This window comes from Delphinus delphis, chromosome 1, assembly GCF_949987515.2.
Source record: "Delphinus delphis chromosome 1, mDelDel1.2, whole genome shotgun sequence".
Lineage (NCBI taxonomy): Eukaryota > Metazoa > Chordata > Mammalia > Artiodactyla > Delphinidae > Delphinus > Delphinus delphis.
This window is the reverse complement of record NC_082683.1, coordinates 43,101,736-43,373,879: the sequence shown is the minus strand read 5'-3', so window position 1 is coordinate 43,373,879 and position 272,144 is coordinate 43,101,736. Positions and strand designations below refer to the sequence as shown.

The window sequence follows — 272,144 nt, the reverse complement described above, 5'->3', positions numbered from 1 at the left end:
CAGGGATTTTAGACCAAATCATACTATAGATTTATTTGGAAATCTGCAGAATAAGTAAATACAAATGTCTTTTAAGAACAGTATGTTATCTTTGTTCTGCTTCCTCAGATATGCATTCCTTAAATATGAGAGCACTTGGGCTTTTGCCATATTTTCCAAAATGGAAGGAAGATGCTTGAAATCTATTGCAGGAGGTTGAAGACTTTCCTGTGGTGTTTATAGCCCTGGAAAGACATTTGTTAAATGTTAAGATCAAGTGTGTTTACTGTTAGTTTTTCATATTAAAGCTTCAGCATCCCATGGTGATCATTTTGTAATGTAGAGAAATATTGAATCACTATGCTGTGCACCTGGAACTAACACAGCGTTGTTGATCAATTATACTTCAATTAAAAAAAAAAAAAGCTTCAGTCAGCATCCCACGGAATCCTACTAAGTGGTGAAGTTCAGCTTATTTGTTTTGTTAATGAGATAACCTGGCCCAACATATACTTTTCTGTTAAACTGTTACTTGGAGAATTCAAGATTTTCTTTTAAAGTCAGTGTTCTATGTATTTCATTTCCTTTCAGGTCTTAGAGAATAGGGTATTCATTTTACTGTTCTACTTTTGTATATATTTGAAATATTCATTAAAAAGAAAACAATCTGGGAATTCCCTGGTGGTCCAGTGGTTGGGACTCTGCGCTCTCATTGCCGAGGGCCTGGGTTCGATCCCTGGTCGGGGAACTAAAATCCCACAGGCCATGCGGCGTGGCCAAAAACAAAACAAAACAAAACAATCTGCCAATCTGCAGCAAGAGACTGCCCCCAGTTCAGTCTTCCTTCCCAAAGGAAGGCAGTATACCACCTGGCAAAAGGTATTTATGGGGCAATAAACTCCAGTAACCTAGGTTTTATTTGTATAACAGTGTTCTATATAGTAATTTTTAGCATCTCATTTATTCCTCCTTCAGTAATTGCCAGTGTTCAATAACTGCAAAACTGTTCCAAGCTGAAAAATAGAAAACTCTTAGTTTGTATTGATAATTTATGTAGTAGCTGAGTTTCATAAGTTTACAAATTTTTCATATAAATTACAAACTTAAGTTTTTGATTATGAATTCAAATTCATTGTAGATCAATTGAAAAGTATAAAATTAAATTATCAATCTTCTGCAGAGAACACACACACTTAAGATCACATTGCTTTGAGATGTTTTGTGTAATGTTTAATCACTTGGAGAGATTAATATTTTCCCTTGCCACTAAAGATTATTTAAAAATATGAATACTAATGATATACTATGTAATTTACTAATTCAGTTCCCTACAGATGGACATTTTTGCTATTTCCAGTTCTTCTCTACATAAAAATATATGTAAAATGATGATAGGATAAGGCTATTTTTGTGTGTATTTGATTATAGTCATCCCTCAGAATCCGCAGAGAATTGGTTCCAGGATCTGTGGCAGATACGAAAATCTATGGATGCTCAAATACCATAGTTGGCCCTCCATATCCATGGTTCCACATCTGCAGATTCAGCCAACTTTGGATCATGTAGGATAGTAATATTTATTGGAAAAAACCCTGCATACAAGTGGACTCATGCAGTTCAAACCTGTGTTATTCAAAGGTCAACTGTATTCTATTATGGTGAATTCTTATAAATGGGATTATTAGATAAAAAGGATAAAAGTTCTAAGGTTCCTGCTACATATTGCCAAATTGCTGTATTGCCAAAAAGTGGTTACCAATTTGCAGTTCCAAGAAACAATCTGTAAACTGTGTTGGTAAGCTTATAAAAAAAGCTCTAGGGGGCTTCCCTGGTGGCGCAGTGGTTGAGAGTCCGCCTGACGATGCAGGGGACACGGGTTCTCGTGCCCCGGTCCAGGAAGATCCCACATGCCGTGGAGCGGCTGGGCCCGTGAGCCATGGCCGCTGAGCCTGCGCATCCCGGAGCCTGTGCTCCGCAACAGGAGAGGCCACAACAGTGAGAGTCCTGCGTACTGCAAAAAAAAAAAAAAAAAAGCTCTAAACTCCAAACAACTCAATTTTTCCTTGTAAAGGATAATTTAACTTTATTGTTTGTTTATTACCAAAAAAAGCATTAAGTAAAAGAACAAAGTATAAAGATCACTCGAAAACCCATAAACCAGAAATTAATACTATTAATATCTAGTGAACTTCATTTTTTCAAACCATATCTTAAAATATATACATTATATACATATATGTACACATATATACAGATACACACACAGGAAAAGTTTTACAAAAGTGGGTTTATATGCTATATTTAGTACGTCTGGCAAATTAATTTTACTTGGATTTAACAAAAAAATGTAAAAGTGAAGAAATGTTCAACTTAAAAATTTTTTCTACAAGAGAATCTAGTTCTAAAAGACTCCTTCAAAATTAAGGACAATTACAGAAAACATTAAAGAGGCTGGAGTAATGTTTTTCTAGCTTCTTGTATGTTTTAGACATAGTATATGACTCCTGTCATAAAAAATGAAACCAGGACACTTAAAAGAGTTCCCCTACTTCCTGGTTATATTATTCATATATAGACAATGTTCAGATATTTCATTTGTCTTATGATAATTTCCCATTTTTATTTTCTATTTTTTTTTTTTTTTTTGCGGTACACGGGCCTCCCACTGTTGTGGCCTCTCCTGTTGCGGAGCACAGGCTCTGGATGCGCAGGCTCAGCAGCCATGGCTCATGTGGGATCTTCCTGGACCGGGGCACGAACCCGTGTCCCCTGCATCGGCAGGTGGACTCTCAACCACTGTGCCACTAGGGAAGCCCAATTTCCCATTTTTAATTTAAAATTTCTAAAATGTTTACTACCATTTCTTTTACCGCTTCTTTTTTTCCTGAGTCCTTAATTTGATTCATTTCTTGCTGAGTAAATTTCATTATCAGGCAGTTTTTTCCCAAGTGGTTGTATGCTTTTAAGCACTTGCATACTTGAGAATGTCTATTCCCTTTATATTTTAAGGACAACTTTGGCTGGGTGTAAAGTTCCTGGCACACTTTGTTTTCCTGACCTTTGGAGCCTTTTGCTTCTCTGCCTTAATGAAGACCTGAGATCATCCTGATCTTTTCCCTCACTATACATGGCTTGATTTCTCTGCTTGGATGCCTATATAATTCTTTATCTTTTAAATCAAGGCGATTTTTCTTCTATTTGAATTTTTTAAGTTTGATTTGCTCAATTTTGTTTATCAGCAATGTCAATTATACACATGCAGGATTTCTTTTCATGTCTTCTTGATTATCTCTATACCTTTTTATTATTTTCCATTTTTTCCCCCTCCAGCCTATTTTCTCTATGCCTTGTCTATTTTGTATTTTGGGTTTTCTAATAAGACTTTCAGTTTCCCAATTTTCAAATCTTTGTTTCTTAAATTCTGCCATGCTTAATTTCCATCTCTTATCTTTTAATCTCTTTGAACCTGTATTCTTGCATTTTAAAAAACAGATTATTTTATCTTTTTCGTCTGTGGAAACTTGTTAACTTTTGGCTGGGAGTGGCCAGCATCTGTGATCATTCTTTTCTGATTAATGCTTATTTAAACTTAGGTCAGTCTACCAAAAATAATGGAAAGGGGCTAGAGGAATGAACTTTAAGTTGGGTTGTTATATTGGAAGCCTCTCACCAAATCCATTATTTCCTTTGCCCCTGAGAACACGTATCTCTTCATTCCTTAGTATTAACAGGTCATTGTGCCCTATGGCAAAGCTTTTAAAGTAGTATAATTCATATTGTGGGAAGTGTAATCAATTTAGTGGTTTGCACCCGATAGTAAAACTGATACTGCATAAGAAATATCAGAATGTATTTTGCACAGGGAATACGAATTTTTTCCTGAAATTTGTTTTAGTGCAGAATATGTATGAGTTCAGAGGTAAGATGTAAAATGTGTCTCTTAATATAGGCTAGTCAAAAGTTGTAAAGCTATATAGTTCCAAGGCCTCACTCATCCAGTAGGCTAGCACATAGTTGACAGAAATGGTCCTTCAGCAAAGTCTGTACTAAATTCATCTCTTCTACAATTCTGTAATTTATCAAAATGATCTCTAGAGAGAGGTTTGACACGTCCCACTCTTAAGTATGCTTTAAGTTTATAGTTTATGCTTGGGGAGGTTTATTTCTGGTATTAAAAATTATTGGGGGGCTTCCCTGGTGGCGCAGTGGGTGAGAGTCCGCCTGCCGATGCAGGGGACACGGGTTCGTGCCCCGTTCCGGGAAGATCCCACATGCTGTGGAGCGGCTGGGCCCATGAGCCATGGCCGCTGAGCCTGTGCGTCCGGAGCCTGTGCTCTGCAACGGGAGAGGCCACCACAGTGAGAGGCCTGCGTACCGCAAAAAAAAAAAAAAAAATTATTGGGGTTTTGGGGTGGGTTTCTAAATTTTTATAGTTTAATAATAAAGTATACTTTTAAAATTTTATTTTAACAGTATACTGGATGATGACTTGGTTGGTCCAAAGGTCATTCAGCCAGCATACATTTCTTTCCATTTAGAACACTTTGATAAAGAAATAACTGCTAGGACTCTATAGCAGATACAAATAGAGGTGCTTATATTTAATTTTTAAAGGCAGTCCTATATGTAGTTGTATGATGAACCATAATAGCTCTTATGGACAACATTAGCTCAGATATTATCAGGAGAGCAATCAGTGAAGAACATGAAATCTCAAATATGATCCCAAAATGCTTTAATATTGATGCAAAAGTCCTTAAGTTCAACAGCAAGCAATAGGATGTTTATCCTATGACCAAATATGACTTCCCAAGAAACTGGATCCTGTGAGGCAGCTGGTCTTCACAATTCTTGCCAAGGACAGAGCTGCAGGAAATCATTTGATCATTTTTTCCTTTTTAATGGAGGAAAGGTAAGAACAGGTAGACAAAACTCTTCTAGCAAAGACCCCAACACCCTCTTGATTATCAATACCCGTGGACACTATTCAGTCCTTATTTTACTTCTGTGTCCTTAGCTTCTAAACCCACTCTATTTCCTCTACCTTTCTGAATGATTCATTTCAGTTTTCAATCGGTGTTTGCACTTCTTCCTCAACAGTGTTCGTGTTGCCTATGATTCTATTACTGGCTTTTCTTACATATACATACATCTCCCTGGGCACTGCATTCAATTCTACACCTTCCACAATTACCTCAATTCAGGGTTGGATCACTGTGCTTTTATTTACGATGTAAATAAAATATATATCTTTATATATATATCTTTATCTAGATATACCTTAGCTGTCTCAAATTAAACTCCAAGTTAAACTGAATGCATCATTTTCACTACTACCACAACCCTCACTACCTTACCTACCCCTCTAAAACCTGGTCTCTTCCTGCTGTATTTTCTGGTTATGTGAATGGTGCTGTTGTCCAGCAATTCAGGTTAAAACCCTGAGTGGCATTAGATACTTTTCTCTCCATCAAATTTTTTCAACCTAGTTGCCGTACTACTACTGTCTAGATTTGATAATGTCAATGCCCGTAGTATAAAGGCGCTGAGCACCTTAATCTGGAATTCAAGGCTGTGGGGAAGAAGAAACAACACTGTGGAAGAACGCTATATAAAAAGTGTTAAGTTTTACTGTTTGTTGAACATTCAGTGCAACTGTTAAATGATCCAGAAGAAGCCTTACAAACTGAATTCATTCTTTTCTTATAAAGCTGCTGCTAACCAGTCAGTTTTCATGTTTATTACCACTTGCTGCTGCTAGAAATAAAACTTGGAGCTAATATATTTCACTGACTTGGTTTTTTAACGGTACAGCAAGCAGCAGCACAAATCTCAGGATTCTCAGAACAGTTCTAATCACAGTGTAAACCAAAACTAAACCACAGAAAAACAGGAAATGGGTGTGTCAAATTTAATAACAAGAGGGTCACCAGGTGGCCACATCCTCCCCTTGTTTCATACCTTCTGTTCCAGTCCATTCTACCCTCATAAATTTGAGTACAAACAAGGTTGGTTGTACAAAGAGGTCAAAAGCAGCCCTTAGGAAGCATTATCACTGAAACAAACATGTGGATTATGATTCAAAACAAGATACAAAACTCAGCACCTCTTTCATTTAAAAAAGAAAAAGTGAAGAAACTTTTGGTAAAAAAAAAAAAAAAAAAAAAATCCAGAATATTCTCATAGCTGCCTGGGGAGTAGATCTTCATTCTTGCACATAGACAGATGCCTTTATCTCCACAGAAGGCCACTTGGACTAAAACCAAACTGAGTCTGTTACTCATTCCCTCTCCGGCTCTTCTTGTGGCTTTTCTTAGATCTGAAATGGCAACACATACAAATCATTAAATTTAACAGCTGTTTGGGAACCTGGGCAAGGACTTTTGAGGAAGACTGGGATATGCTAACACTGATGGGGACAGAGATGATACCCAACATTCATAAATATACTTGGTGTTTTTATGTTTAAGAGTAACACCAAGTTAGGCATTCTCCAAAATTTACCATTGAGGAAATGACCTCTGAGAGATTGAGTGCACCTAACAGTGTACAGCATATAGAAGTTTCTAATAAAAATTTATCAAATGAAAGTGACTTGTCCAATGTCACTCAACTGTTAAGTGTTAAAAGTTGGGACTGAACCCCAGGTCTCCTGAGATTAAAGCTCATGCCTTTATCGAAAGCTGCAATCCTACAAAGGAAAAACAAAACACAGTATATATAATTCTAGTAATTTTCAGGGCAACAGCCCAACTTTGTCCTGTAATTAAGGAGAATTCCTGAGTGTCTCCATCAATACAAGAAAATTTCAGGTCCACCTTAGTTGTAATTGGGACTTTAATTTCTGAATAAAGAGTGAAATTCTTAAGTCAAAATAGAGGTTAATCCATACCTTTCAGGAGACTTTGAGTGGCTCCTGTGTCTGTGACTACGGTGATGACCTGGGGAAGAAAAGGCTATTGAATGAGATTCTACCCTCCTATTCCTCCACTGTCATTTCTCCCAATTCCTTTCATTGGCTTAATATTTTTTGGCCTATGATAGGGACACTGTTGGTAGCAGAGAACTGAACTCACTTCATATGTATTCACAAGGCTTTATGGCTAAATTTCAAAAATATCACACTGGGTATTTACCACTAATCTGTTAAGTCTTACTCCTATAATTTCAGATGAAAAAACTGAAGCTCATCCTCCTATCAACAAAGCTGGTAAGTGACAGTTAAGATGTGAAGTCTAATTTTCAAATTCTATATCCACTTCCTTTTTTCCTAGACAATAATAAAGTAAGGTACTACTGTACTGCAGGAGGCTAATTGCTCCTATTACATTTCTTTAAGACAACCAATAGCAAAAGGCCCAAATGCTATACCCGGAGACTTGGAGCGGGATCTATGCCGTCTATCTCGGGACCTGCTGCGATGACGTCTTGGACTCTTGCTCCGATGCCTTTCTCGGCGAGGGGAGGGGCTGTGGAAATAACTGGTCAGACTCCCACATCTGTCCGACAGTATAAACACAACAACAGCATCCCCCTCCCCAAATCCCTATCCTTCATCACAAGTCACTAAAGGCCTACCTCCTCCTTTTGGGAGACCGACTCCGCCTATACGGAAAGAAAAAAGAGAAAGAAGAACCTTAGTAGGTGCACTGGATATCGTAAATTGCAAAAATTACCCCAATTCTTCACCCAACTCTGTTATCCATGTCCTTTGTCATGTAACTTTAATACCCTCTGACTCCAAGTCTGGGATTGGCCACGTGACTTGCTTTGGCCAATGGGATACTTGTACATGTGATGCAAGTAGATACTGGAAAGATACTTGCATGGTTGGGCTTGTTTGCTCTTGTATTCTGCCACTGCCATGGGAGCAGGCCTAACCTAGCCTAGAATGTGACACACATAGAGAAGAGATGAGCTGCTCCAGTCATCCTAGCTAAGGCTGTCCTATACTAGCCAAAAGACAACTGATTGCACCAGATGAGGGACCATAGTTTATACTCAAAAAACCTCCTATCTAAGCCCAGCTTAAACCACTGACCACAGACCTGTGAACTAAATAAATGTCTGCCACTGAGGTTTTGTGAGTGGTTGTTTTGTAGCAACTAATACATTGACAAGCAGACATTATCCATAGGCTGGCATTTTTCCTTCCATGAAGTCCAAACTTCTACGCTACAGTGCTTAAAGTCTCCCTGGAAGAGGCCAATGACTAGGGCCCTAACCTTCTGGGAGACCGACTCCTACTCCTTCGATAGCGTAGTGTGGGAGAGCGCCGGGGCTTGTCCAAGTCTCGGTAGCTTCTCCGGCGGTGATCAGGTGACGGCACTCTTTCCAACTGGAAAAGAGTTAGAATGGGTCAGTGATGAGCACAGGCTTATAGACAACCATCTAGGAACACAGTTTACACTCTCCTCCCCATTCCGTCCCAAATTCCACCTCCAAGTGACTTTAAAACAGTAATTTGAATACATGGATAACCCTAAGGACAAAACAAGCAAATAAAAATTTTTTAATGTTTCTAATCCATTATTGTTTAGTGCTGGTACCATTATTCTGGGACTATGTAAGAGTAGTGAGAGGTAAGTAAGTATGCTTCTTAAGAAGATGGGATTTCCAACGTGAAAGAAAAGAGATGCAGATGTAAGATCGATAAGATTAATAAGTACAAACTCATAGTGTACTTGAAGCTTAAAAAAAATTTTCCCCTAGCTTTGTTAACTGTAAAGTCCTAGAAACACAGCTGTAGCAATGAGCCCAGACTGTGGTCTCTAAATATCATATCCCAATTAATGCAACCAAGGGCTTCTTGGAAAACTGGCTAATTCTAGGTCCAGGCTAGAAGGTAACAAGACATGACTAGAACATATATCAGAAAGCAAGGGGCTGAGACTACTATGATTGTATCAAAAAGCCTCACAAGTCAAGTTGAGGGGCCCCCACTGGCCAAAGATGGGACAATTTGAGCATCAACAAGGACAATAATGGTCCAAAACACACCAAATATGCTTAAATCCATGAACTCACAGTGTTACCAAGGGCAAGAGAGCTTTCCTCCTTGGGAGGATACTATCAAATCAACTCATTATTTTAAAAACTGATAAAGGGAAATAATTTATCTTACCTTATATAAACTGTACCTATGAAAAACTAAATGTTGATTTGGGAGGTTTCTCTTTATAGCAGTGTTACAGGTAACAAATGATGAAGAAATAATTAGAATATCACCATTTTACAACCCCTAATGAATCTAGGCAAAGATCATCAGTGGCTCCTAATATTACAAAAAGAGCGACAGCCAGACTTTGCTCATCCTGGGGGCAGTACACACTATTACCTATGAAGTAGTGTTGCTCCACTCCAAAGGGGATAAAAACCCCAAATCCAATTAAAGCCTCTAGACTCAAGTACTAGTTTACAGAAAATACAAGGGACAAATGAACACGATAAGTGATACCACAGGGACACAATCACAAAAATACAGACTGTGAGAATATGTACAGATGTTATGACCTGATATATTTAAAATCTGCAAGAGGAAAAATTAACAATGGATGGAACTGACGGACTACAAGATGAACCAGTTACAATTTATGGACCTTCTTTGAATACTAGTTCAGACTGTTAAAAATGTAGGATAGCTGGGGAAATGTGAACACTGAATATTTAATGAGATTAAGGCATCATTGTTCATTTGGGGGGTGATGATGGTATATAGTTTTGCTTAAAAAAGGGGCCCTTGTCTTTTCTGAAATATTATGAAATATATGATGGCTGTGATCTGCTTCAAGGTAACTGGTGAGGGACAATTGGGTAGAGATGTGGAGGAAACAAAACAGCTGAGTTGATCATTGTTGAAGCTAGGTGATGGGTAGATGGAGATACATTCTCTCCACTTTGGTATATGATTAAATTTTCCATTAAAAAAAAAAAAAGAATGCCTACTTTTGGTCCTCTCACCACAGAATAAGCACCTCAGCCTTGCCTGGCTTTCAATTCATGAATGATTGCGCTTCCTTTAGCACTTAACTTAGATGGAGCCTACTAGCTCAGAGCTACACTTCCATCTACACTGTCTCAGTATCCATAGGCCAGAATTTCTTATATTTCCCCCAGCCTTTTTCTATACATGTTCTTATAATTTTAATCACAAATGTTTTAGATCCTTTTTTTTTTTTTTAACATCACCACAATCATTTCCACATTATCATATGCTTTTTTCTTTGGGCCACACCACATGTTATGCCAGATCTTAGTTCCCTGACCAGGGATCGAACCTGCACCCCCTGCAATGGATGCGTGGAGTTTTAACCACTGGACCGCCAGGGAAGTCCCTATCATATACTTCTCATAATACTTTTAATGGCGGCCTAATAGTCTGTTGAATTGCTATAATAGTTTACCTGACTGCTCCCTGACAGCTTGCTTGTTTTCAACTTTTCAGCATTTTAACAAGTAGTGAAAGAACATGACCATGCAGTAGGTGGTTTTTTCCCCCTAAACTAGGCTTACTCCTTAGTATGCATTCATTTATGAAGAGTATTGTTTTTGTCCGAAGTATTTAATAGCTACCACTTATTAGGCAATTATGTCCCAAAGCTAATGGCTTTATGTATATAATATATAATTTCATTTAATGCTCACAACAGTCCTAAAAGAAAGGTTTCATAATCCTTGCTTTATAGAAGAGAAAATGGTGATTATGTAATTTGCACAAGATTATACAGCTAGTAAACAGCAAAGCTGAGATATGGATCAAGGTCTATTTAACTATAAATCCTATACTCTTAATGACTACATATTGTATTTTTTGGTTGAAGAAAGTTAAAAATTAAAGTTTGAAAACAAAACAAAAAAGACCATTCCCATTCTCTGTAACTTTCCCTCCTCCAACCCTTAAGCTCCCAGGTGTCTGACCTTCTCATCCTCTTCTTCCTCCTCTTCGCTGGACTCCACGTCATCCATGTCTTCTTCTAGAGCACTAACCCGAGGCTCCAGTTGCTCAGCTTCCTCTAGCACATAGCGTTTCTAAAGAGAACACAGTGAGAGTTGGGGGGGCTTGCTATCTCCTCTATGTCCTGAAGCTGCAACACTGGGCTTCTGGGAGTGAGAGAAAACCTATGGTGCAGCAGGTGAGGCAATTTCATTTCAAAGACATCCTAGACAATTCAAGATTTTCCTAAGGAGTTTCGCATACCTGGAATCTATATATATTTTTTAAGTTCCCCTGTAAAGAGATAAATACAAAGTGGAAGAGAGCATCACTTTTCTATTGCCTCTACTCCCTGTGATCTTATATTCTAAGGTCACTAGAATATCAATCAGTATGGGTATAGCCTTGAATAAAAAATATGGGCTTCACACACAAGGGCCAATAGTTTGAGACTGTTGGCTGGTAGTTCTGCCAGGAGAGGCTCAGACCAGAATCTATCCCAAGAGATCCATTGAGACTCAGCCCAGTTTGGGGGTTTGGGTCCTGCTCTGAAGTAGCACCAACTCTCGACTAGACCCAGGATTTAGGGTAGCTGTCTACAGTCATGCATTTTGAACAAGGCTCAGGATATAAACAATCCATTTCCTGGTTCCATTTCTTCTAAGATGTGGCTTAGTAGTCCTTACTGAGTGACTAAGGACCTGAAAGGCAAAGGTGAGTTTAAAACTGACAAATGGACTGGGTCATAAGACCCCTTACCATCTTTTGTGCCAAGGACATAGAGATCATTGGATAGCCCTAAAATAAATAGTAACATTTGTTCTCTATTTTGCTCTCACTCATCACTAACAAAATTCTATGAAGATTAGGAGAAATGAGACAAAGATGCCATTTAGTGAAGTCAATCCCTTGAAAAAGGGCTCCTTGGAAAGGATCACCACAGTCTGGGATCTAGGACTGCATCAGACAGGGCATCTAGAATCCCTAATGTTCACCAGACTTGGAAGTGACTGAAGTCAGTGTATTAACTTACAGTATTTGTGTTTGACAAAATTAGAATTCATTCCAGAGCAACTCCTTGCCAATGTCAGGGCACATGAGAAGCTAAATTGATGCCCTATGAGTTGCTTAATAGGAACAGAAATCAAAGCAGAAGGTGGTCTTAAGGGTCATTTCATCCAGGACATAGGCCCACACCGGAACACACCCCTTGGTGACATAACAGATATCAGTCATATTTCAATTTCTCTCTACTCAGTGAGGGTCCTGCTTTGTGGTCTTTCCTTCTAGCCTCCAGGCAGACTACCTCATTTGCATCAATATGCTTGCTTAGAGATGACCGAGCTTTGGAACCCTTAGTTACAACTGACTGCACTTCAGAATATTCCATTTCTTGCAGTATTTCTAAAAATAACAGTAGCAGCTAAGGATAATAAATGTGAGAATTGGGCCCTGAAATCAGGTTTTCAGATTTTAAATGTCATTCTTTTCACTACACAGTCTACAGTAGCCAATATGGAAAAGAAGAAATAATTTTCAGGATTATTTTCTAGGATTTTCTGTAACTGAGTCACTGTGGAGGAGGAGTGGTTCATTGCATTTAAGTGTGAGCACTCATCTACCAACTACATTTATCCATCTGGTTTGCTGCCTCGAGCAAATTTACCTCACCCATTTATTATGTATCTGTAATCCATTCTATTCTCTACTTTGAAGTTTTTCAGATCCCTTTGATCTGTTTTTTATTGAGGTGAAATTCACATAATACACAATTAACAATTTTAAAGTATAAAATTCAATGCTATTCCATGACCACCTCTCACTAGTTTAAAAACTTTCTCATCACACCAGAAAAACACCCCATACCTATTAAGTAATCACTCCTCATTCCCCCTTCCCTGAAACCCCTGGTAACCGCGAATCTGCTTTGTCTCTATGTATTTGCCTAGTCTGAATATACCATATAAAGAGAATCATATACTATGTGACCTTTGATCTTTAAATTATTCCTTTTAGTTTATATCTAGCAAGGAAATGAGCACCTCAAAAGCAGGTGGGATACAGCAAATTGCTTCAAAATTACTGAGCTGCAGTAGGATCAAAAAAGAGACCTGAAGTTCTGGATCCTCCCAGTTTGGGTTTCTGTGGTTGCTTAAAACTTAAGAATTTGCTCCCATCCCCCATCTTAAACACTGTTTCTGCGACCCTTTCATTAATGCTGCTGATTCTTACATAGACATCAGAATAAGAGAATAGTAGAGCACTAAGAGCAAAAGACCCTTACTCTACAGGTATTCCAATGACTTTTGCAATACATTTTATAGTTTCACTGAGGTATAATCGATACACAATAAACTGTACATTTTTAAAGTATACAATTTGATGAGTGTTGAGTCGTACTGTATACAACTGTAAGCCACTATATCAATATAATGGATAAATCCACCCCACCCAACAGTTTACTTGTGCTCCTTTGTGATTTCTCATTCCCTTTCCTCCCCACTCCCTTACCCTGCACCTAGGCAACCACTGTTCCTTTTTGTCACTATAGTTTACATTTATTAGAAAGGAATTACACAGTACATACAGCTTTTTGTCTTTTTTCACTCAGCACAATTACTTTGTGATTCATCCACGCTGTTGTGCATCCATAGTTCATTTTTGCTGCTGAGTAGTACCAATGTATGGACACATCACAATTTGTGTCCATTCACTTGATGGACATTTGGGCTGTTTCCAGTTTCTGGCCATTACAAATAAAACTGTTATGATTATCTGTGCTTATGTCTTTGTGTGGACATGAGCTTTCATTTCTCAAGTAAATACCTAGAAGTGGAATAGCTGGATTGTATGGTTAACTTCTTAAGAAACTGGCAAACTTTTCCAAAGAGGTTGTACCATTTTATATTGTCACCAATAGGATATGGAGACTTCCAGTTCCTCCACATCCTCGCCAACACCTGATAGGGTCAGGGTCACATTCTACTAGGTATGTAGTGTATATTACTGTGCCTTTAATTTGCATTTCCATAATGATTAACGGTACGGAACAACTTTTTATGTGCTATTGGCCAACTATATATTTTCTTTGGTAAAATGTCTGTTAGAATCTTTTGTTCATTTGTCCACTGAGTTGTTATTCAGTTCAAGAGTCCTTTATATAGTGTAGATTCAAGAACTTTGGTGGATATATGTTGCGCAAATATATTCTTCCAGTCTGTGGCCTGCCTTTTTAGTTTTGTAATAGTGTCTTTTGAAAGGCAAGTTTTTAATTTTTATAAAGGCCAATTTATTAATTTTTAATAAATAATTCATGGTTTTATGTCTTATTATAGGAATTTGTCAAACCCAAGGTCACTAAGATTTTCACCTATGTTTTCCTTCTTTATGTTATACTCTTAGCTTTTATGAGACTATTATCCCCTTCAAGTTTATGAGCTAAGGGTAGAGATTCATTGGTTTCCATACAGCTATTCAACTGTTTTAGCACCATTTGTGGAAAAGATTATCCTTTCTCAATTGTATTGCCCTAACATCTCTGTAGAAAACCAACTGACCATATATATGTACAGTTATTTCTGGTCCCTTTACTTTGTTCCATTTATTTACTTGTCTAGCTTTATGCCAACACAACACTGTCTTGGAATCAGGTAGTGTTTGTCCTCCTAATTTGTTCTTTTTCAAAGTTGTTTTAGATATTCTAGGTCCTCTGCATATTCATATAAATTTGAGAATCAGTTTGTCAAGTTATATCAAATTTTATTTGGATTTTGACTGGAACTGAATTGAATCTACAGATTAATTTGGGAGAATTGACAACTTAACAATTCTAAGTCATGGTATAAAATATACCACGGACATGATATATCTCCATTTACTTAAGTCTTCTTTCATTTCCATCAGTAATGCAATGTTTTATAGTTTTAAGTCTTACACATCTTTTGACAAAATTATCCTTAATTATTTAAAAAATTTTTTTTTTTTTTTCCCCGTACATGGGCCTCTCACTGTTGTGGCCTCTCCCGTTGTGGAGCACAGGCTCCGGACGCGCAGGCTCAGCGGCCATGGCTCACAGGCCTAGCCACTCCGCGGCATGTGGGATCTTCCTGGACCGGGGCACGAACCCGTGTCCCCTGCATCGGCAGGTGGACTCTCAATCACTGCGCCACCAGGGAAGCCCTATTTTAAATTTTTTGATGCTGTTGTAAATGGTACCTTTTTAGCAAAATTTCAAATTCCAGTTGTTTATAGCTAGTGTACAGAAATACAACCGATTTTTGTACATTGACCTTGTACCCTGCAATTCTGCATAAACAGATGAATGGGTAAACAAATTGTGGTATATCCATACAATGGAATACTATTCAGCAACAAATGAAATAAAAAACTATTGAAATGTGCAACAACATGGATAAATTTCAACTCTCCACTATAGACCATTCCCTTTCTCTTTAGGCTACCTACTATATCTGTTTTCTCTTTGTATTTTACAATATTATTTTAAAAATCATATGCTGTAAGACTCATTCTTGAAAGATGCTTCACGGACAATTATTTCTCACTAGGAAAGGGAGGTAAGACGATAAAGATGATATTTAAGGTGGATCAGTCTCCCATTCCTGACCTTCCTTTCATCTGTTTTATATCCTAGATTTTTATATGAAGATCAATTTGAAAAACTGCTCACAAAGCTTAAAAACCTACTCTACTACAATCTCCTTAATAATATAACATTTTAAAGAACAAAATTTTCTTGTGTTATTCACTTTTAAAGCCCTACCCTTCAATCACTTTTTCTGTTTTCTTCTCACTCCCAATCTCCTATCTTTCTCATAGACATGAAGACTGCTAATTAGGAGGACCATAAGAAAAAAGCAAACAACCCCATTAAAAAATATGGGCAGAAGAATTAAATAGATATTTTTCCAAAGGTGACATGCAGATGGCCAACAGGCACATGAAAAGATGTTCAACATGACTAATCATCAGGGAAATGCAAATCAAAAAAACCACAATGAGATATCACCTCACACTTGTCAGAATGGCTATCATCACAAAAAATGCAAATAACAAATGTTGGCGAGGATGTGGAGAAAAGGGAACCCTCATATAGTATTGGTGGGAATGTAAATTGGTGCGGCCACTGTGGAAAACATTATGGAGGTTTCTCAAAATAAAAACACAACTGCCATATGACTCAGCAAGTCCACTCCTGGGTAAATACCCAAAAAAACCCAAAACCACTAATTTGAAAAGATACATGCACACCAATGTTCACAGAAGTATTATTTACAATTGCCAAGGCATGGAAGCAACCTAAGTGTCCATCAACAGATGAATGAATAAAGAAGATGTGGTACGTATATGCAATGGAATATTACTCAGCCATTAAAAAGAACAAAATAATGCCACTTGCAGCAACATGGATGGACCTAGAGATTGTCATACTGAGTGAAGTCAGACAGAGAAAGACAAATATATGATATCACTTATATGTGGAATCTTAAAAAAATGGTAAAAATGAACTGATTTACAAAACAGAAAGTCACAGATGCAGAAAACAAACTTATGGTTAGCAGAGGGGGAAGAGGGGGGAGAAATAAATTGGGAGATTGGGATTGACATATACACACTATTATATATAAAATAGATAACTAATAAGGACCTACTGTATAGCACAGGCAACTCTAGTCAATACTCTGTAATGACCTATATGGGAAAAGAATCTAAAAAAGAGTGGATATATGTATAACTGATTCACTTTACACCTGAAACTAATACAACCTTGTAAATCAACTATACTCCAATAAAATCTTTTTTAAAAAACCTAAAGTATATTGTCATAATTACATTAATTTTTTATAAAGAAATATAATAATATATGTATATTTGGAACAAAAAAGAAAATGCAGTATATATATATATATATATATATATATATATATATATATACAATGGAATACTACTCAGCCATAAAAAAGAATGGAATTTTGCCATTTGCAGCAACATGGATGGACTTGGGGGGATATTATTATTATTTTAAAATTATTTATTTATTTAAAAAATTTTATTTCATAATGGAGTACAGTACAGTACAGTGTACAGTAAAATGATTCAGCTGTACAGTGAAGTGGTTCAGTTATACATATACTTGTATCTATTCTTTTTCAAATTCTTTTCCCATTTAGGTTATTACAGAGTACTGAGCATAGTTCCCTGTGCTATGCAGTATTGGAGGATATTATTCTAAGTGAAATAAATCAGACAGAGAAAGACAAATACTGTATGATATCACTTATATGTAGAATCTAAAAAATACAACAAACTAGTAAATGTAACAAAGAAGCAGACTCACAGATACAGAGAACAAACCAGTGGTTACCAGAGGGGAGAGGGAAGGGGGGGGAGGGAATTCAGAGGAACAAACTATTAGGTATACAATAAACTCTAAGGATATACTGTACAATGCAGGGAATATAGCCAATATTTTATAATAACTATAAATGGAGTAGAACCCTTAAAAATTGTAAATCACTATACTGTATACCTATAATTTACATAATATTGTACATCAACTATACTTCAATTAAAAAAAAAAAGAAGATTCTGAGCTCCATGGTGTTTTATCATGTATGCGTGTAAAGAGATCTTTACACACATTTTATTGTGTACTGTGTATTGTGTGTGTATGACCTTTATCTCTTACCTGTAGCCGGGGCAGAATGATATCACAGACTCTCTCACTGTGCAGTAGTTCATCAATAAATTCATCCACATGCATCAGTTCAAACTCTGAAAGAAAAATAATAAGCTCAAGTAACTAGGAAATAAATTTAAATAGCCAAAAAGTAAAAGAAGTGTAAGATTCTTTATGTAAGATATCTAACAGGGTACTTGGTATAGAAAGTGTGAATTCTCTGCAGCTTCCCTTTGCCTGCACATTCACTAATAAAGCTATTGCAGTGTGGCAGTTACACTGAAGGGACTACTGTCAAACCTGGGCTCAAACTACAGCCTTTCATATTCTTGTCATCACCACCTATCTTCATTCATTCAACTCCCTTTTATTGAGGCCATTTATGTGCCATGCCTCTTCTAGGAGCTGGGGATAAAGGGATGAATGAAGCTGTCCCAATTAGCAGGAGAGACACAAAAAACAAGCACAAAGAGTCCTGAATTGTAATGGGGTAATGTTCATGAATAAAATTTATAACTCAAGTACAATTTCTCATGTGAACCCACTAAGTTCCTGAATATAGAATATGTATCTTTTCCCCTGCACAGGTCAGCAAACTTTTTTTAAATTGATGTATAATTGACTTACAACATTATATTAGTTCCAGGTGTACAACATAGTGATTTGCTATTTTTAAGAATCATGTATCTTATATGGTAAGTGGAGCAATAGCTTCTTAGAATTTCTATGGTAAACATTACCTTAGTTCAGTGGTTCTTGGTTCTTAGTTCAGTGGTGTTGCCCCCTGCAACTATGGGGTGCTCTAGTGGGTAGAAGCCAGGGACGCTGCTAAACATCCTATAATGCACTGGACAGCTCCCCACAACGAAGAAATATCTGGCCCAAATTGTCACTAGGTTTAAAACTCCTGTCTTAGTTTAACATAATAGAGTCATAACTAAGTAATTTCATGATGGCCATGACCATGTCCATCTTGTTCACCATATTATTTTCAGTACATAGCATAGTACCTGCCATAACATTGACACCTAATATGTATTTATTCAATGAATGAATAAGTTAATAAAAGTTTAAAGAATAATACCAAATTCTTAACTTCTACTCCTTAGTGTAATATGTAGAGGGTAAAGGCAAATGCTACTAGTCTTTTGTTATGATACTAAGTGAGAAAAAGTTCTGACTGCATTCCCTGAATCCCATTTTACCACAAAATATGTCTCTTTGTAAAAGGTATGGAGCTGCCCCTCCTGGATACACTTATTATTTTTCAGTGGGATTCCTACATAAGCATGAGTACAGTCTATATACTGCAGGGTGAAGTATCGTACAAGAGAGGCCAGTAGAAAGAACTGTGAAGGTGTAATGTACGGAAAACTAACTTTGCCTGGGAGGTCTGGAGAAGGATTTTACAGTGAAGGTCATTCAGGAGCTAGGTCTTTATGGGATGGAGCACATGATGCAAAGCAAGGATTAACATGAGATGCAGTTGGAAAGACAGGCAGACGGGCAGACTGGGTAAGGTCGAAAGGAAGCTAGTAGTCTAATGGAGTGCTACTCCCCATGAGAGAGAAGGAGGACCTGACGGAAGGCAGTAACAATCTGGATTAAGAGCAACACTCACAATGTATGTGACAATGTGACACTAGAGATACTGGTGAAATAAAAACTGGCTCAGGGATGAAGGTCTAGACACCTGGCACCATACTCACCTCCATTTCGGTTCTGGCTCTTGATTTTCCTATAGTCATTGTATAGAGGCTCCAAGTACTTGTAGCAATCAATTGCAGTGCCTGTCAACCTCATGTAAAGTGCTCCCAACATGCGGACATACCTGACAGATAGATGACAGTGAAACAACAGGCCATCCTACAAAGTTCCTGAGTTTTACAACTGGCTTTTCTCATGACAGTAGTGGATAAACAAGTTCTTTCTTCTCTTTGGCAGATGAGAAAGCTAAATTTTTAGAAGCAGCATGGGGCAGTAGAAAGATAGCTAAAATATGGAGACCTGTGTTCAAGTTCTCATTCTACCACTTACTGGCTGTGGTTACTTAGGATATGCTGCTCAACTTTCAGGGTCTATTATATCATCTGTAAAACTAAGATACAACCTATTTACTTCATGGGATTATTTTAAGAATCAAATGAGATACTAAACTTAACAACCGAAAGTATAAGATTTATTTACTAACAATACAACCAATTTACATAGACATGAATATATAAATTGTTGCTAGGAAGCAGAATGCTGGTTATGGAAAAAAGTCAAAGTCATCTGGGTTCAAATTCTGATTCCATTATTTACTAACTGTGTAACACTGGGCAATTTACTTGCTTTCTCAATCCTTATAAAATGTACCTGATAGTCCCTAATTTGATGGCTTGGTGTATTAAGTAAAAAATGTATGTAAGGTGCTAAGCATAGCATATAGCTAGCACACAGTAAGTGCCTAATAAAAGTTAGCTGTTTTCTAGCCATTAATGTTTGTAAGATTCTTCTCCCTTTCTCCTATATCCCAACTACCCACTCAAATCCCCACTTGGATAAAGAGTAGGCATTTGAAATTCAACAGTTTCTGTATATGACAAACAAAATAGAGTGGCAAAGGATATGGACTCTGAAACTAGTTTTGCCACTTACCAGCATTTGACCTTGGGGAAACCAATCTCTCTCTGCCTCAGTTTCCTCCCCTATATAATAGGGATAATAATTTTACAGGGTTTTGTGAAGTTTAAATAAATTATTATATTAAATTTTTTAGAATAGAGGGTGGCACATAATAATCTATTATTATGTCTGTCTCCTATACTTGTCTGTGAGCTCCTTGAAAATGGATAATAAAATAATAAGAGCAGCTTATATTTTGGGGCCGTACACCCTGCAACAGGCACTGTGTTGGGAGATTTACTGTTCTGTCTTCCTTAATCCTCACATCTATCCTGAGTTGCTATTACTGTTTCATTTTATAGGTAAATAAAGTAAAATTTAGAAAATTAAGTAACTTCTCCAAGGTCACAGTTAATAAGTAACAGGGTCTGGACATGAACCTACATTTAACACCAAAGTTTCCCTCTTCTTTACCACACTATGTTGTTTTCTTCATCCTTAAGCATTCACTGCTACCAACATATTAGGCACTCACTTCTGCTTAGTATATGCTCAATGAGTTTGTGAAATACTGTTTTTTTGGGAAAAGCCATCAAGACTGAGACAGTGAAGGAGAAGGTCAATATAATCAAAACAGACAAAACACAAACTCAAGAGGCTCAAGAGCAAAATCCTAGAGTGGAACTCTGTGGAAATGAGATAACACTGTTTTCACTCCTCTTAAGTAAAGCCAAATTCTGGACCATGAAATTGAAGTTTTTATATTAGCTAATAAACATTTCACTCACTTGAAATCTTCATTTTTGATAAACTCTACAATGATATCCTTCTCAGGTTGAATCTGAAGCATCTTCAAGGTCAAACACAGAAAGGGAGTTGGCTTTATGTTGCCACCATAGACACCACCCACAAATCTTAACTCCATGGCTTTATCGACAACAAGTTCAGCTAAGAAACAAAAACAGAGTGGCATCTCAGACACATCAGGACTAAGCTTTTCCAGGTTTGAAGTGGAGAGAAGTTAAAGCTAGTTCAATGTTTGGTGCTCCTGAATTAACAGTTTAATATTAGGAGAACAAGAGTGTAATAATAATTAATAATAATAGCAGCAGTCAATATACACTGAAAGATTATTATATAACAGGTACTCTGCTAAGCATTTCATATTATTTCATTTAATCTTCACAACAAGCCATGGAGGTAAGTTCTAGCACTGCCCTTGTTTTCAGCCAGGAAAATGAGGGCTAAGAAAGATTAAGTGATGTGCTCAAGGTCCACAGCCAGAAAGTGGCAGGGCCTGGGTTTTAATCCAAGCAGTCTAACTTCAGAGTCCGTGCTTGGCATCATGTTAGGAGAAAAAAAAGCCAGATTAAGAGTTAGAAGAAACAAAACAATAACAACAAATAACTCCTCAATAGCTACACAACCTTGAGCGAACTTCATCTAGACAATGGGGATAATAACCTTTCAATACTGTTGTCAAAATCAAACACTAGGGAAATACAGATCAATGGAACAGAGATAAACCCACGCACCTATGGTCAACTAATCTATGACAAAAGGAGGCAAAAATATACAATGGAAAAAAGACAGTCTCTTCAATAAGTGGTGCTGGGAAACTGGACAGCTACACGTAAAAGAATGAAATTAAAACACTCCCTAACACCATACATAAAAATAAACTCAAAATGGATTAAAGACCTAAATGTAAGATTGGACACTATAAAACTCTTAGAGGAAAACAGAGGAAGAACACTCTTTGACATAAATCACAGCAAGCTCTTTTTTGACCCACCTCCTAGAGTAATGGAAATAAAAACAAAAATAAACAAATGGGACCTAATGAAACTTAAAAGCTTTTGCACAGCAAAGGAAACCATAAACAAGATGAAAAGACCACCCTCAGAATGGGAGAAAATATTTGCAAGCGAATCAATTGACAAAGGATTAATCTCCAAAATATATCAACAGCTCATTGCAGCTCAATATTAAAAAAACAAACAACCCAATCCAAAAATGGGCAGAAGACCTAAATAGACATTTCTCCAAAGAAGACATAAAAATGGGCAAGAAGCACATGAAAAGATGCTCAACATCACTAATTATTAGAGAAATGAAAATCAAAACTACAATGAGGTATTACCTCACACCGGTTAGAATGGGCATCATCAGAAAATCTACAAACAAATGCTGAAGACGGTGTGGAGAAAAGAGAACCCTCTGGCACTGTTGGTGGGAATGTAAATTGATACAGCCACTATGGAGAACAGTATGGCGGTTCCTTAAAAAACTAAAAGTAGAATTACCATATGACCCAGCAATCCCACTACTCGGCATATATCTGGAGAAAACCATAATTCAAAAAGACACATGCACCCCAATGTTCACTACAGCACTATTTACAATAGCCAGGTCATGGAAGCAACCTAAATGCCCATCAACAAACAAATGGATAAAGAAGATGTGGTACCTATATACAATGGAGTATTACTCAGCCATAAAAAGGAACAAAATTGGGTCATTTGTAGAGACGTGGATGGACCCAGAGACTGTCATACAGACTGAAGTAAGTCAGAAAGAGAAAAACAAGTATCGTATATTAACGCATATATGTGGAATCTAGAAAAATGGTACAGATGAACTGATTTGCAAGGCAGAAATAGAGATACAGATGTAGAGAACAAACGTATGGACACCAAGGGGGGAAAGCGGCAGAGGGTGGCGTGGGGGGTGGGGTCGACGTGGTGGTGTGATGAATTGGGAGATTGGGATTGACATATATACACTAATATGTATAAAATAGATAACTAATAAGAACCTGCTGTATAAAAAAAAAAAAAATCAAACACTAGGGACTTCCTTGGTGGTCCAGAGGTTAAGACTCCGCACTCCCAAGGCAGGGGGCCCGGGATCAGTCCCTGGTCAGGGAACTAGATCCCACATGCCACAACTAAAGATCCCACATGCCACAACTAAGACCCGGCTCAGCCAAATAAATAAATATATTTTTTTAAAAAAATCAAACACTAGCTGTGTGAACTAGGGCAAGTCATTTCACCTCTCTTTGAGCCTGTCAGTTCAAATTTGAGTAATAAAGGTACAAAGTTAAGGGCTATAGTAAGAATCAAATGAGATAATAGAAACAAATGCTAATACCTACCTGACACACAGATAATAAATAAATAAATAAAGGTTAGGTACTATTAATGGGAAATCACTTTATAAATCAGACTTCTCCAAGTTCCCTTAGGATAATTTCTATATTAATTCATTCCATATTACAGTTGGCAATTTATAGTTAGGTGCCAAGTAGCAGAGATACAGGTAGAGGGATAAAGAAGAGGGACCCAATGACTACTCTTATGGAGTTTACAGTCAGGCAAGGCAGAAAGCATTAAAAAAAAATATTGAAAGTGTGATCAGTAATTGAAAGAAGATGCAGAATGCAATGAAAATATATGACAAGGGAACATAACCTAGTGTTGGGAAAAAACGTCATGAGTTCACTTTTGCACATATGGAGTTGGCATGCCTTGGAATCAGAGACTTAGATCTCAGGGAGAGATTTGGGCTGCAGAGATAAATTTAAAGGCATCTATATATATGAGGGAACTGTGGTACGGATATCATCCAAGAAGAAAACTATGGAATGAGAAAAAGCCCCCAAAGTAAACCTTACATGACTCCAAAATTTAATGGCGACTCAGAGAAACAATATGACTCGTCCATCGACACACAGCTAGGATGGTGGCAGAGCAGTAACAGCAGAGCAGTAGTTAACAATGGTAACAGCACCACCGCCACCACTGATTACTGAGTGCTTTTTATTAACATATAGCTGTAACTATACCAAACACTTTTTTCATCTTGTTTATGTTTTCCTTTGCTGTGCAAAAGCTTTTAAGTTTCATTACATACCATTTATTTTTGTTTTTATTTCCCTTTCTCTAGGAGATGGGTCAAAAAGGATCTTGCTGTGATTTATGTCACAGAGTGTTCTGCCTATGTTTTCCTCTAAGAGTTTTATAGTGTCTGGCCTTACATTTCGGTCTTTAATCCATTTTAAGTTTACTTTTGTGTATGGTGTTAGGGAGTGTTCTAATTTCATTCTTTTACATGTAGCTGTCCAGTTTTCCCAGCACCACTTATTGAAGAGGAAGTCTTTTCTCCATTGTATATTCTTGCCTCCTTTATCAAAAATAAGGTGACCATAGGTGCGTGGGTTTATCTCTGGGCTTTCTATCCTGTTCCATTGATCTATATTTCTGTTTTTGTGCCAGTACCATACTGTCTTGATTACTGTAGCTCTGTAGTATAGTCTGAAGTAGGGAGCCTGATTCCTCCAGCTCCATTTTTCTTTCTCAAGATTGCTTTGGCTATTTGGGGTCTTTTGTGTTTCCATACAAATTGTGAAATTTTTTGTTCTAGTTCTGTGAAAAATGCCAGTGGTAGTTTGATAGGGATTGCACTGAATCTGTACATTGCTTTGGGTAGTACAGTCATTTTCACAATGTTGATTCTTCCAATCCAAAAACATGGTATATCTCTCCATCTGTTTGTATCATCTTTAATTTCTTTCATCAGTGGCTTATAATTTTCGGCATACAGGTCTTTTGTCTCCTTAGGCAGGTTTATTCCTAGGTATTTTATTCTTTTTGTTGCAGTGGTAAATGGGAGTGTTTCCTTAATTTCTCTTTCAGATTTTTCATCATTAGTGTATAGGAATGCAAAAGATTTCTGTGTATTTTGTATCCTGCTACTTTACCAAATTCATTGATTTTCTGGTAGCATCTTTAGGATTCTCTATATATAGTATCATGTCATCTGCAAACAGTGACAGCTTTACTTCTTCTTTTCCGATTTGGATTCCTTTTATTATACCAAACACTTTTTATACATTTCATTTAATCCTTAGAACAACCCTTTGACCTTTAAGTTCAGTATTACTATGCTCGTTTTACAGTAAAGAAAGCCACGGTTCGCTGGGGTAACACAGCTCCAAAAGAGGAGCCAGAATTAAACAAAGATCAAAGACTACCTGGAATATTTCTCTGAATAGCATATATTTATATTAGGACTGGGATGTGGAAATACTGCAAATGGTCCAGATTTGAGTATAGGAAGATCATGAATTGGTTTCAAGCATATTGACATTCCTTTAAGACCTTCAGGGTCTCTGTGCTGTTTGGAACCCAGCAAGTTATCATTAAACATGTAATGACTCAAAGAACCGCAACGTGACACCCTTCCGAATGAGGTCCTATCAGATCCATCTGTGTTCCCAAAGCCCAACACAAGACTAGGCACAGAGTAGGCGCTCAGATTTTTCTGAATGACAATGATTCCCCTCTAGTCTCACCCCCAGGGGCCAGTCCTATCGGACTGGTCTGGAGAACTGGGCCACAAGATGACCGGGGTTGGGGCGGGGGGATCGGCGCGCTCTTGCTCACCTGTAAGGCCAAAGCACTCCTCTTTCCAGTATTTGGACTCATAAATGCGCGTCCGAATGATCTTCTCCACCAGATACTGAGGGTTGGTGCCGTGGATGCTGTGCGCATCTTTTACAGTACGGTTCGCCATTTTACACCTCCTTCCGTTCTATTTCCGTCGGGTTCTTTAGGACGTCACATCCAGGTTAAAAAACCGGAGTGGAACGAAGGATGGAGGAAGTCTCACTAAATAGTTTGGGCGACCATCTTGAACCCGGAAATGTTTTAGAGTCGGGCACTTTCTTGCGCGAACGCCGTAGCATACCGAATCAATGATGGCCTCTGACCGTTGACGGATATACGTCCTGCGTCCCCTCCTTAGATGGGCGGGGCGGAAGGGCTGGCTGCTGACGGAACGTGGAGACACCCTGGGGGCGGGGCTACGGCGTTGGCGGGAAATTTCTTTTTCTCCACCTTCTGTCCATTCCTCGGGAGGCCCTCGCTTCGGCTCCAGTACGCGGCTGGTAGCTGTAAGAGGAGTGCCCCTGGGCAGGTAGATTTGCTGCAGCTCCACGAGCTCCTGAAGCGGGGACGGTGGGAAGCGGAGGGCTTGCGCCCAGCTCCAACAAACTGCGGCGCCCGGTGAGTGTGGCGTCCCACGGGCTGGAGAGGGATCTGAGCCGCGGGACTGAGGAATTGTTCTCTGTGGACTCATTCAGCCATTAATCCATTCAGCAGATATGTACTAAGCGCCTATTATTAAGTGCCAGGCACGTTCTAAACCCTTTAGGAACGTTTTACTTTCCACATTGCGATTTCTAACAGCTTTTCTCCGGGGGACTGCGACCTTGTAGCGGGGAAACCGAAAGCCAACAACAGAAAAGCGTGAACACTCCTGTCCTCAGCGCCCTGAGACTCTCAGTAATGATCTGAACCATGTGAACCTTCCATCTGCATGGCCCTTGTGAAGCAGTCGCATCTTTTCCTCATTTCAGCGTAGTGTTATGTAGCAAGCACCACAGGGAAGGCGGAGCAGCAGAAGTTATTACCCGATTTTACGGATGTAGCAGTTGCTCCCAGAGAGAAAGAGACTTGTCTAAGTCCCTTTTTGTGACTAAGCGGCCTGAGCTCCTACCCAGGTCTTCTTTTCCCCAGAAGAGCTGCTCTTAACTGCTGGGCTCTCATCCACCTTCTTTCCAGGAGGAGAGTGTAATGGCACCTCTTTTACTTTCTCTAGTCTAACCCCGGGATAGAAGGGCCTTCTTTTTTTTTTTTCTTGCGGTACTTGGACCTCTCACTGTTGTGGCCTCTCCCGTTGCGGAGCACAGGCTCCGGACGCGCAGGCCTAGCGGCCATGGCTCATGGGCCCAGCCGCTCTGCGGCATGTGGGATCTTCCCAGACTGGGGCACGAACCCGTGTCCCCTGCATCGGCAGGCGGACTCTCAACCACTGCACCACCAATGAAGAGAAGGGCCTTCTATTTTGACAGTTGGAAAAAGCACTGGACTTAGAGGCATGAGATGCGAGATTCTTATCTTGGACTATCTGCAAATTGCAATGATCGGATATGGCAGTTTTCGATTTTAGTTATCTGTAAAAGTGGTACCCTCTTCCCTGCTGTATTGGGTGGTTGTGAATGCCATTGGAGGTTTCTGGTGTGAGATCATGTTTATCAAGTCCCTCTGCAACAGATTTTAATGTAACAAAGGGCGATATATGGACTTTAGAAGGTTTATGAATTCCCTGAAATTAAATGCAAAATTTTGTGTGAATTGTATGTGTTTCATAACATTCATCAAATTATTAAAAAAAAAAAAAGAATCACTGTCCCTTACACATAAATGCAAGGGACTGGGGAAGTGAATTGACCATTTTGCATTTTCTCACTTAATCCTCAGTAATTCTAGAATAGTGCCTGGTACAGAATGGATGATTAATAAATAAATATTGGTTGAATAAAAGAAAGTTTCTATTCGTTTGGCCAAAAAGTTCGTTTGGGTTTTCCGTAACATCTTATGGAAGTTCCCGAATGAACTTTTCCACCAATCCAATATCCCCATTTTGTGGGTAAGGAAATTAAGGCCCATTTGACCTTTCAGTCAGTGGCTGGGAAGCCTGGTTTATTGTAATAAGCATACCAGAAGCAAGCTGTCTTAGACATGTATTAACATTATCTACTTTCACACAAGGTGTTCTAAGGTAAGTGCTTAAGAGCAGAGTCATTGGAATCCAGCTGCTCGGGGTTTGAATTAAGCATGTGCTATCTTGTATAACACTGGGACAACTTACCATCTTGAAGTGCTAATAGCATCTACCTTTTATTCAGCAAATATTTATTACTGAGTGCCTACCTTGCACTTAGTATGGACTAGCATTGTTCTAGGATTATTGTGAGGATTAAATGAGATAAACGTATCAAGAGTTTTGGTTCTACCTCTGTCTTATTGGATCAGTAAATATCTGCTATCATTATTTTTACTGCAACTCCCTTATCTGTTTTCCTTGGGTGTGGCTCCTGGACTGGGTAGTGTGCATGTTCCAGATTTCTGGTATCTGCAACATTAGGAGCCTGTAGTGGGTATCTCCTAGAAGCCAAAGCCTTTGCTAGGCCAAGTCTGGCCTGCCTTTCCACTCCATTCATCACCGCTGTTGGGGAACCTTTTTGCTTACAGTGGATGAGATGCAGTGCTGGGTCGAGGGTAGGAAAGTGGCGTAACAGTGCAAAGAGGCCTGATATATACTATGATTTCCTTATGCTGCCTCTTCAGAAGGACTCCTGATTAATTTTTTGAACTTTGCATGGAAAAACAACCTGCATATAGAAAATGCACAAGTCATATACAGCTCAGTGAGTTTTCTTGAAGAGAACATACCTGTGTAACCAGCATCCAGTTCAAGAAACAACATGTCCAGCATCCCAGAAGCACTCCACTCCCCCACTGTGCTTCCTTTCAGTCACCAGGGTTTCCTTCTATTCTGACTTCTAACACCATAGGTTACTTTTACCTGTTTTTGACCTTTGTGTAAATGGAATCAGTATAGTATGTATTCTTTTGGCGTCTCATTTCTTTAACTCATTGTTATTTTGTGAGATTTTCCCCACATGTGTGCAGTTGTGGTTGGTGGTTTCATTTCATTGCTGTATAGTGCTGCTATGAACATTCTGGTTCATGTCTTTTGATGATATGTTTGTTTTTCTGTTGGGTATATTCTGTTGGAATTACTGGGTCATAGGATATACATATGTTCAGCTTGAGTATATATACTGCCAAATTTCCAAAGTGGTTTTACCAATTTACATGCCCTCCAGCAGTGTATGAGAGTTTTGGCTGCTCTACATCCTTACCACACTTGGTATTGTCCTAATGATTTTTTACAAACAGTTCATTCAGGACGTCCCTGGCGGTCCAGTGGTTAAGACTCCATGCTTCCAATGCAGGGGGTGTGGCTTCAATCCCTGGTTGGGGAACTAAATCCCACATGCCGCTTGGCACGGCCAAAAAATTTAAAAAACAAAAAAACCCAGTTCATTCATTAATTTGTTCAGCTATTATGTGTGAAGTCCTAACCTAGGCCCTGGGGATGCAGTTATGAACAAGACAGACAAGGTCCCAAGATCCCTGCTCTTTTAGAATTTAACATTCTGATGTAGGAAGTACAACAAATAAGAAAGTGATATAATGTTTATGGCTTTGATAATAGGTCGGTGCAATAGAACATGACCTTAGGCAGTAGTATAAGGGGGTGGCGAGTAACTTTCCATTGGGTATCAGTGAAGGCCTATCTGAGGAAGTTTCACTGGAGCTGAGACCTGAGCCATCCCTGCAAAGATATTCAGGAAGAGAGAACAGCAACTGTGTAAGTCTGAGGGCACTAACAACCTTGGTCTGTTTGGGGTTTGGAAAAGCAGGCCTGGAGCATAGTGACAGGCTGAGTTGAGGCAGGTTATGTGGTCCAGGCCCAGAGAGCCTTCCGATACCCCTGCCTGCTCACCCTTTGGTAAATCATCCAGCTTTGCACGCATATATGCTTATACTGGTCTCAGTGAACACAGCTCATGATCTAGAAAAGGAGTGTTAAATTTTATCTTGGCTTAGTTTTTGAAAGAGGGTGCATGCTTTAGTAACTAAAATACGGTTTCTATTTAAAGGTGTTGAAAGCATGGATTTGATGACCTTAGGTATACATGAGTACCTTAGGAGTATGGAGATGGCCCTTCTGTATGCCAGCTTTTAGTTTGAAAAAGTGCGATCCTTGTGCCAGTGTTATCAAATATCATAGACACTGTGACAAATCAGAGCATTTATCCTGCAGTTAGATTATTCGAGAATTGTAGAAAATGTGTTGGGAGAGTCCACTTTACTACAAAGCACTCTCGGCGATATTCCAATTTTTTTTAATGATGGAGCTTATTTACTTGCATCTTTTGTCTGTATCTCAGTAGCCTATTTTGCCTGATTTCATCGCGGAAAGGTGAAAAGTTACAAGTTTACTGATGGTTCCATGTTACATCTTCCATTAAAAGGAACGTATATTGAAGGTAAGTTAGAGTTAATATATTTCCTTGAACATTTATTGAGATTCAAACACTTTTACTAACTTTTTGCCAAAAGATTATTACATATAATGAGTCCGAATGCATTTTTACTTGAGCACAAGTCTCCTACTTGTTTTAACTCATCAGTCTGCTGTTTGTTCATTTCTACAATGTATTTAATTAAAATTAGATTGATTTTAATAATATTGTGTTGTGAATCATACTCTAAATGTTCTTAATAGTAATCATTCAGGCATCATTTGTAAGCTGTGCATTTACTAATGACTCAGTATCTTCTTTTTGCTAATTAGTTTCCTCAAATTATATTAAAAAATACCTTTTTTAAAAGCAGAAAATCTTATGGGTCAGAATGTTCCCAAGTAGAATGTAGGACATAATGCTACTGACTTTAGGAAACCAGATTATTTAATCAGGATGTCAATAATGCTATTCTAATTCTGTTGTTTTCAACATGGACTGAAATTATTGGTCCCTCTATCAGTAATTCAGAGAAATTCTGTCAGACTGGATTAAAAAAAAAATTTTTTTAAACCCCAGTTTTGTCAAACTTTAGCTCTATAAGAAAGGCATTGAATTTAGAGGAAAGGATTGTTTTCTTAATAACTTAAACTTAAGATAATGAGTTGGCATTATTATTAGGACCCATAGATTGTAGCTTCCATATTGTAAAGAGGATTGTCAAATATGTTTGGATTTTTCATTCTCATTTCAGAATTGTCAGTAAAAATGTCTTTTTTCCCATGTACTTTAATATAGTTGTTTCTTTTCAGCTATTCACAATATTAATATCTAGGACCTATCAGCTGCAAAGAAAAAGACCGCTTCCAACTGCCAGAGCAGTACAGGTTAGTGACCCTGGGGTTTTGTTTTGTTTTGTTTTTAAGGTAAGTGGAATGATACATTTGATAAAATCCATTGCCATTCCCCCAAATGCCCCTTGCATGTTTTTGCCTCCATCCCTTGGAAACCCTCATTTCATCCATCTTAGCAATAGCTACCCATTATTTAACATTCATTTTAGAAAACCCCTTTAAGAAATCGTTCCTCCCTGAACAGTCACAAGCCTGGTCCTCTACCTTGAAGTAGTCTCTCTGGCTTTCTCTTGGCTCTTTGCACTGTTAGTTGTCCTTTCGTGTGTTTATATTTTATCCCTACCTAGATTATAAATGTTATAAAGATACTTACAACTACTGTATCACTGTCTTTTAGTTTCACATTATTAGATGTTTCACATCTATCATTGTGTCTTGTACCTAGTAAGTACTTCTAAAAATCTATGGTTTTTTACATATTGACCTTTCTGTTTCCCTGGATAGGAAGAGATAAGGCATAGTACCAGATGATACTGAATTGCCTGTGTTTGATCTTCATAGAGCTTGACTTTTTCCTCAAAAAAGTTTTTTTTTCCTAAGTCTAAAATGTGTGGTAGTGTAGCAGGGGCAGAAAAGAAGGCTGAACCCATTGAAAGCAGGGACTGTTCCCTAGAATCCATCAGAGCATGTCATGTTAACTCAGAGTTAGTGACTTTTACACAGGAGCCATGGCCTACCGTCCTACAAGGCTGAGGACCAGACAAACTTATTCATGGATTGGCAAGCCATTGGATCGAAAACTGCACTACCAAACCTACAAGTGAGTGATAGAGTCCTTTGGTGGACTGGAACTAATAGCTTCTTCAAGCTGAGCTGTTAATAACTTGTATCCAGGGTGTTTTAGGTACTATAGGTTGAGGATTGAGGGACAGTGAATATGAATTGATTGTAAGGGGGTGTGGGTTTGTTTGATGGAAGAAGATGTTAGCATAAATATAGCAGCTAGTGATACAGGAAGATATTATGTCAGGTTAATAAAATTTGATATGTATGATAATGTCATGTCTATTTAAGATAGGTTCTGTATAACTCTGCATGATAACAGGGTAGGATGGATGTTGTTACTACATCCTCTTAGCCCAAGACATCTCTGAACAATCTGATGTTTTTACTGGGCGGCTTTCATGTCTTAGGAAGCCTTTGTTGTTCTTTGTCAATAACTGAGAGAAGTTAGGGTTCATCCTAAGGCCTCTGGATTAATCACCCATGCTAAAACAATTCATTCAATTCATGTTATCTACTCTTGCTTGTGATTTTACTGGTAAATTGGTGTCTAGTAGGATTGGTCAGAAGAGAGAAACTTATCAGGGGGTTTTCTAGTTACAGAGCATATTCCTCTGTGCCCAGGGGTCTGAAGAGCTTGGCCCACCCTAAGAGATTTCCTAACATGTATCTCTGTTATTTCCTAGAGAAATGAGTGTGAAAATAGAAGGTCGTTTGCCTGAGATTGACCTCCAGGTTGGACAGTTTGTGTTGATTGAAGGGGATGATGATGAAAATCCGTATGTTGCTAAATTGGTTGAGTTGTTTGAAGACGGTGAGTTTGGGGCTGGAATGAAAAGTATTCCTTGTCACTAATGATTGGGAAGTGCTCCGTGGTGGGAACAGGGGTGGTTACTGATTCTTCTGTTCATAGCAGTATATAGGGTGTGCCTATGGGCTCACTTAAGCACCAGCTGTACCCTCTTCCACCTAGTGAACGTCCTTACTCACTAGAGCAATATTGGGTAAAAATGGGAATGGAGGGCTCAAGAATTTAGCTTTTGCTTTATTTTTAGGAGGGGGTAAGAATGGCCATGAAGGCAGGATTGTTGGAGTGGAGAGAAAGGATGGATTTACGAAGAAGGAGGAAAGGAAATAATAGGTGATTTGCACTCTAGTAGAGACGTGTCCTTAAATTTTGACATGAGGAAGTTAGTAATTTTGCAAATGCAAAGTTACTTTTACTAGGGAGGCAGTAAATTGGATTGGGTAGGTGTATCACTTGATTGACGTTCAGTCAGGAAAACAGAAACACTTTAGGTTTTTATTTACCCAGAGGGACTTGTGTATAAGTGTTGAAAAGGCTGGAGAAGCAAACAGTGGTGTTTCCCAGAGATCAGTAAGTGCAGAAAGCCAGTACTACCCTTAAGGCTAGAGGAGCAAAAGGGAAGGTAGTGTGAACTGGTGCCTGCAAGGCCACACTCACAGCCGCAGCTGATTTTCTCAGCTGTTAGCCCTCTGCAGACCAGAGAAGAGCACAGGAAAGTGGGAATGGAGCGGAACTCCGAAAGGAAGATGAAAAAGGATAGTAATTTAAACTATTACAAAACTGCTTCTTTCCAAAGCTAGGAGAGGAGTATGTGGAAGTTAGTCCTAGTCCTGTGGCAGTTTGTATGCCTAAAAGAAGGAACTGATAGAGTGGATGAAGGTAGTTTACATTATAGAGATAGAGAGGATATTCAACAAGTATGGAGGAAAACTTCATCAAACTAACATCCACTAGGGAGAGCACATCAGCAGGATGGGCTTTTGTATTTGAGGTTTGGGCCTTTGTGTATAGATTTTAGAACCATGCATTGTGCTACATTGGATGGCTTCAGTCTTTCTCTGAAGAGAGCTAAGGAAGAGAAGAGGCAGTGACGATGGTGGCACTAATGAGTATATGTCCTTTCACTTGGAGCTAACACTGGTATGGAGTGATGTTAATGGTATATTATGATGATAAAGCTGAAGGTTGCAAGCATATGTTTGCCAGAAGCCATCTCAGTGGTTGATGCTCTGAGTCTTGCTAGGAGTTTTGTTTTGATTTGCAAAATTTGTTCAGTAACTGTGATTAGAATTGCTCCTCTCAAACGCCTTTTACAATTTATGTGATGACCGATAGCACCATTTGGACGTGGAGCAAAGTGAGAAGAACGTGGGTACTGGGTGTAGTCGGATTGCCGCTGGTCTTGTGACCTTTGACAAATTATTTAAGGGCCCTGAAATGTGATCACTTCACCGGTAAAAGGGAGACAGCCATAGTACCTACCTTGTAGGATTACTGTGAGGATTAAGATAATGTTTATTATCTTTAACCTTACCTTTTCCATCTATCCCTCCCTAGATTCTGAACCTTATTCCAAGAAACGTGCTCGAGTACAATGGTTTATCCGATTCTGTGAAGTCCCTGTCTGTAAACAGCATTTGCTGGGCCGGAAGCCTGATGCACAAGAGATATTCTGGTATGATTACCCTGCCTGTAACAGCAACATTAATGCCGAGACCATCATTGGCCACGTGCAGGTAGGTGATGCCTTGATCCTCAGTTCTATCTTGAAGCTTATTTCTGGCTGATTCCTAAGCTTATTACTGGCTCTCATTTACCTCACGGAAACACATTTTTCCTGTTTGTCACCTTCTCTTCTTGCCTGCCTACTTCCTTTCAACAACAAATATTTATTGAGAGCACTTACCATGTGTTAGGAGCCTCCTGGAGGAAGTGACATTAGGTTGTGACCTGAGGGATGAGCAGGAGTTAGCAGGTGTATCTCAGTGGGAAATTATATTTAGCTGTGATTGTGGCAGGCATAAAGCACTTTGAGGCTGAATATCCTTGCTTAAATGAGGACTTCACCTTGAGTGAATCAGTACAAAGAGTGTAATTGCTCCAGGCAAATGTGTGTTATGAGATTTTATGATAAATCAGGTTTAAAGAGTTGTAGGCTGAATTGAGACACTGGTTTGGAGACTAGGATATGGGTTATTTCTCAAGCTACTTCAGGCCCCCAAAATGGGATTAGATCCGGATGTGAAGTGTGGTCACATGGTGACTAGGTGGTTGGTAGGGCAGGGAGACCATGGCTTGGCATGACTATAGTCAGATTTTTCCACTCTATGGGCCCAGCATATCATGTGCCACAGAATAATTTATCTCCGAGTTAAATGAGTGAAGAGGTGAAAGGCAGATGTAGAAGTTGAAGCAGCAAGATGGGTGGATTTGGAAAGGTAGGGGGCATGTTTAGGCAGGAGCACAATGGTGGGAATGAGCAGGACTGTGACAAGCCAAGCTCGACTAGTGGTGGGAAGCCCTTTTGAAGAGCACTGAGCACTCAGGAGGTAAAGTGGGGTCAGATTTTAGAAGGTAGTGAAAATCAGTTTAAGTAATCTGATCTTGCAGAGTGGGTAGCCATTGTAGACTATTGAGCAGGGGGGCATGCTTAGAGAAGTTTTTATGGGGAAACTTGGCATGGGTGAATAGAATGGACTAGAAAAGAAAACATGAGATGTGGATATCAGCAAGGAGGACTCTGTGGAAATATGCTATGCCATGTCCATGCCTCTTTTGTTTAGAAAAGTAATTGTTCCAGGTAAGAATGCAGATTTAAATGCTCTTTAATCATAGCTCTCATCGAGCCTTCGTTGACTCTTTGGGTCCTTATTTCTTTATATCATCCATACTTCCTAAATTCAGGTAGTAGCTTTAGCCCCAGATGAAGTGATACCTATGGATCTGAAAAATGAGAAGACATTCTTTGTTAAACTATCTTGGAATGAGAAAAAATTCAAACCACTACCTCCAGAACTATTTGCACAGTTGGATAAGCTACAAGAAGGCAACCCTAGATGCCAGAAGTCCATGGAAGCCAAAACTAAAAGTACAGAAAGCCCTTCTTGGACCACAGCAGAACATGTGGTCAAAAGGATTGAATCAAGGCACTCCACCTCCAAATCTCGCCAAACTCCTTCCCATCCTGTCACCCCAAGGGCAAGGAAGAGGCTGGAGCTCAGCAGTAAGTGTAAAATGGGTCACAGTGGGCAATACTGAGGCTAAAGGAAAATGATAAAATATTAATTCATGCTATAGTATTGAGTTAGTGCAGCAGTGAGCCAAGTACTAATTGGATGTCTCTTGAAATATATATCACATAAGATTTACCATTTTAATCTTTTTTTTTTTTTTTTTTTTGTGCGGTACGCGGGCCTCTCACTGTTGTGGCCTCTCCCATCGCGGAGCACAGGCTCCGGATGCGCAGGCTCAGCGGCCATGGCTCACGGGCACAGCCGCTCTGCGGCATGTGGGATCTTCCCGGACCGGGGCACGAACCTGTGTCCCCTGCATCGGCAGGCGGACTCTCAACCACTGCGCCACCAGGGAAGCCCCATTTTAATCATTTTTAAATGTACAGTTTAGTGGCATTAAGTACATTCACATTGTTGTATAACCATCCCCATCATCTTCCGAAACAATCTCTCCAACCATTAAGCAATAACTTCCCATTCCCTCATGCCCCATCCTCTGGTAACCACCATTCTACTTTTTGTCTCTGAATTTGACTTCTCCAGATACCTCATATAAGTGGAATCATACAGTATTTATTCTTTTCTGACTGGTTTAATAAAGTTAGTATTATGTACTCAAGATTCATCATGTTGTAGCATGTGTCAAAATTTCCTTTTTTAAAAAATTGAGATATAATTGACATCTAGCATTATAACATATTAGTTTCATGTATACAACGTAATGATTTGATATTTGTATATATTGTGAGATGATTACCACAGTAAGTTTAACTAACATCCATCACCATATGTGCAGCTACTATGGAAAACAGTATGGAGGTTCTTTAAAAAACTAAAAATACAGTTGCCATATGATCCAGCAATCCCACTCCTGGGTATATATCTGGAGAAAACTCTAATTTGAAAAGATACATGCACTCCAGTGTTCATAGTAGCACTATTTACAATAGCCAAGACATGGAAACAACCTAAATGTCCATTGACAGATGAATGGATAAAGATGTGATATATTTGTATATATATGTATACAAAGGAATACTACTGAGCCATAAAAAAGAATGAAATAATGCCATTTGCAACAACATGGATGGACCTAGAAATCATCATACTAAGTGAAGTAAGTCAGAGAAAGACAACTACCATATAACATCACTTATATGTGGAATCTAAAATATGACACAAATGAAATTATTTACAAAACAGAAACAGATCCACAGGCATAGAAAACAAAAAACCAATGGGGAAAGGGGGTGGGGAAGGGTAAATTAGGAGTTTGAGATTAGCAGATACAAAGTACTATATATAAAATAGATAAACAGCGAGGTTCTATTGGGCAGCACAGGGAACTATATTCAACATCCTGTGATAAACCATAATGGAAAAGAATATATATATATAGAACTGAATCACTTTGCTATATACCAGAAACTAACACAACAATGTAAATCAACTATACTTCAATTTAAAAAAAAAGAAACATCTGTCATGATACATAGTTACAGTTTTTTGTCTTGTGATGCGAACTTTTAAGATTTACTCTCTTAGCAACTTTCAAACACGCAACACAGTATTAATTGTAGTCACCATGCTGTACATTACATCCCCATGACTTATTTATTTTATAACTGGAAGTTTGTACCTTTTGGCTACCTTAACCCATTTTGCCCAATTCCTCAACCACTGCCTCTGACGACCACCAATCTGTTCTCTGTATTTATGAGCTTGGTTTTCATTTTTGTTTTTGTATTTAGATTCCATATATAAGTGAAATCCTATGGTATTTGTCTTTCTCTGTGTGATTTATTTCACTTAGCATAATGCCCTCAAGGTCTATCTGTGTCACAAATAATAGGATTTCCTTCCTTTTTATGGCTGAGTAATATTCCATTGTATATACATACCACATTTTCTTTTATTTTTTTAAAGTTTATGTAAGATTGGCTTCATTTATTTCTTTTTTTTTTTTTAATATTTATTTATTTAATTGGCTCCGTGGGTCTTAGCTGCAACACATGGATCTTATTTGCAGCATGAGGGATCTTTAGTTATGGCATGCTAACTCTTAGTTGTGACATGAGAGATCTAGTTCCCTGACCAGGGACTGAAGCTGGGCCCCCTGCATTGAGAGTGCAGAATCTTAGCCACTGGACCACCAGGGAAGTCCCACATACCATATTTTCTTTATCCATTCATCCATTGATGCACATTTAGGTTGTTTCCATATCTTGGCTATTGGAAATAATGCTACAGTGAACATGGGGGTGCATTTGTCTTTTCAAGTTAGTGTTTTTGTTTACTTCAGATAAGTATGCAAAAGTGGAATTGCTGGATCATATGGTAGTTTTTTGTTTGTTTTAAATAAATTTATTTATTTATTTTTGGCTGCATTGGGTCTTCGTTGCTGCGCACGGATTTTCTCTAGTTGCGGTGAGTGGGGGTTACTCTTCGTTGCGGTGCGTGGGCTTCTCATTGCAGTGGCTTCTCTTGTTGCAGATCACAGGCTCTAGGTGTGTGGGCTTCAGTAGTTGCAGCACACGGGCCCTAGAGCATGCTGGCTTCATTAGTTGTGGTGCACGGGGTTAGTTGTTCCGCAGCATGTGGGATCTTCCTGGACCAGGGCTCAAACCTGTGTCCCCTGCATTGGCAGGCGGATTCTTAACCACTGCGCCACCAGGGAAGTCCCTCATATGGTAGTTTTATTTTTAGCTTTTTGAGGATCCTCCATACTGTTATCCATAGTGGCCGCACCAATTTACATTCCCACCAACAGTGCATAAGGGTTCCCTTTTCTCCATATCCTCGCCAACACTTGTTATTTGTTTTCTTTCTGATGATAGCCATTCTGACAGGTGTGAGGTGATACTTCATCTTGATTTTCATTTCTCTGATGATTAGTGACATTGAGCACCTTTTCATATACCTATTGGCCATCTGTATAGTTTCACTTGGAATAATGTCTATTCGGGTCCTCTGTCCATTTTTTGATCTCATTGTTTGTTTTCCTGCTATTGTATGAGTTCTTGATATACTTTGGATATTAACCCCTTATCAGATATTTGATTTGCAAATATTTTCTCCCATTCAGTAGGTTGCCTTTTCATTTTGTTGGTGGTTTCCTTGATGTCCAGAAGCTTTTTAGTTTGGTGTAGTTCCACTTGTTTGTTTTTACTTTTGTTGCCTTTGTTTTTGGTGTCAGATCCAAAAAATCATCATCAAGATCCATGTCAAGGAGCTTATTACCACCTATGTTTTCATCTAAGAGTTGTATGGTTTCAAGCCTTACATTCAAGTCTTTAATCCATTTTGAATTAATTTTTGTGTATGATGTAAGATAGTCCAGTTTCATTCTTCTGCATGTTTCAATTCTTCTGTCCAATTTTTCCAGCATCATTTAATGAAGAGTCTGTCCTTTCCTTATTGTATGTTCTTAGCTCCTTTGTTGTAAATTAATTGGTCATATATATGTGAGTTTGTTTCTGGGCTTTCTATTTTGTTCCATCGATCTGTGTGTGCCAAAACCATACTGTTTAGATTACGGTAGCTTTGTAATATAGTTTCAAATCAGGGATTGTGATGCCTCCAGGTTTGTTTTTCTTTCTCAAGATTGCTTTGGCTATTTGGGGTAAAATTTCCTTTCTGTTTAATTTTTTGAGGAACCACCGTACTCTTCCATAGCAGCTGCATCATTTTACATTCTTATCAGTAAGACACAAGAGTTCCATTTCCCCACATTGTCACCAACTATTTAGATCTTGTTATTATTATGTTGTTTTATATTGTTATTTTCTGTGGTTTTGATTGTAGCTATGCTAATGGGTGTGAGGTAGTATGTCATTGTTACATTTCTCTAATGATTAGTGATGTTAAGCCCTGTAATTAGCTAATTCTTCAAGAGCTTAGCTACTAAGGTGACATTGCTTTTAGATCATTAGTGGAAGAGCTAAGAAATATATATATATATATATTTGTTATAATATAGTGTTAAAACTCTTAAATTCATACTCATACTTCTAATCTATACTATGGGGTTCTTTCCATCCTTCCCACATTCCATAATTCCAAATCAAAATTGATTTGCAGTTTTTATGCCTTTAGAATATATTCTACTGAGGGAGTAACGTTACTTTGATTAAATTTTTTTCTTCCAACAATGGTTATTTTATTGGTGATATACAGTTAGGTTCTTTCATTTCTGTTTAATTCTAGGGCTTTTCCCATCTTTGATTGATTTTCAAAACATTTAAAACATTAGCATAGTTAAAGAGTCGAAACTATTTAAGACAAGTGTACTCAGATAAGCCCCATTCCTTTCTTTACCCTTGCTCCCTGTTTCTACCTCATCTTTTGTAGGTAATCAATTTTATTAGTTTCTGGTTTATTTTTCCTTTGGTTTTTGTAAAAATCAACAGATAAATCAAAACACACACAGACATATATACACACAGTCATATACAAACATGCATATAATTTTTATTTTATTATCGTTTTATTTCCCATTCTTTCTTACCCAGTAGGGTATTATACTGGATGTATTCTTTTCCATTTTAACTTTTTTCACTAATGATATATCTGAAAGCTACTCCATGGCTGTTCTGAGAGCTCATCCTCATCCTATTATGTGTCCTCAATTTTTCTGTTTATGTGCCAAGCTCATTGAGTATAAGTTATTTGCATTCTTGATAGCTCCTTAGTAGGAGCTATCAAGAATGCAAATGTTTAGGAGCTGAATATAAACATATAAACCATTTTGGAAATGCAGAAGACTACTAGAGAAATAATTTGTAATACCACCATTTAGAAATAATTGAGTGTTTTTTTCACTGTTGATTTTGTAGGACCTTGAAAGTTAGGGTAAAAAATTTAAACTTGACACAGTTACATAATTAGATGAGGCAGATATGATGAAAATATTTTGGATTGTTTTTGACAGAAAGATGGGGAAATGAGGCATGAGGGAGACTAGGACTTTGGGACATTTTTACATTAATCTAGACATGAGTTACCCTCGTATTTACCACACAGGTACTAGATGACTTCTTACCTTGTCTGCAGCTATTCCACACACACCCTGTGCTGTGACTAAAGTGAACTCCTCTGCCCAGTGCTTTCCTGCCTCGTTGCCTTAGCTCACATCAATCTCATTTATTCTCTTCACTTATTCCCCTCCTTCCCCTTTCAACTCTGTTGAAATTTTGCCTTTCTCTCAAGGTCTGTCTCAAAAGCCATGTTTATTAGCACTTAGGTGCTTTAGGACAATTTTTAAACTTCATACTATAGACGTTTATGTGTATCATCTGCCCTGTTACTTTTGGCTGCGTTGGGTCTTCGTTGCTGCATGCGGGCTTTCTCTAGTTGCAGCAAGCAGGGGCGACTCTTCATTTTGGTGCACGAGCTTCTCATTGCGGTGACGTCCCTTGTCGCAGAGCAAGGGCTCTAGGCACGTGGGCTTCAGTAGTTGCAGCTCGCAGGCTCAGTAGTTGCAGCATGCGGGCCCTAGAGCATATGGGCTTCAGTAGTTGTGGTGTGCAGGCTCAGTAGTTGTGGTGCACGGGCTTAGTTGCTCGGCAACATGTGGGATCTCCCCAGACCAGAGATCGAACCCATGTCCCCTGCATTGGCAGGCAGATTATTAACCACTGAGCCACCAGGGAAGTCCCACATATCTTTTAATAGCTCAATTGCTATCTGTGAATGAATGTCCAGGTTCTTGGTGCCTTTGGTCATGGTGAGAGAGGAGCAGATCCAAATGTGGCTCTGTGTATTCTTAGAACCCAGTTGGTTACCCCCCACCCGCACCCCCGGGGACCCATCTTCTCTCTGTTGGTAGATATAATCTGGGTTAAGAAAAATCTAGGACTTGGTATTACTCAACAGAGTCATTGGTATAAATTTTTTCAGATGCTGTTGAATGGGACCTGAGGATGTGCAGTATCACCCTGGTTGAGACCCACTCTTCTGGTAGATTACTTCACAGAAAACCTGACCTGAACATTTATCTATAAAAGCTGATTTAACTGTTGACTTATGGTTCTAGCTAGCAAAATTACTCGTAGAATTCAAGAGAGAGACTAAAAATAATAAGAGCTACCTGGCGCAGGAAAAGAAAGCATAGAATAATTCAAAATATGGATAACTCATGTTTTTGTATCACTCAGTGAATGAGTTTATCTATAAAGATATTAGGGGTGTATATAGTGCTAGCTATAAAATTCACACATTGTCTATGGTGATTTCTCTTGAACTTAGGTTTCCCTAGGACACATAACACTAGGATTTCCCAGCAGGCTTCATGGGCCTCGTTGGAGTCTCCTGGAAGAATGAAACGGAAAGTGGCCTTCTCTGAGATCACCTCGCCTTCAAAGAGGTCTCAGCCTGATGGTCCTCAGAACTCGTCTGCAGCTCTGAAAACCCCAGAGAAAGCTGGAGAGATTCAGCAGTGTTGGGCCGAGGATGACAAGAAGGCTTCACCTGATGGTTGCATGATCCTGAGAACTCGAGTCCCAGCTTTGAAAATGACAGAGACTAGTGAAGAAAGAACATTTACTCCTGTCAGGGGGGGACAGAAATCCTTGGTGGTGCCTTCTGTGATTCTGAAACCAGAAAACATCAAAAAGAGGTAACTGGGGATGCTTCCCTGCCTCCCACAGAGCAAATCGAGATCCTTCACATGATGTGAAAAGTGTGTGTCACAGCTGATAAATCTGCCTGTGTCACAGAATCACCAGCTTTTCCAAAATACAGATATCTAAGCCTTTCCCTAGATGTAGGAAGTCAACCTCCAAGCGTTGGGCCCAGGAATCTGCATTTTGAGGTGCTCTTTGGGTGATTCTGATATACCCAGCTGTCCTTTGGGGATCACGGCTCCAGAAGATAATTTCCCAAACCTGAACTGCTTCACAGTCCTGGATTTCATTACTTGCTGTGGCTCTTTGCCACATTTTAACAGTGATTTTCTTAGGTTTTTGGGTTTTTTTTCTTTTAAACTGGAAGCCATTTTCAGATACATACAGTACAAGAAGATAATGCATCTAGAAAAGACTGCAGTTTGACATTGGGCAATGTTTATAAATAATGGGCTGCACAGGGAATGTGACGAGCCTGAAATGGCAATGTTTCCTGCTCAGAAACTGCAGCCCTGGCTTAACCTAGTTTGCTTGATAAATGCTTTGTATTGAAAATATGGCTGCATTTCTGCTAACCTTGAGTGGACAGTAAATCCACCGATATGTCAGAAATTAAAAAAGGATAAGAAACTCTGCCTAGGATTAGTATGTTCTGATCTCTAGTTGGGAGAGGTGATGAGTCTGATTTAAATGATAAGCTTTTGGCAAACTTTAATCTCTGGGTTTGAGTCAAACTTCAGTTACAAACTTTTTAGCACAGTGTGATTAGATCCTTCCAAAGTAGCTGCAGAAAGAATAGGAGCCAGTCAGGCTACCTGACTATCTTCTAGTCCCGCTGCTGATCCCTGGTGCCCCAAACTGCTTTCCATAACCTTGCTGTGGTATCTCGCAGGGAGGCCAAAGAACCAGTTCAGGATGAAGCTACCTCTACTCCCCGTTGTCGAATCCGCAGAAAGAGCTCTCTCTTGACTTTGAATCGGATTAGGCAGCAGCTTAGGTAAGACTGCTGCTTGGCAGGCATAAAAACATCCTGCCATTTGTGAAATCTATAATCCTATTTCTTAAATCCTCTTTTTATTTCTTGTTTGTTGTTTGCTAATCCATGGAAATTCTCCTTTACCTAGTATGTCTGGAATTATGTTAATTTCACATAAACGTCATAGTTTGAAAGAGGCAAGAAACACTGCCCTGGCCTTAGGTGGCTCCCAGGGCCCCATCATCATCACACCCAGCAAGACTGTTAGTGTGGTGCCTAAGGGCATGAACTTTGATTCTGATAGACTTGGATTTGAACCTGGGCTTTGTCATTTACTATCTGTGTAACCTTGGGAAGTTTACTTAACATTTCTAAACCTTGGATTCCTCATCTATAAAATGGGAATAATAATAAACAAGTCACAAAGTTTTGCAGGGTTTAATGAGATAATATAAATAAAGCCCTTAATAGAGCTTTGCGGTAGCAAGAGCCCAAGAAGAGGAGCACATCTGAAATTGCTCCGTTGCAGGAGAGACTGCAATACCTCGAATCCACACTGATCTGTTAGGAGCTTCTTATGTAGACTTCAGACATCAAATATCAGAAAATAATGTGTCCTACCATTCAGGTTTTTAGGTAATAGTAAAACTGACCAAGAAGATGAAGAGTTTCTGCCGGTAGCCGAGATTTCAGACTCTGACAGTGAGGAGGAAGAGGCTTCCACACCCCCTCTTCCAAGGAGAACACCCAGCAGTGTGTCCAGGAACCTACGCTCTTCCATGAAGTCATCCTTACAGACCCCCTCCAAGACACCAAAGAAAACCGTAAGGTTCTTTTAGGTTTATTTCTCGTAATTTAGAAATTGTGGTGACTGAGGTCACACAACTAATAACAGCTGGGTTTTGAGCATAGGTCTGTCATATTCAAAGCTATGCCACTTGGAGTATTCATGGAGGAAAGGTTCTTTTTCTTTTTTTTTAATTTAATTTTTATTTTATATTGGGGTATAGTTGATTTACAATGTTGTGTTTCAGGTGTACAGCAAGTGGTTCAGTTTTATATATATATATATATATATATATATATATATATATATATATATATATATATATATATATACATATATCCATTCTTTCTTAGATTCTTTTTCCATATAGGTTATTACAGAGTATTGAGTAAAGTTCCCTGTGTATTCATGGAGGAAAGGTTCTACGTGAACCCTAGGACTGAAAATGAACCCAGTAGACAGTGATAAAATTTGAGTCCAAGTTCCTTTTAAGATACGGAACCAAATGGCCAAGAGCCAGACTGCCTGAGGGAAGGACAAGAACTGTAAGAACGGACTCCTCAGTCTTTGCATTTCCCTTGAAAGCTGGCAGAGGGCTTTGTGTGTAGTCAGTGCTCAGTGGGTATTGAATCCAGGGCTGCTGAGCCGTGTCATTGGTTTTGTTGTGCCACTCAGTGCACTTGAGGAATAGGGAGCACTACTAGGTGTTGGTAATGAATTGTGTGAAACATGGAAGAGGTAAATGGATGTCTCTCTGCTTTCTGTGGAACTTTAGCAGAGCATTGAAAGCTATTAAGAAAAGAGGGTCTTACTGTGTTTAAACATGTTTGAGAAATGTTTGGATTAAACAAAGTTAAATTGGTTTCATTATCACATGACTTTTCAAGGCCATTAACTTATTAGTGTTATTGTGAGGGCATTAGTATATTAGGAAACATTTTTCGTACAGCATCTTGTTCTTTAGAACAATTTAGAAATGCCTAATTAGGGACCTTTCTAAAGCTGATCTCCATTTTCCCATATCAAGAAAAATGTGATTGGGCTTGGGTTGAAGTCAAAGAAAAGACCTTTAGGGAAGGAAATCCAATAGATCGGCTTTGGACGAGGCAGTCTTGTAGAATAGCTCACCCGGATGATCTGGTTTGATTGCATCTCCTGGGTCCCACCCAGAAGAAGGGATTTAGGGGCGGGGCGGGGGCCTCTTTAGCATAATAAAAAAGTCAGAAGTCCACTTTTTTTTCTTAAAAAAAACCTTCTCAGCAAGGTTTGTTATTATTTTCCTGTTTTCTCCAGAGTTAATAGATGTTAAGCTGTTAACAGGGTCTAAATGCTGTTCTGCGTTTGGGAAGAGGTGTAGAGACTATCACTTTATAGCTTGGCTACAAGCAGAGGGTGGGTAGGTGAAATGCCCCCACAAAAGGGAGTGCTTTGTGGAAACACCATGAATACTACTGGGTAGCAGGCCTGCTCTAATGAACCAGCAGCAAGGAAAAAAAGAGAATGGTGAAATCGGTCTGTGGGCCTAAACTGAATGACCCTATGGTTCGAAGTGGAAAAATCTAGGGAGGTTTCTTCCAGTACTGTGTAGTGGATCGTGGAAGTTCTGAGCTAAAGATTGACCATATTTTCAAAGAAGGCTAGAGGAAGATGTTTTTTATTTATATTTTTTAAAGATGCTTTTTTATTTTAATCAGTGAATGCAACTCGTGGGGGCGGAATAGAGGAGGATCTTAGGAATCAAACCCAGTTTATGCTGCTACTGTACCCTATTTGGGCAGAGTATTTAGGATTTTTTAATAATTTGCCTTTCTTTGAAGATAGTATTTTACTTTGAAAAGTATTTAATCCATACTTTTATTCATTCTTTCCTCAGACTGACATTGTTTTCAAATCCTAATACTATAGTAAATTAGAAATAAGAAATTGTGTTTGGACGATGAACAAAATGTATATGTAATGTAGGAGAGAAAGGGAGAATCTTGGTAATTTATACAGGAAGGAACTAAGAGGAATTCACGACCTCTTTTTATCAGCTCATCACGAATCAGATTTGCTGATGCATCCTGGATGGAGTTTTGCTTTGTTTTTTCCTTCTGAAATATGTTCTGTCTCTCTCTTTTTTTATTTTGGAGTATAGGTGATTTACAGTGTTGTGTTAGTTTCAGGTGTACAGCAAAGTGATTCAGTTATACATATACATATATCCATTCTTTTTCAGATTCTTTTGCCATATAGGTTATTTTTTATTTTATTTTATTTTTTGCAGTACCCGGGCCTCTCACTGTTGTGGCCTCTCCCACTGCGGAGCACAGGGCCTAGCCACTCCGCAGCATGTGGGATCTTCCCAGACTGGGGCACGAACCCGTGTCCCCTGCATTGGCAGGCGGACTCTCAACCACTGCGCCACCAGGGAAGCCCTACCATATAGGTTATTACAGAATATTGAGTAGAGTTCCCTTTACTCTGCAGTAGGTCCTTGTTGATTATCTAAATGTTCTGTCTTTTGAATACAGCCCGAGCCCAGAACACCACGTCACGCCACTCCCCGGATCCGCAGCCGAAACCTGGCTGCCCAGGAGCCCGCCAATGTGCTGGAGGAGGCCCGGCTGAGGTGACGCCGCTCGGGGGCCCCTGCTTTCATTCAGATGAACTGGGAGTGCTTTGTAGTCATTGGTGTACATAATAAAGGTAGAGAGTAAGATGAACGTGTGTGTCTAGAAAGAAGAAACCTCAAGCAGTGTCTGGGTGACCTACTGTGGACAGGCTCTGGGAGGAGTCTGCAGTCCACTGCCACCACTTTCTCAGGGTTGGAAGGTGATGAGTCAGGACACTGCTTCTCAGTTGCGGTACCCTTTAGAACTGCGTGGGGACTTTTTCAAAATACATAAGCCTAGATCCTGCCAGAAATCAGCTGAATCAGAATCTCATGTGGGATGAGGTCCACCCATGTGATTTGAGGAGCCTCCCCAGGTGATATGTACTCTTAGTTAGAAGCACTGAGTTGGGTGATTTGTCTGGGTAGAGAAAGGCCAAATGAAGAAGTTTAAGAATGAAGGCATTCCCTTGGATGTGAGATTAAGGTTTCAAATAGAAACTATAGATAAATCTTTTCCATTTATTATTCAGTAGATAGTAAAATGCTTCTGAAGTCCTCCTTTTCTCTCATTTACCACCAACTTTAGACTGCATGTTTCTGCTGTACCTGCGTCTCTTCCCTGTCGGGAACAGGAATTCCAGGACATATACAACTTTGTGGAAAGCAAACTCCTTGACCATACTGGAGGGTGAGTCATGTTGAGGAAGCAGGATGCTCAGGGCAGAAGGCCCTGCTAGCGTACCACCTCAGGTGCTGTAGTTCACCCAAGCGGGCTTTCCCTGGTGTCAGAACAGGCAAGGCCATTGCTGAAGCCTAAGCTTCTGAAGCAGTTTTTGTTGTCAAAGTAATTCTATAGAATTCTGTCTTACAGAGAAAATGACACTGGCCTTTTTTGGGTGGGCACTTGGCATACAGCATTGCTTATAGAATGAATGGTTCTATATAAACAGGTCCTGCTCTGATCAGCTTCCAAGGATGGTCCTTACTGCTCCCACCTCCACATTTCAGGGGCCTGTGTCCTTCCTTCAGCACACATTCTCATACTCATTCATAACTGATGATAGTGTAAGGCAGCTGCACAGACCTAGCCCGGGGTCTTCTCTTCTTGCCCCAGGTGCATGTACATCTCCGGGGTCCCTGGGACAGGGAAGACTGCCACCGTACACGAGGTGATACGCTGCCTGCAGCAGGCATCCCAAGCAAATGATGTTCCTCCCTTTCAATACATTGAGGTCAATGGCATGAAGCTGACAGAGCCCCACCAAGTCTATGTGCAAATCTTGCAGGTGAGCAACGCTGTTTGGGCTTTTTGTTTTGGTTTTTTTGGTTTGTCTTTTGGTCTTTGGGTTTTTTTGGCCCCACGGCTTGCAGAATCCTAGTTCCCCGACCAGGGATCAAACCCAGGCCCTCGGCAGTGAAAGCACGGAGTCTCAGCCACTGGACTGCCAGGGATTCCCCTGTTTGGGCTTTTTGGAAAATACAGTTTCTGGGTGGCACATGAAAAGGGAAAGGTTTACTTAATTTTGTGCATATTACATGTTCACAACTTGCCAAGCATTGTCCTTGGTGTAGAGGTAGCAAGGACAAAGAAGGCAGAATTCCTACCCTCAAGGACCTTGAAGTCTAGGAGCTGGATAGGAATTTCTGGAAGCTAGTACTTACCAACATGGTGAAAAACATTTGTACACAGCGGGCATTGTGGCAAACCGGAAAAGGGGTCAGAGGTAGGCCGAAGTTTGCATCTCACTTTTTCATTCATTAGCTGTTATCTTGGAACAAGCAATGTCCAGTTACAGAGTCACACACTAATGATTTTGGAGGGGCTTCTGGGGCCAGCCTGTGGCCCATTTGCATTTCAAACACTATTGTCTCTTGGTGCCTTCTCTTCTCCTTCCAGTGGAGGGCAGAGGGTAGGATACTGAAGTCCTCAGGCTGAATAGCTTCCTCTATATGCAGATTTAACTTTAAGCCCAGGGGAGTAAAGTCCTTACAGTTCACCACACATTCCCCCACCCACCCCGCCCCACCGCAATGCAGAAGCTGACGGGTCACAGGGCAACAGCTCACCACGCGGCAGAACTGCTGGCTAAGCGATTCCGCACTCGAGGGTCCTCTCAGGAAACCACTGTGCTGCTTGTGGATGAGGTAAGGAGGTGCCCACGGAAGGACCGGAGAGGAAGTGGCGTGGCACTTGATTGCAATGTTCCGGGAGCAAATACTGGGCGGGCGGCAAGTCCTGGCTCCCTTCACTTTGGCCCATTCTCTGGTGGTGAGAGGCATGTGTCCATTGACGTCCTTGCTGGTGGTGTGACCTGAGAGCACCTGAAGCTAAAGCAGTGGTAACAGGCTTCCCTCCGGGGCCCCGGCTCCGTCTCTGTGGTTGACCCTGCGTCTCTCTCCGTCTCCTGGCAGCTCGACCTTCTGTGGACTCAGAAACAAGACGTAATGTACAATCTCTTTGACTGGCCCACTCACAAGGAGGCCCGGCTTGTGGTCCTGACCATTGCCAACACCATGGATCTGCCAGAGCGCATCATGATGAACCGGGTGTCCAGCCGACTGGTAGGGCCCTTCTCAAGCTGTTCTTACAGACCCATAAGCTGGGCCAAGGGTTTCTCCAAAAATGAAAACATAGGACTCTAAAATAAATAGGAAAAGTAAGAAATGTGATTTCTGAAATTCTTATAATTACTAAGTTGGAATTAAATATGTCACCACTGCATGGCTTTCTGCAAACCTATCTTCTTGGTGTTCTGCTACCTTTGCACTCTTAAACTGCACAGAACCCTAAAGGTTTAATTATTTAAAAAAATACTTAAGTGCTTACCCTTGTCAGCCAGTGTTAGATGCACAGAGTATGGCTGTGAATGGGGCAGACACAGTCTCTGCCCTTGTGGACCTTGTGGTTCAGCAGGAGTGACACCGGGAGCCAAGCTGGTGCATGTTGTAGAGGTGAAGATCGTCCCACCCACTCTGACGAGAGCACCTCTGCTCAGATCTACTTGTAAATGATTCCAGTAGAATAGAAGATTCTTTTAAGCTAAATGAAAAAACAGTCGAGAGCTACTGCCCTACAGGATCCCACAGGCCATTGTCAGTAACAAAAGGAGCTGGAAGCAGTGGTAGTCCTGGGATGAAATGTGTAAATTGTTACATGGGACTTGGAAATCAGGTTTGGGGACTTGCAGGTGGCTTTCCACCAGGACTATTGGAGTGGGAAATCCGTGAACTTGTTCCTCTGTCATCTTGACTCCCCAGGGTCTAACCAGGATGTCCTTCCAGCCCTATACTCACAGCCAACTGCAACAGATCCTGGTGTCCCGACTCAAACATTTAAAGGCCTTTGAGGATGATGCCATCCAGTTGGTAGCCAGGAAGGTAAGTCGCCTTTGGGGAGCTCCTAGTCACACCGACAGTTTTTGCTGAGTACCTGCCCATGTGAGGCCCTATGCTGGGTGCTCTGGAGATGAAGAAAAAATTAGGAAGTCCTGTAAAAACAAATACCAAAACATAGAAACAAAATTCTGAAAAATTCCTTAACCTTCTTATTGTATAACTAATTAGAAGGCTCTGAGTATGGTGGGCTTATATACAAGTGAAGATTAATTGATTCAGGGAGCTTTGAAAAAGGGCAACGTAGTGAGTGAGGTAGACAAACCTGGTTTGAATTCTGGCTCTAATACTTTAATAAGCATGTGGAAGTTACAGAAAAGTTACTTAAAAACTTCCTGGGCTTCAGTTTTCTTCTCTGAAAAATGGGAATAATAATAGTTACCTCATAGGGTCATTGTGAGAATTAAATGAGACCATGTCTGTAATGTACCTAGCAGGGTGCATGTTCCATGGTAGATATGAAGTGTGGGATGCCTACCCCCTCCAGCTTACTGGGAGAATGCCAACTGAGATTCCACTAAGACTTCTCCGAGGCTGCTGAGGAACAACTCAGGGTAAATGTCCACCTTGAGCTGAATGAAAGACACCACACATCCACAGTATTTCAGCACTTAAAAACAGTTATAAACGTATTTCTAGTTTCTTACTGGAAACGATGTGAACTCTGAATGCCTATAGCAGCAACACACGTCTGTAACACCTGTTCAAAGCTGGGTACTATTAGGGTCAGAGGTGAGCGAGATATGGTGTTTATCTCCAAGCTTTGCTTTCTAGGAGAGAGATCCTCAAAGTTACTATCTAACCCTTCTGTTGGTAGAGTTTTCCACCTCTGCAATCATGCTATTTCTAAAAGTTCTTTTTTTTCCTCTGAATGGTCCTTTTATATACCATCCTACTTATTTGAGGTTGTTTTCTCCCTTTTCCTCTAAGATGCTTTGTCTGTTGGTTTTGGTCTCTATCCTGCATCGTTAGACTTTCCTCAGCTGCCATTGTGGTCCGCTGAGGTCTAAGGGTGGAGATTACAGAGCTGATTGGGAGCTCTGAGTATATAAGTGGGGCTTGTTCATCGAGAGCTTCGCTGAGGGGTAATCTGATTGGGCCAATTTCAATATCTTTAGTTTATTCCCATATTTTCTGGGATAGTCAGATTTCAAAGAGTAGGCTTCCCCTGTCCTGCCTGCAGGGCAGTGTTCTAGGATCAGGGGAGGTGGGCTGGAGTCAGGGAGGGTGGAGGTCTTCAAATTCAGCATGCAAATAGTAACCATCTATATTTAGTAAGGGACATCCCCTCCTCTGCAACAATACCTAGTGTTACTCGTCCAGAGACTTTTTTGTTTATCCTTGCTTGAGAGTAAATTTCTGGTCTCCTGCCATGGTACATAAGAGGGATAATCTCGGGGGCAAAGAGTTTTATGGAAACAGTACAAATTACCAAGGCACAAAATTTTCTCACAGAGCCCTAAACCCTCCCTCAGTGGCCCTGATGTTCACCAACAGCATGAAATGGGGGAGAGGTCTAGGGCAAGGGTCAGCAAACTTTCTGTGAAGGGCCAGTAGTAAATGTTTTAGGCTTTCTGGGCCATAATGGTCTGTCAGCACTATTCAACTCTGCCTTTGCATTGTGAAAGCAGCCATGTATTATATGATATGTAAACAAATGCACATAGCTGTGTTACAATAAAACTTTATTTACAAAAACATGTGGTAGGCCATAGTTTGCTGACTCCTGATCTAGGGCATCCATTTCTTAACTTTCAACCAGTCCTCTTTATTTTAGCCAAACTTCCCCCTTTACCTCCAGTTCCAGTATCACTAACTCCTGAGCATTTTGAAGATTTTTAGTGTAACTTAGGTTTGTTCTTGGATTCCTCACTGCGGGCTTAGGAATGGGCTTTCTCAGTCTGCTAGGTTAACCAGTACCCTGCCACTTCTTTCCAACTTTCAGAATTATATTGTTTACTGCTCTCGAGTTGCTTCCTTTTCTTATTTAGGGTTCTTTTGGTCTTTAAATAAGGTTTCAGAAGACTTCAAACTTGGCTGCTGCTTTTACCCAAAACTCTTGCCTGTAATTTCAAACCTTTCTTTTATTTCTTAACATAGAAACATACCTATATTGTTCATCTTACGATATCTGAAGTCTTTGTAGGTTTACTTCTGTTGATTGCTGATTCACATGTCTGTATGGCCTTGTTTCCTTGTTTTTTGTGTCTTGATTTTTTTTTTTTTTTAACTGTATACTCATGTTTCTTAAGAGCTTTATCTGAGAGTTGATTGAGGCCTGGGCTGAAGTTGAATTCATTTAGTTTGTTTGTGCTTCTGTCAGTTACTGAGGGGCACTACCAACTGGGACCATTTTTAAACAAAATTCTCTACCTGAGGTTTTTAGGAGAACATAAATTTGGGGTACAAATCCATGTGAGGGCTTGTGGTTGCAAAGACTCGGTGAGTTTTTGTCACCCTACACCCACCTAACGCCAAGGTCACAACAGGCCATTTTTCTTGCCATCCCTTCTGCATGATAAGTCTTTCACTCACCCTCATACTGGAGGTTGGGTCCCAAGTTTATGCAAGGTCTTTTCTTAGATTCCATGTTGGGTGGCCCCAGCTTTTTCTTTTGTCTCCCTCACCCCAGAAGCAGTCAAAAAGAGTGCTTATGGTCGCCAAGGTTCACAGGTACCCTCAGAGTGGGAAGTGCTTTGGGTGTTTTCTAGTCTCCCAGGGTCACCTGTCCACTTTGATTCTAGGCCTCTGAGCAGCCCTTGAGTCCCTGCTATTAACCACTGTATGGTGCTGCTTCACACAGAGGAAAGGAGTGATAGGGCGGAAACATCCCCAGGACATCCTCACCAGCTGAATATGGGAGATTAGAAGGAGGGAATAATATACGCTGGTGCTCATGTTTCCGTCTTGGGTTATTGGAAAAGTGATTTTTGTTTTGAATGTCTTATATTTGAATTCTGAAAACAGAAATAGACACAAAACATTTAAAAACTCCTATAATCCTGTCTGTCATACTGAGTGAAGTAAGTCAGAAAGAGAAAAACAAATATTGTATATTAATGCATATATGTGGAACCTAGAAAAATGGTACAGATGAACCTATTTGCAGGGCAGGAATAGAGATGCAGATGTACAGAGCGGACATGTGGACACGGTGGAGGGGTGGGGTGGGGAGGATGGGATGAACTGGGAGACTGGGATTGACATAAATACACTACCATGTGTAAAACAGATAGCTAGTGGGAACCTGCTGTATAGCGCAGGAAGCTCAGCTTGGTGCTCTGTGATGACCTAGATGGGTGGGATGGCGGGGGAGGGAGGTCCAAGAGGGAGGGAATATATGTATACATGTATTCACTTCGTTGTACAGCAGAAACTAACACAACATTGTAAAGCAACTATACCCCAATTGAAAAAAGAGTCAAAAAATAAAAAAATAAAATCTCCTATAATCCCACTTCCCAGAAATGACTCCTTTTAATGTCTTAGTTTTTGGTGTGTGTATGCCTGCGCATGCATGTATGTGTATGCCTATACGCTTTGCTTTTTTAAACTTAATGTTTTATAATTGGAAGAAAATAGTTACTTTGGGACGCTATCAGGCAGGATGTCATCGCCTGCGATGGTTGTCAGGCGAATGATGGGGTTGCTGGCAAGCACTGGGAATATACAAACAGAAATCCTTGCAGGCAATGGTGACTCCAGGAGTTCCCGCAGTTAAATTTAAAATGCAAGAGCCCTCCTATGTCATCTTGGGAGAGAGTATAGGATTCCCCGTAAAGGGAGCCCAGCCTCTGTGCACATGGAAAGGAAGGCAGGCACAAAAGCAGAGCCATTGGCATGGGGGGTTGGTCTAATTCATCTAACCACAGATTGCTCTGGGTCCTCCAGCTTCATGGCTTCCTTCCCTCTTGATTCTGGTTCATTTAGCCATTGACCAGGTAGTTTCCAAAATTCATTACATGCTGTGAGGGAGGCTCAGGCTGTGGCTTTTTTTTTTTTTTTCCCGGTACGCGGGCCTCTCACTGTTGTGGCCTCTCCCATTGTGGAGCACAGGCTCCGGATGCGCAGGCTCAGCGGCCATGGCTCACGGGCCCAGCCGCTCCGCAGCATGTGGGATCTTCCCGGACCGGGGCACGAACCCGTGTCTCCTGCATCAGCAGGCGGACTCTCAACCACTGCGCCACCAGGGAAGCCCCAGACCGTGGCTTTATCTCCAAAATAGGCTCCACCTCAGCCTCTTGGCTTTTTCTCTTCATGCAAGGAACAAGACCCTTGTGTCTCCAGATGGTTCAGTAATGATCTTGGGCCAAAGGTCTCTTCTTTTAGATTTCTTCATTTTTCTAATATTAAATAAAGTTGAGAATTTCTGTCTCTTCCATTCTGGAATTATCTGTAAGGCCAAGACAGAGGTGTGGTGTGGACTTGGGGGAAAAGTCCCGGACGGTATAATAATTTATATCTGAGCTCCCACCAGTTTCCCAGCCAGGGCCAAGTACTTAATTTCATGCTTAAGTCCATTCCCAGCCCTGCCCTTCCTTTTTATCTGAACACAGAATCAGTTGGTTTTTCTTCTGGGTTGAGACGGCAAGGGGATCTCGAGGAATAAAATGTTCCCTCTTGTAGGTAGCAGCCCTCTCTGGAGATGCACGACGCTGCCTGGACATTTGTAGGCGTGCCACAGAGATTTGTGAGTTCTCCTGCCAGAAGCCCGACTCCCCTGGCCTGGTCACTACAGCCCACTTGCTGGAAGCAGTAGAGGAGATGTTTTCATCGTCATACATCACTGCCATCAAGTAAGACGCTTCTGCTTCCTGACCCTGAACTTCCCTTGGAAGACCACTGGAGAGGGCCATGGAAGCATGCTTCCCTTTCAAAGCTTTTACTCATACAACCTGCATTTACTGACAGTGCTGTCCCTTTTCTTAAGAGGCATAGTCTAGTCAAAGAGACAGAAATGTAATCCTAGTATAATAGGAGAATAATTACCATGTATTGAGTTACACTATAGGTGTTTATGAAGTAAAGTGCTGTGGAAACAAGAAGAAGGAAGTAGCTACTTCTCTCACATTGAATGATACACTCAACCATGAAATGGGGGTGCTGGTACATGTCCAATATAGTCGCTGTGTTCCCTTACTTCCAAAGTGTTATTTTTCATATCATTTTGAGACTTTGAGGGGAAGGGAAATCCTTGCCAAATCATATAGGAATATAGGAGGAAATAGTCCCAAGTTTTTTTCTCTCTCTTCTCTAAAGACACAGAGAAGTTTTATTTGGCTTTCCTTGGGTTGGTGGTACAGCCACTTAGGAGAATTCACATCTCCTCATTTTCTTTAAGGAATTCCTCCGTTCTGGAACAGAGCTTCCTGAGAGCCATCCTTGCAGAGTTCCGTCGATCAGGACTGGAGGAAGCAACATTTCAACAGGTGATTGATCTACTTTTTAAAAAATCCTGTTTTGGTCTGGTGCCTTTAAAATATAATATGTGGGAATTTTAACCACTGTGTAATAGTCTGTCTCTATTTTGTGCCAACCTGATTATGCTAAAGAATATCAAACCAGCACCTATTTTTATGTGATATTTAATTGAGCTGCATGAGGAGAGACCATTAGCAAATGGTTTCTGCATATTAGATTGAGGCTTTACTATGTGCCAGATACTTTTCTGGGAGTGGGAGATTCAAAGATGAGCAAGACAAAAGTTGCTGCCCTGATACAGCTTATGGTGTAGTATGGGGCAAAGCTTTCAGAACAAGCCTTGTTTAAAAACAAATCACAACCATCACCCTGATACCAAATCCAGACAAAGATGTCACAAAGAAAGAAAACTACAGACCAATATCACTGATGAACATAGATGTAATAATCCTCAACAAAATACTAGCAAACAGAATACAACAGCACATTAAAATTATCATGTACCCTGATCAAGTGGGGCTTATCCCAGGAATGCAAGGATTCTTCAATATATGCAAATCAATCAATGTAATAAACCATATTAACAAATTGAAGGAGAAAAACCATATGATCATCTCAATAGATGCAGAAAAAGCTTTTGACAAAATTCAACACCTGTTTATGATAGAAACCCTCTAGAAAGTAGGCAAGAGGGAACTTAACCTGAACTTAATAAAGGCTATATATGACAAACCCACAGCCAACATTGTTCTTAATGGTGAAAAACTGAAAGCATTTCCACTAAGATCAGGAAAAAGACAAGGTTGCCCACTCTCACCACTGTTATTCAACATAGTTTTGGAAGTTTTAGCCACAGCAATCCAAGACGAAAAAGAAATAAAAGGAATCTAAATCAGAAAAGAAGTAAAGCTGTCACTGTTTGCAGATGACATCATACTATACATAGAGAATCCTAAAGATGCTACCAGAAAACTGCTAGAGCTAATCAATGAATTTGGTAAAGTAGCAGGATACAAAATTAATGCACAGAAATCTCTTGCATTCCTATACACTAATGATGAAAAATCTGAAAGAGAAATTAAGGAAACACTCCCATTTACCATTGCAACAAAAAGAATAAAATACCTAGGAATAAACCTACCTTGGGAGACAAAAGACCTGTATGCAGAAAACTATAAGACACTGATGAAAGAAATTAAAGATGATACAAACAGAAGGAGAGATATACCATGTTCTTGGACTGGAAGAATCAACATTGTGAAAATGACTGTACTACCCAAAGCAATCTACAGATTCAGTGCAATCCCTATCAAACTACCACTGGCATTTTTCACAGAACTAGGACAAAAAATTTCACAATCTGTATGGAAACACAAAAGACCCCGAATAGCCTAAGCAATCTTGAAAAATAAAAACGGAGCTGGAGGAATCAGGCTCCCAGACTTCAGACTATACTACAAAGCTACAGTAATCAAGACAGTACGGTACTGGCATAAAAACAGAAATATAGATCAGTGGAAAGGATAGAAAGCCCAGAGATAAACCCACGCACCTATGGTCACCTTATTTTTGATAAAGGAGGCAAGAATATACGACGGAGAAAAGACAGCCTCTTTAATAAGTGGTGCTGGCAAAACTGGACAGCTACGTGTAAAAGAATGAAATTAGAATACTCCCTAACACCATATACAAAAATAAACTCAAAATGGATTAGAGACCTAAATATAAGGCCAGACACTATAAAACTCTTAGAGGAAAACATAGGCAGAACACTCTGACATAAATCACAGCAAGATCCTTTTTGACCCACCTCCTAGAGAAATGGAAATAAAAACAAAAATAAACAAATAGGACCTAATGAAACTTAAAAGCTTTTGCACAGCAAAGGAAACCATATACAAGACGAAAAGACAACCCTCAGAATGGGAGAAAATATTTGCATGTGAAGCACCTGACAAAGGATTAATCTCCGAAATTTACAAGCAGCTCATGCAGCTCAATATCACAAAAACAAACAACCCAATCCAAAAATGGGCAGAAGACCTAAACAGACATTTGTCCAAAGAAGATATACAGATTGCCAACAAACACATGAAAGAATGCTCAACATCACTAATCATTAGAGAAATGCAAATCAAAACTACAATGAGGTATCACCTCACACCAGTCAGAATGGCCATCATCAAAAAATCTATAAACAATAAATGCTGGAGAGGGTGTGGAGAAAAGGGAGCCCTCTTGCACTCTTGGTGGGAATGTAAATTGATACAGCCACTATGGAGAACAGTATGGGGGTTCCTTAAAAAGCTAAAAATAAGAGGCTTCCCTGGTGGCGCCTGTGCTCTGCAACAGGAGAGGCCACAACAGTGAGAGGCCCGCGTACCGCAAAAAAAAAAAAAAAAAAAAAGCTAGAAATAGAATTACCATACGACCCAGCAATCCCACTACTGGGCATATACCCTGAGAAAACCATAATTCAAAAACAGTCATGTACCACAATGTTCATTGCAGCTGCATTTACAATATCCAGGACATGGAAGCAACCTAAGTGTCCATCGACAGACGAATGGATAAAGAAGATGTGGCATATACATATAATGGAATATTACTCAGCCATATAAAGAAATGAAATTGAGTTATTTGTAGTGAGGTGGATGGACCTAGAGTCTGTCATACAGAGTGAAGTAAGTCAGAAAGACAAAAATAAATACCGTATGCTAACACATATACATGGAATCTAAAAAAAAACAAATGGACAGGAATAAATACGCAGAAGTAGAGAATGGACCTGAGGACACGGGGAGGGGAAGGGTAAGCTGGGACGAAGTGAGAGAGTAGCATTGACATATGTACACTACCAAATGTAAAACAGATAGCTAGTGGGAAGCAGCTGCATAGCACAGGGAGAGCAGCTTGGTGCTTTGTGACCACCTAGAGGGGTGGTATAGGGAGGGTGGGAGGGAGACGCAAGAAGGAGGAGATATGGGGATATATGTATATGTATAGCTGATTCACTTTGTTATAAAGCAGAAACTAACACACCATTGTAAAGCAGTTATACTCCAATAAAGATGTTAAAAAAAAATCACAAAGATAAATCCAAACACTCTGAGAATAAGTTCAACTATATCAAGTAAAAGGAATCATTAGGGCTTGGGCCTTAGTGGTTTATTAAAGGTGTTTAAGTATATACCTGGGAGTTTGTATATCTGTGTGTATGAGTATGTTTTAGACAAATAGAGATGTCAGGAAAACATTTTCCTTCCAGCTGTTTATTTCCTTTAAGCTTTTCTTCTTTAAATTCTTTTTTTTTTTTTTTTGCGGTACGCGGGCCTCTCACTGTTGTGGCCTCTCCCGTTGAGGAGCACAGGCTCCGGACGCGCAGGCTCAGCGGCCATGGCTCATGGGCCTAGCTGCTCCGCGGCATGTGGGATCTTTCTGGACCGGGGCACGAACCCGTGCCCCCTGCATCGGCAGGCGGACTGTCAACCACTGCACCACCAGGGAAGCCCCTAAATTCTTTTTTTAAACATTTAGTCGCTAGTCATGTTTTGCACGTTTTTGTTTTTGTAAAGCCTGAGACCGCTCTTCTGCAGAGAGTGACCTGTATTCTCTCTAGGCCTTTGAGCTTTTCCAAGGGACATGCCTTGGCACCTGCTCACTGTTTCTGCCAAGGAAAATGCCCTTACAGCAAAATTTGACTTGAATTATGACAGTCTCAGTAGGAACACTCAGCCCCTGGAGATGAGGACTGTTTGTATAACTGTGACAGTTACTAAGCATATTATATCTATTAACTCATGAGGGATATTGTAGTATATTTAATAGATAAAACTGAAGCTCAAAAAGTGAAATAACTGGCTCGGGTTTCTTATTTAGGTAATTGGCAGAACCAGGGTTCAGACCTGCTGTTGTCTGATTCCGAGGCCAGTACTACATTCTGCCCCTGTGTTTGTGCCCCAGTGGGGCACCCTTGATGCCTTCTGGGGTACTGAGTATCCTGGAAAACAAGTGTCTCATTGTCCCAAAAGAAGAAATAATGATTGGATACAGACCCAGGACTACCTTCTGGCAGCTGACCTCAGGTTTGTTTTTTGTTTCTAGGTATACACTCAACACGTGGCACTGTGCAGGATGGAGGGTCTCCCGTACCCCACCATGTCAGAGACCATGGCGGTGTGCTCTCATCTAGGCTCCTGCCGCCTCCTCCTTGTGGAGCCCAGCAGGAATGACCTGCTCCTTCGTGTGCGGCTCAACGTCAGCCAGGATGACGTTTTATATGCACTGAAAGAAGAGTGAAGGGCTTCACAAGGAAGAACTGTGATCTGCTGTTTTTAAAGAGCCCTGTTTCCATTTCCTAAGCACATGGAATCATTGTAGCAAAGTATACTGAACAGCAATGACTGTCATGTATTTTGCAATTTTCCATTAAATCATTTGCTTTTTCTGGAGTGTTTGGCAAGTTTTATAGTCATTACAAACATCAAATTATAAAATGAAACCAACCTTCCTACACTAGGCCCTCTCTCTGGGTTTTATTTCTGTTAGTAGCCCTGACATTTATTTAATGGTAACATACCATGTATATAAATACAAGCACACAATTACGGTATCTATATAAAATAGTTCCAGGAGAGTAAGTAAGAAATTACTTATATTGGTTGCCTCTGGGAAAGAACTGGATGGCTACCTTCAGGGTTAGAGGAAGACATTCAGTGTATGTCATTATGTATCTCTTAACTTTTGAACAATGTGAGTGTAATATACTTAGCACATAAAAAGGAACTGCTGGAAATAATATCAGTAATAAATAATCCCTAGTAACAAATAGCTAGAAAATGGAATTTTTAAAAAGATACCATTTATCATAAAAACAAATCTTTAAATAAAAAATACTTAGATGGCACAGAATATATAAGGTACCTAGGAATAAATCTAATAAATGTAATTAATCTCTAAATAGAAATCAATTCCAATTAAAATCTTGGTAGGGTTTTTTGGTATAACTTTGCAAGTTAATTCTGATAAACCAACAATAGAACAAACTGACATCTAAAAACCTCATGTCAGCTACTGAGAAAATATATCATCCATGTCATAGTCCTGCCAGAAAGGTTTGACCTCAATCTACTGATGAGAAAAATTATCAGGTACATCAAAATTGAGGGAAAAATATTCACAAAGCAATGATTCCTCTTCAAAAATATTCATATCACAAAAGAAGAAAAAAATGGAGAAACTATTCTAAACTAAAGGAGACTAGAGAAATGAGAGCTAAATAGCTAAGTAGACTGTAAGAACCTCGATTGGGTCATGGATTTAAGAGATAAAAACAGTTATAAGCATTATTATGGACTATATTCATATTAGGTAATAGGATTATGTAAATGTTAAATTTTGTGGGTGTGATAAATTATTGTGGTTGTGTAGGAGAATGTCCTTGTTCTTAAGAGAATCATAAGACATTTATGAGTGAAATATAACATCTGCAACAAATTAAATAGCTCAAAAAATACATAGATACATATATTTATAACTGCTCGTAATGGACTAAGGATCAGTATCAGAATATTTTAAAGCATTATACAATAAGAAAAAGGAAAATGGGTAAATAAGGCATCCACAGAATAAGAAATATAACCAACAAAATGGAAACATAGTAAAAGAGGCCTGCAAGTCAAAACACTTTCACATCTATTAAAAAAAAAATCTTTCCATGGTGATATGGAACAATTGGAAACCAAATGCCCCATTGATGTAAGTGTAAACTAGAAAGAACAACTGCATTGGAGATAATTTGGAAATATTTAGTCTATAAAATCCTATGAGCCCCCAATTTCACTCCTAGGAATATACCCTAGAGAAACACATGTAAACACCAGGAATTATATACAAGAATATTCATAGCACTGTAATGGCAAGCCATTGGAAAAGTGAATTATTTTCATACTGTGAGATAACATACAGAAATGAAAAATAATAAGTATCAATGGATGAAGCTAAAAACAAGGTCGAGTAAAAAAAGGAGTTGAAGAATATCTGCAGTGATAACAATGATATAATGTCAAAGCTTGCAAAAAAAAATACTATGGTTTGCTTAAGGATGTACACATACATAGTAGAAATGCTCAGGAATAATAAACACCAAATTCAGGAGATTGAATATCTCTTTGGGAAAGGGTTGTAACATGAGAGGTGGCGAGGGGGCTTCAAGAGTATTGTACTGGTTTTTCTTAAACTTGCGGTAAGTGCCCATGTATTTGTTAATTCACACAATAAATAGTAACTATTTATTTAGTGCCTACTGTGTACCATGCACTGCTCTAGACACTGAAGTTAAAGAACAAACAAAAGCTCCTGCCTTTATGGAGTTTGCAGTCTAGCAAATGTGAAATATTGTACATTTTTGTATGTCTTAAATGTTTCATTATAAAATATTTTAAAGTTTAATGAGAAGAACTATGGGAGTGAAACTTCCATTTTATTTGTTTTCAACATTCTTTTTTTTTTTTTTTTTGGCTGCTCTACCTTATGGCTTGCAGCCTCTTAGTTCCCAGACCAAGAACTGCAGTCGGGGCCTCAGCAGTGAGAGCACAGAGTCCTAACCTCTGGACCACCAGGGAGTTCCCTGAACATTCCATTTTAAAATAGTAAAGACAGTCTCTTCTTCAGGAAATCACCAAAAAGCAATAAGGAGGTGGAAAAGCTCTTTGTCCAAGGAAACTGGAAGATAAAAGTTTAGGAAATAGGCAGGAGGAAGTGATTTGCAAGGTTTTAGATGGAAGATTCCTTCCCCCTACCCTCCAATTGCATTGCATTGCCCTACCGGATAGCGGAGTAAGAACTTGGTGTTAAAAGACAGTAAGAACTGTCTGAAGTAACTTTATAAAGAGGTGCAATGAACACTGCCTTTCATATCTTAAGTATTCAACCCGCCTTCTGATTGGAAAAGGTACATTTAAGTGCTGAATAAGAAGAAGATGGTGAGCCCCATTTCTCTTTCTTAGAGACTCAGTTACACAGGGCACTGCGGAAGATGGTGAGCAGAGAAACCGCTCCTCTAGGGCGGAGGCTGCACCATCCTCACCTCCACGCCGAGGGGCGGGACGAGGACTTGAGGCTAGATAAGTGAGCTTACGCCCAAACAGCCTCAGAGTGGGAGTGAGGGAGAAGCTTGGCGGGTAAATTGTATTAATAAATGGGCAAGGACAGGGTTCAAACCTGCTGCGTTTGCACAAGCAGCCGGACAACCCTGAACTGTACAACAACCCTCCGTGAAAACTTTGCGTTACCTGCCCGAAGGCGCCTGCGCGCTGAGAACCTCACCCTTGGAGTCACCTGTTGGAGCGCCACGCCCGCTTTTCCTTGCGCATGCGTAATACGCGCCGCACCGTCGTGGAGTCACGTGTTAGAGCGCGAGGCGCCTCCCGCCGGGGCGCTTCCTGTCGCGGCTTCCTCGGCGGCCCAGGGGCCGCGGGAGGCCTGGGCGGTCCCCGGCGGGAGAAGGCCCGGGTCGGTTTCGGATCCGCCTCGAGGTATGCCGCGATCCCGCCCACTGGCGAGGGAAGAGGAGGGGACGGCGGGGGAGATGGAGGCGGCTGGGCAGGGCAGGGCGGCGCGTCCTGCAGCTCGGGAGTGGGGTCCCCGGCTTCCCCTCCCCTGCGCACTCCCTGCCCTTCTCTCGCCTGAGCCCGGGCCTGGTACAGCACCGCTGCCCCCAGCCCGGTGCCCCCGGAGCCGCAGACTTAGCGCGTCTCACTGACCCGCTGACTCCGTGTCACCCGCTCAGTTGACCGCCAGCTGTTCACCCAAGTCACTGAAATCTGACGCCTGGAGTCATCCTGAGCGCCCCCTCCCGTGAGTGCACATCTAGTTAACCTCCGAGCCCTGTTGATTTTACCCCCTAACTGGAGTCGGTCCACTTCTCTCCATCCCCAATGCCGCCCCCACGCTGTCTCAGCTTCTCCCCTTTCGCCGAGACCGTTGCAAGATGCTCGGTGCCGAGACGGCTTCCAGCCTGGGTTCGCCCTCCTACTTCCTTCCTTTCTGCAGCCAGAGGGATGTTTCTGAATCGCCGACCTGATCGCATCACGTCCATTGCCTTCAGAATCATGCCCAAACTCCTTTAGGCTTAAAGGTTTTTCTCTTTTGCCCCTTGCTCACATTTTCAGCTTCGCTTGTACCATTTCTTGCCTCACACTTTATGCCCCACTAATCCCAGGATAGTTTTCCTGTGCAGGTAAAGCTGTTGTCACCTCAAAACCATTATCAGGTTGTTCCCTATGTTTGGAATCCTATTCCCCTTCCTTCCCCCCAAAACCTTCATAACTCAGCATGGGCACCACCGTCTCCAAGAAGCCTTTTCTCTCTGCTGGGTAAGGGGCCGCCCCTGGGCACCCATGGCCCCTGGCGCAGCCCTGTGTGGGTTTTGTCCAGTGATAAGGGACGCTCCACCATGTAAATGTTCTTTGAGGACTGACACCATGTCAGATTCATTCTTGCGCTCCCAATGCCCAGGACACTCTGATGCACAGTAGGTCCTATGAATGGTTGTGAGGTCTCTGAGTGAATCAGAATGCTGAGTCAGATTTCTCTAGAGCAGAACTGTCCAATAGAACTTTCTGCAGTGATGAAAATGTTCATTATTTGTGCTGGCTGATGGTAGCCACTAGCTGAGGAACAGGATTTTTAACTTGATTAAATTTAAACATACACAGCCACATATGGCTACTGTGTTTAACAGCACAGTTTTAGAGCCTTTCTGAATCCTACCCAGCCTTATACCCACCCTGTACCTAGAGTTACTTCCCTGAACCTGCCTTCTTAAGCCACTCACCACTCAACCACTTGGGTTTAATATGAATTTGTCAGTCAGTTCGGTAACTTTTTATTGTGTCCACACTCCCCGCCTTAAGCCTATTAACAGGTGGCCACGTCCCTTTCATCTTCCATGGTGCTTGCTTCAGTGCTATACTTCCAGGGCTGGAGTTTCAGCCTTGGGTGTTAAGCATTGCCTTCTTTCTCTGAGTTGGGAGTTTACTAACCACACCCATTGGGGGCGGGGCTTCTAGGCTGCTCCAGTCTGAGCCTCTTCGACTCCCCATTAGACGAGCGTCCAGGCTGCCAAGATGCCAGGGCCAAGACCTCGGAAGGGCCCTCAGGCCAGTGACCAGGGTGTGGCAGCTGCCAAGCAGGTACGGATATACAGCCTCCTTTACCTTCACCTTCACCTCTGGGTCAGTCTGAGCGTGAGGGTCTCTGACAACTCGGGCAAACTGGGTCACGTGTGTGGTTTCCCTGTTCGTCTAGAGACTTTGAGCCATGCCTCCTGGAGTTGGCAGAACCCTTAGAGACCCTCTGACCCGCCCCTGCCACACACCTGTGGGAGATGAGGCCTGAACTCTCGTGTGTTTCATCCCAGGCTTCCTCCTGCCGTGGCCACCTCCGTGTGAATGACCTGGAGGGTTCAAGAACCGCCAGAGTTTAGGGTGTTCTGATGGAGTCTCAGTGCGCTCATGGATTCCTCATTTAGGGCCACAGCTTTGCTTGCCCACGACTTGGGCTGTGGCCCAAGTCGGGGACTGATGGGGTCTCTAATTTTCTCCCTTTATTTCTTCTGGGTGCAAGTTCTGAGACTTCTTAGCCCATTTTTATTGTCTTAAAAGAGGCAGGTAAGGGAGGTGGTAGGATAAGGGGCATAGACTCAAGACACAAGACCTTATTTTAAATTCTAGCTCTGCCACTTACAAGGCTGTCTCAGTTTCATCTGAAAATGGAGATAAAAATAGGACCTACCTTAGAGTAGTCAAAGTCATAGAGACAAAGAGTAGAATAGTGGTTATGGGGTGGGGGGGGCAATGGGGAGTTGTTTAATGGGTACAGAGTTTACAGAGTTTCAGTTTTGCAAGATAAGTGTTCTGTGGACGGATGGTGGTGATTGCTGCATAACAATGTGGATGTACTTAACGCCGCTGAACTCTACACTTAAAAGCTGTTAAGATGGTGGTTTTCACACTACATGTGTTTTACCACAATTTAAAAGAAAATAGGACGTATCTCAGGATTATGAGAAGTAACTGAGATGGTCACATGGAGTGCTGCTACGTACCCTGCCCAGCAACTAGTGCTGTTAGTGTTGCTAGTAATCATAATGGTAGTGTGGTCTTACTGGGTTCTTTGTAGAGTCACCAGGGAGATAAGCATCCCACGGGGTAATGTTGCAGGCCTCAGTTTCCCTTTCTGCACATTAGGCCCCACAGACAGCGAAGGAGCCGCTGAGCTCCTGGAGGCTGGCTCTGGGGCTGGGCTCCACCCTCTGCCTCGTTGTGTGTCTCCTCTCAGCTTGGGCTGTTTATGGAGTTCAGCCCTGAGGACATGCTGCTGGGGATGGAGGAGACTGAAGATGATGGGGACCTGGAGGCTGAGCTGCTGGCCCTCACTGGGGAAGCAGGGACCACAGGCAAGAAGCCAGCACCCAAGGGGCAGGGTGAGTTTGGAGCACTTGATGCTGGGGCCAGGTGGGCTCTGCAGGGGGTGGGGAGCCGGCCAGATCATCCGGTCCTTCTGATATCCATGTCCCTTCTGCAGCATTCCCACCAAGAGGCCATCTTGCCCTGCTCACTTGGCTGTGTGATGGGGAGCTCACTCCTTTCTGGACTGCGCCCTCTCCCTTGTGGACAGTCAGCAGTCTGAGTCGCAGGCTGACTCAGGTCCCTATCCTTAGCCCTAGCCAGGGCCTGGTATAGACTAGGGGCTCAGCACAGGCTGAACTGGGCACATAATGAGTGCACAGAAATTGTGTCAAATGAATGAATAAGTGGTATCTCCCTCCCCAGCTTGGAAGAGGACAGAGACCTGAAGCCTGGGAGGGTCAGAGGGTCTAAACCAGGAACCCTTAAAAAGAACCATCTCCCATCCCGTGTGCTCCTGAGCTGAGGACAAGGAGAGGACCCAAGAAGGGGCTCACTGGTTGGGGAGAACGATGGCCATCACTTCTCTCTCAGTCCAAACCTGCTTTGGGTTTGATGAGCCTGGGTTTGAATCTTGGCTCTGCCATTTACCAGGATTGCAATGTTAGGAAAATTAATAAAGTTCTCAGTTTACTCATACATAAAATGTGGATAGTATTACCTGTCTTTTTTTTTTTTTTTTTTTTTTGGCTACACTGCACAGCTTGTGGGATCTTAGTTCCCCAACCAGGGATTGAACCCAGGCCCTCGGCAGTGAAAGCGCAGAGTCCTAACCTCTGGACCGCCAGGAGTTCCCAGTATTACCTGTCTTGCAGAATTACTGTGAAGCTCAAATGAATGTTAAAAATCTTTATATATATGTGAAAGGTGTGGTTAGGGGGAATGGATGGATATGTCTGTGAATAACTACCACAGCAAAAGTGCCAAGAAGGGAGCAGCTTGTTGCCTGTTGGAGGGCCTGGACAGGTTTCCCTGCTGAGGGTCTTCTGCACTGGGTCATAAAGGAAGAGCAGAGGTGGGACTTTGGCTGTCGAGGGGAAGGAGGATTTCTACCTGGGTGTGCCTGCCAGCTCAGTGGATTGAAGTCCCTCCTTTACTCCTTGGGAATCTTCTCTGAGTTGCTGTGACCCTCTTCCCCCAGCCCCACTGCCTATGGCCCACATCGAGAAGTTGGCGGCAGACTGCCTGCGGGATGTGGAGGAGGAGGAGGAGGAAGGGCTGGAGGACGATGCAGACTTGCTGGTGCGTCTGCCGGGCTGGTGTTGGAGGGCTCTGTGGTCAAGCCTGCGGAGGAGGCCTGGGGTGCTTCCCTCTGTGTGCGCTGATGTTGACTGAGTGCCTTGCCCTTCCTGGGCCCTTTTCCTGACTGTGTGGTGTGAGATCTGTCCCCTTTGATGTGTGGTCTGAGCTCTGTACTTGGGGATTTTCAGATTTGGAGGCTTTACTGATTTCAAGCCTATCCCTGGTCAGATTAAAGGAGTGTTTTGGTAAAGGGGACTTTCAGGCACAGTGAGTGATACTGGGAAATACTGCTGGGGGAGAGTGTCCTTGATTCTCGGGTCCTGTCGTGGGTATGGTCATGAGGCTCCCCAACTCCTGGGACTTGTGTCTCCCCAGACTGAGCTGCAGGAGGTCCTGGGTGCAGATGAGGAGGCTGGGCCCTTGGATGGCGAGGAGACAGCCAGCCCAGGTGGCTCTGAGAAGGAACAGGAGAACATTGAACCTCCAGTGCAGACAGCTCTCCTAACAGCTTCAGTCCCAGAGGCTCAGGTGGGTTCTGGAGGGTCCATCGTGCCTTTGTCCATGTCCTTTGTGCCTGCATGTCCATGTATAACACACACGGAGCACGGCTTGCCTGGGAATACTGTGAACTCTTTCCAGGGCCCTCCTTCAGCAGCTGCCCCAAGCAGAGGCTGAGCCCAAGAAACTCCTTGGTGGTTGCCGGCCTCAAAGGCCTCTCTGTTCTCCCAGACCGCCCCCTGCAGCCATTTCCTGGCCTCCACAGATTGTCTGGGCCTCTGTGTTTGCCTCTGACATGGCCTCTGGCCTCTCCAGTGAGTCTTTGCCTCCCACCTTGAGGCTTTTAGGTTCTTCCTTCTCCTTGAATCCAAGAGCTTCGTTTTCCGGGGCAGCTTCCTTGCAGGGAGGGAGCAGCAAGGGCCTGGCTGGCTCTGGAGTGGTGGGGCCCTGAACTCAAGTATCTACAGGCTGCAGGGCCTCAGGGGCTGCAGGCTCTGCTGGAGGATCGGATCCACAACTACCGGGAGGCGGTGGCCAGTGCCAAGGAGACAGGTGAAGCGGCCAAAGCCAGGCGCTGTGAGCGCGGCCTGAAGGTGGGTTGGGCTCGACTGGGGAGCAGGGCTAGTCGTGGGGCTGAGGGCGGTGAGGGCAGAGGGTGAGGCACCGGAGGAGCTTGGGCCAGCGGAGGGGAAGCCTCCCCGCCAGCCTCGCAGAGGGGAAGGATCCTGGGCCTGTCTTTGAGCAGGGTCCAGGCCGTGATGGCTGGCTAGGTTTCTGGTTCTTCTCTCCCTCAGACTCTGGAGTCCCAGCTGGCTGCTGTGAGGAAAGGCAGGAAGATCAGTGAGGATGAGATCCCACCTCCAGTGGCCTTGGGCAAGAGGCCCCTGGCCCCTCAGGAAACAACCAGCAGGAACCCTGAAGCAGAACCCCCAGCTCCCCCCTCCGTGGAGCCAGGTATCTGGAGAGAGTCAGATCCCATCCTGGTTCCCAAGGTCAGAGCCCAAGGCCTGCCTCCCCATCCTGTCATTGTTCCCTTGCTGTCAGTCACACCTTCCCTAAGAGGTCCTCAGGCCAACCAGACCTGGAGGCACTGGTGACCTTCTTCTTTGACCTTCATGTCCTCTCTGTGGACTTTTTGTTTCTCCATAGACAACCCCTCCCAGCCTGAGACAAGCCTCTTGGGCAGCCCTAGTATTTCTGGGCCCCCTGATTCAGACCCAGACCCACGGGCCTTGCTGTTGGCCCGACAGAGAGAGTACAAAGTGGCTGCCCTGAACGCCAAGCGGGCTGGAGACCTAGATCGTGCCCGAGAGCTCATGAGGATTGGGAAGGTATGGCATCTGGTTCAGAGGTCCTGTGTCCAATCCCTCATTTCACAGATGGGGCGGTGACCTGCTCAAGGTCACACAGCTCGACTGGGCTTCAGTGAGACTGGCCTGGGGGGGAGTTTTTCAGCCCAGATCCTTGGGGTTCCCTGGCTTATGCCCACACCTGCTTTTCTTCCTGCTGCAGAGATTTGGGGCCGTCCTGGAGGCCCTGGAGAAGGGGCAGCCTGTCGACCTGAGTGCCATGCCCCCAGCACCTGAGGGTCAGTGTGGGAATGGGCGGGGGGAGCCTGCTCAGGCTGGGGCTGGGGCTGGCCAGGCACCCCACCCACACCTACATCTACACCTCTGCTCTGGGTCCCCCAGACCTGAAGCCCCTCCCACAGGCTTCCAAGGCCTCCACAGCACCCGCAGAGGTACACCCAGCAGTAGAGCGAGTGCAGCCAGTGATGGCCCCTGACATCCCGGCCACCCCAGGTAGGACCGGATGATGAGACTATGGAGTGGGGGCCTGGGGGGAGGCAGGCAGAGCTGAGGCCGTCTCCTTTCTCCTTTCTCCTTTCAAGTGGCCCCTGCTGAGCCACAGACAGTGCTAGACGCCCTGCAGCAGAGGCTGAACAAGTACCGTGAGGCAGGCACCCAGGCTCGGGGCAGTGGGGATGAGCGCAAGGCCCGGATGCACGAGCGTATTGCCAAGGTGGGCCTGCAGCCTCCCTCCTTGGCTGGCTGCTGTCTGTCTGCTCCCTGGTCTTTGAGTCTTCATCTGTCTGTCTCTCTCTGGAGCTCTTGCTGCCTCAGGGGTGCTTTTTCCTCCTGGGGCTGCTGTCTTTGTCCTCTTCCTGTCTCTCCCTGAGTGGAGCCTGCAGACTGCTGCCCACCATCAACCCCTCCCTCCCTTCCTTCCCTGCAGCAATATCAAGATGCCATTCGAGCCCACCGAGCAGGACGGAAAGTTGACTTTGCTGAGCTGCCTGTTCCTCCAGGTGAGTGGGGCTTGGCCTGGGGGCTTATGAGGTCCCTGAGCAGGATGGGGGGAAGGGGAAACGATTTCTCACAGATCTGCCTCCGCTCTGGGGGAGGCACCCATCCCAGCCGTGCCCAGGAGGACCCACACAGGACCGGCAGCAATCGGGTGCCTCCCCAGGGCTACCCGAACCCTCTCCCCGTTGTCTCTCTTCTACAGGATTCCCCCCTATACCTGGCTGGGAGCCCACTGTGGGTACCGAGGAGGACGTGGTGGCAGCTACTTTAGCAGCTGCCCAGAAACTGGCCTCCTCGGAGGATGCAGCCCCCGCAGAGGAAGACGAGGACGAGGACAAGGTTTGGCTGAGTGCCCGAGGCTCCAGGGGTTGGTGGGGGGAAACAGCAGATGAGGGGTGAACCCAAACACTGGTGTCCAGCGAGGTAGATATTCTTTCTTCTACTTTACAGAGAAAAAACTTGGGCAAGGGCACCCAGCTAGGAATTAGCAGAGCTGGATTCAGACCAAGGTGTTTCTGACTCCAGAGCCCAGGTTTGATCCCCATTACCCTGCTGTCTCATGTTGGGAGGTTAGCTCAGAGAGATTTTGAGGCTTCTTCTAGCTCTGAGACTCTCTAGGGCCCACGAGGGAAAGCCATTCCTTTCAGGTCACACAGTGAGTAAGTAGTACAGTGTTAGGAAGAGAGCCCGAGTCTGGAAACTGCCATGGCCGGGGTGGGGAACAGCCTCCTGTGACAGCCTCCTGGGCACCTGCAGGATGAGCCCCCAGCCCAGGCCCCAGTGGCCAAGAAGCCAGCACAGCCTCTGGTCCCTTCATCCCGGCCCCTGCCTGAGCCCAAAGCCTCGAGTTCTAAGGAGTCACTGAGTCCGGCTGGTGAGTTGGGGAGAAGAGGGATGGAGGAGTGAAGGCTCTAGTGAGAGGCAGGCATGGCTCTGACCAGCGTCCCCTCCCTCCAGTGCAAGAACAGGTGGCCCTGCTGCAGGCACGGAAACTGCAATACCAGCGGGCAGCCCTGCAGGCCAAGCGTGGCCAGGACCTGGAGCAGGCCAAAGCCCATCTGCGGGTGGCCAAATCCCTTGAGGCTCAGATCATCCAGGTGCGGGCTGGCCGACCTGTGGACCTCTCCAAGGTGAGTGTCGCCTGGTTAATGAGCAGCAGGACTTCTCAGGCAGAGAGGTGGGTGGCCGGCTGGACATGCAGACTGAACAAGGTGGCTGCTTGGAGGAGGTGGGACCTGAGTAGGATGTGGTGACAGCTGAGAAAGCCTTGTGCTTATGCATCTCTCTGTCCCAGGACCCCAAGAGAGGCCAGGGGAGGCCAGGGGGGCTGCCTGTGGTGAGAGCTGACCAGGACGGGCAAGGCCAGAGGAAAGCAGAGCATTGTAGCAGCCTGGGATAGGATGGCAGGCAATGAGTTCCCATCACTGCAGGTTACTAGAGGCTGGAGAAACATTTCGTTTGGATTCCTGTGTCTGTTAGGCTCAGTAGAGGAATAATCTAACTCTTGAGGCCCCTGAGGGGCCTTGTGACCTGGGCAGGTGCCTTCACCCTTAACGGATGAGGAGGGCGACTTCATCCTGATCCACCATGAGGACCTGCGACTCTCTCAGAAGGCTGAGGAGGTGTATGCCCAGCTACAAAAAATGCTTCTGGAGCAACATGAGGTCAGTAAACTGCTTGTCTGTCCTCCCCTTTCAGTGCCCACAGCCTCCCCTTGGTGAAAGGCAAGATAGGATTCAAATTCTAGCTCTTCTACTTACTTGGCTGTGTGATCTTGGGTAAGGCACTTCCCTTCTCTGAACCACATTTTCCTCATCTATAAAATGGATGATTAATGCCCCTCTTGCCAGGGTGGTTATGAAGTTCAAACAGAGTGCAGGGGGAATTACTTTGAAGATGGGAGGAAGAAGTGTTTGGGGAGACAGATATGCGTGTGTGTGTGTGTGTGTGTGTGTGTGTGTGTGTGTGTGTGTGTGTATGTATGTAAGATATACATAGATGTATAACTGGGTGTATGTGTATCTATCTGAACGGCTGCCTGCAAGTCTGCTTTCTAAAGTGATATTTCTATTAGGTTTTTTTTTAAATTTATTAATTAGTTTATTTTTGGCTGCCTTGGTCTTTTTTGCTGCGCGTGGGCTTTCTCTAGTTGCGGCAAGCTGGGGCTACTCTTCATTGCTGTGTGCGGGCTTCTTATTGCCGTGGCTTCTCTTGTTGTAGAGCACGGGCTCTAGGAGCACAGGCTTCAGTAGTTGTGGCTCGCGGGCTCAATAGTTGTGGCTCGTGGGCTCTAGAGCTCAGGCTCAGTAGTTGTGGCGCACAGGCTTAGTTGCTCCGCGGCATGTGGGATCTGCCCAGACCAGGGCTCAAACTCGTGTCCCCTGAATTGGCAGGCGGATTCTTAACCACTGCGCCACCAGGGAAGTCCCTTTCTGTTAGGTTTTAATGAAGAATAGGAGTTTGCTAAGGGAATTTAGGGGAATGGCTATCCTCAGGAGAGGAAACAGCAAAAACTCAGAGAAGTGCAATGGGACTTGGGAGCAGTGAACTTGAGGTACGTGTTGGAGGAGAGGGGTGAGTCTACAGAAGGTTGGACCTTTCAGAAGTCAGGCCTCGAAGGCCAACCTAGACGGGTCCTGCTCTGGACTCTGGATTCACTCTGAGCCCCCATTTTCAGAAGTGTGTGCTGTTCTCCAAGCAGTTTATGCACCAGGGCAATGTGGCCGAGACTACCCGGTAAGTGCGGGGCTGGGGCTGGAGCTTGTGGGGTGGGGAGCAGAAAATGAGCCCTGCCATGCTGATGTGCACACCTGTCCCTGTCAGGTTTGAGAATCTTGCTCAAGACCGCAAGAAGCAGCTTGAGATCCTGCAGCTGGCCCAGGCCCAGGGCCTTGACCCTCCCAGCCACCACTTTGAGCTGAAGACATTCCAAACTGTGAGGTGCCAAAGCCTAAGGGAGACCGTGGCTCCAGGCAGGGACTGGGCAAGAAGCTGGGAGCCAGGGGTGGAGACTTAGGCCCCTTGAGTGAAGCTTCCCAGGCTTGACCCTGAAGTAGGCCCTGGGGCTGGGGAGCAGTAGGACATGGTGCCTGTCTGTGAGGAGGGACTCAGAGCTGTGTGGTGGCTGGGGAAAGAGCCCTGGACTAGGGGTCACAGACCGAGGTCTGCACGCCAGCTCTGCTGCTTCTACTCAGACAAGCTTTGCTTTCCTGGGCCCACTCTCCTCTTGTCCACCACCCTGCTGGGTGGGCAGCCACTGGAAGAGGGGACCTTTTCCTACTGCTCTCCTTCACTTTGGGCTCTTTCTCCTTGCTTCGTGGCTCTAGGATCTTCGCAGAACTGAACAGCACAGAAATGCATCTGATTGTTGTCCGGGGAATGAACCTCCCAGCCCCTCCAGGTAGCCCTAGGGCCACCCCTACTCTAAGAGGCACTTGTCTAGACTCTCCACTCCTGGCTGCTTAAGGAGGCACTGGCTCTCCCTCTGCATCAAGTGCTGGACTCCTGGCTACTCCCTCTGACCCTGACTCCTGCTTCTCCTTCATAGGGGTGACCCCTGATGACTTGGATGCTTTTGTGCGGTTTGAGTTCCACTATCCTAATTTGGTGAGATTCAGGTAGCAATAGGATCCTGTGAACCCCATCTTCCCTTCCAGGGCCCTGTGCTCTATTTCTCCCCATCCCTGGAGTCTGGCTATAGGGAGGGGTTTGAAGACCCTTGGGCCCATTCCCTCTGTGGGTCCCTTCCCTCAGCATTGATGTAGCCCAGAGTTCCTGGCCCTGTAGCTCTGTTTTTTCAAGCTGTCCTGACTCCTCTCTTCTCACTGCTTTAGGACCAGGCTCAAAAAAACAAAACAGCTGTGGTGAAAAACACAAACTCTCCAGGTGAGGACCCACGTGAGGGCTGCTTTCTCCTCCCTCTCACCCTCTGATATATCTGTGCAGCACTTGTGTTTCCAGAGTGCTTTCAGATCTATTATCTTACTTGGTCTTCTCAGCTTAGGAGATAAAGGCAGGTATTACTACTACTTCTCTAAGGTAATTGGGGAAACTGAAGCTCAGAGAGGTAGAGGGACTTGCCTAGGGCCTCACAGCAAGGAGATGGTGGAAACAGGACTTGAATCCAGGAATCCTGACTCCAAATTCCAAGCCTTTCCCATTTTGGTTTGATCTGTGTCTAACAAGAACTGTCCAAGTGGACTTCAAGGCCAGGACCTCGATGCTCTCTCTACCTCCCTCTGGTGGCAGTGACTCCGAATTGCAGGCAGAAAGATTGAGAGGAGAGGCCAGCCCTGAGCCAGTTTCCACTTCGTCAGGAAATCCCTGAGAGCCAAGTTCCTCTGTGTTCTCCCCACTCTTGCAGAATTTAATCAGCTCTTCAAACTAAACATCAACCGAAACCACCGGGGCTTCAGGAGGGTGATTCAAAGCAAAGGAATCAAGTTTGAAATCTTCCACAAAGGGTGAGGGCTCTGGTCAGTCACACTGCCAAGGTGGGCTGGGGGGAAGGATTGGTTTCTGTTGCTGCTGCTGCCCCTGCTACTATTCAGTTTTCTTGTGCTGGGTTTAGCCAGCTCATTTCTGCCTTCCCTGCCCAGTCCAATCCTCTGCTGACTCTTGGCTTTCCAGATCCTTCTTCAGAAGTGACAAGCTGGTCGGCACAGCCCACCTGAAACTGGAGCGTCTGGAGAATGAGTGTGAGATCAGAGAGATTGTGGAGGTAGGGTGGGCAAATCGGAGGACTTGGCAAGAAAAGAGCCAACGTTCACTGAACATCAGTCCCTGTTGTGGGTTTTCTGTGCCCATTAATTTAAAAATATCCATAAGTGTGCTATAGAGTATGTGCTATGCCCATTTCACAAATGAAGAGATTCAGAGGGTCTGAGAAAATTTCACAGCGTCACCCAGAGAGGAAGTAGCTACAGTCCTTCCAAGACGCTCTGCACTACTCAGGCTCCCAGGGACGGTGGACTAGGGGGCTTTTGAGGGGCCTGATCACAGCTGTCAACTTGGCACACACAGATTCCTAGGTGTCTGGGGGCAGGTTATGGTTCAGGCAGTTGTCTGGCAACGTGATGAAGTAGAACAAGCTCTGGACATAAAGTTGATAATGTATTTCCTGAGGAGGGACCCACCAGAACACAGCTAGTCCGTGTTTAGGAATCAGCCCCAGACAGCTCCTTAAGGTTCCCTGAACTCACTGAATTTCACAGGGACTCCCAGAACTTGCCCCTGATGATGAGGCAACTAAGGTTCCCAGAGGAGAAGGGTGTTCCACAAGCTCGGACAGAGCCTCTCTGGCACAACTAGGCCCAGACCCTGGCTGATGCCTTCGTAGGCTGGGGCTTTTCCCACTACATTGCCTCTGCCTGTTAGGGGGAGTTCTTAAGTGGGGCCTGTATCAGCCCCAGTGAGGTTGGTTAGACTTCACAATTCTGTAGCACTGCTTTGAACTCCAGCCGCCCCGTCTCCTGCATAGGAGGGAAGTAGCGTGGCGGCTGGAAAGACAAGCACGTCCTGACCTTGCTGCACAGTGGCTGTGTGACGGTATCATTCACTTCTCTGGGCCATCTGTGAACTGAAGTTTTGGGCTCAGTGATTTTTCAGGCTGCACCTTGAAGCCAGAGCATTTCTTCCAGGAGTTGCCAAGGGGACTGTGGGGAAAATTGAGTAAGCAGAGCTCTAGGTTTCTCACTTCCACTTCAGAGCATTGGTGCTTATTTGGATTTACATATGACTTTTTTAATAAGACTTACCTAAAACCACCACCATCAAACAGCAGGAGGGTGGAGTTGTCCTGAGATGGAGACTCTGGTGTTGAGATGCAGGATGCTTTTAGCTCCTCTCTCTCCTCACCTGTGAGCACAGGGAGCTCCCTGCTCCCCACCCCTTCCCCCTCAGTTACCATCTCCCTCTCCGTGGTCCTCACAGGTCCTGGACGGAAGGAAGCCCACTGGGGGCAAGCTGGAGGTGAAGGTGAGGCTGCGGGAGCCTCTGAGTGGCCAGGATGTGCAGATGGTCACCGAGAACTGGCTGGTCCTGGAGCCCAGGGGCCTGTGAGGTGGGCAGCTCTCTGGGCCCTTAGAACCTCTGTCCCCTGCTCACTGCCTGGGCCCTCCAGGGACCCTTCCAGTACTCAACTCATATCTAAGGAGAAAGCCTAGGAATTTCTCATCTGTGAGGAAGACCAAGAGGCAAAACTGTTGGTTGGGTAGTGCTCAGGCTCAATGTCTCGTGATCTTCAGCAGAACTGGGGAAGGAAGTTAACTTTCCCAGGTCTGTCTTCAGGAAACCCTTTCTAAAATCTACTTGTACATTCACTGCAGTTTAGACTTCCTGAGCTTTGTGCCCTTGTGCAACAGAGGGTCAATGTAGGGAGTGGAGTCAGGCCAGCAATTCCTCTCCAGCTTCCCCCCCCCCCCCCCCCCCCCCGGCTTTGCTGGCGATAGCGGTCATTGTACATAAAGGAGATGCTGCTGCACAAGCACCAAAGACCTGTTAAGTACTTGCATATTGACCAGGCCCTACTCTTTCCTGTTGCTGGCCCCTCCCCAGGCCTCCACCCAAACAGGCTGGATTCCAAGATTCCCCCTACCCCTCCGTCTGGGGGAGGGCAAGGACAGCCTCACTGCTCTACCATGGAGCCTTGTAACCCCTTAACCCCTGGGTAGCAACTGCTTGCAGCTTGCCCCAGCCCCCAGTTGCACCATTTCTAGATGTGCCTTTAAAAGATAGAACTGTAAGGGATGGGAAAACTCGAGTGTGATCTGGACACCCCGCCACACCCCCTGCTTAGGGTGGGGGCAGGGTTCTGTGACTCCAGGTGGCCAGTGGCAGCCTATCCCACACAACTCAGTTTACCCCCTCAGTTTGCCCTGCCTGTGCCTGTGCCTTGGTTCCTGACAGCTGCTGCACTAGCCTCCCTGCTTCTCAGAGCTCTCAGTGGAAGTTTGTTCAGGACTGTGTGGTGGGAAGTAAGGGTAGGGCTGTGTTGGGTTTGGTCCATGTACCTAAGACTGAAAGAATGTTAACTAGGAAAGAAAAACTATATATATATGTGTATATATATTATGTAGCTGATTTTATTTAAGAAACTAGGTCTAATTAACTCATTGTAGGGGATTTACACTCTCCTCACAAAGTAACCATGAAAGTCCTAAACAAAAGCCCTGCTGCTCCCTGTCACTTTTTAAAGCCAGAGTGGCAGTAACATTTGTTAATTGACAGAAACTGCTGCTATGGCTTCCTCTAGAGACAGGGCAGGGGAAGCCTTGCCTCTTCAGCTCATCACCTAGGGAAATCCCTTCGTTTCTTCCCAAGAAATTCTCCTTTGGCTTTGTTTTTCTGAATGGATGGAAATAATGGAGGGATTTATAGTTGCAACAGATTTAATGTTCAAAACTGCAATATTCTACATCTCTTAGAAATAAACTTTAATACCGCATCTTTTTTCCCCCTTTTTTTGAAGCATTAAGTTCAACAAAGCATTCCTGAAGATAATTTTCTAAGGCTTTATGTAAAGCAGATACATTCAACTTACTGATCACTATAGCATTGCAAATGCACAGCTCGGGGATTGAGCTTTTGTGTGTGTGTCTTTTTCTGGGATGGAGCCGGACCATGCTTCCCTGCCCTTAAGAGCAGAGCTTACAGTGGGTAACAGAGCAGGGACAACAAATAACTTTTCTGAGAGCTTGCTGGCCAGTCTTACCTATCAGAGTGAACTACCAAAAATTCCACTGATGTGAGCCTTAACCCTTAAATGCAGTCATATCTATATGTCGTACAAGCAGCCATCTAGAATGAAAAGGAGGGTTGTTAGCCCTCCTAAGGTGGCCTAGAGCAAAGAGGGGTGGCAAAGAGGGTTCCTGACTCAACCTAGTCTTCCCCGCAGGGTTTGCACCCAACTCACCAGTGCTAAGAGGGCTTGAAGCTTCTGCCAGCCCTAGGAATTTCTAAACTCACTCCTCTGCTAGAAAGTTGATAGGAAGTTTTCTGTGGCTCAGAGATTTCCCATCATAACCTGTTCAATTTCATTCTGCTTAACTGCCCTTTGCTTTTTGGAAAACAGAACTTCCAGGCTGAGAGAGGCAAGACAAAGCCGCCCACTGGACTTAGAGACTAAGGTTCCTAAAAGGCCTTTGTTTTAGCCACGGCATGCAGGGGTCACTGGCATTAGAGGAGCCTGCCCAGCTTCATCTTCTCCTAAGAGTTATCCAAAGGCAGCAACTCAGCATCGCAGATTAGTGACTTATGAGCAGTCGAGAACCAGCCACAACCCAAATCATTTTTAAATTTTAAAATTTCTTTTCAATTTAGTGCAAGGCACATTTTCTTTTGAATTAGTGAACTGAATAAAATATGGAAGAAATTTATCTCAGAATCAGGAAGTCTTGCTCACAATTAAAGGGCAGACTAGTTTATTATTTTCCTTTCTTATAGCACTATTCTGAAACCTGCATTGTTGCTTCCCAATTTTTGAGCGCTTGTTTTCCAAATATGTGTGGGCAGCTCTTAAAAGATCTTGCCCCTTAAGTAAAGGCTACAGGGCTTCCCTGGTGGCGCAGTGGTTGAGAGTCCGCCTGCCGATGCAGGGGACATGGGTTCGTGCCCCGGTCCTGGAAGATCCCACATGCTGCAGAGCGGCTGGGCCCGTGAGCCATGGCCGCCGAGCCTGCGCGTCCGGAGCCTGTGCTCTGCAACGGGAGAGGCCACAACAGTGAGAGGCCCACGTACCGCAAAAAAAAAAAAAAAAAAAAGTAAAGGCAACTGCTTTTAAGATGAAACTGTGGAGCTGAGACTGGTAGAAGGTAGAGGCAGGTAGCTTGCACCTGGTCCAGTTCCATCACAGATAGATTCTTCGCTTCTCTGGGCCTCAGCTTCCCAAACTCTAAAATGGGCGTTATCATTCCTATTCTGCTCCTTATCCCTTCTGGCTACATTACAATCCTCCAAATCCCATTACTGTCATTATTAAAATTATTTTAGCATTATTATTAAAATAGAAACCACTGTCACAAACTTGCTCTAGAAACAGTGTTAAGCAGATTGCCTGCTTGTTGTCTGAAATGCATTAAATGCATAAATTATTCCCCAGATGACTATTTATGATAGAAGTAAATTCAGTTGGAAATTCTGAGCTCACCAGCATTCAGGAAACACTGTGCATGAGGGAAGACACTAGATGGGAACTTATACAGGGCAAAGTTGCATATTTCTGTAGCCCTAGAGTCTGGTAGGTGCTCAGATAAGAGGTGATAAAAAGAAATGGAGAAACTACACTGCCGAGCATTTGGTAAGAATTTAGTTTTTAAAAATTTAATGTTACCAGAATGGCAATTTCTGTTCCTCTTTATAAGGATCTCTGTATCTCAATCTAAGTTTACATTATAGAAGAATCTGCCTTATTTAGAAATGTGATGTTTCAGTTCTATACAACATACAGTGTATAAAAACAAAAATGAAACGAGGGAAAACAGTGAACTAGCTTTGGCTATTTTATGCCCAATTCCACAAGATGATTTTACTAAACATAAAGGACACTTTATGCAATTGAGAATGGACCTGACTGTGCAGGGCCAGAGTAGGGGAATTTAAAAGTTTGCACTGATCCCAAAAGGTATGGATAACTGCAAGATCTATTTAGGTGGCAGGAAGAAAGGTAACTTCTCTAGGAGGACAGAACCAAGGGAGCCAGCTCCTACAGAAGCTCCGATTTATATTTAGACCAAGCTAGATGTTACACCCAAATACCTACTACCAGTATTATTAACCCTGTTATTAATACCCCTGTTATTAACAAGTGCATCCTGTGCCTGTCAGGTTTGGGGGGTGACAGTCCAAGGGCTCGGTCCTTACAAGCTGGTGTTCGGTGGGCTCCCATTCTTTTCTTGCCTTAGAAGCTCCAAGTCTACGGGAAAGGTCACAATCCCAGCTCTCTGCAGCCACCATCAGCGAAGGCTGTGGAGAGGCAGATGTAGAAGGTTGATTTCCCCCACCACGGAAGAGAACTATACCTAGCTAGACACACTTGGGCCTCAGAAAACAGCTGTTGCCCTAAACGTAGTTCCACAGCCTGTAATTGCCAAGTGCTAAGCCCAGCTCCAGCCACTGAGGAGCAGCCTCTCACTGTCTCAGAGGCCCGCGCTAGCTTCCAGGGGCTTCTTGGAGTTGTGCTTTCACTGAAGAGGGACCAACCTCTCGCTTGGCCTGGGTGTTTAGAAGATGCCAGTGCCAAGGAAGTGAGTTGCCCTAGAGCAGTGTTTTTCAAACTGTGGGTTGTGAAATCTATTTGGTCTGTGACCAAAATAAATTCTTAATGAAGGAGAAAATGATCAGAGTGCATCACATATATTATTTGGTAAACCAAATATTATTTGGTAAATAATTTGGTAAATCAAATCTTGGCTTCTAATACCACTTCCTCTTAAAAAAAAAAAAAAAAAAAAACAGGCTGATTCCAAGGCTGGGACAGGGTTAGCCCAAGATGGCCCTGGGGCATCTTGTTAGGCCAGAAAAGGAAGTGTTCAGAAAAATGTTAGGAGCATGTCACAAGGATGTGGGAGCTCACCTGAAGGGGTTCTCTCTGGCCAAAGCTGAGACCATTTGAGCACCAAAATAATGAATCAGAACCATTCAAAAAGTAATCCCAAGTCCATAATGAAAACTAATTACATGAATAAATAAGAAAGAAGGGCTTTTGCTTATAGATAATCAAGTACAACTGATAAAGGTAGAGGAAGTGCTGGAATTGAGAAATCATTTGTAGCCATTATAGTAAAAGATCAATTCAGACAGGAAACATCAGAGAATGCTAACTTGTAAGGGGAAATTTCAGTGAGCAAGATATCTGCATGATCTGCAAATATCTCTACACTTATTGGTTATTTGTTCCAAGGGGGAAAATATACAGTGGACAAACTGGACCACACCTTGACCAGGTGATGAAAATTTACCATCAGTGAGGGGCAGAAGGACATTAAGTAACCCCTAATGTGGGTCACTTAAGTGACCCCTGTTGTGTCCTAAGAAGGACACAACATCACTTAGGTAGGATTCTGGGCAACAATGTGTAATTCACCTAATTATGAGGAAATACCAACTGAATGCAAAATGAGGCATTTTCTATTAAGAAATGAGTTGGGGGAACCTTATTCACCAAAAATACCAATGACATAAAAGATAAAGGTGAGTCATGACAGCAACTTACCATGTCTGTCTTATCATGCTGGAAGCTTCACTGGAGGGGAAAGATGCTGTGAAGGACATTATTGGACAGATGCTAGGTTAAAGTATCACACCGAAGTTGAGAACTGATCTATGGTTATGTAAGAAAATGTGCTAATTTTTAGGAAACAAACATTCAAGTATTTAGGCATAAAGGGCTATGATGTATGCAACTTACTCTCAAGTGCCTCAATTTTTTATGGAGAGAGAAAAGGAAAGGAACACTGATAAAGCAAATGAGTTAATCTGTGAACAATAGCTGAATCTGGGTAAAGCATACGTAGGTGGTGGTGGTGGTGGACTTTTTAACTTGCCACTTTCCTGGAAGTTTAAATTATTTCTCAATAAAATATTTTTTTAAATACCTATGGTGTAGGGAATTCCCTGGTGGTCCAGTGGTTAGGACTCTGCACTTTCACTGCCAGGGCCCAGGTTCGATTCCCTGGTCAGGGAACTAAGATCCTGCAAGCGGCAGGGCATGGCATGGCATAAAATAAAATATCTCTAGTGTATATTGTAACTAAAAATGTCTTGGGTATATTCTGTCAGCTTTCACAGAAAGGCCCGATTCAGTGTCTCATCCACTCTGGCAGATCTTGAGAGATCCTGTAATTGGCTCTACTATCCAGGTGACCTCATTTACACTGAGTCGCCCTTCCTTGAATAGAAGAGAGATAATCCTTTGGGTCTTTGATTCACTTCAATAAATAATCTAGTAAAAACAAAAAATCTAAGTGTGACTCCTACTTGAAGTTGCTGTGATGTAACTGGGACAAGATCAGCGTGAAACTGTCCTTTTTATATCCATCCTATACAAAGAGTTCAAGACTGATGCTTCATTTTTTATTTCCCCTCTGCCCTCCCACCCCACCCTTGGTGATGGCTGTACCCATCTGAACATTTCTGAGCACAAGACCAAAAGTAAGTCTTAAAACAGAGGAGCAGAACTCTTGTCTAAACAGTAACAGAAGGGGATTAGCTGCAAGGATAGCGTAACTGTGGTGCAGTAACAGAAGCTGCCCAGATCTTCTCGGTGGACAATGCATAGAAGACTTAGAATTATGGAACATCTGTCCCCCCACCCACCCTTTCCCACCCCGTCCCCCAAGCCCCCACCCCACCCCCTCCCCCATTAATAGTGTTAACAAAATCTTAATTTTCCAGTTCTAAAGTGCAAATGATTTGGGTATGACTGCTGTTGCAACAGGTCTGAACAGAAAAAAATGAAGTCCTCTCTGTCTATGCGATGTTTTCCAGAATATAAAAGATGAGTTCCATGACGATGGGGCCCTCACTGAGCTGGCAGGCCCCTCCATGGATCACCGGCACCAAAGCGCTGTCCAGATCGTTCATGTACTGCGAGGGAAGGGGCTGGCCATTGCTCCCTGCTTGGTAGCCAACCTACACCACAGAAAGAAGGGGATGAGAGGTTACTGGACAGAGAAGATCTCTCCAGAGGGCTGAGGGCCAAGGAGGCTGAGCAGGAAAGGAGAAGTCCTTCTTGGCCAGGGGCTAGAACTGGCAGTAGACACAAACTTCTTCTCTTCCCTGAATTGTCACTTACCATCCTATCATTCATCCTGCCTCTACCACATGATAGCTGTGAGACCTTGGGCCAGACACTTAATCTGTTAGGGTCTTAGTTTCCCAGGAAGGGGGGATGGGACACAGAGAGGTATGGAATGTCAGCAGTAATACGTAAACCTTTGGTTGTGAAAATTAAAACGAGAAATATACTGGGTAAACTCGCTAACACAACAGGAACTGAACACTTGTTCTTCCATCCATTCTTCCACACACCATCTTCTGAACACCTACAAACACAGGAATTCAAGGATGAATGTAAACGGGGCCCCTGCCCTCGACAGCCCTACACATTTAGCAGAAAAATGCTTGTTCTTAAATTGTTTTATGTGCGGTAATTCTCCAGCCAGATTTTCAGTACCATTTGAGAAAGGACCGTAATACCTCATTTGTATTACCTTGACATGCTTAGTACAGCACTGGGCAAGACCTTTAGTAGAAAATAACTATATCTGTTGACTGATGACTAGTCAGGAAATGCAGCCAAACATATAACCTTTCACATTTTCCCTGATAATGACATAACTCTGCATCAAAGCAGGAACACTGGGACATGTCACATGGATCTAAAATCCAAAAGAAATGTAGGGAGATTAGAGTGCTAGGCCACAGGAGAGAGACTCTGGGGAAAGGAAGTGGGGGCAGGGTGCACTAAGACTGGATTGTGACTACAAACAGCATACAAAAAGGTTAATAAGTAAGACAGGGAGGGAAGCCCGGCCACAGGAGACCTGAACTGACAGGAAACCCAATGGGGAAATAGTTCAAGTCCTAGCCACTAACTAGCTTGGAAATGTTGCCAGTAAGGGGTGGGAGCTGCAGAGGCCAGTCAGCAGAAGTCTTCTGTAGTTTAAGAAAACGACAGGATATGGGACAGCTTAGGACCTGCTCTCTAAAGGAGGCAGAATGATTCCCAAAGGGCGGGGCTGGGGAGTCTCAAAGGCTGGCCCTGATGTCATTCACACCGGAGGTGGCCGGTCCTCACACACACTTCTTAGCCCACACTAAAAAGAAAAGTCCTTGCAAGAATTCAGGGGAGGAAGCCAGAGAGTTCCAATGGTTCAGAGAGTCTGACCAAGCAGCACATCCAGGTGTATTACCAACAGAGGGAAGGCTAAATACTGTATCTGGTCAGGCCCAAGGTCCAGAGACTTATACTCTCTGGGTTGCAGCAGGAAAACTCACATGTCAGAGAACAGACACTGCCCAAGTCCCGCTTCAAAGGCTGAGACTCTTTACCTGATCTGAGTCAAGTGTCACACGTAGTCCCAGTTTAGTCATTCCATCTTCCTTCAGAAGCTTCAGGTGGGGACACAGAGCAAGACAAAAAGCCTTGGCAACATGCTCCGTCAGTCGGCTGTGATCTGCGGGATCACTCAGGCAACTGTGCTGGTCATCATTTTCTAGGAAGAACACCTGGTCCCCAAACAAAAGAGACTTTTAAACTTGTGCCTAGGAGATGTAGGAAGAAATGAGTACACCAACTCACGTGTACGAGCAACCTGATTCCCTAAGATGTGCAGGAAGACCTCAGACACCACGAGGTCCTTGGGCCAAGAAAAGTAGGGCACTGACATCTTACATCTAAGAGACAGCCTCTGCCTCTCACAGTCTCCGCATCCACAAAATGGTAGCTGCTATCTGCCTATCTACCTGAAAGCCATGGCCATGCTCATAATGGTATGTTCTACGCAGAACCAGGAATGGCTTACATTTTGCACTGTAAACTTGTAAAAGGAATCCTTAATATGTGGACAACTTTCTAAGAGAACGGACCTTATAGATCATGTCACCCAAAACCTTCGTATTACTGATTACTCATAGAAGGGAGGTGACTCGCTCAGGGCCTAGACCAGAATCTGCCTCTTATCACAGACAGTTTTTCCCACCACATGGCTCTGCCACTGCTGAGGCCAGAGCTGTGTCAGTGTCCTTGAACTGAGCACTGCACTGGGCGCAAGCAGAAGCATAGCAGATTTGGAACTGAGACTTGAGTCCTAGTCACATAGAGGAGGGTCATGAGCAAGTCCTTTAGCTTCTTAATGCCCGGCTTGCCTCTGTAAAATGGGAAGCACCTATTCTCTCTGGTTATTATAAAAATTAAATGATATAAAAGCAAAACGTAAAAGATACAGATACGTAAATACACAATGCTTCTATATACCACGCCCTAGCTTACTGCTCAAGCAGTGGCTTATACTAAGAATACTGCAAAGGGGCCACTCTGAAGCCCTACGCCCGATGCACTAGTGAGAATGGCAGCATGAAATGATGGAAGGAGCTCTGGAGTGGGACTCAGGAGACTTCTGGCCCTGGCTCTGCCAGCAACCAGCATTAGGCAAGTCACAAGTCACCCGGGCCTCTCTGAGACTGTTCACTCATTATGTAATTTCTCATTTCTCATCTCCCTGCCTCAGTGGGTTACTAGGGAGCAAAAAGGAGGAAACAGGTCAAACTACTTTGTAAGCAATAAAGACATTTACATATTCCAGACCCTGCACTACTCAAAATATATCAAAGGGATGATCATTACAAAGCAAGCAGAGAAAACCACTCAGCCGCATATGAAAACACCAAGCATGGTATGAAAGATAAGCCACTTGGAACAACAGCTCAAGAACTGAAGAACCTCTAGTCTATGTGTTGTCAGGAACCAGCTGGTAAACCTGGGTAAGGCATTTAACCTCCTCCCTTGGCCTCAGTTACCCTGTGTGTAAAGTGGAAAAGGTAGAAGTCAAAGAACTTCTTAGATTTAAAAAAATATATAAGATTTTTAAAGCTGCCAGAAATCCTAGAGATCTTATAATTTAATACTTTATTTTATAGACAAGTATAAATGAGGTTCAAAAGAAGTTGAGACACAGGACCTACCTGTTTACTCTCAGAAAATAAACTTTCTGATTTGTCTGACATGTACACATATACAGGGTTTCTGCCCTGTCCTCTCATTCCCAAGTTAGCCTCTAACACAGCTTTCACGTTAAGGAACAATAAAAGAGCTTAGGAATTGGCCAGATCTGGGTTTGAATCAGGACTCAGCCATTACTTAGTCGCCATGTAATCTTGGACAAGTTAGTTTCTGAGCTTTAGTTTTCTTATTGGTGAGATAAGTCTATTTTTTAAAGACTGCGTTATCCAAGACAGTTTTAACTGCAGCATAACCAGCCCAGCTTTCTGAAGAATCCAGCAAAGATGGTATGCACCCTTCAGAGATACACCCTTGTTGAGTTCCAATGTGAAAAAATCTCTAAAAACTAGTTCATCTGGAGGAGATGTCTGACTGCTGCAGGCCGCACTTTGTGCATTTCTTCCTAGTGAGCTAAGATAGACCAGAGAGAATTGGAGTATAGAAGGTAAACAGAGAGATTTTATTTATTTATTTTTCTTATCCTCCAGAATCAGCCCAGAATGTGTCTCTGGGCCAAGCAAAAGTTGTCTTCAAAGGAGGTCAAGGATGCCAAGTTTCATTTCCTTACCTCTGTCCATCTGATGACTTTTCCATTTGCTTTATACTCTGATCCATGGAATATCTTCACACTTGTTATAGACTCCATGGACTTCCCATCTATGGGACTTATGACACTAAAACAGAGACAAAAGGAAAGAGATGTAAGCAGCTCAAAGTTAGAAGAACCACTTCTCTTGTCAAGTCTTTTTACTAATTACACTGGGTGCCTTGCTGAACACATGTGTAAAACATCATAAAAGAAGAAGCCACTGCACAAAAATGTACATGAACAGAGCTCTCAGGGAAGGGCCTATGCACTGAAATAATTCAGGGAACACACATATGACAAAGGAGTCCTGATTCCAGGAGCTGGTTATTTAATGTAAAGAAACTGTTTACTCAAGCCTGCTCTCTTCCTCCAGTACTCCTCCCTTCAGTGACTGCACAGCCCCACCGATGCTGCTCTCCCCTGGCTCTGCCACAGCACTCCGCTCCTGACTGTGACGACGCTCATCACATCATACTCTCCAGACGTCTGCGTATTGGCCTCACAAATGAACTTCCGAAAGGGAGGGTATACGATATACTCACCTCTGTGTGCTACATTTCCAGGTCTGACACACTGCTTGGAATGTAGGCAGTTAATAAGTATTTATTGATTAAAGGAATTATTTGACCAAGTATGTTAATTATGACAGTGCTGGTGTGAACTGATGAACATGTATCTATATTATCTATCACAACAAACTCCCTTCAGTGCTACATTATCACTTCTAGATTCCTGAATAGAAAGGCCACATTTTATGGTTGTGCCCTCTCCAAAATATAGCAAGTATAAATACGTGGAGATACATACTCCTTCCAATGAGGATTCCAAAGAATTGTCGCAAAGATTCCAAACTTTTCCTAACAATTTTCAAACCTGTTTATGTTTTTGAATCTCTATGTACAAAAGGTCAAATTTAACCTAAATTGGGATTCGCTTCATTTGACTGAATTAAAATTATTTAACCACTGTGAAGTTTAACTTCTAACTCATCAGACAATGTCAAAAATAGAGCAGCCTCAGTTGATTAACACTCTTTTGAGAGAGGCTACCCTGACACTGTGGAACAAGCTGGAAAACATTCAGTCTACACACTACAAACTAAACTCCTGGGTTCAAGAGTCTTCCCTGACTAGTTCTTGTCCTTTGTTCTAAGATGCTGCCACTGGCACGTGTTGTAGGAAAGGGCAACCTACTTGTTGTTAGCTACCAATACCTTAAGGCATCAGATTTTCAGTTTATCAACTTTTTTGTCCTAATAACCATGGAATTTGTTGTGACAGATAATATAGACACTTGTTCATCAGTTCACACCATCAACCTAATAACCAAATATAATAGAGAATTAAACACAAATTGATTTTGAAATTTTCCAGGAAGTATGGGAAGATAAAGGGTTATTTGTAAAGTAGGCAAACACACTCATTGATTTAGAAATTGCTTCCTTTTGTTCAATAACAAAGGTTTTAAAACCATTTTTTAAAAAATCTTGTTGTAAATGCCCTCTACCTGCCTTTGCTTCTGCTAGTCCCTCAGAATGGAATGCCCACTCTGCCACAGCTATGCAGCAAATGTCTACTCATCTTACCAGACTCAGCTCAAGCAGCAGCCATTCCTCTAGGAAGTCATTCCCGAATACTGCCCGACCACCTCTACCAAGTTCCTCATTTCTTTTTTATCTTCACTGTCTCCTATAGAGTTTTCTATGAGCATCTTCCGAACTTTGGTGGACTTATTTATAACTATCTTCAAAACCAGAGTAAGTCACCTGTCAGCAAGGACCACGTGGACTTCATTTTTGTATTTTCAGAAGCCCACACATAGAGTTATTGCCTGAAGGATGAATGGGAGAAAGCTTAATACAATGAAGTATGACATATTTATTCAATTAATCAGTTTTTTAAAGAACCTACTTGGGGGACTTCCCTGGTGATGCAGTGGTTGGGAATCCGCCTGCCAATACAGGGAACACGGGTTCGAGCTCTGGTCTGGGAAGATCCCACATGCCGCGGAGCTACTAAGCCTGCGCTCTAGAGCCTGCAAGCCACAACTGTTGAGCCCGAGTGCCACAACTACTGAAGCCTGCGCCTAGAGCCCATGCTCCGCAACAAGAGAAGCCACTGCAATGAAAAGCCCGCACATGGCAGCGAAGAGTGGCCCCTGCTCTCCACAACTAAAGAAAGCCTGCACGCAGCAACGAAGACCCAAACGCAGCCAAAAATAAATAAATAATTTTTTAAAAAAAGAACTGCTTGGTGCTGGACAGTGTTTTAGGTGCTGGTGACACAGAAGTAAATAAACCAGCAAAAATTTCTGCCCTCATGGAGCTTACATCCCAGGGGCAATATAATAAAATAAATAAATAACAATATATGTTAGAGAGTTATAGGTGCTCTTAAATATAATTCAGGGGAGGGAAGAAATGTGTATGAGAGGCTTATAATGTAGTAGGCTGGCCAGGGAAGGCCTTATTGAGAAAGTGACATTTTAGAAAAAACCTGAAGCAGGGAGGGAGCAACTCGTGGCTATATAGGAACAGGGTATAAGTTGAGAAAACAGAAGGTACAAAGGTCTGAGGGCAGAAGCACAGCTGATGTATTTGAGCAAGAAGCTAGGTGTTGCTTCTGAGAAGTGGGCGGAGGGTGGCTATATAGGAACGGGGTATAAGTTGAGAAAACAGAAGGTACAAAGGTCTGAGGGCAGAAGCACAGCTGATGTATTCGTGCAAGAAGCCAGGTGTTGCTTCTGAGAAGTGGGCGGAGGGATTGTGTAAGGCCTTGTATGTCGTAAAAGACTTTGGCTTTTACCCTGAATGACACTGGAAGCCAGTGGTGGGTTTTGAGCAAAGAAGTGACAATGCTCTGGCTGCTGTACTGGAAATTGATTAGGCTGGGGGAAGGAGGAGGCCAAGACTAGAAACAATGAAACCAATTAGGAGGCGACTGCAATAATGCAGACCAAATGATGGCAGCAGGGGTAGTGAGAAGTAGTACGATTCTGGAAATATTTTAAAGTAAAGCTAACAGGATTTACTGTTGGACTAGGTGGTAGGGTGTGAGACAAAAGCGTCAAAGATGACTCCAAGGTTTGGGCTTAAACCATCAGAATAGAGTTGCCATGTACTAGAGAAGAGTATAGGATTTGAAGCCCAAGGAGGTGGTTTTCAGTCCTAGCCCTGCCACTTCCTAGCTTTATGGAGTCATTTATCCTTTTGGTGTTTATTTACTCATCTGTAATACAGAAATAACAATACTAGTTGTTAAATGAAACAAAACTCGCAAAAGTGTTTTGTAAACCAAAAAAGGCTTAGGTTTTACTATTATCTCAAAAACTTTAAAGGGATTGTTTTGTTTCATCAACTCCTTCCCTCCTCCTCCCTTCAAAAATATGCACAGAAACTCCTTCAGAAATTAAGCCAAGAAACCAGAAATTTAAAATTCCATGTTATGATACAAAGCAGTCCTTTCTTCTTAGGCAGGGCTTTCAGTAAAGTTATAAAACACCAGTATAGACCAAACCCAGAGCCTAGCCCATAACGAAATGCCACAAGGGGGGAAGGTCGCCGCATTTACCCCTTGTTGACATTCTTGTCGTCATCCACCCACTGGATGTGGATGTGCTCCTGGGGATCCTCGGCATCTGCCTTGCCACAGGTGACGGTGAAGTCCTTCATCTCCCGCAGCGCCTGCCTCAAGGCATCCATGTTCTCTGCAGTGATCTGGACCATAACGCCATCTGAGAATCAGCACCAAGACAATACAGATGGAAACAATGCAAAGCCAGGTAGAAGGGCAGGTGAAACCCTGTACCTGGCATCTAGCAAATCCCTCTAGGATTAAATGTAAAACTCTGTTCTGTTTTCTGAAGCTGACAGATACAAAGAGGTTTTGTTCTTTGAGCTGAACCTCTTACTCATTGAAAGTGTTATGAGGAGCAAATGCCAAGATGGATGGATTCTGCTTCAAACACTTGCCTGTTGATTTCACTTCAGGCACAACAAAGTTTGTCCTGAGACTGCTCAAAGGGAAAACTTACACATGGTCAAGTCCCTCTTTTGGAAACACAGAGGATTTTGTTCGTATTTCCACTGATGCATCTATCATGCTCTGATCATATTTATTCGTTTGCATCTCTCGCCTTACTAAGACTGCATACAGTGAAAGCCAGTAAGTGTTTGAAAATAAATCACTGAATAAACAACAGCAGTGGGATGGGGAATAAATCCATTTATTGACTAGCAATAAGGCAAACCTACCACATGTGTCTTATATGGGCTACCATGTAGCCAACAGATGATAACTATTTTAGGGCTGCTACCTAGCTGAGTCAAAGGCAAATACTGAAATTGAGGGAGAAAGTTGTCACATGCTGAGCAATTACCCTGCTTCGCTGACACAAAATTTTCTCAGCTAAGATAATTTCTAAAGAGCTTCAATAAAAATTTCATAAATAGGCAGCTAATTACTCTACTGACACACACACACACACACACACACACACACACACATTGAAGTGTAAGGCCTAAGAAATTCCCAACCCAAAGACATAAATATAACTTTTAAATACATTGCTTTGCATTTGTAAGAATCTGTGTCAGTTCAATTTATCATTTTGACAACATTGAAGGTGTGCTTTTTAATCACCTTATAAAGACACAATTTCAAAGGTAGTCAATATTTGATCACATAGGCATTAATCAGTCATTTAAGACCAAAGAACTGCTTAGCTCCTAGATATCTTAATTTCTTAATAGAGTGTTTCTGCTATGTAGTATAATAGCATACTTTGCTCTTCACTTGCTGTTTTATTAAGTTTACCAATAGAGGAGATCAAAGTCAATCTCTTTTAACACACATAAGATTATCTATGTATTTCAGTTAACACAATGGAATCTACCCTCAGGAAAAACTGCCCTTAGGGTACTGGAGTGAGCTACTGTGGAAATGAAAACCTGTCATTGTGTGTGCAGACTATATTTTCCAAAGATGACCACTATATGTCCCGTCTCACATGCTTTTCTACAATGCTACCTTTCCATTTCCCCATCAAGAAATGGAGTCTAACTTCTCTCCCTTCGAGCAGGCTTATGACCACTTCCAACACTAGAGGATGGTGGAAATGACACTGTGTGACTTTCAAGGCTGGGTCATAAAAACCAGTGCGGCTGCTGCCTTGTGCTGGAGCACTTGTGCTTGGGAGTTCTGAGCCACCATGTAATAAGTCCAACTATCCCAAGGCAGCATGCTAAGGAGTCCGATGATAAGGACTCTGGTCATTACTCCTAGTCTTTAAATCATCCCAGCACAGGCCCCAGACTTGTGAGTCAAAAAACTTTCAGATAATTCTAGCTCCCGGCCATCAAGTAACTACCAACCTTCAAGCTATCCCAACTGAGGCCCCAGACATCACTGAGCAAGGTCAAGCCAACCCTGCATTGCCCTGTCAAGGGCAGACCCAGAGGAATCAGTGAGCATGATAAAATAGTTGTTTTGAGCCATTAAATTCTGGTTTAATTTGTTATACAACAAGAGTAAACTAGATCAAAAAAAAGTGAAGAATAGTTGACAAAGAAAATAAATATCCTGTGATAAACCATAATGGAAAAGAATATGAAAAAGAATGTATGTGTGTGTGTGTGTGTGTGTGTGTGTGTGTGTGTGTATTATATCTGAATCACTTTGCTGTAGAGCAGAAATTAATACATTATAAATCAACTAAACTTCAATAAAATAAATTACAAAAATCAATTAAAGAAAATAACCAATATGCTCATTAGCCTTTCATTAAATTTCACTTAGTTAACTTTTCACGTCAATTATAGCAAACCAGCAGCAAATGAATCCCATTCTGTATACCAAATGGTGATTGCAGCATTCTTGTGGGTAATTGGGGCTGAACTTCATCTACATATTTACAGATTCACACCAGTGATATATCTGAATTCAGACTATGACCCTTTGGGCACCTTATTCCAGAGCTCTGAAAAGCCATCTCTTAACTTTTATGTCGGTGTCCCATGATACCTCTACCACTTACTCCCTTCTTTGGAGAGCTAGGCAACCTTATGACAGTTTTAATTAGCTGTAGAGTGAGATGCTATTGAATAAATAATAGGAGTCAGAAGTCTATGGCAGGACTTCCCTGGTGGTGCAGTGGTTGGGAGTCTGCCTGCCGATGCAGGGGACACGGGTTCGAGCCCTGGTTCGGGAAGATACCACATGCCACGGAGCAACTAAGCCCTGTGCCACAACTACTGAGCCTGTGCTCTAGAGCCCGCGAGCCACAACTACTTAGGCCGTGTGCCACAAACTACTGAAGCCCATGTGCCTAGAGCCTGTGCTCTGCAACAACAGAAGCCACTGAAATGAGAAGCCCGCGCACCGCAAGGAAGAGTAGCCCCTGCTCACCACAACTAGAGAGAAAGCCCACATGCAGCAATGAAGACCCAATGTAGCCATAAATAAATAAATAAATAAATACACACATACATAAATTTATTTAAAAAAAAGAAAGTACTCAGATTAATTCATTTGTTTAGAGTTGACAGGTAGCACTGTCAAAATGAGACTAGCTGGAATTAGACGTCAATCCAAAAATGAAAAACAATGTCTACAGCAAAAGTGACACGGCTTCCTTTTTTGTTTGTTTCTTTTGTTTTGTTTTGTTTTTTGCGGTACGCAGGCCCCTCACCACTGCGGCCCCTTCCGCTGCGGAGCACAGGCCCCGGACGCGCAGGTCCAGAGGCCATGGCCCATGGGCCCAGCCGCTCCACGGCGTGTGGGATCCTCCCGGACCGGGGCACGAACCCACGTCCCCTGCATCAGCAGGCAGACTCCCAACCACTGTGCCACAAGGGAAGCCCAAGGCTTCCTTTAATGCCCCTTGTTTTTCAGTTGTACAGTTAGGACTGAACTAATGTACATGCAGTAAATAACTCATTCTTTACCTTCCACAATACTGGACTTGGCAAGATATCCTGAAGAGGATTTCAGAGCGCCACTGAACACAAAGAAACTGGCACCAGTCACTAAAATAGCAATAGAAATAGTTTAATGAAGAAAGACTCTGAGTTGGAGGGGTTGAAAATAATAATGAAATATTTGGTAGTTGGGGACTCCAACCATCATCATACAGAAAACAAAAAACACCGACTCTATACACCACAATACACAAGTAACCAATAATTCAAATACTAATGATAGCTTAGAGAATGAGGTTTTAAGATATACTCTCCCATTCTGTTTTGTGCTTCCTTCAATCAAGAAGCAAAGAAATCTTAGTGGTCATGACTAGGGCTTGGTCTGCAGCTTGTTTTTGTAAACAAAATTTTATTTGAACACAGCCATATCCATTCATTTACATATTGTCTATGGCTGTTCTTGAAGTATGATGCCAGAGTGTTGGCGACAAAGACCACAGGCCTGCAAAGCCTAAAATATTTATCATATTCACAGGAAAAGTTTGCTGACCCCTGATCTAATTCATTGCTTTTTTTAGATCAAATATATTTTGAATATGGAGATATGGTTGCCAACTATTTTATTTACCAAGTGGAGCTATTAAAAAAACAAACACCTATTTAAAAGACAAACACCTCTTCATGAAAGAAAGGATATTTAATTACATTTAGCTTTATGAAAACTGCACTACACTTTTTATTTCTCCACATCTTAAACTGGACTGAGCTATTCCACCTTCCTACCCATTGGCCCTACAGTATCTCTAATGGGTAGGTGATCCAGCCTTTGTCAGAGACTCCTAGTGACAGGGAGCCCACAAAGCACAAGGCAACCATTTCTATTTCTGGATAGCTCTCAGTGTTACAGAGTGTGCTCTCAAATTGAGCCCAAATCTAGATCCTTGTAGCTTTCACCCACTGGTGCTGGTTTTGGTCTTTTGTAGCTATAGAGAGTAAGTTGAATATTGTTTCCACATAATAGAAAACCTTAAAAATAGAGATAGCTATTTTTCACCCTCTTTCAATCTGTACTTTTCCAGGTTAAACATTTATACTTTATTCAAGAGGTCTTCCTTTGACCTAGTTTCTAAACATCTCACAGGCCTTGAATCATCCTCTAAAGACCTTCTAGTTTTATCACCAATTACGTTAATGATATCCAGAACTTATTCAAATATTATAGACATGATTTGACTAATAGGGAGCATAGTGGATTTATCACCAACCTATTTTAGATAGTATATTTGAATATACATGTGCTCAGTACCTTTTACGCCTTTACTAAACAACTGATTTAAAAAATACACTGAAGACAATGACCTACAGTATGTCTACTAGAGAAGTATTTCATAAAGCATACTAAAGAAAGCTAGTTTTAGGAGATATTCTGAGGCGAAAAAAGATTCATGGTCAAATAAATTTGGGAAGGTCTAGGCACTATCCTGCTTTTGTAAAATCACAATACACATCAGTTTGTTAAAGGCTCTGAAAAGTCCTGCAGTAAAGAAATCTGCTTAAACTTGTTTAACATAGGATTTCTCAGTCTAATATAATAAGCTAAACTTTTATTTATTTATGTGAATATTTTAAAAAACCATAGAAGCTGATAAGACACTTTAGGAAATGGCACATTGAGCAATGCTTCTTAAATTCTCATGTGTATTTGAATAACACAGCAATTGTGTTAAAACACAAATTCTGACTTAGCAGAAATGGGGTATGGAGTCTTCATCTCTAACAATCTTCTAAGTGATGAGACCACATTCTGAGTACCACGGAATCTGGAAGGCTTCCTTCAGAATCCTGTCAACCTATTAATTTAATTAACGTTCTTTGGGTATGGTCATTCAAAAAGCTCTAAATCCACCTAAGCATATTCTCACCATGGGGCCTAGTCTTCTACCTTCAAATATCAATGCTGGCTCTGTCAGTATCCTGAGGCAGTATTTTCAAGATGCTCCCCTCAATAACAGAGATCCCATTTGCAACTCTAAGTCTGGGTAGTCAACATACTCCTAAAGAATAAGCTTGGAAAGGTTAATTTAATCAAACTGTGGTCACCTATTCTGACAGTGAGTGTTATGGGGCTGACATATCCAACTCTCCAGTTCCAGTACAATCTTCCATTCTTATAACCTCAATCAGCTCAAACACTCACCCTTTCTGGGTTGATTGTGAATACTGATAGCCTGGGTCTGATAGTTGCCATCATCATTCTGGACACACACGAGATGAGAGTCTGCCTTCTCATTGAAGCAGGCACCTCCTGCCAGGACATGCTCATTGGACTTGTTCATGGCTTTCATCATCTGCAATCAAAGAAAGGCTAACTTTCTTATTCTGCCAAGAATGGGCATTTTTTGGTGTGTCTGACATAGCACCACTCCACAACTTCTCAAAGACAAAAGAGAATATTATTATTTAATTAAAGTGACAAAGGAGCTACCAAATAATGAAAACAAAGTGAAAAATCAGTCACTATTAGTAAAAATTCACATACTTGTTGAATTCTCTCTGTAGTTTATAGGTGATTTATATTACAACCCAAACACATGACATTTTGCATTCATTTTCTGTCTTTTTATTGCTGCACTAAACGCAAGTAACTAAAATTAGTTTAGCTAATTACAATAGTTTCTCCTATCCACTGGATTCTCTGAGAATATATATACACTGAAATTCTAAGTCAAAAGAATGTCCCATATTTAAGTCTATCTTGCCTTCTTTTTCTACATCCATACAAAGGAGTGCTTTCCTCTACAAATATATGAACTCCATTATTTCTTAGTTTTATTAACTTATGTTTGATATCTTCAATGAAATCACTTACTAATATTTTGCTTTGTTCTTATAAAGAGAGTTAAGGTGATAATTCTGAACCTAACCTGGAAAAACTCATCGGCCACCACTTTGTATCTAGTAAATAAATCTGAGCTTATACCATCTTGATGCTAAAATCTGGCTTCTCGTTGAAACAGGCTAATGATAATTTATTCGTTTGTTTTTATTCCCATTTTTTCCTTCATGTCATCATTTGTTCAACTTTCTAATTCAATCTTTTTAAATGGCTTTGATCTTTTGAAAACTCTAGTTTAAAACTTTTATTTTCTTTTACTCCCCTCTTCTTCTTACATTATAAACTGCAGTGTGAAAAACAGTAGATGAGTGTTCTGATACCTTTTATATTCTTGTATCACTATACTCAAAAAAATGTATTGAAATAAAATTCACGACATAAAATTAACCATTTTAAAGTGAACAACTCAGTGGCATTTAGTACATTCACAACGTTCTTCAACCACCACTCTTATCTAGTTCCAAAACACTTCCATCATTCATTCCAAAGTAAAATCCCTCACTAATTAACCAGTTTCTTCCCACTCCCCCCTCCAACCACCAATCTGCATTCTGTCTGTATTCTGGATATTTCATATAAATGGAACCACATAATATGTGACTACTGTGTCTGGCTTCTTTCACTTAGCATAATGTTTTGGGAGCTCATCCATGGTATAGCATATATCAATACTTCATTCCCTTTTATGGCTGAATAATATTTCATTGTGCATATACACCACAATTTGTTTAACCATCCATCCATGAATGTTTGGGCTATGTCGGCCTTTTGGCTATCGTGAATAGTGCTACTATGAAAATGTGTGTACATGTACTTGTTATGAGGACCTGTTTTCAATACTTCGGAATATATACTAGGGGTAGAATTACAGGGTCATATGGTAATTCTATGTTTAACTTTTTGAGGAGCTGCCAAAATGTTTTTCATAGTGCATGAACCATTTAAAATTTCCACCAACAGTGTACTAGGTTTCTAATTTCTCTGCAGCCTTGTCAACACTTGTTATTTTCCACTGTTGTTGTTGTTTTTTATAGCCATCCCAGTAGGTATGAAGGAGTACCTCACTGTGGTTTTGATTTGCATTTCCCTAGTGACTGATGACATTAACCATCTTTCAAGTGCTTGTTGGCCATTTGTATATCTTCTTTGGAGAAATGTCTCTTCAAGTCCTTTGCTCGTTTTTAAATTGGATTGTTTGTCTTTTGTGTTGAGTTATAAAAGTTCTTTACATATTCTAGATCTAGAGACCAGATCCTTATCAGATATATAGATTGCAAATATTTTCTCCCATTGTATTGGTTGTCTTTTCACTTTCTTGTTAGTGTCCTTGGATGCACAAAAGGTTTTAATTTTTATTAAGTCCAATTTATGTATTTTTTTCTTTTTTTGCTTGTGCTTTTGGTGTCATATCTAAAAATCCACTGCCAAATCAAAGGTCATGAAAACTTATCCTCATGTTTTTTTCTAAGAGCTTTATGGATTTAGCTCTTATATTTAGGTCATTGATCCATTTTGAGTTAAACTTCGTTCATGGTTTGAAGTAAGGGTACAACTTAATTCTTTTTATATATGGATATTCAGTTGTCCTAGTACCATTTGTTGAAGACTATTCTTTCACCATTAAATAGTCTTGGCATGCTTGTCAAAATCAACTGGACATAAATGTGTGAATTTATTTCTGGGACCTTAATTCTATTCCATGCCAATACCACACTATTTTGATTACTGTAGCCTTGCAATAAGTTTCGAAATTGGGAAATGTGTAGGCTCCAATTTTGTTCTTTCACAAGATTATTTTGGCTTCAGAGTCCCTTGCAATTCCAAATGAATTTGAATATTGGCTTTCCATTTCTACAAAAAAAAAAGGCCACTGGAATTCTGATAGGGCTTGCACTGGATCTGTAGATCACTTTGGTAGTATTGACATATTAACAATATTAAGTCTTCCAATACATGAATATGAGATGTCTTCCCATTTATTTAGGTCTTCTTCAAGTTCTTTCAACAAGTTTTATCGTTTTCAGGTTTCAAGTCTTTTACCTCCTTGGTAAATTTATTTCTCGGTACTGTATCGATACAATTCTGAGATATCATCATCTCCTGGTTTGACTTTGTTATGTTTATAACTCTTACAAAGTTAATATTTTGATATATAGCTGTATCGCCAGAGGCATCCAAACAATAATTAAATATTCCTCTCACACTAACTTTTATCAACCCACTAAAACAAACCAGTTCTATCAGGGTTTTCCAAAGATTACTTTTAAATAAGTTTTTGCAAATAAGATAAGTCAGCTAGAAGATTCCTACTTAGGGAAGTCAATAGATAGACTAATTTAGGTTCTCATTTGCAATTTACACTTTTATCACATGAGGGAAATGGCTACAATCATATACAGCAATTCTAAAAAAACATATCCATCGTTTCTTCCAAATCATTAGGCTAAAGTGGTTTCTAATTTTGTCTACATTGAACAGATTAAAAATATTTTCAGGAATTCCCTGGCAGTCCAGTGGTTAGGACTCAGTGCTCTCACTTGCAAGCCTTGGTTCAATCCCTGGTCGGGGAACTAAGATCCCTCAAGCTGCACGGCATGGCCAAAAAATTTTTTTTAATAAATAAATATTTTTGATTCAGACATTCTGAATAAATTAGCTAGCCTCTAAGAAAATCATTTCCCTGGATGTCAATTTCAAGCCCAATGAGATTTTAAAAACTTCGTATTTTTTTAGAAATGAATGAACAGATTTTTTTCTCTTAAAACTATGTTCATTTATACCAAAAGGAGAATTTCCCAGATATTCAAAGGATCTTACTGAACATAAAATAAACTTACACTTGTTATATGATGATATAAATACTGGATTTTCCATTTTATTTGTGCCATTTCTCTGCTCTGTCAATTCAAATTCTGTAATATCTCTTGACCTATCACTATTGTCACTGCAGTTCAAGACCAATTACCTCTTTTCTGGATATAATAACAACTTTATAACTGTTTTATCTATAGTCAGTCTCTAGCAGCACTGACTCATTCCACATGTGAAATAAAATTCATAGTTTATGGCAACACAAGAAAAATTTAAACATAAAAAATTCTCTCTGCCTTTTGGCTTCCTGCCTCCCCTCTACTACTGTGCACTGTGAATCGGCATTATGCATCCACCAAACCTCCCCACTGGCAGAAATACCTGCTTAACCATGAATGCAACATTCTCCTAGCTCCAACAAGACCACTTAAAAGATAACATTGCTTCTGGATCTTGTAAGGGGGCCATTTTTTGCAGATCTGGATTGTGTAAACTGTCAGTAATATGTCATTTAGTGTACAGCACTCTGTCTCAAAAAACTTATAATTGTGCTTTGAATTCTAATGGGCATATCATTTCTCAGAGCTTTCTGAGATGCCGTTCTGGGTTATAATCCTCAATTTGGCTCAAATAAAATTTTTCTTTTCTTTCTTAGACTGACTGATTAATTTTTAGTCCACACAGAATGTTCCCACATTTACAAAGCACAGCTCTGATCATATCACATCTTCCCCACCTTGTCCTCCATTCAAATCGCAAGCGTCCTATGCTCTAACCCCAAACCAACTTTCTTATCTCTCTTCCTACTGTATCCTTACAAGCAGGATTACTTCCATTTTCCATCTCTGAGCTTTAGCATATGCTATTTTTTAGTCTCCCTTTTCTTCTCCCATATCCAAGCACCTGAAAAAGCTGACCCCAAATCAAGGCTTAGGAAAAACACCAACTCCTGCATATAGCCTTCTTTAATTCCCTATCAGACACTAATGTGACCACTCCCTTCTTTGAACTGCCATAGCACATTCTTTGCATTTCTTATATGGCATCATCCACATTCAGTCCTGGATCTGATTAATAGCAAAGATTCAAGCCAAACTGCCTATATTTCAATCCCGGCTTTGCTACTAACTAGCTGTATGTCACTGGGCAAGTCACTTGATTTCTCTGTGTCCCAATTTCTTCCTCTGTAAAATGGGATAATAAAAGTAACTATTTCATGGGAATTCCCTGGTAGTGCAGTGGTTAAGAATCCGCCTGGGGGCTTCCCTGGTGGTGCAGTGGTTAAGAATCCGCCTGCCAATGCAGGGGACACGGGTTCGAGCCCTGGTCTGGGCAGATCCCACATGCCGCGGAGCAACTAAGCCCGTGCACCACAACTACTGAGCCTGCGCTCTAGAGCCTGCGAGCCACAACTACTGAGCCCACATGCCACAACTACTGAAGCCCGTGCACCTAGAGCCCGTGCTCCGCAACAAGAGAAGCCACTGCAATGAGAAGCCTGCACACCACAATGAAGAGTAGCCTCCACTCGCTGCAACTAGAGAAAGCCCACATGCAGCAACAAAGACCCAAAGCAGCCAAAAATAAATAAATAAATTAAAAAAGAAAAAAAGAATCTGCCTGCCAATACAGGGGACATGGTTTCAAGCCCTGGTCTGGGAAGATCCCACATGCCACGAAGCAACTAGGCCCGTGCACCACAACTACTGAGCCTGTGTTCTAGAGCCTGTGAGCCACAACTACTGAGCCTGAGCGCCTAGAGCCCGTGCTCTGCAACGCGAGAAACCACCACAATGAGAAGCTCATGCACTGCAACGAAGAGTAGCCCCTGCCCGCCACAACTAGAAAAAGCCTGCACGCAGCCACGAAGACCCAAATGCAGCCAAAAATAAATACATAAAAATAAATTTTAAAAAGTAACTATTTCATGTGATGAGGACTAAACAAATATTAATAAAGTGCTTAGAACAGCACTAAGAGCATAATAAGCTCGAGTGTTTGTTAAATAAAATTTGTATGCTCATCTCCTCCACACTGCTTATAAAATTGTAAAGCAACCTTCAAGTCAGCAGCAAATAATTCAACTGAGTACATCTTATGAGATAATGGGATTCAGACCTTCCTAAGAGCTCACAAATTAGTAGCAATGACATACTGATAAAAGGCAGGAAGCAACTTCTGTAACAACAGTATGTGCAAAATCGATAACATCTATGAAGTGCCAACCATGAGCCAGGCACTGACCTAAATTCTATTTTGGTCTTATATCAAAAGGACCATTTTAACATACCAAGTGAAGCAGTACATAAGCTTTATTTTCCTGTGTTTCCCACCCCCAGAGTCTAACCATTCACACAATCACAAAAACCAATTAAAAAAATATAGTTCTAGGGGAATTCCCTGGTGGTTTAGTGGTTAGGACTTGATGCTTTCACTGCCAGGGCCCAGGTTCGATCCCTGGTCAGAGAACTAAGATCCTGCAAGCCTCACGGTGGAAAAAAAAAAAAAAGAAAGAAACTTTAAAAAAGAATGTAAAAGATGTACAAATATTAATATATTATACAAACTTAGAGGAAACAGAAATCATTACAGCTTAGAATAATCTGAAAAGGCGGCCCCCCCAAAAAAAAGATGGGAACAGAGGAAAGAAGGAGTGATACTGTCTAGGAAGAATTCTAGGAAGGTTTCCTAAAAGGTTTAACATTTGAATTGGTTTTGAAATCAGGTACAGAGGAAGAACACTTTGGATAAAGAGAAAAGCATGAGTAAAGGAAGAGAAACAGAACTGAGAAAGGAACACTGAAATGAATAACAATGGGACAGGTGGAGGAATATCCTTCCCTGGAGATATTTAGGGAAGATATAAATATTTGTCCTTCCAGTTAGCTCGGGTTCACTTATGTCTAGAACCTGGCATCTACCTTCCAGGTCTATGGGTCTACATATCATGAACCATGAACCTTCACTCATTCATGTACCAAATACTCAATGAGCATCTAATGGGTACCAGGAACTGTGTTAGTACTTGGTTTATTCAGTGTGAACAAACAAATCTTCCCTCATAGAACTTAGATTGTTGTGTGTAGAGGGGGAGGAAAAAAATTAAATAAATAAGTAAAATACTTTAAATGTTAGACACTGATAAGTGCTATACAGAAAAATAAAGCATGAAGGAGGACTAGGAGTACTGGCTAGTGCGATTTAATATTGGATACTTAGGAGAGGTCTTACTGAAAAGTGAGGGAAAAGCCATGGGAATATGTAAGGAAGAGCCTTACAGGCATTTAGAATAGCTGGTGCAATGGCTGTGTGGTTGTAGCATGTTAGCAAGCCAGGCAGTTTCAAGGAACATTAATTAAGGACAGTGTGACTGAAAAAGGAGAGGTGTAAGAAGTTAGGTTAGACAGGTAATGGTTTAAGAAGTACAAATGCTATAGAAGACTTCAGTGATAGTTCTGACTGGTATGAAAGGTCTTTGAAGAATTTTGAGCAGAGGAGTGACATGATTTGACTTAATTTTAACAGGATCACTTGGGCTGCTGTGTTGAAAATAAACTGATGGGGGAAAGGCTACCAATAAGAAGACCAGTTAGACATGAAAGGATGTTCAACATCACTAATCATTAAAGAAAAACAAAACTACAATGAGGTATCACCTCACACCAGTCAAAATGGCCATCATCAAAAAATCTAGAAACAATAAATGCTGGAGAGGGTGTGGAAAAAAGGGAACCCTCTTGCACTGTTGGTGGGAATGTAAATTGATATAGCCACTATGTGGAACAGTATGGAGGTTCCTTAAAAAACTAAAAATAGAACTACCATATGACCCAGCAGTCCCCCTACTGGGCATATACCCTGAGAAAACCATAATTCAAAAAGAGTCATGTACCACAATGTTCACTGCAGCACTATTTGCAATAGCCAGGACACAGAAGCAACCTAAGTGTCCATCGACAGATGAATGGATAAAGAAGACGTGGCACATATATACAATGGAAAAAGAAACAAAATTGAATTATTTATAGTGAGGTAGATGGACCTAGAGACTGTCATACAGAGTGAAGTAAGTCAGAAAGAGAAAAACAACTACTGTATGCTAACACATATATATGGAATCAAAAAGAAAATCTTTCTGAAGAACCTAGGGGCAGGACAGGAATAAAGACACAGACATAGAGAATGTATTTGAGGACATGGGGAGGGGGAAGGGCAAGCTGGGACAAAGTGAGAGAGTGGCATTGACATATATACCCTACCAAATGTAAAACAGATAGCTAGTGGGAACCAGCCACATAGCACAGGGAGATCAGCTTGGTACTTTGTGACCACCTAGAGGCGTGGGATAAGGAGGGTGGGAGGGAGACGCCAAGAGGGAGGAGATATGGGGATATATGTATATGTATAGCTGATTCACTTTGTTATAAAGCAGAAACTAACACGCCATTGTAAAGCAATTATACTCTAATAAAGATGTTAAAAAAAATGAAAAAAAAGACCAGTTAGGAGACCACTACACAAATCCAAGATTAACTTAGACCAAGACTGGCCCAAGGATTGAGGGGTGGTTGGGTTCCAGATAAATTTGGAAGGTAGAGCCAGAAGAATTTCCTAACAGACTGGACACAGAATATGAAAGAAGCCTTAAAGATGACTCCAAAGTTTTAAGCCTGGTAACTGGAAGGATGGCACTGCCATTAACTTAGGGAAGACTACAAGAAGAGGAGGTTTTGAGGGAAGATCAGGAGGTCAGAATTGAACTTGCTAAGCTTGAGATGCCTATGTAAGTAGAGATGTCAAGTGCGCAAGAAGACACTCAAGTCGAGGAGTTCCCTGGTGGCCTAGTGGTTAGGATTCCAGGCTTCCACTGCCGTGGCTGGGGTTTAATCCCTGGTCAGGGAACTAAGATCCTGCAAGCCACGTGGCACAGCCGACAAAGTTAATTAATTAATTAATTTTTTTAAAAGACCCTCAAGTCTAACAAAACAGGGAAGACAGTCAGGCTGAAGAAAGATATTTGGAAAACAACATCAGTATAGAGACAGTATTTAAGGCCAGGAGACTGGATAGCTCACCAAGGAAATGGATAGAGACAAATAAAACTTACAGGGACTGAGCCCTTGAGTTTTTCAAAATGAGTGAAATATGGAGTCAGAAAGAGGGATGTACGGAGATAGAAGTTAAATTGTGGAAGATGAGGGATGCCGAAGGAGTCCAGGGTTTCTTGTGGTGCTTGAACACAATGAGATTAGAGCTGGTAGTCTGAAAGCCAAAAGTGGCAGCAAGCTTGTAAGTGCTGGGAGATAGGGAAGGCCAGGGGTTTGGCTAGAAACAGCATTCTGAAGCCACTGTTCACCCCTATCAATGGGCATGCAGTGACACTGGAGGGAGGGGAAGACAATCTTACTCTGAACATGCAGTGTTCAGCAGTGACCTCCTGGCGCAGTCACTGGAGGGAGAGCAGCCAGGGCTCCTTCTTGGGGATCCTTATATTTTCATTTAACCTGTGGTTAAATACTGTCTTCCATGTATAACACTGGGAACAGCTATGCTAATAATCAATGGAACAGCACCTCCTTCCTCTGCACTATTTTCCAGAGCAGTTTTCACCAACTCCTTTCATTCTTTTGAAAAGAAGACTATCAGTTCCTCCATCCCAAGAGAAAAGAAATGTATTCCTTGAGGGCCAGAAAATAAAACATTCCTTAAGCAGATTTTAGGGCCATCTGTTTTTATTTGTGCTACAATGAACCTTTAAAATTATGCTTTTGTAACTTCACATTTCTCTGAAGAATATGTGTAGCTTTGAACTAAAATAAACCAAAACTCTGATTTTAGAATTACACAGGGAAAAGAATCTCAAGAGGCCATTCAGCCTAAATTATACAAGACGGGGATTACATAGATATACAACTTCACAGATTCTTGCATTATATCACAACCAATATAAATTTCTCTATTTCTCTCTGGTTTTGAGTAAAGAATTAATACAATTTTGTTCCTTTTTGCTTGAAACTTTGACATGAGGTTAACTCTTTGGCTCTATTCCCCCTGTGACATGATGAAAGTTTGAATGTCCACTACATTTCTTGAAAATTTTTGTCATCTTTTAGTTATATTTAAAATAATTGGCAAAATGTACATATTCAGTACATATTTAAAGTGTACAATCTGATGAATTTTGGTATGTGTATATACCCATATAAACAGCACTTGAAATCATTCTACTCTGTTCCACCAATCTAGAAATACATATTATACCAAAACCATACTGTCTTGATTAACCTACCTTTAAAATAAGCCTTAACATCAGGTAGTGTACGTCTTTGAATTATGTTCTTTTTCAAAGTTGTCTCAGCTATTCTAGATTTTTTGCATCTCCATATATATTTTAGAATCAGTGTCTCAGTTTCTATTTTGAAACAGCCTGCTGGTATTTTGATTGGGTCTGTATTGAAGCTATGAATCAATTCCGGGAGAAATGACATCTTAACAATATTGAGTCTTCTGATTCATAAATATAGTATATCTCTTCACTTATTTGGGTCTTCAATTTCTCTTAGCAATATTCTGTAGTTTTCAGTGTATGAAAATAGTATTGTTTTTTAAAACAATTTATTTATTTACTTTTGGCTGTGTTGGGTCTTGCTGCACATGGGCTTTCTCTAGTTGCGGCAAGCGGGGGCTACTCTTTGTTGCGGTGTGTGGGCTTCTCACTGCGGTGGCTTCTCTTGTTGCGGAGCACGGGCTCTAGGCCTGCGGGGTTCAGTAGTTGTGGCTTGCAGGCTCTAGAGCACAGGCTCAGTAGTTGTGGCGCACGGGCTTAGCTGCTCCATGGCATGTGGGATCTTCGCAGACCAGGGCTCGAACCCATGTCCCCTGCATTAGCAGGCATATTCTTAACCACTGTGCCACCAGGGAAGCCCTACTGTATTGTTTTTAAATTCCAATTTCTGATTGTTAGTATACAGAAATACAGTTGACTTTTACACAATGATTTTGCAACTCTGATAAATTCATTGGACCACATCTAGTACTATTCTGTAAATTCTTTAGAATTTCCTACACAGACAATCATGTTATCTATGAATACAGACAATCTTACTTCTTTTTTTCATCTGTATTCCTCTAATTTTGTTTTATTGCCTTATTACATTGGCTAGAAGATCCACTGAAATGCTAAATAGAAATAAGAGTAGACATCATCTCCTTGTTCCCAATCTTAAAGAAGAACCAGTCAATCAAGTCACTGTTAGATATATTAATTTTAAGTTTTTCATAAATTCTCTTTATTAGATTGTAAAAGTTCTCTTCTATTTTTAAACTGCTGATATATATATATATATATATATATATATATATATATATATATATATATACACACACACATAGATAGACAGATATCTCTCTCTCTATATATATAGAGAGAGAGAGAGGGTGTGGGGGAGAGAGAGAGAGATTGAATGGAAGTATTAGTTCATCAAATGCTTTTTCTGCAGCAGCTTTTTCTTTTAACGTGTTTTTCCTTTCTGTCCTGTTAATATGCTGAGTTACAGATTGATTTTTGAATGTTAAAGCAATTTAGCATATTTGGAATAAGCTCCATTTAGTCATGAAGTACCTTATTATTTTGTGTATTACTGAATTGGATATACTAAAAACTTATGTATTTATGCAACCACCTATGAGGGATATAGGTCTGCAGTTTTCATTTCTTCCAATTTTTTTTCTAGTTTTGATACTAGTGTAATGAAGGCCCCATCGAAAGAGATTCCCTCCTCATCTATTTTCTAAGAGTGTATAGAACTGGTGTTATTTCTTCCTTCATTTTGTAAAAGTCACCAGTGAACATATCTAGACCTGGGCTTTTCTTTGTGAAAAGGTTTATAATAATAAATTCAACTCTTTCAATGGACGCAGGGCTATTCCAGCTACCTATTTTTTCTTGACAGAGGTATGAAAGTTGATGTTCAAAGAATTTGTCCATTTTGTCCAAGTTGGACATGTATTAGCATAAATGTGTTCATAATATGCCCTATTGTCTTCTTACTATTTACAGGACTTGTAATGATATCCCTCTCTCTCACATCTCATAATGTTAATTTGTGTTTTTACTATTTTTTAATTGAAGTATAGGTGATTTACAATATTAGTTTCAGGTGTGCAACAGTGATTCAATATTTTTATAGATTATACTGCATTTAAAGTTTATAAAATAGTGACTATATTTCCCTGTGCTGTACAATATATCCTTCTAGTCTTATTTATTTTATAGACAGTAGTTTGTACCTCCTTACTCCCCTACCCATATCTTGCCACTCCCCACTCCCCTCTTCCTAGTTTATTCTCTATATCTGTGAGTCTGTTTCTGTTTGGTTATATTCATTGGTTTGTTTTATATTTTAGATTCCACATACAAGTGATAGCATTACAGTATTTGTCTTTCTCTGTCTGACGTATTTCACTAAGCATAATACCCTCTCGGTCCATCCATATTGTTGTAAATGGCAGAATTTCATTCTTTCTCATGGCCGAGTAATACTCCATTACATAGATAGACAGATAGATAGATAAAGAGATATATCTATGTATCACATCTTATTTATCCATCCATCTGTTCATGGACACTTAGGTTTCTTCTATATCTTGGCTACTGTAAATTATGCTGCTATGAACATTGGGGTACATGTATATTTTCAAATTACTGTTTTTGTTTTCTTCGAATATACATCCAGGAGTGGAACTGCTGAATCATATGGCAGTTCTATCTTTACTTTTTTGAGGAATCTCCATAATATTCTCCATAGTAGCTGTACCAATTTACATTCCCACTAACAGTGTACTAGGATCCCCCTTTCTCCACAGCTTTGCCAACGTTTGTTATTTATAGGCTTTTTTAAAAATTAATCTTTATTGGAGTATAGCTGCTTATAGACATTTTGATGATAGCCATTCTGACAAGTGTGAGTTGCTATCTCACTGGGGTTTTGATTTGCATTTCTCTGATGATTAGAAATGTTGAGAAACTTTTCATGTGCCTTTGGCCATGTGCATATTTTCTTTGACACAATGTCTATTTATGTCTTCTTACCTTTTTTTTTGGCCATGCCGTGCAGCTTGCAGAATCTTAGTTCCCCGATCAAGGATCAAATCTGGGCCCCGGCAGTGAGAGCACTGACTCCTAACCACTGGACTGCCAGGGAATTCCCTTCTGACCATTTTTAAATCAGGTTGGTTGTTTTTTTGATATTGAGTTGTGTGAACCATGTATATAGTTTGGACATTAACCCCTTATCGGTCATATCATTTGCAAATATTTTCTCCTATTCAAGAGGTTGTGTTTTCATGTTGTTGATGGTTTCCTTTGGTGTAAAAAAAAAATTTTACATTTAATTAGGTCCCACTTATTTATTTTTGCTTTTATTTCTTTTGCCTTAGGAGACAGATCTAAGAAAATCTTCCTACACTTTATGTCAACAATTTTCATTTCAGTTATAGTATTCTTCAGTTCTGACTGGTTCTTTTAAATATTTTCTAGTTCCTTGTTAAAATTCTTACTGTGTTCATCTATTATTTTCCCTAATTCAGTTAGCATTCTTATTACTAATGCTTTGAACTCTTGATGTGGTAAATTATTTGTTTCATTAGTTGTTTTTTCAGGAGTTTTCTCTCGTTCTTTCAAATGAAACAAATTCCTCTGTCTTCTCATTTTGCTTAACTTTCTCTGTGTCTATGAAATTAGGTAGCACAGTTATCTATTCTGGTCTTGAAGGGCTGTCCTTGTATGAGTGTCCTTATACAGTGCACGTGCCGACTGGCTTTGGTAGGAGTGCTGCATCTGACACAAGCACAAACCGTCTCTTCCCCCAGGTTGTGCTGGCAGCTATCACCCTGGTACAAAGTGGGGTTGGAGGTGGAGTGGCTAGGAAGAGAGCCAGGTGTGGGCTGGGGCTTCTCCTCTGCTCGGTGGCCATCAACACCCTATTTGGGGTGCAGTGAGGCCCCAGGTTGCTGGAGCAGAATCCCTGAGGGTCAGGTCCAAGCTGTCTCAGTTCCCTCTAAGTGTGTGATCTCCCACTCCCAGCACCAGTTCCCTTGCTCCGGAGGGGAGCAGTACTAGAGCAAGAAGGGCTGAAGTGGGTGCTCAGCATGGGTTGCAATGCGGGCTATGGTAGTCCTGGTCCCAGTCAGAGTCCTAGAGTGCTTCAGATGCACTGCCTCCATAAACACCAGCAATGGCTGCCCCTACCCCACTCAGATGCCCTTCTGGGTCCACGTTGGCTCTGTCCTTCACAACCATGCACTCCCCTTGGCTGCAGCAGCCCTTGCCCTAGTGTGGAACTGTGTCATGGAGCAACTGGGGATGGAAAGGGCACTCAGCTCAGGCTGGGGTGCATGCTGCAGTGGTTATGGGAAACCAGCCAGAGTTCTATGCAGCTTTAATCTCCTTCCTCCACCTTTTTTCAGGAGTAGCAAGTGTTTGCATGCACTTCATAATCAGAGTCTTACAGCCCTCCTGTTAGTCCCACTGGTTTTCAAACCAGTTAAGGTGCTCATCTTCTCAGTGTCAGACCTCAAGGCTAGGGTGCCCAATATGTGGCTTGAACAGCTCTCTCCCCAGGGAGGATCTCTGAGCCTATGTAATCCCCCTCCTTTTCTGTGTCTCCTTCTAGGGACACAGGTTGACCTGATCACTTCTCTTCCCTTCCTACCCGATTTTGTGCATCTGTCTTAGAGCCTTGGTTGTACAAGAATCTTTAGGCCGGTTTCCAGTTAGTTTTCAGTGAGAACTGCTCCACATGTTGATGCATTGGTGATGTGTTTGTTGGGGGGGATGGGCAGTGAGCTCCATGTCCTCCTACTCTACCACCTTTCTTGTACCCTGTGTGTTTTCACTATTTATCTAATCAATCTGATTAGAAATTTGATTTTATTGATCTCAAGAACTTTTAGTTTCATTTTTTAAATTGTTTCTCTGCCTTCTTTTTTTTCTTTCTTTTTTTTTTGCGGTACGCGGGCCTCTCACCACTGCGGCCTCTCCCGTTGAGGAGCACAGGCTCCGGACACGCAGGCTCAGCGGCCGTGGCCCACGGGCCCAGCCGCTCCACGGCATGTGGGATCCTCCCAGACCAGGGCACGAACCTGCGTCCCCTGAATCGGCAGGTGGACCCTCAACCACTGCGCCACCAGGGAAGCCCTCTGCCTTCTATTTTGTGAATTGCTGGTCTTTGTTATTTCCTTTCTTCTGTTTGCTTTGTGTTTCATTTGCTCTTCTTTTTCTAATTTCCTAAGGTAGAAGAGTAGGTCAATGATTTGAGATGTCTTTTTTCTCTAATATAGAAGTTTAATGCTATCAATTTCTTTTTAATCACCGCTTTAGCTGCATCCCACAAATTCTGATATGCCATGTTTTCATTTTCAGTCAGCTCAAAATATTTTCTAATTTTTCTTTAGGTTTCTTCTTTGACCCATTGGTTATTGAGAAGTGTGTATTTTATTCAAGTTTTCTATATCCTTGATGATTTTCTGTCTACTTCTTCTATCAATTATTGATACAGGGGGTTACTGAAATCTCATAATATACTTGTGAGTTCATCCTTGTAGTTCTATTTATCTATATTTGTCCTTATAGTTCTAACAGTTCTTGCTTCATGCATTTTGAAGCACTGTTATTAGATGCACAAATGTTTAGGATTGTTGTACCCTTTTGATGAATTGATCCCTTTATAGTTATGAAATGTGTCTCCTTATCCCTGGTAATATTGTTTATTCTGAAATACATTTTGATATTACTCTATCCACTCAAGCTTTCTTTTGATTAGTATTACTGTAGTATATCTTTTCCCATCCATTTACTTTTAAACTATCTGTATCCTCATATTCCAAGTGGTTTTCTTATTCACAGCATATAGCTGAATCTTTCTTGTTTATCAATCTAACAATTTCCCCTTTTTAACTGAGGGTGCTTAGGTCATTTATAGTTAATGTGATTATTGATATGGCTAGATTTAAATCTAGCATCTTGCCACTTATATCCTATTCGTTATATCTCCTCTTTGTTCTCCTTTTCTTCTTTTCCAGCCTTCTTTATATAATTCCAGTTTCTTTTTGTTGGCTTATTAGCTATACCTCTCCATTTAAATTTTTCTAGTGGTTGCTTTTAGATTTTTATTCTACATCTTTACTTATCAATCTACTTTCAAGTAATATTATGCCACATCCCATGTCATATAGACATGTCATGTATACTTCTATTTCTCCTTTCCTGGAAATACCCTTTGTTTCTACGTAAGTTATAAACTCCACAAAACACTGTTGTTAGTTTTGCTTTAAACAATTACCTTTTAAAGAGTTTTTATATTTACCTATATATTTAACCATTTCCGCTGCTCTTCATTACTTTGTGTGGTTCCAGATTTCCATTATTTGGTATTCTCCATGAAGGACTTCCTTTAACATTTCTTGTGGAATAGGTGGCTGGTAATACATTCTTTTAGCTCTTATATTTCTGAAAAAGCATTTTGCTTTTCATTTTTGAAACATATTTTTACTGGGTATAAAATATAGGTTAACAGTTATCTATTTCAGTATACTTTAAAGGTTTTGTACACTGTCTTGCGGATTGAACTGTTTTGATGAGAAGTCTGCTGTCATTCTTATACTCATTCCTCAGTATACAATGTGGATTTTTTTCTCTCGCTGCTTTTAAGATTCTTCTCTTTACCTCTGGGGTTAAGCAATTTGATTTTGATGATTATAATGTTCCTTAATGTGGTTTTCATCCTGTTTCCTGCAGCTGGAGTTCATTGAGCTTTTTGAATCTATGTGATTATACTTCTCATTAAATTTATAATTTTTTTTTTTTTTTTTTTTTTTTTTGCAGTACACAGGCCTCTCACTGCCACGGCCCCACCCATTGTGGAGTGCAGGCTCTGGACGCGCAGGCTCAGTGGCCATAGCTCACGGGTCTAGCTGCTCCACCGCATGTGGGATCTTCCTGGACTGGGGCACGAACCCATGTCCCCTGCATTGGCAGGTGGACTCTCAACCACTGCGCCACCAGGGAAGCCCCTAAATTTATAAAATTTTTGATCACTGATTCTTCAAATATCTTTTCTGTCAACCCACTCCTCTCCTTTGGAGACTTCAATTACAGAGTTAGGCCATCCAACACTTCCCACATCTCAATCATGTGCTATTCATTTAATTTTTCAGCCTTTTCTCTTTGTGTTTCGTTTTGGATAGTTCTATTGCTGTTTAAAGTTTATTAAATTTTTTCAGCAGTGTCTGATCTGCCATTAATCTCATCCAATGTATTTTTCATCTCATTGTCATTTTTGCTTCTTGAAGCTTGATTTGGGTCTTTTTTATATTTTCTGTGTCTCTCCTTAACAGGTATGTGCCTTGATCTTGTTGAAGCTTTATTTTAAGCTTGTTAGGTAGGATCAGAGCAGCCCAAATTTATGGATAACTTCGATCCTTAGGAATTATTTGTCCCTTTCTTACTCTAGCTCATAAGAATACAAATTATTCCTGGACCTCTGAGAACTGTTCTCCCTGCTCCTTTCCAGTGTTTTTCTCACATACATGCACTGATTAGTAATCAGCTGAAGACACAATAGGAACCTCCTGCAGATCTCCAGAGTTCTTTTATTTCCATAATCTGTCTTGTAAATTCTAGCCATCATGCCCTCCCTACACTGTCTTCAATGCAGGGAGACCTCTAGGCTCAGTTTAGGTTCCCCCCCTAACTGCTCTATGGCCTGGAAACTCCAGACAGTAAAGTAGGGTAATCATAGGGCTCACCTTCTCTGCCCCATTGTCCTTTGTATTTTCCCCTCACATATTTTGTCTTGATGTTTAGCTATTTACAGTGGACTGCTATGTTAATGTGCTAGTGCTGCTATAAGAAAGTACTGCAAACTGGTGGCTTAAACAATAGAAATTTATTGTCTCACAATTCTGGAGGCTAGAAGTCCAAAATTAAGATGTCAGCAGAGCTGGTTCCATTTGAGGGCTGTAAAAGGAAAGATTTGTTCCAGACCTCTCTCCTTGACTTGCAGAGTCAAGGACTTGACCTGACTTCCATCTTCTCCCTATGTCTCTTCATATCACCTTCTCTTTATGCATATCTATGTCCAAATTTCCCCTTCTTGTAAGTCATACTAGATTAGGGCTTTACCTCTGTAAAGACCCTATAATCAGCCCTACAATCAGATGTAATCATTAAACTGATGTCTATGAAAATCGGTTTAGTATAGTGTTTAAGAGTAGAATTAGAGTGTCTGGGTTTGGAATTAGAGTGTCTGGGTTTGATTCTAGCTCCAACACTTGCTCGCTCTGTGCCTTAATTTCCTCATCTGTAAAAAGGTAATTACCCTACTCATTTCACAGAAATAGTGTGAAGATACATAGATGCTTAGAATAGTACCTGATATATAATATACCCTAAATAGATGTTAGTTAACACAATGATCAAAATAATCTCATCATAAGAACATGAGTAGCGTTACCTAGACCAACAGAGATCTTGCATGGCCTTGATGAAGGAGATAAGAAAATTTATATACAATGACTACTTCATTTATTAAAATTACTACTTCAGAAATATTATCTTCTAGCTTTCTAAGCTTAAAGTCTTTCCTTATATGGAAAAAAATGTTGCCTGCCATTTCAGTAAACAACAAATGTTGCCAATCATCAAGTCATCAGCCACTGCACCTGCCACCTACAGTGCACCCTTAGGGTAAATCAGGATGGAGAAAAACAGGATACTGGCCCTAGAGAGTTAAGATGCCTGTCTGAGGAATAATTTCAGTGAGCCCTGACTCTTGCATTTTCCCATAAATAGAAAAGCACTAAAATCATTAACTTGAGATGTCTGGTTTTTTTTATGATTAGCAGTACTCTTCTGATGTTCAACTACATGTTTTGTTTTGTTTTTTTCCCAGCAAAAATTCCTATATATCCTGGCTCCTCCCTTACCTCTTTGGAACAGCTCCTCAGAGCTATCTGAGAGGCTGTATCCTGGGCTACAGTCCTCAATAAGGCCACTGTATAAAACATAATTCTCAACTTTTACGCTGTGCTTTTCTTTTTTTTTTCAGTTGACACTTAGAGGCCTCCTCTCTCCACATTTTACATATAGTTGCCAAAACTCAGTTTTCTAAAATTCTACTTTGGTTAATTCACTTTTCTGCTTTAGAACCTGTAAAATCTCTACAAATTATCATATTAGACTCTAGACTCCTTTGTGTGGTTTCTGAAAGCCTCTGAATATCCAGCAGTCTCTTTGTACAACTTCATTTCCCAGTCGCCTTCAGCCTCTTCTTCACTAGGCAGGTTGATATCTCCATCGTCCCTACCAGACATGCCCATTCCTGGTGCTTTCCTGCCTTTTGTTTAGGCTGGTATCTATCCCTCTTTTCACTCATTTTCCACCCTTCACTTTATAGTGCCTATACATCCTTCACTGTCCATTTCAAATCTTTCCTTCATTTACATTTACATGAATGTTTATAAACATCTACATGGACTGTGCTGCTCTGGCTGTTAGGGATTCAGGCTCATTTAGACATAAAGCAAATTCCTGACTGCTTCATTTATCAGAGCTCTCCCTTCTTTGAATCTTTAATAAACTTCCAATAAGTTTCAGCACTTATTTCCATATTACTTTATCTTTTAGTTATTTTTATATTATTTATATATCTATATTTTGTTTTTACATTTTATGTTGTTTATATTTTATTTCTGCTTCATTCAATATATATTTCTTGTGCAATTACTCTATACTAGATTGACTGTTAATGATACAGTGGTAAACAAGACAGACACAGTCCCTCATGGAACTAAAAGTCTAGTAGAGAAAACAGACACTGAATAAGGAATTACAAATATAGTGAGTATTACACATAGAATGTGTGTTATTAAATGAAAGCCTATCTGAAATAAATATGTGGAAAAATGAAAGCCTATCTGAGAAAATGCCATTTAAACTGAAACCTGAAAATTGAGTATGGGTTATGCAAATGAAGAGTAGGGGAAGTACAACAATTAGAAAATAGCTTGTGCAAAGGCTATAAACAAAAGAAAACATAGTTCAGGGAGTGATAAGAAAAACTAAAGGTACAAATAAAGAAAAATGAATGGAGGAAAGGTGGAATATTGTGGTGATTAAATGAAATAATGTATAAGAAATTACTTTTTCAACTATTAGACACAAGACAATTCAACTGTCCAACATCATGAGAAATAAAATTACACTGAGTTAAAACAAAAATTGAATTAGAAGGGAAGTCAGTCTGCTAAATTAAGTAAGAAAAATAAGTGATATATAATTGGTAAACTTTATTGAAAATTAAATGTAATAAATGACAAGAAATACAGTTACTGTTTTTGAATAAAGATTTCTGAACCTACACAACCATAAACCTAGGAGGCAGAATTCAGATAAAGACAGATAATATGAATGGCAGTTGTTGTCATGAATGTCCTCAGTCAAGTACTGAAATAATTATGGGGGCCTCAAAGCTTTTACAAATATACTTGTATAAACAGATCTAATTACCAAACACAAAGTACCATCTTGTAAACATCAAGGATAGCAATGTATGTTATCCACTTGGAGCTGACATCTGATCATCTCACTTCTGGCAATAAGCTCCCAGAAGGCAGGCAAAATATCTGATTCATCTTTGTATCATATCACGGAATATATTTAACAGACGTTTGTGAAATAGATAATAACATTTCAAATATGGGAAATAAAACAAGTTTTCAAAGCATAGCCTCCTTTAAAAACTATTTAGGGCATAAATTACATAAAAATAGTTCTCTTTAAAGATTTGACTCTAGTTTAGCATAGTTCCAAGGTAGGACTATCTAATAGCTAATTGTATCCCAGGAAAAATTAAGCACACATTCTAACTACTATTTTCTAGTGTCCTGAAAAAAGCCATCAGACAGAAAGTCACAGGGTAAATGTTTTCTTCAAATAGGTCATTCCTACATAATAATACTGAGCCCTGCGCTTAAAAGTCCAGTAAGACATTTCTGTGATTTTAAGTGTATATCAAGTATAAAATGTTTATTGAATGTACAAATGAGTAAGTGAATAAATGGCTGAATGAGAAAGGAAAAAAGAAAGGAAGAAAAGGAAGAAAGAGAAGGAGGGAAGAAGTTATTTTATACCAAGATATGGTGGAAGAAGTAACTGTGGAGTTATCACCCTGTCTAATAAAACAACAAATTTTAACATTATATCAAACTAATTTTTAAATTTTCTATTTTAAATCACAATAATTACTATCCAACACTTTAGAACCCATTTTAAGAAATTTTTAAATTCAAGTACTACTTCACATGGCAAATAGGCAAGAACAGTTATTACATAATTCTGTTATGTGTAGTATGCACAATTTCATTTTAGTTACAAAATACAGCTTAATTCAAAATGCAAACATTTGCTTTCAAAAACTTATTTAAAAATAATTTTAGAACTTATAGGTGAGCTATGATTAAACATTAAGTATAGTTAAAAGTAATATATACTTATAGAAAGAGGGAAAAATAAAAGATCCCACCACTAATAAATATTATAAAGTTAATTTTATACCTCAAAAAGCAAATCTGTCACTGACTGTCAGCATCAAAAGTTCAAAACACAACACATGACACAAGCAAAGACTACATAAATCACGAATTTAACATTTTGTCTTTCTGTTATGGAATTCCCTATCACTGATCTAAGTCATATAATATTATGAACTGATTTCACTGTCGCTTAGCTAAAACTTTACATGTAATCATGTATTTCTCATCTTCATTTATGATATTCAATTATGAAAAATTCATGGGAAATCTTACCTCATTGTATCTGTTGCTGGGAATTTTGATGCTGGTTTTCCGAACTTCCATATCAACCACCAAACCTTGAACTACTGGCAATGTATACTGGTAATTTCTAAAGTCCTGGGCAAAACCAGATTGAAGTGGAAGAAAGAATTCATCACTTTCTGATGATGTAGAGTGAGATGCTTCAGTAGATAATCATGATTTAATTTATAGTAATAAAATGAGCATAAATAAAAAGAATGTCAAAATTAAAAGATCTCATTCATTTAAATAATAAGAAAATGTATAATGAAAGCCCCATTGTGTATATTCTACTCTCTGATTAGTCTGTAAACTCTTACAAAGAAGCAGACTAAAAAGTTTCATATACCCTTTATATACAATATTAAACAAATATTTGAATGTTTATCCCTGCTTTGTCACCACCTAACATTTTCTGTTTTTATTTAACTATCTCCTCCCTCTAAGGTAAGCTCCAATAGGGTAAGGATGCTCACTTGTTTTGTTCTTGTTATATCCCAAATGCCTGGAACATCCTGGGGACTAAATGAATACCTGTAGAGTAAAACATGCACGCATATATACTCCACATCTAGTGTGGCTGAAGCAAAATGAGCAAGAATGGTAGGAGTTGAGATCGAAGTGATAGCACGCAGCTAGATTTCATAGGGTCTGGTAGGTCACCACAAGGACCTTTGCCTTAACTTTGAGAAGGCTTTTGACCTATTTTGACGGATCTCTCTGACTTTCTCTGTAAAGAATAGATGGAAAGGGAACAAGAATAGAAGAAAGGATATCAGATAAGCATAATAAAAATAATCCAGGCAAAAGACAGTGATAACTTGAACCAAGATGTTAACAGTTCAAAAGATGGTGAGAAGTTATCAAACTCTAAATATATTTTGAAGGGAAAAAGGACAATATTTGCCCTTAGGTTGGATGTGGAATGTGAAAAAAAAAAAGAGATGACTCTGAATTTCATGGCCTGGGCAAGTTGAAGACAGGAACTGCCATTTACTGAGATGTAGAATATGATAGGAAGGGGAAGTCAGAAGACTGCAGGAGAAGAACCAAGCAAGAATGGTGTCCTGGAGGCTAAGAAAAGAAAACGTGTAGATATTAGTAAGTTGCTGGATGGAACTGTGTGAAAATTATCTTCTGATTGCTTCTATTCACTCAGGGAAATTGGGCTAAGCCATCAGCTGAAACTGAGGAAAGGAGAGGAGGCACTGGAAATTTGAGAAGAGATCACATGCAAATAGTCATCTAGGGAAGTAGGAATGTATTATGGACCAGGAAGGATTGCCAGGTAGGTCCAAGAGCTTCCTTAATGGTATTGGTCATGAATCTAAAATGAGACCGGTGAATATGCTACTCTTTTTGTCTTCACTCATATTTAAGCTTGGATGTAAGTTAAGAATGAAGGAAGAATTAGATCCAACCAGGTATAATCAATTGACTTTTGATAAAGGTGCAAAGGCAAGTAAATGACAAATGATACTGAAATGACTGGACATACAAGTGGGAAAAAAAAGAACTTCAAACAATGCCTAACAATCATAAAGATTAACTAAAAATGGATCACTGACCTAAATATAAAACATAAAACTACAAACTTTTTTTTTTTTTTTTTTTTGGCGTGGTACGTGGGCCTCTTCCGTTGCGGAGCACAGGCAACGGACGTGCAGGGTCAGCGGCCATGGCTTACGGGCCTAGCCACTCCGCGGCATGTGGGATCTTCCCGGACCGGGCCATGAACCCATGTCCCCTGCATCGGCAGGTGGACTCTCAACCACTGCGCCACCAGGGAATCCCAAACTACAAACTTTTTAGAAGAAAACATGGAGGAAAATGTTTGTGATATAAGTTTCAGTCAATAAGTTCTTAGATATGATATAAAAAGAACACTCCATAAAAAAATTAATAAACTGGACTTCAACAAAATTAAAAACTTTTGTTCTGTGAGAGACACTGTTAAGAGAATGAAAAGATAAATTACAGACTGGGAGAAAATATTTTTAAATGATACAAATCTACCAAAGGACTTACATTCAGAATAGATGAAATACTCTCAAAACTCAACAATAAGAAAACAACAACCATATTTTTAAAATATGAACAGTTGAAAAAATCTGAACATTCACTAAAGATATAAAGAAGACAAAATAAGCAAATGAAAGATGCTCTAAATCATTCATCACAGGAAATATACAAATTAAAATCACAAAAATTAAAACCACTAGACTCCTATTAGAATGGCAAAAATTAAAAACCAAAAAGGAGAAATAATGAGTACTGGCCAAAAAAAAAGGATCCTTATACCTGATGAATGCAAAATACTGCAGGCATTTTCGAAAACAATTTCAGTTCCTTATAATGTTAAACATACAATATGGCTCAACTATCCCACTCCCACAGAAATGAAAACTAAATATTCACACAAAACTTAATACATGGATATTTATAGCAGCTTTATTCCCAGTCGCCAGAAACTAGAAACCCAGATATGCATCAACAGGTGAATGAATAAACTGTAGTTCATACATACAATACAACACTACTCAGCAATAAAAATGAATGACCTACTGATACTGAAGGGTACCAGAATACAGTACCCCTAAATATGCCTCTTGTTAATCAGTCTTTGGCCAGTCTAATTTAGAGGGCCCCAGCTGAAGAACCTGAGATGAGTAAAAGAAAAAGATTTTATTTCCTTCCCAACAATACATATAACAACACAGATTAATCTCAAATGCATTATGATAAGTAAAAGAAGCCAGATTAAGAAGGCTACATGCTGTATAATTTCCATTATAGGACAGTCTGAAAAAACTAAAACTATAGCGACAAAGGATCAATGGTTGCCAGACATTACAGGTGCACCAGCAAATTTTCTGGTGATGGAACTGTTCTGTATCTTGATTGTGACAGTGGTAGTAACATAACTGTATACATTGTCAAAACTCTTGGAATGTACTCCAAAAAAGGTGGATTTTACCATACATAAATTGAAAAAAATAATTTTAAACAAAGAGGTAGATTTAATCAGGGTTTACATTTTGCCAGGCTACCACAACACAGGGTAAAAGCGAAAAAAGAACTAGAATTATGTAAAAAAGTGATTTTAATGATGAAACCATGGAATCTTAATGTAGATAAACAGAAAAGCCGGAGGAGTGAGAAACAGTGAAAAGGTTTTGAAATCAATAGGTTGTAAATCCCGGTAAACTAGGGAGAAAGTGATGATGTAGAGTGAGATGCTTCAGTAGATAATCCAATAAATATTTGTAAAAATGAATTGAGATAGGCCATAAAAACCTTAGGCTGCTGTTGCTTGATTACAGGATAAATATCTCCTTTTCATTCCAAAATAGATTACAATCTGAAAGAAAAACTATCTTGTCAAAAATGTGACTAAAAACTAAAGTTACCAAGGAGGGACAAAGGGATGGGGGTAGGAATAGAAGAATAGAGAGAGAGATCTTATAGATTAAAATATAATTTAAAAAATTTCACTTCTGGCCAAGATGGAGAAAAGGGGACTGGATTTAGCCTTCTGCCTTAAACGACCAAAATTCACACAAAACACATGGAACAGTGATCACCAAGACACCAAATTTCAGACAACAAAGGACAGTGGTCCTTGAGAGACAGGAAACAAACAAGATGAGCTCTATGACTGCCCAGCTTATGCTTTAGGAGCGTTTCCAAGCTCAGATGCAGGAAGCGGGAACCCAGGCAGAGGCTGGCAGACTTCCTGAGTTGAGGAGACAAAACTGAAAATCGAGAAAAAAATCAAGGTAGCTAGAGTTCACAGGACAGAGAGGAGAAAACTGCAGAGAGAGAACTCCAAAGGTTCACACAGGGTCCCATCAGAATAGCAGTGTTCTGATTAGCAAATGTGTGTGAGGAAACTTCTTGAGGCTAGTGAAAGAAATGCCTGAAATGATTATTGGGAGCATATTTGTTACACAGGTCTGGGAATAGTGCCTATTCCCAAAACCCAGATAGAAAAAGCTCATAATTCATGGGCACTGGGTAAAGTATTACTGTATAATAAAGAATTTGGCTGACCTCTACCCCTGGTTCCTGGGAGGTAACCTCTAAACCCATGGAATTTCCTGAGTGATATGAGTGCCTTTGTTATTCCTGGCAGACTCTGAGAGTCTATGTCAGTTTGATGACACTGATGCTAAAAGGATAACTCGGGCTGGGGGCTGGCCATTTCAGAAACATCAACCATGTGATGAGAGGCTGGGGCTCTGAGGCACGTGATATCAGCCTGACTTCTGCCGAGTGCCGAAGCGGGGCTGGAGACTGAGTTCAATCACACAGCCGGTGATTCAATCAATCAGGCCTTGTAGGGAAACTCCAATAAAAACTCAGGACACAGATGCCTAGGAGCTCATTCCATATGTATTGTTACACATCAATGTATGTGGAAAGTGACATGTTCCCGAAGACAAAGAAGCTTCTTGTTTGGGACCCTCCCAGACCTTGCACTACGTGTCTCTTCTATCGGCTGCTCCTGATTTATATCTCCCTTGTTATAATAAAACTGTATCATAAGTACAGTTGACCCCTGAATAACATGGGGGTTGGGGCGTCAACCCCTGCAAAGTTGGAAATCCATGTATAATATTACATTCAGCTCTCTGAAGTGCAGTTCTATATCTGTGGATTCAACTAAGCATGGACTGTGTAGTACACATTTATTGAAAAAAATCCACGTATAAGTGGATCTGAGCAGTTCAAGCCCTGTTGTTTAAGGGTTAACCGCATAGTACTTTGCTGAGTTCTATGAATCATTCTAGTAAATTATCAACCCTGACAGGTTAGTGGGATCTCCCACACTTGTATCTAGTTAGTCAGAACCGTGGGAGGTCTGGGGACCCCTGAACTTGCAGCTAGCATCTGAAGTAATGGCAGTCTTGTGAAGGACTGTGCTTAATCTGTGAAGTTTGGCTTAATTCCAGACAACACCAAAAGTCATTACAAATATAGCTGAGCTCTGAACAATGTGGGGGTTAGGGGCACTGACCCCCTCTGTGCAGTCAAAAATCCATGTACAAATTATAGTCGGCCCTCCATATCCGTGGTTCTGCATTGGAGGATTTAACCAAGAATGGCTCAGGTAGTACAGTAGTATTTACTGTCGAAAAAAAATCCACGTATAAGTGGACCCGCATGGTTCAAACCAGTGATGTTCAAGGGTCAGCTGTACTCAGAAGGGTTTTGCCTTAGTAGTGGGGAATAATCAGCCCTATACTAAATAAGACTTTGGTTCCACCTTACAAATCTTAAAAGCAAGACTCAAAAGGATCAACCTATTTTTTAGATAAATTAACTGTGTTATTTGTAACCAAACTCAAGAATTTTTATAGGAACATAAAAATACCTGGCATCCAGCAAGGTAAAATCACAATATCTGTCATCCAATAAAAAATTTTTTAAATACCAAGGATGCAAAGAAGCAGGAAAATACAACTCAAAATGCTGGGGGTGGGGGGGAATCAATCAATGGCAACTGAGTCAGAAATGAAACACGTTAGAATTTCCAAACAAGGACATCATAATACTTATTATAATTATATTCCATATGTTTAAAAAGTTAAGTACAGGCACAGAAGATATAGAAAAAGACCCAAGTCAAACTTCTAGAAATGAAAATTACAATGGCTGAAATTACAGGAAAAAAGAAAAAGGATGGAATCAATGGCAGTTTAAGTACTGCAAAATAAAAGATTACTACAATGAGGTATCACCTCACACCAGTCAGAATGGCCATCATCAAACAATCTACAAACAATAAACGTTGGAGAGGGTGTGGAGAAAAGGGAACCCTCTTGCACTGCTGGTGGGAATGTAAATTGATACAGCCACTATGGAGAACAGTATGGAGGTTCCTTAAAAAAACTAAAAATAGAACTACCATATGACCCAGCAATCCCACTACTGGGCATATACCCTGAGAAAACCATAATTCAAAAACAGTCATGTACCACAATGTTCACTGCAGCTCCATTTACAATAGCCAGGACATGGAAGCAACCTAAGTGTCCATCGACAAAGGATGGATAAAGAAGATGTGGCACATATATACAATGGAATATTACTCAGCCATAAAAAGAAACAAAATTGAGTTATTTGTAGTGAGGCGGATGGACCTAGAGTGTGTCATACAGAGTGAAGTAAGTCAGAAAGAGAAAAATAAATACTGTATGCTAACACATATATACGGAATCTAAAAAAAAAAAAAAGGTTCTGAAGAACCTAGGGGCAGGACAGGAATAAAGATGCAGACATAGAGAATGGACTTGAGGACACAGGGAGGGGGAAGGGTAAACTGGGATGAAGTGAGAGTGGCATAGACATATATACACTACCAAATGTAAAACAGATAGCTAGCGGGAAGCAGCCACATAGCACAGGGAGATCAGCTCAGTGCTTTGTGACCACCTAGAGGGGTGGGATGGGGAGGGTGGGAGGGAAATGCAAAAGGGAGGGGATATGGGGATATATATATGTATATGTATAGCTGATTCACTTTGTTATAAAACAGAAACTAACACACCATTGTAAAGCAATTATACTCCAATAAAGATGTTAAAAAAATTAAAAAGTTCCAACTCAGAAAAAAATAAATAAAAATAAAAGATTAGTGAACTTGAGGACACAGCAATAAAAAAAACCTGTCCAAAATGAAACACACAGAGGGAAAAAAAAACACTGAAAAAGAAATAAAGAGAGCATTAGTGGGCTTCCCTGGTGGCGCAGTGGTTGAGAATCTGCCTGCCAATGCAGGGGACTCGGGTTCGAGCCCTGGTCTGGGAAGATCCCACATGCCGCAGAGCAACTAGGCCCGTGAGCCACAATTACTGAGCCTGCGTGTCTGGAGCCTGTGCTCTGCAACAAGAGAGGCCGCGATAGTGGGAGGCCCGCACACCTTGATGAAGAGTGGCCCCCACTTGCCACAACTAGAGAAAGCCCTCGCATAGAAACGAAGACCCAACACAGCCATAAATTTAAAAAAAAAAGAGAGCATTAGTGAGCTGTGAAACAATTTCAAGCATGCTAATAAGTCTATTAACAGTGGAGTCCCTGAAGGAGAGGAGGGGTGGACAGAACAATTATTTGATGAAAACTATAAACCCACAGATCTAAGAAGCTCAGAAAACCCCAGCACAAGAAACAACATGGAAAAAAACTATACCAAGGCACATAATCAAATGGCTCAAAAACAGTGATAAAAAGAAAACTTTCAAAGCAAAGAGAGAAGGGTAAAACATTATGTAGACAGGAACAAAGGAGGGAAAACATATTTCTCATCTGAAAAAATGCAAACTGGAAGGCAATAGAGCAAATCTTTAAAATTCTCAAAGAATTAAACTGTCAGCCTAGAATTCTACATCCAGCAAGAGCATCTTTCAAATAGAAAGGACGTTGTTAGAAATACAGATGCTAAAAGAATTCACCACCAGCCAATCCACACTATAAGAAACATTACAGGAAATCTTTCAGGTAGAAGGACAATGACACCAGATGGAAATACAGATTTATACAAAGGAATGAAAAGCACTGGAAATGGCAACTACATGGGTAAACCTACAAGAAGCTTTCTTAGTTTACATCTCTTTAAAAGATAACTGGAACTATAACTACAATCGCATGACAGAGTGAGGAAATAAACAAGTCTCCCAAAAGCAACTAAACAGTTGGGTAGATTTATTAAAAAAACAAAACAAACAAACAAAAAAAAAACATTTCAGTGCCCTGGAATTAGACCAAAGACATACAATACACTGAGATGTGTTCATTCATAAAAACTACTGAACTTCAAGTAAGAAGAATAGAGTTGAATCTGTGATTTTCTTGCCTGGGGCTGCCTTTAGCCCTGTTCATAGTTCAGCCAGGGCAAGGTAGTTTGTGAAAACAATAAGCTTTGCTGCTTGAAGGATCTTGCTTGATTTGGAGTGTCTCAGTTAAAGTGGTAATCTCAGTGGCTAGTGAAAAGGACCAGTGGCCCTGTTAGTCTGAGGATGCTAGCCTATTTGGAGCAAGTAATGAGCAGCAGACTAGTGAGAGATTTAACAAGAAGTTCTGGGAATGAGACAGACATAGGGAACTTCATAAACTCTCCAAATACCCAGGACTGACCTTAGTCTGTGCACATGTGCAGCAGTGACCTTAATGGGCCCAAGCCAAGCAACATTCTTGGTCAACAGGGTTAGAGCCCGTGCATGTGCAGAGGAGACATGAGCGAGTCCAGCAGAAAAGAAAAGAATGACTGAATCCCAGTCCATGCAGATCCATCAAGAAAGTATAGATGCCTTACTGCCTAGAGGTATCTGAACACAATCTCTGACCAATCTTCGGCAAAACAGTAAGCTACACAGACACAGGGGACACCATCAGGGTGCCAGGCTTAAAATTAAAAGAAGACATAATGCTGGGTGCTTTAATTATAACTACTCACAATAATCCTGCAAGGTCACTTACTTAGTGTATAACCAAGAGCCAGAATCCTGTACTATTTCATTCCAAACCTCCATATACTTTCCAAAGAATATACATGTTCTGTTCTTTTCCTATAGTAACTCTTCACCTACGTGAAGCGGCAGGGTATTAACAAAATAATAAAATCCTTCTCTCCCTTCTCATGCAAACCCCAGTAAGGAAAAAGAAAATAAAAATTCCCAACTTACGGCAAGAAGATTCATGATGGTATGCCCCGTCTCTCCAAACAATGGCTTCCGAAATCTGACACTGAACAGTGGGCAAGGATAAACTATGGAAATGAGAAATGATCAGACTAAGTTTGGCAGCTTAAAATTTTGGTAAAAGAGACATCACGTTTCATAGAGTTCTCAAAATATAACTGTAATGACTCATTAGAGCATAAAATTTAGGGCTCAGAAAGTATTTACCATAACAGCATCACAGACAAATTTGGAGCCTTCTACAAACCACACCAGTCTTTTGATGCAGCTGTTTCAAAAATGAACTACACGTATTAAGAAGCACTCTTTTCCAAACTGGATTAATATATTCCAGGAAACAAGTATCTCCTGATTCCTCTGTGCTCAGGAAGTCTAAAAGAGTTCACTCTTACACATTTCTGACTCAGAACCCTCCTTAGACAAGCCAAACACCAGGTGATCCTATTAGCTGGCTCACTCCTCGAACTTTACGGTTTCAACTGCCTGTACAACACAGGAAAATACAAATGTTTTTCCTCTGCACACAATCCTTTCCTTTCCCTACTTCATTTAGCTGATTCATATGCTTCTTTCACAGTTCAGTCCAGAGGTACCTTGGTCCTTCATTCTTGGTGAAGTTAGAGCCCATCTTTGAACTCCCAAAGAAATCTGTTAACTTTGAACATGTGTTTTGACATAATATACTACTATAATCATGATTTCTACGTCTTCCTTACAAAAGTTCCCAAAAGCCTATAACCACGTCTCAGCCATTTCTGAATTCCGGATTTATTACACATGGTAGGCCTTTATTAAATTCTTGTTGAATGAATGAATAAATAAGTGAAAGACTGAAGGTGACCTGCTGAAAACATATAATACACTGTTTTATGTTTGATAAAATAATTTTTAATGATCTCATTTGATCCTCTTAATAATACCATGCACTATAAAAGGCAAGTATTATTATCTCCAGTTGCAAAGAAAACTGACAATCAGACAACTTGAATGACTTCACCCAAAGTTACAGAGCTAGTAAATGGCAGAGTTAAGAACGTTATTCAAGTGGTCTGATTCCTAGACCAGGGCAACGTTGATTAGGAAAAGATATAAAGTTTAAAATAAAGCTTGCATGGGACTTCCCTGGTGGTCCAGTGGTTAAAAATCTGCCTTCCAATGCAGGGGATACAGGTTCGATCCCTGGTCAGAGAACTAAGATCCCACATGCTGCAGGGCAACTAAGCCTGCGTGCTGCAAGTACTGAGCCCGCATGCCTCAACTACAGAGCCCACATGCTCTGGAGCCCATGTGCCACAACTACTGAGCCCGCGCACTCTGGAGCCTGCTCGCCACAACTAGAGAGAAGCCCATGTGCTGCAAAGAAAGATCCCGCGTGCCACAACTAAAGACACAACACAGCCAAAAATAAATAAATAAATAAAATAATAACAAAATAAAATAAAATAAAGCTTGCATTTAGGCCTTAATATCTTTAAAAACAATCACAGCTTAGTTGCACTGCTATGGCCAAGGACAAGGAGGCTCTTTTGTTGCTTACTTTACCAGCTGAGAGTGATCTCTATACCACTAGCTTCCAGTATCTGTTACATTATATAAAATATAATTTGTCATAACTATTTTCTAACCAAGTGACAAAAAATATACTTACCATATACAGCTACTATAAAAATAAAGTTACTTGTTAAGTTGATATTCATTTTTTCTGAAGATGATCATGTATCTATCAATTAACCTATAAAACCAGTAATTTTACAAGGCAATAATGTTATTTTGAGTTCTTCCCATTATAGCCAAAATAAGTAGAGACACTGGCCAAATTTAGCTTAGCTATTCCAAAAGAATACTTCCGTTTAATTGTATCACCATGGGGCTCTCTGAATATCTCAAGTCTGTTTAGTCATTACGTCTTGGTCATAATGCTTAGAAGAGGGTATTTTATACTTACGTCGATATTCGGCTCCAAGTCTCAACATCAGTCGGATGGGAAACACTTTAGCCCAAGGAGTTTCCCATTTCTGGATGAGAATCCCAAACAAGTAAGGTGGGGTTGGGAGTACTAGGTCTTGCAGTGACTGGTAAGTAGATGTCACATATAAGAATCCGCCATGTTCTTTACTGCCAAGGAAACTTTGACTGAAGAAGGAATGTCCCAAGTTGCCTACAACACTCCCTAAAACAAAAAAGTTCATTAATTACCATCAATAAATCAATCATATTTTTAATAATCATTATTATCAGCACTGGGCCAGACACTACCAAACAATAATTCCCAACCTTTCACTATGAAAGACACATATTTATAAAGTTGTTTTTAAATAAATGGCATTTATTAAATGAAAACTTGTTTTCCAATTTTATCAGGGCTTCTGGTGAGCATAAAATACCTTGTATTATCACATTCTAGTTTGTCTGGCTAAAAGCCAAAAATATTGATGCCTTCCTTTAGATTAAACTTACTGTATGAATTACTTTAGAGGTCTCAGTATAAAAATTATTGCCTCAAATGTCACAAAAAAAAGGTTAAGATTAGGTACCTGCTCTCACAGAGCTTACAATCCCATTGAGTAAATAAATTCAATTCATGAACATAATGAATTAAGACATTAAGTACAACTATATATATGAGATATTAAGGGAAGAAAATTTATGGAGAAAGTAGTAAAACAGACAGGATTTACTCTATTTTTGGTTGAGACAAATATGAAACATAAACAACTTAGGGTTTATTTAAATTCATATTAGGCAGGTTTTTTGTTTTTTAGTTGCAAATGCTCTTAACTAAGTACTTTCTAATTCAAATATTTTCTGAATGAAACAGCAACAAATCACCCTTCATTAAGGAGACATTTTCCTCAGTTTAGAACTACAAAAGAACTTCATGACAAGAGCTGTTCAATAATGTAACAGCAGATTTGTTCACTAGACATGTGCAAGCTTCCTTTGATGTCTCTGAAAGAAATAACAGCAAATACAGAAATCGCCATCAGAGAAGTTAAATGCTTACTTTCCTTGAAAAATAGAGTCTATTTGCAGAACAGTTCAATGATGGAACATAGAATCCTTGAGTGAAGTGGAAGCTATGCTGACAGTAGGGAACACAAGTGAAGGGAAGACTTCCCCACAAAACCAGAAACTTTATGACTGAAAGCCATGTTCACCTGCACATCATCACCTGCCAAATACATTTAGGGGTAGTACCCTTGACCCAGGATTAACGAAATCTGGGGGACCTCCCTGGCGGTCCAGTGGTTAAGACTCCACGCTCCCAATGCAGGGGGCCCGGGTTTGATCCCTGGTTGGGGAACTAGGATCCTGCATGCCACTTGGCACAGCCAAAAAATAAATAAATTAATTTAATTAAATTAAAAAATAAATGAGAACCTACGGGGGAAAAACCCCCAAATCTGGCTTTACATTTAAGCTGCTGGGCCAGATCTATAAAAACAAAATAGGGCTTCCCTGGTGGCGCAGTGGTTGGGAGTCCACCTGCCGATGCAGGGGACACGGGTTCCTGCCCCGGTCCGGGAAGATCCCATGTGCCGCAGAGCGGCTGGGTCCGTGAGCCATGGCCGCTGAGCCTGCGTGTCTGGAGCCTGTGCTCCGCAACGGGAGAGGCCACAACAGTGAGAGGCCCACGTACCGCAAAACAAAAAAAACAAAAAAAACACCCAAAATAATCCCCGTATCAAGGAAGTAGTACGTTATTTTGAAAAAAATCAGATTTTGGAGTCTCAGAGACACGGGTTTGAACACTAGTCCCATCATTTACTATTATGAGATTGGGGGCAAGTTACTTGACTTGAGCCTCAACATCTATGACAACAAGGGAAGATTATACTAAGTTTCAGACCTGATGTGAATAAATGATAGAATATATGTAAAATGACAAGCAGCACCTTGCACAGTTTGTTCTCAAAAAATGTTAACTATTACTTTTATAATGCAAATATACATATAATGAATGATCAACCAAACAGTATACAACTTTCTTTGCTTTATCAAAGATTTTAGAGTAAGGTTTTTATAAATTTTCATCTTTTCACTTGAGTTGGGGTGTGGGGAGAGAATGGGAAACAAAAGAGAAGATTTTTTTCCCTCCACAATGGCGACTACACCACAGGAGTCCTCTAAAGCTCTAATGACAACATAATGTTTATCTTTCACAAGAATGCCCTAGTGAATACAGCTCAGAGGTGAAAACTGTGTTAAGCTTGGTACTCAAAGCATTCATTCATTATTCCTTTGGGATCTCCCTATAAGAGACTGGAATCTATTACTGGTTATTGTTCCACAGATACTAATAACTTTTCTGCTTCTACCACCTAAAAACCCTCCTCCCTACCCAATCACACTCAGATTCTTCATTATGTCTTTACATTATAAAATATATCTTTTATTATTTAAGCATTTACTTTCTTAAAAATTGAAAAAAAAATTGATAGATCTCTATCAATTCTAATGAATAATTTAGTTTAGATTGCCATTTATCACCTCATCTAAAAATAAGTAACATTCCATGGGTATAGATATCAACTAAAATAAAATATTGGGTATGAGAATTTGACCAAAAAAAGCTTTCATTTGAAGACTTAAACTGGGGCTCCAACATGAAAAAGAATTCCAGAAGAAAGCAATGTTGGGAGTGAAAAAGAAGTAATACTCAAAGAGAGAATAACTAAGAACTTTCCAAATTAAAGAAAGAAATGTGTTTTCAGATCAAAAGTACACTTTAAGTACAAAAATTAGCTTAAAAATATTCTAAATACATTTTTGTCTAAGTTAATTCTTAGGCTGAGATAAACTTTCACATTAAAAAAAATGAAAGATCAGGGACATCCTTAGTGGTCCAGTAGGTAAGACTCCATGCTCCCAATTCAGGGGGCCCGGGTTCCATCCCTGGACAGGGAACTAGATCCCACATGCATGCCGCAACTAAGAGTTCGCATGCCGCAATTAAGAAGTCCGTGTGTCGCAACTAAGAGTCCACATGCCGCAGCTAAGAAGTCCACATGCCAGCAACTAAAAGATCCCGTGTGCCACAACCAAGACCCAGTGCAGCCAAAATAAATAAATAGGTAGGTAAACAGATAAATAAATAAGTAGATTTTCAAAATGAAAGATCAAACTTCACTGTGTTTGTGGCCTGGAATTTTATTAGTATATTACACATTAATAAAAATAAAATTCAAAGAAGTTGAATGCAATTAACACCATACAAATCAGTAATATAGTGCCTTAAAGTTTACATTGCCTTTTGATAAATCTATATAGGATAAGAAAGAAATTTAAACTAATCAAAAGTGCATCTGGGTTAACCCAGGTGGCTACAATTTAAAGGAAAAAATAAGGAAGACTGCAGAATGAGAGTAGGTGATTAAAAGAGATAATAAAAAGAAAAAGATCTTTCAAAGATCTGAAATTATAGAAACTTCCCAAGTGACCTGCTTGAGTGACCCATGGTATTTCTTTCTCAGGGACCAGAGACACACTGGGTCTCAGAAACACTCTTAAGCTGATCTAAATAGTATTTTCCCTTGTCTCCAAGTCCCACTGGGAACAGGAAGTCAGGAATAATAAGCACAGCATTTTTATTAATAGAAGTGTTCTCTCAGGACTCCTCTCCTCCAGGTGCTTTTCCGCCAAATGACAAAAAAAGCTTGCTAGTGACATCACCCCAACTGATTTACTCCCCAACTCACAGTTTTTAAATTAAGCCTCTCCAACGTGCCAGACCATTTGTTCTAAAGGTTGGTATACAGAGTTGACCCAGACAGATAAAACTCTTGCCCTCATAGAGCTTATATCCTAATGAAGGAAGACAAACAAACTATTTCAGTTAGTAAAGTTAGTGATAAATGTTTTGAAGAAAATACAACAAGGAAGGTAATGTGAATAATTGATGGGGGCAGGGGAGAGAATACTTCTTTAGTCATGAGAGTCAGGGAAAATCCTCAGAGAAAGAAACATTTGAGAACAAACCTGAATGAAGAGAAGAAATCAGCCAGTAAAGCTCTGAAAAGAACGGCACTCCAGGTCGGGCAGGAGTAAATTCAAAAATCATGAATCGGAAATGAGTATGACAGGTTCAAAAGTCACAAAGATGATCAATGTAGCTAAAGCAAACTGAGGACTATTAAGAGATAAGGTCAAAGAGACCTTTAAGGACTAGAACATATAGGATCATTATAAAATGGAGTTTATTCTAATTGCAGTGGGAAGACAATGGAAGGTTTAAGGTAGCTTTAATCGTGCCATCATATTCATCACCATGTTACTAGGCTACACAAATGTGCTCTCAATTCATAAGGATTAGATTTAGGACACCCAAGAAATAGTTGAGAGAAGATAAACAAGTCTGCAAATGTAAAATTCTGAATAATTTAAAGGGAACAAAAAGTTTTTTCAAATGTAGAAATGATCTAACCTACAAGGTTAATATTTATGTTCTGTGCTTATAATTGTCTTCTTGCTTTGTTCTGAAGTTAAATCTAAAAGTTGAAAATCAGTAACAGTGTAAACCTTATTATATCCTTAATAATCATATAATTATTATAACTGATTATTAAATATTAATCAATTCACATTAACATTTCTCTTAAATTAATAATCTTCTTGAAGAGAGAAATATTAAACTGGAAGAATTCACTGAACAATGTACCCAGGTTCCAGCACAAAAAAGCAAAGAGAAAAATTATACAAAAGAGCAGTTAAGAGATATTGAAGACTGATTTCAGAGGCCCCAACATCAAAAAAAGGTTTCCAAAAATAGACAACATTAGGAATAAAAGAGTAGTAACATTGAAAGAGATAATAATTAAGAATTTTCCAAAGTAAAGAAAGAAATGTTTTCAGATCAAAAGTACACTTTTAGTACTCAGTAGTAAAAATAAAAATAAATCCACATATGTGTATACATAATAGACCCATGGAATAGAGTCCAGAAAGAAACCTGTGCATATAAGGTAAAATAACATTCAAAAACAGGACCAAGGTAATTCAATGGCAAAAGTATAGTCTTTAACAAATGGCCCTGGAACAACTGAATATCTATCTATAAGCAGGAAAAAATCAAAAACAAAATGCACAAAAAAATTCCCAAAACAAAATTTCGAGAACAAAACTTCAAGCCTTACCTCATTCCCTGTACAAAAATTAACTCCAAATTAATCATAGATCTATATGTAAAAGCTATAACTATACAACTTCCAGAAAAATACAGGTGAAAATTTTTGTGACCTTGGGTTAAGGCAAATTTTTTAGGAAACTGAAGATAAACTATAAAAGAAAAACTGATAAATTGGACTTCTATCAAATATTAAAGCTTCTACTCTTTAAAAGATAGTTAAGAAAATGAAAAACATAAGTCATAGACTGGAACATAATATCTGCAAAGCGCACTATCTGATAAAAGACTTGTATCCAAAATTTATGAAGTACCAATAACTCATTAAGAAAACAACCCAATTTTTAAATGTGCAAAAAAGAGCTACAGATGGCAAATAAGCATATGAAAAGACACTCAATATCATTAGTTATTAAGGAAATGCATATTAAAACCACAAAGAGATACCACTAAACACTCATTAGAAAGGCTTTTTTTTTTTTAAAGGAGTATCAAGTGGTGGCAAGGATCCAGAACAATTGGAACTTTTCATACATTGCAGGTGAATGGATAAACAAATTGTGGTACAGACATCCATTCAACCATATGGATGAATCTCAAAAGCACTGCGTTAAGTGAAATAAGCCAAACATAACAGTGAGATTCCATTTATACAACCTTCTGGAAAATGCAAAACTAGAGGGACAGAAATCAAATCAATAGTTGCCAGGGACAGAGGGTAAGGGGAGGGGATTAAATACAAAGGGACATGAGGCAAGGTTTAGAGATGATGAAAACATTATATATCTTGATATTGGTGGTTGTTACCTGACTGTATCTGTTTGTCTAGACTCACTGAACTGAATATGTATATTTATATACAGTAATATATGTCTGAAAAGGCACATATTATGAGATATAAATTACACGTCATAAACCTAACAAAAACTCACAGAGAACTTTAATAGTGGACTTACAGATAATCAAGGATAAAGACAAAATCCTAAAAGCCAAAGAGAAAAGACAAATAACTACCTGTTAAAAAAGAAAAAAAAAGTAGACTGCAGGAGATGCCAGAAGACAAGGAAGTAATACCTTCAAAGTACTTGCTAAGGGGAGGTTAAAGGAAGAAATGAAGGAATGAGAGAAAGAAGGAAGAGAGGAAGGGAAAAAAATCTGTTAACCTAGAATTTTGTAGCCAACTAATTATTCAAGAGTGATAGCAAAATATTTCAAACATACAAGGACTAATGGAGTTTAACAACCATAGGCCCTCACCAAGAGAACTAATGAAAAGATGTATTTCAATAAGAAAAGCAAGTCCTAATGGAAATATGGGATACTAAAATAGCAGATATAGAGAAAATATAGTGGCAAACTTAATAATTTTGATTGAATTGAATACTGATTTTTATACTGATATTAAAACCTGAATATAACTGAATTAAGTAAAAACAATTATTTTTTCTTTTACAAAAGGTAAAACCAACCACAACAATAGTAAGAATGGTAAAGATATTAAACGAGTGAAGTATGCTTAGGTCTGTGTCACGTTTGGGAGGACAGAAACGCTCTGAGGCAGAATTCTGTCTGCTTCCTGGTGTACATTCCCTCCCCTTGCGTGGGGAAAACACCTATGAATATGATGGGCGTCATTCCCATGATTAGGTTACTAATTAAGAAACTTTGAGTTCATCAACAGGGAGATTATCAGACTGGGCCTGACATAAGGTCTTTAAATCTAGGTCTAGAGGTCAGAGAACCAAAGCAGAGACACACTCCTGATGACCTGAAAGAAAGGAAACATCCATGTTGTAAACTATCTACGGAGCCATGAGGCAAGGAACTGCAGACAGCCTCTAGGAGCCGAGAGTACTCCCCAACCAACAGCTAAAAGAAAGCAGGGATTTGTAAGAAAGTGAATTCTGCCAACAACCTGAGGACCTTGGGCTCCAAATGAGAAGGCCAGCATGGCTGACACCTTGAGGCACCCTGAGCCGAAGATTCAGCTAAGCTGTGCCTGGACTCCTTACCTATGGAAACTATGAGATAATAATTTGTGTTGTTTCAAGCCACTAAGTTTGTGGCTTAGAAATATAGTAATAGAAAGCTAATACATACTGAATAACAACTCTGTCAGAAAAAGGTCATAGTTGAGTGTTTATGTTGAAAAAATTAAAGGAATCCCAAAGAAAATGCTAACATAATAGAAACATGAGTAAAAGACATAAACAGGGACATATTTGTCACAGAATACAAAATGTACATGGCTTATAAATATATGAACATAATAGTTAGTGAAATGCAGTTCGAAATGAGACACCGTTTTATATCCACCAGACTGGCAAAAATTAAAACTCTCATAATATCAAATGTTGGCAACCCTTATACACTGAAAATGGGGACAGATAGATAAAAACTGGAAAACCTCTCTGGGAAATAATTTAACATCATCTAATAAAGTTGAAGAAATCCATACTTTATAAACTTATAAGTATACATGTACAAAAAAATTTAAAGAACATATCTGAAAAACAGTAAACTAGTAAGAAGAGCAAACTGTTCATCATAAAGAGAATAAACTGTGGTAAATTTATGTAGTTCATATAAAACAGTAGCCTGAAAATGAATGAACTAGAGGCATGAATGAATGACAGAAACATATGGTAGAGTGAAAAAAACAAAGCACATAAAATGTGTACAGTGTGATCACATATGTATAAAGTTCACAAACATACGAAGTAATATATTATAATCCTTAGAGATGCAAACATTTGTGATAAAATTATTTTTAAAAAGCAAGAAAATGGGGCTTCCATGGTGGCGCAGTGGTTGAGAGTCCGCCTGCTGATGCAGGGGACGCAGGTTTGTGCCCCGGTCCGGGAGGATCCCACATGCTGCGGAGCGGCTGTGCCCGTGAGCCATGGCCGCTGAGCCCGCGCGTCCGGAGCCTGTGCTCCGCAACGGGAGAGGCCACAGCAGTGAGAGGCCCGCATACCGTAAAAAAAAAAAAAAAGCAAGAAAAGTATAACACAAGATTAAAGACAATGGTTACCCTAGGGGTTGAGGATGGGAAGTCTGGAAGGAAGATATAATCAGGAAAGAAAAAGGAAAGTTTCAGTGGATTAGTCATTTTTATCTCCCAAATTGGGTATTTTGTTTGTGGGTGGTTATTTAGTTATTAGGCTTTATAACTTGAACAATTACTAATATATATGCTTATACACTTTTCTACATACCAAATAGTTTTTAAAGATAATTAAATGCATTCAGAAGAAGAAATTGCTTCTATCTGGGAAGATCATCAGGGGAGAACTCATGGAGAAAGTGGTCATTGATATGACTTAAGAGAACTGATAGGATATAGATAGTTGGGGTTTCGGGAAATAGCATGGTGTGTGGGGGGGCATCAGGATCACAGGTAAAGAAGGAGGAAATCATCAAAGTATACAACAAACCAAGAACTGTTTAGTTTGGCTTCACTGTATGGGGAGACTACTAGTGGGAAATGAGACTGGAAATATAGGATCAGATTATGTAGAGCACTGAATATCAGAGTACACAGTTTATTCTAAAGGCAACACAAAGCCAATAAAGGTTTTTGAGTAGGAGAGGGAAATAACCAGAGATTAACTCCAAAAAAATAATCTGATAGATAACAATTCATTCAAATTCATGTTCTGAATGTCTGTTTGCAAAACATGAGAGTAAAACACGGAGGAGGAGACCTTCAAGATGCAGGAGTAAGATGTGGAGATCACCTTCCTCCCCACAAATACATCAAAAATACATCTACATATGGAACAACTCCTACAGAACACCTACTGAACACTGGAAAAAAACCTCAGACTTCCCAAAAGGCAACAAAATCCCCACGTACCTGGATAGGGCAAAAGAAAAAAGAATAAATAGAGACAAAAGAATAGGGATGGGACCTAAACCTCTGGGAGGGAGCTGTGAAGGAGGAAAAGTTTCCACACACTAGGAAGTCCCTTCACTGGCAGGGATGCCGGGTGGGCGGGGGGGAAGCTTTAGAGCCATGGAGGAGAGTGTAGCAATAGGGGTGCAGAGGGCAAAGCGGAGAGATTCCCATATAGAGGATCGGTGCCAACCAGCACTCAGCAGCCTGAGACTGCTTGTCTCTCACCCACCAGAGCGGGTAGGGGCTGGAAGCTGAGGCTTGGGCTTTGGAGATCAGACCGCAGGGAGAGGACTGGTGCTGGCTGTGTGAAGACATCCTGAAGGGGGGCTAGTGTGCCACAGCTAGCTGGGAGGGAGGCCGGGAAAAAGTCTTCACCTGCTGGAGAGGCCAAAGACCACTGTTTCGGGGTGTGCAAGCAGAGGGGCTTCCTGCTCCATATGCCCACAGATGGCAGAGCACCACCTAAGTGAGCTTCAGAGATGGGCATGAGCCACGGCTATCATTTCAGACCCCAGAGACGGGCATGGACTGCTAACGCTGCCTCTGCTGCCACCAAGAATCCTGTGTGTAACTGCAGGTCACTTCCCACACCCCTCCCGGGAGCCTGTGCAGCACACCACTGCCACAGTCCTGTGATCCAGGGACAACTTCCCTGGGAGAACACATGGTGCACTTCACGCTGTTACAAGGTCATGCCAGCCTCTGCTGCCGCAGGCTCGTCCCACATTCCAACTATAACTACCATACCCCTCCCTCTCCCCAGCCTGAGTGAGCAAGAGAGCCCTAATCAGCCACTGCTTTAACCCCCTCCTGTCTGGGTGGGGAACAGATGCCTGAGGGTGGCCTACGTGCAGAGACAGGGTCAAAACCAAAGCTGAACCCCAGGAGCTGTGTGAACACGGAAGAGTAAGGGAACTTTCTCCGTGCAGCCTCAGGACCAGTGGATTAAATCCCCACAATCAACTTGATAAACCCTGCAGCTGTGGAACACCTGAATAGACAATGAATGTTCCCAAAATTGAGGTGGTGGACTTTGGGAGCAACTGCTGACTTGGGATTTGCTTTCTGCATCTGACTTGTTTTTGGTTTTATGTTTATCTTAGTTTAGTTTTTAGTGCTTGTTATCATTGGTGGGTTTGTTTATTGGTTTGTTTCCTTTTTTTTTTTTCCTTTTTTCTCCTTTTGTGAGTGTGCATGTGTATGTTACTTTCTATGATTTTGTCTGTTTTGTTTTGCTTTTAATATTTGTTTTGGGGTTTTATCTGTTCATTTTCTTTTCTTCCTTTTCTTCCAAGCCATGTGGCTGGCAGGGTCTTGGTGCTCTGGGCAGATGTTGGGCCTGAGCCTCCAAGGTGGGAGAGCTGAGTCCAGGACACTGGACCACCAGAGACCTCCCGGCCTGAAGTAATATCAATTGGCAAGAGCTCTCCCAGAGATCTCCATCTCAACACTAAGACAGAGCTCCACCCAATGGCCAGCAAGCTCCAGTGCTGGATGCCCCATGTCAAACAACTAGCAAGACAGGAATACAACACCACCCATTAGCAGAGAGGCTGCCTAAAGTCATACTAAGTTCACAGATGCCCCAAAACACACCACCGGATGCAGCCCTGCCCACCAGAAGGACAAGATCCACCCTACCCACCAGAACACAGGCACCAGTCCCCCTCACCAGGAAGCCTACACAAGCCACTGAACCAACCTCACACACTGGGGGAAGACACCAAAAATAACAGGAACTATGAACCTGCAGCCTGCAAAAAGGAGACCCCAAACACAGTAAGTTAAACATAATGAGAAGACAGAGAAATACGCAGCAGATGAAAGAGCAAGGTAAAAACCCACCAGACCAAACAAATGAAAAGGAAATAGGGAGTCTACCTGAAAAAGAATTCAGAGTAATGATAGTAAAGATGATCCCAAATCTAGGAAACAGAATGGAGAAAATACAAGAAATGTTTAACAAGTACCTAGAAGAAATAAAGAGCAAAGAAACGATGATAAATAACAATAAATGAAATTAAAACCACTCTAGAAGGATTCAATAGCAGAATCACTGAGGCAAAAGAACAGATAAGTGATCTGGAAGATAGAATAGTGGAAATAACTGCTGCAGAGCAGAATAAAGAAAACAGAATGAAAAGAATTGAGGACAGTGTCAGAGACCTCTGGGACAACATTAAAAGCACCAACATTTGAATTATAGAGGTCCCAGAAAAAGAAGAGAAAGGGTCTGAGAAAATATTTCAAGGATTATATTTAAAAACTTCCCTAATATGAGAAAGGAAATAATCAAGTCCAAGAAGTGCAGAGAGTCCCATACAGGATAAATCCAAGGAGAAACACACCAAGACACATATTAATCAAACTATCAAAAATTAAATACAAAGAAAAAATATTAAAAGCAGCAAGGGAAAAGCAACAAATAACACACAAGGGAATCCCCATAAGATTAACAGCTGCTCTTTCAGCAGAAACTCTGCAAGCCAGAAGGGAGTGGCAGGACATATTTAAAGTGATGAAAGGGAAAAACCTACAACCAAGATCACTCTACCCAGCAAGGATCTCATTCAGCTTCGATGGAAAAATTAAAACCTTTACAAACAAGCAAAAGCTAACAGAATTCAGCACCACCAAACCACCTTTACAACAAATGCTAAAGGAATTTCTCTAGGCAGGAAACACAATAGAAGGAAAAGACCTACAATAACAAACCCAAAACAATTAAGAAAATGGTAATAGGAACATAAATATTGATAATTACCTTAAATGTAAATGGATTAAATGCTCCAACCAAAAGACACAGACTGGCTGAATGGACACAAAAACAAGACCCATATATATGCTGTCTACAAGAGACCCACTTCAGACCTAGGGACACATACAGACTGAAAGTGAGGGGACGGAAAAAGATATTCCATGCAAATGGAAATCAAAAAAAAGTTGGAGTAGTAATACTCATATCAGACAAAATGGACTTTAAAATAAAGACTATTACAAGAGACAAAGAAGGACACTACATAATGATCAAGGGATCAATCCAAGAAGAAGGTATAACAATTGTAAATATTTATGCACCCAACATAGGAGCACCTCAATACATAAGGCAAATGCTAACAGCCATAAAGGGGGAAATCGACAGTAACACAATCATAGTAGGGGACTTTAACACCCCACTTTCACCAATGGACAGACCATCCAAAATGAAAATATATAAGGAAACACAAGCTGTAAATGACACATTAGACCAGATGCAATTAATTGATATTTATAGGACATTCCATCCAAAACCAACAGAATACACCTTCTTCTCATGTGCACATGGAACATTCTCCAGGATAGATAATACCTTGGGACACAAATCAAGCCTCAGTAAATTTAAGAAAACTGAAATCGTATCAAGTATCTTTTCCGACCACAATGTTATGAGACTAGATATCAATTACAAGAAAAAAACTGTAAAAAATACAAACAAATGGAGGCTAAACAATATGCTATTAAATAACCCAGAGATGAGTGAAGAAATAAAAGAGAAAATCAAAAAATACCTAGAAACAAATGACAATGAAAACACGACGACCCAAAACCTATGGGATGCAGCAAAAGCAGTTCTAAGAGGGAAGTTTATAGCAATACAATCCTATCTCAAGAAACAAGGAACATCTCAAATAAACAACCTAACTTTACACCTAAAGCAATTAGAGAAAGAAGAACAAAAACACCCCAAAGTTAGCAGAAGGAAAGAAATCATAAAGATCAGATTAGAAATAAATGAAGAAAGAATGAAGGCACAACAGCAAAGGTCAATAAGACTAAAAGCTGGTTCTTTGAGAAGATAAACAAAATTGATAAAACTTTAGCCAGTCTCATCAAGAAAAAATGGGAGAATACTCAAATCATCAGAATTAGAATTGAAAAAGGAGAAGTAACAACTGGCACTGCAGAAATACAAAGGATCATGAGAGATTACTACAAGCAACCATATGCCAATAAAATGGACAACCTGGAAGAAATGGACAGATTCTTAGAAAAGTACAATCTTCCAAGACTGAACCAGTAAGAAATAGAAAATATGAACAGACCAATCACAAGCACTGAAATTGAAACTGTGATTAAAAATCTTCCAGCAAACAAAAGCCCAGGACCAGATGGCTTCACAGGCGAATTCCATCAAACATTTAGAGAAGAGCTAACACCTATCCTTCTCAAACTCTTCCAAAATATAGCAGAGGGAGGAACACTCCCAAACTCATTCTACAGGGCCACCATCACCCTGATATGAAAACCACACAAAGATGTCACAAAAAAAGAAAACTACAGGGCTTCCCTGGTGGTGCAGTGGTTGAGAGTCCGCCTGCCAATGCAAGGGACCCGGGTTCGTGCCCCGGTCCGGGAGGATCCCACAGGCTGCGGAGCGGCTGGGCCCATGAGCCATGGCTGCTGAGCCTGTGCTTCCGGAGCCTGTGCTCTGCAACGGGAGGGGCCACAGCAGTGAGAGGCCCACGTACTGCAAAAAAAAAAAAAAAGAAAAAAGAAAACTACAGGCCAATGTCACTGATGAACATAGATGCAAAAATCGTCAACAAAATACTAGCAAATAGAATCCAATAGCACATAAAAAGGATCATACACCATGATCAAGTGGGGTTTATCCCAGGAATGCAAGGATTCTTCAATATATGCAAATCAATCAATGTGATACACGATATCAACAAACTGAAGGATAAAAACCATACAATAATCTCAATAGACGCAGAAAGCTTTTGACAAAATTCAACACCCATTTATGATAAAAACTTTCCAGAAAGTGGGCAGGGAGGGAACCTACCTCAACATAATAAAGGCCATATATGACAAACCCACAGCCAACATCATTCTCAATGGTGGAAAACTGAAACCATCTCCTCTAAGATTAGGAACAAGGCAAGGCTGCCCACTCTCACCGCTTTTATTCAACATAGTTTTGGAATTTTTAGCCACGGCAATCATAGAAGAAAAAGAAATAAAAGGAATCCAAATCAGAAAAGAAGACGTAAAACTGTCACTGCTTGCAGATGACATGATACTATACATAGAGAATCCTAAAGATGCTACCAGAAAGCTACTAGAGCTAATCAATGAATTTGGTAAAGCAGCAGGAGACAAAATTAATGCACAGAAATCTTTTGCATTCCCATACACTAATTACAAACTATCTGAAAGAAATTAAGGAAACACTCCCATTTACCACTGCAACTAAAAGAGTAAAATACCTAGGAATAAACCTACCTAAGGAGACAAAAGACCTGTATGCAGAAAACCATAAGACAATGATGAAAGAAATTAAAGACGACACAAACAGAGGGAGAAATGTACCATGTTCTTGGACTAGAAGAATCAACATTGTGAAAATGATTATACTACCAAAGGCATTTTTCACAGAACTAGAACAAAAAATTTTACAATCTGTATGGAAACACAAAAGACCCCGAATAGCCAAAGCAATCTTGAGAAAGAAAAACAGACCTGGAGGAATCAGGCTCCCTGACTTCAGACTATACTACAAAGCTACAGTAATCAAGACTATATAGTACTGGCACAAAAACAGAAATATAGATCAATGGAACAGGATAGAAGGCTCAGTGATAAACCCACACACATATGGTCACCTTATCTTTGATAAAGGAGGCAAGATTATACAATGGAGAAAAGACAGCCTCTTCAATAAGTGGTGCTGAGAAAACTGGACAGCTTCATGTAAAAGAATGAAACTAGAACACTTCCTAACACCATACACAAAAATAAACTCAAAATGGATTAAAGACCTAAATGTAAGGCCAAACACTATAAAACTCTTCGATGAAAACATTGGCAGAACACTCTATGATATACATCACAGCAAGGTCCTTTTTGACCCACTTCCTACAGAAATGGAAATAAAACCAAAAATAAACAAATAGGACCTAATGAAACTTAAAAGCTTTTGCACAGCAAAGGAAACCATAAAGAAGACGAAAAGATAACCCTCAGTACAGGAGAAAATATTTGCAAACGAAGCACCTGACAAAGGATTAATCTCCAAAATATACAAGTAGCTCACACAGCTCAATATCAAAAAAATAAACAACCCAATCCAAATATGGGTGTAAAACCTAAATAGATATTTCTCCAAAGAAGATATACAGATTGCCAACAAACACATGAAAGGATGCTCAACATCACTAATCATTAAAGAAATGCAAATCAAAACCACAATGAGGTATCACCTCACACCAGTCAGAATGGCCATCATCAAAAAATCTACAAACAATAAATGCTGGAGAGGGTGTGGAAAAAAGGGAAACTTCTTGCATGGTTGGTGGGAATGCAAATTGATACAGTCACTATGGAGAACAGTATGGAGGTTCCTTAAAAAACTAAAAATAGAACTACCATATGACCCAGCAATCCCACAACTGGGCATATACCCTGAGAAAACCATAATTCAAAAAGAGACATGTACCACAATGTTCATTGCAGCACTATTCACAATAGCCAGGACATGGAAGTAACCTAAGTGTCCATCGACAGAAGAATGGATAAAGAACATGTGGCACATATACACAATGGAATATTACTCAGCCATAAAAAGAAACGAAATTGAGTTATTTGTAGTGAGATGGATGGAACTAGAGTCTGTCATACAGAGTGAAGTAAGTCAGAAGGAGTAAAACAAATACTGTGTGCTAACACATATATATGGAATCTAAAAAAAAATGATTCTGATGAACCCAGGGGCAGGACTGGAATAAATATGCAGACGTAGAGAATGGACTTCAGGACACAGGGGATGGTGGGGAGAGCGTAAGCTGGGATGAAGTGAGAGAGTGGCATGGACATATACACACTACTAAATGATGTAAAATAGATAGCTAGTAGGAAGCAGCTGCATCGCACAGGGAGATCAGCTCAGTGTTTTGTGATCACCTAAAGGGGTGGGATAGGGAGGGTGGGAGGGAGGCACAAGAGGGAGGGGATATGGGGATATATGTATAGGTGTAGCTGATTCACTTTGTTATACAGCAGAAACTAACAGAACATTGTAAAGCAATTATACTCCAGTAAAGATGTTAAAAAAATAAAAAACAGAGTAAGGGAGGGGAGAAGGGGAGAAATAATATACAATCTAGAACCTCCCATGGCACTACATTATCCAGAAGGCACCCTGAAACTCTCAGAATGTTATTTTTCACAAAATACCATTTTCCCCCTCACTGTGGAAAGCATAAGCAATGACATGTAACAAAAAAATTTTATATATACTAAATGAGAAACATACATAGACACAGATATATATACATACACACATATTATTATTAATACATGTAGTTTAGATTAAAAATCTGTAAAAATATTATAAAGAGAGTTCATGGATGTTCATACAAAAATCACAGTGAAATAATATACTAAGCTTCTACCCTGATTATCTACACATGGGATTCTTAATAAAATACGCATAGCACATATGTATTATCCATATCTGTTTTTTAAAAACTGCTATACTATTAATATACACACATAGGCAACTGATATAATTCATAGACTACTTTAGTCCTAATTCTGTCACCAACTAGGTCTGTGATTTGAGCAAGCCATTTAACACTTCTAGATCTCACTTTCTTCATCTGAAAAATGAAGCATTATACTAGATAATGTAAGTTCCCTACTAGCTCCAATATTTTGTAAGCTGTGAAATGATTCCTTTTCAAGGAGAGAGACAGAGACAGAGCCTTACAGCTCACTCATTACTTAAAATACTATTTACTTAGATATGTTCATATATGCCCTCACCTCATAGATAACATTTAATACAGCTTAGATGTATTACAGTCTGACCTTAGTCTTACTTAGTCTTACTACCAGTTCCAAGTGATTTTTGTTGTAATATTTTTGCATTTCAATATGCTAGTTCAAAATGCACTCTATTGATATATAAGGATACTTTTAAAAGATGAGTAACCATTTATGGTAAACATATATTTTAATGACTCATGTAATGATTCACATCCTTTCCTTGTTGGTATTTCTTGGAGTTCCATTCATAGATCTAGTCTCTTCACACTGGCCTATCCCATTCACAGCCATAGTTTAAAACTATCACAAAAATGCTGGTCTTCCACATCTGTATTTTAGCCCAGATCTACCTCCTGAAGGCTCTATTTATGTATTCATCTTTCATTTACATATTACCATCTGTTGCCATTATTTGAAATCCAACACACTGAACGAAGAACTCATCTCCCACTCCTCTGCCAAATCTGCTTTTTCCTCTGTTCACTGCCTCAATGAATAAGAACGAAGTCCACTCAGGTGCTCAAGTCAGAAATCTAAAGCCAACTTTGACTTGTCCTCTCTCACTCCTCACATCCAATTAGTTATGAAATCTTATTGAACTGAGGCATCACTCTTTTATATCTCTTCAATACTCTTTATTCCCACTGCCATTATTGGTAATATCCTAATTTCTTACTGGATCCTGACAATAGCTTTTTTAAAAATAACAAATGTTGGCAAGGATATGGAGAAAAGGGAACCCTAGTATACTGTTTGTGGGAATGTAAATTGGTGCAGCCACTATGGAACAGTATGGAGGTTTCTCAAAAAATTAAAAATAGAACTACCATATGATCCTTCAATTCCACTTCTGGGTATTCATCTGAAGGAAATGAAAACACTAACTAGGAAAGATATCCACACCCCCACGTTCACTGCAGTATTATTTTTAACAGCCAAGACATGGAAGTAACTTAAGTGTTGACGGATGAATGGATAAAGAAAGCATGGTATGTACATTCAATGGAATATTATTGTCATTAAAAAGAAGGAAATCCTGTCATTTTCCACAGCACATATATACCTTGAGGGCATCATGCTAAGTGAAATAAGTTAGAGAAAGACAAATACTGTATGATCTCACTTATATGTAGAATCTAAGCAAACAAACATACACTGAACTCATAGATACAGGGAACAGACTGGTGATTACCAGAGGTGAGGGTTGAAGGGCAAGTGAAATGCGTGAAGGCAGTCCAAAGGTACAAACTTCCAGTTATAAGATAAATAAGTACTGAGGATTTAGGTACAGCATGGTGGCTATAGTTAACAGTAATGTACTATATATTTGAAAGTTGCTAAGAGAGTAGACCTTAAAAGTTTTCATCACAAAGAAAAAAAAATTTGTAACTATGTGTGATGATGGATGTTAACTAGACTTATTGATCATTTCACAATGTATACATATATCGAATCATTATAGTGTACACCTGAAACTAATATAATGTATGTGTCAATTATATCAATAAAAATTTTAAGTCAATTTTATTGAGGTATTATTTACACAGAATAATACCTACATATTTTAATTATACAGTTCAAAGAGTTTTGAAAAATGTAAACACCCATGTAACCACTATTCCAATCACTATACAGAACATTTATATCAACCCAGAGAGTTCCCAGGGCCCGTCTACAATCAATTCTAGTGCTTGCACCCACACCTCACCCCAGACACACAATGATCTAATTTCCATCACCACAGATTCATTTCGCCTATTCCAGAGAATCACATAAATGTAACCACATAATATGTACTTTTTTGTGTCTGGCTTCTTTTGTTCAGTATTACTGTCTGTGAACTTCATCCATGTTACTGCATGTATCAGCAGTTTGTTTATCTTTCATTGTTATGCCGTATTCTAGTGCTCATCCACTTTTAAGTTTGTTTATCCACTGTAATTGCTTCTTATCTGCTCTACCTGCTACCAGACACACAGACTTTGATCCATTTTCATACTGCTTCTAGAGTCATCTTTCTAAAATGCAAATCTGGTTATGTCATTCATTTCTTTCAATGGCTCCTCACTGCCTGCAGAATAAAGGACAAACTCCTAATCAAGACATTCATGAACCTCCCATGCCCTAGTCCCTGATGCCCTCTCAAAACCCATATAGAGCTTCCCTGGTGGCACAGTGGTTGAGAGTCCGCCTGCCGATGCAGGGGACGCGGGTTCGTGCCCTGGTCCGGGAGGATCCCACATGCCGCGAAGTGGCTGGGCCTGTGAGCTATGGCCGCTGAGCCTGTGCGTCCGGAGCCTGTGCTCTGCAACGGGAGAGGCCACAACAGAGAGAGGCCCGTGTATCGCAAAAAAAAAAAAAAAACCATATAAACATGCAATCTGAATACATTCAAACTGAGGGGAAAAAAAAGAATGTTTCAAGTAATTTCTGGAATGAAATTTAGGCCTAGAGGCTCCAGATGACCTCAAATTAACCCCATGCATTTCGGAACTGACACAAATACTGAACAGTAAATTCTGAACTGTACTTCACAGGTATCATGTGGTCAATTTCTAACATAGCACCTTGCCTTCATGTAATATTTCACCTAAAATATCATAATTATGACATAAAGGCATAATCTTTTATGCATAAGCCATAACCACATTAAAGATGAAACTTTGTATCATGCTTTTGTACTTATTTCAAGAGCATTTTCCATAAAAATACTACTTTTAATAGCTAAAAAATATTCTAAAAAAGATGCATTCATCTAAAAAATATAACACACTTAAACTTTTTTCCTATAGCTGGGCATTTAGGTTGCCTCTAAACTTTTGTGTTAAATTTAAGTAATACTATAATAAACACTTTCATGTACAAAGTGTATTTTACATTTCAGATAATTTCTTTGGCATAGAATCCCACAAGGGGAATTACCTGCATTCAGAAAGTATGAATAATTTATTATTTTAATATATTTATTAAAACATTATCAAATAACATATGAAAATAATTGTAATACCTTGGCTACCCTCACCCCACCCAAGCCTTGTTTCTCAGGGATAATCTCATTTATTATTCACTTGCTTTAGTTCTTATAGTACACTTTCCCTATTTATCAACTACAGATATTATTTTTTGACTTTTTATCATGATAAATGAGCACTTAGCTCAATTACACTACTTCTTACCTCCTCTATTAAACCTGCGGAAGGTTAACTTTGTAATGTCAAATAATACACTTAATTCTCTCTCAGCTTTTAATAGTATGTCTTTATATTAGTATCCTTAGTCTTTTCCAACTTCTAATAGCTATGCATTTACTTTTACATTGTTACAGGTAACAACATTTACAATTTATTTTGAAACCATAATAAAGTTGTCCATGCTAATGGTTTTTGAAACTTGAAAATTAAATGAATATTTACATTATGATTATATAAATATTGCTAACTGAAGTAGTAAGTTATCATTATGCTTCCTTCTACCGGATACCAATACTATATCCCCTAGGCCACTCAAAGGAAAATATTCTTACATCATGGTCAATGGATTATCTTACAACTCTGATTCTAGCCATTATAAAATAGTAACAACGTTTCACATAAAGTATTAAAAGTTATAACTTCCAAAAACCATGCCAAGTTCTAACTTGCCAATACTACCAAAGTCCAATGCCAGGTTTCCAAATTTAAGACTATTATTTTGCATCTGAGTCCAAAATTTTTTATCATCTGTAAAGGGTGCAGACTAAGTCAGAAAGTATCCCCACCTGCCAGAGCATCCCGATAAAGCTGCACAAAATGGTTAAAGATATCCTTCGGCAAGCATTTTTCATCCGGTAGACACTGTAGAAGAATGACTATCTCAGACTGACCCACTGCATGCATTCCCTTGGTTGTGAAACACCAGCACTTCCTGTTCACATCTGTAGATGAAATAAAAAGAAATGAAGACATTCTTTTTAATCCTTACCCTTAAGAAATGCACAGACATCTTTGTTATAATACACCAAAGAATAAAATAGATCACACTGAGTCTGTATAATTCTGCTGTGAACTGTCACTGCACTGAGCCAAAGGACTATTGCAGAAAATAAAGCACACCAATGCCTCTTGCTCTAAGCAAACACTTAGAAAAACAACTGGAAGGGAAGTAAAAGAAGTAATAGTGAAAGAAAGTGCACTAAAAGCTTTTAACTTCTATTATAAAAAGGTGTATTAAAAGAAACAACATTCCATCAACAATGAAATAAATTAAACCAAACTATGCATCCTCAGCTATAATGATTAAAGGATATATTCCCCCACCTATGTGTGTGTGTGTGTGTGTGTGTGTGTGTAATTAAATCACTTTACTAAGGGAAATAATTAAAACTAGAAACACGAAAAACAATAAAAGCAATTATTATAGCCTTGGATTCAGGCTATGCCCTAAAGAAAATATATTTTGATATATACTTATTAAATTTAACCTGTGACTAAAAGAGTCTAGCTATTTAAATTATAGTTTTCCTGGGAGAAAATTCTAGATAATCAGCAACAGGACTTTACTTGACTTCATCTGGTAAAAAGCAGTGAAACAGATGGCTTTTCTGGACTAATTACTTCTACTTCTTCACTTTAAGGCTATGTAGAGTCACAACAGCACAAGCTATACGTAGTTCAAAAATAATGTTCAATCCTTGATATTTTTATTATTTGTATGCCAACACAACAAGATCCCCAATGGAACTGAAAAAGGGTTCAAATAAAATTATGGGTATCATGATGTAAATCAACACTAATAAAAGATTCCTTCCTTTCATTCTGTGAATTGTTTCTTTATATACCTAAACAAGAGGTGACAATCCAACTATATTAAGATGGTGCACACTTAAGGAACTCTAGGTTAGCTATTTTCTAAGCATAACTTATAAACTAGATACGGTAAATTGAAATTTCCAGCAAATTATTTTAAAATATGATCCTAGAAGGAAAGGTGGGAAGCATTAGCAGCTGGCCAAACATACAAGGGCGTGATTAGCAAACAAACCAGAAACCTGCATTTCATTTATACAGAACCTCTGAAGAATTTAGTATATTGGTGTTTCTGGTTTCCAAGGACAACTTAAAAGACATACATAATGGGAACTGGAGGACTGTTCCCCAATGCTTCCTTCCTCTCTCCAAAACTCTGCCTATTAACATTCATCTAGTATAAATGCATTGTCTATTTTCCAATACCATACTGGATTCAAGATTCTAGGTTACTATCCTCTCTCTTATTCTGATAGCTAAGAAACTAGCACCAAGAACTGAGAAGTTTCTTCTGAATCCTAAATTGTGATGTACTGAAGTTTTACTATGTGTTAGTTAACACTTCTCCCAAATAAGGTTTTGCACCATGATTAAGGTTTCTGGGATTTAAACCTAGCATGTAAATTGACCCCCCTGGATAATTTATCCACCTCCAGTTATTCTGGTGGTGAGTTGTGACTTAGCATACCCATCTCAGGAAGAACTTAACTCAGATGAGTTCAAGTTTCCTTTGGCTTTCCTCCATGGAGAATTCACCTATCTCACCCTTTGACTAAAAGCAAGTCTCAATCAGTCCAACAGTTGTCCTTGGGGATATATAATTTTATACAAACCAACTTCTTCCGTACCCAGTTTTCATTAAGATGTGGCTCTACATAAAAATACTTGCATGTAATGAATTTAATGACTCAGTATCTCATTTTAATTTAAAAAAACAAATTTCCAACTTACAATTTACAATTTTAACCATTGACAACAAATTTGCATTTAAAACAAATACAAGTGGGTCAGGGCCACCATCCTCCAATTGCTGCATTACTGAAATCTGTGATGGTTTCTCTTCTACAGCATAGTCTGTAAGGGGAGAAAACAATGTAAACCATTGGTTAAAGAGACAAATCAAGACAGAAATCTGTTGGAGGAATGGCCTTATTATTCACAGGAAAGAGATAAGCAACTGATTTGTACACAGGTTTCACAGGGTGAACACAGGTTTATATCTGCTATCCGAGTGGCATATTAATAGTGCCCCTTTCACTCTTAAAAGTGCTCCAGTCCAGTTTGTATGATAACATGGTTATCCTATTTATAGACTTCTCCACGCAATGGTTTAGGCCACAGTCTAAAAACAACCCTTTGATTTAACAAAAATCCTCCAACTATCATAATAAGAATTTCACATATTACATGTTCTAAGACCAACATTTAAAATAATCCATGATATACAAGTAAGTGATAATACACTAGTTACCTCTAGAAAGGATGTCTAGGGGTTGAAGCAGAGGGGAATCCTACTTTTTACTCTATATGCTTTTGTACTGTTGAGATTTTTTACCATTAAAAAAAATCAAACTTTAAAAAATGCACCCAGACAATAAAAGTATCATAAGCGACTGGTTTTATGAAACAATTCCTCTAAGTATAAGTCAAGAAAGAGTTCAGTACAAAATAACACCATTTCCCACTGACCAATAGAAACCAAAATGTATTTTGGAAATGTATACACTATCAATGAAAATATTTACTGAAAAGAGAAATACTAAGTGACTTTCAAAAATTTTTTTTAATTAAGTTTTTCCACTGGAATACAAAATAGCAAAATTCTGGTTAAGACATAGTAATATGATTTAAGAAAGTGAATATACAATAGATAACTAGTTGCTGCTTCTTGGTAGGAGAGGTTTTGACAATTAGATTTAATGGATGTGACTTTTAATGAAAATGGAACCCTGAAATCTTATTTTAACAGCAGAGTAGGCCAATTTAATTTCTTATTAATTTAAGATTTATTAAAATAACCCAAATTTGAAACCTAAGTAGCAAATTTACTTACAAAAGAATATTTTTAGAGGGTCCTAGTAAAGGAGCAAAGGCATTATACAATCAAAAGAATGCTTAACTTTATGTGAAAGTTCATTGTTGAACTATCTGAGGCACAAGCTGCATTTGATAGTATGATCATTCAGCCAACACTACTGAGAGCCTAATATAGGCCCAGTACCATGCTAGGAGCAGAAGATACAAACATGAATTCAGACTGAAGGAATTCATGGTCTATAGAGAATAAAGAATCAGACCTATAAATATCTAAATTACAATGAAAAATGTGTTAATATAGTAACAGTCTATAAGGATTTCTATTTGAACAGAAATGAGGATGTAAAACACTACTACAAAGACAGCCGAGGTAGGATTCAGAGAAGTTTTCCATTAATATGGATTTTGAAAGGTTGAGGAGTTATTCAAGGAGTCTAGCATATAGAAGGGCATTCTACTCTAGACAGAGGAAAGAAAGATTAAAAAAATATTAATTACATGCCTACTTTGTACCAATTTTCTTGCTATGTACTTTCAGGTATGACATCTGATTTATTATTCATAATGACTCTTAATTAGCTATAGTTACCTAACTTTTAAAAAAAAATCTAGGAAAAATATTCAGAGAGGATAAATGACTTGCCCACTGGATCATACAGCTGGAATGGACAGTTACCAGATTAAAACTCAGGCTGGTTCAGCTCTGAAATCCATTCTCTTCCCACTATTCCACAGCATAAGAAAAAGCATGGAAGTATAAAATGTGAATATTCAGAAAACAGTAAATAACCTGTAGCATGCCTGTAAAGTACTGGGGTGTTGGCTGGAAATAAAATTAGATAAGTTGAGATAAGGTTACAAGGAACACTGTATGCCATGGTAAGCAATTTATACGGAAGGCACTGGGAACCCATTGAATTTTCTAAGCAAGAACAATCTATGATAATATCTACGTTTAAAAAGATAACTGGGGGCTTCCCTGGTGGCGCAGTGGCTGAGAGTCTGCCTGCCGATGCAGGGGACACAGGTTCGTGCCCCGGCCCGGGAAGAACCCACATGCCGCGGAGCGGCTGGGCCCGTGAGCCATGGCTGCTGAGCCTGCGCGTCCGGAGCCTGTGCTCCGCAACGGGAGAGGCCACAACAGTGAGAGGCCCGCGTACCGCAAAAAAAAAAAAAAAAAAAAAAAGATAACTGGGCCTAATCAAACTTATAAGCTTTTGCACTGCAAAGGAAACCATAAACAAAACAAAAAGAAAACCTACGGACTGGGAGAAAATATTTGCAAATGATGCGACCGACAAGGGCTTAATTTCCAAAATATACAAACAGCTCATAACAGCTTAATATCAAAAAAATAACCTAATCAAAAATGGGCATAAGACCTAAGGAGACATTTCTCCAAAGACATACAGATGGCCAACAGGCACATGAAAAGATGCTCAACATCACTAGTTATTAGAGAAATGCAAACCAAAACCACAATGAGGTACCACCTCACACCAGTCAGAATGGCCATCATTAAAAGTCTATGAATAACAAATGCTGGAGAGGGTGTGGAAAAAAGGGAACCCTCCTACACTGTTGGTGGGAATGTAAACTGGTGAAGCCACTATGAAGAACAGTACGGAGGTTCCTCAAAAAACTAAAAAAAGAGTTGCCATATGATCCAGCAATCCCACTCCTGGGCATATACCCGGGCAAAACTATAATTTGAAAAGATACATGCACCCCTATGTTCACAGTAGCACTATTTACAATAGCCAAGACATGGAAACAACCTAAGTGTCCATCGATAGACAAATGGATAAAGAAGATGTGGTGTGTGTGTGTGTGTGTGTGTGTGTGTATGTGTGTGTGTGTGTATACACACACACACACATACACACACACACACACACACACACAATGGAATATTACTAAGCCATAAAAAAGAATGGAATAATGTTATTTGCAGCTACATGGGTGGACCTAAAGATTATCATACTAAGCCAAGTAAGTCAGAAAGAGAAAGACAAATACCGTATGATATCACTTATATGTGGAATCTAAAATATGACACAAATGAACTTATCTATGAAACAGAAACAGACTCACAGACATAGAAAACAGACTTGTAGTTGCTAGGGGGGAGGAGAGTGCAGGGGAGGGTTGGATTGGGAGTTTGGGACTAGCAGATGCAAACTATTGATATTATATATAGAATGGATAAACGACAGGTCCTATTGTATAGCACAGGGAACTATGTTCAATATCCTGGAACAAACCATGATGGAAAATAGTATCAAAAAGGATATATATACATCTATAACTGAATCACTTTGCTGTACACCAGAAATTAACACAACATTGTAAATCAACTATACTTCAAAAAGAAAGAGAACTGGCACCAATATGTAAGAGTAAATAAAGGAGAGAAAGACTGAAGGCAGGGAGACCAGGTAAAAGACGAGGACAAAACTGAGGAGAGATTATTGATAAACCATCTCGACAAAACTGAGGAGAGATTATTGATAAATCATCTCCTGAAAATGTACTGACTGGATGCTGATCTGGATCTATCAACAAGAAACTTTTGCATAAAGATAAGCATTCTTTTTTTTTTTTTTAATTTACTTTTTTGCTGCATTGGGTCTTCATTGTTGCGCCCGGGCTTTCTCTAGTTGCTGCGAGCGGGGGCTACTCTTTGTTGTGGTGTGCCGGCTTCTCATTGCGATGGCTTCTCTTGTTGCAGAGCATGGGCTCTAGGCACGTGGGCTTCAGCAGCTGTGGCTCACGGTCTCTAGAGCGCAGGCTCAGTAGTTGCAGTGCATGGGCTTAGTTGCTCTGCGGCATATGGGATCTTCCCGGACCAGGGCTCGAACCCGTGTCCCCTGCATTGGCAGGTGGATTCTTAACCACTGCGCCACCAGGGAAGCCCAAGGTAAGCATTCTTTTGACTGATTAGTAACTTTGCGTCTTACCAGGACTCACTAAAAATATTTTTTAACAGAAAATTGCTACTTAAGTTCAGAGCTCTCCACTTATTATATACACATTTCTGAATGTGCATTGTACTTCAAAACAAGAAGTTAAATTAATGTACTGACTGTATCATATGGGCTAATCCTAGAACTATAAGCAACTCTTCAGAGTATTATGTGCTTTGGAATATGAAGAACTGCCAATAAGCTACATTTATACACAGTGGGAATTAAAAATAATATTACATCCTTCCAACATAGGAAATGATAATATAAAAACATAAATATCTTCTCTAAAACAATCAGTAACAGCACCAATGTTTTTCATGGCACTGAGTAGTCACCTTCTTTGTTGGAGAAGAGAAAGGTGATTATCACTTGAATTCTATCTCCTTCCCTTAATTAGAAGGCAACATTTGGCATATATAACCATCCCTGTTTAAACATTTAAGTCCACATACCTCCTTTTACACCAGTGGAGATGAGAATGGGAGGAAGGCCATCTTCAGGAATAAGGTTCATTGCACTGCCAACAGGACTTCCAACCTGAGTTATACTTCCAGAGAATAGAGAAATATCCGTCTAGGAAAAGCAAATAAGCAAAGAGAGCATTACACACAGTTGAAGACTTCTGCAGAACAAACTCAAGACTACAAATGGGAATTTAAGTGAAAATTTCATATTCATACTTTTTGAAAGAGAGCACAAGATACTCATTAACCTGTGGTTTCCCAAGGACTGGGCTTATACTATGAAAATGTTTATAATTGTATAGTTTCTCCTTTTGGCATCATCAAATCATAGTAATGAGAGAAAAGATCTTGTAACCTGGGTTAAAGCTTCCTTTACCAAGGTTTCTTTTGCCATAAAAGAAAAATATTTTTTAAACTTGCAGTGGCAACAGAAAAAAACTTCCAATATTATCTCGTAATTTCTGAACCTTGAGAATTGGGGTGACCGTTGTACAACAATGTGAATGTAATTAAAAATGATTAAAATGGTAAATTTTATTTTATGTCTTTTTTACCACAATAAAAATAATTAACTTTGATGAAGGAGTTTTCATTTACTTTGTCATGAAATTAAACTTCAAGTTCATTTTTCTTTGCATTAATATGAAGATCACATTAACTACACTTAATAAAGTATAATGTTGCAAAATACATTGAGTGGGGTTAAATCCACTTAACAATTTAATAGAATATGCTCAAAGATCTATTAAAATGATGCTCTATATTCTTCTTAAGCAAGAAATAGAAGTTTTAAGCACTATTTACAATAGCCAAGGCATGGAAGCAACCTAAGCATCCACTGACAGATGAATGGGTAAAGAAGATGTGGTACGTGTACACACACACACACACACACACACACACACACACACACACACAGGAATATTACTCAGCCATAAAAAAGAAGGAAATAATGCCATGTGTAGCAACATGGATGGACCTAGAGATTATCATACTAAGTGAAGTAAGCCAGAAAGAGAAAGACAAATATATCACTTATATGTGGAATCTAAAAAAAAATGATACAAATGAACTTACTTACAAACAGACTCACAGACTTAGAAAACAAACTTATGTCTACCAAAGGGGAAGGGTGGGGGGGGGTGATAAATTAGGAGCTTGGAATTAACAGATACACACCAATTTACATAAAATAGATAAACAACAAGGTCCTACAGTATAGTACATGGAACTATATTCAGTATCTTGTAACAATCTATAAAGGAAAAGAATCTGAAAAAGAATATATATATATATATATATATATATATATATATAAAACGGAATCACTTTGCTGTACACCAGAAATTAATACAACATTGTAAATCAATAATACTTCCATTTTTAAAAAAGAAAGCTTTTAAGAAGTTAAAGGAAAAGCATATAAAAACTTTTTAACATGTTTAGGGACTTCCCTGGTGGCACAGTGGCTGGGACTCTGTGCTCCCAATGTGAGGGGCCCTGGTTTGGTCCCTCACTGGGGGGCTGGGTGCTGCATGCATGCTGCAGCTGGGAGTTTGCATGCCGCAACTAGGGAGCCTGCCAGCCGCAACTGGGGGGCCCACGAGCCGCAGCTGGGGAGCCCGCCTGTCGCAGCTAGGACCCGGCACAACCACATGAATAATAAAATAAGTAAAAAATTTTTTAAATACATAGGATTCTCATTTTAAAAAAACTGTTTAACATGTATAAAAATGTTTATAGCAGCTTTACTCAAATAGCCAAAGTGTGGAAACAATCCAAATGTCCATTAATAGGAAAATAGATAAATTGTGGTACAGCCATATGATGGAATATTACTCAGAAATAAAAATATTTACTTTTGATGCACACAACACAGATAAATCTCATTAAGTATTTTTAAAATAAATTTATTTATTTATTGGCTGCATTGGGTCTTCGTTGCTGCGCACGGGCTTTCTCTAGTTGCGATGAGTAGGAGCTACTCTTTGTTGCAGTGCGCAGGCTTCTCATTGCAGTGGCTTCTCTTTGTTGTGGAGCATGAACTCTAGGCACTCGGGCTTTAGTAGCTGTGGCTCACAGGCTCTAGACCACAGGCTCAGTAGTTCTGGCGCTCAGGCTTAGCTGCTCTGCGGCATGTGGGATCTTTCCAGACCAGGGCTCAAACCCGTGTCCCCTGCATTGGCAGGCAGATTCTTAACCACTGTGCCACCAGGGAAGTACCTCATTAAGTATTAGAGTTTAAGAAGCTAGACACAAAACATTATATATTATATTTTTCCATTTATATGAAATTCAAAAACAGGCAAAACTAATCTATGGTGATACAAGTCTGAATAATGGTTACCTTGGGGGAAAGGGGGTAGGTATTGACAGAAAAAGGGCATGAAGGAAACTTCTATAGTGATAGAAATGTTCTGTGTATCTTTATCTAGGTGGTGGTTACACGGGTGTGTGTCTCTATATGTATATATAGAGACACACACACATATATGTATGTTCATCATGTGTTTCCTAAAGATTATTGCTCCTTAAGTACTTTGCTATATATATTTTATACTTGAATAAAGATTAAAACTATTTTAAAAAATGCCTATGTCTTATATTTTTGTCTATACTGTCTATAATTTAGGACTGTAAGTTTTTAGTGGGTTTTTGCTAAAATTTTTGCAGTGTTCTCAGTACATCGTCCTATTAGGAAATGTGGAAAATTGTATTGGCTAAACATTACTGATTTGAAGTAAATCAATAAAGTTAGATTTAGAATAGGAAATAAAGTAACCTATTCTAACTTGCTATTTAGTGATGCATAAATCTACCTTTTGATATTGTAAGAAGTGGTCATCTGGCTTCTACTTAAATATCACCTATGAAAAGAAGTTGTTTCATTTACTGAGCACCTTTTAAGTGCCAGGCACTCTATTATTAGGTCATAAAGATGACAAAAATATATTCAACTCTGGCCCTAAAGAATTTGTTTTCCCTCATTTTACCAGATAAATATTAAAATAAAGTGTTGAACAATGTGAGAGCACAGAAATAAAATAACTAACTTGTTTGTTTCTCTTAAACTGACCTGAACTTTGTTTCCTTATAATAGTAATTCACTAGAGCTTCCTCATTCATTCAAAACATTTATGCTTTAAGAACCTATCATAGGGGCTTCCCTGGTGGTGCAGTGGTTAAGAATCCGCCTGCCAATGCAGGGGACACAGGTTCAAGCCCTGGTCCAGGAAGATCCCACATGCCGCGGAGGAACTAAGCCCATGCGCCACAACTACTGAGTCTGCGCTCCAGAACCCACGTGCCACAACTACTGAGCCCACGCGCCACAACTACTGAAGCCTGTGATCCTAGAGCCCATGCTCTGCAACAAGAGAAGCCACTGCAATGAGAAGCCTGCACACGGCAATGAAGAGCAGCCCCCGCTCACCGCAACTAGAGAAAGCCCATGCACAGCAACGAAGACCCAGCACAGTCCCCCAAAATAAATAAATAAAAATTTTAAAAAAGAACCTATCATATAATTTAAGAGATGTAAACGAAGTTTTGTAGAAAGAAAAAAGTCATCACTGTATAAACACTATAGTTATAATTGATTTAGGTAAGACTGTCAAAGGACAGTAAAATCAGGGGACTTCCCTGGTAGTCCAGTGGTAAAGAATCTGCCTTACAATGCATGGGACACAGGTTTGATCCCTGGTCAGAGAATTAAGATCCCACATGCCGCGGGGCAACTAAGCCTGTGCACCACAACTACTGATCTCATGCGCCTCAACTAGAGAGCCTGTGTGCCGCAAACTACAGAGCCCACATGCCCTGAAGCCCACACGCCACAACTAGAGAGAAGCCCGCGCACCACAACAAAGAGCGCAGGGGCCACAACGAAAGATCCTGTATGCCTCAACGAAGACCGCACGTGTTGCAACTAAGACCTGAAGCAGTCAAAAATAAATAATAAAGAAATCTTTAAAAAGTAGATATATACATATATATATATATATAAAGGACAGTAAAATCATTGACTGAAAGATTGTAGGGGAACAGGATACCCAGAGTCTCAAAGTATCACCCCTCACTTTACTTCTTAATTGCAAAGAGGAAAAGCTACTTTTGCAGTGGAGAAACACAGGAGACATCAATTTAACCAATTATCAAACAGATACTTCTTGATGTGTTCCACTAAGAAATGACCATCACTTATGGTAGTATTATTCTTGCCAAAAATATTTAATCTGAAACTAAAATCATGAGGAAAAACCCAGAAAACAGAAATTAAGGACTTTATGCCAAACATGGCCTAAATGCTTCCAAAATGTTAATGATGTGAAAGACAAAAAAGTGAGAGAACTGTTCTAAATTAAAGAAAATCAAAGAAACATGAGAACTAAATGCAATTGTGATCCTTGATGGTATGCTAATTTTTTAAAAAAGACTTTAATAAAAAAATTTATATACACACACACACACACACACACACGTGTATAAATGAAAGAATAAAGAACATCATGGGACAATTGGGGAAATCTGAATATGGACTATATATTTGATAATACATAGAATTATATGTTAAATTTCTTTCTCATATAATTATATTGTACTTACGTAAGAAAATCACTTGTTCTTAGGAAACATGAGCTGAAGTATTAAGTGATAAAGTGCAACTAATCCTCAAATGGTTCCTCAAAAAACAGTGTGTGTGTGTGTGTGTGTGTGTGTGTGTGTGTGTGTGTGTAGGGGTAAAGTAAATGTGGCAAAATGGCAACAATTGGTGAATATGTGTGAAGAGTATATGGGGGTTCACTGTACTATTCTTGCAACTCTTCTGTGGATTTGAAATTTTTCCACATAAACAACTGGAGAAAAAAAGAAATTTTCTTGACAAAGTCATTGTATAGATTCAAAGAAGAACAAGTCATACAGTTCTGGCTGCTGTCTTCTGCGGCCACAGAAAAATCCCCCAAAACAGGCTTAGACATATTTAAAGACAGTAACATGGTTTAATGTACCTTCACCAAACAGGAAATTTATCTCTGTATGTCAATAAATCTAATCTTAATAATGCACAATTTCAATTATAACCAAATCGGCAAATTATGTAAATTTCTAGAAAAATATTACTGAACATAAATGTAAATAAACAGTAACCATGAAAACTTCAAAAAGTAAAAACTTTATCCAAACTCTGATCCTCTTATTTTATTTTAAAAAAAAGCCAGACACATATACTTAGTTGGAACTAATCACCTTATTATAATCTTGACCACCATATTCAATGGGGCAAACAGCAATAAGAAAGGGACCCACTGTATAAACGATCCTACATGTATACTTTCCAATTATGGTCCTAGGTGGCTCTATTCTTTCACAGACTCAAAAAAATGTAGCTAGTATTTGACCCTTCTGAAAATTAGCCCCCAAACTGTGACCAGTGTATCCTATAGAGACAAAGTAAATGTGACATCACAGCACGAGCTAGTTTCCTTACATAAATTATGAGTCTACCATCCATTAAGTCAGTGGTTTATTTTTAAGCTTTAGAATCCTTTTAAAAAGTCTTATTTGGAAACACAACAGGCAGACCAGAAAAAAGTAGAGATGCTTGGGTTGAAGACAAAGGAATAGAGGGATTCCTCAGCCACATTCATATTTCCTGGCCCTTCCTCACCACGGCAACTCCCTGGCAGCTACCACAGAACCTGGGGAATATGATTTGAAAACCAAGGTATCAAGGGACCAGGATTCGCTCTAGCACAGCCTCTAGCTACAGTAGTAGACTGAGCTCACCTGAGAACAACCTTTATAAGGATCTTTCTCCTGAAAAAACTTCCAAATATAGAACAAACAAGAACAACTGGTTTTGCCACATTTATTTTACCACTAGACACACACACAAGAATGCACACACACATACACACACATGCACTAAGCTGTATCTGAAGTCTATGGCGTTCCAAAGAAAGGTCAGTCAACCTAGAAAAAGACAAGACAGAGGCAGAACAGTGCTGAGTTAAGTAAGTACTCAACTTTAGTTGCTGTTTTGTTTTCTTACCTCTGCTGATAGGGGACTGGTAGTTACTGGCTTGACTGGGTCATGTGACACAGCCAGGGTTCCTGCAGAGGAAGTTCCATTCATGGTTAATTTGGCTGCATCAGCAACTTCTCCATTAGGCAAGATCCCATCAGCAAACCAAACTCGCCTCTGCTCTCTGGGCTGAGCCACTTGAGGAGCCAGAAAAATAAAACAGGTAACACTGTGACATTGATAGGGTTTCTAACATCAAGAAGAGAAGGTCACCAATCTCAGATGTACAAAGAAATCACTATTTAGCATTTTATACTTCTAAATATAATTGTAACTGTATAAAAGTGGTTATAAATTAATAAAAATACACATTTAAATATACTCCTTACTTCTGTAATTTATATGTAAAGATTTAAAACACTTCGCTTTAAAGCATTAAATATGCCTATGATTATGTCATATACTCTGTCCCATATCACTAACAGAGAAACTAGGGAAGGTGTTTGAAGTGCCTAGGAAATAAACTAATAGCCCAGAAAAAATATCTAGAAATAGACATCCACAGCTCCTAAAAGTATGAGGTTTCTATAGGAATAAAATATCTAGAAAAGTGATATGGTATTTTTAAAAGGCAAAAGATGCCCTGAAGAATGTTGAAGAATTATTAATTAATAAAAGAAGAGTTGGCACAGATATGTAAGAATTGGGAAGCAAACTGACCAGATCTTTGGCTAAAGTGTAACTGAAGAAGAAAAAGACTGATCCGGCAGTGCAGATAGTGAAATGCAGTAGTCTGCATTTTAGTAAAAGGATGGGGAAAAGCTGGAAAACTGAGTCTGACGAAATGATCTCTTTAAATCCAGTTTTGAAAATCAATTCAAACGGCCAAAACAAAGAGAGACCAGGGAAGAACAACAAAAACAACAAATGAAGTAAAGAGAATAAAGATTTTAAGAACGAAAGCCTGAGCTCAGAAGAGTATGATAATGTCAATAGAAGTTTTTGATCTTCAAAAGGGGAGGGCTATTTTACAAGGGGAAAGGAATATTGCTAGACAAAAAGATACGAAATTAATGAAAGAAGACAGAGTTTAATTATCAGGGGAGACTTCTTGACAGATCATTTTAAGGAAATATTTGTTATTTTTACTATTGATAATCCCCTGAACTTACAAAGTGCCTTTCATCTGACAATATCATAATCATAAAGATATAATAAACTAAAATAAGTTGAGCCTATGATTTTCTACCTATCATATGATATAATCAGAATTAAAGTTCTGGATTTTATAAATGTCTGTGTACCTAACACAGTATTTTCGTATTTTTACAGGAACAGATTAAAAATGAAAAGAGAAAATGGCAATATATATTCCAAAAGGCAATACTAGAATGGGCTGGTCAGAAAAAAGAATTCTTATTTTCATCACTTACTAAATTCCTGCAAAGAACACTATGGTAGGCATGACGCTAGGATTTTGCAGGCTGATTTCAAATTCTGCAACTCTTTTCAAATAAAAGCAAAGTAATTACTCCATTCTTAAGTTGGAGAGGGTACTGGCATATTTTTAGAGGTGCCTCCAAAATATCAGGCAACACAATATTCTTCTTTACTTGCCCAGAAATAGTCTCAACACATTTCTCACCTTGTTCTTCCACTTTAAGAACCACCCAAAGGGACTTATCTGCAGTGTGTTAAAGACTTGTGATGTAAAATCACATCAGCACCTTTTCAGAGGAACTTGGTGAGGAAAAAGAGAGAGAATAGCACATGATCCCCTACCTTCTGCTCCAGGGTGCTTTAAAACTCCCACAGGTACCATCACAGTGGGAGGTGGAGAGCTCAGGGCTCCTGAGGCCTGAGCTTGCTGCAAGGGAGGGATAGTAGAACAGTATTCAGCAGGATTGTTAGGGTTAGGGCTCTGGCTTGAGGCACTCATCATGTTCTCCCAGGCTTGAGCTAAAGCAAATACAGACACAATCAATGTGAATGGATTGCAAAATATGGACATCAAGACCTCCACAATACTGGATAAATAATGTAGTTCCTCCTAATTAACACTCATAGTATGTCTCTCTTCCAGCTAGTGAAGGTATTAAGGAGATAGGTGATTTTATTCAATAAAGGAGACCATGTAGTTAAGTAAGCTATTTGGAAGCAACAAATAAGAATTACATGATACTTCTGATATAAACTGATAGCGGATCAGTCTGAGGTTAATGACTAGGCCCCTGGCTTCTTTAAAGGGGACCATATACTCCCTTAAGAGGGAGTAAAACAACATTAAATTTATTAAGGACTTGCAACTGGGATAGCATTTAGACATTCCTGGTGGGTAGGGCAGGTTTAATATTCAATGCATTTTATAAAATTCTGTCAAAAATCAAAATCAGGGGCTAAAATAACATAACTCCACTATATGATATCTTTTGATTCATTTCTAGGTTTTTAGGCTCTTCTTAGTTGAGGTAAAATCTCATTTTAAAAATTCTGAAGCCTAAAGCTCAGGAGAACACATCTCAACATTTCCGTGAATTTTGCTTTTGTGCAATCATTACCCTGTGTAAAAGTATCCATCAAAAACAACCATTTCACATCTTTGGTGTGTCTCAAAAGCACAGGACCCATTTGAACATGAAAATGTGCCAATATCACGTAAGTGCCATCAACCAATATGAATGATCACAAATGTGTTAAGGTTCTGTATACTCTATAATTTTACTAACTAAATACTGACATATCAACTATTGTTTTTAAAGTAAATAGGATGAAAGATACTACAGAAATGAAAGATATAAATTTTATCTTCTGGGTTCAGGTAATATCACATGCCCAGGAATAGAAACCACCCAATTTTTGGAGCATCTTTTTAAAAATCTCATTCTACATCAAAGAATGATCCATAAGATTTTGAATACTTATTGCCTCCAAACTGCAGGACAAAGCTAGAAACAACAGCTATGTTCCTTTGAAAGCACTGGCAGGAAGAGGGAAGGAAGAGAAAAGGAGAAAGGGGAAAAGGGATAGGGAACACTGAAAAGCATCAAATCAAATATTCAGTAAAAGACCAGGCTAAGCCATGCGAGAGGAAAAGACGTTGGAAAAACCACAAAAAGTAGATTATTTTAGGATCCCCTTGTTAAGGGCATCCTTGGCTTAATAAAAAGTAAGTATTCCATATGAATCCTCTGCCATTTCCTTCATCTTTAGCTATGCCAAGTTAAAAAAAAAAAAAAAGCCATCAAGTTGGAAGACCTCAACAAATAAAAGAGGTATCAGGTATTGAAATTAAGCAGCATGCTCTTATCTGTGGATGAATATCCAAAAATGAAATCATCACTGAGTGAAATAACCACCATCTGAAAAATGACCCTTAAGAGTAAAGAGAATGAATTCATATTTGATCAAAATTATAAGAATTCAGAAATGGGAGGAAATTGGGTGGACCATAGGAAATTAGAACAGATCAGATTAAATGACATGCAATAGGTTAATAAGGAAGCAACAGGAAAACATCACTATGAGCAATGCAGACACACAGAGCAGGAGGGGCCTTGAGCAGATAAGTTTCAGCCTCCAGGAGACACATTATCCTGGCACAAGCAGCAGTGGTGTCTAAGTTCAACATTTTATGTCTATTAGTAACTGTTCTGGCAACTGTACAAAGATGCACTCAAAGAGAAAATACTATACAGCCTAATCAATTTTATTGTATCTCTTTACAAGAATACTCTGGGGGGCGGGGGTTGTCTGTTTGGGGAGTTTTGTTTTAACTAAAATGCCCTTGGATTTATTTCCAGTCCTGCAAAAGGTGAACACTGGCTAAGCTATATTTACCTTCTCCTGGTCATATTCTTTTACCACATAAGTAAATTAAAAACTATTACTCTTATGACAAATCTAAGTAGTATTAAGATGATAAGTGACAGAAAAAATGCAATTTTCTATTTGATTCGAGATGCCAGAATATTTATTTTTAACAAGATGAGTGAACCAAAGTGTCAATAAGAATGTGTTCTAAATTATTAAGATATTCCCTAGAAAGAGAAAGCTTCCCTTAAAAGGAAAACATCAGCCCAATTTTAATATTTAATCATCTCAGTGGTCAATAGCCCCCTCCCTACTCCCAGTCCAGTCATTTCACAAGAACATTAACAGCCACAGAGCACCAGATTTCCACAAGAATTTCCTTTTTTCCTACAAAACTTACCTGACTTTAGCATTTATTCATTAAATTAGGCACAGGAATTCTGAAATGCTAAGGTATTTTTAAAATTTTCAGGTAAAGTTATGACATTTGAGAAGGTGAGCAACTTGTAGAGCAAGGAAGGAAAAAACAGTAGTCTCTTCATTGGAATTCTCTTGTTCCGTCTCAATAACTGTGAATTCAACCTGTTTTAATACTTACCATTCATTAGCACTGAATGGCAGATTACACATACTCTAGCTTCCTTTCTATCCATGTATAACAGTTTACATTTCAAGCTACAGCAGGAAGCACAGAAAACCTGCAGGAAAAAGAATATACTAAATTTACTTAGGATCACAGTATAAAGGAAGTAAACCAATACTGACCAACACTGAGAGACAGGGAACAGTACTAATACAACACTAAAAACTTCAAAGGAAAATGCAATTGAGGAAGCTGGGTACAAGACCCAATTCAAAAGCAAGAAAGAGATTAACATGTCTGTCAAAAATAAGGAAAGTGAAATTGCTGGCTGAGAACAAAAATCTCAGACAAGATTACACACCAAATACATAGCAGGGGAAAAATATCTAAGCTGCCCTTAGGCAAAATTCCTGTACTCAATATCACATAACATGGGCGTTTAGAACAGTAACATCTGCTATTTCTGTTTGAAGAGGCAATATAGCAGGTGAAATAAACAAAGACTGGGAATTCTGGGCTTTAACTTCTGTTTTTTTTTTACTGTCCTTATGTGCAGAATAATAATCATACCATCTGCTTTCACTGGTTTGCTATGAAGGCCAGGAAAGATCAAAATACACAACTCAATCATAAAAATATGCACAGCCCCAGCTACAGGGAATCAGAGCAGACAACCAAAAATTGGCCATGCCAATTTCCAGCACCTTATTTCCACTTTCCAGGGTCAGTTCCCGACAATCTTACTTTCTTCTTCCTTCCATACCAGGCAACAAGGATCGCCTTAGCTCCCTGTTAAGATTTATCTTCTTGAGAACTCATTAGTCCCTTATCACAGAGAGCTCCATACAGGCAGAAAGGTGTTCCCAGTAGTGTAAATTTTATTAATCCAGTTTTTATGGACAGTATGTATCCTATATCTTACAAAGATGAAACAAGAGATGAGGTCCTATTAAAGACAAAGTGAGAGCAATCATCTATCTCTTCTTCTACTAGATGTAATTAATATACCTAGCTAACATTTACATTTTTCAGAGGCTTCACATTTTCAAAGTAACTCTGTGCTACAGGGAGAACAGGGGATATATTATCCTTATTTTCTATCAGAGGAAACTAAATTTGGATGGTTAAAAGACTTGCTCAAGTTCACAGCAAACTGTATGAATACTAGGCACTTTACATACATGTATTATCCTATTCAGCCTCATAAATTCTATGAAGGCACTCATTTATAATTAACAGAGTTAAATAAACAAAGGTGAAGAAAAACTGCTCTGTCATACAGCTAGTAGGTTACATAAAAAGTCTCCAAAGGCTCTGTTCTTAACCACTATGTAATGCTGTCTCATATTATTCATGTATCATTTTGAGACTTTGATTTTTCCTTCTCCATCACTATGACCACATCCAGTCAGTCACTAAGTCCTGTTGTTCTCTCTCTTCAATGGTTCTCCCCAAACCCCACCTCTTCCTCTCCATCCTATGCTGCTGCCTTTATTCAAGCCTTTATTATATGAGGCCTAGAAGATCATCAAAATCTATTATCTGTCCTCCTAACCTTCAGATGTGTCTGTCCAATTATCTTTCACACAAATGCCAAATGATAGAACTTCCTAAAAATTAAATTGAATTGTTAATATTGAAATCCTTCAATAACCTTTCTAATCAAGAAGTAAAACCAAGAAGCCTTCATTCACTCACTTATTCCACAAATATTTGAGCTTTGATTATGTACTGGGCACTGGGCTACCCTATTGGGTGTAGCAGTGAACAGAACAGATATGGCCCTTGCTTTTGTGGAATTTACAGTCTACAGAGGTTATAATCTAAAATCAAATAATAACACAAGTGAGTGTAAAATTACTTGCTTCAAAAGAAGTACATGGTAAAATAAGATCATGTAATCTAGGTTTTACCTAGATTGGCAGGGTCAGGGAAGATTTTATTTAGGAAATGACAGAGATAAAATCTGAAGTATGGGTAAGTTTTCTATGCATAAAATGGTACCAAGGAGAGAAACAAGAGTAAGCAGAAGAAATACCATGTACCAGGGTGCCATCAGAGTTAGAACATGGCTCTTTCAAGAAACTAAAAAGGGTTAATGTGGCTAGAGACCCTGAGAGTTAAGGGATGCATGCAATGAGACGAGGCCAGACCAAGCAAAGGTTCTCTAGGTTATATTAACAGTTTTGGTCTTTTTAACAGAGCAATGGGAAATCACTTAAATGTTTTAATCAAAGAAAAAGACATGATCAGATCTGCATGGCTGCAACGTGGGGGAAAAATAGAGGGGACCAAGAATAAATTTGGGATGGTTCAACATAAAAAATCAATAGAGGGCTTCTCTGGTGGCGCAGTGGTTGGGAATCCACCTGCCAATGCAGGGGACACATGTTTGATCCTTGGTCTGGGAAGATCCCACATGCCACGGAGCAACTAAGCCCGTGCGCCACAACTACTGAGCCTGCACTCTAGAGCCCACGAGCCACAACTGCTGAGCCCATGTGCCACAACTACTGAGGTCCACGCGCCTAGAGCCTGTGCTCTGCAACAGGAGAGGCCACTGTAACGGGAAGCCTAAGCACCTCAACAGAGAGTGGCCCCTGCTCGCCGCAGCTGGAGAAAGCCCGCGCACAGCAATGAAGACCCAACATAGCCAAAGATAAACAAGTAAAATAAATAGATTTTTAAAAAAGAAAAAAAATCAATATAATACACATTAACAGGATGAAGGGGAAAAAACATGTGATCATATCAATTGACGCAGAAAAAGCATTTGACAAAATGCACTCTTTCATAATAAAAACAATAAAAAAAACTACAAGTAGAAGGAAACTACCACATCATAGTAAAAGCCACATATGAAAAACCCACAGCAAACATCATACTCAAAGGTAAAATACTGAAAGCTTTTCCTCTGAGATCAGGAACAAGGCAAGGATGCCTGCCTTCACCTCTTCTATTCAACATGGTACTGGAAATTCTAGTCAGAGTAATTAGGCAAGAAAAATAATAATAATAAAAGGCATTCGAATTGGAAAGGAAGAAGTAAAATTATCTCTGTTTGCAGATTATGTGATCTTGTACGTGGAAAACCCTAAAGATTCAACAAAAAAATGTGTTAGAACTAATAAATGAATTCAGCAAAGTTGCAGGATACAAAGTCAATAAACAAAAATCAGTTGTATTTCTATACATACTAATAATGAACAATCTAAAAAGGAAATTACAAAAACAATTCCATTTACAATAGCATAAAAAATAAAATATCGCACTGGATAAAATATTTGTGCTATATATAATGGACAAAGGGCTAAAATCCATAACATATAAAGAGCTTCAATAAAGTAATAAGAAAAATACAAGTACCTCCAAGGAAAAACAGGCAGAGAACTCACAGAGATAAATTCACAGAAAATTAAATAAAATAGCCAATAAATAAAGAGATACTAAGTATCACTAGTGACAAAATAAAAATTAAAGAATGAGATATTCTTATTCTATGGTACAGGCAAAGTATTTTTGGTTTTTTTTAAAACTGACATCATTCAGTGGTGGAGAGGGCTTAGAGAAAAGAGGAACCTTCTCCCATATCCTGCTGATGGTAGCATAAATTGGTAGGCTAATTTAACAATATCTTTAAAATTTTTAAGTGTTCATTTCCTTGGACTCAGTACATGCAATTTAAAAAATTTATCCTACCAAAAAAACCCACATATGCAAAGAGGTGTATACAAGAATTATCTCTGTATACTTTGTAATAGCCGAAAGTTGAAAACAACCTGAATGTTCATCAGGAAGAAGAGGAATGGTTAAACCGCAGTATAACCATAAAACCTAATGCAATTCATGCTGTTAAAAAGAATGAGATAGGGGCTTCACTGGTGGTGCAGTGGTTAAGAATCCGCCTGCCAATGCAGGGGACACAGGTTCGAGCCCTGGTCGGGGAAGATCCCACATGCCGCGGAGCAACTAAGCACGTGTGCCACACTACTGAGCCTGCACTCTAGAGCCCACGAGCCACAACTACTGAAGCCCATGCGCCTAGAGCCCCTGCTCTGCAACAAGAGAAGCCACCGCAATGAGAAGCCGCACACCGCAACGAAGAGTAGCCCCCGCTCACCACAACTAGAGAAAGCCAGCGCACAGCAACAAAGACCCAACGCAGCCAAAAATAAATTTTAAAAATAAATAAATTTTAAAAATGAGATAGTCTTTATGTACTGACTGTCATGGAAAAGTAACAGTCAAGTTGGGGATGAGAGTTGGATGGAAATAGGGGCTTTTTCTTTCTCTCCTTTTACTTTACATAAATTTTTTAGGTGTTGGATTGGGATCTTTTAACTTTGAGTAGAGCTTCTTCTGTATTAAAAAAAATAGAGGAAAAAAGAATATTAATTGGTGCCATGGGTTGAATTGTATCTCCCCCAAATACATAAGAAGTCTTAATGCTTATTACTTCAGAATATGACATCATTTGGCGATAGGGCCTCTACAGAGATATACAAGTTAAGATGAAGTCATTAGGGTGGGATCCTAATCCACGAGGACTGGTGAACTTATAAAATGGGCAATTTGGACACAGCATGCTTACAGGGAGAATACCATGAGAACATAAAGACAACCATCTATAAACCAAGGAGAGAGACACGGAACAGATCTCTCCCTCACAGTCCTCAGAAGAAACCAACCCTATCACCACCTCCATCTCAGCCTTCTAGCCTCTGGAATTGTGACACAATAAATTCCCTTTGTTTAAGCCACCCAGTTAGTGGTATTTTCTTGCAGCAGCCCTAGCAAACTAGCACAGTTGTGAACTTTCAGAAGTAGAGGACTCGTGCTTTGGGAAAACAACATCAAAAAAGAATGAAAAAAACCCCAAAAACAAAGATACCTTTTTAAAAGCACAAGCTAGGGTGCAGCAGAATGCAGTTAAACAGAAGGAACCAAGAATACCCATCCTTGCCAATATCCCACAGGCTTATGAACAGTGTTGAGGGAATCCTTTACACTTCCAATGGGCTTAGAGAAAGACACAGTAGTTAGAAAAGTGGATAACTTGCCAAGAGACTACCTGGAATGGCAAAGAAATGGCAGACAGGCAAAGGTTTACATTTCTGTGGGATTACCCATGCCACAGAACTACATGAAATTGAGTGTAACATAACAGCACAAAACTACTGGACAGTGCCTATGACTGACATATCAATAGATAGTGTACTACAATATAAAATGAAAGAGAGACCTGGAAACACTGACCCTCATTCTCAAAAAGACAAAGATTATGATATAATAAGACCCTCAGGTCATTAGAATTAGTACCATGGAAAAGATGGACAGAATCTAAGAGATATGAACCGACTGAGAAAGGGTTAATAATCCTGGATTTTAAATTACTGGATAATATTGGATTTGCCTAGAAGACCAAGATGAAATTGTCTGCCATGAGCCAGGTCAGTCAGTGTTTCTCAACAAAGGCAGTCTTGACATTTTGGGTGGGCCAATTCTTCACTGGGCAGCATTGTCCTGTTTAACACAGGACATTTAGCAGTCCTCGTCCCAGATTACTAAATGCCATTAGTGACCCTAGTCATTATGACCACCAGAAATAACCCACCACATTCCAAACATCATCTAAGTATCTTCCTTAGTTCTCTGAGCTATAGGCTCAGATGAGTAAAGTCAGTTCTAGAAATGAAGAGAATTATATATTTGTACATGTGAACTTCTTATATTGCTGAAGTATCAGACCATATACCTTCATTATCATAACTAACACAATCTATTGCATTTATCTAACTTATTCTCCATTTTCCCAAACTACAATGTAAATTCCATGGAACAATGAATGAAAGTATTGTTAATACTGATATCACAGTGCCTGAAATAACATAGGTACTCGATAAATGCTTATTGCTTCCTGGATTAGTAAAATGATTGCACAAACGAATATATGAATGGAGAAACAAACATTAATGTGCACTTATCAAGGAAGGGCTGTATCATACATGCTCAAGTTCACAACTTCAACAGTGACAAACACATTTTAAGCAGTTTATTAATAATAGTGACCTCAAGTTTTATAGGCCAAATGGCTATGAATGATCTTAAATGACAGGATCTGTATGATCCAACTAACTGTAAAGAGACAAATTATGATGATTTATAATACATATGCTATATAATATTCCAGCGAAATATTGGTTAAAATGTTCCGTTTGTGTGTAATTTTCTTTAATGTGGCACTTCTGGGTTCCAATCTCAACTTTATCATTCACTAGCCAAATAATTTTATGGGAATAATTTAAAATCTCTGAGCCTCAGTTTTTCCTCATATGTAAAACTGAAATATTAATATCCTCCATGTAAGGTTTTTATGAAGATTAAATGAGATAACCCATGTAAAATGTAGCACATTATAGGTACTAAATATATGATGGTGCCCTTACATCCCTTTCCTTTTAAAATTTCCCACTCATGGCTTTCCACATAACAAACCCTACTACAAAATTTATGCACAAGCTTCATATTCAGTACCTTTTTTTGTGCCTATTTATACCCCCTTACAAATGTGAATAACACTCCACTGCAATTCTTGAAAATTCAAATCATCAAATGCTCACTTATTTCTTTCCAAATTAGAAAGTAGAAAGAATGATGTCCCAAGTCTTCAAAAAGCCCTGTAATTATGACAGAAATAACTGCCTTGCAAGAACAAAAACCAGGAGAGGAAAGTGCTTGTGACTGACCAATATCCAGCCACTCACAAAGACCAGTGACAGTAATAACTTGTAAAAATTCTTAAGTGCAAAAGAGTACTTTACCCTTGCATATTAACAAATACCAAAATCAATGTAATAAGAACTAAAGCAGTTCAATCAGATTCGAACCCTGCTTCTGTCTAAACACCTGCTGCAACTTTGCTGTTATTAATTGAAAACAATAATTATCAGAGTCATTTTAAGAGTGTATCTGGCTCCAAAGGGTCCCTGACCAAACCTTCAAACTTTATTTCCAAGTGAGGCTATATAAACAGAAAGAGTTGTAAGAAAATAAGATTCAACATAAAACCTTAAACTTGTATGAAGTTATCAGATTCATATCCTTTACTATACTCTGAATTAATTTTTTATATATCCTGTTATTACCTTGTAAATAACACACTTATAATGCATTATAAGAGTAATACGTGGGTTAAAAGTGCTAATTTGTAAAAAGGCAAGCAATTAAAACATATCCCTATTTTTGTAACCATACTCTGGTCATTCTTGATTTAAAAAATTTTTTATTATAGAAATTTTCAATCATATAAAAGTATACATAACAGCATAACAAAACCCCAAGTGCCCATTACCCAGGTGAGACCGTTATCAAAGTCAATCCTCACCCACTTCTCCCCCATTTAATCATTCTGAAATACATTTCAGGTATCATTTAATCTTTAAATATTTCAATATATAATCTCTGAAACATAGGGACTATTTTAACATAACAAAACCACACACCTTAAAAATGAACAATTTCTTAATATCAAATATCCAAGCAGTATCAACATTTTAAAAAGTCACATATATATTTTTAATAGACTTTATTTTTTAGAGCAGTTTGGGGTTCACAGCAAAATTAAGCTGAAGGTACAGAGATTTTCCATATACCCCCTACCCCGGCTACGTGCCTAGCCTCTGCCATTATCAGCATCCCCCACCAGAATGGTACATTTTTTACAATCAATCAATCTACACTGATACATCATTATCACCTAAAGTCCATAGTTACATGAGGGTTTACTCTCGGTCTTATACATTTTATGCGTTTGGATAAATGTATAATGACTTTTATGCACCATTATAGTATCATACAGAGTACTTTCACTCCCCTAAATATCTGTGCTCTGCCTATTTATCCTTCCCTCTCCACTAACCCCTGTAAATCACCAATCTTTTTGTCTCCATAGTTTTGCCTTTTCCAGAATGTAATATAGTTGGAATCATACAGTATATAGCCCTTTCGGATTGGCTTCATTCACTTAATAATATGCATTTAAGATTCCTCCATTTCTTTTTAAGGCTTGATAAGCTCATTTCTTTTTAGCACTGAATATTCCTTTTTCTGGATGTACCACAGTTTATCCATTCTCCTCCTGAAGGACATCTTGGTTCCTTTCAAATTTTGGCAATTGTGAATAAAGCTGCTATAAACATTCACGTACAGGTTTTTGTGTGAACATATAAGTTTTCAACTCATTTATATAAATACCTAGGAGGATGATTGCCAGACTGTATGGTAAGCCTATGTTTCTCTTTGTAAGAAACTGCCAAACTGTCTTCCAAAGTGGCTGTACCATTTTGCATTCCCACCAGCAATAAATGAGAGTTCCTGTTGCTCCACATCCTCACCATCATTTGGTGATGTCAGCATTCTGGATTTTGACCATTCTAATAAGTGTGTAGTAGTTGTTGTCTTAATTTGCATTACTCTTATGACGTGGGCAACTATTCATGTGCTTATTTGCCATCGTATATCTTCTTTCATGGGGTGTCTGTTAAGGTCTTTGGCCCACTTTTAAATTGAGTTGTTTGTTTTCTTATTGAGTTCTCTGTATATTTTGGATAACACTTCTTTATTGGAAATGTCTTTTGCAAATATTTTTCCCCAGTCTTTGGTTTGTCTTTTCATTCTCTTCACAAGTTATTTCACAGAAGTTTTTAATTTTAATGAAGTCCAGCTTATCAATTCTTATCATGGATTGAGCTTTTGGCATCTAAAAACTCATCACCAAATCCAAGGTCATCCAGATTTTCTCCTACATTATCTTCTTATTTTTGCATTTTACATTTAGGTCTGTGAGCTATTTTGAGTAAATTTTTGTGTAAGGTGTAAGATCTGCATCTAGACTCAATCTGTTGCATGCAGATGCCCAGTTTGCCCATTGTATTGCCTCTGTTCCTTTGTCAAAGGTAAGTCAACTATATTTCTGTGGGCCTTTTCCTGGGATCTCTCTTCTGTTCCAGTGATCTGTCTGTCTATTCTTTTGCCAATGCCAAACTGTCTTGCTTACTACAGCATTATAGTAAGTCTTGAAGTCTGGTGGTGCCAGTCTTCCAACTTTATTCTTCTTCAATACTGTGTTGCCTACACTGGATTTTTAGTCTCTATATACAAACATTAGATTCAGTCTGTGGATATACACTAAATAACTTGCTGGAATTTTGGTTGGGATTGGGATTGCACTGAATCTATAGATCAATCTATAGAACTGACATCTTGACAATATTGCGTATTCCAATCCATGAACATGGAGTATCTCTCATGAGAATTCTGTAGTTTTCCTTACATAAATCTTGTACATACAACATATTTTGTTAGATTTATACCTAAGTATTTACTCTTGGGGGTGCTAACATCAATGATATCATGTTTTTAATTTCGATTTCTAATTATTCATTGCTGGTATATAGGAAAGCAACTGACTTTTGCATATTAACCTTATTATCTGGCACCCTTGCTGTAATCACTTATTGGTTCCAGGAGGGGTTTTTTTGTCAATGTTTTCAGATTTTCTACATAGATGATTATGCTATCTGTGAACAAAGACACGGGTTTATTTCTTTCTCCCCAGTCTGCATACCTTTTATTTCCTTTTCCTGTCTTATTGCCTGAGCTAGGACTTCCAGTACAAATGTTGAAAAGCAGTGGTGAGAGGGCACATCTTGCCCCATTCACGATCTTCGTGGGAATGCTTCAAGTTTCACACTATTTATTATATCAGCTGTCAGTTTTTTGTAGATGTTCTTTATCATGTTGAGGAAGTTCCTCTCTCTTCCTTATCTACTAAGAGTTTTTATAATGAATGGGTGTTACATTCTGTCAAATGGTTTTTCCTGCATCTGTTGATGATCACATGATTTTTCTTCTTTAGCTTATTGATGTGATGGATTAAAATTAATTAATTTACTAATGTTAAACTAGCCTTGCATAACTAGGATAAATCCCACTCGGTCATGGTATATGATTATTTTTATACACTGTTGGATTCAATTTGCTAATATTTTGTTGAGGATTTTTGCATCTATGTTCATGAAAGATATTGGTCCATAGTTTTCTTGTAATGTCTTTGTCTAGTTTTGTTATTAGAGGAATGCCGGCTTCACAGAATGAGTGTGGAAGTATTCCCTCTGGTTCTATCTTCTAAAAGAGATTATGGAGGAGTGGTATAATTTCTTCCTCAAATGTTTGGATTCAGCAGTGAACCCACCTGGGCTTGGTGCTTTCTGATTTGGAAGGTTATTAATTACCGACCCAATTTCTTTAATAGACATAAGCCTATTCACGTTGTCTACTGCTTCTTGTGTGAGTTTTGGCAAATTGTGTCTTTCAAGGGATTGGTCCATTTCTTCTGGGTTACCAACTTTGTGGACATAGACTTGTGCACAGTATTCCTCTATTACCCTTTTAATGGAATGTGTAATGATGTTCCTTCTTTCATTTCTGATATTAGTAACTTGTGTCCACTCTTTTTTCTTAATGAGCCTGTCTAGAGGCTTATTAATTTTATTGCTCTTTTCAAAGACCAGCTTTTGGTTTCACTGATTTTTCTCTACTGACCTCCTGTTTTCAATTTCATTGATTTCTACTCTAATTTTTAATATTTCTTTTCTTCTGATTATTTTGGATTTAATTTGCTCTTCTTTTTCTAGTTTATTAAGGTGGACACTTAGATGACTGACTTCAGATCTTTCTTTTCTAATATATGCATTCAATGCTGTATGAGTCTTATATTTTTAATATAGTGTTTTTATTAAGCTTTTATGAATATATTTAAATTTTTAATTTTATTTAGTTTTTTAATGTTATACTTGAATCAAGAATCAAATAAGGTCCACACTTTATGACTGGTGAATTTGTCTCAAGTCTCTTTTAATATATAGGTTCTCCTTCAAAAATATTTTACTGAAGGGAGTTCTCTGGTGGCCTAGTGGTTAGGATTCCGGGCTTTCACTGCTGTGGCCCATGTTCAACCCCTGGTCAGGGAACTGAGATCCCACAAGCCACATGGCCAAAAAAAATAATAATAATTAAAAAGATTTTTAAAAATTTTAAATAGTGTATGATACAGTGTTTTTTAAAAAAAAAACAACCACAAAGATTTTATTGAAGAAATTGAGTCATTTGTCCTGTACTTTCCCACAATCTGGATTTCATTGATTGCCTTCTTGTGGTGTTGTTTAACGTGAGTTTCTCTCTGTATTTCCTAAAATTGATTGCAAAATCTAGACATTTGATCAGATTTGAGTTTGACTTTTTTGGGCAAGATTATTTTACAGATCCTGACTTGTTTTTAATTGAATCAATATTAAGAACCACTCTAAGAATTAAAAACAGAGAGGAAAAGAGAATAATTATCCAAAATTCCACCAAACAAAATGATCCATTTTCAGTTTTACACATTCCTCTTAGATATACTTATTTGTATGCCCAAGAATAATCTTTATAATTAAAAACAAAGTATAACTATGAGTTTGCATTTTATTTTACTCATACATCATCATAAGCATTTTCCATACAGCTTTATAAAAATTTTTAATGGTGGAATCAAATTACATTATTATATTTAACTTATCACTATCCAATTTTGTACAGAAATTATTTCAAATTTATTTGCTATTTTAAGTAACACTAGGGCTTCCCTGGTGGTGCAGTGGATAAGAATCTGCCTGCCAATGCACAGGACACAGGTTCGATCCCTGGTCTGGGAAGAGTCCACATGCCACGGAGCAGCTAAGCCCGTGTGCCACAACTACTGAGCCTGTGCTCTAGAGCCTGCGAGCCACAACTATGGAAGCCCGCATGCCTAGAGCCCGTGCTCCGCAACAAGGGAAGCCACCACAATGAGAAGACTGCGCACCACAATGAAGAGTAGCCCTGGGGCTTCCCTGGTGGCGCAGTGGTTGAGAGTCTGCCTGCCAATGCAGGGGACACAGGTTCGTGCCCCGGTCCGGGAAGATCCCACATGCCGCAGGGCGGCTGCGCCCATGAGCCATGGCCGCTGAGCCTGCGTGTCCGGAGCCTGTGCTCTGCAACGGGAGAGGCCACAACAGTGAGAGGCCCACGAACCGCAAAAAAAGGAGTAGCCCCGACTCGTCACAACTAGAGAAAGCCCTTATGCAGCAACACAGACCCAACACAGCCAAAAAAATTAATTAAATAAAATTTAAAAATTAAAAACAAAAAAGTAACACTAAAATGACCATCTTTTTGATTACAAACCTCGTTCTTCGGAATTATTTCCCCCAAAAGGAATTAATAACTCTAAGAATTGATACATATAGCTTTTTGAATATAATCATGCTGATTTCAACTTAACATCACCTTCATTGTGTATTATCAACATTTTCTGGTTTTTTGCTATTTAGGCATAATTTTAATTTCTACTTCTTAATATAAATTTAAATATTTCTCCACTGTTAATAACCCACTTAAACATTTCTTTTGCCCTTTTATATATTGAAAATGTAATGAATGCATTATATAGCAAAGACACATTGTTAGTTGACATCCTATAACCACCTTCTGATTTGTTTTGTCAAAGGAAGCACTGATTTAAGACTCAATATCCTAATCTGAGTTTTTCAATTAATTCTGTTTTGATTTAGAAAAATTGTGACCCACCTAGATGAAATGTACCGATTCCTAGAAACACAAAACCTACCAAGTCTGAATCAGGAAGAAATAGAAAATCTGAATACATCTATAGCAAACAGATTGAATCAGTAATCAAAAACCTCCTAACAAAGAAAAGCTCCAAATCAGAGGGCATCACTGGTAAATTCTACCAAACATTTTTTATGTTTTGGCCATGCTGTGTGGTATATGGGATCTTAGTTCCCAACCAGGGATCAAACCCATGCTGCCTGCAGTGGAAGCGCAGAGTCTTAACCACTGGATTGCCAGGGAAGTCCCTACCAAACATTTAAGAACACCAAATCTTAAACTCTTCCAAAAAACTGAAAGGGAAGGAATATTTCCTAACTCACTCTATGAGGCCAGCATTGCTGATACCAAAGCCAGACAAATACAAGAAAACTAGAGACCAATATCCCTTTTGAACACTGATGCAAAAAATCCTCAACAAAATACTAGCAAACCAAATTCAGCAACACATAAAAAGGATTATATATTATAACCAAGTGGGATTTTTTTCCTTGAATGCAAGGATGGTTCAACAAAGGAAACTCAGTCAATGTAATACACAACATTAAATGAATGAAAAAAGATCCACATGATCACTGATACAGAAAAAGCACAACAAAATTCAACATGCTTACATGATAAATACACTAAACAAACTTAGAATAGAAGGAAAGTACCTCAACATAATAAGGGCCACATATAAAAAATCCGAAACTAACATCATATGTAACAGTGAAAGACAGAAAGCTTTTCGTCTCAGACAGGAACAAGACAAGAACATGCACTTTTGCCACTTGTATTCAAACTCAGTTTTGGAAGTTTAGCCAGAGCAAATAGGCAAGGAAACCAAATAAAAGGCATTCAAATTGGAAATTGAGAAGTAAAATTATCTCTGTTCAGAGATGGCACGTACAAAACCCTAAAGATTGCACACACACACACACACACACACACACACAACGTAAGAACTAATAAGGAAATTCAGCAAGGTTGCAGGATACAAAGTCAACACGCAAAAATCACTTGTATTTCTATACACTAAGAATGAACAAGCCAGAAGTAAGGTAAGTCAGACAGAGAAAGGCAAATACTGTATCATACGGCTTATATGTGGAGCCTAAAAAATAATACAAATGAGTGTACATGCAAAACAGAAACAGATCTAACAGATGCAAAAAACAAACTAGTGCTTACCAAAGGAGAAAAGGAGAGGGGGAGGGGAAAATTAGGGGTACAGGATTAAGCAATACAAACTACTATGTATAAATTAGATAAGCAATAAGGATATATTGCATAGCACAGGGGATCATAGCCACTACCTTATAATAACTTTTAATGGAGTATAATCTGTAAAAATACTGATTCATTATGCTATACACCTAAAATTAATGTAATATTGTAAATTAAGTATACTTCAATAAAAAAATTTTTAATAATAATGAACAAGGACTTCCCTGGTTGTCCAGTGGTTAAGACTCCATGCTTCCACTGCAGTGAGTGTGGGTTCGATCCCTGGTGGGGGAACTAAGATCTCACATGCCATGCGGTGCAGCCAAAAAAAAAAAAAAAAAGTTAAAAAAAAAAAATGAACAAGCCAAAAAATGAAAGAAGACAATTCCATTTACAATAGCATGAAGAAGAATAAAATACTTAGGAATTAAATTAACTCAGAAAATGACAGACTTGTACACTGAAGACAACAGAAGATTGACAAAAAAAATTTCAAGAAGAAATGCCATGTCCGTGGATCAGAAGACTTAGCATTGTTAAGATGTCAATATTACCCAAAGTGATCTTCAGATCCAGTGCGATCCCTATCAAAGCCCCAAAGACTTTTTTTTTCAGAAACAGAAAAATCCATCCTTAAATTCATTCATAAGGAATCTCAAGGGATCCCAAACAGCCAAAATAATCTTGACAAAGAACAAAGTTGGAAGATTCATATTTGATGGTTTCAAAATTTACTACAAAGCTACAGTAATCAAAACAGTGTGATAGTAGTATAAATAATGACACAAAGAAGAGAATAAAACAGAGAACACAGAAATAAACTCTCACATATATAGATAGTCAAATGATTTTTGACATGGGTGCCAAGACAATTCAATGGCAAAAAAAGTCTTTTCAACAAATGGTGTTGAGGGTCTTCCCTGGTGGTGCAGTGATTAAGACTCTGCACTCCGAATGCAGGGGGGCTGGGTTCGATCCCTGGTCAGGGAACTAGATCTCACATGCATGTTGCAACTAAGAGTTCGCATGCCACAACTAAGGAGCCCACCTGCTGCAACTAAGACCCAGTGCAACCAAATTAAAAAAAAAAAAATGGTGTTGGGAAAACTAGATATCCACATTGAAAAGAATAAAAGAATGAAACTAGACTCTTACCTTACACCATATACAAAAATTAACTGAAGTGGATCAAACACCTAAATGTAAGTGCTAAAACTATAAAACTCTTAGAAAAAACATAGGGAAAATGCTTCATGACATTTGATCTGCCAGTGCTTTCTTAGATGTGACACGAAAAGCACAGACAACAAAAGAAAAAACAGGTAAGTTGAACTTCATCAAGATTTAAAACTTTGGGGCTTCCCTGGTGGCGCAGTGGTTGAGAGTCCACCTGCCGATGCAGGGGATGCAGGTTCGTGCCCCAGTCCAGGAAGATCCCGCATGCCGCGGAGTGGCTGGGCCTGTGAGCCATGGCCGTTGAGCCTGCGCGTCCGGAGCCTGTGCTCCGCGCAGCGGGAGAGGCCACAACAGTGAGAGGCCCACATACCGCAAAAAAAAAAAAAAAAATTTAAAACTTTGGTGCATCAAAGGGCGTTACTGACAGAGTGAAAAAGCAACTCAAGGAACGGGAGAAAATATTTGCAAATCAAGATATCTGATAGGAATCTGATATCCAGAATATATAATGAACTCTACCACTCAATAACAAAAACCAATACTTTATAAAGAAACACAGTCAACTTTCCATAAAGATATAATTAAAATAATAAGTTATCATTTAGGGATAACGCACTATATACAGTGGTAGGTAACATATTTATTACTTCTAATATGCATAATTCATTCATTCAACAGATCTTTATTATATGTAATTGTGCAACTTAAGTGTTTTCACCTTTATTTTACAGATGATGAAAGTGCCTTGTGCCCAAGATCATGAAGAAGCTAATAAATGACTGTGAAGTATTCTGAACCTAGGTTTGTTTAGAAATATTGATCTCTTCTGCTCATTACAATGCTCTTAACACCACAATTCAACCCACTTTCAGTCTGAGAAATTACTACCTCTCTGCTTCCCAAGGAGTATAGCCAGTGGCTATGTTTTAACACCAGAGGACAAAAAGACCTTGAGAAAATTGATCTCTGAAGTTATAAGCCAACAGATTATTTTAATGTAATTAAGGGTCTTATAAAGATCTTGTAATTCAGGGTCTTATAAAGGTTATTCTGTATTCACCACCAAAATTCCCAAATGCTAAACAAAACTTACTGTAATGCCAGTTATTCAAAAGTAAATTGCAACTAATTTAATATATAACTTCATTTAAAATAACAAATTGCCATCTAATAAAATACAAATCAGATATTTTTCACCCTTCTTTTTGAATGAAGTATAAAATTTGCTTCGAAAACGTGGTATAAATACAGATATTCCTCTCAGAAATGCTAAGAAAATAACATAAAAATTGCCATAAAACCTAACGAGTTTTTAATTTTTATGCTCTCCACTACACCTATGGGGAAAAAGCATGAGTTATACAGCCAAAAAAACCTTGGTTGGTTCATAGTATCTCAGTTTCTTCAACTGTAAAATAAGGATAATATCACCTTTTACAAAGGTTTACTAGAAAGAGTAAACTAGATAATAAACAAATTACAGAGTATGTACTAAATAAATGTTAGCTCCCTTCTGATTCTCTTTTAGCTGGCTGCCCAGGAACTCTGTGGTCATAGTCCCGGTGTTGCTAGAGAAGTGGCACTAGTACTACAGACCTCAGTTTCATCACTCTCTTATTCTGTTTGTTCCTAAAACCATTGCATATTGCTTTGGAGTGTGGACTCTGGAAGTCAAAGAATCTGAGTTTGATTCCTAACTCTAGTTATTGGCTGTGTGATTTTTGAACAAGTTAATCATTTTAGACCTATTGTCAAATGTGGATTATAACACTACCTACCTCATAAGGAGTTACATATATTAAATAGGATAAGATAAGCAGCTTTTAGAAAAGTGTCTAGCACATGATAAACACTCAATGAATATCACCTATCTCATTCTCCTTGCTGCCACTAGCACCACCATCACCATCTGTCTGCTTCCAACTGCAAAGCATCTGCAGCTTTGTAATTGTTTTGTTACTTATTTCATATACTTAAGATTTGTCATCTATAGAAACGTGAACAGTATGTTTTAATAAAGTGGCCATTTTTCTACCTTTTTTTGCATCTCTTTGGTTAAAACCAGAACACTAAGCAATAAATAATTCTCACTGAATGAATCAATGAGTAAACAAATAAACGGAAATGGATGAACAGATGGCAACACAGATTGGCCCTATAGGACTTTACTTGTTTCTCCATTCAAAAGTGCTTGTATTGCTAAGATAATGTAACAAGCTCAAAATGTTTCCAAAGAAAAATACTGACCCTATCCCATGCAGTCAGGACTGGACTAGTATAAACTGGCTGAAAGTTTGATACAAAGTCTCACAGGGCTATGAAAATTTCAATTTTCTACTAGGCTTTACTTTCCCACTCCAATATAACTAATTCTCTTTTCTGAAACCTTCATCACCTATCCCTATTTCACCTTCTCTCAATGTTTGTATTTCCTATATGAAGTATGAGCCAAGGGTATAGAAATTTCTTAATGCTCTCACCACTAAATACAAAAATCTACCTCTGTCTTTCCCCACCTTTCTTCCCCTTGTTGAAAACCTAACCCTCAATAGATGAATAAATCCCATCCCTTTGACCTTCTCAAAAACTTTTCTCTTCCTTTGATCAATCCCCTTTTTCTCCTAAAACAACTTGCCTAGAGGATCATTCATGATTTTATATAAATACAGTAGTATCTCCCATCCTTAAAAAAAATTCACCCATAATCACCATCTTCATTTAATAATTGCCCCAATTTTTTCTGTTCTCCCTTAGTAAAACCTGAAAAGGACATCTCAATCTCCTCACTTCTTATTCCATTTTCAACCCATTCTGGCTTCTGTATGCACAGCTCAACCAAGACTGCTTTTATCAATGACCCTGATGTAGTCAAGTCCAGTGGGTCCTTTCCTGTCCACATCTTGTTGACCCTGATCAGCATTTGGCATAGGTGATAATCCCTATCCTTTGACAAACTACATTCTTCTTTTGACTTCCGAGACAACACATTTTCTTGGTTTTCTGCCTGTCTCTCTGGCCACTCCTTCTCAGTCACTTGTACTGGGTCCTCCTTCTCCACTTGACCTCAGTGGCTCAGCCCTGGGCCCTTTCTCTTTCCTCTGTACACTCTTCCCTAGGTGAGCTCATCCATTCCCATGGCTTCTCTCTGCACTCCCTACATGAGCTGCAAAGGCCAACATGATCTATTCCCTGATCTCCTCTCCAACCTCTTTTTATGTGACCTCTCTTACTTGCTATACTTTAACCACACTGTATTCCTTTCAGTTTCTTGAATAGGTGCTTTCCTACCTCAGAGACTGTGTCCATGATGTTTACTCTTCCCGAAGCATTCTTCTCTCTGTTCTTTGAATGGCTGACTCCTCAAATTTCATGTATCACCTAAAACTTTGTCACTTCTCAGAGGACTTTCCAGACCTTCCTCCCCTTCTCCGTTTTTAATATTATCCCTCCTTGTTAATTTCCTTCATATCCCTTATCACAATTTGTAATTGTTTGTTTGCTTTTGGTTATTTCCACTAATCTTTACATGAGGGTAGGGATCATAATGTCATTAGTATAAACTCAGCACCCAGCACAGTGACAGACAAATAACAAGCACTCAGTGTTTGTTGAAAAAAGTAATGATCTGGGATTCATATATTCGTTCATTAACAAACATTTATTGAGCACTACGCTAGATGGTGGGGATACAAAGAGAAATCATAATCACAAGATTCTTACAGACAAACGGGGGAGAAAGACAAAGACTATACTGTATGATAAGTGTTATGACATGGATGAGACTGACTTTTAGCCAACACAGCCTTTTGAAGGGTGTGAATGGAAAATATTTTCTAGCTTCATTAGAACTCAAGATTAATCCAAAATGTTGATCCTGTTTTACCATGCCAGAATGGTTAAACTCATAAATGATAAGACAGGACAAACAGGTTTTCAGGCAGAGTATGAGGGAAACTAAATTACCATGCAATATTCTATTTAAAGCATCTGTTTCTTACTCTCACATCTATTGTTTCCCATCAATAGGTAAGTAAATAGACGATTAGGAAAATAAGCTTGTTTTGGTTTGAACCTATCTTTAGTAGGAAAAACATATATGACTAACTTAAAATATTTTCCAAAGTCCTTACATCCCTTATATTCTGTATTTGATGCCATCATCCAAAGTCTCAAGGTGTTGTATAAAAAGATGTTCTGCTGCATTAAGAGATATTATTCATTTCTTCATTTATCCAACTAATATTTAGTAAACACCTATTATGTGCTAAAGCTGTGCATACAGTAGCAATCAAGGCAGATAAGATCCTTACCCTTTTGGAGCTTTAGACTCAAAATAATAAACATGAAAATACATAAACAGAAAAATTGAAAATTCACTAGATCATTTCTAGAATTGATAATCAAGAAACAGCTAAATAATTCCACTGAAATACATTGTAAGTGTATAGTTTAATACTCAGATATTTGTGAAAGAATTTAAAGTGGATATGTCTAAGAAAATGAGGGCTTCCCTGGTGGCGCAGTGGTTGAGAGTCCGCCTGCCAATGCAGGGGACGCGGGTTCGTGCCCCGGTCTGGGAAGATCCCACATGCCGTGGAGCGGCTGGGCCCGTGAGCCATGGCCGCTGAGCCTGCGCATCCGGAGCCTGTGCTCTGCAGCGGGAGAGGCCACAGCAGTGGGAGGCCCGCGTACCGCAAAAAAAAAAAAAAAAAAAGAAAATGAAAGTATCTGCAAAACAAATACCTGATAAAGAACTTGAATCAAAATATAAAAAAGAACTTTTAAAATTCAACAATAAGAAAACAAACAACCCAATTAAAAGATGGGCAAAAGATCTGAGTAGACACTTCACCAAAGAAGATACACAGATGGCAAATAAGCATATGAAAAGATGTTCATTATCTTATGTCATTAGGGAGTTGTAAATTAAAACAAAAATGAGAGGGGACTTCCCAGGTGGTCCAAGTGGCTAAGACTCACGCTCCCAATACAGGGGGCCCAGGTTCGATCCCTGGTCAGGGAACTAGATTCCACGTGGCACAACAAAGAGTTCACATGCTGCACCTAAAGATCCTGCATGCCGCAACTAAGACCCGGGGTCACCAAATAAATAAATAAATATTTTTTTAAAAATGAGAAACTACACCTTAAAATGTCTAAAATCTGGGAATTCCCTGGTGGCCCAGTGGTTAGGACTCCTTGCTCTCACTGCTGAGGGCAGAGGTTCAATCCCTGGTAGGGGAACTAACATCCCACAAGCCACATGGCATGGCCAAATAAATAAATAAATTAAATAAAATGTCTAAAGTCCAAACCTGACAAGACCAAATTCTGCTGAGGATGTAGAACAGCAAGAATTCTCATTCATTGCTGATGGGAATGCAAAAGTGGTACAGCCACTCTGGAAGACAGTTTGGCAGCTTCTTACAAAGAGAAACACAGGCTTACCATACTCTCCAGTAATCACACTCCTACATATTTACACAAACTAAAAACTTACATCCACTCAAAAACCTGCAATCACACTCCTACATATTTACACAAACTAAAAACTTACATCCACTCAAAAACCTGCACACGAATATTTATAACAGCTTTACTTATAATTGCCTAAAACGGAAATTAACCAAGATGTCTTTCAATAGCTGAATGAATAAACAAACTTGTGGTATACCCATACAATAGGACACAATTCAGCAATTTAAAAAAATGAGGTATCACGTCACAAAAAGACATGGAGGCTCCTTGACACTGGTTTCAGCAATGACCAAAAAAAGCAAAAAATAAACAAGTGGGAGTACATCAAACTACAAACCTTCTACACAGTAAAAGCCATCAACAAAAAGGCAACATATGGAAAGGGAGAAAATATTTGAAAGTCATATATCTGATAAGGGGTTAATATCCAAAATGTACAAAGAATTTATACAACTCAATAGGAAGAAAACAAGCTAATTTAAAAATGGGCAGAAGACATGAATAGACATTTCTCCAAGAAGATATATTAATGTCCAACAGGTATGTGAAAAGGTGCTCAATGTCAGTAATCACCAGGGAAATGCAAATCAAAACCACAATGAGATATCAACTCATACCGGTCACAGTGGTTATTATCAAAAAGGCAACAAATAACAAATGTTGGCAAGGATGTAATAAAGAGAACCCTTGCACACTGTTGGTGGGAATGAAAATTGATACAGACGCTACAGAAAACAGTACAGAGGTTCCCAAAAAAAATAAAAATAGAACTATCATATGACCCAGAAATTCCACTTCTAGGTATTTACACAAAGAAAACAAAATTGCTAACTCAAATAGATACCTGCACCATCATGCTCACTGCAGCATTATTTACAATAGCCAATATATGGAAACAACCTAGGTGTCCATCAATAGATAAATGGATAAAGAAATTCTGGTATGTATTTATGTATGTATGTGTACACACACACACACACACACACACACACACACACACAAAATGGACTATTAGCCACAAAAAAGAATAAAATCTTGACATCTGCAACAACATGGATGCAACTTGAGGGCATTACGTTAGTGAAAATAAGTAAGACAGAGAAAGACAAATACCAGACAAGCTCACTTATATGTGGAACCTAAAAACTACCAAATCAAAACAAAACAACAACAAATAATGAGCTCACTGAATCAGAGAACAGATTGGTGGTAGTTGCCAGAGGTGGGGTGAGGATGTATGTGAAACAGATGAAGGTGCTCAAAAGACACAAACTTGCAGTTATAAAATATATAAGTCATAGGGTGTAGTGCATGCCATCCTAACTATACTTAATAATACTGTATTGCATATTTGAAAGTTGCTAAGAGAGTAAATCTTAAAAGTTCTCATCATAAGAAAATTTTGTAACTATGTATGGTACAGATGATAACTGGACTTATGGTGATCATTTCACAGTATATAAAATATATACAAATATCAAATCATTATGTCATACACCTGAAACTAATAAAATGTTATATGTAAATTATACTCAATTTTTAAAAAAGACAGGGAAGAATCTTCCCCACAGGGTCCTCCTTTTTCACGGCTGGTGGAGAGGAGGCCCTGACGGCGCCTGCTGGAGATGCCGCATTTGTAGTTGGGTAGTGGCCGTGCCCCTGGGACCATGACCCACTCTGTCACCCCCAGGACAGGAGGTGTTCCCAGACTGTTCCATGTGAGGGTCACCCTCCCGCCCCGCAAAGTGGTTGATTGTTGGAATGAGAAGAGAGCCACATTCGGGGTATATGACAACATCGGGATCCTGGGAAACTTTGAAAAGCACCCCAAAGAACTGATCAAGGGCCCCATATGGCTTCAAGGCTGGAAGGGGAATGAATTGCAGCGTTGTATCCGAAAGAAGAGAATGGTTGGAAATTGGATGTTCATTGATGACCTGCACAACCTGAACAAACGCATCAGCTATCTCCACAAATAATTTAACTGACGTGGAAAGTATCGGTAGAAGAGAATGCTGGGAACTGTGGAAGAGGTGTATCTATCACCCAAGAGAAAGGGAAAGTACTTTTCCTTATGAGGAAAGGGATTTGTATGCTCTCAGGAATAAAATGGGACTTCTTTGAAAAAAAAAAGGGGGGGCCTTCCCTGGTGGTACAGTGGTTGAGAGTCCGCCTGCCGATGCAGGGGATGCGGTTTCGTGCCCCGGTCCGGGAAGATCCCACATGCCACGGAGCAGCTGGGCCCATGAGCCATGGACGCTGAGCCTGCGCGTCCGGAGCCTGTGCTCCGCAACGGGAGAGGCCACAGCAGTGAGAGGCCCGCGTACCGCAAAAAAAAAAAAAGAATCTTAAATGTATATTTCTAAGTCAAAGATGCCAGTTTGAAAGCCAACATAATGTATGATACTAACTATAAGACATTCTGGAAAAGCCAAAACTACAGAGCCGGTGAAAAGATCAGTAGCTTCCACGGTTCAGAGAAAGTAAGGGAGAAATACATAAGTGGGGGACAAGGGACTTTTAGGGTAGTATAACTATTCTATATGATACTGTAATAGGATAGATAATATGCATTTATCAAACCCATAGAACTGTACAACACAAAGAGTAAACTCTAACAAAAACTATAGCATGTATTTCTTTTATAAAACTTTTGTTAATAACAATGTATCAATATTGGTTCATCAATTTCAATAATGTACCACACTAGTGCAAGATGTTAATAATGGGGTCGACTGGGGGGGCGGGGGTATATATACGTTCTGTTCAATTTTTCTGCTGTAAAAATAGTCAATTCAATAAGGAAACAGTAGTCTTAAATGACACATTAGACCACTTGGACTTAATAGATATCTACAGGACATTCCATCTAAAAAAAACCGAATACACATTCTTTTCAAGTGCACATGGAACGTTCTCCAGGATAGATCATATGCTAGGCCACAAAACAAGTCTTAACAAATTTAAGAAGATAGAAATTATATCAATCATTTTTCCAACCATAATGGTATGAAACTAGAAATCAGCTACAGGAAAAAAAATGGGGAAAACACAAACACGTGGAGACTAAACAAGATGTTCCTAGAAAACCAATGGGTCAATGAAGAAATCAAAGAGAAAATCAGAAAATACCTTGAGGCAAATGAAAATGGAAACACAACTTTCCAAATATCTATGGGATGCAGCAAAAGCAGTTAAAGGAGGCAAGTTCATAGCGATACAGGCCTACCTCAAAAAAAAAGAAAACTCTCAAATAAAAACCTAAATTACCAACTAAAGGAATTAGAAAAAGAAGAACAAAGCCCAGGGTCAGTAGAAAACAGAAAATAATAAAGACCAAACTGAATTTAAAGAAAATAGAAATTAAAAAGAAAAAACAAAAAACAGAAAAGACCAATGAAACCAAGAGCTGTTTTTTTAAAAAAGATAAACCAAATTGATAAACCAATAGTCCCACTTATCAAGAAAATAAGAGACAGGACCCAAATAAACAAAATAAGAAATGAAAGAGGACAAATAACAACTGATGCCACAGAGATACAAAAAATCATAAGAGAATATTATGAACAGTCATATGCCAATAAATTGGACAACCTAGAAAAAATGGACAAACTTCCAGAAACATACAACCTTCCAAGAATGAATCAGGAAGAAAGAGACAATGTGAACAGACCAATCACTAGTAGTGAAATTGAATTTTTGATTAAAAAAAAACCCCAAAAAACAAAAAACTCCCAGCAAACAAAAGTCCAGGACCAGACAGCTTCATAGGAGAATTCTACCAAACATATAAAAAAGAGCTAACTATTTCTCAAACTACGCTTGGGAATTCCCTGGTGGTCCATCGAATGGGGCACAGGTTCAATTCCTGGTTGGGGAACTAAGATCCCACAAGCCGTGTGGAGTGGCCAAAAAAAAGAAAAAGAAAGACACAAACAAACTATTCTAAAAAAATTGAAGAGCAGGGAACACTTTCAAATTTATTCTACGAAGCCACCATTACCCTGATACCAAAGCCAGACAAAAACACTACAAAAAAAAGAAAATTACAGGTCAATATCTCTGATGAATACAGATGCAAAAAATCCTCAACAAAATATTAGAAAACAGAATTGAACAATTATATAAAAAGGATCATACAGCATGATCAAGTGGGATTTATTCCAGGGATGAAAGATGGTTCAATATCTGCAAATCAATCAATGTGATACACCATTTTAACAAAAAGATAAAATCACATGATCATCTCAACAGATGGAGAAAAAGCATTTGACAAAATTCAACAGCCATTCATGATTAAAAAAAAGAAAAAACTCTCATCAAAGTTGGTATAGAGGGAACATATCTTAACATAATAAAGACCATTTATGACAAACCCATAGCTAACACCATATTCAATGGTGAAAAGCTGAAAGCTTTTTTTTCTAAAATCAGGAACAAGACAAAGGATACCCACTCTCAATTACTTCTATTTAACATAGTATTGGATGTCTTAGCCAGAGCAATCATACAAGAAAAAGAAAATAAAAGGTATCCAAATTGGAAAGGAAGAAGTAAAACTGTCATTATTTGCAGATGACACGACACTACATATAGAAATACCCTAAAGTCTTCTCTGAAAAACTATTAGAATAAGTGAATTCAGTAAAGTTGCAATATACAAGGTTAATACACAGAAATCTGTTGCTTTTCTATAAACTAATAATGAACCACCAGAAAGAGAAAGCAAGAAAATAATCTCGTTTAAAATTGCATCAAAAAGAATAAAATACCTAGGATTAACTTAACCAAGGAGGTGAAAGACTGAAAACCATAGCACATGGATGAAGGAAACTGAAGATGATACAAAGAAATGGAAAGATATCCCATGTTCATGGATTAGAAGAAGTAATATTGTTAAAATCTGTACTACCCAAAGCAATCTACAGATTTAATGCCATCCCTATCAAAATACCCATGACATTTTTCACAAAACTAGAACAAATAATCCTAAAACTAATATGGAACCACAAAAGACCCTGAGTTGTCAGGGCAATCTTGAAAAAAAGAAAGCTGGGGTTAGCACACTCCTTGACTTCAGACTATACTACAAAGCTACAGTCATCAAAATAGCACAGTAGTGGCACAAAAAGACATATACAGATCAATGGAACAAAACAGAGAGCCCAGAAATAAAGCCATGCACTCATGGTCAATTAATCTATGACAAAGGAGGCAAGAATATACAATGGAGAAAAGACAGTCTCTTTAATAAGTGGTGCTGGGATAACTGGACAGCTACATTTATTTTACAATAAAACTCCAAGAAAACATAGAGAACATTCTTTGACACAAATCACAGCAATAGTTTTTTAGATCTGTCTTCTAAGCCAAAGGAAACAAAATCAAAAATATACAAATGGCAACTAATTAAACTGAAAAGCTTTTCTACAGCAAAGGAAACCATTAACAAAACAAAAAGACAACTTACAATATGGGAGAAAACATTTGCAAATGATATGACCAGTAAGGGGTTAATATCCAAAATATATAAAGAGCTCAAACAATTCAATTTAAAAAAAATACAACCCAATTTAAAAATGGGCAGAACACATGAACATTTTTCCAAGGGAGACACACAGATGGCTAACAGGCACATGAAAAGATGCTCAACATCACTAATCCATCAGGAAAATGCAAATCAAAACCATAATGTGATATCACCTCACACCTGTCAGAATGGCTATCATCAAAAAGTCTACAAATAACAACGTCAGCAAGGATTTGGAGAAAAGGGAGCCCTTGTACACTATTGGTGAGAATGTAAATTGGTGCAGCCACTATGGAAAACAGTATGGAGATTCCTCAAAAAATTAAGAATAGAACTAACATATGATCCAGCTATCCCACTTCTGGTTATTTATCCAAAGAATATGAAAACAGTACTTGAAAAAGATATAGACACCTATGTTCATCATGGCATTATTTACAAGAGCCAAGTTATGGAAACAACCTAAGTGTCCATCAACAGATGAATGGAATAAGAATATGTAGTGCATACACACACACACACACACACACACACACACACACACACAATGGAATATTACTCAGCCATTAAAACGAATGAAGTTCTGCCATTTACAACAACATGGATGGACCTAGAGAGTATTATGTTTAGTGAAAAGAGTCAGACACAAAAAGACAAAACTCTATATTATCACTCATATGTGGAATCTAAAAAATGAAACGAATTAATATGACAAAACAGAAACAGACTCACAGATATAGAGAACAAACTAGTGGTTACCACTGGGGAGAGGGAGGAGGGGAGGGGCAAGACAGGAGTAGAGGATTAAGAAGTACAAACTACTATGCATAAAATAAATAAGCTATAAGGATGTATTATACAGTACAGGGAAATACAGCCGTTATTTATAATAACTTTAAATGGAATATAGGGAATTCCCTGGTGGTCCCGTGGTTGTTAGGAATCTGCGCTTTCACTGCCAAGGGCATGGGTTCAATCCCTGGTCAGGGAACTAAGATCCTACAAGCCATGCAGTGCAGCCAAAAAAACCAGAGTATAATCTGTAAAAATACTGAATCACTATGTTATACATCTGAAACTAACATAATACTGTAAATCAACTATACTTTTTTATTTTTTTGATGTTGGAGGTAGGAGTTAATTAATTAATTAATTGATTTTGCTGTGTTGGGTCTTCGTTTCTGTGCAAGGGCTTTCTCTAGTTATGGCAAGCGGGGTCCACTCTTCATCGCAGTGCGCGGGCCTCTCACTATCGCGGCCTCTCTTGTTGCAGGGCACAGGCTCCAGACGCGCAGGCTCAGTAGTTGTGGCTCACAGGCCTAGTTGCTCCACGGCATGTGGGATCTTCCCAGACCAGGGCTCGAACCCATGTCCCCTGCATTAGCAGGCAGACTCTCAACCACTGCGCCACCAGGGAAGCCCAATCAACTATACTTTAACTTTAAAAAAAAACTATTAATTTCTTAAAGTAGGTATGTCCAGGGAGCTGGACTAGGGACTAGGGATATGTAAAAGTAGGTAGAAGACTGCCATCTTTCAAGATATAAATATTACTTTGTTTAAAATAAAAATAGTACCAGGTCTCTTCATCCCATCTAAAAATGTGTGTTTTATTTTCAATTTCAACAGTTATTTTTAACATGATATTTTAATTCTTTAAAGTATTTTTCACTTAAACTAAAAATATACTATAATGACATAAATATCAAAATATTATTAAATATATAGTTCTTTTATAGACAAAATTACTCCTGACTACTATGGAACAGTAATTCAAATTAAAAGCACAGAGTAAAATACTGACTGTAGTTTGCCATTTTATACATAAACATATATAATATTATATAAATTATATAAACCTTTGTTATATAAATATAAATTTATATAAAATATAACATTTTATAATTACATTTATAAATGTTCATTATATGTTAAATACCTATAATCCCCAGTGTGTAGAGGAAGACGGCTTTCTAGAACTATATTAAAAATTAATCTAGATCAGTTTTCAATATGTCATTTTGACATTATACATGTCATCAAGCTGTTTTAAACTAATGGGATGAAGATCATGTGTGGCTAAAAGGACTGGTACTATTGGAAATGAATCAAAAGGGAAAGAGTAACTGCAAAATAAAATCCCCAGTGTAGCCCACTTAAGTGGTACTGTGATACACAGCATCCCAGTCGAACTGAGATGATTTCCAGAAAACATACTTTCAGCACAGCACATTTCAAAATGTTTAATGGCATATTCTTCCCACAAAGTGACCTTGGTTAATCAAGTATGTTTAACAATAACTTTACAGAGATAAATCAGTGGCTAGCACAAACTTTTCCATTTCCTTTTCTTCCTTATTTAAACACAGACGTTCAGAGCTGCAAGGAAACAAAGATAAAGTCTATGCAATCCCCTCCTTTTACAGCAGAGGAAACAGAAGCCCAGAGCTGTTTCATACCCATTTCAGTGTTCTTTTCATACTACCTGTCCTACAGTTCTCTTCTCTGTCCTGTCTATTCAAATCACCATCTATTCAAACACAGTAAAAAAAAAAACTCATCTATTTTGAATTCTACTTTTAAAGTCAGTTAATGTGGAAAAATAGTAAGTAAACTGGAGTGGTATATATTACTGTCACTAAATCTCTCCTTATTCCAGGACTTGGCACCCATATTGTTCTTTTCCTAATTTGTAGTTCAAGACCTGATAGGTGAAGTAAAACCTAAAATTCTGCTACCTTTGCTAGATTCCCCCATCAACTGATAGCACCAATCACTGAGCATTTTGTCTTCCTTTCAAATTCCCAATCCTTTACCACTGTCCAAAACTGATGTTCACCCAAAGACCATGACTTATATTTCTAGTAAGCTATCCAAATACAGATAAATTTTGTTGCTATGTCCAGTGTAGTAAAAGAGCAAAGGGCTTTGGAGTCAGATAAATTTGTGTTAAAATCCATGCACTCTCATTTATAAGCTCTGAGAATTTAGGCAAGTTACCTAACCTTTCTGAGGCACATTTTTCTCCCCTGTAACTGTATCTCAGAGAATTGTGTTGTTAGACCAGATAAGCCTAGCATAAAGTGGAAGTGTTAAAAAAAAATGTTACTCTCATCTTTCACACCATCCTAAACAAAGTTTCTATGTTGTAAGTATCAGTTCAAGAATTTTTACTTTAAAGGCTATTCTTATGTCTACTTCAGTAGACAGAAGAGTCATTAACCAGCTAGCATCTCGTAAGTAACAACCTGCCACATAAGTGGCAGTAATGGATAAAGTGTGATAAAGCCTTGTGAATGACCAATAAAAAATAAAAAACTTTTCCTTTAAAAATTCTTCTCCACTTTCAAAAACCTCTTTCCTGTACTCTTAAACTCAAAAGCTTTTCTTAGGCCTTTGAAGTCAAATAATCAAATAAAAAAGGGTCAAAATATTCAGGGCAAATGGAACTTGACAGAGAATGAATAACCATATTCTGCTAGATTCAGTGATTTCTCTAGGAAATTATTATGGATATATAATAACAGTGATCATCTGAACTTAGAGGGCACCTTTCTGGAAGGGAGTTCCCTGTACCTTTTTCTTTTCCTCTGGCTGCGCCATGCTGCTTGCAGGATCTTAGTTCCCTGAACAGGAATTGAACCTGGGGCTACGGCAGTGAAAAGGGCTGAGCACTAACCACTGGATCACCAGGGAACTCCCCTCTGTACTCTTTCTATTCTGTAATTTATCACCTATCATACAGCCGAAGTAGAGATTACGCTGCTATAGAACAATTATCTAAATTAATAATGTGTGAAATCATAAAATAAAACTCACATTTGCTGAGCATTTTAGAGTATGACATAGTTTTCCAATTAACAATGAAGACAAGAATAGAATCCAGATGTCCTGATGTCCATTACAACAATATAGAAATAAACTGCAGTATTTTAACACTTTCATAAATTCAACATAATTATTTTATATTCTTCTTAATAACATTATACCAAGATAAATGAATGTTGTAACAAGTATAATATCTACTACTCATCAAGACCTGGATATAGGCCCTATGTTTTGCTAAATAATTTCCCACAATTTTCTATTAACTCCTTCTATATTCAAGTGAATTTTTATCATGGCCCATTCTCCTGTACGATGATTTCCCTTTCCCTACTGCTAATTCTCCACCTGTGCTCTGCTGTGATCCCATTTTCCTCACATACTTTAGAACTGTGATCCATAAATTATATCCACTTTCTTATATCTCCTCCTCCAAACAGTCACTTATTTTTTTTTTTTTTTTGGCCGCACCACACGACATGCAGGATCTTAGTTCCCTGACCAGGGATGGAAACTGCGTCCCCTGCAGTGGAAGTGCAGAGTCTTAACCACTGGACTGCCAGGGAAGTCCCAAATAGTCACTTTTTGTATCATGATTTTCCTGACTCCTGCCATTCTGGGAAAAATTAAGCTCTCATTTCTCAACATGCCTAAAGCATTTTGTTCATACTGCTATTATGAATGAGGAGAGATGCTAGGAGAAGCAGTATGTCTGAAGGAAAGAGTCCTAGCTTTAAAGGTGGCTCTAGTACTTTCAAGCTGTGTGACCTTGGGCATATTCCTTGACCTCTTTGAGCCTCTAATTCTTGATCTGTCAAATAGTAAAAAATTAACCACCCATTCTACAAGACAGTAATGGGTATTCTACAAGACAGTAATGGAATGAATATAAAGCACACATAACTGGCTCTTAATACACTGTATTATAAATTGTTGTGGGATGGTCTGTTTGTCTACTCAGATCAATAGTTCACAATGATTTTTTTAGCATTTTTGAAAAACTACAGGAAATCCAGACACTCCTCTCCCACACAGTGAAATCAGTGCCTCTGATTATAAACTCTATGAGGTCATACATTCCAATTTATGTATATCTGAATCTCCAGTACCTAGCCCAGAACCTTTCATATATTAGATGCTTAATATATGCTTGTTACAGTAAAGAGAATTTATTAGCTATAGATATTAAATAAAGAAATTATTGGAAATAACTGGATAGTAGATATATTAGAATGGAACAAACTAAATTTCTTTTTTCAACAGTAAACATTATTTTACAAAATCACATTGCTTGGGGTATTTTTCTAGCTAAATTCCAAGTATAATTTGATTAATTTACTATCTAGAAAAACTATAGCTAAGTTTATAAGCCCCTTTCTTCTGAGGAGCTCAAGGATTTTTACAGACATTACCTCAACAATCCTAGAACATCCCTGAGGAAAATGGAGATGGAAAAAGAAAAAAAGATGGAATATGAATCCATAATCCATATGAAGCCATAAATTTATAAATTCTGCAAATTCCACTCAGCAAAAATTCCATGTAATTTTTCAGCTTATGTGCATTTTGCCCCATTTTCTTTCTGAATCCACCTAAGTTACCTATTTAGTCATTACATCTGTATATGCTGGTCTGGAACAAAAGCATTTTTATTATTTGCTTAAGCAAAATTTTGGAATTTCCCTGGTGGTCCAGTGATTAAGAATCCGCCTTCCAATGCAGAGGATGCAGGTTCGATCCCTGGTCGGGGAACTAAGATCCCACATGCCGCGGGGCAACTAAGCCCGCGCACCACAACTAGACAGCCCACATGCCGCAACTACTGAGCCTGCACACTCTGGAGCCCATGCACCACAATGAGAGAGCCCGCACACCACAACTAGAGAGCCTGTGCACTCTGGAGCCCACGTGCCGCAACTACTGAGCCTGCGTGCTCTGGAGCCCACATGCCACAACTAGAGAGAAGCCCGCATGCCGCAACAAAGAGCCCACCCGCCACAACGAAAGATCCCGTGTGCCACAACTAAGACCCGACACAGCCTAAATAAATAGATAAATAGGAAGGAAATTTTAAAAAAACAAGCAAAAATTTCTGAAAGTGTTATACACAGCAAGCAAAACATAGAACAACGAAAAAATGATGACTCTAATCCCCTAACAGAAAACTGTTCAGGCTACTGACCATAGGTTTACTTCAGACTGCGAAATATTTAGGAACTAGACACATTATCTTCTCCAAATTTTAATAATCAGAGACTAACAGCCCAGTTTCAGCTTTAACTACTTTCTGCTCCCCATCATTTGGTTCTTTTGTTCTAGGACCCTATAGTAGCCCTTTTTGAATGCCCACCCAGGAACCATTCTCCCCCTTTTCCTTATTAAGAGAATCCCACTTTTGTTGAGGCAACACTGGGCTCAGCCCCAGGGGATGAATCATGATTGATCTTAGCCAATCCTGGCAATCCTGTTCCCTGTTGTCAGTCATTGGTTTAAATTGCACCTGTGGTCTAGAACTGGCTAATAAATTGAAAGAAGTTGCTGGGGATTCTTTCTACCCTGATGAGAGGGCAGCAAGAGGAATAGGCTCTTTTGCCACCAACCAATTTCTCTGCATTTGGGAAGTAGTCAGGTTGGACTTGATGCTTAAAGCTGTGCCACTATCTTGAGACCACGAGGGAAAGGCCAAGAGAACTTCAGTGATCCTGACTCTACACCCAGACATAACAGAGTCTCTATTTTCAGGCCTCTTGTTATATGAAATAAATGTTACTTTTGTCTAAGTAACTGAGGGCCAGATATTCTGTTCCTTGAAGTTCAAGTCAACTGAATTAATACAGACAGACCAATAAATCAGGCAAGAAGGAAAGTAGAGGTTAATTACTGAGTACTTACTATTACATGTAATTTCATTTAATCTTCACAACAGCCCGATGAAAATTATCTTTTGATTCATTTTTTATGAAAAAATAAAACTTAATAAAGTTATATAGTTAAAAGTAACAAAGCTGAAGTTCAAATCCAGAACTGACACCAAACCTTACATTCTTTTTAAAAATACAAAATCCCATTTCCTCCTTGTTTACTTACAGTTCTTGTTTAAAAAACAGACTAGTATATTGATGTGGTACTAGCTAACAGAATTTAGGGAGAGCTAAGGAATATCACCTATTCTTATAACCTTGTCACAAGGATCTATAGTCTTCAACTCTTTTTTGTATCAAAGTTATATGGGGGGGGAAAGACAAAAATATATATGTGTACCAAAAGTTCCAGAATGTCTAGTACAATGGCAAAAATCCTATAGCAAAAACTGGGATGGATTCTAAGTATAATATCCAATTACTCAAGAATTAAAAAATATGAAGTCAATCACAAACATTTCTTAAATCAAAAGAATAACTTCCTTATTTCAAGCTATTCCATTAACCAAGTATCAATACAGTAACCAAAGTTACCACTTCCTCAGTTCTCATCTATTCATGAAAACTGATCCAGCTTAAGTCTTCACAATAAAAAAAAAATTACATAAACACTAAGAATCAGCAAGGTGATTTTTCATTTGGAAATTTACTAGAATTGCATGCTCAAAAACTATTTATGATGTCATCTCAAGGAGAAGTATGTTCACCTTATATTACCTTTATTAATTTCTAATTGAGCATTACAAAATGCACACGCCAGATTCCTGAGCTGATACACCCAACTTACCTTCCCACATGCTCTGCAATGATGCCTCCTTTTGGTGAATGTAAACCTGGCTTCACATTTCATGCAATTTGGAGCCTGAGAATCTGGTACCCATACTGGAGCCACTTCACCCAGAGTGGTAAATGGCTTTCTAGCAGAAATTCCAAACTGACCAGCTCTGAGATCATTATCTGGGCTTTCTGGAGGTAATGCAACGCACTGTCTACTGGATATCCCAGACTCATAACTTTCTAAATGTTCCCCATTTGTATCAGCGATAGAGATATTTCCCAAAGAGGCATTGCATACATTGGTTGCTGAATTTTCCCCTAATTTTGCTTTCCCAAGAACATCATTTTTGTTTTTAATATTATTTCCATTGTTTGCAGGAAGGTCATTTTGTAAATGGTCTGATAATGGCTTTGGAATTTGAAGTTTAAGATTAGAAGGTTGCTTGGGTCTTGCACCACCAAAAGGAACACTGATAGATTGCAGGTTTGCTACTGTCTTGGGTGAAGATTGCCCAAGCACTGATGGAACCTGGCTACAGAAATTGTGTAAGTAATTTTTCTTCATTAGGTCACCAGTGCTGTTTAAAAGTAGTCCACTCCCTTCTGTGGCTTCATTTCCTCTCTGTTCATAAATATTTGAGTAGCATTCTGACTTGCTCTCCTCTATTTCCTTTTCTTCTGTTACTGAATCTTCTTTGGAAGGTAAAGTCTTTGGAACAAAACAAACAACTGGGCTCTGCATTCCATAGGAATCACAACAGTTAGATAGTGAATTTGCTGCTGGTGTATCCATAACAGTGGAGAAATCGCATCCTTCACTTTCATTCATGCAAGTTTGTTTTAAATCTAGACCTGCTTCTGCCATTCTATCACACTCTCCTCCACTATCATCATAAGTATCTTCAGGCTGATTCATGTGCAGAAACTTCTCATTTTCTTTATTTACTTGGCTGTCATTCATCTTGTTTGGTTTAGTCAATTTCCAATTAATCATCTCCTGAGATTCAGAGAAATGCTCAGTCATATTAAGAAGTTCTGTAGTGCCAAGAATTTCTTCATGTTTACAGCCTTCATTTTCATCAGCTCTAACTTCACCAGGCACAAGGCAATCTGAAAACTGTTCACCGTTATCATCCCTGCCAGACCCATTAGGCATGTCAGCTTTGAGAAGCAAAGGTAAACCAGACTGGATGGATTCTTCAGTTGTTCTTTCCTCTGCTGGCTCTTTTTTCATCAAAATTCCCTCACTCAAGTGGGAAAAGGAGTTTGGACTCCCTAGATCTGTCCTAGGAGAGCTGGTTTTGCCAGTGAGAACCTCATCTGGTGTAGAGTCCTCTTGCTTTACAGCAGGACCTTCATCTGTTCCCTGGGATGAGATTACTGAATCTGGTGTTAAACTTGTAATCACAGACATGGTGGGGTCTCTATCTATATTTTCATCATCCTGTAACTGTGAAGGGGTACAGACATTGGCTAGATTATCAGATGAAGCAGTACATATGTATTTAACAGAATCCCCCTCTGCATTTGGTCTACTCAATGGATCCATTTGTTTCTCTGAGTTCATATCTTTTTCAGTGGACCCATTTACACTTAAACTAAATTGATCAGTTTGTCTGTTTTCGTTATCCAGTGAACAGCTAAAAGCATCCATGAGGGATTGACTATTATAATTATTACAATCCTGCAAATCGCTTTGTAATGTCCTTTTATCACAGTTATGCATGACGGCTACAACAAGAACGCTCTTCTCATCTGGCAGACAAGGAAGATTTCCACATTTCTTCTCTCCCACTTCGACAGTACCGCATTGATCATCTTGATTACAGTTCCTCTTAATTAACTGGTCTTCTGCAACTGCATTTTCATCAATCCACATTGTGTTGGTCTCTGGATTCAGACTACAGTCCTGTCCATTAGCACAATGGTCCTCTCCCTCTGTGTTAAGAGGAGCTGAATGAGCCAGGGAGAAGACTTTCAGCTGTGGCTGTGACTCAGAAACTGTAGGTTCATTCACACTGGCCAATGCAGGGTTAAACGACAGTCGGGGAGAAGGGGGATCTAGAATCTTATTCCACCTTGTATCCAATAAAATAGGAGAAACGGTTTCATCTGAAAAAATAAATAATTATAATAAGTCTGCTGGTAACACTGATAAGGCTAGGACTAAGTTAATCAACTACATTTGCAAATATGCCCTGAAATTAAAATATTCCTAGGATATGTGAAAACAGAATATTCCTAGGGTATGAAGTTTCTAATTTCTAGCTAAGGATAAGAAAATACATTTAAGACTGTTCCCTGTATTATATATCACCAAATGGTAATATCTCAGAACATTCCAAACAACAAAAGAATTCTACTTCAATCTAGTTGGCATAATTAAAGTGGCCCCCAGGCTGTACTTTGGGGCTGGGGAGGGGAGGGCAATAATGGGGAAGGCCTTGGACTGGCCCAGCACAACATGGGGTAGGGGGCTAATCTAAGGTGGAAGAAAAATCAGAACGGTGATGAGGATACAGTAATTGAGTGGGAAGGAAAACAAAGGAATTTTCTGTGGAGATGGCATGCTCTGTAATCTACATCATGACTGAGATGTGGTTACATGGATATATCTCTTGGTCAAAACTGTACAGTTAAGATCTACACATTTCAATGTATAAATTCTATCTTCAAAAAATTGTAAAAAATAACAATGAAGCAGGGAGGAGCAAATGAAGATATATAAATGAAAAATGGCAGCATGTCAATCACTGCTGAAGTTGGGTAATGGGTACACTAGAGTTTATTACACTCTTCTATTTACTTTGTATATATTTGAAATTTGCCCACAATAATAAGCTAAAAAGTTTGTTACAGCATGTGAAATTCTGCTTATAACCATGTCACAATACATTATTATTTAGGTTCATATTTACACTATTATCTGAGGAAATTTGGCAGAAAGTATCATTTGCCATATTAAAACAACCTTCTTATATTCTACCAATAAGCATAATCTCATTTAATGTTTCTGTTTATTTTTTAATAGATCATAACTATGATGGCATTTTCCCAAGTTATTGTGCTATGTGTCTAATTAGAGAAATAAGAAATTATGCACTTATTGCTTTTCCTGTTTTCCTATAGTAAATATGATAATCACAGCCCTGAAGTTATACAGACATGCTTTCCTCTCATAAATCTTTAATGCTCCCTTGGCACCTTGTTCATATCTCTATTAAAGCATTTATTACACTGCATTGCAATGGTTTATTTACCTGACTTTTTCAGGCAGAAACCACTTATTTCCATCAATGTAAATCCTTGCTTTGCACAGCGCCTGATATGTAGCAGGTAGCATATATTTATTGTAGCACCATAAATATATGCTATGTGAGTATCTACCACTGTAAAAGCATTGGGTGGACTTTGAGATTAAATGATAGCTCCAAGAAGTATATAATCTAGTTGGAAAAATAAGAAATAGATACAATACACATGAATCGCTAACTAGCAGTACAGAATAGCATAAGTATTCAAAAACTATTATGTAGTAGTAGAAAATAAATTGAGAGGACAAAGGTATTTTACAGGCTGAGGCAGCAAGCTTGAATTCATGGAAGCAGGAGGAAATGGGCTGGGCTTCAAGGACAATTTTACAAAAAGTTTGGAAAACAGGGCATTCGTAAGAGGGGAACAAGCAAAAGTACAGCCCCAAACACAACAATCTGAGAAAGCAATTAAGTAAATCAGTTTGGGTTGAAAGAAGAATTAGTGTAAGAAAGTAGTGAAAAGAAGCTAGAAAGGTCAGATTGTAAAGGCCATAAAAAATCAGATTGCGTGAAGAATGGGCTTAATATGCTCTGAGCGTTAAATGTTAAATCCTGAGTTTACCAAATTTGGGCTAGCAGAGGCTTGAGATTTGGTAACATGTATTTCCTTTAAAAAAAGAAATCGTATTTCCAAGCTGGTTCACAGAAATAAAAAAGAAACACTGTCTCTTATAAGAATATTTAATAATATTCAAACAGAAATCATCATGTATTAAAATTTTCATTATTTAACCACCAACTGGGTATAATGTTATCTAATGTCATCACAGTTTGTGTGTGGTACATTTTTCATTTAAAGGAGGAAATTAACATGAAATGAGAAAACACTTTAAAAAAAATATATTTGGAAAGGTACCAGGCTAGAGGTGGTAGTTTTAATGCAACTGGTACTGAGATGTTTAAAAAATAGTTGAAAACAAATGAAGAGCATAGTTACAAACAAGCTGGCTTCTGAAATTACTCTCCTTCTAAAGGAGCTATTTTGGTAAGCAAATGCTATATTTCAAACTAAAATGACAATTTTTACTGACTCAACAAAAATGTACTGCAAATCAACTATATACAAAATACCCTACTAGAATCTACAGAAGTCACAAAGAGACTGATGTAAAAAACAAATAATTTTATTAATGAGAGTCAATGGTATTCTAGAAGAATAGTATTCACAGGATTAGGTGTAGCATTTGTGTAGATGACAAATAACTGTAATAGGGCCAAACCAAAGAAGGGATTGAGAAAATACTTGTATAAATGACTGAAACTAAGAGGATAATATACCTTCCACCTTGGTATGTATAAAGCCCACCTAGATCCCAAAAAATCCAAAAAGATTCGGTTTCACGTTTACATGAATCAGGAGTTAGGCTAGGGTCACGGGTTAGCTTTGGGTCATCAACGGTAAAATGTAAGAGCAGGCCATTCCAGGTATCTTTCTTCTCCCTTCTTACCCCCATGAGCACATATCTTTTTAATGCTTGCTCTAGCATAGGCCCAAAACAACAAAATCAAAACTAATCTCTCTTCCCAACTGCTATCAAAGAACAACCTGAATCACCAGATATAGTAAAGGTTTGGAGACTACTACTAAAATCATGGGCTTTAGATGGAAATATATCACTTTGTAAACTTGTTACATGCCATTTTCTGTTAGAAACCAAGAACACCAGGGAAGCAGGATAAAGTGAAAGACAGATATTTAATTATGGCTTACACATTCTAGTCATACTGACAGGTGAATTTAAGGAAAATTCCCTAAATGAAGTGAATCTTTAGCAGACATTTTTAGACTGGGCCTTGAGAATATATAATTTAATTAACCATTTGGTAGATACTTAAAAATGTAAATCTTTTAAAATTAGGTTTAAAATGGATCTTGCTTTATTGGTCAATCAATATGAAAGAAGCTATTTTCTTAACTTGGGAAATACAATCACACATTCTAAAGCTTTTCCTGACCATAAATTGGATTCTAATCCTGCACTTATGAACAAACTAACTTGGGGAAGATGCTTAACCTTTCTGTGCCTCTATCTTCATCTGTAAAATGTAGGTAAGATTTACTTTCATGGGATTATTTTAAAGATTAAATGATATAATCCATGTGAATGATTTAGCATAGTATCTGGCACACAGTTAGTGCTAACAAAAATGTTAGTTCTTCCTCTGAATATTAATATATAATACTATCATTATTGAGGCATTGGACCTTCCTTTCTTTTTTTTAAGTACTGCATCCTCTTATAATCCCACATTTTCTATATCATAAATACATTCAAACAGAGTCACCAAGTAAATTCTCACCTTCGTTTTGTTCAAATTCATCTAACACCTTGTCCAGGTTGTAAGCTTCTGCTTGGAAGTAATTCTCCATCGGTGAGAAAACACCACTCAAGAGACTTGTTTAAATCTAGAAAATAGATCAAATTTGTATTACACTTTCAATTATTAAAATATTATTTATAGACATTACAACTGGTAAAACAGAAATACAAAGGATCTTAAGACTATGATGAACAATTACATGCTAATAAATTGGACAACCTAGAATAAATGGATAAATTCCTAGACACATACACCCTACCAACAATGAATCATAAAAAAAAAGGAAAATCTGAACAGACCAATTACTAATAAGGTGATTGGCTCACTAATTAAAAAACATCCCATAATACACTCTCTGATGCCAAACTATACTACAAAACTACAGTAATCAAAATAGTATAGTACTCACACAAAAACAGACACATAGATCAATGGAAGAGAATAGAGAGCCCAGAAATAAACCCACACTTGTATGGGCAATTAATCTATGACAAAGGGAATGGGGCAAAGACAGCCTGTTCAATAAATGGTGTTGGGAAAACTAGACAGCTACATGCAAAAAAAAAAAAAAAAAAAAAAATTAAACCGACTACTTTCTCACACCATATATAAAAATAAACTCAAAATGGATAAAAAGACTTGAACGTTAAGACCTGAAACCATAAAACTAGAAGAAAACATAGGCAATATGCTCTTTGACATCAGTCTTAGCAGTTTTTTGGGGGTATGTCTCTTCAGGCAAAGAGAAACAAAAGCAAAAGTAAACAAATAGAACCACATCAAACTAAAAAGCTTTTGCCCAGCAAAGAAAACTATCAACAAAACCAAAAGGCTGCCTACTGAATGGGAGAAGATATTTGCAAATGATATATCCAACAAGGGATTAGTATCCAAAATATACAAAGAACTCATACAAGTTAACATCAAAAAAAGAAAAATTAAAAGTGGGCAGAGGATCTGAATAGACATTTTTCCAAAGAAGACATAAGATGGCCAACAGGCACATGAAAAGATGCTCAGCATCACCAATCATTGGGGAAATGTAAATCAAAACCATAAAGATATCATCACACCTGTCAGAATGGCTATCATCAAAAAGAAAACAAATAACAAGTGCTGGAGAGAATGCTGAGAAAAGAGAACCCTTGTGCACTACTGGTAAAAATGTAAATTGATTCAGCCACTACAGAAAACAGTATGAAGGTTCCTCAAAAAATTAAAAACATAACTACCATATAACCCAGCAATTCCATTTCTAGGTACGCAACCAAAGGAAAGAAAATCAGTATCTGGAAGAGTCTGCACCTCCATGTTCACTGCAGCATTATTTACAACAACTAAGACATGGAAACAACCGAAATACCCATCAAAAGATGAATGGATACAGAAAACGTGGTGTGTTTGTGCATGCGTGTGTGCGTGCATTAGTGTGTATAAGATAGAATATCATTCAGCCATTAAAAGGAAGGAAGTCCTGTCATTGTCAACACCATGGATGGACCTTGAGGGCATTATGCTAAGTGAAATAAGTCAGAGAAAGCAAATACCAGATGAACTCACTTATACGTGGATTCCAAAACAACCAAACTCACAGAAACAGAGAACAGATTCAGTGTTGCCAGAGGCAGGGTATAAGGGATGACAGAAACAGGTGAAGGTGGTCAAAAGTTACAAACTTCCAATTATAAGATAAATAAGTTCTAGGGATATAATGTACAGCATGGTAGGTATAGTTAACAATACTGCATCATATATCTGAAAGTAGCTAAGAGAGGTAATCTTAAAAGCTCTCATCAAAAGAAAAAAATGTATAACTATGTGAGGTGATGGATGTTAAGTAAACTTATTGTGGTAATCATTTCACAATATACACATATATTAAATCATTACATTGTGCAACTTAAACTAATACAATGTTATAAGATCTGACTTACATACATCATGGAATGATTACCACAATGAATTTTGTGAACATCCATCATCTCATATAGATACAAAATAAAAGAAAAAAATTTTATCCTTGTGTTGCAAACTCTTAGGATTTACTCACTTAACAACTTTCATATATAACATACAACAGCATTAATTATATTAATCGTGTTATATATTACATCCCTAGTACTTATTTATCTTATAACTGGAAGTTTCTACCTTTTGACCACCTTCATCTAATTCTCCCTCCTCCCACCCTATGCCTCTGATAACCACAAATTTGGTGTCTTTTTCTGTTTGTTTTTTTGTTGTTTTTGAAGTGTAACTGACCTACAATACTATGTTAGTTCCCAGTGTACAACGTAGCAATTTACTATCAATATTTCTATAAATTACAAAATGGTCACCATGGTCAACTTCTATTTATTAATTGGCTCCTGTTAGGTAATTTAAGTTTAGGTAGACAAGCAGGCTGCATAATCTATGAATGGTTTTTCTTAAATCTGTCTTTTGTGTCTAATGACTTACAGTTCAAAAAACTTTCATATACATGCCGTTTTTAATAAAGACTGCATATTTAGACTGTCCAATGCAAAGAGATGAATAAAATTTCTCACAACACACAATCTAGCATATTTAATATACACCTACAATAGTTAGCATTTCATGGTCATTATATGTAAAATATTAGTAAACAAACAATCAGATCAACATATTTATAGTGCCTCTACTGTATGCAGGGTACTGGGATCAACTGAAGTCTCAGATATCATCCCTAACATCAAGAATCTTAACATTTACTTAATGGTAAACAATGCTAAATAAGAAAATTTAAATAATAATAAATGATTTTAATAACAACACAGCACAAGAGACACAGGTACTACGTGATTAATCTGTCAGATAACATTAACAGATAAGTGTACCTGAATAAGTACTGTAAAAGTTCAAGAAATGGGAACTTCCCTGGTGGTCCAGTGGCTAAGACTCCACACTCCCAATGCAGGGGACCCGGGTTCGATCCTCGGTCAGGGAACTAGATCCCACATGCCGCAACTAAGAGTCTGCATGCCACAGCTAAAGATCCCTCGTGCCACAACTAAGACCCGCGCAGCCAAATAAATAAATAAGTATTTTAAAAGTTAAAGAAATGGACCAGATCACGAGTCTGGATGGTCAAGAAAGGCATTATTTATGGATTTGAGCTGAGTTTGGAAGGACAGATAAAATTTTAACAGATACCCCAGAGAGGAAGATGCAGAAGTGAAATTTCAAACAGGGAGAGACATGCAAGGAGTGATCTAGGAATGGGCAATTATTGAGGGATCAGTGAAATTGGAGCAAGGATTTATTTACATGGATAACAGCAGGACACAGCTGGAAACACAGACAGGCATCATATTATGGAAGCCCTGGAATGCCAGTCTGAGAAAAATATTGTTTATACTTTAAGCAATGGGAAGTACTATAGCATAATGGATAAGAACATGAACTCTAGGACTCGACTGTCCAAGTTCTAATCCTAGTTCCTAACTCACTTACTAACTATATGACTTTGGGGAAGTTAATCAATTTACCTGAGACTTAATTTTCATCTATAAAACTGAGTAATAATAGTACATACCAAAAGATTAAATAAATTGACATAGGTAACACATTTAAAACACTGCCTGGCACATGATAAGTGCTTCATAAGCAATTATTTAAGTTTTTAAGCCTTGGAGTTGATCATTTTATTATAAAATAAATAACCTAACAACAGTGATTACACAGGCTAGTTTTCAGCCCCATCCTCCCTTCCACTAATATTTATTGAGCACCTATTATGTGTAGACACTATGCTTGGTGCTGGAACACTACTTGAATATACATTTCTTCAATGTACCATGCCCTTTTCCTCTTCAAGACCTTTTATCTGTCTCCCCCTCCTTGCCAAAATAACTCTGCATCTTTTAGCTCTTAGCTCAAAAAAAAGACAAGAAGTCTTCCCTGAACCCCTAAAAAAAGTGATCTCCCCTTATAATCTCTCACAGTACCTCCACTTTTCCTTTTATAGTAATTATCACAATCTATAAACATACATTGGTGTGATTATTTGATTAATGTCAATCTCTCCCACCAGACTCTAGACACCACAAAGACACCCACTAGACTGTGTTCACCATGTGATTCCCACAGAACCTGATGTGGTACCTATTCAATAAACACCTGTGGAATGAATAAATGAACAGTATAAACAGTTAGTGTTTATACTCTGTTTACACTCAAGAAGTTGTGTTAAACTTCAATTATAATTATTGATTATGATTGATAATGATTGATTATGATTGATAATTATTGATTATCTAAAACAGATGCTTTTAGGTAAACAGTTAGTGGGGAAGAAAATATTCACAATGCCTCAAAATATCATTTCACAGATGACTTATTAATTCCAAAGGAGAAAATGTATGTTTACAGTGAAGAGATGCAGTAATCACTACCTTAATCAAATGATCAAGCTTAGCATCACTAACAGTTTAACAAGCTGACAATATGTATCTCCTGATGTGATGCAATAAACTTAAAACATCACCCACAGTTATTCTTCTCCAAACTGTTTAATCTGAATTGAATCACGAACAATTACAAATCTAGAATGTGAGGCATTCTGTAAGACAGCTGTCTGGACTCTTCAAAAAATTCGGTGTTATGAAAAACAAGATCATTCTGAATTGAGAGAGACTAAAGAGATTAAACAACCAAATGCTATGCATAAACACTAACTGGATCCTAGATCAAGAAAAATACACAAATAGGGACTCCCTGGCGGCGCAGTGGTTAAGAGTCCGCCTGCCAATGCAGGGGACACGGGTTTGAGCCCTGGTCCAGGAGGACCCCACATGCCACGGAGCAACTAAGCCCATGCACCACAACTACTGAGCCTGTGCTCTAGAGCCCGCAAGACACAACTGCTGAGCCCGCGCACCTAGAGTGCGTGCTCCACAACAAGAGAAGCCACCACAATGAGAAGCCTGCGCACCACAACAAAGAATTGTCCCTGCTCGCTGCAACTAGAGAAAGCCCGAGCGCCACCAACTAGAGAAAGCCCAAGCGCAGCAATGAAGACCCAGTGCAGCCAAAAATAAATTAATTTAAAAAAAAAGAAAATACACAAATACCCATACACAGCAAAAAAAAAAAAAAAAAAAAAGACATTTAAGGAATAATCAGGGGAATTTGGACTATACATTAGTATTACATTGAATTAATGATCATTTTTTTGGATATGATAATGGTATTTAAATTTTGTATGCGAATGTCCTTACTCATAGGAGATGCCTGCTGAACTATTTAGGGAAGAAGTGTTATGTTATCCGTAACTAACTTTCAAATAATAACTTTCAAATAATTCAGGAAAAAAGTATGTGAGTGTGAGTGAGTGGCAAGGGTGGAGGAGGTGAGGAGAGAGGTGCTCAAGAAAGAGACAAAATGGTAAAAATTGATGAATCTGGTGAAGGATATATGGGTCTTCACTGTACTATTCTTTCAACTTTTCTATAGGCTTGAAATTTTTTAAAAGAAAAGGTAAAAAGTGTACTGAGCTTGTGGTGGGAAGCATTCCTTCCCACTTTGAATACAGAAATTCTAGACAAAATAGATTATTTTTAAAGAGTTTATACAGTGAAATTCAAAAACAAGAAAGAGAAATATGCCATTAACCAAGAAGAAATCAAGCCACAGCGATGAGTGAGAACTGAAGTGTGGCAGTTCACAGAGGTTACAGAACTAGACAGCAAACTTCAGACCTGGGATTTGAAAGCTAGCAGGTAGGATGGGAAGTATGTGCTATAAACTTCTAGAAGTTTCTGCATTACAGAAGGCCAGACTGGGCTCTCTGCATAAAGCCAGGAGCTGGAGAAAAAAGTGCCCCAAGTGGCCCCAAGACTCAGCAATGGTGCAGGATGGAATAGTGCGCCAATAAAATCAACTTTCAGAAATCAGAATTCCTAGCCTGTTCCTCCCTCAGGATTGGTAATGAAACTAAGTCTTCCCATTCATGAACATAACATGGTTTATCTCCTCTTCCTCAGCTCTCCTCTTCCCGTGACTTGCAGTAATGTTTTTAATTTTAAGAAGTCATTAAATATGGGACAGTGGGGAGAGAAGAATGCATGTGACTGTAAAGGAGTAGCACAGGGGATATATCCGTGGTGATAGAATCGTGCTGTATCTTAAATTGTAATGGTGGTTACATAAATCTACCTGTGATAAATGGGAGAGAACTACATACACTCGTGAATATGCTCACAGCAGCATTATTCATAACAGCTAAAAGGTAGAAACAACCCAAATATCTATCAACTGATGAATGGACAAATAAAATATTAATTTCCTGGGTTTTATATTTTCTCGAGTTATGTAAGGTGTAACGTATGAGAAAAACTGTGTAAACGAAACTTTCTACAGTATTTTTGCAACTTCCTGTGAGGCTATATTTACTTCAAAATAAAAAGTTGAAAAAATTTAAATAAAAGGGAAAAATTATTAAAAATTCAATAAACAGGGAGCAGATGAAGAGGGCATCTGTGTAAGGGGGGAGTCAGAGCCCAAGTGTGGTGAAGCAGATGTCCTTGCACAGGGGTGGCCCGGCATAATGTGTCAGAGCCCCAGGGGGAAGGAAACTGCCTACACAGGACAGCCCAGTGTGGGGTGTTAGAGCCCAACAGAGGTAAGGAAGGCATCCACATGAAGGGGATGGTCTGGCAGACAGAGAACACAAGTGGGTAAGGCGGCTTCATATGCAGGAGGGGTGAGGAGGAGATATAAGAGGGCAGTCCAGGGTGGCGGGTCAGAGCCTGAGCAGGATTAGAAGGACCAAGGGGAGAAGAGAGTGATAGGACACGGGTTACATGTAGAAAGATGGATCAAGTAAGTGACTACATGAAGGGCAATGGGAGCAAGGTTTCTCACTGTTGGAGAAGGGGTTAAAATGCAGAAAAAGAGAAAACTGGAAAGAACCCTGCAGTGTTGGTTTGGAATCTGGGGTATCAGTTTGAACTCATGGACTTCAATAAACATACTTATAGCAATAAACATAGTTTTGTGTTCAATGAACATAGCAATAAACATAGATGTAAAAGTGTGTGTGTGTGTGTGTGTGTGTACACATATATTCTCTAGTGCTATACACAAAGAATCTTGGAGCAGCAAATCCTCAGCTCAATTCCATGTAGCAATGAGCATACCTAGCACCAGATTTGATTTATAAATATTGTTATTCACTAAAAGGAACAAGGGCTCCATGGAAAAATGGCTGATTCCAAAGCTGGAGTAGAAAAAATACAAGAACTTTGATGAGGATGGAGGAAAACATGAACCATCGCACATTGCTGGGAAGAAAGTAAAATGGTGTGGCAACCCTGGAAAACAGTTTGGCAGTTCCTCAAAAAGTTAAGAAAAGTTACCACATGGCATAGCTATTCCACTCCTAGGCTTATACCCAAGAGAAATGAAAACATATATTCACACAAAAACTTATCCGTGAATGCTCATAGCAGCATTATTCATAACACCAAGAGATGAAAATGACACAAAGATCTATCAACTGATAAATGGATAAATAAAGTGTGGCATTATACATTGACAAAATATAATATTATATGATAATTAAAATAAAATACTGCTGTATGCTACATCATGGATGAATCTTGAAAATATGGTAACTGAAAGAAGCAGACACAAAAAGCTACAGATTACATGATTCCATTTATTATGAAATGTCCAAAACAGGCACAGAAACAGAAAGTAAATTAGTGGGTTGCCAGCAGCTGGGAGGAACTGGAGGGAAATGGGGAGTAACTGCTAACAGATGAAAGATTTCTCTTTGGGGTGAAAAATGTTCTGGAATTAGACAGTGGTGATGATTGCAAGACTCTATAAATATATAAAAACCACTGAACTATACACTTTAAAAGGGTGAATTTTATGGTATGGTGTGTGAATTACATTTCAATTAAAAAAAGAAAAAGGAAGCGTCCAAGAATGATGGGGACATGTCAAAAGGACAAAGAAACCAGCTTGAAGGAGCTTCCACAGACCAAATCATAGACAATCTGAGCATCAAAATAAATAATGGTAGCAACAGATTATAACCCACTGGATAAAACAGAAAGCCATAAGTCTTTACAACATAAATGAATGAATTCCAAGTGTGATGAGGAATGGGATATTTAAATAGTTTCAAAGTTCCTCTCCACAAAAATACTTACTAATTACAAAAAAAAAAAAAAAAGAGTAACTTCGGAGGCAAATCCTGGCAGATGCCACCTTACACAAGTGATCAAAGTGAACACCATCAGTAATAGGACAAACAAAAATCCATGCTCCCTGACAGATTGCAATGAAGAGGACACAGCAATGCCCAGACTAGGGGAGACTGTGGGAGGACTGGGGGGCGGCGGGGACAGGAGGTGTACAGAAACTCCCTGTACTTCTTGCTCAATTTTTCTCTGAACCTAAAACTGCTCTAAAAAAAATAAAGTCTATTGAAGAGAGAGAGATCAAGATGGTAGAGTAGGAGAACAGTGGAACTTGCCTCCCCACACAAACACATCAAAAATACATCTGCATGTGGAATAATTCTCACTGAAAACTAACTGGAGACTGGCAGAAAGACCTTTATACAACCAAGGCTGTAAGAAAGATCCACGTGGAATCAGGCAGGAAGGGAAGAAAAGTGATCAGGTTGGGACCTATGCCCCTGGGAGGGGACTCAGAAGAGGAGGGGGATTTCATGGGTGGAGAACCTCCCTGGGGAGTGAGTGGTTTGAGCCACATATTGGGAGCCCCAGCCCTGGGGTCCAACACCAGGAAGACAAGTCCCCTTAGCTGGTTGGAGGGCTGGTGGGACTAACAGGAGGGCTGTGGGAAGCCCAAGATGAGCGTACACACCCTTGTTTACTCCCAAAACAGAGTGGGTAGGGTGGATTGAAACTGCATGGAACACTGGCTGGTCTCCCAACTAAATGCAACATGTGATTCTAAACTCGGTGCTCTTGACATAAAGGACATTATTTGTTCATCTGGCAAAACTTGAATAAGGTCTGATAATTAGATGGTGGTAATGCATCAATGCTCATTCCCTGATTTGATGGCTGTATTGTGGTCATGTAGGCAAATGTCCTTTTTTGTAGGAAACACAGTTTCAAAGGTGGTAGGGGATGCAGCTAGCAACTTACTCTCAAATGGTTCAGAGAAAAAAGACCTCTGTACTATACTTGCAAACTGTCTATAAACTTGAGATAGTTTTTTAAAAAAACATTAAATGCACAAAAACTATCATATTTTTAATTTCCAGGGCACTTTCTCTTTCTGATCCTTTTTATGACATCTTGAGCTTATTTCATGGATATAATTTTTTTCTTACCATTCTAATTACCTATAATTTAGTCTGTTTTTTTTTCTTTTTCCCCAAACCTCCTTCTGTTTTCAATATTATTTCCTCCAAGTTCCTGTTTTGTGTTTTGATCTCTGTCTTCACACTAGACGCTTTCCCCAAATGCCTAACATTGAACAAATGAAGTACTAAAAGCCACTGGAAGCTCTGCATGTGTGGCTTCTCAACTGGGAGGCTTCCACTGCATGGTGATTGGGTGGGAACACAGCTATTTCATTGGGAGACCTCCGAATGTCAGTATATGTAGGTCTTTTCTTTGGACTCCAGAAAAGAGTCTTATAATCTCCTGTAAGGGGGTGTAGAGATGTAACACCAGAGATGTAATCACCGTCTGAAAGAAGAGTAGAGGAAGGGGTGAGGGGAAGGATCTCACTTTAATATATAGGATTTCCCCTTATCCTCCTGCATTTACTTTGCTGCCTCATCCCTTGGTATCTGTTATGTCTAATGTCCCCAAGTGTTGATCCTCTTAAGTTTCATTTTCCAAGAAAAACCTGTGGTCTCCCAAGGACATGGGAGAGGAGCAGTCTTCTCACTGTAAAAGTTGGACCGCTCCAAGAATTTTTTTTTTCTTAATTTACTCATTTGGTTGCACTAGATCTTAGTTGCAGCAGGCAGGCTCCTTAGTTGCAGCTTGCAGGCTTCTTAGTGGTGGCTCGCCGGCTCCTTAGTTGCAGCACGTGGGTTCCTTAGTTGCGGCATGCGAACTCTTAGTTGCAGCATGCATGCAGGATCTAGTTCCCTGAACAGGGATTGAACCCAGGCCCCCTGCATTGGGAGCACAGAGTCTTATCCACTGTGCCACCAGGGAAGTTCCCTCTCTGAGGATTTAAATCTTATGTCAGGATTCTTTACCTGCCTTAGAGAAGCATGCAACTCTTATTCAAAATAGAAGTCACTAAATATCATATATATACCGTTGACCCTTGAACAACATGGGTTTGAACTGCATGGGTCTATCTATATGTGGATTTTTTCCATAGTAAATATTACAGTACTACATGATGCACAGCTGGTTGAATCTATGGATGCAGAACCTCGGATATGGAAGAACCACGTATATGGAGGGCTGATTATAAGTGATATGCAGATTTTCCACTGCACAGAGTAGTCAGTGCCCCTAACCTGCACGTTGTTCAAGGGTCAATGGTACATCTCAAAGAGGAATATAATTACTTAATTCAATACAGTTTCTTCCTGAGAATCTCTTCTTTTTTATTCTACTGACCAGAGTCCTTTAGACACTGTCTTGAATCTCAGTCTTAAGGGTGTGACTTTTACAGCACTTATCTGATTGTTCCTTGTATATCTCCTTCACTGTTACTTCCTCTTTATACCATATACTACTTACAATGAACATGTGTGCATTCATACATAAAACATTATTGAGCAACTACTATGTACCACGTACTGTCTTAGTCATTACTTTACAATGACAACTAAGACAATTTCTTTGACCTAAAGGTGCCCAATGTTTCATAGAAGATGGATGAGTAAACTTAAAATAAGAAACACTGTGGTATGTACTAAATGATATATGCACTGGGTACTACGGAGCCAAAGAAGAAGTAAATCCAAATCAGACTGAGGCAGCAGTATATTATTTGGGGTAGGGTGGGCTACTGTAACAAATACTCCAATAATTATTATTTATTATTACTGATAGTCTTTGCAGTGGGTTGAAAACTTCCTAAAGAGGAGATGCCTGAAGAATAAGATTTTGCCAGATGAAGGCAGACAAAGGCACTCGCTCTCACACTCACATGTGAGAAAGCTAGGGGATGAGAAATACCTTGCCAACTGCAAGCCCAGAAGTTCTGGTGAGGAAGGTACTACGGCTAAGTGCTTAGGAACTCAGTCTCTTGCCACACACTGTAAGACCCAGGCCCCTATCCTCGAAGCTTACGTGGAAAATCAGAGAACTCAGCAGAGCATGCAACACTCCATGAGTGAATGGCATAATCAGTTTCTGAAACCAATCTCACTCACACACCCTCCCCTTCCACCACCATTTTCTACCCCTTAAATAATCATAATACTTGAAAGAAAGCAAAGAAGATTCCTAGTCAGGAAAAAGTCAATGATTAAGGAGTCTTGCTCTATAAGAATTAATAAAATACTTCTAATTTTCTGCTGGAAATGACTGCTCATCACAACTAGTCTAAACATACAAAATAAAATAATATAATTGAATCTGTATTTCTGATTCCTCACTCTAAAATAAGATTTCACTGCTTAGCTCTTGCGTGATTGACTAAGAAATATTAATGACATTAATTGGGTAAATATACCACTATTTTCTCCTAACAATATTGCTCAAGTCCATGTTCTTTTTCATGCTGAAATTACCTTTCTATGCTCAAGGTAGAAGCTGACTCTAAAAGGGAGAAGCCAAGTACTAGTAGAGAAATTAGCATTTTGACATAAGTCAACAGGAATTTTAAAATATCCTTTTTTTCCGGACTTAAGTCAAATCTTTTTTTAAAAAAACAATATTCCTGATTTAATAAGGAACAATGTTATAAATGAAGCAAGCAGCATATATATACGTGAGCATTATTTTCTATAGATCTGTTTTCTCAAGTTCAATCTCTCTTAAGAGAAACAAGATCATTGGTTTTCTTACCTTTTTTCCCTTACACACGTGATAAGGAACAGACTTCTCTGTGCTTACTCATGATGCTTGCTGCACCACCAGCCAGTCCTGCTGTTTCAGTATGCTCTGTTTGATGCTAAAGAAAAAACACATTGCTCATTACATTTCCTAAAGCAATAAGCCCTGATGTTCTTCATATCAACCTATCATAGCCAGACAAATAAAAGCTATGGGACTTAAACAATAAATTACAATTATACCTTCAGATTCAAAGACCTGGCCAGCATGGAATGCAGAGCAAACACATTATATTGTCTAAGAAGGCCCAAATTTAAACATTTCAATGAACAGTTAAGAATTTCTGCACACTTCTTATTTTCAATGAGTAATACAAAGTGAAAGATCAAAGGCAGAGGCATTTTCTATCCAAAGACTCTGTTAATTCATAAAAATACTACTTATTTATATTTCAATAGGCCCTCCAAGAATCCAAAGCTAACAAAATTGCTGCTTCACAAGAATGGCCTCTGTTGCAAGAGGGAAGAGATATGGGAACATATGTATATGTATAACTGATTCACTTTGTTATAAAGCAGAAACTAACACACCATTGTAAAGTAATTATACCCCAATAAAGATGTTAATAAAATAAAAAAAAAAATAAAAAAAAAAGAATGGCCTCTGTTAGTGTGATTTTTTTTTTCTACACATACAGAATTCTTAAATTGAGATTCAAAAGATTCCTGCTGGGACTTTTTATTGCCAAACAACTGTTTTTCCTCCAAATGGAGTCCCTTATGATTTCAGCCCTCCTCCACTGCTTAGAAGCAATGGATTAGCAGTTGAAACTAATCAGAATAAAACTAAGTATCTCATATTATCTGTATAAAGTATCTAACCTACAATCACAGCATTTTCAAAACAGGAGAGTATCTCAGACATGATCTAATAAACATCACTTAATTTTTTTTTAAAGATTTGGTTTTTGATGTGGACCATTTTTAAAGTCTTTATTGAATTTGTTACAATATTGCTTCTGCTTAATGTTTCAGTTTTTTTTGGCCTGGGATCTTAGCTCCCCAACCAGGGATTGAAACTGCACCACCTGCATTGGAAGGCAAAGTCCTAACCACTGGACCACCAGGGAAATCCAAACATCACTTAATTTTAAAGATAAACTGAGGCACTAAAAAAATATGTTTCCTGACATTATTACAAATGTAATTCTATCTGATGTGAAAATGATGTGCTTATTAAAATAATAAGCAAGTATTCTAAAAGGCTGGAAATTCAAGTTTTCAGAGAACAATAAAAAATATGGAATGGAACTCACTGATGAAAGATTTTCCTGTCTTGAGAACCTGAAAAAATATGTACATGCTATACACTCTAAAGGAGAAGTGCTGTTGATGCTAAGAAACAGACTTAACATCTATCAAATAAAGGACTAAATCATATCAGAAGTATGAAAGGGCTGTATGGGATAGAAATTCCAAGGTCAAAATGAGAATGAGGTCAAAGTAATACCTCTCATATCTAGCCAATTAAAGAGTTTTATAAACAAATAAAATAAACCCTATAAATTCAAATTCAAATTCTGAGTATGTGTGTCTATTTTAACGTGTGAGGCAAGTCCAATATTATGTAACTGTCTCAAAAATCATAGGTCTTCCTTCTGGAATTAGATCCCTTTGACCTTCTAGCCTCAACTGGGAAAGTCTCAAACCTGGTTAACTCCAACTGTCTACCTACTCCATACATTCCCCTAAGCAGCTTAAATGTGGCTAAAGGAGAATCATAAAAGACGGTGACTCCTCTCAACTTCACATTTATGACTTCACACTACATTTTCCTTAGTTAATCTACTTTCAACCCTGTACCTCATCTTCACCTTCTGATATGCCTGGAACCCCTCAATTCAAAGCTTTCATAATCCATTTCTACCAGAAAATAACCCTCTAGTCTCCTGCAGGACAATGAAGAAAGTCACTTGACGACAAAAGATAAGGTAGAATACCTGCAAAATTAAACCACTCGTAGCAAACAATCTCTGTTTTCAACACCCCACCTCAACTAAGACTTTAGAGATCCCTGGAGCCTCCACATCACAAGACTCTCTAAGGTTCTGTGGGGGGTAAAGACTTCCTTCTCATCACGTCTCCCTCTGCAGGCAAGCACTTTACAGCTTCTTTGTTCTAAAACCTTTCTTTACTTTTTCCCTTTTTTATAGCTTATTTTTAAATTTTTTTAATTAAAAAAGTTATACAATTTTTAAAACTTACTTTCCATTTACAGTTATTACAAACTATCGGCTGTATTCCCTACGTTGTACAATACATCTTTGAGCCTACCTTACATTCAACAGTATGTACCTCCCACTCCCTGACCCCTATAGTTCCCCTGTCTCTCTCTCCACTGGTAACCACAAGTTTGTTCTCTATATCTGGGAATCTGCTTCTTTTTCGTTATATTTGCTAGTTTGCTGTATTTCTGAGATTCCACATATAAGTGATATCATATAATATCTGTATTTCTCTGTCTGACTTATTTCACTTAGCATAACGCCCTCCAAGTCCATCCACGTTGCTGTAAATGGAAAAATTTCATTCTCTTTAATGGCTGAGTAGTGTAGTATTCCATTGTATGTCTATACCACATCTTCTTTATGCATTCATCTATTGCTGGACACTTAGGTTGCTTCCATACCTTGGCAATTATAAATAACACTGCTGTGAACACTGAGGAGCATGTATCTTTTCAAATTAGTGTTTTTGGCTTTTTCAGATATATAACTAGGAGAAGTGCTGAGTCATACGGAAGTTTTATTTTTAGTTCTTTGAGAAATCTCCATGCTGTTTTCCACAGTGGCTGCACCAATTTACATTCCCACCAACAGTGTAGGAGGGTTCCTTTTTCTCTACACCCTCTCCAACACATATTATTTGTGTTCTTTGCAATGATAGCCATTCTGACAAGTGTGAGGTGGTATCACATTATGGTTTCAATTTGCATTTCTCTGATGATTAGTGATGCTGAGAATCTTTTCATGTGCCTGTTGGCCATCTGTATTTCCACTTTGGAAAATGTCTATTCAATTCTTCTGCCCATTTTTTAATCAGGTTGTTTGTCTTTCTTCTGTTGAGTTGTATGAGCTGTTTATATTTCTCCCATTCAGTAGGCTGTCTTTTCATTTTGTTGGTGGTTTCCTTTGCTGTGCCAAAGCTTTTAAGTTTAATTAGATCCCATTTGTTTACTTTTGTTTCCTTTACTTGAGGAGACATCCAAAAAAAATATTGCTGTGATTTATGTCCAAAGAGTGCTCTGCCTATGTTTTTCTCTAGGAGTTATATAGTAACCAGTCTTGCATTTAGGTCTTTAATCCATTTTAAGTTTATTTTTGTATATGGTGTTAGTGAATGTTCTAATTTCATTATTTTACATGTAGCTGTCCAGTATTCCCAGCACCATTTATTGAAGAGACTGCCTTTTCCACTGTACATTCTTGCCTCCTCTGTCATAGATTAACTGACCATAACTGCATGGGTTTATTTCTGGGCTATCCATCTTGTTCCACTGATCTATAGGTCTGTTTTTGTGCCAGTACCTACTGTTTTGATTACTGTAGCTTTGTAGTATATAGTCTGAAGTCAGGGAGGCTGATTCCTCCAGCTTCATTCTTCTTTCTCAAGATTGTTTGACTATTTCAATAAGTATTCTTTTGTGTTTCCATACAAATTTTAAAATTATTTGTTTTACTTCTGTGAAAAATGCCATTGGTATTTTGATAGGGATTGCACTGAACCTGTAGATTGCCTTGGGTGGTATGATCATTGTAACAATATTGATTCTTCCAATCCCAGAACACAATATATCTTTCCATCTGTTTATGCTGTCTTCAATTTCTTTCATCAGCACCGTAATAGTTTTTGGAGTACAGGTCTTTTGCCTCCCTTAGGGAGGTTTATTCCTAGGTATTTTATTCTCTTTGATGTGATAATAAATGGGATTGTTTCCTTAATTTTTCTTTCTGCTATTTCGCTGTTAGTGTATAGAAATGCATCAGATTTCTGTGTATTAATTTAGCATCCTGCAACTTTACTGAATTCGTTCATCAACTCTAGTAGTTTTCTGGTGGTGTTTTTAGGATTTTCTATGTATAGTATCATGTCATCTGAAAACAGTGGCAGTTTTATGTCTTTCTTTCCATTTTCTATTCCTTTTACTTCTTTTTCTTCTCTGATTGCTGTGGGTAGGACTTCCAAAACTATGTTGAATAAGAGTGGTGAGACTGGGCATCCTCATCTTGTTTCTGATCTTAGAGGAAATGCTTTCAGCTTTTCACCATTCAGTATAATGTTAGCTGTGGGTTTGTCATATATTGACTTATTATGTTGAAATATGTTCCCTCTGTGCCTGTTTCTGGAGAGTTTTTATCACAAATGAATGTTGAATTTTATCAAAAGATTTTTCTGTGTCTACTGAAATGATTATATGTTTTTTATTCTTCAATTTGTTAATGTGTTGTATTACACCAATTGATTTTCAGATATTAAAAAATCCTTGCATCACTAGGATGAATCCCACTTGATCATGGTGTATGATCCTTTTAATGTATTGTTGGATTTGGTTTGCCAGCATTTTGTTGAGGATTTTTGCATCTATGTTCATCATAGTGATATTGGCCTGTAATTTTCTTTTTTTCTTATATCTTTGTCTGGTTTTGGTATCAGGGTGATGGTAAACTCACAGAATGAGTTTGCAAGGGTTCCTTCCTCTGCACTTTTTTGGAATAGTTTCAGAAGGAGAGATGCCAATTCTTCTCTAAATGTTTGGTAGAATTCACCTGTGAAGCCATCTGGTTCTGGACTTTTGTTTGTTGGGAGTTTTAAAATTACTGATCCAATTTCAGTACTGGCAATTGGTCTGTTCATATTTTCTATTTCTTCCTGGTTCAGCCTTGGGAGATTGTACCTTTCTAAGAATTTGTCCATTTCTTCTAGGTTGTCCACTTTATTGGCATATAGTTGTTCATAGTAGATTGTACCTTTCTAAGAATTTGTCCATTTCTTCTAGGTTGTCCACTTTATTGGCATATAGTTGTTCATAGTAGTCTTTTATGATCCTTTGTATTTCTGTAGTGTCGGTTGTAACTTCTCCTTTTTCATTTCTGATTTTATTGATTTGGGCCCTCTCCCTTTTTTTTTCTTGCTGCGTCTGGCTAAAGGTTTATCAATTTGTTTATCTTTTCAAAGAACCAGCTTTTAGTTTCAGTGATCTTTTCTAGTGTTTTCTTAGTCTCTATTTCATTTATTTCTGTTCTGATCTTGATTTCTTTCATTCTACTAACTTCAGGTTCTGTTTATTCTTCTTTCTCTAGTTGCTTTAGGTGTAATGTTATGTCGTTTATTTGAGATTTTTTTCTTGTTTCCTGAGGTAAGCTTGTGTAACTATAAACTTCCTTCTTAGAACTGCTTTTGCTGCATCCCATAGGTTTTGGATCACTGTGTTTTCATCTGTCCCTAGGTATTTTTTCATTTCCTCTTTGATTTCTTCAGTGATCCACTGGTTGTTTAGTAGCATATTGTTCAGCCGCCATGTGTTTGTGTTTTTTACAGTTTTTTTCTTGTAGTTGATTTCTAGTCTCAGAGCACTCTTGTCAGAAGAGGTGCTTGATATGATTTCAATTTCCTTAAATTGACCAAGGTTTATTTTATGGCCTGGCATGTGATCTATCCTGCAGAATGTTCCATGTGCACTTGAAAAGAATGTGTATTCTGCTGCTTTCAGATGGAATCCTCTATACATATCAATTAAGTCCATTTGGTTTAATGTGTCATTTTAAGGCCTGTGTTTCCCTACTGATTTTCTGTCTGGATGATCTATCAACTGATGTAAGTGGGATCTTAAAGTTCCCCACTATTATTGTGTCACTGTCAATTTCCCCTTTTATGTCTGTTAACATTTGCCTTATATATTGAGGTGCTCCCTATGTTGGGTACATATATATTTACAATTGTTATATCTTCTTCTTGGATTGACCCCTTGATCATTATGAAGTGTCCTTCTTTGTCTCTTGTAATAGTCTTCAGTTTAAAGTCTCTTTTGTCTGATGTAAGTATTGCTACTCCAGCTTTCTTCTGATTTCCATTGGCATGGAACACCTTTTTCCATCCCCTCACTTTCAGTCTGTATGGGGCTCTTGATCTGAAAGGAGTCTCTTGTAGGCAGCATATATGAGTCCTGTTTTTGTATCCATTCAGCCAGCCTATGTATTTTGGTTGGAGCATTTAGTCCATTTATATTTAAGGTAATTATCAATATGTACGTTCTTGTTGCCATTTTGTTGTTTTGGATTCGTTTTTTGATTTATTCACTTTCTTCTTCTCTTGTGATTTGATAACTATCTTTAGTGTTATGTTTGAATTCCTTTTTCTTTTTTTTGTATCTATTATAGATTTTTGGTTTACAGTTACCATGAGGTTTTTGTATAGCAGTCTATATATACATGCTTGTTTTAAGTTGCTGATCTCTTAATTTCAAATGCACTGTAAAAACTGCATTTGTATTTTCCTCCCTTCACAATTACTGTTTTTGATATCATGGTTTACATCTAATTGATTTGTGTATACCTTAACTGCTTACTGAGGATATACATGATTTTACTACTTTTGCTTTTAACCTCCTGACTAGCTTTGTGTGTGGATGATATACTACCTTTACTGTATGTTTGCCTTTGCTGGTAAGTTTTTTCATTTTGTAATTTTCTTGTTTTTAATTATATCCTTTTCTTTTTTGCCTAGAGAAGTTTCTTTAACATTTGTTGTAAAGCTGGTTTGGTGGTGCTGAACTCTTTTAGCTTTCGCTTGTCTGTAAAGCCTTTGATCTCTCTGGGTAGAGTATTATTGATTTTAAGCTTTTCCATTTCATCACTTTGAATATATTGTGCCACTCCCCTCTGGCCTACAGAGTTTCTGCTGAAACTGATAGCCTTATTGGGAGTCCCCTCGTATGTTATTTGTTGCTTTTCTCTTGCTGCTTTTAATATTCTCTCTTTATCTTTGTCATTTTAATTACAATGTGTCTTGGTGTGTTCCTCTTTGGGTTCATCCTGTATGGGACCCTGTGCTTCTTGGACTTGGGTGACTGTTTCCTTTCCCAGGTTAGGGAAGTTTTCAACTACTATGTTTTCAGATATGTTCTCAGGCCTTTCCTCTCTCTCTTCTCCTTCTGGGATCCTTATAATGCAAATATTAGTGCACTGACTTTTGGCATCATGGAATTGCTTTTTTGGAAGGAACAAAAGAAATTCAGTAAATGGATAGATATACAACATAAAATACAGTATAAAATGCCTTAAATACAGTTCAAGATACATAGAAAAAAAAGAACTCCTTCAATATTCTGCTCAATGTCACCTCCCAATGTGAAATTAACAATCACTATGTTCTCTATGTTCTCACAGTACATTTATATCAACAACACTTTTCACATTACATGGTAGCTTCTCCCTTTATAAATCTGTTGCACGCCGCTAAATACACCACGCAAGGCAGGAAACCCTTTTTATTCATCCCTTTATCCCAATACCTCAGCACAGTGCTTGTCATATAGTAGGTATTAAAAATACGTGGGATGATTTCATTAAGTATAGCATATAACACACTCCCATGGCAAGGATTCCAAATAAATAGCTTCTAATTTTATCCCCCTCCTTTTATTTCTACTACATCTGCCTTAGTTTAGGCCCTCATTAGTTATCTCCCAGATTGGTTCAATATAGTTTCCAAACTAATGTCACTGTCTCCTTTGGTCTAGAAAATATATCCTTTCGTAGGCTTACCAAAATAGCTTTCTAAAAGAAAATCAGATCATGTTATTCTTCTGCTTAAAAATCCTTAAATAGCTCCCCATCTCACCTATTTAATGGACATATCTCTGGAGGTCACAATGATGGGTCGTCATTTGCTACTACATATACTGCCCAGACTGATTGTGCTTTCCTAGCTAACTAAATGGATCCCCTTCCTCCTTTCCCCCAAGAATGAAGTGTAGTTTTTTAGCATGGCATAGAGATCCCTTCAGAATTTGTTTTCCAACCTGTTCTCCCACTACTTTCTAAAGCTCCAATCATACCAAACTACTAATATTTCTTGCGAGATGCTCTGCCATGCTTCTCTATCATTGCAAGTTCTGTACCTATGTTGAACTACTTTTTATTTGCCTAACTTGCGTTACCAAGGTTCAACTCATTCTCACCTCAACCTCGGAAGCCTTCCTCAATTCTCTACATACTGTTTTAAAAGAGTCATGTTTTATGTTCCTGTCATGCATCTTTCTACTAATGGCAGCAGAGACCAAATGAATTTACATTATGGATAATCCTGTTTGTCTTCCCCATTGGACCGTGAGTTCACTGAGATCAGGGCTATGCCTTCATGCTCTTTAACCCAGGGTATAGCACATAGTGTTCAACAAATGTCTCATGAAGAAGTAAATTGAATGAAACTAATAAAGTTCATACTTAAGTAATCAACCTCATGATGAAGATTTCTTCTTCCCTAAGAAATAAATATTTGTGAATGTGTGTGTGTTGTAGGAGAGAAGGACAGTAAGCAAATACAAGAGAGAAACAAAAAACAGAAATTTTCTAGTAGGAGAGAGAAAAAGTGACAAGGATTTAAATAATTGGGAAATGTTATCATTATTATTCAAATACAGGCCCTTTAAAATAATAATTACCCTTCTGGAGATTTATCTTAAGGAAACAATTAGATAAATACAAAAGATGTAAAACAAGTTAACTGTTAGATTGATGTTTAAAACAGTAAATAGTGAGAAAAATCTAAATGTCAAACGGAAGTATCAATTTACAAAATGGTACAAATGTAAGACTCCATATTTGCGGAAAGACTTAAAAGTCTTTAAAAATATATACACTAGAATATAATAGAGTCTCAATAATGCTTGGGTGGTTTACATTTTAGTCAAGCTTATCTATAATACTAATTTTTCTTAGGATGAATGTATATTATTTGTTAATAAAAGAAAAGAGAATTGAGCATCCATGAATTTCAATTAATAAAAACCCAAGCTACTTAAATTTTTACTTTCAAATATGAAAACTGAAAAAGGAAGGAAATAGGAAAGACAAGTATTTTAAAAGATTATCTCCCTGGGGTGTAAAAAGACAATTAAAATTTTAATTATAATATGGGGAAAGTGAAAGAAGAATCATCTAAAATTAAGAAACTAAGATATTCTTAAAAAATAAACCTATAAGGAAAAATGACAAGAATAAAGATGATATTTAAAATACAAGCAATTTATAGGAATCTCTGATGTGGGCTTGTTTACAACAGAAGACATTTATTAAGGTAATAATTTCCAAAATCCTGGCCACAGGTTTAAAAAAAGAAAAAGAATAAACTAGAAAATATTCTCAGTTAAATAATGTTTCTGGTCTTGTGTCTAATTGATACTATTCACCACAGAACAAATTCAGTATCTGATTAGTAAACAAACTTCTTAATAGCATTTCCACCAAGAAGTATGACAAAGAGTTAAACTCAATATATACAAAATTGCTTCAAAATCCCAAAGTCCTCTTTCTTGGTTTCCTATCCTAGTCTGGGCAGGGTTCTCAAGGTAGGTAAGGCAGATTATATTTCCAAAGATGAGGAATTCCCTGGTGGTCCAGTGGTTAAGACTCCACGCTTTCACTGCCAAGGGCCTGTGTTCGATCCCTGGTCAGGGAACTGAGATCCCACAAGCCATGTAGCACAGCCAAACGAACAAACAAAAACCCCCAAGATGTCTGCTGCAGTACCTCCCATCCCACATGATCTTCTTACAAGAGTGGTAGACTCTATGTCCCCTTCCTCTAAAGCTGGGCAAAACTTCACGACTACTTCAACTAATAGAGCAAAACAGGAGGGACACAACTTCTAAAACTAGGTCATAAAAGGTAATAGAGTTTCTGCCTGTTTCTCTTGGGACACTCACTCTTTGAATCCAGTTATCATGCCAGAAAGACCACAGGGAAAGGCTACATGTAGGTGATTTGGCCCATGAACCTTCACATATGTGAATGAGCAAACCTCAAGATGACCCTAGCCCCAGCCACTGTGTGACTACAACTTCATGAAGACCCTAAGAGAGAACCTCTTAGCTAGTCCAGTCAACCCCTAGAACCACAAGAGAGAATTAAATTGTTGTTGTAAGCCACTATGTTTTGGTGTAACTTATTATATAACAATAGATATATGCAACAGTAGGTTAGTAATTTGATACTCTTCAACCCGATCTTATATAAATAGTCTAGAAAAAAGGGTAAGAACCAGAAGATGAACAGGCAAAAAAGAAGAACCCTGATGGCAGCTTCTCCTCTACTGACTTATTTAGCTCCAGTTCCAAATTTACATATCACACTCAATGAAACAGCCTTTGGGCTTCTTAGAGTACAGTTTAGGAAACATCTCATTATTCAAACAAGAAGCTAGGTGAGGGAGGGGGTCTTACCTCCTTCTCCAGAAGCTTACCAAAGTTTCCCCCGCAACAACATACAGTATTCTACTAATAAGAAAAGAGTTCCGGTAAATTCATTTTTTCGTCTCATTAACTTCCCCGTGCCAATTTAGTACTCCTTATGGATTGGCACCCTGGGAATTCATCTATCTAGCCAGTTCCTTAATTAGTCTATGTATCATAATCCACCTGGCTCACCAATCCTAAAACTTAAGCGCCATTCTAGATACTTCCTCTCCTTCTCTCCCACCTCTACATTCACTCTAACACCAAGTATTGCCAATCTTCCCTTTTAAATCTCTCATATCCATCCACTACTCTACATTCCCAGGCCATATCCCACACCACTGACATCTTTCTGTTGCCCAGATTTTTGCAAGAAAACTAACTGGTCTCCCTGCCCCCCATTTTGTGTCCATCTAGCCTAGCCTATTCTCTACACAACTAAAAAACACAAATCTGATTATATTGTTTTCATACGTAACACCATTCAATGGTATCCTACTGCCCTTAGGATAAAGTCCATACTTCTATAACATAGCTTTGTTGATTTGGTTTCTGCTTACCTCTCTAGTATGAAACCTTGTCTTTATTCTCAAATTCTTGCTCTATGCACTGATCATCCTGATCAACTAAACTTTCAATTCTCAATATTGCTCATCTCCATTCCTCAAAACAGCCCTTCATGCTGATAGACACTACAATATGGATGAACCTTGAAAACATTATGCTAAGTGAAAGAAGCCAGTCACAAAAGACCACATATTGTATGGTTCTGTTTATATGAAACGTCCAGAATAGGCAAATCCTTAGAGACAGAAAGTAGATTAGTGGTTGCCAAGGGCCAGGGAGAGGAGGGAATAGGGAGTGAGTGCTAATGGATATGGTGTTTCTTTCTGGGGTGATGAAAATGTTCTGGAATTAGGCAGTGGTGATGGTTGCACAACTCTGTGAATATACTTGAATACCACTGAATGTGTACTTTAAAAGAGACAATTTTATGATATGTGAATTATATCTCAATAAAACTATTGGGGAAAAAACAGGCCTTCACATTATTATGTAGACCTGGAATATTCTGCCCCCACCACTATTACTCGACTAATTCTTGCTTATCCTCCTTATCCGACCCTATACATCACATCTTCCTTGAAGCCCTTCTATTCTAGGTCTAGGACAGGTGCTCCTTCTTTCCATATATCTTTCATTTCCTCTATCACAGTACTTACCAGCTGAATTATAATTTTTTTTTAACTGTTTGTCTCCTCTTTCCAGGCTCATACTGATGTTTTCCAGAAAAGAGACTACTTCTGACTTATTGATCACTATATCCCGTGTGTGTGTGTGTGTGTGTGTGTGTGTGTGTGTGCGCGCGCGTATGGCACAATGCTTGGCACAGAGTAAGTGCTCACTAACCACTTGTGATACAAAGTAAAATAACTAAAAGACTAACTTTCAAAGTACTTCCACCTGCAAAATTTTTCCATAGGAAGGATCCCAAGAGCTGTGTTGAGACTGCTAAGGCTCTAATATACTTACTATTTCAAAGTTTATTAATGCCAACATAAAATTATTAGTTTGCATATTGAAGTTCAAACTTAAACTATGTTTTACCAGGGTTTTCTATTCTAATCACAACTTCAAACAGCTTCTATTAGTTTGATGACTCACCTTTAAAGAAAAAAAAAAGGTGTGATTCAAGGGTATCTGTAAATACAATGGAATATCTAGAAAAACTGGGATTAGAATTTCAAATCAACAATTACCAATATGTAACAGACTTGCTTCTCTGATGTTTAATTCAAATGAACATTTTTATGAGCATCAGTGGAGTTTGGTGAAAACACTAGCACAGGACTCTGGCAAATCCAAGTTTGAATTCATGCTCTAGCATTTAACAGCTGTTGCTGCTTTGAGGAGGTTAATTAAATAAACCTTTCTGAGTCTCAGTTTCTTTATACTTTGTATGAACACTATACTTCCCAGGATAGTTTTAATAATGAAGAATGTATTTATATAAAGTGCCTTCCTTAGGTCTCATATTTAAGTGCTCAATAAGTGGTAGCCATTACTATTCATCATCAAAAAGCAATTTGTGTGAAAGAATTACAAAAGAAAAGCAGAATGTGATTTGAACCATAAAGCCAACCACAGGACTGGTTTGTTTATACAATTAATAATCCATCAGGGCCACTGGTTTTAAGTAATCAATTCAAGTTTGAACAATGAAATGAAACACAGGAACAAAAAAGTAACCTGACTGTTCAACTTTCTGAAGAGGCGAAATATATCTGATCCTATAAAGCATGCTTTGAATACAAACAACCTCACTCACAGTGGCAGAAAAAAGAAATGAGATAATCTTTGAAAAGAGCTTTATTCCTGCAGATCAAGACCAAAGTACATTAAGAAAGCAAGATGTGGGAAGCTGACATTATTGCTACACCACATTCACAGAGGGTTTCAATTTCCAGGATATCAATCTGGCATCTTTCACAAACACTGAATTCTCAGTCAAGAGCTATTAGTACCAGGTAGTTGCTTTCTCCTAGTACACACTGAAGAAAAGCAGAGTTGAACAAATATTGGGAAAAGTGATAACAGATGTATCAAATATATGTATGCACTGAAACCTTTAGAACAGCAACTGATTCTGAGATTGGCACTAAAACAAATAACATGCGTAATTCTCAAGTCTAGAGTAATAAGACTCAAGACATAAAAACAAATTTGTGTATATATGGAATACTATTCAGATATACAACATTCCTAAAGTAGCAAATAGATTGTTTGTCCATGACTGGAACCACTAATTAACACTATATTAGCCCAAGTCCTTATCTTTAATTTTTAGGTAGTAGATATCTATTGGATTATTTTTGCCAACAGAATTCTAGGATTGCCTGCCTCTTGCTCCATACACACACATAAATTTTTATTGCAAAATAAAACCATATTCTGGGGAACCAATCAACTTAACCAGTTTATTACCTAGTATCCTTATAACACTCCCCTTTTCCTTAAGTAAGCTCCAACTGGTTGCTTTAACTAGCAACAATAATCTTAACAAACATATCCCAACAGAATGATATAAATTGAGACTAATGACATGAAAATCAGAGTTTCAACCTTAATCACATACCTAAAATTTCAAAGATCAGACACTAGCTCAGATATTCTATGATCTACAGTAGATAATAAACAAGAGATAAATTCATTGGGGGGAGGGTCTTATTTTTCAGATCACTTTAGGTAGCAGATTCATCGGGAGATATAATTTGTACAGCACAAATTGTATGTACCAAAAGTAATAACAAGAGTTTGTGTAAAGCAGGGTTATGACTCACCATTAATCTAGTCACTACAAGTGATATATTGGTACAAACTACCAACTAATGAAAAACTAGCCAAAAATAAAATTGTGTGCCTTAACACCTGCAGTAAAAATAGATATTGTGCTTGCTCCTGTCTTGACAACTTGGGGAGGTGGGGGGTGGGGGGTATTTAGAGCACTGCATCTTACTTTTACCAATGTCAAATTTAAGAAGAGCAAAACCTGAACTGTATCAGCCAAAGCTTGGGATAACTGAGTTGGATGAAACAAGTCCATGCTCAAATTACTTGTACTATGAACACTACAATGTTATTTATTAATAACAATCCAAAGAAAATCTCTAACTATAGGTGCTCTCACAGTTTTATCTTTGGCTCCCTTTTCTTCTAAAGTCTTCAACTACCATTTCCATGTGAATGACTCTCAGATTTCTCTAACCCTCACCTCTCACTCAAATTCCAGGGCCACAGCTTAACCTACCTGATATACAATACTTCTCCATTTGGATATTCCACTATACCTCGAATTTGAGACAGTTAACCCTTCACACTCGAGAGAACTATTTTCTGTTGGGTTTTTTTTTTGGGGGGGGGGCCCACACTGTGTGGCATGCAGGATCTTAGTTCCCCGACCAGGGAGCAAACCTGTGTCCCCTGCATTAGGAGCACAGAGTCTTGACCACTGGACTGCCAGGGAAGTCCCAAGAGGACTATTTTCTCAAAAGAGTTGTCTACTCTCAATGTCTCCCCTTCACCTCCCATGCATGCCCCACTCTTTTCTGGCTTCTTTCCCCATCTTAGCAACATTCAGTTATGGTAGATCACATCCTCCTTCTTTATGAAACTATTCTTCCATGACTTACTTATGTGACACTAAAATTTCTGATTTTCTCCTACTTCTTTGGCTTAACCCTCTCACTTTCATCCCTGACTCCTTCACCCTTACCTGATCTTTTTTTTTTTTAATTTATTAAAATTAAATTGCATCTTCATTATGGCATATGCATCTTCATTATGGCTCATGGGCTCTCTAGTTGCGACGCACAGGCTCTAGAGCTCGAGGGCTCAGTAGTTGCAGCGTGTGGGCTTAGTTGCGGTATGTGGGATCTTAGTTCCCCAACCTGGGATCAAACCCAGGCCCCCTGCATTGGGAGCATGGAGTCTTAACCACTGGACCACCAGGGAAGTCCCTAGCCAATCTTAAATGTTGAAATTCCTCAAAGTTCTATACTCAGTTCTCTTCTTTCTTGATTTATATTATTTTCCAAGGGAATTCTATCTACTACCATTGCCTCAAACACTACCTGTTAACAAGTCCTAATTTCCTTTTCTCTACTTCAGACCTCTTTTCTGGGTTCTAAACCTATATATATACACAAGTGCCTATTTAATGTCTCTGTGTCTCAAAGACATCTCAAATTCAATATGTACATCCACTCTCACAATAATCAATGCCATTTCTTCTCTGTTCCCTATATCATTAACTATCCAGATGCTCATGATATAGTCATTCTCTATCCCTCCCTCTCCATAATGGTCATCATCAACATTCAGTCATGTCCTAAAATTGATAAAAATCCATTTTCTCTGTCTACAACCACGACTTTGGTCCAAGCCACTATTATACCATATCTGGATTACAGAAATAATCTCTTCAATGATCTCCTCATAGTACTTTTGTCATCTCCCCCAGTCCATTTTCACTCAGCAGTTAAAGTAACCTTCAAAAAGAACTAATTAGGGGTTAATGAAGAAATCAAAAGAGAACTTTAAAAATACTTTAAGACAAATGAAAATGGCAATAAAACATATCAAAATTTATGGGATGCAGCAAAAACAGTTCTAAGAGGGAAGTTCATAGCAATAAATGCCTACCTCAAGAAATAAGAAAAATCTCAAATAAACAACTTAACTTTACACCTAAAGGAACTAGAAAATGAAGAACAGACATAGCCCATAGTTAGTAAAAGGAAGGAAATAACAAAGATCACAGTGAAAATAAGTGAAATATACACTAAAAGACAATAGAAAAGATCAATGAAACTAAAGCTGGGTCTTTGAAAAGATAAACAGAATTGACAAACCTTAAGCTGCACTCACCAAGAAAAAAAGAAGACTCAAATAAATAGAATCAGAAATGAAAGAGGAGACATCACAACATACCACAGAAATAGAAAGGATCAAAAGAGTCTACTATAAACAATTATACACCAACAAATCAGACAACCTAGAAAAAATGGACGAATTCCTAGAAATATACAACCTTACAAGACTAAATCATGAAGAAATAGAAAATCCAAATGGGCTGATTACTAGTAAGAAGATTAAATCAGTAATGAAAAACCTCCCAACAAAAGTCCAGTGTCAGCCACATTTAAAGAAGGATACCAATCCTTCTCAAACTCTGAAAAAATAGAAGAGGGAACATTTCCAAATGCATTTTATGAGACCAGCATTACCCTGATACCAAAACCAGACCACACACCAGAAGAAAAGAAAATTATAGACCAACATCCCTGATAAACACAAATGCAAAAATCCTCAACAAAATATTAGCAAACCAAATTCAACAATACATTAAAACGATCATACACTATGATTAAGTTGGATTTATTCCAGGGATGCAAGGATGATTCAACAACTGCAAATCAGTGTGATGTACCATGTTAGCAAAACGAAGGATAAAAATCATATGATCATCTCAATAGATGCAGAAAAGCATCTGACAAAATTCAACACCCATTCATAATAAAAATTCTCAGAAAAGTGGGTATAGAGGGAAAGTATCTCAACATAATAAAGGCCACATATAACAAGTACATAGCTAATATCGTACTCAATGCTGAAAAACTGAAAGCTTTTCCTTTAAGATCAGAACAAGACGAAGATGTCCACTCTCATCACTTTTATTCAACGCAGTATTGGAAAGCCTAGCCAGAGCAATCAGGCAATAAAAAGTAATGAAAGGCATCCAAATTGGAAAGGAAGAAGTAAAACTGTCACTGTTTGCAGATGGCATGACATTATATATAGGAAACCCTAAAGACTTCACCAAAAACTGTACTGCATATTTGAAAGTTGTTAAGACAGCAGATCTTAAAAGTCCTTAATCAAAACGAAAAAATTTTTTCTAACTATACATGGTGATGGATGTTAACTAGACTTATTGTGGTGATCATTCCACACTAGTATATACAAATATCAAATAATTATGCTGTATACCTGAAACTAATAGAATGTTATATGTCAATAATACCTCAATTTTAAAAATTTAATCAAGTGATTCTTCAACTTGAAACTCTTCAATTGCTTTCCATTGCACTTAAAATAATATCAAAACTCGTTACTCTGACCTTGTAAGGTCCTGCAAAATTTAACCCCTGCCTAACTCTCCAGCTTATTCTTTTGCCACTTTCCCTTCCATTTACTTCTCTCCATCCACAATGACATCTTCCCATTCCTCAAGAGTATCATGTTCTTTCCACCTCTGGTTCTTTCTCGATGCTGACCCCTCTCCTTGCATTGTTGTTTCCCACTCATTTCTTATGACTCTCTCCTCCTGGCTAATACAAACTCACTCAACCTTCAGGGGACTGAACTGAATTAAATTGATTAAATCTCAATTCCACAAGGAAGACCTCCTTTGACCTCTCAGACTAGGCTTCCTGCATAGTTCTCTTGTAACCCTAAAATTATTTTTGTAACATTGTGAAATATCAGCTATATGAGGACAGGTTCCATGACTATTTTGTTCACCAAAGAACTGACAGCATTTAACATAGCACATAGCAGGCTGTAAATAAATATTTGTTCTATGAATATATGCTGCGATTTTGTAAATTCACAAATTATTAAATATAACTACAACATTTAACTTCTCCTAGTAAATGCTGTACAATTATTAGTCAATCCTCCCAGGCTTCATTGATGTTTATGATGACCTTCAATTTACCCATTAATAACTTTCTGATCTTTACTCTCTTGATTTCTCTAGCATTTCCATCAAGACTCCTTAAAAGAACTACTGTAAATTTTGCACTTCAACATCTAGCACACTCAAAATATGGTGGTAGAACACTCACAGGCTGAGAGCTTTTGCAACATGGTGTATGGTAAGGTTCAGTGGCCAACAGTGTGTAGTACTATCTGCCAAGCTAGAGCTCAATGACTGAGAGTGTATGTGAGCATCTAGAATGCGGACAAATGTAAGAATACACTAAAATAGATTGTTTCATATATCCTTGAATGTCATTGTATTTGACAAAAACTTCCATAAAATAGTTAATAAATCACACTCTGTATGCCTATTTATTTTAGAGGGGAGAATAATAATAATATTATTTATTGTCCACTTACTACGTACCAGACTTCATTCCAAGGGCTTTAGAGATATTAAACCCTTAATTCTCTTAAGAACCCTAAATAGTAGGTATAGAATTAAGTCCTCCAGAATGTACATATGCAAGAAGGTAGAGATTTTGTCTTAATCCTCCTTGTTTTATCACTGGCATCCAGAATAGTGTCTGGCATACAGTAGGCACTCAAATATTTGTTGGATGAATAATAAGGAAATGGAGGCAAAAAGAAGGTAAGTAACTTGTACAAAGTCACACACAGTAGCAAAACCAGGATTTGAACCCAGGCATTCTGGTTTCACATCTCAGACTCTTAACCTCTAGGTATGTATACGTTTGGAAACAACATTCCTCCTTCACTTCTACTCTTTGGCATTCAGAAGTACTTGCAGAAGTATAAAAATGCTCCTATGAGCTATAAATTGTCCTTACTCTTTCTGCTAATAAAAGAAAGAGAAAGAGAAACTCTAGTTTAATAACATCTGAACATTAGACTACAGTATGTCTGAATTTATTAATGCTCCCACTACAGATAACAGTACTGAGAAAAGAGCAGGGGAAGAGATATAAATCAACAGGTTACTATAATGGACTTTTTAAACATACACATGCCTACTGTTATAGTATGTTCATACATATGTTATTTAATGTAGCATTATAATCAATCAGCACTACAGAGCCGTGCTGTGTGAATAGATTTGCCACAGTCTTTTTAAATAGCTGAATAGCATTCCATTATATGGATGTATTATCAATACAATTTAACTCTCATCCCTATCAACAGACATCTAGATTCTCTCCATATTTTTATACCTATACACAGTATAATGAATATCCTTATAAACATATCTTTACACTTTAATATATAATAAATCCCTAAAAGTGGAATTTAAGACAAAAGTATTATGCATTTTAAATTTTAATAAATGTTGCCAAAATTTCCACCAAACATGCTGTGCTTATTTCTATTTCCTCCAAGAGTATGTAAAATTTCTTTCTATAAGCTCTTGTCATTACTATTATCAATCTTTGCCAATCTCACAGGTAGTAAACGGGACCTGATATTCTAATTTGTATTTTTAATTAGGAGTAAAAGCTGAACATCTATTTATCTTTCATATGCCTACTGGCCTTTCTACAAATTGCCTAAAAATATCCTTTATATATATATATCATGATTAGAATCTTCATTCCAGTTTAATGTTTGTTTGTTTTTTTTCTATATGGAAGTCATCCATTTTTCTGTAATCAAATTCATCAGTCTCCATTATGGCTTTTACATTTCATATCATGCTTAGAAAAGCCTTCCTCCTTCCAATATTATAAAAATATTCACCCATGTTTTCTCTGCTATTTTCATGGTTATTTTTGTTTATTTTACTCTTTCATCATCTAGAATCTGTTTTGGTAGGAAAAGTTCTGTAACTTGCTTTTCTCATTCAATAGTATATCCTAGATACCTTTCCAGATCAAATACTTCATTTATTTTAACTGTGCATATAGAATTCTGAAATATACCTATATCGTAGTTTTACTTAGTCATTTAATAATTATATAAGGCTATACATTAGTTATATTATTAGTTACTTATAGCACTGATGAACATTTACATTTTCTCTTATTTTTCTGCAAGTACCAAGAATGTGGCCATGTATAATACATGCCTCCTTATATACATTTTTTTAAGATACACATTAAGAAACAGAATTATTGAGTCATTAGTATGTGTTTTCTGATATCAATAAATTACCCTCCAAAAACGATGTGCCTAATACATTTTCTTTCTTTTTTTAATTAATTTATTTATTTTTATTAATTAATTTATTTATCTTTGGCTGCTTTGGGTCTTAGTTGCAGCACGTGGGATCTTTCGTTGCGGCACATGGGCTTCTCTCTAGTTGTGGTGCATGGGCTCAGTAGTTGCAGTGCACAGGCTTAGTTGCCCCGCAGCACGTGGGATCTTAGTTCCCCGACCAGGGATCGAAACTGCATCCCCTGCATTGGAAGGTGGATTCTTAACCACTGAACCACCAGGATAGTCCCCTAAACATTTTCATTTTAAGAATCCATTCAACAAATACTTAAGTGCTTTCTTTGCGGTAGACACTTCTAGAGGCTGAGCATTATGATAACCAATCCAGACAAAGGCACTGCTTTGGTGATTAAGAGTGCAGGCTCTAGAGACAGGTTGCCTGAGTTCAAATTTGGGCTCAATAAGTACTAGATGTCTGACCTTGGACAAGTTACGCTATCCTTGTACCTCAAGTACCTTATCAATAAAACAATAATAATAATAGTACCTACCTCACTAGGACTGTTGTAAAAGACTGTTTTTGCCTGCCACAGAGAAAGTACTCAATAAAGTTTTCTTATCATTATTACTTAAATTTGCTCTTATCAACTTTTATTTTTGCCAATGAGAGGTAAAAACACTATTTCAATATTTAATTAACATTTCTCTCATTACTAGAAAGACTGACATATATTTTTTCCTTTCTTATTTCCTATTCTGTGATCTCCTGTTAAAATACTTTGTCCACTTTTTTCTATTGTGATGTTTTATACTTTTCTGAATGTGATCGCTAAACGTGATGCAAATATTTTCTAGCATGACACCTAAGTTCTGACCCATTAGCTATCGAGTTCTATTTGTGGCCAAGTCACAAGAATACCACTGACTACTATTTTGCTAAGAGAATTTCATATCCTGCTCTCTACTTTAAAAGGTTTCCAATTACTTAGACTTAGGGGAAGGAGGTAAGGAAATACTCTCCAGGTGATGGAAAGTATAAGCTAAATGCATAGGGATAGTTTCTATCTCATCCACTCTTGTCTGCTTAACACGTGCTACAGGGTCTGACATAATAAACTCTGGATGAACAAGTATTGTTTGAATGAATGCAAAATTTCCTTACAAGGTTACAAGCTCCTTGTGGGCAAGGATGGTGTCATACCCATGTTGGTATCACTCCCACAATGCGTAACAGTGCTTTTACACAGAGGAAGCACTCAAATGTTTTTACTGAATAGATTACTATCTCTGTACTTGCACAAAGGCAGCTGAGGTAATCAACGTAAAATAAGCAATCCCTTCCTCATATAAAGATTACACTCTGATTTGTAGCTGCAGATAGCTCTGTATGGAGTCCCGTGTTGTTTGGGTCACTTCGTCTTAAATTCACTGTCTGTTTCAAGCCTTTGTTCTAGAAAAAAAAATGTCCCTGGCAGTTATTGTGCCATGAGTCCATGCAGGTGCTGCTGAGACCATGTCTGTGCAATGTTTCTCATGTTTTAGTCTCCCTCCAAAGCATTCCTTCTCTATGTGTTATTTAGGAATAAATCCATGCCAGCACACTAGACACAGCTGTTTAGGCCTCCTGATTCCTCTTCCCACATGCCCTGCCACGTAGAACTCTGCTTTGCTAAGTACTGCTAGACTGGTTACTTTCCAGAATATCACTCTTGGTGTGCTAAGTACTGCTAGACTGGTTACTTTCCAGAATATCACTCTTGGTGATATAGGCTTGTAGTTTCATGTGAAATAGTGAGACAATGTGGCATAATGGAAGAAGTGCAGGATCCTTGGAGCCAGATAACCTGAGTTTGCATACTAACTCAGCCATTTACTAACTAAATGACCTAAATATCCCTAAGTCTCAGTCTCCTTGTTTTCAAATGGGAATAACAGCACTACTATCTAACCCACCTGGGTCAGAAGGCTGCAATAAGAGTTATAAAATTAGATTAAAATGCAGAAATATTTTATAAAGTATTCTACAAATATGTTACTACTATACGAAATAGGGCTCAAAGACTCAGTGAAAGGACTCAACCAAACAATTCACTTCATGAGAGCAAGGATCATGTCTGACTGGGTCATGGCTGCATCTCCAAAGCCTGGCGTATTTGTTGAATGAAAGACTAAAAGAATGACAGAAAATGAAAAGAGCACTCACCAGTGACCTTCGTTAAAATAATAAATCTCTGAGTTTCAATTTGCTCATTGTAAAGTGAGAATAATACCACCCATGTCAAAAGATTGCTATGAGGATTAAAAAGAAATAATATCAATGTAATATATTATAATGGATACTTCTCTATTTCCTTCTTCCTCCAAAGCCAGATATAGTTTAGGACTTCGTTGTATAAAAGGCAGATACTGTTAATAGTTTAATAATTGGTACTGACCCAAATTATTCTAGGGACAGTCAAGGAACATTACACTATCATCTGCCCTTTAATCTCAGTAAAAATTAATACTGTCTAGTCAGACAGAGAAAGATAAATATCACATGAAATCACTCATATATGGAATCTAAAAAAATGATATAAATGAACTTATTTACAAAACAGAAATAGACTCACAGAGGTAGAAAACAAATTTATGGTTACCAAAGGGGTAAGGGGGGAGGGATAAATTAGGAGTTTGGGATTAACAGATACACACTACTACATATAAAACAGATAAACAACAAGGACCTACTGTATAGCACAGGGAACTATATTCAATATCTTGTAATAACCCATAATGGAGAAGAATCTGAAAATATACATATATACATACACGTATATATGAAACTGAATCACTTTGCTGCACACCTAAAACTAACATAATGTTGTAAATCAACTATACTTTAATAAGAAGTTATTCCAAAAAAAGAAGAAAAAAATCAGTACTGGCAAAGTCATTATTAAATACTTTATCTCTGCCACGTTTAAACTGCTGCAGTTCACTGACTCACACACACATAAACCTTTAAAATGAACCACTGCCCTAGTGAAGTTAAGTCTTCTCAGAGACAAGTGCATCTTTATGTAACCTAGACAAAATAACTTACTACTAGTCAAAATCATTTAAGCACGAAAGCCATACCAAAACAAATTCTATTGGTCACAGCACATAAAATGGAACATGTTTTATTGAGATATCAATAGTGTTCACATACATAAGCATCCAATCCATATTATGCATCAGAATTAAAGCTAAAGTACCTAACAACAGAGACCCCAAATATATGAAGCATAAACTGACAGAACTGAAGTGAGAAACAGACAATTCAACAATATTAGCTGTATGCTTCACTACCCAACTTTCAATTATTGGTAAAACAACTACAGAGAAGATCAGCAAGGAGATTGAAAACGTGAACACTGTATGCCATCTAGACCTAACAGACATCTACAGAACACTCCATCCAACAGCAGAGGGATATACATTCTGCCCAAGTGCACATGATTAGGAGAGACCTTATGTTAAGCCATAAAACAAGCCTCAATACATTTAAAAGGACTGAAACCATACAAAGTATGTTTTCTTACCACAATGGAATGAAATTAGAAATCAATAACAGAAGGAAATTCAAAAATATGTGGAAATTAAACAACACACTAAATAACCAACATGTCAAATAATAAATCACAAGGAAAATTAGATAATACTTTGATGAAATGAAAATACTCTAAGAATGCAAACACGACATACCAAAACTTATGGGACGCAGTGAAAGCAATGCTTACAGGAAGACCTAAAGCTATAAACACTTACAGTGTTTTAAAAAAGTAAAATTACATATAATAACTCTCTACCTTCAAAAACTAAAAAAAAGAGGAGCAAACTAAACCCAAAGCAAGCAGAAGGAAGGAAATATCAATAATAAAGATTATGAAACAAAGCATGACCTTGTGGGGCCCTCCCGGGTACAAATTTTTTCTGCGTCCCTCATTTCTTGTTTGTAGGAAATAGGTTTCATTCAGCCTCCTTGGCCTTCCCTGAGTTCCAAAGGGCAAATTCAAACATCTGCATATCAGGGAAGGGAGGGAATGCAGAAGGAGGAGGAGCAGCCAAGAAACAATAGTGCAGCTCTGGGGCAGGGTCCTGGTTCCTCCTCAAGGAATATACATAACAAAGCCTTTGAGTTCTTCTGTGGGAACTAAAGCCCCCACCCAGGTGGAGGATGGTAACTTCAAGCTAAGCACAAGGTTCCTGGAACACCACTCTGTTACCTCACCACAAACTGATCAGAAGAAAGTCCACACACAGTGGAAGATAATAGAGACTCTGACCCCCCTCCCCAAATGATTCTCCCTTTAAAAACTTTCATGGTCGAGCAGGATCTTCAGAGTTGGTTATGGAGTCTGCCTTCTCCCAACTGTCAGCCTCCTGAATAAAGCAGCCATACCTTTTCAAACCAATCCAATACCTTCCTCTTGAGTATTAACTTTTAAGCAGCAAGAAGCTGAACCTGAGTTCAGTAACAATTAGAATGGAAATAAAGTAGAAAAAAAATAGAGAAAAATCAATAAAACCAAAAGTTGGTTCTTTCAAAAGATGACCAAAATTGACAAATCTTTAGCTAGACTGACCAAGAAAAAGAGAGAAAACTAAAGTTACTAAAATCAGAAATGAAAGTGGGGACATGACTACTGACCTTACAGAAACAAAAAGGATTGTAAGAGAATACTATGAACAATGTACACCAACAAATTAGACAATCTAGATGAAATGGACAAATTCGTGGAAACAAACTACCAAAACTGACTCAAAAAGAAATAGAGACTCTGAACGGACCTATAAATTAGTTGCTGAGACTGAATTATTAATTTCAAAACTTCCCACAAATTAAATTTTAAAACTTCCAGGGCTTCCCTGATGGTGCAGTGGTTGAGAGTCCGCCTGCCGATGCGGGGGACACGGGTTCGTGCCCCAGTCCGGGAAGATCCCACATGCCGCGGAGCGGCTGGGCCCGTGAGCCATGGCCGCTGAGCCTGCGCGTCCGGAGCCTGTGCTCCGCAACAGGAGAAGCCACAACAGTGAGAGGCCCGCGTACCGCAAAAAAAAAAAAAAAAAAAAAAATTTAAAACTTCCTACCCAAGGCCAGGGATTTTCACCAGTGACTTCTACCAAATATTTTAAAAGCAAATTAATACCAATCTTTCCCCAGAAGAGAACACTAACCAATTCATTCTATGAGGTCAATATTACCCTAATACCAAATCAAAGACATCCCAAGAAAACTACAGACCAATATCCCTTATGAATATAGTACATAAAAAATCCTCAACCAAATACTAGCACACCAAATCCAGCAACATATAAAAAGGATTATACACTATGAACAAGTGACATTTATTCCACTCGTTCACATTGGTTTAATATATAAAAATTGATCAATGTAATACACTATATTAATAAAAGGACAAAAACTGCATGTTCTTCTCAATACACACATTTGACAAACAGAGTATTTGACAAAATCCAACACCCTTTCATGATGAAACTGAGCAGGAGCAAGTGGGGCTCCTGGGCACAGAAGCCTTTCCATGTCCCCCATTTCTTGTTTGTAGGGAACAGACTCCAGCCTCCATGACCTTCCCTGAGTTCCAAAGGGCAGATTCAAACAGTTGCTCATCAGGGAAGGGAGGGGATGCAGAGACAAGGGAGGAGCAGCCAAGAAACAATAGTGCAGCCTTGGGGCAGGGTGCTGGTTCTGCCTCAAGGGATACACACAACAATATCTTTAAGCTCTTTATAGAACTAAAACCCCCAACAAATGGAAGATGTCAGGCATTCTTCATTCCAGAGAAGATCACCTGAGGCCAGATTAAAGGAACCAGAGAAACTCATCAAAAGATTACCTGAGCTACAGGTAGCCCTGTCAGCCCTGGTCAGGAACTCCTCACCAAATCCTCCCGGGTTGGGACACACAGTTTTCGAGGGCAGGAGTCTGCCGTGTCCCACTTTGCCTGGCAAAGTAATAAAGCTATTCTTTTCTACTTCACCCAAAACTCTGTCTCTGAGATTCAATTCGGCACCAGTGCACAGAGGCCAAGTTTTCGGCATCAATGATAAAAACATCCAACAAACTAGGGACGTAAAGGAACTTCCACAACCTGATAAATGCCATCTATGACAAACCCTAAACCTAAATGCAAGAGCTAAAACTCTTAAAAGAAAACATAAAAGCAAATCTTTGTGGCCTTGGATTAAACAATGATTTTTTTTTTGAACTCAGATCATGTGATACAAACAGACAATTAACAGCAGTTATACAACTGACATGTGATCCAGCATCAAGGTCATAAACCATATGGCGATATGAACTCCAGAATACAATTACACTGTTATCCCTAGTAAAACTTGTTCCGTTGATTAGTGTTTTAGAAGAACAGGTGATAAAGCATTTTGACTAGCTGGTCTAAATTTTAATCACTCAGAGGTGGTTTTATTCTCCAAAAAATAAGTGGTGCACGGGCTCAAGGCGCACTAGCTTCAGTAGTTGTGGATTGCAGGCTCAGTAATTATGGCCCACTGGCTTAGTTGCTCCGTAGCACGTGGGATCTTCCCGGACTGGGGATCGAACCCGTGTCCCCTGCATTGGCAGGCGAATTCTTAGCCACTGCATCACGAGGGAAGTCCCAGAATCGCAGTCTCCCTTTTAATGTACCTTAAGCCCAAAGAATCCATGTAAAATAAACAATGATTTCTTAAATATGACACCAAAAGAACGAGTAACAAAAGAAAATGCTATATTAATTAATCTTCATCAAAATTTAAAGCTTTTGTGCCTCAAAGAATACCATCATGAAAGTGAAAAGACAGCCACAGAATGGGAGAAAATATTTGTAAATCATATCTGATAAGAGACTTATAGAATATATAAAGATATATAGGATGTGTGTGTGTGTGTATCTTTTTTTTTTTTTTTTTTTTTGGCCATGCCACATGGCATGCCCGATATTCCTGACCAGGGATCAAACCCATGCCCTCTGCACTGGGAGAGTGAAATCTTAACCACTGGACCATCAGGGAAGTCCCTACATATAGGATACATTTTTTTTTAATTCTAACAATCAAAAATAAAAGAGACAAATAACCCAGTTAAAAACAGGCAAAGAATATGAAAAGACATTTCTCCAAAGTAGATATGCAAATGGACAACAAGCACATAAAAAGATGCTCAAGTCATTAGTCACTAGGGAAATGCAAATCAAAATGACAATGAGATTATCACTTCACAACCCCTAGGAAGGCTAGAATCAAAAAGACAAAACAATAGCAAGTGTTAATGAGATGAAGAAATTGGAACCCTGATACACTGGACAGGAAAGTAAAGTGGTGCAGCAGCTTTGTAAACCAGTTTGGCAGTTCCTCAAAAAGGTGAACATAGAGATAACCATACAACCCAACAATTTCACTCCTAGGTAAACACTCAAGAGAATATGCCTACATAAAAATTTATACACAACTGTTCACAGCAGCTCTGGGTACAATAATCAAAAAGTGTTAACAAGCCAAATGTCCAGTAACTGATGAATGGATAAATAAAATGTGGTATATGCAATAAAGTATTATTCAGTAATAAAAAGAAAATGAAGTATTGATACATGTTACAAACATGGATGAACCTTTAAAATATTTTGCTAAGTGAAAGAAGCCAGATGCCACTTATATGAAATATCCAGAATAGAGAAATCCATAGAGACAAAAAATAGATTAGTGGTTACCAGGGACCGAGGAAGGGTGATGAAAGGAAACAGGGAATGGGTGCTAATCAGAAAGGAGTTTCCATGGGGGTGATGAAATTGCTCTAAAATTAGTGGTGATAGTTGTACAACTCTCACCATTGAACTGTATACTTTAAATAGGTGAATTTTATGGTATGTGCATTATAACTCAATGAAGCTATTTTTAAAATAAAACTAGAAATAACTTATTTCTAATCTGCCTGATCTTAACATGCATGCTCGGCCATGTCCATCAAGCATATAAAAGCCACTGTAGGGCTTCCCTGGTGGCGCAGTGGTTGAGAGTCCTCCTGCCGATGCCGGGGGTTATGGGTTCGTTCCCTGGTCCGGGAAGATCCCACATGCCACGGAGCGGCTGGTCCCGTGAGCCACGGCCGCTGAGGCTGCGCGTCCGGAGCCTGTTGCTCCGCAACGGGAGAGGTGACAACAGTGAGAGGCCCGCATACAGAAAAAAAAAAAAGCCACTGTAATGAATCTTCAATTATAAAATGGGAAAATTAACAACCAGTACTCTCACAACAAATTCATCTTAAGGGCTACAAAACTATTTTTGTACAAAACTACAAATCTATTATTTTTTTTTCCTCAAATCTTTAGCACAGGCTCCAGATGCGCAGGCTCAGCAGCCATGGCTCACGGGCCCAGCCACTCCGCGGCACATGGGGTCTTCCCAGACCGGGGCACGAACCCGCACTCCCTACACCGGCAGGCGGACCCTCAACCACTGCGCCACCAGGGAAGCCCTATTATTTTTAATCAAATCATATTCTTCAAAACATTCATCAAATGCCAACTATGATAAATGCTGAAGAAAGCAATTTTATTTTTAACAAAGGATTTTAAAGTGTTTAGCAAAGCTCTATATTAAAATTTCTAACTCAATAAATACCATATTTTATTTGTTTGATTTATCAGGGACTAATATGAAATGTCTAACAAAGCTAAGCAAAGGACTTTTAGACATTCCTGAACAACATTTCCCAGCTTGTAATTTCATGAAAAGTACCTACACTAAGCATTGACAATTCTGTCAATAAGGCTCTCCATGTGAATTTACAATTTTAGCATAGTGTGACCTTATAAAAGTTGTTTAACTTCTTTTTACCTGTTTTTTAATTCCTCCTATATGGGGATAATAAAATTATCTGCCCTAACCCTTTACTTGATTGCTATGAAAATCAAAAGAGAAAGCACTCTGTAAGGTACAATTATTACCTCCTAAATGAAAAGGCTGGACAAGTAAGATGATTAAAATATCAAACACTTCTTAAGAAGAGCATAAATCTGGGAATGGGCATGTGGTGCTGTACTAGAGGGACAGACCTAAAAGGTTCTACTCCCCAAAACAAAAAATAGTATATCAATGGATTTACAAAGCTTTTTATCAATTCTTTTATACTGAACATTAGTAACTTCTTAAATCTAAAGGATCATTATCAGTCATAATCTTCCTAGACAGTCAAGAAAGAATTTTGGATTTGAGCAGGACAAAAATAAATAAATAAATAAATCTGAAAAAGCTGACTTCAAAATTATTTTCCTTAACGCTTTTAAGGTAGTTAAGCCACAAAAATGTCATGTTGACCTGTTTAATATTACTTTTAAAATACTACAAAAAAATATCTGAGCGAAAGTAACACTTTCTCCAACACCACCCTAAGCAATCTAAAATAAGAACCCCTAGGGAGGCATCTACACTTGTCATTAAAGAAACACCAAAAGGACAATCAGAAACATGAAATAACCTAATTTAAAGTTGCCAGCTAGAAAGGTATATTCCCAAGGATAAAAACTGTATTAAGTTACCTAACAGTTGCATGAGTTTATAAAACTCCATGATGTCCTGTCTACAGCCCCATCCACCCCTACTTTAACTGTCTTTTAAAAATTATTTTTACAAAAGGAAAAGCTCTGACAAGCTTGTATTGAAGACAAAGCTAAAAGAATAACAGAAGAGGGAAAGCACCTAACAATAAAGGAATTCTAAAAGTATGTTCACAATTTTCAAAACACATTTTCTGGCTAATCTTCACAATAAAAGACAACTCATAACTGGTAAGGAAGACACTGGTTTACGTCAATTATATCTTTGAAACATCCAGTATTATAAATATGGAGGCTGAGGGCAGACAATTCAACAAATACATGTGATTATGAAGCTTCAAGCGGGCGGCGGGCAGGGAGACTACTACTACTACACCTAAACACTGAAAATAAAGCTCATAAATTCAAAGACTGCTGAAACTTATCCAGAGTGAGAGTAGTACCTCTGCAGGTTTAGGACACTTCCCTGCCTTGGACACTGGCAAATTCATGCATGAACAGAAGGAAAGTCTATCTTTTTGTCCAGTCTATGAATTCATCCAAGCATATATCTACTCAAGAACATATTTAGGAATTCCCTGGCAGTCCAGTGGTTAGGGCTCCGTGCTTTCAGCGCCAAGGACCCAGTTCGATCCCTGGTCAGGGAACTAAGATTCCACAAGCTGCGTGGCATAGCCCCTGGAAAAAAAAGAATATATTTACCAATCACCTACTATATATGCTCAAGAGCTATTCTAAGAGCTCTGAAAATAAGAAATTTCCAGCCCAGTGGGGGTAGGGGCTGACAATACAATATAATCCATGACAGATGGGTATACAGAGACACAGCATTTAGTTCAGCTGACAGAAAGTCGGAAAGATCAAAAGAGATATTTGAGGTGAATGTGGAATCTGAGGCATGAGTCTCCTGCATAAGTCATTCTTTTTAAAGTACGCATGTTGACTTGTCTAGGCTGGTCTTCTTTTTTTTTTTTTGCGGTATGCGGGTCTCTCACTGTTGCGGCCTCTCCCGTTGCAGAGCACAGGCTCCGGACGCGCAGGCTCAGTGGCCATGGCTCACGGGCCGAGCCGCTCCGCGGCATGTGGGATCTTTCCGGACTGGGGCACGAACCCGTGTCCCCTGCATCGGCAGGAGGACTCTCAACCACTGCGCCACCAGGGAAGTCTAGGCTGGTCTTTTGTTGTTATTTTTTAAAGTTACATGTGTAATTAGAAAATCTTAAAAATTGGAAGTATTTTATCTAAACAAGCATATATGTAACAAAAGACTGGTCCTGAAAAAGTAAATTCAAGTACATAAGCTTCTTAATTTAATTAATTTTAGATAAAATTAATAACTTAAAAGACTTAAATAATTTAAAAGTACTAACCTACATCTCAATTCACTCATCTGTCCAATGAAGAAACTAGTGTAGAAAATCTCTAACTACTCTCTGACTTCTAAAATTGACTTTGAGTGTTCTATTTGTTGGTGGTTGCTATTCTAATAAATTTTAACAAAAATATATCCTAAACATTCATAATTAGTCTAGCTAACTGGAGATTAATTTATCTCCCAATACACACATCAATTAATTTTGAAACCAGTCTACATTCCAACAAGCACTGAGTGTCTTTGCCCTCTGTCTTTTCAACTTCTTCCTCTAATGGTCTATAAATATCTTCAGATATCTTTTAATAACAGGAATCTTTTAATCTTTTAATAGCAAGCATTATAACCTTTCCTTCAACTCTACATTCCCCTCTAGTTACTGCCTTTTCACCTTCCCTTCACAGTCAAGTGCGTTTTAAAAAAAAAAATGACGAATCCACTCTTTTCTAGCCACTGAAACTTCTCTAAATGCTTTCTAAGTGCCAAGCCCAATATACACTTTAAAGCCTCATCTTAGCCTATCCAGAGGAACCAACACAGCTGAATACGCCTTTTTAAAACTTTTTCTGAGGCTTCCCTGGTGGCGCAATGGTTGAGAGTCTGCCTGCCGATACAGGGGACGCGGGTTCGTGCCCCGGTCCGGGGAGATCCCACATGCCGCGGAGCAACTAAGCCCGTGCACCACAACTACTGAAGCCCCCTGTGGGCCTGGAGCCCATGCTCCGCAACAAGAGAAGCCACCCCAGTGAGAAGCCCGTGCACCGCAACTAGAGAAAGCCCGTCACAGCAACGAAGACCCAACACAGCCAAAATTAAAATTAATTTTTTTCAAAAAACCTTTCTTTCCTTTCTCCTACAAAACTTGATAGTACTTTCTACTGATTTTCCTTCTCTGTCTCCTTTTGTGGGCTTTCCCCCTGTGTGTCTAGTAAGCATGATTTTTATCCAGTCATGTTCTCAGACCTCTTCTCTCTTCACTCTACTTGTTCTCACTGGATGGTTTCATCCACTCTTGTGGCTTTAACTACTCCCTAAGACCTATTATACCTCCTGCATCCAGAAGTAAAGGTTTCACCATACATTCAATAATCCAAGGCCAGACACCTAGGAACCATTCTCCTCATCAACAATGTCCAAACAATCCTAACATTTCTAAGTCATAAATACCTCCTGCATCCAACCTTTCTTCTTTATCCCAGATGTTATTACCCTAATTCATACCACCATCTCTGGCTTAGATTTCAATAGTTTCCCAAGTGGTATACCTGTATCCATACTGGTTCTCCTCCAACCCATCTGCTATACTGACACCAAAATAATTGTTCTAAAAGCTCAATGACCAATTGGTCTACTATTTTTAACTCTTCATTGGTTTCCCCATGCCCTACCTAAAATTTAAAAATCTAACTCTTTTAAATAGTATATGAAGCTTTTCATCATCTGGCTCCATGCCTAGGTCTCCACCTCCTCTCCTGTCCTCACTCAAAACTGCCATACCACACTATTTGCAGTTCCCCAAATAAAACGTGTTGCACGTACTTCCACATGTTTGTGCCCAAGGTTTCCTTTGCTTAAAATGTCCCTCTCTTTTTTATCCTCCTGGAAAACTCCTACTAATTTTTCAATATTGAACACAAGCATCACCTTTTCAGTAAAGCCACGGTGGAACTGATTGTCCTCGCTGAACCTGGTGCATTTAATTATTTACATATTTGCCTTCCCAACTAGCCCTTTAATTCTTTGATAGCAAGGATGTCTTATTCCTCTTTCTATCTTCAACACTTAAGCACAGTCTTGCCAGAGTAAATGTGTCAGTAACTGTTGTTAAATGAGCAAATAAATGAATGAATGTAAAGTACTTCACTGGGCACTACTAAGAAATATAATTTTCCTTTCTCAAAAAACTTATGAATATGTAGTGGAGAATTAGGAAGACATACACTCATGAAAAGTTAGGTAAAAATGCAAAATACAAGTCAGAATTCAGAAAAATTACATGACACACATAAAAGCGGGAATTCCCTGGTGGTCCAGTGGTTAGGACTCTGTGCTTTCACTACCAGGGCCTGGGTTCAATTCCTGGTTGGGGAACTAAGATCCTGCAAGCTGCACAGCAAAAAAAAAAAAAAGAAAGAAAGAAAGAAACTTCAAAAAAGAATGTAAAAGATGTACAAATATTAATATATTATAAAAACTTAGAGGAAATCATTACAGCTTAGAATAATCTGAAAAGGCTTCATGGAAAAGCACTGAACTGAGTATTAAAAGAGACGTGAGGGCTTCCCTGGTGGTGCAGTGGTTGAGAGTCCGCCTGCCCATGCAGGAGACACGGGTTCGTGCCCCAGTCTGGGAAGATCCCACATGCCGCGGAGCAGCTGGGCCCATGAGCGATGGACACTGAGCCTGTGCGTCCAGAGCCTGTGCTCTGCAACGGGAGAGGCCACAGCAGTGAGAGGCCCGCGTACCGCCAAAAAAAAAAAAAAAAAAAAAAGAAAAGAGACGTGAGATTTGGGAGAATTGGAAAAAAAGAGGAAAGAAGTATTTTTTAAAAAGAAGTATTTTTTAAAAAATCTTCTTAAACAATATACACACACATATATATAAGAGCTTGCTATAGGCTGAGATCAAAATGAGAACAAGAGGAGAGGGAGCTAGGATACAAAGACTTCATAAGAGCAAGATTTTCAGTCAAATCTCATTACAACAAATATAATTACAATCAAAATCTACATATAATTCATATTTATATGATATAAATATTCATTTAACCAACATTTGGGCACCTGCTATGTTCCTGGCACAAGTCTAAGCACTGGGGATAAAGCTGCAAGTAAACAGGCAAAACCTTGGCCCTTGTGGAGCTTACATTCTAATAGGTGGAAATGGAGAATAAACAACATAAACATGTAAAATACTGTATATGGTAAACTAGATGATTCATGTTAAGGAGAAAAATTTAAGAAGAAAAGGAAAGATTGGGGGTTACAATTTTATACATAGAGAAAGTCTCACTGAGAAGATGAATTGTTGTCAATACCTAAACGTCAGGAAGCAACTCTACAAATATCTAGGGGAAAAGAGTTCCAAGAAGAGGGAAGAGGAAGGACAAAGAGAAGATTAAGTGAGTGGAAGAGTAGTAGATGAGGTTTATGCAGGAATCAGATGAAGGCTGACCAACTGCCAATTATTTCCAATAAAAATCAATAAAATACAATTTCAGTATACTAAAGGAATCCTGATAATCCATCTAGAATTTGCTCTTCAGTAATCTAATATGTAACACAAGCTTAATTTGTTTCTATTTTCAAATTCCACTTATGAGAGATTTTAATAGTCCCCTTAAATAAGAGCTATACTAAATGAAAGCAGTCCCATCTCACTCCTAAAGCAGCCCCAAATTTCACAGAAACCACTGTATGATATGATGACAAAATGCACATAATACCACAATGCAACTAAACTTCTACTTGCTTTCATTTCAAGAGTCTGCTAAAAATATTTCACCAAGCCTAAATTTATTTACCTTTTCCCAAAGGAGCTAGAGAAACAAGGATTTTTGTTGCAAGAATCTCACAGGATTTAAATGTCAAAAGATCAACTGCTGCACTTTTTTAAGAGATTTGTTCAGAATTAAGTATGGAGTGCAAACCTTAAAATTATTATTTTTTTTTTAATTCATCAGGGTAGAGTTAATAGGTATGAGCAAGCAGTAAAGCATTCAGACTAAAAACAAGGAAGGGTGCTGACTAAGCAATATCAAAACATTTTTAATGATTAAGTCAGTTAAACACTCAATAGAGCTTATCTAACCAGGCTGTTATGAAAGTTTAAAAACAAGCTAGGAAAAAAAAAAAAAAAAAACAAGCTAGGTAATCTTATAAAGTAAAGTTCAGGCTGCTTGAAAGCATCCAAGCACAAAATGGAATGAGTTTAGACTACTCTAAGTGGTTCTTAAAGTGTGGTCCACAGACTCGAGGAGATCCCCAAGATTTTCCAGGAAGTATATGAGGTCAAAACTATTTTCATACATATACTGAGTCATTATGTTGTACACCTGAAACTGTTATATCTGAATTACATCTCAATTTAAAAAAAACTTTTTCATAATAACACTAAGATATAACAGTTTAGTATGCCTTTTTCACTGTATTGACATTTGTACTGATGGACAAATTTGCACAGTGCAAAAGCAGTAGTGGGTAGAACTGTCTGCACTTTAGCACGAATCAAGGCGGCAACACCAAATTTCATTAGTAGTCATATTCTTCACTGCCATGCACTCTCAGTTTTAAAAAAAATGCCAGTTTCACTTCATCGATGAAGCAATAAAAATTATTAATTTTGTTAAACCCGAACTCTTGAGTAAATGTCTTTTTAATGATCTGTGTGAAAAAATGGGAAGTACAAATAAGGCACTTCTGCTGCATGCCAAAGTGTGACGGTTGTCTTAAGAAGGCATTTGCACAATCGTTGGATGTGCAAACTCAACTAGCCACTTTTTCCATGGAATGTACTTCAAAGAAAAGAGGGAATTAAAAAGAGCGTGAATAGCACAAGAAGATTCAACGAGGATATAGGTTAAATACCAGATATGCTTCCAACCCTCCAATAATTGATAGCATAGCCTAGAAGTCAGCTGGCAGCCTCCAGCTACAGTCTCTTCAGGATCCCTAGCTCTCAAGCTGAGACTACTACTCTCTTCCTGGGCAGCTGATCATATCACGGCACTAAGGCCTGGCCATTTCTGTCAAATACAGACCCTCTAAATGAAGAATTTTTGCTCTGGAGCCCTCATTGAGTCTGAGACTCTGTCAGATCTGAATCACACTCTGAGGCTCTCCCTGCCAATTCTGTTTCCTCCCCTTTCCTTTCATAGGAATCCTCCCCCTCCCCCCTTATACCTCTTGTATTCCTAACTCTGTCTTGACATCGGCTTCCAGAAGAATTCAAATTGGCACAGGGGGTACCAGAAATGGACTGAGAAAGCAGAAAGTAAGAATGCGGTTTGGAAACTACATCACTTACTGTCCCACCGGCAATAGGACCTCATCCTGGGACAGCCCCGGGCAACAAGATGGTGGCCCAAATGCTAAAACCTTCTTGGGAAAAGTGCTAAAACTTTTTTGGGATAATGCTTCCAAAGAGGAACATGCAGGTTTCCCTGGTGGCGCAGTGGTTAAGCATCCGCCTGCCAATGCAGGGTACACGGGTTTGAGCCCTGGTCCAGGAAGATCCCACATGTTGAAGAGCAACTAAGCCCGCTCACCACAACTACTGAGCCTGCACTCTAGAGCTCGCAAGCCACAACTACTGAAGCCCGCACGCTTACAGCCCGTGCTCTGCAACAAGAGAAGCCACAGCAATGCGAAGCCCACGCACTGCAACGACGAGCCCCCACTCGCTGCAACTAGAGAAAACCCATGCGCAGCTACAAAGACCCGACTCAGCCAAAAATTAATTAATTAATTAATTATTTTTTTAAAAAACAAAGAGGAACATGCCATGTGGTGTAATGACTGTGATGTCTGAAAAGTCTAAGGGAACAATACAAATAAGAACAATGGAATGGCTGGCTGTCAGCTGTACTGACTCCCTAGAAAGGGCGGCTAACAATTGGAAACTAAATGTGAAAGCCAGGGGGCTCTCTGGTAGCTCACAAACAAGTCCTTATCACTTACAGTGAAAGAGCAGAAAAAGATAGTTAAAGGCAGAAATGCTTCAAAGATGACTGAATGCTCAGTGAGGGCAGGTTTGCTATACTAAGGTCAGGGTCCTGGTTTGGAAAACATGGAAGCCTGATAGATGGGGTAGGGACAACTAAGATGGTTGCCCCCAAAGATTTTGATTCTCCAGACTCCTCTACACTCCCAGAGTCTGCAGAGATGATGTTGGCACTTCCCACTGTGCAGGAATACACTTCAGAGGCCTCTCACCTGCAAGGCAACAAGAGCTCCCCTCAAGATCTGCCCCCACCTCCACTCCTGGTTGCCATGATAATAATTAATGTTAATCCTGTTAAGGACATCTTGGGTCTGATAAGAGAGAAAAGAGACAACACCCCAAAGTTGCTGCAAGAATTAGCCAGCATATACCAGCCGAATCAGTGAGGCTACCCACAGTGTTGGATTTTGAGAGTACTTAATCAAGGAGGCCAAAACATTACTGAATAAGGTAAAGTTTGGTTGGGAGGTGGAAGTCCACTGTCTCAGAATATGGGGACTACCACTGTGACAAGGACTTAGGGTTTCGTAACTCACTGCTAGGGTGACTCCCAGAAGCCTGGAAAATACAGCCCACACTGAATGAAGTTAAAATGCCTAAATTACCATGGCAGAGAAAGGATAATGGGATTAAAGGCTCAGGAAAGGGGGAATGCTGGAGTGGATATATTATGGGAGGTCATAAGACCCACCAGACAATTATGTTCCATAAGAGGGCCGATTAGACACACCACACACCAAGGCCATCAGGAATACACTGGTGAGACAGACCTTAGCATCACTAAGAATTTAAGTGGTGGCTCTCCTCTATAGTAGAGGCTGTCACAGAAATTGGTTCACTGATGATGGCAATGATGGGGCTCTGAAGCAAGAGCAGCCAGGTGGTAGCACTTAAAACAGGAAGCTAGGGACTTCCCTGGTGGTGCAGTGGTTAAGAATCTGCCTGCCAACGCAGGGGACACGGTTTCAATCCCTGATCCGGGAAGATCCCACATGCTGCGGAGCAACTAAGCCCATGCGCCACAACTATTGAGCCTGCACTCTAGAGCCCATGAGCCACAATTACTAAGCCCATGTGCCACAACTACAGAAGCCCACGCACAACTACTGAAGCCCGCCTGCCTGGAGCCCGTGATCTGCAACAAGAGAAGCCACCGCAATGAGAAGCCCGTGCACTGCAACGAAGAGTAGCCCCCGCTCGCCACAACTAGAGAAAACCTGCACACAGCAATGAAGACCCAATGCAGCCAAAAATAAATAAAGTAAATAAGTTTATTTAAAAAACACAAAATAACAGAAGCTAATGGACCACACTATCATCATGACTTGCAAGGTGGGAGACAGCCAATAAAGCTTGACCCACAGGGAGCCGGGGAGAGAGCTAACAGAACTTGGTGTCATTAGAGCAAAATAGACAGGCAATCAACAACAGTGCTGCTTATTAATATATACACAATCAAAGCAAGGCAAGAACAGATAAGCACAAGACTGAGAATAGTTGCCTCAATAAAAAGCTACTATCCCTTGCCTAATTCCTGGACCTGAGCCAGTTTTCAGATCCAGACTGACGGACTTAAAGAGATGGATGGGTCCCCAGGAGTAAGGACCCCGTAACAAATTTTATATATATATATATATTTTTTTTTTTTCCCCCAAAGGGACCTATGAGTATTTACTCAGGTGACTATTTAGGTATAGTGGGGAAAGGAAAATACCTAGACATCTGAAGAACTAATGGTCACAGAGGCTGAGTTAATGTTGATATCTAGAAACGTGGAACATAATTATGGCCCAGTTACAGGGGAAGGAATATAGGAACTAAGTAAGAAATAGAGTTCTGGCCAAAGTCTAGCTTATGGTAGGTCCACAGTCCACTGACCCACCCAGCACTTATTTTCCCAGGCCCTGAATACATAAACAGGATTGGCATACTTAGCAACTGAAAGGCCAAATGAGACCTAAAAATGTCTCCCCACTCCTTGGCCAAAACAGTAAATCAAAAAAATATTGTGTCAAGGATGGAGGTAAGAGGAATGGCAGAGATTAGCGCCACCCTTAAGGATCTCAAAGATGCAGGGGTAGTGGTCCCTTTCATATGTTTGTTTAATTCACTAGTCTGTCCTCTGTAGAAACCAGCTGGATCCTAGAGAATGATTGAAGACTACCACAGTTCAACCAAGTAGCAGCCATGACCATAGCTACCATGCTGGATGTAATATGTTTGCTACAGCAGATATACATAGCCTCAGGTACATGGCATACAGCCATTGATTTGGCAAATGAGTTCTTTTCTATCCCAATCAGAAATAGTTCCTTTCACATGGAGTCAACAACAGCATACACTCAGTTTTGCCTCAGGGCTACATTAATTGTCCTACTCTGTCATAAGATAGTCTGAAGAGATCTGAACTCAGAATAGCACACTAATCTAGTAAATCAGTGACATCATGTTGATCGTGCAAGATGATCAAGAGATGGCTAGCATGCTGAAGGATATATGTGCTCCAAAGGATGGGAGAAAAACTATGAATATTCAGGGATCTGCCATTTCAGTGAAGTTTTAGGAATCCAGTGGTTAAGGTTATGCCAGCACACTCCCTCCAAAGCAAAAGACAAACTGCTGCATCTTGCATCCCTACTATTAAAAAAAAAAAAAAGGAAGCACAAGGTCTGCTAGGTTTCTTCAGATTCTAGAGTCAACACATTCTATACACTGCTGTGGCCCATGTACTGAGTAATATGAAAGGCTGCCAGCTTTGAGTGGAGTAAACAACTCTGCAGTAGGTCCAGGTTGTAGTGCAAGCAGTTCCTATGCTATTGGAGATATAAATGGTGGGGAAAGACACAGTATAGACTTTATAGCAAGCCCAAGTGGGAGAATTACAGTGCAGGCCCCTGGAGTTCTGCAGAAAAGTCATGCTATTAGAAAAACAACTCCTGCTGTGCTACTGGGCTCTGGAAGAGATAGAACGCTTGACCATTGGGCACCATATGTCCAGAACTGCCCATCATGAGCTGGGCTCAACAGGACTCTCCAAGTCATAAACTCAAGTGAGCTCAGTAACAATCCATTATGAGATGGAAATAGTACATCAAAAATCAAACCCGGGGCTTCCCTGGTGGCGCAGGTGTTGAGAGTCCGCCTGCCGATGCGGTGGACACGGGTTCGTGCCCCGGTCTGGGAAGATCCCACATGCCGCGGAGCGGCTGGGCCCGTGGGCCATGGCCGCTGAGCCTGCGCATCCGGAGCCTGTGCTCCACAACGGGAGAGGCCACAGCAGTGAGAGGCCTGCGTGCCGCAAAAAATAAATAAATTAATTAAAAAAAAAAAAAAAAATCAAACCCAAGCAGAACCAAAGGGCACGTGTAAGCTACATAAGTAGGCAGTCAAGACTTCCCTGACACTTAACCACAGTTGTGCCAGCACCCTTCCCCAGCTCACATCTATAGCTGTTTGGAGGATCCTATACAACCAAGTTAAGGAGGACATAAAAGCCAAAGTTTGGCTTATAAATAGGTCAGCTCAGTACGTGAATGCAAGCTGAAAAAAAACAACAGGTTCATTACAGCCACACTTAGGGGTGACTATGACAGTAGAAAGGCAAAGTCTCCCTAAGATGGAGCTTCAAGTGATGTACTTCGTGTAGAAAGAAATGTGGCCTGAGATGAGAATATATACAGACTCATGGGCAATGGCAAATGGACTGAGTACCTGGTTAGGGGTCTTTAAGGAAAAAGACTCTACAGTGGATGCAAGAAGATATGAGCGGAGGCAAATGAATGAGCATACAGGAGTGAGCATAAAGTGTGAAAATCTTTTTCACGTGTTAATGCCCATCAGAAAGCATCCAATGCAGAAGAGACAATGAACAACCAAATAGACAAAATGACTCAGACAGCTGACATTAGCCACCCAGAACTGGCATGATGGGAACATGAACAGAGAAGCCACTGTAACAGAAATGAAGATGGAAGCAGAGAAGGAGGCATGGAGGCCACTTACCAAGGCCCAATCAGGCTTCTGCCAACTCTGAACATCCAACCAATGAGCGACACTGAGCCCCCAGTACAGCACTATGCCTCAAGCTGACCAACTGGCTAGGGGATATGGGGATATACGTATACATATAGCTGCTTTTCTTTGTTATACAGCAGAAACCAACACAACACTGTAAAGCAATTATACTCCAATAAAGATGCTAAAAAAAAAAAAGTTGAAGGTTCTAGGCACACTTTTACCAGGAGACATATCAAGGATCATATTGAACTATATAAATTACAGCTGCAGCCTGGGAATTTGGGACTCGGTGTATCCCACGACCAGGAGACAAGAAGTAGAATCACCACAATGAGGCTAATTAAACCTCATCCTCAGGTGAAGTAGGGCTGCTGTTACATAATGGGATCAAGGAGTATACCTGGAATTCAGATGATCCATTTGGGTACCACTTGATACTCCCCTGAGCAACTGTGACTGTGAACAGACAAATGCAACCACTCCAGCCTGAGAAGAGCATGGTTCTCACACCCCTCAGAAATGAGGGCTGGGGCTTCCCTGGTGGCGCAATGGTTAAGAATCCGCCTGCCAATGCAGGGGACACGGGTTCGAGCCCTGGTCCAGGAAGATCCCACATGCCACGGAGCAACTAAGCCCGGACACCACAATTACTAAGCCGGTGCTCTAGAGCCCGCCTGACACAACTACTGAAGCCCGCGTGCCTAGAGCCGGTGCTCTGCAGCAAGAGAAGACACCGCAATGAGAAGCCCGTCACCGCAGCAAAGAGTAGCCCCCGCTCTCCGCAACTAGAGAAAGCCCATGTGCAGCAACAAAGACCCAACGCAGCCAAAAATAAAATTTTAAATAAAAAATGAGGGTTGGGTCATACCACTAGACAAACCACCAAGAACTTCAGAAATTATAGCTAATGGCAAGAATTCAGACTGGATAGTGGAGGAGACAAAGAGAACCACTGTGACCTGGAGACCAGCTACAGAGATGGAGGCTGAAGCCTGTCTCACTATCCTATTTTCAACTTTCCCATTAGGAAGAGAGGTCCATGGAAATGGAGGAGCTACTCTCAGAAAATGTTTAGAGACACAGATCCACACAGCGTAAGAAAGGGACTGTGGCAATCACTTGGATCTCCCTTCAAAAAAAGAACCCGCATTCAGGTGCAAGGAATACAGTTAGCTAGTAGCCTCCAGCTGCAGCATATAAGAATTCATCTCAGCTTTCCAGGGGAGTCCACACTCTCCTTGGGCAGCTCCTAGCCAGTGACTAAACACAGAGGATTTTCTAGAACCTGGCCATTTCTTCCTAATGCAGGACTCCTCTAACAGGCAGTTTTTGCTCTGGAGCTTCTTATTGGGTTGTCCAAGATTTTTTTTTCCAGATCTGCATCACAGACTGAGGTTCTCCTTGGTCAGTTCAGCTTTCTCTCCCTTTCCCTTCACAGGCATTCTATTACCTACCCCCATAAAAATCCCTTGCACTAGTAACTCCATCTCAGTGCTTCCCAGGGGGGACTTCCCTGGTGGCTCAGTGGTTGAGAATCTGCCTGCCAATGCAGGGGAGCCAGGTTCAGAGCCCTGCTCTGGGAAGATCCCACATGGCGCGGAGCAACTAAGCCCGCACACCACAACTACTGAAGCCCGCGCGCCTAGAGCCCACGCTCCGCAACAAGAGAGGCCACCGCAGTGAGAAGCCCGTGCACTGCAACGAGGAGTGGCCCCCGCTCACCGCAAGTAGAGAAAGCCCACGCACAGCAACGAAGACCGAACACAGCCAAAAGAAAAATATCAATGCTTCCCAGAGGACCAAACCAACACATTTTGTAATTAACTTTTTTTTTAATTAATTTATTTATTTTTGCTGTGTTGGGTCTTCGTTTCTGTGCGAGGGCTTTCTCTAGTTGTGGCAAGCGGGGGCCACTCTTCATCGCGGTGCGTGGGCCTCTCACTATCGCGGCCTCTCTTGTTGCAGAGCACAGGCTCCAGACGCGCAGGCTCAGTAGTTGTGGCTCATGGGCCTAGTTGCTCCGCGGCATGTGGGATCCTCCCAGACCAGGGCTCGAACCCATGTCCCCTGCATTAGCAGGCAGATTCTCAACTACTGCGCCACCAGGGAAGCCCCTTGTAATTAACTCTTTATAAGGATCCCCTCATTTAGTCCACTAAAGTACTACTGTTATTCCTTTTTTACAGATGAGGAAACTGAGGCACAGAGACATTAATTAACTTGCGCAAGATCACAAGGCAAAAGCAGTGAAACTAAAATTTGAACCCAGGCAGTCAAACTCCAAAGTCTGAGCTTTTAATTACTATGCCAGGGAAGACAAAATATTATCTTATCAGCTTCAGATATTAAAGTGAGTACTTATTCTGTATAATTTTAGAGACGAAAACAACAAAAGGATAGATGTTAAAGAAAAGCAGATCTTTAGTTAAATACAAAAGAAATTTTCTAATAATCAGCAGTAACCAACAACAGAATGAAGTCCTTCAGGAAGTAATCAGGACTGATCACCGGAGGGTTCAAATAGCCATAGATATCGTGAGGGTGAGGCTTTATAAAACAGATAAAAGTTGACCTAGATCAGTAAAAGCTGTACTACTATTATGTGGATAAAAAGGGTTCCACGGCCAATTAGTCTGGGTAATATACTGCTAAATAAAGTGAAACAAATTTCTTTACTTTTACTCCTCAGTTTTTAAAATATGAATGTGCAGTTACAAATCTCTACCTGAGGGATCTAGTATGCTAAAAAAAAAAAAATTTATTGTATTTGACTAAAGAACACTTCCTTGCTCCTGGTCGAGGATGATTTCTTTGCTAAGTCAAGATTCACTGATCCAAGGACTGCAGAAAAAGCGAACAAGGAAAAGTATGACAATTTTCTAGCTGGGTAACAATTTTCCAACCAGTCAAAACATCATCTGTTTACCTACACGTCAATATTAGCATCTCTAATACCTCCAGGGTGGGTAGGCTATAGAAAAGTTTTGTCACTAAAATGCATTTTATCCTTTTTGAATGCAAAACATGCCCTCCTTTGCTTTCTCAACAAATTCTCTTAAGATCTACAACAATGGGCCCACATTTTAATTACTGAATTCCCACTTTATGAGCAATATGAAAGCTTTAATTATTTCAAGTGTGCTACTTTTGATCTGGTTATTTTCATATAACACAGCTCTATATGCATTTTTCACAAACATAAACACATCACAAGAAAGGGCAGAAGAAAGGGAATAACAGGTAGAGGGAAAAGGCCTCAGTCACAAACTATTCATCCAGCTAATTTCCAGAGTTGTTGTGTTTTTATTCAGAAATATATTCTCTTTAGTCATTACAAGGAAAACTTTTATGTAAATTACAATCTCTTGGTCTTGATTCTCCTATCTTCCTCAGCCACTACCCACAGCCAACTGCCCCCCCATGCTGTTACTTCATTAATGACATTTAGTCACCACTGCCTAGAGTTGTCCACATGCCATCTATCTTTTCATTGAGCTCTTCTTTAGAAATATTGAATAGAATATTAAATGTGGAAAGGGCCTTAACATCTAGCCCACCACTCATTTTCAGATCAGAAAAATGAGGTCCAGAGATCAGTTAGTATACTTATATAATAATCACAAAGCAGGCATTTATCTACTTCAAAAATAAGTATATGAAAGGAGAAATTCCCAAAATACATGCACATACACATCTTTTTTTATATACAAATTACTACATGCCAATAGCATACTTCAAAGGCAAATCAACTAAAGTTGTGCTCTTCTAATCTGAATACTTCCTAAAGCACTATGGAAAATCTTATAATAAAACAAATACAGAACACATGGGGAAGTTCACATGATGAAAAAGAGTGTGGAGTTTGTAGTCAGAGTTATATGGTTTGAATCATGGATGTGGGCTTAGGAAAGTCAATAAAACTCTCCAAGCTTCAGTTCCTTCAGCTGTAAAACGTCCATGATACCATGGGTATTATAGGATCATTTTAAGAATTACAAATAACAGACATGAAACACCTACCAGAAAGATAGCACACCATTGACAAAACTTTTCCATTACACAAATAAGCAATAAAAGGCAAAAGAAATCAAGGAAAATGTTGTAAACCTGGAATCTTGGGAGGACTGGATAATGGGGCATGCAGCTACATTTTATATTTTACTTCCCATTTTAGCCACACAGATTTTATAAAATGCCCAGGCAAGCTAGAGGTTTATTATAGGCATAATATGATACAATACTCATTGGCCAATGAATAGTAGACCCCATGGATTAGGTTGGAACCAGACCATGAAGGGCTGTGCCAGAATAAAGAATCTTAACCTTGTTTTTTAACCATTGAGCAGAAATTTCCAAGAGTGACCTCACAACAATCTCAAAAATAATTTACTTTAGCTACTAATTTTTTAAAACAACAAAAACAAAAAACTTTGGCAGCTATTACATCACCAGAATTACAAAAAGGTCTAGATGATGTATTCTGAAGTTTTAAATTTCTTCTCAAACTTGCAGTGTTTTACTTCAATTACTTTTCAGAGGTTGTTTCTCTCATTCAATTGAAAATGAAAAATGGAGACTAAAAATTACATAAACCCTGACGGAATATTTTCACAAAATTTTGATACTGCTCGTTCTTTATTTTAATAAACAGAATTCTGAGATAGGCTCTGTTGTGTTTTGAAATAATAATAAAACATATGATTTACTCTTTTTTCATTTTAATAAAACAAATTCTGGTAGATAAACTACGATGAGAGGTTAGAAGAGAACTGTTACAAACAGAAATGCTTACCTCTTCATTAATACCAGCAAAAAGACTCCAGAACTGCTGTTTTTTATAGCTTTATATAGAAATTATGGCATCCAAAGCAACTATAAGATTGTGTAACAAACCAGTTATACAATCTTGTATAACTTTCAGCCCACTCAGTTCAAAATCAGCATTAAAAGATCTAAAAGTGATCATAATCAAATGGGAAAACACTGTGGCTGATCCAATGTATGTAGAATGAAGGCCCCAAATGCGCTCTGTTCACTCAAATAATGGTTCCCTGCAGAATTTCCTAACTAGTTTGAAAAAGCTTTAGAAACATTAGCAAGTCATTATTGCTGACTCTGAACTATGTCCTATAAAACCTCATAGAAAAGCTTTAATACTTTGAATGGAAACAAACAATAGGGGACTATACTACATACAAGAATAAAGAATTTGGGGACTTCCCCGGTGGCGCCATGGTTAAGAATCCACCTGCCAATGCAGAGGACATGGGTTCAATCCCTGGTATGGGAAGATCCCACATGCCATGGAGCAACTAAGCCCGTGCACCACAACTACTGAGCCTGCGCTCCAGAGACCGAGGGCCACAACTACTGAAGCCCACGTGCTGCAACTACTGAAGCCCACGCACCCAGAGCCCATGCTCTGCAACAAAGAGAAGCCACGGCAATGAGAAGCCCATGCACTGCAACAAAGAGTAGCTCCTGCTCAAAGCAACTAGAGAAAGCCCGCACGCAGCAACGAAGACCCAATGCAGCCAAAATAAAAAAGAATAAAGAATTTTTAACAAATTTCCATTTAAGTTTAATTTTTTTAATCTAAGGCATGAATTTACTACTTCAGTCTTTTTAAAAATGCAACAGAACTACCATCATCGATATTAAGTCATATATCCTTGAGGATGTATTATCGTAAACAACCAGAAAGTTGAAAAGATGATAACTCACTACAGAATTATCAGCTAAAGAAACTATTATGGTCAAAAGCTAAGGCCGCAAAAGCATTTTTAAGCTTAAATAAACAAATGTAAGAAATTTAAACTAAAAGATAATTTACAGAAAAAAATTTAGGATTTTTACAAAGAGTTCTGTAATATAAAATCCTGAACACCTCAACAGCCTCATCAACATGCATTAAGCCTCCCTTGCCCAATAGGAATTCAATGCCTTTTTCTTGATTTCAGTGTGTCCAAAGAAATTTCCTCATCTTTACCTTATTTTATTAAAAGCTCTCAAAAAGTACTTCATAAATACAAAACAGTATATACTGTTTTAATTTTTCTAAGAGTCCAGTTCTGTGAATGGGCTATTTATAATAATTCAAAAGAAAAATTTTTAACAGGAAATATTTTATAAATAACATTTAAATTATTTTATTAAATAAAACTTACGGAGTATTATAAAGTGGAAGACATTCTACTAACTACACAGTTAAAATACTAATACTGATACCTTGGTTTCTCCTTAATTTAGCAATCTCTAATACAAATTGATCATACTGATTTTATATTCTTGGTAGTAAACTCCATAAATAATGACCTTTCAAGCTCTTTCAAACAGAAGTAAACAAGAAGTATATTTTCCACTTCAAGGGTAACACTGATTTACCAGGACTCATGGGACTGAATTACAGCTCTGACTTACACATTATATCATTTAATCCTCGCAATAATCCTATAAGATGGGTATTATCAGCTTCGTTTTATAGGAGAATAAACTGAGGCTTAAAGGGGGTAAGAAACTTGTCCAGGGTTATACAGGTTATAAGAAAAGACTGGATCCCATATCTGACAGGTTATAAAAATCTAGTTCTAATCTACTGCAGTTATGTAAGGAAAAGTCTATGTTTTGAAGATTCTTCAATTCTTAAATAATGTAAGTTTAATAAATGATACTGCTTTTTGAAAACTAAGTATATGAACTATTTCTATTTGGTAACTGCAACTATGTATCTTTCACTGATTATTATATACTAAGAATGTTGTTCTATACAATGCAAGTCAGGTACACACAAGTAAAATCAAAGATCATGTAAAACTGAAAATGAATAACTGAAAAATGAATAAAACTCTGAAAATGTAACAACTATATTTTCACAGAGAATGGCTAATTTATTAGCTAGACATAGGGAAGAGCTAATTTATTTGCTAAAAATGAAATGGAAAATATGTGTAATAGTTAAGATCAAAATTGTTTTCTATCAAAAATTTCAAAAACTTCCAAAAGTAAACTCATTCTCTAAAAAATTAAAGCTACCAAGTTTTAAGTCACACAGAAATTCCAATGCCTGGTTTTTGTTTTTGTTTTCTCCAAAAGGAGGAATGGAATTGAGCATTTATTGAGCACCTTCTATGTGACAGACACTGAGTTAATTGCTTTTGATTACTTTTTGCGGTACGCGGGCCTCTCACTGTTGTGGCCTCTCCTGTTGCGGAGCGCAGGCTCCCGACGCGCAGGCTCCCGACGCGCAGGCTCAACGGCCATGGCTCACGGGCCCAGCCGCTCCGTGGCATGCGGGATCTTCCCGGACCGGGGCACGAATCCGTGTCCCCTGCATCGGCAGGCGGACTCTCAACCACTGCGCCACCAGGGAAGCCCCTGCTTTTGATTACTTTTATCTCATGGAACCCGTTCTACTGCCCTGACTACTGAGGGGTACCATTACTCCAGTAGCACATAAGAAGAAACTCAGGATCTAAATGTCACATTGCTATAAGAGTGCAGTAAGACTGCAGTAAGGATTCGTACTCACATCTGACTCCATATTCTGCACCACATCATGCAATTAACAACCACAAAACACACCACACACACTATCCCTTTAGCAACATGAGAATTTAAGTTAAAAATCTAAGCAGTTATCTTTTTTTTTTTTTTTTCTCTCCTGTTGCGGAGCACAGGCTCCGGATGCGCAGGCTCAGCCGCCATGGCTCACGGGCCCAGCCGCTCCACGGCATGTGGGATCTTCCCGGACCTGGGCATGAACCCGTGTCCCCTGCATCGACAGGCAGACTCTCAACCATTGCGCCACCAGGGACGCCCCAAGCAGTCATCTTTTAAAGAAGCTTTGTGCCCTGCAACTAGTCTGCGGCCAGCACATAACAGGTGCCAAATAAAAGTTTACTGAATGGAATGTAACAGGAAGAAATGGGATCATCTCCACTCACACCATCTTTCTCAAGGAGTTAACATAAAACTATTGCTCACCAGGCAACATATACAATTTTCTCCTTAAAGAATAAAATACTGAATCAGGAATTAGAAGAAAAAGGAATGACCATACATAAAAATTATTAATATTCTTAAAGGGCAAGCTACTGGATTAAACATAGAAGCCTTAAATAGAGATCCAGCATGTTCCACTCAATTACAACACTTATCTGACTCTGCCTTATAACAGTTAATTAGGACCTCCCTAGTGGCGCAGTGGTTAAGAATCCACCTGCCAATGCAAGGGACACGGGTTCGAGCCCTGATCCGGGAAGATCCCACATGCCACGGAGCAATTAAGCCCATGCACCACAACTACTGACCTGTGCTCAAGAGCCCGTGAGCCACAACTACTGAGCCTATATGCCACAACTACTGAAGCCCGTGCGGCTAGAGCCCATGCTCCACAACAAGAGAAGTAATGACAATGAGAGGCCTGCGCACCACAAAGAAGAGTAGCCCCCACTCGCCACAACTAGAGAAAGGACACGCACAGCAACGAAGACCTAACACAGCCAAAAATAAATAAATAAAATAAATAAGTTTATTTAAAAAAACAGTTAATTAAACATGTCCTGCTTCTACAATTAGCTAGCTGCTAGCACACACCTTGGTCATTTTTGTGTTTCTCAGAACACCAAAGACAGGACCTGGCACTTAATATTAACAGCTAAAATTTTATAAAGATCTTTCACAGATTACAAAGCTTTTTCAGATATATTTATCCTAAAAGCCTTGCAAGATAAGTATGATAACTATCTGCATTTTACAGACAGTGACATTGAAGTCCAAGATTAAGAGCCAAGGTAAGTGGTCAGGTATCCTTCTGTAACACCACAGCTACCAGAAAAGGCTCTCAATAAATGTTTGTTGGTTGAATCAGCTGTCCCTAGAAATATGATTTTTCTAAGATTACCACCATTATCTGTCGCTATAAGAAATGACTGTATTGCCACTTAAGATTTATAGCTTTGCTAGAAAACAGATACTTTCACTCAGTTTGACAAGGTTAATTAACTTTAAACTTATTACCAGTGATTCTCAAACTTTAGTAGGACTAATAACTGGGGAGCTTGATAAAAGTGAAGCTCCTTGGGCCACCACCATCTCTAGAAATTCTGATTCAAGTGGCCAGGAATCTGCATATTTTAATAAGCACTCTTAGCTGATTCTAATGTTCGTAGTCTTTAGGGACACACTAAGAACTGAATTAAATTTTTTTAACCCTAAATTCATCTACCTCCCCCAAATTTTTTAATGGAGCCAATATTTTACAGTTATAGATATTTAAGCAAAAATTTTACAAAAACAATACAAGGCTATGGCATCGAATAGGATAGGTCCCCAAAAAACCTTTAATACCCAAAACCTTCCTAGACCTGGAGATTCACATGCTGCACAGAAGGTAAATCAGGGGTCTTTTAGGTAGTTACCCATGTTATTCTGTTTTAATTGATGAATTCAACTATGACTGCAATGTAATTTAGTAAAACATTTTTATAGGTCTTATACAAATGACTGGATGTTCAACAGTAAAATGGAACAGTTAACTTTGAACCTAATACAGAGATAATAACTTAATCACCAACAGTACCAGCCCATTTTAAACTTTAAATGACCATCAAAATGTTCTGAGATTATGGGTGACTTTTCCCCCATTATTAAATATTCACTGAGGGTTGGCATAGTACCTCTCTGTACTTTCTGAACTTTCTACAATAAGTATATTTTTTTCAGGATTATAAAAGTTTTATAAGTATTTATTAATCCTACAACCTTCACATACATAATGGGAAACAAGAATAACCTGAACCACATTTATCATAAGCCACAAACACCCAAATATCTGACTTATGGTACCAACTGTAATCACTAACTTTTTTTAAATTAATACCAGAACAAATCACTTAACTACTAAAATTTAGAATATGTCCTATTTCTATCAGGTATCTGTTATTAGCATGACTTTTTAAAATCCTCTTGTCATCTATCCTATGGATCTATTTAGGGAGACAATTTTGTAACGAGGACTGAGGCATTAAAATATTTACACTCTCTCATGGCGGGGCGGGCGACCAGACCTTTGGTGTTTTGTTTTGTTTTTTTAAGATATTTTCTGATTGTATTTATCTAGGAAACTTAACATCGCAAAGCTGGGAGGGGGCTTTCTCCAAAGCAAACCACGCTTAGAAGCAAAATGTAACAGAAGAAGGCAAAGATGAGCTACCGGTAGGTGATGAAATTTCACCTCAAATAAGACGCAAACGGTTGTTTTCAGCCCAGTCAGGTGGGTGAATGACACTCCAGGAGTTCCTAGGGCTTTCAGGGCCCCGCACTTTCTGCGCTCTCTCTCTCTCTCCCTGCCCTCCCGCCCCTCCCCCCGGGACTCTGCGGGACTCAGCATGGGGCGCGGAAAAGCCCAGGCTGTTCGCAAACAGGCGTCCTCTGCCTCCCTCCGGGATGTACGTGCGGGGCCCGGGGTAAGAGGCTGCGCTCGGCCCGGCGCCGGGGCCAACCCGAAGGGTGCCAGCTACCCTGCCAGTCCCCCGCTCCACACACCCGGCCGCCCCGGAGCCCAGGCCGGGGCGAGGGCTTCCCGGCGACGCGGGGCCTAGTCGCCCCCCACGCGCCTCCGGCCTCCCGGGGGACGCGAGAAAGAAGGGCTGAGGCCCCCCCTAGCCGCGGGGTGGGGGAGGCGGCCGCAGCGGCAGGACGCCCCGTCCGCCTGGCCCGAGGGCTTGCCCAGGACCCTCCCGGGCGGCCGAAGGCCAGCGAGCACGGGACCGCGCCGCGCCGCGCCACACTCACCTCGAGCAGCGGCCGCCGCCACCTCAGCATGGCCGTGGGGGTCGTCCCTGAGCAGACAGCCTCCTCCGGAGGGCACCGGCCCGGCCCCAGGCGCCGCCGCGAAGCCTCCCACTCCTGAAGGAGCTGTGGTTGCCGCTGCTGCTGAGGCCCAGCGCCCGCCGAGCCGCATCGGGCTCCCGGGCCGCCGCAGCCACGCGGATCCCGAAGGAGCGCCGCTGAGCCGGGCCGGGGGCGCAAGGCTGCGGCGGGACAACCGAGGTGCTGCAAGCGGGGATCCTCCGTGAAGCCTCCAGCGTCGCCGTGGCCGCTCCTGCCGCCGGCGCCGCTGGGCCACAGCGCCCCCTGGACCCCACGCCCGGCTACGGCGCGGGGACTGCGGCGGCCGCCCGGGCACGAGCTGCAGGGAACGCGAGGGAGCGCGGCCTGGCGTTGGCGGGGCCCCGTGCTCCCTGCGCAGCCCTCGGGCCCCCGGCCCGCCCCCGACGACGCCTCCCGGGAGCCGGAAGCCCCTCGATCCCCACCAACCTTGGTGGGTCCCCTCCCCTCTCCCCAGTCCTCAGGCCCTGAGCACCTTTGCACCTTTTCTTTCTCTCCAGAAGGTACGTGAACGTTCCCGTCACTCGGACCTTCACCTGAGAGCAGGGGTGTGAGGGAATCTCCTCGTTTTCATCTCTCATGATTCAAGGGGGATCCCTCCTAATCCCTGCAGTGTGTCTGGATGCAAGAAGAGTGACCCAGAACCAACCTTCCCCCCACCCCCAATCCTCTCCCGAAACAGTTGAAGGAATTGTCTTTGACCTTAATTTTTTCGGATCTTGTGGCAGAGCATTTGAGGAATATCCTACGGATACCAAACCCTTAACCCCCAACCTCCCCCAAAACAGAAAAATAATAATAATAATAACATGCTGAGGAAGAAAAGACAATAGCCAACGAGTTGTCCTGAAATTCATAAATAACTTAAAGGTAAGAGAAGAACAACCATCTCTTCTAACTAACCCACTCCCCCACCCCCATCTCTACTCTTCCACCCCCAACCCCCACCAGATCCCAGGTAGGGCTCTGAAGGAAGGAAATCGTTATATAGCTGGGGCTGTGGAATCGTTCTGTTTACAGATACCCCATATTCCATCCCACTCAAACTCTAGGCTGCAAAATCAGAAGCAAGAACAAAAGAAGCAAGACTGTCAGAGGGAAAATAGGGAAAGAGAGAAACTCTTCAAGTCCTGTGGTCCCATACTTTTACAAATAGTATACATTATTTTATCACAAAGTGGTATAGTAGAATGAGCAGGGACTTTGGTGGCAGACAGATCCTGATACAACCAATTCCAGCTCTATGGTGTGTAACTTTATGACCCTGGGCAAGTTATATAATATTTCGGAACCTTGGTTTTCTGATGCCTACCTTGCTGGTTGTTGTGAAGATTGGAGATAATTTATGTAAAGGAACTGGCCCATGGAAGGTACTCAATAAATGTTAGTTCCTATTATCGTTGGTTCCAAAATACTCTCTGTCTTTCTTAGATTCAAGGTTGTTCTCATCTTTTTCTTTCTCTCTCAATCTGTGTATGTGTGTGTGTGTGTGTGTGTGTGTTCCTGTTGAAAGATGGGTGCATCATTTGTCATCATTCTTGGTCTGGGTAAAATCTCCCTAAATTTCACTAATGGATTTATGTAACATACCTCCACTGAAGAATAATACAGCCTAGTATACTGGATCCTATGACATTCTGTTGCATGGCAGATATCAGGATAGAACCAGTACAGTTTTCTGTATAAAAAAGAATTATAAGGCAATTTCACCTTACCTTAGGTTATGTCCTAATAATAATAAATCTTAATGAGAAAGTTATATAAGGTCTCTGGGAATTTTCAAATAATAATTGAGCAGCCACCTTAGAGAAAATATAACCTAACAGCTCTCTCCCAATCAATGAAAGCTGTTCCTGTGTGTACCTTCAACCACCTACTTCTGAGTCACGTCGCCAAAAAGTCACTATCCCCTTTTTATAACAAGAGAAACTGGGGCTCAGAAGGAAACTGTGACTCATCCTCACAACAGCGCTATGAATTAAGTAGTATACTGCCACCATTCTACACGTGAAATGCATCCAACGTAAGGAAAACCTGGAAGTAGACCCTGAGATTCCTTCAGTCTCCCATCTGATGCCCTAACAGTCCTTTCTTCAGTATTTAGAAAATACTATAAGACTAAGTTACTGTTGCTAAAAAAATTTCAATCTAGAGAAATGGGCCCTTTAGTTGAGATTAGTATGGCAACCTAACATTAGCACTGTGCTTTCCAAGCCTAGTTCACTATCACCGCAGGAAATCTGCATTTGTTTATGAATAATCATGCTACCCAGGGTGTAGCTACTACGTGAAGATGATTCATTTGTTCCCAGGACCAGTTTCCTCTTGCTTCCCGCTTTCCCTCCTTCTCTTCAAATTATGTTGCTCAAAGAGGCTGCCTTTATCATCACTACCACTTCCCTGATTATAGTAGTCCACTTTAAATCTTTTCATCCATAATTTTATTCCGTTGTTTTGACTCTTCCTACCCAATCTGCTCTCTGCTTCTGAAATGTCTTTCATCTGTTCTCTTCTCCCCTACTGTAAATCTCTTTCATTTTAATCTACCTTGACCTGCTGTCAGTTGATTTGGTTACCCTACCCTCAGTTTTGCATTGATTTCCACTACTATTCAGTGACTCTAAAATATCTCCTTGGGCTTCCCTGGTGGCGCAGTGGTTGAGAGTCCGCCTGCTGATGCAGGGGATACGGGTTCGTGCCCCGGTCCGGGAAGATTCCCACATGCCGCGGAGCGGCTGGGCCTGTGAGCCATGGCCGCTGAGCCTGCGCGTCCAGAGCCTGTGCTCCGCAGCGGGAGAGGCCACAACAGTGAGAGGCCCCCGTAACGCAAAAAAAAAAAAAAAATCTCCTTATTCCCAACCTGGTAAACCTACTTTTGCTTTTATACCATATACATACTATAGAAAGCCAGTATTCTAAGAATGGTTTCTTCAAATGATTTTAAAATATAGCACCCCAAACAAAATTTTCTTTGCTCCTTAAAATTTGTCCTTTAAAATTCAGGCCTTTTATTTGTCAGTTATAGCTGGGAAAAAAAATTCAGACCAAAATGATACTCATTTTCTGGCTTGGTGAATGGCATAGGAATCATCCTTAACTCTTGTGTCTCTGTCCTGGACAACTGTTCACTAAACCTGATAAATTCTACTTCTTGCTTTTATTAAATTTCTTTCCTTCTCTCCAACTCCACTTCTATAGATGCACTGAATGAAAAGAAAGGAGGGAGGGAGGGAGGAAGGAGGAACTAATGAATATTATCTTTGTGTACAAGAGTATATACTGGGGCTTCCCTGGTGGCACAGTGGTTGAGAGTCTGCCTGCCGATGCAGGGGACACGGGTTCGTGCTCCGGTCTGGGAAGATCCCACATGCCGCGGAGCGACTGGGCCCGTGAGCCATGGCCGCTGAGCCTGCGCGTCTGGAGCCTGTGCTCCGCAACGGGAGAGGCCACAACAGTGAGAGGCCCGTGTACCGCAAAAAAAAAAAAAGTACATACTGTATAAAAGTTGGTTTAAAAGAAAGCACAAAACCTCTTCCATGCTCCCAATAATCCTTGTGCTTCCCAATTTATAAGTACTCATTACTACACTGTCAGTATGTGTTTGCTTGTATGTCTCTCCTATCAGATTGTAAATGTTTGATTCATCTCTGTGTGCCCACAACCAGTCTCAGCACAGAGTACACCTCAGGGGATGTTAAGCTGAACAAAGCTGTGGCTTAGCGTGATGTGCATCAGGCTAGTGCATCCCACCCACTCAGTTACTTTTTAGGCCTTACCTGTTAACTTCCAGGGTCCACCAAAGAGTAAGATGCCCCTTCAACAGTCGATTGCCCTGCAGCCCAGAATTGACCCCAGCCTGCTGCTGCCAGCTATGGTCTCCCCCACCCCTCTGACCAATCATAGCCAGGAATCAAACCCAAAATTCACAGTTACCTGTTACCAAACAGGAGAGCCCTAGAGCAAGCCAGAAGTTAGTAAAGAAACACAAACTTAAAAAGGAAATTGGGGACGTTTGGGAGTTTGTTAGGTCACTTGAGTCATTTCAAAAGGAACAAAACAATTCCCATTTTAGGAATGAAGCATAAGGAAGTAATCAAATATATGAAGAAAGATGTGCAAAAAGATGTTTATTATATATTTTACTATAGATTTATAACGTAAAAATGTAAGGAAAGCCTTAAATGAATTACAGTAC

General features: G+C 39.3%; 4 protein-coding genes across 7 annotated transcripts; 2 read left to right on the top strand and 2 right to left on the bottom strand.

The window, feature by feature from the left end:
- Nucleotides 1-6,114: 6,114 nt before the first annotated feature.
- PRPF38A (pre-mRNA processing factor 38A) lies at nucleotides 6,115-25,931 on the bottom strand. Its single transcript, XM_060022024.1, has 10 exons — nucleotides 25,667-25,931; nucleotides 21,005-21,164; nucleotides 19,319-19,440; nucleotides 17,619-17,704; nucleotides 10,897-11,007; nucleotides 8,205-8,317; nucleotides 7,558-7,584; nucleotides 7,351-7,448; nucleotides 6,872-6,920; nucleotides 6,115-6,298 (listed from the first exon to the last, which is right to left on the bottom strand). Exons 1-10 carry the CDS (start codon nucleotides 25,794-25,796, stop codon nucleotides 6,256-6,258), a joined length of 939 nt encoding a protein of 312 aa, XP_059878007.1. The 5' UTR covers nucleotides 25,797-25,931; the 3' UTR covers nucleotides 6,115-6,255.
- A 4,211-nt stretch (nucleotides 25,932-30,142) lies between these two features.
- Nucleotides 30,143-60,077, top strand: ORC1 (origin recognition complex subunit 1). The gene is made up of 18 exons (XM_060005126.1): nucleotides 30,143-30,186; nucleotides 30,975-31,049; nucleotides 31,740-31,836; nucleotides 32,486-32,613; nucleotides 34,165-34,347; nucleotides 35,516-35,830; nucleotides 42,087-42,456; nucleotides 43,356-43,460; nucleotides 44,068-44,263; nucleotides 46,740-46,837; nucleotides 47,409-47,510; nucleotides 47,937-48,108; nucleotides 48,860-48,967; nucleotides 49,235-49,384; nucleotides 50,081-50,200; nucleotides 54,842-55,011; nucleotides 55,557-55,644; nucleotides 59,741-60,077. Exons 3-18 carry the CDS (start codon nucleotides 31,745-31,747, stop codon nucleotides 59,933-59,935), a joined length of 2,592 nt encoding a protein of 863 aa, XP_059861109.1. The 5' UTR covers nucleotides 30,143-30,186; nucleotides 30,975-31,049; nucleotides 31,740-31,744; the 3' UTR covers nucleotides 59,936-60,077.
- Nucleotides 60,078-63,026: 2,949 nt separating this feature from the next.
- On the top strand, nucleotides 63,027-76,577 carry CC2D1B (coiled-coil and C2 domain containing 1B). Of its 3 annotated transcripts, none has more exons than XM_060021995.1 (24): nucleotides 63,027-63,171; nucleotides 64,708-64,830; nucleotides 65,978-66,122; nucleotides 67,247-67,347; nucleotides 67,723-67,875; nucleotides 68,313-68,438; nucleotides 68,640-68,799; nucleotides 68,995-69,176; nucleotides 69,358-69,433; nucleotides 69,537-69,647; nucleotides 69,737-69,867; nucleotides 70,081-70,153; nucleotides 70,354-70,490; nucleotides 70,908-71,025; nucleotides 71,109-71,281; nucleotides 71,690-71,815; nucleotides 72,829-72,887; nucleotides 72,975-73,091; nucleotides 73,478-73,551; nucleotides 73,699-73,757; nucleotides 73,985-74,036; nucleotides 74,515-74,614; nucleotides 74,781-74,871; nucleotides 76,083-76,577. In XM_060021995.1, exons 2-24 carry the CDS (start codon nucleotides 64,765-64,767, stop codon nucleotides 76,209-76,211), a joined length of 2,559 nt encoding a protein of 852 aa, XP_059877978.1. In that variant the 5' UTR covers nucleotides 63,027-63,171; nucleotides 64,708-64,764; the 3' UTR covers nucleotides 76,212-76,577. The 3 variants fall into 3 exon arrangements, with proteins under 3 accessions (XP_059877978.1, XP_059877994.1, XP_059877985.1); XM_060022011.1 differs by lacking the exon at nucleotides 67,247-67,347 and adding an exon at nucleotides 63,426-63,493 and having other exon boundaries at nucleotides 63,053-63,171; XM_060022002.1 differs by lacking the exon at nucleotides 63,027-63,171 and adding an exon at nucleotides 63,424-63,493.
- Nucleotides 76,578-82,507: 5,930 nt separating this feature from the next.
- Nucleotides 82,508-268,158, bottom strand: ZFYVE9 (zinc finger FYVE-type containing 9). Of its 2 annotated transcripts, XM_060021975.1 has the most exons (19): nucleotides 267,854-268,158; nucleotides 216,419-216,524; nucleotides 204,402-204,507; nucleotides 198,797-200,898; nucleotides 165,178-165,277; nucleotides 162,552-162,728; nucleotides 160,797-160,966; nucleotides 154,733-154,853; nucleotides 150,226-150,348; nucleotides 148,248-148,403; nucleotides 127,600-127,824; nucleotides 125,640-125,722; nucleotides 116,947-117,051; nucleotides 95,572-95,722; nucleotides 93,402-93,482; nucleotides 90,028-90,190; nucleotides 86,438-86,543; nucleotides 84,201-84,377; nucleotides 82,508-82,778 (listed from the first exon to the last, which is right to left on the bottom strand). In XM_060021975.1, exons 3-19 carry the CDS (start codon nucleotides 204,469-204,471, stop codon nucleotides 82,617-82,619), a joined length of 4,272 nt encoding a protein of 1,423 aa, XP_059877958.1. In that variant the 5' UTR covers nucleotides 204,472-204,507; nucleotides 216,419-216,524; nucleotides 267,854-268,158; the 3' UTR covers nucleotides 82,508-82,616. The 2 variants fall into 2 exon arrangements, with proteins under 2 accessions (XP_059877958.1, XP_059877966.1); XM_060021983.1 differs by lacking the exon at nucleotides 162,552-162,728.
- Between the last annotated feature and the right edge of the window lie 3,986 nt (nucleotides 268,159-272,144).

Bases quoted from the DNA above. Each gene is read 5' to 3' on its own strand.
- CC2D1B (XM_060021995.1), top strand. From the start codon at position 64,765: ATGCCAGGGCCAAGACCTCGGAAGGGCCCTCAGGCCAGTGACCAGGGT. The intron at 71,816-72,828 runs GTCAGTAAACTG...CCCCATTTTCAG, and splicing joins TGCTTCTGGAGCAACATGAG to AAGTGTGTGCTGTTCTCCAA. The intron at 72,888-72,974 runs GTAAGTGCGGGG...TGTCCCTGTCAG, and splicing joins AATGTGGCCGAGACTACCCG to GTTTGAGAATCTTGCTCAAG.
- ZFYVE9 (XM_060021975.1), bottom strand. From the start codon at position 204,471: ATGGAGAATTACTTCCAAGCAGAAGCTTACAACCTGGACAAGGTGTTA. The intron at 160,967-162,551 runs GTAGGGGATCAT...TGGCTCCTCAAG, and splicing joins AAAGCACCCTGGAGCAGAAG to TGGCTCAGCCCAGAGAGCAG. The intron at 93,483-95,571 runs GTGAGTGTTTGA...TTGCTATTTTAG, and splicing joins TCACAATCAACCCAGAAAGG to TGACTGGTGCCAGTTTCTTT.
- PRPF38A (XM_060022024.1), bottom strand. From the start codon at position 25,796: ATGGCGAACCGTACTGTAAAAGATGCGCACAGCATCCACGGCACCAAC. The intron at 19,441-21,004 runs GTGAGTGAAATG...TCTATCTGTCAG, and splicing joins ATCAAAAATGAAGATTTCAA to GTATGTCCGCATGTTGGGAG. The intron at 7,585-8,204 runs GTTAGGGCCCTA...CTTTCCGTATAG, and splicing joins AGGAGTCGGTCTCCCAGAAG to GCGGAGTCGGTCTCCCAAAA.
- ORC1 (XM_060005126.1), top strand. From the start codon at position 31,745: ATGGCCTACCGTCCTACAAGGCTGAGGACCAGACAAACTTATTCATGG. The intron at 31,837-32,485 runs GTGAGTGATAGA...GTTATTTCCTAG, and splicing joins CTGCACTACCAAACCTACAA to AGAAATGAGTGTGAAAATAG. The intron at 43,461-44,067 runs GTAAGACTGCTG...CCTACCATTCAG, and splicing joins CGGATTAGGCAGCAGCTTAG to GTTTTTAGGTAATAGTAAAA.